The 288358-nt window shown below is 43.0% G+C and overlaps 4 protein-coding genes across 6 annotated transcripts; 3 read left to right on the top strand and 1 right to left on the bottom strand.

The window, feature by feature from the left end:
• The first annotated feature begins 14263 nt into the window (after positions 1-14263).
• LOC120526928 (mannose-binding protein C-like) lies at positions 14264-22802 on the top strand. Its single transcript, XM_039750033.1, has 2 exons — positions 14264-14368; positions 21629-22802. Exons 1-2 carry the CDS (start codon positions 14299-14301, stop codon positions 22009-22011), a joined length of 453 nt encoding a protein of 150 aa, XP_039605967.1. The 5' UTR covers positions 14264-14298; the 3' UTR covers positions 22012-22802.
• Positions 22803-30940: 8138 nt separating this feature from the next.
• Positions 30941-65765, top strand: LOC120526333 (mannose-binding protein C-like). Its single transcript, XM_039749481.1, has 4 exons — positions 30941-31355; positions 58875-58973; positions 61484-61567; positions 64494-65765. Exons 1-4 carry the CDS (start codon positions 31187-31189, stop codon positions 64874-64876), a joined length of 735 nt encoding a protein of 244 aa, XP_039605415.1. The 5' UTR covers positions 30941-31186; the 3' UTR covers positions 64877-65765.
• Positions 65766-70874: 5109 nt separating this feature from the next.
• si:ch211-278j3.3 (E3 ubiquitin-protein ligase RNF19A) lies at positions 70875-210355 on the bottom strand. 2 transcript variants are annotated; one of them, XM_039749483.1, is made up of 9 exons: positions 210185-210355; positions 136372-137151; positions 119858-120045; positions 101499-101646; positions 95614-95776; positions 89955-90069; positions 86976-87101; positions 78512-78701; positions 70875-71915 (listed from the first exon to the last, which is right to left on the bottom strand). In XM_039749483.1, exons 2-9 carry the CDS (start codon positions 136902-136904, stop codon positions 71732-71734), a joined length of 1647 nt encoding a protein of 548 aa, XP_039605417.1. In that variant the 5' UTR covers positions 136905-137151; positions 210185-210355; the 3' UTR covers positions 70875-71731. The 2 variants fall into 2 exon arrangements, with proteins under 2 accessions (XP_039605417.1, XP_039605416.1); XM_039749482.1 differs by having other exon boundaries at positions 119840-120045; positions 210185-210354.
• An 18109-nt stretch (positions 210356-228464) lies between these two features.
• On the top strand, positions 228465-280963 carry znf513a (zinc finger protein 513a). 2 transcript variants are annotated; one of them, XM_039749484.1, is made up of 4 exons: positions 228465-228917; positions 260270-260401; positions 270778-271452; positions 280016-280963. In XM_039749484.1, the coding sequence occupies exons 1-4, from the start codon at positions 228878-228880 to the stop codon at positions 280768-280770; spliced, it is 1602 nt and encodes a 533-aa protein (XP_039605418.1). In that variant the 5' UTR covers positions 228465-228877; the 3' UTR covers positions 280771-280963. The 2 variants fall into 2 exon arrangements, with proteins under 2 accessions (XP_039605418.1, XP_039605419.1); XM_039749485.1 differs by having other exon boundaries at positions 270778-271086.
• Positions 280964-288358: the final 7395 nt, after the last annotated feature.

The raw sequence follows: 288358 nt of genomic DNA on the forward strand, positions 1-288358 counted from the left end.
CATTACCTTTCTTGGATACATCCTTCTTTCTACAGTAATTTGTGCGGTGCAAGACCAGATGGTGTTAACAGTTGTAGATATCCATCCATCCATCCATTATCCAACCCTCTATATCCCAACTACAGGGTCATGGGGGTCTGCAGGAACACAAGACACAAGGCAGGAAACAACCGCAGGGTTGTAGATATTCTTCGGAATATTGTAAGTTGATGTTTCAGCATAGACTATTGATACGTATTTAACCAATTTGCTGTGTTACCAATCGACATTTTAGGTGTAAATTCATTTGACTTCCTCATTTCTCGATGCTAGGATTTCCCGTGTACTCATTTCTTCTGTTGATAACCCTTCTTCAATAAAATTTGGACATAATACGTCTGGGAACTTAAAGTGAAGAAAACGTTAAAATTTATAAGAGCTAAGAGCGCCGGAAGTGTGTCTGACAAAAACATTCACAGAACTGAGAGGTGTGAGGACCGAGGTCTTGTTTAAAAATGGTTTATTGGAGCGCGTGACTTTTAAAAATATCATGGCAATGTTCTCGTCTCGTGGGACGTGAAAAAATCATTTCCAAAAAAGTCACGTCTCCTAAAGTCTTGTCACGTCGAAAGTTTTTCCTATGTAATACAGAGACAATAACAGTACACAAAATTATTGAAAACTGACTTTGAAACCAGTTACTACAGTCTCCTAAATTGAAAAGTCATATAAAAATCATACAAAATTCAAATTGTAACATCTTAAAGGCATCAGAGGATGTTATTGTGAAGCCCTCTAGTGGTATTAAACTGGGGCGAAGCAAATGACTGAAAGTAAAGAAGGCCCCAGTCAGCAAAGCAGTCTGCTGATGGAGGTCCTTGGGGTTAAATTGTGTTGGGTACCACACAGACAGTGAGACAGGTGAGAGGTTACAGGTAACACTTTTAGAGCTGATTTTGAAATTTCTTCTTATCCCCCATCAAGAAAACATCCTAAGAGGTTAGCCAGCACCTTTCATGTTAGATGATCTAACAACACGGTAAAACACTTGGCGTAGTCGGCAACAACTGCACTGATATGACTTGAGTGGAGTGTTGTGGCAATGCTGCACAAAAATGGAGGCTAGTGAGAGAGCTGATGTCACCATGAAGTGCTCCGCTAACGTGTAATAATTGCTTCCAAGTACAGTAGAACCTCTGGGCATGAACGGTTACGATCAAAAAGTTCGCCAAACTTTTGCATCTGTTCACGACATCTCATCTCTGGTGGCGAACAGAAACACTGGCGGCCAGTTTCCCTTTCCGGTTCGTACGCGCCAATGATTTCCGCACGTCTCTCCCTCTACATCGTTCACGGTCAGACGTGCATACATTCGCTGTGAACTGTTTGTGTTCTTTTTCATGTGCTTTTGCATTCATTTTGCAATTAACCATGACCTCTAAGCAAGTAAAGAGTGGTAGTGTTGGTGAAAAGAAAGGTTCAAAGAAAACTGAAATCCAATAAAATTAAAGAAATCATTGAAAAGTATGAGCGTGGTGTTCATGTTACCGATCTTGCCACCGAGTACAAGAAGTCAAAATCTACTAGAAATCTATCAATTTCTAAATCAAAATCTTCCTTCATGGACCTGGGCTCTCCCTCAAAACTGTAACCTCCTCTCCACCCAGCTTCCTCCTCAATTCCTTCATGCCAGAACTCGACTCTGCAAGGTTAGTTTTCTTGGTTGCTTATGGTTAGTTTTTGTATAAATTAAGGATTTTTCAAACTTTCATTTTTTCCCCTTGCTTGTTTACAGCGAGCGGTTCGTAACGGTCTAGCGCGAACTCTTGCACTGTTAGTTTTCTCTGTTGTTCAAGGTTTTCGCAGTGTTATTCAATGTTTTTACATTTAGTTTACTATTACACTGTGCATTCTATGGTATAATTAACTATTTTTGTGCTTAGAAATCTTAAAAAAACATTTACATACAGTTCATATGGACTGGAACGGATTAATGGCATTGACATACAGTCTTATGGGGAAATTATGTTCGGGTCGTAACCAAATCGGGTTACGTCCAGAGTTTTGGAACGAATTACGGTCATGACCAGAGGTACCACATTACACATACTGAAGAGATAGCAAAGGATCTTATGTGCTTTGGAACAGGTTTTTGAACAAATGAAACTAAGCTCAATATGTACCAGAATGATGGAAACAGAAGAGTATGGAGAAGAGAAGGAATGGCTCATGATCCGATGAACACCACATCACCTGTCAGACATTATGGAGGCCGTGTTATGGCCTGATCATGCATGGCTGCCAATGAAAGTCGGTCACTGGTGTTTATTGATGATGTGACTGCTGACAGAAGTAGCAGGATGGAATCTGAAGTGTAGAGGGCGCTCTACTGTCTGCTCAGATTCAGCCAAAACCTGCAAAACTGATAAGACGACACATCACAGTGCAGATGGACAATGAGCCAAAACATACTGGGACAGCAAACTGAGTGCTTTTCAACATAAAGAAGTGGAATATTGTTCAATGGCCAAGTCAGTCAACTGACCTCAACCCAACTGGACTTGCAGTTCATTTGCTGAAGACAGAACTGATGGCAGAAAGTCCAACGAACAAGCAGCACCTGAAGACAGGCCTGGCAGAGCAACAATGGGGTGGAAACCCAGCATTTGGAGATGGTCAGGGGTTCAGACTTCAGGCAGTCATTGACTGGAAAGGACTTTCAACTAAATATTGAAAATGATCATTATAATCATCATTATGTTAGTTTCTCCAAACATTTTTGAGCCCCTGAAAATGGGGGAACCATGTATAAAAATGGCTGTGTTTTCCTAAATGGCTCATAAAATGTTTTTCTTAAACCCCTTGAATTAAAACTGTAAGTCTATACTTCAATCACATCTTGATTGCTTTATTTTCAATCCATTGTGGTGCTGTACAGTGAACAAATGAAAATTGCGTCACTGTCCAAATACTTATGGACTTAACTGTAATTACAAATAACAGACGCAACATTAATACAAATAAATGATACAAAATTAGACAAAACGGACAAGAGAAATTACTTTGAACCCCGGCCAGAGGAGAAATGCTGACTGAAACTATCGAGCCACCACAAGTCTATTAAGGCTACATTTCTAACTATGTAACGTTATAAAAATAAACTGTTAAATGGCAATATATTAAATCTACTTGCGTTAACCCTGTGTGTGACTCAATGCAATTACGGTTATACCCGTGTCAAGCTCAAGGTGACATGTAAGGAAACACTTTAGAGCAGGGGGTCCTCAATCACGGTCCTGGAGGGCAGCAATGGCTACAGATTTTTGCTTCCTCCCTTTTATCAAGTAATACTTCTGCTTCATTTTAGTGTTCTCGCTCATTAAAATTTTAAACCATTATTGCTTATTTTAGTCTTAAACAGCTGTATTCTTGGTTTTTAATTGCTTCTAATTAGCAATAACATGCAAATGACAAAAGTGACCCGCATTTCTCCATTTAGCATGTTTCCATTTATACCCGTGTGTATTTATCATGCACTAATGGGTTTAATTAAATACTTGGAAGGAAAGTGAAGAGAAAAAAGTGAAGGACTGAGAATTAATTTAGCCTTCAAATCATTTGGATGATATCCTTAGAAAGTGAAACAAAATCTAGGACAGTGGTTCTCAAACTGTGGGGTAGGCTCCCCTAGGGGGGTGCGAAGATGTGAAAAAAAGAAGACAAGAATCGAAATTATGAAAAATAAATCTATTGAAACCAAAACAAATTAACTTAAACTGCATTCTGATATTAGAAAAATAAATATAGAGTTAGATAAATGTCGATAAAAGTTAAGTTGGTATAATAAAATATGCATCTATGATATATCATTAATTTAAAAAGAACAAATTGATATTAGTGGGATCCATCCAAAAAAATATTAGGGGGGGCGCAATTAAAACTGTTATGAAAACTCGGGTCGCAAATAGGTAAAGGTTGAGAATCGCTGATCTAGGATATGAGAATGACCTGACATAGCAGAGTTAAAGCACTAACAAGCCGTGAAATTTAATTATTGGCAAGAATTGCTTTCTAATTAAGCAACTGGATTAAAACAAAAACCTGCAGCCACTGCGGCCCTCCAGGACTGTGATTGAGGACCCCTGCTTTAGAGTGTTAAGCATGAAAGACTCTCGGGACACTGTTCTGCTGCCATCCAGTGGATAACAAAAACAGTTTGCTGCAAAATTTAAAAAGAATATATGATTTTTTTAAATTATTATTCTTTTTGTCACTTTCTGTTAACTCTAAATTAACTCATCGATATCATTCAGTTGGACGAAGCCTCCAAAGATTAACAAAATGGGAAAAGCAGAAGCTGTAAGAGCAGTTCTAGAACAATCTGAATGTGAACCATTGCTCGAATGCCTTGGTAGTGATAACAACAGCAACATTTATTTCTATAGCACATTTTCATACAAATGATGGAGCTCAAAGTGCTTTACAGGATGTAGAAAGAGAAAAAAGACTGAAAAAATTAGGCAATACTAATTAACATAGAATAAAAGTAAGGTCCGATGGCCAGGGAGGACAGAAAAAAACAAAAAACATCTCCAGACGGCTGGAGAAAAAAAATAAAATCTGCAAGGGGTCCAAGACCACCCAGCCCCCTCTAGGCATTCTACCTAACATCAATGACCTCATTCAGTCCTCATGGTATTCAGGGATCACATGGAAGAATTTGATGATGACGGTCATGTGGACCTCTGGCCTTTAATCCATCAATGTAGGGACATCACCGTGCTTTGATTGGGTGGTGGTGGTGCTGATCACCACCATAAAAAAATGGAAAAAGAACAGAAGACGAAGTAGGAGTTAGTACGGATTTCGGTGCCACCAGGAATGATAATGAAAATGCATATACAGAGTATCAGGATTAGATGAAGGTGAAGTTATCAGAAGGCCATGTTAAAATAATGAGTTTTTAGCAGTTTTTTTAAAGTGCTCCACCATATCAGCCTGGTGACTTTCTATCAGTCAGCTATTCCAGATTTGAGGTGCAGAACAGCAGAAGGCTGCCCGCCTCACCACTTCTTTCAAGTTTAGCTCTTGGAATTCTAGGCAGACACTCATTTGAAGATCTAAGGTTACGATTTGTGTAAGGTGACAGACATTCTAAAATATAGGACAGTGCAGATTATTGACGGCTTTGTAAACCATAAGCAGGATTTTAAAGTCAATTCTAAATAATAATAATAATACATTTTATTTACATAGCACATTATTTCACTCAAGGACACTTTACAATTTAATAAACATATTAACAAAACAATAGAAATCACATACAAGAAAATGAATAATACTCATTGAAAAGATGTGTTTTTAACAGGAGTTTGAAATTAATAATAGATTTTTCCTCACGAAGGTGACACAGGTAACTAGTGTAGTGACGTTCAGGCTGGTGTGATGTGCTCGGATTTTCTTTTCCTAGTTACGATTCTGGAAGCTCCATTCTGCACTCATTGTAACTGATTGATGTCTTTTTTTCGGAGGTCCTGAGAGGAGTGCGTTTACAGTAATCAAGCCGACTAAAAACAAAAGTGTGAACTAATTTCTCAGCATCTTGTAATGTTATAAGAGGTCTAACTTTTTATATTTATTAAGTGAAAAAATGCTGTCCTAGTAATCTGATTAATATGTGATTTAAAATTCAGAGTCAATAATTACCCCTCCGCCTTGACTTTTAACCCTAATGGATCAAGTTTATTTTTAATACCCTCATTATATCCATTTTTGCCAATCACTAAAATTTCAGTTTTTTCTTTATTTAGTTTAAAAAAATTACTACTCGTCCATTCAGAAACACAAGTAAGACATTATGTCAGTGAGAGTCGGGGTCATTAGGCGCTATTGATAAATACAGTTGTGTGTCATCAGCATAGCTGTGGTAGTTCACGTTATGCCCCGAGATAATCTGACCTAAGGGAAGCATGTAAATCGAAAAGAGCAGCAGACCCTGCAGAGACCCTTGTGAACCACCATATAGAATATCAGGGGTCTTTGAAGTATAGTTACCACAACTAACAAAGAATTTTCTACCTGCCAGAGAGGCCCACCCACTGACTAAGGCGATTTCTAAGAATATTGTGGTCAATGGTATCAAATACGGCACTCAGATCTAAGAGTATGAGAACAGATAAATGGCCTCTGTCTGCATTCACCTGCAAGTCATTTACTACTTTAACGAGTGCAGTTTCTGTACTGAAACCGACTGAAATTTATCAAGAATAACAGGTTTATTGAGGTAGTCATTTAGCTGCATAATGACTGCCTTCTCTAGAATTTCACTTAAGAAAGGCAGGTTAGAAATAGGGCTAATGATGATGATGTGAATGGGTTATCAGATGTTGACACAGAAAGTGAAACTCATGCATGATTTGGAACTGTATGACCCAGCTGCCATGATATGCCCAGTGAATTCATTTGCATGATGGCTCACTGTGGCGCAGCAATATGTGTGTAACAAAAAGGCAAAATAGTGCAAGGATGAGCAAGAGGTTAGCCTGCTAAGTACTGCTATCAATGCGGCAACAGTCAATGTTCATGTCAAGAGAAATATGGAGGTCACTAAGCCTTGTGCTGTGGTAGCCCACAATAACACAAGGAGTGTGAGAATTGTGTAGGCCAGGCACTGACATTCTACCTTCTCATGAACAAGCAACAGAAAAAGTATTTAAGATAATTACAAACCATTCTTGTACTTGGGACCATTACCGCAACCCCAAACCCAAGACCCAAGTACAACACACATTTTTAGAATAAAATAAAAGATATTTATTTCTCCAAAGCATCTCTTCATAGTCACCTATCCAAATATAAGCCACATTAACTAAAAACAAACAAATTCTTCCTCCTCCCAACTCTGCTGAGTGTTGCCCAATACTGCTTGACTCTCATTCCCCGATGTGAGGCAGCAGGCTCCCTTTGAGCTGGACCACTTCTGGGCCATAAGGAAAGTAGGGAGGGCCTCACCGGCAGCGCCCTCTATCGGTACATACATTTACGGCCCTAATTGTTTCAGAAATAATTACTACAGTATATTTCACTTCAAAAAGATACATTAACTTTTCTTATACTCTAAACATTGTTTTTAAATAATTAACAAACAAACATTTAAGAATTTCTTATTTCAAACATAAGCTGTTTCTAGAACAGTTTATTTATGGGTCTGTCCAGTGTGCCAGTTTTGGTCTGCACATAAACTCTTCTGACTGCACCTTTGCTATCTGACATGGTCTTCATGACTCGACCCATCACCCAGGAGTCTACTATTAAAACAAAGTCTCCTGGTTCAAAATTTCACTGTTCCTGAAGTATTGGCAATTACTCTTTAGACCACTGTGAAAGAACCCCGGACACAGACAGACACTAAGACAGCCAGATGTCCAAAACACACACGTTTTAATTCACAGTTCATCCTTCTCACAGCACAGTGCACCAAACAGAACTTCAACTCACAAGTCTCCTGCCGCCTCTACTCCTCCACTTGCAAGCTCCGTCCTCTTCCACCCAAATGGAGTGAGGCAGCCCCTTTTATGCTGCACCCGGATGTGCTCCAGGTGCACCCTGATGAACCTTCCTGCTCTGGTGAAAGTGCTGCATGGGCACCCGGAAGCACTCCAGGTACACTTGGTTCATCTTCCGGCCTCACTTCCTGGTGAGGCGGAAGTGCTGCCATCCAGGGCTCCTGGATCGTCCAGGTGCCTCCTGGCGGTGACCACGGACCCCAACAGGGTTGAGCTTCGAAGCTCTCCATCCGTGACCCTCTTGAACCCCAGGAAAGATATTATCCCTCACCCAGTCCTTCCCTTCTCCTGGCATCCTGGTTGGGCAAGGTCCCTGGTAGTAGCCACACCATCTTTTCCCTAACAAATTGGCCATGTATTGAACTTGCCTCCCGCGTCTTCGAGTGTACTGGTCGTTCTTGGTAAAGAGTCCAGGAGGCATGCTGGGTTGTATCTTCAGTAATAGTAAGTGATTGGGTGTCTGGGCTAAATCGTTTGATTCATTTGATATCTTTGTGAGGGGTCTGTTATTGATGATTGATTCAACTTCACATATTGCTGTTTGGAGACTTTCGTTGTTGAGTGTTTGCTGTTAAAGCATTGAGTTTGGAATCTTTTTTCGTGCTTCTGATTTGTTTTTCCCATAATCCAACTTGATGAGAGGCTGATGGTGGACTGGAAATCCATTTGATTTCTTTCTTCATCGTGGCATTGCTAATTTTTTCTTGGTCAAGGTTTTTAATTGCACTCTTTCTGCTCCAATAAACTTTGGCTATCATTTAAGTTTGGTCATACAGTTGAACTTTAGGCACTATAATAGAACTGGGGCCATCAGCAAGCCCAAAACCCCCATTAAGATCACATAGAAAGTACCCGGTTCAGATAAAAAGTAGTTTATTAACTAAAATACCTCAAAAGTAGTACAAGCACAAATACACAGGTTTTCCTTTGTAAAAGAAAAGACAGAATCGCATAAAGGGTTGGGGTTTTATGCCCCATATACTGTAACAAAAATATTCGAACAGGTCTTCTTCTCAGACAAAACAAACTTCCATGAAATCAAAAGACAAAGATGGCAGATTTGGAGAGACAATATAAAGGGGTGGACCGGAAATCAGACGTGATGGTTGCTGGGAAGGCATGATGGTGGATAGGAGTTTGACGTCATCTTTGGGGGACCAGAGGGAAGAAAGGGACCCAGACGTGGAGACTGTTGTTTATTCCGGGTAGTTTTCCAGCAGTGTCGCTTCGTCTTTTCTGAGGAAAAAAGGAGAGAGAGGTTAGTACGCTGTCTTCGTCCCCTGACGGGTCTCAATGCGCTGTGCATCAGGTCCTTCAACTTCTCCCAATGTGCTCGTGCGTGATATGAACCCCCCCGCAGCCCAGACCCATCGGGTCGGGCGGACCAAACCGAGAGGTCATGGAGAGGTCGCCGAGAGGCCACTCCAGAGATAAGTGACAGTAAACTTGTAGGGCTGCAAGTCCAAAAACCATCTTGTGACCCGGGGATTCGACTCCTGATGTGGAGCCATCCACTGTAAAGTGTCATGGTCCGTTGCCAAGGTGAATTCCCCACCCAGGAGATAATACCGCAGATACATTACCATCCACTTAATGGCCAAGGCTTCCTGCTCAACCGCCGCATATTTGGTCTCCCAGTCCAGCAGTTTCCGGCTCAGGTACATGACGGGGTGTTCGACACCATCGATGCTCTGGCTCAACGCGGTGCCGAGACCTGTGTCTGAAGCATCGGTCTGGAGGAGAAAAGGACAGGAAAAGTCTCAAAACAGGTGCCGAGCTTAGGGCCTTTTTTTCAGTCACTGAATGCCCGTTCCGCCTCGCTATTCCACACCACTTGAAAAGGGGACCGCTTCTTTGTCAACTCCGTTAAGGGTGCTGCCCTATCTCAGAAAACCAACTTACAAACCGACGATAATACCCGGCAAGTCCCATTAAGGCTTGCACCTGCTTCTTGTCAGGAGGACTGCGTAAACCTGTAATACAGGTAGGTGGCACAATAGGACTGCTGGGGCCGTAGCACTCTGTCTACCAGACGCTGAAAGGTCGCTGGCGCCCCGTGCAGACCAAATGGGAGGACCTTGTATTGCCAGTGCCCGCTAGGGGTGCTGAAGGCCGTTTTTTCTTTTGCGGATGCCATTAAGGGAATTTGCCAGTACCCTTTGGTCATGTCCAGGGTAGTCAAATAACGGGCCGTCACCAACCTCTCAAGTAACTCATCTATCCGGGGCATGGGGTAGGCGTCAAACTTGGAGACCTGATTGAGACGTCTGAAGTCATTACAGAATCTACAGGAGCCATTCGGCTTTGGAAACGAGGACGATCGGACTGGACCAGGGGCTATGACTCTCCTCAATGATGTCCAGGTCCAACATTTGCTGTACCTCTAGCTCCACCTCTATACGTTTCGCTTCCGGGAGGCGATTGGGTCTTTCCCTGACTACCACCCCGGGTCAGTCACAATGTCGTGCTGAATCAGCGCGGTCTGCCCTGGGGTCTCGCTGACCACTTCCGGGATCAACCGGATTGCTCCAAGGAGCTCCTGTCATTGTTGGGGTCTCAAATTGGGACTGAGGTTAAGTGCGTCTTTTTCCAAGAAAAGGGAGAGGGTCGGCCCAGGGAGGGGCGGCTCTTCCCTGTCCCTCCAGGGTTTTAGCAAGTTCACATGAAATACCCTCTCGCTCAGTCGACGATTCGGCTGAAGCACCAAATAGTTCATGAGCCCTTTCCTCTCTTTTACCTCGTACGGCCACTGCCAATGGGCCAACAATTTGGAATGGGCACAAGCACCATTACGCGATCCCCTGGCTGAAATTCCCGTATGGATGTTTTCCTGTCGTAGTTGCGGGCATGCACTGCTTGAGCCTTGGACATGTGTTCCTTTAGTATGGGTCTGATTTTCTCTAGCCTATCCCGTAACTGTGCAATATGTTCTAGAATACTGATGGAGGAAAGCGCCTCTCCTTCCCAGCTCTCTTTTAGTACATCCAAAATACCCCGGGGTTGGTGCCCATACAGAAGTTCAAAAGGGGAACACCCAGTGGAAGCTTGAGGCACCTCCCGGTAAACGAACAGCACTAGGGGGTAAAAGTTGGTCCCAGTTCCGACCGTCCGCGCTGACTACCTTGTGGAGCATCTGTTTCAGGGTCTGATTAAAACGTTCCACCAGCCCGTCTGTCTGGGGTTGGTACACAGACGTCTTGAGATTGTTGACACTTTTTCTATAGTGTCGTTTCTTGTGACTGAAGACAGAGAGATATAATTAAAGTTAGTAAAAAATCTTTTATTAATACACACCAGGCAAAGGTAAGATGACAGAGAAGCACAGTCCTAGGACACCTGCCCTTCATCTGCCTCGAGGGGTCGGTTTCCCAAATCTTTTATAGGGCCTTTGTCTTATGACTTTAGTTGCACAAGAATTTCAAACCGTTACATCTTAAAATATTTTGCTTGGATCAGCATTTAGATGCTTAATGCGGAGCAACTTGGTGACCTCCCTGAATGTATCCGAAGTGAAAGGGGTACCTTGGTCAGTGAGGACCTCTTTAGGTATACCCACATGGGCAAAGAGGGCTACTAGTTTACGTGCGATGTTCTTTGAATTGGCAGCTCGCAGGGGAACTGCTTCAGGGTATTGAGTGGAATAATCGACCATGACTAAGATGTACAGTACTTATGGCCTCGGTTTGAAGGTTCCAGGGGTCCTACTAGATCGATCCAGATCCTTTCAAATGGCACGTCAATGAGGGGAATTGGGATGAGAGGAGGACGGTCCCTTCTGGGAATCTGGTGCAACTGGCAGACTGAGCAAGACTGACAGAAGAGCCTGACCTCCTCGTTAATCCAAGGCCAATAAAACTGGAGTTTAATCCTCTCCAGCATTTTCTCGGCCCCTAGGTGGGCGCCTAGGAGGTGGGCATGCGCTAGTTCACACACTGGCCGCCGGTAGGTCCGCAGAACTAGCAACAACTTCCAAACCTCGCCTTTGTATTCCGCCACTCCATACAACAATTTGTTTTCTAAGGCAAAGTGGGGTCCCAGTGGTGTGGAATCAGCTAACGATACGTCATTTGTGGATACGATTGCATTCCGGGTGAACTTCAGGGAATCATCATTCCACTGTTCTCTTTTAAATGAAGCTGATGTGGAGCAGAATTGATACTCCACACCAACTAGGAGATCGGGGCCCAAGTCTTCTTCTGACGGTGCCTCCTCAGCTTGTATGTCCGGGACGAGGTCCGACTGCAAGGAAGAGTCCCCTACGGCATCAACAGTCACCGACGTTCACGGTGTGGGAGCAGCTGGGAGGGGACCCTGTCCCTCCATGATCAGACCCAACCAGGCTTCCGGAGTGGTGACGGTTCCACCGCATTTACTTTCCGACCAGTCATATCCTAGTATAACCGGAAAGGGGGGTTTGGGCAACACCACGACAAACATTTTCTTAGGCTCCCCTTTCCAAGTTATGTAGCAATATGCGGACCTATACGACTTGGTCTTCCCATGTATACAAGTTACTTTTGTGTTTGGGGCAGCCCACTATCGCGGCAAAACATAACGGCGAGCAACAAAGGGGATTCGACAGAGCACAATACCTCTACATCCAGCTGCAATCCATCGGCTCGTGGTTCAGGGGGCAGGAGCTGATGATATTCCCCACCTCACCACACTTGAAACAGAGCGGCAAGGTGGGGGCTCTGTCGCATGATTTAGCCGGAGCCTCCGGACTGCCCTGTCGGCCCCCGAGAGCTGGCCTCTCCGCCTCCGCTAGTCGGTTCACCGGCAACTGGCGCTCGAGTACCTCCAGAAGGCTGCCCATTTTCTTAAATGGATATCTCTGGACCTGCTGGGCGAGATATTCCGGCATGGCATATAGGAAGGCCTCACATACAACCAGCTCTACCACTCATCGAGCCTTGTTAACGTCTGGTCGTAGCCAGCGTCCGATTTTGCCCCAAAATGCGTCCTAGGAGGCCCATTGGGGTCAAACTACCAATGTCGCTACTCCCTCGCCTGCTGGTCGGAGGTTACAACGTAGCATTAAAAATCTCGGCCTTCAGAAGGGTGTACTGGGCGGCTTCCTCCTTGGGGTACGGGGCCAAAATAGCGGCCCACTCCGCTCGCAGCCACTGATTACGGGTATCAAATATGGCGAGATATGATTCAATATCATCCACTTCGGATAACGACAAAATAGGAGGAGGTGGCGGCCAGCGGGTTCCGGCTTTACCGTCTCTGCCGCTGCCAGTCATCTCTGTGCATCAGTAAGCTTCGCCCCCGTGGTAGCGTGCTCCACCTTGCCTGCAATTCGTTGGCCAGTGTGTTCAGGACCGTGTTCAGGTCTTGTCCTTCAGTCATTTCTTTCGGACTACAAATCCTGCTGGCTACGCCACTGTAAAAGAAAAGACAGAATTGCATAAAGGTTTGGGGTTTTATGCCACGTATACTGTAACAAACATATTTGAACAGGTCTTCTTCTCAGACAAAACAAACTTCCATGAAATCAAAAGACAAAGATGGCAGATTTGTAGAGACAATATAAAGGGGTGGACCGGAAATCAGACGTGATGGTTGCTGGGAAGGCGTGATGGTGGATGGGAGTTTGACGTCATCTTTGGGGGACCAGAGGGAAGAAAGGAACCCGGAAGTGGAGACTGTTGTTTATTCCGGGTGGTTTTACGGTGGCGTCGCTTCGTCTTTTCTGAGGAAAAAAGGAGAGAGAAGTTAGTATGCTGTCTTCGTCCCCTGACGGGTCTCATCGCACTGCGCGTCAGGTCCTTCAACTGCTCCCGATGCACTCGTGCGTGACACCTTCCACAATTCCTCCCCACATTACTCTCTTCTCTTTTCACCACCGCACTGTCCTCCTCCCATCGAGTGTTGCTTCACATCCTCCAAGCTCCAACTTGTTTGGATAATGGGGTGCGAGCCCTTTAATTAAGGACAGAGGCGTACATCCGGCACCAGGGCCACTGCCCGATGGAAGTACTTCCAGGTCATACAAAAGTACCATAAATTGAGGAGCACATTTCTCAACAGCGCCCCCTTGTGGCCCCCCAAGGTTATCCAGCAGGGCTGTGTTGCCTCCCAGCATTCCCTTCTGGTTACCAAATTGGGTGCTGATATGGAGGGCTGCTGCCATCTCGTGTCCAGGGAGAATAATGCATCCCCTGCAGCATCTTTTTTAATTAATGGGCTGTCCGTCCATCCCTTCTGGCCATATTCTCTGGGTCTGGCTCCTTCCTCTCTCCTGGCCAGGATGCCTATTTGCCTGCTTGGAGCCTCCCATCCAGGTAAGGAACCATCCCCTTTTTCTGGTCGGGATGCCCATCCATCCCATGTGGCACTGACAGCACATTAAGCACGTTAAGCATGGTCAGATAACTGTATGCCATCCTCTATTTGCAGACAGTCCATGATAGCAGTAAGACTAACTGGCGTAATTAACACTCAGTTTTACAGATAATGGAAGAAAAGTTCAATGTCTTGTTAACTTACAGGTGGGCAACAGACTATACCATACCCTAGGTAGCCATAAGAAACTTATATTCTATTATTGAAATTAGGTAATCACTTAAGTTTAACTTTCTCATTACTTTCTAAGGCTGGCTCTAGCAGTCATGATGCTCCATATACCAGACTCATCATTTACTAACCCCTTAATTACTTTGTTCACGTTTTTTAGACACCCACCACCATGTCTTCCGTGTCTCAGGATCAGCCTGTCTCTTTGTTTTTCTCAGGGCCTCCATCTGACATGAAGATCATCACAAAACTGGAAGAACAAATTCAAGCATTGAAGCTCAGTATCTCTAATCTGGATAAGCGTAAGTATCTCCTCTGTCCCCTCTCCGTCAGTTCTGCTTACATGACAGATGTCGAAATTTCACCTAGAAAATGGGGTCACGGGCAAGAGATCTGGCGGGGTGTCTTCTCTGCGGTACTTATTCATTCTGTCTGTTTGTGTGTGCTTCTCCTGGCGTGAGGATAAATTAGGAGTATGTGTCGGATGGGTTTGTGTGTGCGCCTGGAATTCTTAGTAAGAATATTGGACAAAGAATACAAAATGAGAGAAATAAGAGGTTGGACTTCCATCTTGAATGTTCTGGTGCATTTATTGGAGTTAGCAAGGCAAAAGGTAGAACTTGTTGGAGTTGCAATTAGATAGATAGATAGATAGATACTTTATTTAATCACAAGGGGAAATTCACATAATCCAGCAGCAGCATACTGATACAAAACAATATTAGATTAAAGAGTAATAAAAATGCAGGTAAAAATAGGCAATAACTTTGTATAATGTTAACGTTTAACCCCCCGGGTGGAATTGAAGAGTCGCATAATGTGGGGTCTCCTCAGTCTGTCAGTGGAGCAGAACAGTGACAGCAGTTTGTCGCTGAAGCTGCTCCTCTGTCTGGAGATGACACTGCACTCTCAAGTATTTATAGGTCTGTACCCACTACACACAGTCACCTCTGATGATCACGGGGTCCATGAGGGGCCTGGACCTCCTAAAATCCACCACCAGTTCCTTGGTCTTGCTGGTGTTCAGGTGTACGTGGTTTGAGTCGCACCATTTAACAAAGTCCTTGATTAGCTTCCTATACTCCTCCTCCTGCCCACACCTGATGCAGTCCACGATAGCAGTGTCGTCAGCGAACATTTCTACCTGGCAGGACTCCAAGTTGTATTGGAAGTCTGATGTATGTTGGCTGAACAGGACCGGAGAAAGTACAGCCCCCTGCGGCGCTCCTGTGTTGCTGACCACAATGTCAGACCTGCAGTTCCTAGGACACACATACTGAGGTCGGTCAGTAAGACAGTCCATGATCCATGCCACCAGGTATGAATCTACTCCCATCTCTGTCAGCTTGTCCCTAAGGAGCAGAGGATGGATGGTGTTGAAGGCGCTAGAGAAGTCGAGAAACATAATTCTTACAGCACCACTGCCTCTGTCCAAGTGGGAGAAGGATCGGTGTAGCATATAGATGATGGCATCCTTGCTCCCACCTTCTCCTGGTATGCAAACTGCAGAGGGTCGAGGGCGTGGACGGACCTGTGGCCTCAGGTGGTGAAGCAGCAGCCGCTCCATGGTCTTCATCACATGTGACGTCAGGGCGACAGGCCGGAAGTCATTCAGCTCACTAGGACGTGATACCTTTGGGAATGGGGTGAGGCAAGATGTTCCAAAGCCTCGGGACTCTCCCCTGTTCCAGGATTAGGTTGAAGATGCGCTGTAGAGGACTCCCAAGCTCCAACGCACAGGCTGGAAGGGGTGGGGCAGGAGTTGTGACACTGATGGTTTTAGTTGTGTTATTCCAGTGGGTGATCTTTAAAGCCATCGGAAGAAGTTGAACTATGTCATTTCTCTGACCCCACACAGCACTCTCTGTGCAGCGCGGAAGCAGAGAGCTTAAACGACTCTTTCATGAAGGCTTTTACTGGACGTTCCTCGTTGTAAACTGAAGTATATACAAAATAAACATACAGGTATTTACAGGTTTGAACCAAAGACAATAAATAATGATTTATAAAAACGATACATAGCAGAGAGTATACATTAAACATTAAAGCTTTTAAAGACACTTACAAGGTGAGTGATTTCCACAATCGGATCGAGACAAAGAGAAGCAGAGGATCAAATTGCTGTGTACCACAACTAATCAGACCCAGGGGTTTACATACTTTAAAGACACGTTTCGGACGTGACCGAAACAAGAGATAAAGGGGTGCCTGCATGAGACACATGGGGTGTATTGTATTTAAGTGTTTATTATGGGACCGACATGCTTTATGTGAGTTTCATAGACTGTGAGTATGGGATGTGACTGACAGGTTATGTTAATATTGGACAAGACAAAGGGGGAGCACAGCTCAACAAATAACAGTAACAGCTAACAACATGTGGGGCACAACAGTCAACTGTGTTAACACAACCCTGTTACCCTAATGCATCATGGAAGCAACCCCCTTAAGTGACTCACCAGGCCGTGGTGTGCAGCAATAAAAAAATAAAAAGGTGGTCGAGTATGGAGATGACACCAAACTAGAGGACATGGCGAATAACAAAGAATCACCACAGACTGAAAATATGTATTGTGCTAGTCATGTTACCTCTTGTAAATCCATTTAAAAATATTTCATATCTCTTACGTGTAACTTCAGCACCTTTCCTCAGTATTTGTATGTCTCAACCCCTCTTGACCAGTGCGTCCTCAAACACACACACACACACCACAATGACTAAAAACAAACAAAATGAAAAAAGAAAGAAAAGAAAGTCGTAGGGATCTGTTTAGCATTCACATCAACATGACGTGTAGTCGCATTTTTGAGGATGTGTGCATCAGGCTGCACTGTAAGCGACGTAGACTATGGCGTACCTACAGCATCGGCTCACTCCACAAGTATAAATCAGCCATTATGCCCGGATTACATTCTTTCACAATATTATTTGCAACACTATGGTATTGGGACTGCCGTTTATACTCTATGTTTAAGTTCTCCCGTGTATCAGTTGGGGCATGATTTTACCGTATAATTTCTGCTATTTTATATAATGTCGGTCGTAAAAGTCGAATGCGGAAAACTCACACTATTGGTACAAGAGAATACGATATGCTGACACCCACCTGAGAGAGTAACCACGGAGCACACAGCCTCTTTTTTCAATGTATTGTGCCAACATGACCACACGGTAATACCCAAGCTATTCTGAAGCGACGTTTGTACTGATTTGTGTTTTTGTATCTCACACCCTCATACACCTTTATCATAAGAGCATCCCTTATCTACGATGGAGCGTTCGATCAGAAGAAAATATGAAGCTGCTTTTAAATTAAAAGTTGTTGAAGTGGTGAAAGAAATTGGTAACTGCGCTGCTGCAACAAAATTCTCTGTGTCTGAGAAACTGATGAGTTTACACTTAATTTGTTTTTGTCAAAAATATTTTTTCAAGAAGCCTAAAGTAAAATAATAATAAAAATAAAATAGAAACATACATGACAATACAGTAAGTATAATTAATATTGCCTTAGTGTAAAACTTTGTAACAATCTGTAAGACACAATATCTGAGAAGAAGTGTGAAAAAATATGAGGTTAACACAGAAAAACAGATCACCAATTGAAGCTTTATGAATAATGGATACTTTATTCGCCATCAATAATTGTTTTAGTAAAGCCATACTCAGTGTAATCCTCCTTCCATTTTTTAATTTTTTCGCGACTAGCCATGATTAAATGAACGGTAAAAAAGTAAGAGCGAAGCGAGGGTCACTTATTGAGGCAGGCAGGCGACAGCTCAATAGCTCGCTGGCTTGATGTAGTGCGTGTCAAGTCGATCTAAAATATGCGATCAGATTCAAAAAAATATATCTTTTCAAGTTCTATTTGGATATAAGTAGGTTCTATTTAGTCGACAGATATATCTTTGGTAGTAATGTAAGTTGAATTTAGTCTTTAAATTTCTATGGTGACGAAAAATGTATGCAATGATGACTAAATTTAATGTACATTAATACCAACATATTTCTATAGACTAAATAAAAATTACTTATATTTAAAATTTAAATAGAACTTGAACAGATACGATAGTTCATAATACCCACGCAGCACTAAGTCCACGTAAGAGCAGAAGTCATCTGTTTTAACAAGCAGCGTATTGCACTGACACGAAATAGCCTGCCCATTTAATATTTAGGAATGGATAGGTAAATTAAGATTTAGTACAAATAATGTTTTTAATTTTTCTTCCTCGATGGATTCTGGCACCCGCAGCAAAAGCTGCTCACACCCCAAAGGGTATATATATATATATAAACTCAGCAAAAAAAGAAACGTCCCTTTTTCAGGAATGTGTATTTCAACAATAATGTTTTAAAAATCCAAATAACTTTCCAGATCTTCATTGTAAAGGGTTTAAACAATGTTTTCCATGCATGTTCAATTAACCATAATCAATTAATTAACATGCACCTGTGGAATGGTCGTTAAGACCTTAACAGCTGACAGAAAGTAGGCATTTAAGGTCACAGTTCTAAAAACGCAGGACACTAAAGAGACTTGTCTACCGACTGTGAAAAACACCCAAAGAAAGATGCCCAGGGTCCCTGCTCATCAGCGTGAACGTGCATTAGGCATGCTGCAGGGAGGCATGAGGACTGCTGAATAAATTGCCATGTCCGCACTGTGAGACGCCTAAGACAGCGCTACAGGGAGACAGGAAGGACAGCTGATCATCCTTGCAGTGGAAGACCACGTGTAACAACACCTGCACAGGATCGGTACATCCGAATATCACACCTGCGTGACAGGTACAGGATGGCCACAACAACTGCCCGTGTCACACCAGGAACACACAATCCCTCCATCAGTGCTCAGACTGTCCGCAATAGGCTGAGAGGGGCTGGACTGAGGGCTTGTAGGCCTGTTGTAAGGCAGGTCCTTACCAGACATCACCAGCAACAACGCCGCCTATGGGCACAAACCCACCTTAGCTGGACCAGACAGGAGTGGCAAAAAGTGCTCTTCACTGATGAGTCACGGTTTTGTCTCACCAGGGGTGATGGACGGATTCGTGTTTATCGTTGAAGGAATTGAGCACGTCTGGGACCTGTTGGATGCAGGGTGAGGGCTAGGGCCATTCCCCCCAGAAATGTCCAGGAACTTGCAGGTGCCTTGGTGGAAGAGTGGGGTAACATCTCACAGCAAGAACTGACAAATCTGGTCCAGTCCATGAGGACGAGATGCACTGCAGTACTTCAAGCAGCTGGTGGCTACACCAGATACTGACTGGTACTTTTGATTTTGAGCCTCCCTTCATTCAGGGACACATTGTGAAACATTTTTAGTTTATGTCTTATGGTGTTGACTCTTTTAGTGTTCATACAAATATTTACACATTAAGTTTGCTGAAAGTAAGAACAGTTGAAAGTCAGAGGACGTTTCTTTCTTTGCTGAGTATATATATATATATATATATATGTATATATGTATGTGTGTATGTATGTATGTATGTATGTATGTATATATATATATATATATGTATATATATATATACTGTATGACAGCAACACTTATAACACTGACAAAACAATTACATTGACAATCATGTTATGTGATTTTCCTTTTCTTTTTCATTACTTCTTTAACAAACTACTTCTCCGCTGCGAAGCGCGGGTATTTTGGTAGTATTAGCGTAATCACTGCTGATGAACTAGAGGTCATGACCCCGCAGACCATACCCCCAGAAACATGGGATACAACCCTAATAGCAGTACACAAAATAGCTTCTACTATAGGAAAAGGCAATAAGACCCTCAAATTGAGCATGACAACAATCAAACGACAACAATAAAGAGTTGGGGTACTAGCCTGGTCATCCCTGTGCATTCCCTGTGCAGCGAGCGAGAGAGAGAGAGAGTGAGAGCAAGAGAGAAAGCGACAGACACACGCGAGAGAGACACATGCAAACAAACACACACGCACACAAGAGAGACACACGCACACATTCGCAAGAGAGACACACGCACACACACACGCACGTGCGCGCGCGTGAGAATGAGACACACACACAGCGAGAGAGAGAGAGAGGGCTGGAGGCATAAGGCCAAGAAGGCAGTTAAAGAATGCACTGGGCTTGTTTTTAAAGAGACTGATTCGAGCATTGTTTTAACCTCGTTGTATTTAATGAAGACTTATTTCTATTGGATTTTAACCTCCACTTCATTTCTGTTTACAGCGATCGGTTCATAGCGTGCATTGTTGCAATGTTACTTTTCTTGGTGGTTTATTAAATTACGGAGTTTTCAAATATTAATTTTTTTCCCTGTGCTTAAAACTCATTAAAATAAAAGTGTTCTTAGTGGTTCGTAGCGACTCTTGCAGTGTTAGTTTTCTCTGTTGTTCAAGGTTTTCTCAGTGTTATTCAATGTTTTTACATTTAGTTTACTATTACGCTGTGCATTCTATGGTATAATTAACTATATTTGTGCTTGAAAATCTTTAAAAATATATATTTACATACAGTTTGTACAGTCTGGAACAGATTAATTGTTTTTACATACAATCCTATGCGGTAAATTAGTTCAGTTCACGACCAAATCGGGTTACGACCAGAGTTTTGGAACGAATTATGGTCGTGAACTGAGGTTCCACTGTAATTGGTTTGCCAAAAATAAACAAAATACACACAATAATTGTGGAGACGTCTTTGCAGACGCAAGTTCAGAAAAGACTGATTCAAGATGGTGGACCTTCCTGATTTGGGTTCTTCTGGCAGGCCAGGTGGGCGGACATTGAAGTGACGTCAGAGGTGTTCTAGCCATCAATCATCCGGTCTGCAGAGGGAGGAGAAGAAAAAGGCAGTAGGAGACAGCGCCCACACCTGGAGAGATGCTAGAATTACTGTCACTAGAGCCCTTCAGTTGTCCCTTATGCATACACAAGTGACATGTAGAGTTGTGTTTTATTATACAGTAGGTACTGAACTGAAATTCTCTGACTTCAGGCTTGGCATATCCTCAGCATGGCAGCCCTCTCAGGCTGAGTTGTTTATTTCTCTTGTCACACACGTGCACATGGGAGAAAGCTGAAGGGCTCGAATGAAGGTAATCCCATGCCAGACCAGGAGAGGGTGGCATGGATTATCCCTTTCTCTGTTTCTCCTGCAGAATAGTTACAGGAAATCCCACCTCGCCCTGATGACGTCACTTCCGGTTCCAGGTCCAATGACGTCACTTCCTGTTAAAGGCCTGGGGACGTCACTGCCAGTTCCAGGCCCAGTGACATCAAAAATGGTTTCAGCCCCAATGACTGCCTTTTCTCTGCCAGACTTTAAAATCGCCATTTTATCACACATTATGCAACAGTTCCGTTTTGAACTCAGTCAAACTCGTTTTCTTTGCCTTGCCAACGACCAACTTCAACATACGGGGTGGCTGCCCCAAACCTTTTTGTGGCCTTCTCGTCCTTTTGTTCCGACACTCTATTTACCTCCAAACAGAGCTGAGGTGTTGTGCAAGTTTTACAGATGAATGAATTGGCACACAATCGCAGCATAATTGTAATTTTTGACTATTTTCACAGGCATTCTGTTTACCCACTGGAGCAAATATGGACAGAAGAGATTTGCTGCCAAAGACGATGAGCTAAACTTTGAAGGGGGTGTGAAGCTCTGCCAAGAAGCCGGTGGACAAATTGCCACACCAACCAGTATTGAAGAGAACACGGCCTTAACGAAGCTCATTAAATCAGACGGAATGGCATACCTTGGCCTGAATGATAGGAAAACAGAAGGCACGTTTCAAGACATCAGCGGTAGTCCCGTGAAATTCATTAGCTGGGCACCAGGGGAGCCCAGTAATGACCAAGCCGACAAGGACTGCTCTGTGATAACGTCTGACGGGACTTGGAGTGTCGTTCTGTGTACTGGGAGCTATACCATAATTTGTCAGTTTACGGAATATTAAGCATGACAGACGCAGGTCAAGACTTAAGATACGCAGTTAAGCTTTCATTCTTCATCTACATGCATTCTGTTGTATTTTCAGTTAATTTAGTAATAATGTTAAATTCACAGAAGTGTTTGCTTAACTAGAAGAGAAGGGCACTTTTATATACCGCAGCTACATAGATAACGCTAGCTTCTGTTGATCTCCTATGAGCTAACATGTTAAAGGAACATTCCTGACACCCTGCTAACCCGAACCCCGAACCCTATTTTTTAATTCTCCTAAAAATATTCAATTTTGCCAAAGGTTGAACCAAATATAACAGAGTATTTGGAAAAACGGCAATCAAATTTTTCTCAGTCATTTATTGATCAAAACCCGATGACCTTAGACTGCTGTTATTATGCCGGACTGCATATTGAAATTGTTAGGAATGCCTTACTTAGGAGATTGGCTTCTTATATTATTAAATTTGCACCCCAACCAAAGGTTCAACGTGTTATTCTTTCTGTAGGTGTTCACGAGTGTTTTTACATAATAAATCAGAGAAGAGAAATACATTTTCCAGGATTTTTACAAGCATTCAAGATCACTTTTCCATCTGCTGTACTGCAAATGACTCAAATAGCACCTCATTCTGGCAAACAAAAAATAATGCTTAAAATTTCTAGTTTTCACAAAAATATTTTAAAGTATGCCATTGTTTTGCATAATGCAAAAGGCCAATTTGATAGAATATACAATATACTAACAACCCAATTGTGCTTCACTCATTTAGAATCTGGCGCCAATGTAGAAAGCATTTTAAGATGGAGAAGCTTCTATCTGTGGCACCTCTGCAAGAGAACCACCTCTTTCAACCTTCACAGACATATGCAGTTTTTAATATCTGGAAAAAATTTGGAATTAACTTGCTTAGAGCTCTTTATATAGACAACGTCTTTGCATCCTATGAACAGCTACACGTTTCCTTCACTATCTTCAAATCAGAAACTTTGTTCAACAAAACCTTCCAGATTTTCCTCATCTCACACCCTCATTCATGCTGGAAAAAATATTGCTCACTCTCAAGGACTTAGACTCCATCTCTACAATATATAAAATCATTTTACAATCCCTTCTTTTCAAAGATCCAAGAGGACACTGGGAAAAAGATCTCTCATTTAATATATCAGAAAAGGAGTGGAAAGTAGCAATGCAGAGAATTCACTCGAGCTCCATATGCACAAAGCATACAACTCAAAATTATATATCGAGCACATCTGTCTCGACTAAAACTCTCCAAAATGTTTCCAGGGCAGGAGCCAACCTGCAAACGTTGCAATTAAGTCCCAGCCTCACTGGGTCACATGTTCTGGGCCTGCACCAAATTAACATCATTCTGGACAAACATTTTTAATAACCTCTCAGACAGCCTTGGACTCACAATCTCTCCTAACCCATTAACAGCTGTGTTTGGGGTCTTCCAGAGGGTCTTAAGGTGGAGAAAGACAAACAAATTGTGATGGCATTCACTACACTCTTGGCACGCAGACTCATTCTGATAAACTGGAAGAACCCAAACTCTCCTCTTTTAAGTCAGCGGGAAACTGATGTGTTATATTATTTGAAGTTGGAAAAAATCAAATACTCAGTTAGAGGATCCGTTCAGACTTTTTTCAAAACATGGCAGGATCTAATCAGTAATATTTTAAAATAAGTTCATAAAGCACAGAGATTTTATTAATTTAGGTATGTTTACAAGCCTTAAATTTTACGCTGTTTGGCTTGCTCTCTCTCTCAGGGGTGGGGATCGATCTGTTCTTAACTTAATTTATCTCTTTTTAAAAACTTGATTGCTTTGTATGGATTGTAATAAAATTAATAAAAAATAAAAAAAACAAATTGATAGAGACCCACAATATCTTTATATAAAATACGCACTGTCCGGGTTTTTAAATCACCTGTAGCTCGCAAACCGTTTGAACTATTGACCTGAAATTTGGTACACATATACTACGTGACGTCTATTATCCGCTTTCGGGGTGATGATTGACCTCCAAGGTTACTCCTCTTTTTATTTTATTGTAGAATCAATTCTCAGCAGCGGGCAGCAGAGCGACAATGCGGCACATGCGTATGGGCACCATTCTCATCTCTACCACCTTCGCCGTCACTTCCCTTCTCTTCATATCTTAAATCATTCTTCAGACTTAAGTGCCAGCTTAAGTGAAAAGATAAGAAATACATACTAAGTATTCAAAACACAAACACCGACTTTATCCATTTAAACGCGAAAAGATGGCGACGAGAAGGGAAGAAGGTGAGATAGGGTGGAGAACAGAAGAGCTGCTCAGGAAACAGGAAGCGCGTCAACCTCTGAGCAAATGAATGCTAAACATACAGAGAAAGAGGAGGAGAACTAGGAATTATCAAGTCAAGTGTATCCACTACACGTTATCGTGTAGTGCGCCGTTACTGGTAAAATAGAATTGAGTGAGGATTTGGCCAAAACTGTTCTTCAATCTTGGTTTACACAAATTGGTTTAGCATCATTTATATAATTTTATTTTGACTTACAGGACCCTCATCAATCCCTTATCTTAGCCTCACTGTAAAGTGGTCCTTTCCAACCTTTCCTAACCTTAAAGTCTCTGTTTTTATGCCCTAATCTTAAACATTGGGCCCCAATATAAACCCTCATTTATTACCACTTTTAATGATTTTAAAATACCTCATTTGAAATTTAAAGTTCATTTTATAATAACTTTCATTATTAAAGCATTAACAAGCATACCATAGTGTTTAACAGATCATGAGTTCATGTTTATTCAAATAGTCATAAATGTCATTAAATAATAATCCATACGTTAGCTAATGTATTATGTATTATAATGGAGCATTGGGCCGACCATTTCATGATATTTCAAGACAATGCAAATAAGGATTAAATGCACCAATTTCTTTGTTCAAATTGTCTAGGGATTTATTTGTTCATTCTTAAACCAACATATTCTGTACTTTTTTTGATAACTTGTTTTTGCCTATTTTCATTAAAGTAATAGTATTTCATAGACTAGTAAAATTTGATTTCACAAATACTACTTATTAATTAATATTAATAATAATACTTTTGCATTTTCTATTTGTGTATACATGTGTATGTGTGTCAGTATAAATGTTGTAAGAGACGGCTGGCAGCTCAACCCGGCCAGGACACCCCTAAGATGGAAGGATGGTGGAAGGCACATTTTTTAGTACACTGCCTCCCCCAAGACGCTAGATGGCAGCTCCCCTGGGCTGCAGCGTTGCCCCAGATTTCCGCAGGGCACTATGGGACATGTAGTTTAATACCACAGCCTTGCTGGGTACCTAGGGTCCCGCCAGGGGACACTGTGGAAATATGGTGGGAGATGAAGTTCTCACCTAGCTCGGAAGTACTAGTGGATCATGAGGACAGAAACCCCAAAGTACTTCTGGGCTGATTAAAAACTTGAATTCTCTGTCTGACAGGTCATATGGATGGAAGAGCAGAAGCACATCTGGGTCAAAGACTATAAGAAGGACTGCTGAAAGCGAGCAAGAGTCAGGTGAATGGTGGACAAAGTTTATTGGTTGGTGTGGAGAGAGAGAGAGAGATAGATTGATAGATATGAAAGGCACTATATGATAGATAGATACAGTTAGGTCCATAAATATTTGGACAGAGACAACTTTTTTTCTCATTTTGTTCTGTACATTACAATGAATTTTAAATGAAACAACTCAGATGCAGTTGAAGTGCAGACTTTCAGCTTTAATTCAGTGGGTTGAACAAAACGATTTCATAAAAATGTGAGGCAGCTAAAGTATTTTTTTTAACACAATCCCTTCATTTCAGGGGCTAAAAAGTAATTAGACAAATTAAATAACTAGAAATAAAATGTTCATTTCTAATACTTGGTTGAAAACCCTTTGCTGGCAATGCCAGCCTGAAGTCTTGAACTCCTGGACATCACCAGATGCTGGGTTTCCTCCTTTTTAATGCTCTGCCAGGCCTTTACTTTCAGTTGCTGTTTGTTTGTCGGCCTTTCTGTCCGAAGTTTAGTCTTCAACAAGTGAAATGCCTGCTCAGTTGGGTGAAGATCAGGTGACTGACTTGGCCATTCAAGAATTTTCCACTTCTTTGCTTTAATAAACTCCTGGGTTGCTTTGGCTGTATGTTTTGGGTCATTGTCCATCTGTATCATGAAACGCCCGCCCAATCACTTTGACGTCATTTAGCTGGATTTGAGCAGACAGTACGTCTCTGAACACCTCAGAATTCATTCGGCTGCTTCTGTCCTGTGTCACATCATCAATAAACACGAGTGTCCCAGTGCCACTGGCAGCCATCACACTGCCTGACTCCACCGTGTTTTACTGATGATGTGCTATGCTTTGGATAATGAGCTGTTCCACGCCTTCTCCATACTTTATTCTTGCCATCATTCTGGTAGAGGTTGCTCTTGGTTTCATCTGTCCAAAGAATATTTTTCCAGAACTGTGCCTGCTTTTTTGAGATGTTCTTTAGCAAAGTCCAATCTAGCCTTTCTATTCTTGAGGCTTATGAGTGGCTGGCACCTTGCAGTGCACCCTCTGTATTTACTGTCATGCAGTCTTCTCTTTATGGTAGACTTGGATATCGATACGCCGACCAAGCCCTGGAGAGTGTGTTTCATTTAACATTCATTGTGGTGATGTACAGAACCAAAATGAGAAAAAAGTTGTCTCTGTCCAAATATTTATGGACCTAACTGTAGATTGAAAGGCACTTTGTAGTAGGTAGATAGACAGAGAGAGAGAGAGAGAGACTTGTGGTTATTATTGTATTTACTTTTGTTATTGTGGCTGTGGTGCTTGGAGGGCACAGTTATAAGAAGAAAATAGTTAAAAAGATCTTCTTAGTGCTTTTACGCTGAGTGTCTGTCTGTTGCGTTTAAAGGGACAACAACGTCCACAATGTTAAATATTATTAGGAAAAATAAAACATTGAAAGATTTTTTTTTAATTGTATTTCCTGTCCCTTGTAATTTTGATAAACTGGAAAAATATTTAAGATTGAGGAAAAGTTATAAAATACCATTGCTAAAAACTAATTACTTGCTGATACTGCAGTGGTGTAATGTTTGATCATGAATCCATTGCTAAGGCAATAAATACTACGGCAGCAGTTTGCATTGTTTTACTTTGCCATTTATGCGCCATCATGAGCCATTTCTTTTATCACGTTAATTAAATGGGCTGACCAGGCTGATGTCCACTGTCACAACCTCACACAATCACCCCAGTCAATTCAGTTTGATTTAAATCAGGTTCTGGATGCATTACAAGATGAATTCAAACAAATGCGATGTATCTGAGCACCATATGGAGAGCCACCACAAAGGATCTCAACATGCATAGGAATGAGAAATTTCAGTTTTTGATTTTCGATTAAATTTACAAACCTTTTTTTCTAAGCACATGTTGTCTCTTTGTCATTTATAGGTTTTTGAGTGTAGACTCACAGGTAGAAGTGGCCAATGTATCCGTTTAAAGTTAAATACACATAAAGTGTGCAGAAAGTGAGGGGCTCTGAATACGTTTGAGCTTGTCTGTGGTTTTGCCTGAGAAACACTGCGTAATAATTAACGGATTGATTTTAAATATCTGCTATAAAAAAAAGGTTTATTTGCATCACACATTGTGAAATAATTTGATTTATTTTGGTTAATCCTTTTCTTTTATCAATGAATGAATACATGCATCACCATCTGCGATCTACAGGAGGCATAGTAGAACCCCAAACACCTAGACTCAACTAAGTAGATTCAAACAAAGAGTAATTCTAATGAATAAAGTACCTTTTACCGTCTCCTTCCTTTACTCATCACAATCCCAGTCACGATTCCTTTTCTTTTCTCCTCCATGCAAACCACTTTCAGACACATAACTTACTGGGTGAGGCAGAGAACCTGAGAGTTCTTCTGGTATAAGAGGATGGTCAACTGTAAGTACTTCTGGGTCAAGTGACATGAGAGCCTCCATCCAGAAGCTCCCCCTAGTGGCACCTGAGGACTCCAACAGGGCTGCTCACTAAAACTACATATCCCATGCAGCCTTGCAGGTGTCCAACCAGGAGCCATATCCGAGGGATACCACCACCTAGTGTACTGGAGGAGCATGTTGCAAGGTCCTTTCCTTATAATGGTTTCCCACTGTGGAAAGGTACCACTAGATAGATAGATACTTTATTAATCCCAAGGGGAAATTCACATCCTCTAGCAGCAGCATACTGATAAAGGACAATATTAAATTAAAGAGTGATAACAATGCAGGTATAACAGACAATAACTTTGTATAATGTTAACGTTTACCCCCCAAGGATGGAATTGAAGAGTCGCATAGTGTGGGGTCTCCTCAGTCTGTCGCTGAAGCTGCTCCTCTGTCTGGAGATGATCCTGTTCAGTGGATGCTGTGGATTCTCCATGATTGACAGGAGTCTGCTCAGCGCCCGTCGCTCTGCCAAGGATGTCAAACTGTCCAGCTCTGTGCCTACAATGGAGCCTGCCTTCCTCACCAGCTTGTCCAGGCGTGAGACGTCCCTCTTCTTTATGCTGCCTCCCCAGCACACCACCGCGTAGAAGAGGGCGCTCACCACAACCGTCTGATAGAACATCTGCAGCATCTTATTGCAGATGTTGAAAGACGCCAGTCTTCTAAGGAAGTATAGTCAGCTCTGTCCTTTCTTTCACAGAGCATCAGTATTGGCAGTCCAGTCCAATTTATCATCCCGCTGCACTCCCAGGTATTTATAGGTCTGCACCCTCTGCACCCTTAGCGAATGGCAATAATGGAGACAATGAGATTATTAGAAATAAACTTGATGCATTAGGATTAAAAGTCAAGACGGTGGTAAAGAAGGGGTAACTGTTGACTGTAACCTAAATTTTAAATCACATATTAATCAGATCAGACTAGGACAGCATTTTTTCACAGAAACACAGCAAAAGTTATACCTCTTTTATTATTGAAAGAAAGCTGAGAAATGAGTTCACGCTTTTGTTTTCAGTCGACTAGATTACTGCAACGCACTCCTCTCAGGACCACCCAAAAAAGACATAAATCGATTGCAACGAGTGCAGAATGCAGCTGCTAGAATCCTAACTAGGAAAAGAAGATCTGAGCACATTTCTCCAGTTTTGATGTCACTACACTGGTTACCAGTGTCATTCAGAATTGACTTTAAAATACTGCTTAGGGTTTATAAAGCCTTAAATAATCTGCTCCATTTTATATATATCGGAGTGTCTGACATCTTATATTCCAAATCGTAACCTTAGATCTTCAAATGAGTGTCTCCTTTTAATTCCAAAAGCAAAACTTAAAAGAAGTGGTGAGGCGACCTTCTGCTGTTATGCACCTCAAATCTGGATAGCCTGCCAATAGAAAATCACCAGGCTGATACAGTAGAGCACTTTAAAACACTGCTGAAAACACGTTACTTTAACATGGCTTTCTGACAACTTCACTTCATTTAATCCTGATACTCTGTATATTCAATTCATTATAATAATTATTCATGGTGGCTTTAAAATCCATACTAACCCCTACTCTCTCTTCTGTTTCTTTCCCCGGTTTTCTGTGGTGTCGACCTGCGCCATCACCACCGAATCAAAGTACCATGATGTTCCTACATTGATGGATTAAAAGCCAGAAGTCTACATGACCGTCATCATCAAGTCCTTCCATGAGAACCCTGAATACAAAGAGGACTGATCATTTATGTTAGGTAGATTGCCCAGAGGGGACTGGGCAGTCTCATGGCCTGGAACCCCTGCAGATTTAATTTTTTTTCTCTAGCTTTTGGAGTTTTTTTTTTGTTTTTTCTGTCCTCCCTGGCCATTGGACCTTACTCTTATTCTATGTTAATTAGTGTTGTCTTATTCTAATATTCTAATTCTAGTGTTTGTCTTTTTTTCTCTTTTCGTCATCATGTAAAGCACTTTGAGCTACATTATTTGTATGAAAATGTGCTATAGAAATAAATGTTGTTGTTGTTGTTGTTGCACACAGTCACCTCTGATGATCACAGGGTCCCTGAGGGGCCTGGGACTCCTAAAATCCATCACCAGTTCCTTGGTCTTGCTGGTGTTCAGGTGTAAGTGGTCTGAGTCTCACCATTTAACAAAGTCCCTGATTAGCTTCCTATACTCCTCCTATTGCCCACTCCTGATTCAGCCCATGATAGCAGTGTCGTCAGCGAACTTCTGCATGTGGCAGGACTCCGAGTTGTATTAGAAGTCTGATGTATGTTGGCTGAACAAGACCGGAGAAAGTACAGTCCCCTGCAGCACTCCTGTGTTGCTGACCACAATGTCAGACCTGCAGTTCCCAAGACGCACATACTGAGGTCTGTCTGTAAGATAGTCCATGATCCATGCCACCAGGTGTGAGTCTACTCCCATCTCTGTCAGCTTGTCCCTAAGGAGCAGAGGTTGGATGGTGTTGAAGGCACTAGAGAAGTCCAGAAACATATATTAAAGGACCACTGCCTCTGTCCAAGTGGGAGAGGGATCGGTGAAGCATATAGATGATGGCATCCTCCACTCCCACCTTCTCCTGGTATGCGAACTGCAGAGGTAAGGTCCAGCCCATTCATCTCTGTCCTTTATAAAGGTTTCCCAGCCAGAGAATGAACCATCAACCCCGGTTAGTACGTCAGCCAAGCTGTGTTGTCTATGTTGCCATAGTCTGTCAGTCAGGACTAGTCATTCTAAATTTAATGTCTGCTGGTCAAATGGCATTGTTAGACAGTCTCACTTTCTATGGTCCCACTCTCAGTTCATTTTTTTTAGACACTGCCAGACAGTTTGAAAGTTAGGAAGAGAATCTGCTGAGCCAGCACACACTTCTCAGGAAACTGCTGAAAAGGAGAAGGAAATACAGGTTTCTTGGGGTGGAGCTGCAAGCCTAGGAGTATCCTAATGAACTGCTGAAACATTTTTAGTCATTATTAGCCAGTCATTTAGCTCAATAACCTAGTTAGTCCTTATTTAGCTGTTTATGATGGTCCACCACAGGCATATAAAAACATCTGAGTGAAGCTCCAGGTCTCTGAAGAAGGCCAGTGAGACACGCTGTAAGGACCTCCCTTCTGTCAGAGTAAAGAATTCAGACTCTGAAAAGTGACTCTGGACTGACATCTCCAAAGATGCAGCTGCACAGCCTCGTCCTGACATCAGCCATTCTGGGCGCAGCCATCTGGTCTTGTCTAGCTGAGGAGCCCACAAAGACAACCTTCTGTGTTGATGGACCTTTAAGGAATGGAAAAGAAGGAAGACCTGGTCTGCCTGGCCTGAAAGGAGAGAAGGGAGAGAGAGGTTTGTGAGCCGGGAATACGATGGCTGTGGGTGGTCTTGTGGGCACTGAGCTACCTAAACTTGAAGATGATGCTAATCAGTGAGTGAACCCAAGCCAGAATCTTTTTTGTGTGCTGTGAGACATGCTGAAAAATTTAAGTCCAGTTCTGCATTTTGTTCTGCTTGTAACTTAAAGAAGGCGCTAATGGTGTCAAGGAGACCTAAATTCATAAAAAAATGGTACAGGGCTAGGGTTAGACTTAGGGTTAGGGGAAAAGTAATTGAACAAAAAGATAAATGAAGTGCACGGGTTCAAATTAGTTTTTAATGAGCTTTCCAATTTTATGCAAACAGAACAGAATCCCTGAAGTCGCTGTTCTTAAAAAGTGTGACCATGAACCTAACTGTACTTATTTACCAAATAAATCAACAAAACCCACCACCCAAAGTGTTTACATTATTTCAATAAACTAAAGAAAAGAGGGTACAGAAGAAATGTATAAAGAAATCAAAAATAAATATAACTGTTAAAACCCTCATGGTTGCCATCATCAGAAAGTCAAGCAGGGGTCATTTTTGCTAAATCGCTTGTAATTCGACCTCTCCAAATTAGAATCATTGCTGTTATTGAACTATCTGGAGTATAAACACATGTTTGGTCTCTTTGTAAAGGTAACATTCTCTAGTTTCACCCTTAGTAGTCAGAATCACTGTAGGTGTGACTGATCAAAAGTTATGCACATTAGAACTCACAAAAAAAACGAATTTTTTTGTTCTCGCCTAAGTTTTTTTATGAAAATAAAGGAAAATAAAGCTGCAGTAGGTAGGTGGGGACAGAAACACACTATGTACCAACAGAATAACTTGTTGACTACTCAAATTTCAAATTTGAAAAGAATACCTGTACAAATGACATTTTTACACCAGTTTTTATGTGGGCATGTCCAGGGGCTTTTAGAGGGACCATTATCCACATTTTGGAACGTATGGAAAAGTGTAATAACTTTTGAATGCTTCAACCCACAGATATCAATGAGGGCTCTACTGAAAGCTTACACCTAAAGGAATCTATATCTACACACAGTGTCACTCTATTAGTTATGGAAATTCATGTTCCATAATAAAAACAATAAAAAATACACATTTCTATGTAAAAATAGTCAATACAAGTTATGGGCCAAAAATATATTTATATTTTTATTTTTACTTTTTTTATAAAATGCACACAAACTATATATATTTCTTTTACAAACTGTTACAACACAGCTCAGCGTTTTTCCATGTGCCACTTGATGGCAGCAATCACTAGCAAGCAGAAAGCACAAGGGCGTGGCACATGTCTCTCTCCCATTACGTCCCTGCGGTTGAATACTTTGCAACGCGTACATGCATCTATTATTTAATCGAGCGTTTATTTACGTTTAAACTTCTACTTTTATTCATATTTAAAATGCGAAAAACTTGGCGAAATCACAATAAACAACCACGCACCAACTCTGCAGACTGGCACAAATGCCACCTTCACGCAGCTCCGATCATTTTGTTTACAAGTTAGTATGGCAAGTTACATATCAAAATGCTCGGCTGCTCATTGGCTGTAAGTTTTGAGTGTCAGTCACAGTGTCCAATCAAACTGGTAGATTCTACCAGGTTCAGAGCTATACGTCATCCTCAAGCTTTCTGTGACACTGGTTGGCTATACGAGGTGCCATTCAACCCCAGACCCGTCGTAATTGGCCAACTTAGGTGTCTTTCGGAAGCTAACACTTCCGTGTTTCATGCGGTAGCATGGTTATCGCCGACAGAAACAAATTACGTCTGATATGAGCAATATAAGTGAAAAAAAATTACGTAGGTGGTCTCAAGTTATGAAACGTTTTCTGGAGTTTTTGTCCCTTTGAGAATATATCGTGTGTTTTGGACCTAAATCGTTTTACTGGATTATATTCGCTGGAGCCTTACGGACACAATGGGATCAATACTGCTCGGAAATATTGATGTTTGACTTGCAGGGGGTCTTCAAAGGTAGGGAAAGTCAACTCTTAAAAGTATTTACTTCTCTGTAAAAAAGGCTTTAGTGTCAGTGCTGTGGTTGTTGTGTGTCAAAATGGTTTATATCATCGGAAAGACGAGACTTTGAAGTTTCATTTGATGGGTAGTATGTCGAGATGCATGGCAAGATGGGCATGCACACATTACTGTAACGTCGTCAAAACGCTGTTATGTCCCGTGACCGGTACGTGTGCGTGTTAAGAAGTTAAGGAAGCTGAAAGGTAGTGAGAGAGGAATCTAGCAGATAAGGGCAAAAGACAGATTTTTTCAACATTTTAGTAGTAAAAGAACAGTCAAGGATGACGTGAAAAGCACCAGAAACAGTAAAGGGGAATTTAAAAATACAGACAGTGAAATTGCAGATGATCTAAACTACTAAGGAGGTACTGAGTAAATTGGAAATTGTAGAAAGAGAAGAGCTGCTGAGATTAAATAGGCTGAAATCAAACAAATCACCAGGACCAGGTAATATATATCATAGAGTTCTTAAGGAGGCTAGTGAGTACAGCTGTAAACCCTTGACGCATATTTTAGGAAGTCTGTCAAGCGCTGGAAAATGGCAAATGTTATTCTGTTATATAAAAAGGGTGACCGGGCAGATAAAAGCAACTAAAGGCCAGTAAGCTTAACATGCATCACATTGAACGAAATTATTAAGGATAAGATTGAGCAGCACCTGGCAAGGACAGCAGTTATTAGGAACAGTCAGCGTGGGGTCAGAAGAGGAAGGCCGTGTTCCACTAACACGCTGGAATTCTGTGAGGAGGAAACAAAAGGATACGATCAAGGAGGAGCAGATGAGATTATTTATCTGGAATTTCAGAAAGCATTTGATGAGGTGCCACATGAGAGGCTGAGCATCAAATTAAAAGAAGTGGCACTTCAGGGTGTGATGTGCCGATGTATATAGAATTGGCTCAGACACAGGAAGCAGAGGGTGACGGTGTGAGGAACCCCATCAGAATTGGCTGATGTTAAGTGTGGTGACCAGCAGGGGTCAGTGCTAGGGCCACTGCTATTTGTAATAAATAGGATGTAGAAATGATTTAGATCTAGGCTAAGGATCTGCACTGGTATTCCGAAGGTTGCCGGTTTGAATCCCCATCACTGCCAAAAGAGATCCTACTCTGCTGGGCCCTTGAGCAAGGCCCTTAACCTTCGATTGCTCCAGAGGCGCTGTACAATGGCTGACCCTGCGCTGTGGCCCCAAGGGGTATGCGAGAACTAACAAATTCCTAATACGAGAAATTGTATAAAGCGAAATAAAGAACAAAAAAGCTGGTTAAGTTTGCAGATGATACCAGGAAAGGTGGACTGGCAGATAATCAAGAATCCGGTGAAACATCACAGAGGGCCTTGGACAGCAGACAGGCTTGGGCAGATTTGTGACAGATGACATTTCCAAGGAGGTTCTACTGAAGCTTTCTAACACACTGGTGAGGCCTCATCTGGAGTACTGGGTGCAGTTTTGGTCTCCAGGCTACAAAAAGGACATAACAGCACAAGAAAAGGTCCAGAGAAGAGCGACTAGACTGATTAGAGGACTACAGAGGATGAGTTATGTGGAAAGATTAAAAGAGATGAGCCTTTACAGTTTAAGCAAAAGAAGATTAAGAGGAGACGTGAGTGGAGTGTTTAAAATGATGAAGGAAATTAGTCCAGTGGATCGAGACGGTGACTTTAAAATGAATTCAGCAAGAACACGGGGACACAGTTAGAAACTTGTTAAGGATAAATTTCACACAATCACCAGGAAGTTTTTCTTCACACAGAGAACCACAGACACTTGTAATAAGAGACCAAGCAGTGTGGTGGACAGTAGGACTTTAGGGACCTTCAAGACTCAAGGAATTAAGTGGATAGGACTGGCGAGCTTTGCTGGGCTAAATGCCGTGTTCTCACATCGATTGTTCTAATGTTCTAATGGTCTAATTCAATATTTTGAAGTTAAAAGCTAATTAAATATCCTAAACACATTATAAATTACAAAATTCTAAACCTGGCATAAAAAACACATTTATTTCTAATAAATATTCCTAAATTTAAATTATACAAAATAATAATTTAAAAGATTCAACTCAACCTGAAAGTTAATGTTAACCTCAGGGACACACCAGTTTTACTAAACATATTTCTAAAATAATCTTTAGTATTTTTCAAAAGTGAAACATTATACTGTAAATGGGCAAAATCCTTTACTATTTTTTTTTTTATTACTGTATTTCTTAACAAATTCAAAATGATAAGAAAATATCTTGCAAAAGAAGTTTAATTAAGAATTTTTAATAGTTCTAAATTTTATTATTAGGATTACCATCACCCTACTAATCCCATAAGTTTGGTGACTTTAAGTTCAGGTTTTTGCTGGGAAGGATCATCTTAAAGCAAGTGTGGTCTCAATATTAATTATTAGGTTTATGATTTCAATGTCTTTTAAGCTCCAAATACAGTGACTTTAATTTCAGGCTTTGGTAGGTTTAAGAACCTATAAATGTAATAATTTTTACTAAAAAAAAAACTACCACATTCTTATTAACATTAAAATTAACATGAGGGACTGTAAGGGTCCTACCCTTAACCTGAAAATTGCTCCCGGGACGCTGTACAATGACTGCCCCTACACCCGACCCCCCCAAAGACATTGAAATGTGTCCCTGTAAACCCCTCCAGTGTCGCTTTAGCAGTGTATTGAGGGTCATTCATTCTCCTGCTAGAAGGTGAACCTTCATCCCAGTCTCAAACAGGTTTTCCTCAAGAATTGCACCGTATTAAGTGCCATCCATTTTCCTTCAATCCTGTCCAGTTTTCCTGCCCCAACAGCACTGACACTGCCACCACCATGCTTCACGATGGGAATGGTATTCTCGAGGCGGTGAGATATATTGGGTTTGTGCCACATACATCATTTCCCATGATGGCCAGAAAGGTCAAATTTAGTCTCATCTGACCAGGCAATCTTCTTCCATGTGTTTGGGGTGCTCACCACATGCTGTTGGACAAACTCCAAACATGTTGTTTTCTTCTCTTCTTCTCTTTAAGCAACAGCTTTTGTCTCGTCCATAAAGCCTCACTCTGTGGAGTGTATGGCTTTAAGTGATCATATAGACAGATACTCCCATCTCCGCTGAGGATCTCTGCAGCTCTTCCAGGGTTCTCCTTGGTGTCTTTGTTGTTTCTCTGATGAATGCCCTCCTTGCCCGCTCTGAGAGTTTTGTTGGGCGGCCTTCTATTGTCAGGTTTGTTGTAGTGCCATATTCTTTCCGTTTTGATCTAATGGATTTAATGATGCTCCTTGGGATATTCAGAATTGGGGATATTTGCTTAAAACCCAACCCTGATCTCCACTTCTCCACAACTTTGTCTCTGGCCTGTTTGGAGTGCTCCTTGGTCTTCATGTTGCTTGCTTAGTGGTGCTGCAGAGTCAGGAGGCCTTTCAGGAACAGAGATAGTGTGACAGGTATAAGAGCTGAATTTGAACCCTGGTCCAATGTGCACCTAGCACGTGTCTGAGTCTCATATCCTTCTGAGCTTATGCTAAAAAGCTGATACTGTTATTTTATTATTCACTATGATAAATGCATTTCTTGTTATTTTATATAACACTTAGGAGAAAATGTTATATTTTATGGTGTAATTATTGTTCTATTGTTATGCAAGTTTCCTGTTGATGGCAAACGTAGGAAACATACGGTTCAGAACATCCTGGTGTACTTTAAACTCTCCTGAAAAGTCGCGTGCTCTTAAGGAATATAAATCAATTTAGTTGTCGGGGCTGATTGTAGTTATGTAAGGTTTCAATGCTTGTCGTGTCCCGATAGCAACTGGGTGTAACCAATCATGTTAAAAGTTTTCTGATTATGTAATGAATTCCTTTGTTGAGTGGTGACTTAATGAATGAATTGTATAAATATAGCGCAGGGGACGCTCTTTTCTTTGCAAACACGTACTAATGTGACAAGTTGTTTGATTTAATGAATGCATGAATGCCTTTTATTGTCACATGTACAATGAGATTAAAAGCAGCTCTTTCAGTGCAGACATATATGTAGTACACAACAAGTAAATAAACAAATAAACAAATGGTGCAAAAAGTTGCAAAAAAAAGTTCTGCGATGCTATATACAAATAGAAAGAATAATAACTAAACCGAGTTATTGCACATTATTTAAGTACTGGAAAGAATAAATAACTATTGCACTATTGGGTTATTGCACATAATTTAAATATTGCACAATACAGTGTGTAGTCAGTGCATGTGTGAGTTTAGAATGGTTATGGCTTTTGGGAAAAAACTGTTCTTGAGTCTGTTTGCCTTTGTTGTGATGCACCTGTAGCGCCTCCCTGAGGTCAGCAGGTCAAACAGGTCAGAGCCAGGATGGGAGCTGCGCTTGATGATGTTTTTTGCTCTGCTGAGGCAGCGGGAGATGTAAATGTCCATCAGGGAGGGCAGAGGGCAGCTGATGATCTTCTGTGCTGCCTTTACTACTCGCTGAAGCCTCTCCCTGTCTGCCATGGTGCAGCTGCCGTACCATGCTGTGATGCAATACGTCAGCAGGCTCTCGATAGACGAGCGGTAGAAGGTCAGTAGCAGGTTGAAGTCTAGGTTGTGCTTTCTGAGGACCCTCAGGAAGCATAACCACTGCTGAGCCTTCTCGATGACTGCTGTGATGTTGTCTCTCCAGGTTGATGCCAGTGGAGATAAGGACGCCGAGAAACCGGAAGGTGTGGACCCTCTCCACACACTCGCCGTTGATGTAAAGGGGGGCTAGGTCGGTGCTGTGCCAGTCGACAATGATCTCCTTGGTTTTTCTGGTGTTCAGAGCCAGATTGTTTTTTGAACACCAGGCCGCCAACTTCAGGACCTCCTCTCTGTAAGCTGCCTCGTCTCCCTTTGAGATGAATCCGATCACTTTGGTGTCGTCAGCAAACTTGATGATGAGGTTGTTGTTGTGTGCCGGACTGCAGTCGTGGGTGTAGAGACAGTACAGGAGAGGGCACAGCACACAGCCTTGCAGGGTACGGGTGATCAGTGTGCGAATGGAGGATTGGTGGGGTCCGAGTCTCACAGTCTGGAGCCGGTTGATAAGAAAGTCTTTTATCCAGACACATGTGAGAGGGGGGAGGTCAAGAGTGACCAGTTTGGTGATGAGAATGTCAGGAATGATTGTATTAAAAGCTGAGCTGTAATCCACAAACAGCATCCGGACATAGCTCTGCTGCTGCTCCAGATGGCTCAGCACAGAGTGGAGAGCTACAGTAATGGCGTCTTCTGTGGAACTGTTTGTGCGATATGCGAATTGGTAGGGATCGAAGTCTTAGGGGAGATAGTCCTTGATGTGCTGCAGAACCAGTCTCTCAAAGCACTTCATGATTACTGAAGTGAGGGCCACAGGGCGATTTAGATAAAGAATCAAGATTGACACTTCCTCCAGCCTGTGTTTTATTGTTTAAATTGGGGCATTCCAGTGTGTGTGGGGGGGTGTCTTTTTAAAATCATTGTCTTCCACACAGGTCATGTGACACTTTGTTTGCACACAATCAACTAATGATGTCTGAAGTTAATTGGTTGGATCAGATCGTAGGCCTTCATAGTAAGGAGGTTGAATACACAGGCACTCACAACTTCTTCTTTGGTAAGAGAGATGTTCACGAACCTGATGGCCCCTCTGGCCGAACTCTACAGGACCCATGTGGAGATGCCAGAAAATTCCAGAAGAACAACCATCACTGCACCTCTCCACCATTCCGGGCTTTATGAAGAGTGAACAGGCAGAAGTCTCTCCTTAGTAAAAGACACACGGCAGCCCACTTCAAGTTTGCATCAAGGCGAGGACAGGACTACTCAGACTGTGACAAACAACACTCGCCGGTCTGATGAAACCAACATTAGCATCATGTCTGGAGGAAGACGGGAACTGCTCATCATATTAAAACAACAATATTAAATTAAAGAGTGATAACAATGCAGGTAAAACAGACAATAACTCTGTATAATGTTAACGTTTACCCCCCGGATGGAATTGAAGAGTCGCATAGTGTGGGGTCTCGTCAGTCTGTCAGTGAGCAGGACGGTGACAGCAGTCTGTCGCTGAAGCTGCTCCTCTGTCTGGAGATGATCCTGTTCAGTGGATGCAGTGGATTCTCCATGATTGACAAGAGCCACTGATGTCAGACTGTCCAGCTCCGTGCCTACAATAGAGCCCGTCTTCCTCACCAGTTTGTCCAGTCGTGAGGCGTTCTTCTTCTTTATGCTGCCTCCCCAGCACACCACCGCGTAGAGGAGGGCACTCACCACAACCGTCTGGTAGAACATCGGCAGCATCTTATTGCAGATGTTAAAAGACGCCAGTCTTCTAAGGAAGTATAGTCGGCTCTGTCCTCTCTTGCACAGATCATCAGTATTGGCAGTCCGGTCCAATTTATCATCCAGCTGCACTCCCAGGTATTTATAGGTCTGCACCCTCTGATGATCATGGGGTCCATGAGGGGCCTGGGCCTCCTTAAATCCAGCTCCTTGGATAATGGATGGATGGATACTATAGCCCAATTATGTGTGGTGCTGTGTAGATAGATAGATAGATAGATAGATAGATAGATAGATAGATAGATAGATAGATAGATAGATAGATAGATAGATAGATAGATAGATAGATAGATAGATACTTTATTAATCCCAAGGGGAAATTCACATATACTTATACTTATAAAAGTAAAAGAAAAATCTGTAACTCACAGTAGAGAATATTATATGTTGTAATGGATAGCCGGCTATTTATCCCGGCCAATACCCCCAAGCCGCCAGGTGGAGCCCTCCTTGCAGCGTGGAGGTCCCCAGAAGACCAGCAGGGCATCATGGACATTGGAGTTTTTATGCAAAGCCCTGCTGGATGCCGTGGGGGCCACAGGAGGGAGCTGCAGGGAGGACCGAGGGCTTCTTAGTGCCCTGTGACCCGGAGGTTCGTCACAGGAAGAGCACGGACTTCGGGTTGAAGAAAAGAACTTTTACCTGACCCGGAAGTGATTGAGGATCACATGGACTGGGGATTGAGAACACTTCCGGGTCAGGGATTATAAAAGGACTTTGGGAACTCACAGACAATGAGCTGAGCTGGGTGGAAGGGTGGCAACGCGTCTGGGAGCTGGAGGATTGGTTTATTGTTTATTATTGTGATTTATTGGTGATTTATGAGTATTGTGGAGGAGAGTGTGCTTTGTACACTGTGGGAGAAAAATAAAGTCAACATTTGGACTTTTACCTGGTGTCTGGAGTCGTGGACAGGGGTTCAAGGGAGCGAGGGCGCCCCCTATCATTCACAATGTGTACTGATAACTGGTTCAGCTTCTGTAGCCAAGGATCGAACCACCAAGGTCCCCACCTTCGGCCACCACCCAACTCACATTGCACCCAACCTTCTTGACCCCTCCTACAGGTGGTGAGCCCATGGGAAGGGGGACCCATGTTGCCTCTTCGGGCTGTGCCCGGCCAAGCCCCATGGGTGCAGGCCCAGCCAGCAGGTGCTCGCCATCGAGCCCCAACTCCAAGCCTGGCTCCAGAGAGGGGCCCCGGTGACCCGCATCCGGGCGAGGGAAAACATCATCCAAGGTTTCTGTTCTTCATAGGAGGTTTGGTTGAAACTCCTCCACATCGAGAGGAGTAAGATGAGGTGGCTTGGGCATTTGATCAGGATGCCTCCTGGATGCCTCCCTGTTGTGGTGTTCCGGGCACGTCCAACTGGGAGGAGGCCCCAGGGAAGACCCAGGACACGCTGGAAGGACTATGTCTCCCGGCTGGCCTGGGAACACCTCGGGATTCCCCTGGAAGAGCTGGAAGACGTGGCCGGGGAGAGGGAAGTCTGGGCATCTCGACCTCGGATAAGTGGAAGAGAATGGATAGATGGATGGATGATAACTGGGTTTAAAATAGTGCACTATTACCCTAATTTTAATTGTAATTTTGAATTGAACTGAACAAAACATATGGAACACACTGCATCTGATTTTATATCAATTAATGGCTTTTTGTGGCTAAGCTTTAATAGATACAGTACGTCTGAAATTGAAAGGTACTTTGTGCACTTCAAGCCCAAGCAAGCAGCATTAACTTCATCTGTCAGTGGGTTTCTTTTGTTTCTTTTGTAATGTTGTTTAGTCCTGAGAATAAGGTCTCACAAAAGCGTAACATGGAAACTAAGCACGTTTTAAGAGGGATTAAGAGGGCCAGTCGAGAGGAATGTAAAACAGCACGCGCATAGAAATGCAGACTACTTGCCCTTTTTAGCAGAAGTGTAAGCACGGGGAGAAAACAATGTCAGCACTTGACTGTGCAGACTCATCTCAAGACGGTCCTTGACGTTAATTACTTCCTTACCCCTGCAGCAGTGTTGTTTAGGGAAGCTCTGAACCGCACAATGAAAACATATATATATATATATATATTATGGGATCACCCTTATCTCATAAATATGTCATATTTTTTTTTTCATTGTGTGGCACGGAGCTTCCGTACTTGTTGGACTGACTTCTAGCAAAAAAGAATTCAATGGCACTTCACACGAGTAACGAATGTAAACGCAGATTTCACACAAACCTCTCTTTTGAGAAACAGGTTAATTCTGTAGTCAAGAGTTGTTTTTTCCAGCTTCGTCTATTAGGTAATTTCAAGCTTTTTTTTTTTTTATCTTCTAGAGATCTTGAGAAAGCTAGTCATGCTTTAACCTTCTCTCGCCTTGATTACTGCAACTTGCTGTATTCTGGGATTAGCTACCCTGATACACAGCAAAATCCAAAGTGTTAATTTCACACCTACAGTGTGAATTTTAACTCTTCTTCAGAGTTTATATAGGTCCACACCAAATCGAGTTCAAGTTACACTTGGTGTATTGTTACATTTTCCACACTTGTCAGGTGTTGAAATCAGTTAATTTTTTAAGTCTAGCAGTGTTTTGAACATACAGTTGATGTAAACTAAATTCCCAAAACACTCTGCTGGTGTTAAAATAATAACTCTTACGGTGTGGAGTGTCGATATGCTAACAGTGAGTGTTAGTACAGTACATCTGGCATTGTATTATTTTAGATGCAATATTAAGTTACTGCACCTCATTTTATTTAGAAGCTAATGTCACATTAATAAAAGTTTCATGTATACACATTATACACCAGATTTAAAAAACAAGAATTAAGACTTTTCAAAATGTTTGTTTTATGAAACAAAACTGTTTACAAAATATTTCAAAACCGATAAAAAAAAAAAAAAAATCAGGTTTCCCAACCAAGAGCATTTTAATAAATAAAAAGCCCAGTCTCAATGGCAATTTATAAAGGATGCAAGAGTTAATTTACATATAGGCTGCAGCTGCTATTAATCTTTTTGTGCAAACACTGCTCTGTAACACTGAGCTCATCAATATGCATGGTAATCCATCCATCCATCCATCCATCCTCTTCCGCTTATCCGAGGTCGGGTCGCGGGGGTAGCAGCTTGAGCAGAGAGGCCCAGACTTCCCTCTCCCCGGCCACTTCTTCTAGCTCTGTTGGGAGAATCCCAAGGCGTTCCCAGGCCAGCCGGGAGACATAGTCCCTCCAGCGTGTCCTGGGTCTTCCCCGGGGCCTCCTCCCGGTTGGACATGCCCGGAACACCTCACCAGGGAGGCGTCCAGGAGGCATCCTGATCAGATGCCCGAGCCACCTCATCTGACTCCTCTCGATGCTCTACTCTGAGCCCCTCCCGGATGACTGAGCTTCTCACCCTATCCTTAAGGGAAAGCCCAGACACCCTGCGGAGGAAACTCATTTCAGCCGCTTGTATTCACGATCTCGTTCTTTCGGTCACTACCCATAGCTCATGACCATAGGTGAGGGTAGGAGCGTAGATCGACTGGTAAATTGAGAGCTTTGTCTTACGGCTCAGCTCTTTTTTCACCACGACAGACCAATGCAGAGCCCGCATAACCGCGGATGCCGCACCAATCCGCCTGTCGATCTCACGCTCCATTCTTCCCTCACTCGTGAACAAGACCCCGAGATACTTAAACTCCTCCGCTTGGGGCAGGATCTCCCCCCCCAACCCTGAGAGGGCACTCCACCCTTTTCCGGCTGAGGACCATGGTCTCGGATTTGGAGGTACTGATTCTCATCCCAGCCGCTTCACACTCAGCTGCGAACCGCTCCAGAGAGAGAGCTGAAGATCACGGCCTGATGAAGCAAACAGGACAACATCATCTGCAAAAAGCAGTGACCCAATCCTGAGTCCACCAAACCGGACCCCTTCAACACCCTGGCTGCGCCTAGAAATTCTGTCCATAAAAGTTATGCATGGTAATTGTATAAAAAATAAATAAGTGCTAGTGGTGATCATTTAAAAAGGATAACATTAAATAAAAGGCTCTAGACATTTGCCAGAGATTCTTCATAGGCGAGGTTAAAAACAGAATGAACTTTGAAAGTTCATCTATGGCACTCGGGGAGGTGGTTCCTGCACAAGGGATGAGCTGCTTGTCCACAACCACATACAAATTGTCGATCCTCTTCTTGGTTTGTCCTACTACAAGTAGGTATGGTTGGTGACCTTCTCTACTCCTGAGATGTTCTTCAATGCTGCGGTACAGGACTATAAAAAATGACGCATGATGCTTTTGATAAATACACAGCAATTTCAAAACCAGAGCAGAATAATTTAATACTGTACATTAAACACTGAACAACATTTTATCAGGTTGAAAATATGAAAAGTGCTATACCTAAAATTTAACACAGTAAGTTTGGAGGTTGTCAGCAATCAAGTTACAAGTGTTTGTAATTCACGTCATGTTCAATCCATCCATTTTCCAACCCGCTGAATCCGAACAAAGGGGTCTGCTGGAGCCAATCCTGGGCAGGGTGCCAAACCCACCACAGAACACACACAAACACACCCATGGGCCAATTTAGAATCACCAATCCACCTAACCAACATGTCTTTGGACTGTGGGAGGAAACCCACGCAGACACGGGGAGAACATGCAAACTCCACGTGGGGAGGACCCGGGAAGCAAACCCGGGTCTCCTAACTGCGAGGCAGCAGCACTATCACTGCGCCACCGTGCCGCCCGTCATGTTCAAAAGGAAAAAGATAATATGCTAGAAAGCAGAGACAAGTACAGACCACTGCGATATGGTTAAAATTGATATTATATTTTCATGTCACCAATAAGACTTAACCAATAAACATTACATATTGGGTGAAAAGCAAGAGAACAACTTCCATCAGTACCAATCAACCAAAAAAAAAATCTATGACTGTACAACCCATTGTGAAGACGTTGATCTTGCATTAGTAAATGTACAAGCCTGTCAACAGCATCAGTTGGACTGATTGTAGCCTCGTTCCTCCATGGAAGGTGGTAACAAATATAACAGCAGCAAGAAAGGGGAAATGTCACTGTTACAGTCTGATGGAAAATGAGACGGGGTCAATGCTCAGAAATATGAATTAGTATGTAGAACAGAGAGCCTCGCCGGTCATTTCAAACTTCAACATACTACTTACCATTTTCAGACTGTTGTTTCTCTGTTGCACTGATATAACTTTGAACTTCTGTTGTCTTTGCTTCTTTGATGACTTTCTGCTTGAACGCTGTCTCCTACTGCTCAAGCAATCTTGCAGATGTTTCAGTATTTAACAGCAAAATAAAGTCTTGAATCACCTTGTGGCGGCCAGATGCCGCTAAGATTCACACCGTCGTGTGTGACGGTGATTTATTTATTTTACACGAGGATTACCAGGGACAACCCCAACCTTGGCACCACACACACACACACTACAGAGACAACAAAGAAAACACGCTGGGAACTTAAACGATAAAACAGTATAATGAAATTAAATGAACTAAATGGAAACAATAATTCCACCCCTGATCCCTACGACGATATTACATTTAACAGATAAACACGACAAACACACAGTAAAGTCCATGTATGAAATGATCAGCGGTGAAGTTATGTCCAGCGATTTGTATGAAGTGAGGGAAATGGAAAAACACAGTCCTACCGGTAATTGCTGAAGTATGATGACAGATGAATGGTTCAGGAGCGATCCTTCTTCCGTGAAAGCCAATGAATCCAGACACCGACCTTAGTAACAGTAGACAGGTAGACAAATGATTCCAGACCCCAACAAACACTACAATCCAGGACACAAAGATGTATAGCAGATAAACGGCAGGCAGTTCAACAGATAAATACAAGCACCAAACAAACAAAACAAACTTTTTTTTCTTCCTCTTCGCCCCCTGCCCTCCTTTTAAACCCCTCTGGCCACCTTTGACCCCAACAGCCCCTGCAAGGACTGCTGGGATATGCAGTTCTAACTAACGGTAGCACTGCTACAACCTAATGAAATTGCATACAGAAAAACAACACAAAGCCATCATGTCTCAATCACACTTAATTCCTTAAACCTAGAAATAAACAGAAGAGAATGTTCATACTTACCAAACCTCTCACCTTCTCAGGCATTACTAGAGTTTGAGCTTGCAGACAGGACTTCTACATCACTGGAGTTTGAAAGAGCATCAGTGCATGTACTTGGTGTTAAGGTAGCAGGGGGTGAAAATTGTTTTTTTCAAAAAGAGAAGAGCAATATTGATTGATTTTCAAATATTTAATGAAGACATTTGAACATTTCTGAACAAAATTATACACCATCAGAAACATCCAGGTCAGCAAAAATCTCACTGTGAAGCATATCTGTGGGTTGCTCTGAATCAACTCTTGAAAAATATCTTCCTCCACATTAGTATCTATCTCATCAAAGGAAAAAACTGATAATAAAATGTCAATAAAATGAATTTTTCAAATCAGAAGAAACATCAGCTAACGCCTAATTAAATTCAAACTTACCTTCATTTAGAAACTCTTCAAATTTTAATCCAACTAGCAATTTAATGTATCTTTTCACCTGAAGATAACTCACCTTCACCAGCATAATGACCCTAATAAAAGAACTTTGATGTTAGCTTAGAGCACGGGTGTCAAACTCTGGTCCTGGAGGGCCGCAGCGGCTGCAGGTTTTCATTCTAACCGTCTTCTTATTTGGTGACCAGTTTTTGCTGCTAATTAACTTCTTTTGCTTTAACTTTAATTAACTTGACTCAGGCCCCTTAGCCAAACAATAATGAGACACAAAACAAGCCACCACATGACCAGCTTATCTGTGCCCATCACACAATATCTGAAAATAAAGTAAGGTTGATCTCTCAGTGCACCAAAACATTTTGATGGTGTTCTTTGAAAATCAACCGTTTTAGAAATGTCTGCTACGGCAGAATGAGAGCAGCAACAGGCCGTGGAATTAAATAATGAGTTTGATTAACAGCAGGAATCGGCTTCTCATTGAGAAAATGATTGGAGTGAAACTGGTTGGAGTTTGAAGCCCCAATTTAGCTGGTCATCTGTTGGCTTGTTTGATATCTCATTTCTGTTTGGCTGTCATTTAATGAAGAGAAGAATTAATTCAGAGGACTGACTCCTTAAAACAGGGCTTTTAAAATGAAGGGAAGAAGAATTTAACTGTCACTGATTAGGAAAAGGGTTAGAATGAAAACCTGCAATCACTGCAGCCCTCCACGGCCTGGAGTTCGACACCCCTGGCTTAGAGAGAGCAGCTGTTTAACAATCTATGTAGAACAGGCTAATATTGGCTAATGCAACTTAAATTGTCATTACATTTTTTTAACTTAGTTGTTGTTACGTAAAATATTTAAGAACATAAGTAAATCTGATATGGAGGGACATTTTTGTCAAAATTAAATAAATACATGTTTAGTTACATAAATAAATCTATGAATAATCTCTATATATAATCTTCATTTGGGTCTTGATCTTTGTTTGTCCGCGAATGAATTAGAAGAAGCACTAGATGGCAGTAGAGAGACAGCTAAAACATAGGCATTGCATTAAGAATCTCCTCCAGGCTTATACTACTGAAGACTGTAGTATGCCAGTCACACCTCAAAACACAGACATTCAAACTAAACAAACTGTTGTGCTTTAAATAAACTAAAAAGATCTTCATTTAGATCTTGATCTTTGTTTGTCCGCGAATTCCACGCATGCATAGACCACCTTCCAGTTTAGTACGTTGTTGTTACTCACAGATGTCAACAATTTGCCGGAATAACGAAAGGGGTGGTGGACAGTGTTACGCTGGTTAGCTCCTGAGGCCTGGTTAGAGAATGAGATTGCCGAAGATAAAAGGTACGTGCCTACGTAACATATGAGTGAAAGAAAGACAGTAGGTAAAATGAATGACAACGTAACAGCACGTTCCAGAAATTATTATTGTTACGTTGTAGCTGGCGAGTGCTGCGTGTCTCACAGTTGTACAGTGCCTTGCTCACATGTCAGTGAAGTGATCTCTATTTATGCTTTAAAGAGCCTGGATACCTATGTGTCCCCCTTTTATAACCATTGCTCCGTGTATATTGCCTTACTCTTTGGATTGCCACAAAGCAACCTGCGAGATTGGAGAAAGGTTGAGAAGAGATCATGAGAGGAAACGACAGCGTCGTGAAAACGAGACGGACTGTGAACGGACAGAAGCAGAAATGCTCCTACACCACCACATAATTACGATTCGAGAGTGATTCCGAGTAGGCCGTTCCTATCGAATCAATATCCAAGGGTTTTCTTTTGTAATTTTGTTTCCCTTATAAAAAATCATAATGCTGTGCGACGAAGGGCCCAGTTCACGACTGGCAGTCACGCTTAAACAGGGAGCCCTTCACAGACAACTTTAACACGCACAATGTAGTTGGGCACACATGGCTAGTTAAGTTTATAAGTTGTTATTGGGTAAAAAATGACACGAAATGTAAGTATAACTGATTATTTTTTAACTAGGAATATATTTTGTTTTTTTCTTCATTAATTAAATCATGTATTCATTTATTGATTTATCTATGTCTAAAGTTATTTATCTAACCCCTTGTCAGCTGTGGGCATTTTCAGCAATTTCCACTATAAACCCTTATTATCCAATAAATAAAGGAGAACATTCATTTTTTTCACTAAAACTTGACATATAACCTTTCAAATGTGCTAGAAATTATGTTTGTGTCAAATTTAAACATTCCTTTACTCAAAAACCAACGTGACTTGTCTATTTGTTTGTTATAAAATACAGTCTATTTCAAGGTCAAGAATGTCAAGTCAGTTTTTTCACCTCTGAGGTGTTCCCAGACATATCAACTGTACTTGTAAAACGTTTCATGTTAACAACACAAAAAATAAATAAATAGTTACTGCATTAGGCACCGCCACGGCTCCATAATATAAAACTTATCCATTCATCCATCCATCTTCCAACCCGCTGAATCCAAACACAGGGCCACGGGGGTCTGCTGGAGCCAATCCCAGCCAACACAGGGCACAAGGCAGGGTGCCAACCCACCGGAGGACACACACAAACACACCAAGGCCAATGCACCTAACCTGCATGTCTTTGGACTGAGGGAGGAAACCCACGCAGACACGGGGAGAACATGCAAACTCCACGCAGGGAGGACCCAGGAAGCAAACCCGGGTCTCCTAACTGCGAGGCGGCAGCGCTACCACTGCGCCACCCATAAAACTTATATCAAATTATATAAAATATTTATATAACAAACAATTTCTCGCTAATGCTCGGGCTCGTTTTATTCAGCATCGGCTTCCGTAAATTTTGATATATAATAATTCTATATTTGCTGTCGCTTTATGAAGTTACATGCGACAACACATGTAAATCACTCTCCAACTCACTAAGAGTGTGTAGTACAGACCTGTGGCTTTAAAATGAGGTTGTTTGTGTTGGTATGTGGTGTAGTTTGTCTGCATGATGCAGTGAAATGTGTTTTAAAACATTTTTTGAACCTTTGTCATCCTGATACCGGGTCGCTTTGAGTTTAAGAGGTATTTGGACTGAAATATGCCTATATAATCTACTCAATCATTAATTTGCTACAACAACAAGTAGTCTATTACCATTTATCAAGGGGTCTAACGTGGAAATATTAGCATGAAACATTGTAAATCTCACTGTATAAGCATAAAATGGCAATATACGTGCTATTGTAAACATGTACTGATTGAAATTCAATTGTTTTTCAGTGGTTAGTTTGTTAAAAATAAGTATCATACTCACCTTAATTTATCTATCATCTCGCAGTGCAATCAGTTAACGGCCGCCATTAAAAATAAAGGAAGTGCTGTTCCAGCTAGCGCCTCGATAGCCGTGGGAGGCGGAGTTTCATATTAAAGCATTTAACCAATCACATTTCAGCCATCATTTGTTGCCAGGCAAGGAGGCTTTCACAATCCATTGTGCAGACACTTTAACACAGAATAAATGTCGATAAACCTGTTGCTTGAACCAATCAGATTTTGAGTTGGTGTCAGTAGGGCCCTCAAGCAGGCGTACGGCAACATCACAGTATTCAGACCCATTGATTGGATAGAAGCCGATATGAGGAACTCTACGAGGCCACTGAACACACCGGAAACACTCAGAGCAAAAGATCGTCACATGCACTACGGCCAACTCCGTTGCAGGATTCTGGACAATATTATTTGCCAGACACAGACCAGATTTCAAGACCACGAAAGCTTGATGTTTGTCACACTCCTCAAGCCCCAGAAGTTTCAGGAATACAAGAAAAATTTCCTGCATGCAGCCTTCTCCAGTTTAACACAAGAGCCACGGAGCGCTTTTTGATCTGTCTCGGCTAAAAACAGAACTGACTGTAATGTATGCCTTGGATGATTTTGCAGGAGAATCTCCCACTGATCTCCTTGACATCCTTCATCAGAAAAATCTGAATGAGAGCATGGGGCAGCTGTTCACATTGGTATGTTTGGCGTTGACCATTCCCATGTACACTGCTTCTGTCGAGCGGACATTTTCAGCCTAAAGCAAATTCAAATTTATTCAGAAATACGACAGGGCAGGTTCAACTTTCAGCATTAGCTTCGATGGCGATAGAAAGGGACTTTTTGATGAAACTGAAGCGCACGGATAATCCATATGACAGAGTAATTGAACTGTTTTTGAGGAAAGAGAGGAGGATGGATTTTGTTTACAAATAATCCGAATTTTTGGTGAGTAAAATGTTGCGTTTTTCCTAAATAATATTGCAAGTTTATGAGTTATTACTGATGTTTTTATGTGTGTCGTGGTTGTGGCTGCAGTAGAAAGGAACTTGTTGACCCCTGGTTTGTCTATTCAATAAAGGCATTTATTGTGGGTACAGGAATTATCATACATATATATATATACTAGCAAAATACCCGTGCTTCACAGCGGAGAAGTAGTGTGTTAAAGAAGTAATGAAAAATTAAAGGAAACATTTTGAAAATAACGTAACACGATTGTCAATGTAATTGTTTTGTCACTGTTATGAGTGTTGCTGTCATATATATATATATACATACACACACACACACACACACATTATATATATATATATCTATCTATCTGTATATCTATATATCTATATATATATACAGTATATATACACACACATACACACACATATTATATCTATCTATCTATCTATCTATATATATTGTAAAAGACTCAATATGAGGCAGCAAAAAGGTTTGGGGTTTTCCGGCCCCGTATATAAACTGCAATCCACAATTCAAAATTCAAAAAAATCAGGTCATAAGTATAAACAAACAGTTCATACGCGCGACGCCATTCTAGGCGTCGGCGACCATTTTATAGGGAGGAGCCGGAAGTGGAGGAATGCTGGGAAGGAGGTGTGAGGGATGACGGGACTGCTGACGTCAGGGAAGATGGCGGAGGAAGGGCGGAAGTGGATGTACTGCGGGAAAGGTCCTATGCGGAGCATCTTTAGTTCTGGAAAACAAAGGAGAAAGGTTAGTACCCCACCACTCCCTGCCGGCGAACGTCATTCGATGCGTTTTAAGGTCCATCCGCGGCCTCCTACTTGTGCATGCGTGACAATATATATATATATATATTTATATATATATATATATATCTATACATACACACACACATTATATCTATATCTATATATATATATAGCAAAATACCCGCGCTTCGCAGCGTCAAAGTACTGCCTTAAAAGTTTTATTAAGAAGAAAATTAAACCTTTTTAAACTGAGGGAAAATATACCAATAATTATTTGTTAAGAATCTCTTTGTGTACCACATTGTGAGTTCGGCCCTCTGGTTGTAACATGACCAAGCTGTGCGCTGAGCTTACTCTTGAGCATACAACATACAGTTGGCCATGTGAACAGTAATCTTGTTTCAAATCTCACAGCTTGGATTGCTGCTGTAAAAATCGGTTTGAGTTTCATGGTTTGTTTCAATTACGACCGTATTTGTAGGACTTGTGTTGAAGAGACTTTCGGCATCTGTCAAGCGTTGTAAGCATACAACCGGTTTAATCGATAACTTCACATCCAGCTTTTGAGAGTTTAAACATTCATAAACATCAAAGTGTCCACTACTGAAATCGTCACCTGTGAACCTAAGATGTTTAAGAGGCATTGGCGGTTTCGAAAGGTGTAAAATATTTGGTCATTTCGGTACACTTGAAAGCGACAACCGAAAAATTCAGCGGCAGTCATCAACTCACATGCAGAACCATAGGTGAAGGGCTTAAGCATTTCACTCTTCTAGTGCTCCTGTGTAGTCTAATTATCTCCTGAACCGTCATCAGTCCACACAGTGAACCTGTCCCAGTCATTCAATACATAAGACACAATGTTTCTCCAGATATCAAGAGTGAGCCTGATATGGCCGTGCAATATGTAACAAAGAGAATGAAAAAGGTAGGTGCCATCTCCGGGCATGGAAACCACTCGGTAAGTGACAGTTCTTTGATCGATGGTAATCACCTCGATAGACATGTTAATGGGGGTACGGTTGGAATGATAAAGGAAATGGGTACCTGAACAATGTAAAGTAAGTCTAAAATATCTACACAATAACTATAATCGTAATAAATGAACAATAAAACAGCGGAGAAGCCTTGGATTAAATAAAAAGGCTGTAGTTATCAGTAGAGAGACGTGAATCCCGTGGCAAAGCAAGGAAGGGAATGAAGAGACTGGAGCAACGATATATGGCGGCTGACAGTGGCATCATACCACCGAAATAAGTATGTACATACGGAAGCCGCCTACCAAATTTCGTGAAGATGGGGCCATGAATAAGAAAGTTCAGCATGGCGGACGTTGTTGACTGTTATGACTGTTATGCGTAGAATTTCGAAATGAAACCTGCTTAACTTTTGTAACGAATGAGCCTGCGAAATTTCAGCCTTCTACCTACACGGGAAGTTGGAAAATTAGTGACATTGAAAAGTTCAATATGGCGGCCGACAGTGGCGTCATACCATCGAAATAAGTACGTACATCGGTTCCGGTTAGCGCAGGGAAGCCGCCTACCAAATTTCGTGAAGATGAAGCCATAAATAAGAAAGTTTAACATGGCGGACATTGTCGACCGTTATCGACCGTTATGACCGTTAACGCGTAGAATTTCGAAATAAAACATACTTAACTTTTGTAAGTAAGCTGTAAGGAATAAGCCTGCCAAATTTCAGCCTTCTACCTACACGGGAAGTTGAAGAATTAGTGATGAGTGAGTGAGTGAGTGAGTGAGTGAGTCAGTGAGGGCTTTGCCTTTTATTAGTATATATATATATATATATATATATATATACTGTATATATATATATATATATATATATATATATATATTGTGGTGGATGGCCGGCTTCATATTCCGGCCCTCACCCCCGGCCGCTCGGAGGAGCTCTCCCGACATCATGGACATATCCCGAGTTCCAGCAGGACATCATGGACTCTGTAGTTTTTATACCCAGCCCTGCTGGATACCTTGGGGACCACAAGGAGTCGCTGTAGGGAGGCTCATGGACTCGTATATGCCCTATAACCCGGAAGTATATCATAATCTCGTGACAGGAAGAAACGAAGTGCTTCTGAGGTGAAGATAAGGACTATTCACCCTGATCTGGAAGGAATAAGGAATTGTGGACTGTTGGGTAGGAACACCTCCAGGTCAGGGAGTATAAAGGACTCTGGGAACTCCCAGACGGTGAGCTGAGCTGGGTGGTAGGAGGGCAATGCGTCTGGGAGTTGGACGATTGGTTATTGTTATTATTAGAGTATTGTATTTGGTTTATGAATAGTGTGGAGTGGAGGGTGCTTAGTGCACATTATTATAATAAAACAAATCATTTTAGCACTTTTACCTGGCGTCTGGCGTGGTACCTGAGGGTTCAAGTGATCGATATTGCCCCCTACTGTCACAATATATATATATATATACAGTATATATATATAATATCCCAATCTACATACTGTCAAATAAACGAACCACACACCGTGGCGCAACACGAGAGGCTTCGCCTCTAGCGCTGACATCCGAGGTTCGATTACCAAAAGGGGGTGCAGTGAGTGTGTACGCCTGATGAGCCCAGAATTAGGGCTAAACACGTGCCGCGTACTCTTTGCATTATTTGACAATAAAACTATTTTGATATATTCAATATATATATATCAGCGCTTCCCAATTCATTTTACCCTCACACCCCCTTGGTTTGAGAAGAAGTATGAAAAAATATGAGGTTAACACAGAAAAACAGATCACCAATTGAAGCTTTATGAATAATGGATACTTTATTCGCCATCAATAATTGTTTTGGTAAAGCCATACTCAGTGTAATCCTCCTTCCATTTTTTTATTTTTTCGCGACTAGCCATGATTAAATGAACGGTAAAAAAGTAAGAGCGAAGCGAGGGTGACTAATTGAAGCAGGCAGGCAGGCGACAGCTCAATAGCACGCAGGCTCGATGTACTGCATGTCAAGTCGATCTAAAATGCGCAATCAGATTCGAAAAAATATATCTTTTCAAGTTCTTATTCGATATAAGTAGGTTCTATTTAGTCGACAGAAATATCTTTGGTAGGAATGTAAGTTGAATTTAGTCTTTACATTTCTATGGTGAAGAAAAATTTATGCAATGATGACTATATTTAACTTACTTTCCTACCAAACATATTTCTGTCAACTAAATAAAAATTACGTATATTTAAAATTTAAATAGAACTTGAACAGATATGATAGTTCATAATACCCACGCAGCACTAAGAGCAGGAGTCATCCATTTAAACAAGCAGCATATTGCACTGATACGAAATAGCCTGCCCATTTAATTATTTACAAATGGATAGATAAATTAAGATTTTGTACAAATAATGTTTTTTATTTTTCTTCCTCGATGGATTCTGGCACCAGCAGCAACAGCTGCTCGCACCCCAAAGGGTATATATATGTGTGTGTGTGTATTTGTATTTGTGTGTATATATATATATATACACTCACCTAAAGGATTATTAGAAACACCTGTTCAATTTCTCATTAATGTAATTATCTAATCAACCAATCAATCAATGCATTTAGGGGTGTGGTCCTGGTCAAGACAATCTCCTGAACTCCAAACTGAATGTCAGAATGGCAAAGAAAGGTGATTTAAGCAATTTGGAGCGTGGCATGGTTGTTGGTGCCAGACGAGCCGGTCTGAGTATTTCACAATCTGCTCAGTTACTGGGATTTTCACGCACAACCATTTCTAGGGTTTACAAAGAATGGTGTGAAAAGGGAAAAACATCCAGTATGCGGCAGTCCTGTGGGCGAAAATGCCTTGTTGATGCTAGAGGTCAGAGGAGAATGAATGGGCCGACTGATTCAAGCTGATAGAAGAGCAACTTTGACTGAAATAACCGCTCGTTACAACCAAGGTATGCAGCAAAGCATTTGTGAAGCCACAACACGCACAACCTTGAGGCGGATGGGCTACAACAGCAGAAGACCCCACCTGGTACCACTCATCTCCACTACAAATAGGAAAAAGAGGCTACAATTTGCACGAGCTCACCAAAATTGGACAGTTGAAGACTGGAAAAATGTTGCCTGGTCTGATGAGTCTCGATTTCTGTTGAGACATTCAAATGGTAGAGTCAGAATTTGGCGTAAACAGAATGAGAACATGGATCCATCATGCCTTGTTACCACTGTGCAGGCTGGTGGTGGTGGTGTAATGGTGTGGGGGAGGTTTTCTTGGCACACTTTAGGCCCCTTAGTGCCAATTGGGCATCGTTTAAATGCCACGGGCTACCTGAGCATTGTTTCTGACCATGTCCATCCCTTCATGACCACCATGTACCCATCCTCTGATGGCTACTTCCAGCAGGATAATGCACCATGTCACAAAGCTTGAATCATTTAAAATTGGTTTCTTGAACATGACAATGAGTTCACTGTACTAAAATGGCCCCCACAGTCACCAGATCTCAACCCAATAGAGCATCTTTGGGATGTGGTGGAACGGGAGCTTCGTGCCCTGGATGTTCATCCCACAAATCTCCATCAACTGCAAGATGCTATCCTATCAATATGGGCCAACATTTCAAAAGAATGCTTTCAGCACCTTGTTGAATCAATGCCACGTAGAATTAAGGCAGTTCTGAAGGCGAAAGGGGGTCAAACACTGTATTAGTATGGTGGTCCTAATAATCCTTTAGGTGAGTGTATATATATACTGTATATATGTGGATGTATGCATGTGTGTGTGTATATATATATATATATATATATATATATATATATGTGTGTATGTGTGTGTGTGTGTATATATATATATAATATATGACAGCAACACTCATAACAGTGACAAAACAATTACATTGTTAATCATGTTACGTTATTAGTAAAATGTTTCCTTTTCTTTTTCATTACTTTTTTAACACACTACTTCTCTGCTGCGAAGCTCAGTTATTTTGCTAGTCATGGTATATAAGACCAATCCCCCTTGTGCAGGGTTTCTTGCTGATGAGATTGTGTTGTGTAGTGCCAGTCAAACCCGACATGAGTGCGGTGGGTGACACCACAGCATGTGACAGTGCAGGTCCTGCTCCAAGCTCCCTCTTCCAGCTTTGCACCCAACACTGTCGATAAAGTAACCGAATGACCTATGCAATGAGGACAACTCACACTTGGAGCTAGGGGATGGTGTAAAAGTGTACACTGCTTTTATTAAAACAAACCAAAACAAAACAGTGTCCAAATAAATAGTGCAATGTTCCAAAAAATCATCCCTAAATAAATAATCCTTAAAACAAAGTGAAAAGTGGAGGTTAAAACTCCAATAAATACATCCAATTAAAAATAGGGTAAAATCAACAGGCTGGAAGCAATCCCTAGAATTACCAGAGCCAACGAAAAAACTCATAATTCCGGCCCACCTTAAATCCCTTCGCACCTCTCCGTCAGCCTCTTTTGTCTTCTGAATGTGTTGAAAAGCCTAAACAGCAAGCAGCCTGCCATACTATCCCCCCATCGCCTCAGAATGGCTCAAGAAATTCTCCCAGTTCCTGACTTGATTGATTATCTGGGAGTGAGCTACTCAGAATTGTAAGGGGAAACAACTTGATGTGCGTTTTGTGTCTAAACAAGCTATGCAAACAAATCATTAAAACAGAAAAGTTTTTCATGTTTTAGTAATAAATGACAAAATGTAGACATGAACTGTATAATATGTAAACACTTTCACAAAAGGGACAAGTACAGTACAACAGCTTCCATGGCGCAGCGGTTAGCGCTGTCAATTTATAATCCAAAGGTCGTAAGTTTGAAACCAGTTCCACTGAAAAGTTACTATTTTGAGTAGTGAGCTGCTCCTATTGTCAATATTATACAATAAAAACATACATTTGATTTGTGTCTGTAACAGCTGCTGTAAATTTATAAGATTCGTAAAAGTTTGCATTTTTTTTTTCACTTCTGTTCTCTCAGTCACAATCACGATACAACACCCATCCCTGCCCCAGATCTGACGCGGTTACTTTTTAGCCTTTACATCTACATTTAGCCATCAGCCTTTACATATCATACAGTTCTTGTCTACATTTTGTCATTTATTACTAAAATATGACAAACGGTTCTGTTTTAATGATTTGTTTACATAGATTGTTTAGACACAAAACGCACATCAAGTTATTTTCCCTTTCAATTCTGAGTAGCTCACTCCCAGATAATCAATCAAGGCAGGAACTGGGAGAACTTCTTGGTCGTTCTGAGGCGATGGGGGGGCTTGGTATAGCTTGCTGCTTGGGCTTATCGACACATTTAGAAGACAAAAGAGGCTGACGGAGAGGTGTAAAGGGATTTAAGGTGGAGCGGAATTACGAGTTCTTTCATTGGCTCTGGTAATTCTAGTGTTAAGAATCCGATGCCTTCTCCTTTTAACTGGCAGCTACCCTGCTTCTCCCATACGGGCCTTGCAACAGGGGAGTCACAATACCTGCAGGATTAGCTGACCTTTAACTGGTCAGGCAGCTTTCCGTCCCTTGGCTACATACAGCTCCCTCGTTTGACTGAGACTCCAGGGCACTCACATTGGGGCAGGCTCTCCCTCTCAAGCCTTCTCGACTCCCACTGCCTTCCGCGGAGATCCATCCATAATTCTGGTCACTCCTCCTCCTCTGAAATGCTCAGCAGGAGCGACCCAATCCATCTGCCCTGAGTGTTGGCCATACACTCTTCCAGGGCTCTCCTCCCAGCTGCCTGCCTTTCTCACCAGTGATGCTGCGCTCGCTCCTGCACCGGTGCCTAACACCTCCTGCCTTCATCTCTCCTTAACCTCAGTCCTTCTGTTTCTCCTTTCTTCTCTCTCAAACTCTCCGGTGCCGGCCCATACTTATACGGCAGGTTTTCCAAGGAGTAGAAACTTTATTGCTGTTGTGGCAGAAACAAATGCAAGTCTCTTACAGAGGCGATCCGGCCTCACAAGTAACAGCTGTCAAACTTGACATATCAGCCCCAATTCCAGCTCAGAAAAGACAAAAAGTCTACTTCATCAAAGGGGTAGAGCGACTCGGTAGCAGCGGCCAGAGCAGAGGGAGTCTGGAAGCAGGAAGTCTATGAAGCAATTGAGAATGATTGCACCTTCACATGTAGGTGCATCTCGCCCCAATTACCTCATCAACTCCCTGCGGTTTTGCGAGTGCGCCCACGGAGACTGACATGGCCAAACGAATTATTCATTAAAAACTAGCCATTCATTCGGAGCCCTAGACCCGCTATATCACACAGCACCACACTGGAACAATGTGTGGTTTTTTTATGTTGGCTTTAGTGCCAATCCTAACTTGGAGGACCTGCTTGCAGGCCTGAATGACCAGGATGAAGCAATTGCAGGTTAAGGGCCCAACAGAGTAGAGTCACGTCTGGAGTTTACAAGATCTGGTTCAGCAACTTTCCAATTGCAGATCCTTTGCCTCTGAACCACCACTTCACTCTACGACAGAGTCCTTGAAAAATAAAAAAAGTAAAGTTTGCACTTGTTGTAGTGTCTTGGAGGTTGAGGCCACAAGTGCTCAAGTTACCCTCTGGAATCTTCTTGCAGGTTTACCCGGACCTAGTGGGCTGCCCGGTTTAATGGGACTTCCAGGCCAACCAGGGATTAAGGGAGAAGCTGGAAATCGTGGCTTTCCGGAAGTTCCAGGTAGGTAGTCAGGTAACCCGGGAAGTGTCTTGTATATCCAATGTGGGTCAACTGATTAGACACACGTGAAATGAACTAACAAGCTCTAAGTTGACTAACTGGACACCACAAATACAATCAAGTACACTAAGTGGCTAGTTTATTACGCACAATACGTTGGCCTTCAGAGCAGCAGGAAATCACCTGGGCATGCAGTCTACCAGATGCTGCCTGCGTCATTGAGAAATGTCTTATGATGTGGAAATGCTTGCGTTGCAGAGCAAATTGAATGGTTGCTGGAGTGTGCAATCCACTAAGAGCAGTGAAGACTCGTTGTCATATTTGGTCAGGATACACACCTTGTGACAAGGTCCAGCAGTCATGATGCCAGAGTATGGAAGAGTCAACGTCTTCCATTGCTGCTCTACAGTTATGTGGCATTTTTAATGCATGCAATCAAATAATGAAGCCACAAATGGAGTCCTACCGGTGTGGTGTCTGAGCACAGAACCCCAGAATGCAAATGTTCATTTTCTGATTGGTCTGAAAAGTGGGATGGGAACTTTGTTTTTTTATTTTTTTAATGTGTGATGCATGCTGGGTTTTTTCAGAAAAAGAGAGAACGAGAAAAATGAAAGTGAGCATCTCTGAGGTTTGAGAGCAATCAAAGTTTGCTTGTTTAAATAAAAAGTCCGCTGTCCGTGAATTTGGGCATAAAGCCATGAGAACCACCATCCCCTCAGTGCAGAAAGATAGAACAACCTGCATGATCCTAACCTGGCATATGATGAAGAAGAAAGGACACACTGGTGGGCTCAGGAATCCCAAAGGGATTGGTAGGCCAAGGAAGAAGACCTTCACTGTTGATGACAGAAGAATCCTCACTATGGTCAAGAAAAAACCCCAAAATGCCTGTGCGACAGATCAGAAACAGATTTCAGGGGGCCGATGTGTGTGTGTCAGAGACGAATATCAGCAGAAGACTTCATGAAAAGAAACACAGAGGACACACTGCCAGATTACAGTTTGGGAAGAAGGACTTCAAAGAGCCTGAAGAATTCTGGGAAAAGGTCTTGTGGACAGACGAGACAAAGATGAACCTGATCAGAGTGATGGCGAGTTCAAAGTGTGGAGATGACAAGGAACTGCCCGAGATCCAAAGCAGACCACCTTACCTGTTAAACATGGCGGTGCTGGGGTGTTAAGGCTTGAGCATGTATGACTGGCACAGGTCCTGGCACACTTCTCTTCATGAATGATGGAACTGCTGACAGCACAATGAATTCTGAGGTGCGTAGAAACATCTGATCTGCTCAAGTTCCAGTAAAGACCTCCACACTCATTGATGGCACTTCATCCTTCAAAAAGATAATGAGCAAAACACACTGCTGAGGACAGAAGAATCCTCACTATGGTCAAGAAAAAGCCCCCAAACGCATGTGTGACAGATCAGAACCAGACTTCAGGGGGCCAATGTGTGTGTGTCAGAGACGAATATCAGCAGAAGACTTCATGAACTGAAACACAGAGGACACACTGCAAGATGCAAACACAAACAGGATGGCCAGATTACAGTTTGGGAAGAAGGACTTCAAAGAGCCTGAAGAATTCTGGGAAAAGGTCTTGTGCACAGACGAGACAAAGATGAACCTGATCAGAGTGATGGTGAGCGCAAAGTGTGGAAATGACAAGGAACTGCCCGAGATCCAAAGCAGACCACCTTACCTGTTAAACATGGCGGTGCTGGGGGTGTTAAGGCTTGGGCATGTATGGCTGGCACAGGTCCTGGCACACTTCTCTTCATGGATGATGGAACTGCTGGCAGCGCAATGAATTCTGAGGTGTATAGAAACATCTGATCTGCTCAAGTTCCAGTAAAGACCTCCACACTCATTGATGGCACTTCATCCTTCAAAAAGATAATGAGCCAAACACAATCCTGAGGACACACAGGAGTTTATCAAGCTTAAAAATGGAAGCTTCTTGAATGGCCAAGCCAGTCAACAGCAGGTCTTCCATAGGCTGAAAAGAAAACTTAAGAGGACAAGCCATCCAAAACAAGCAGGAGCTGAAGAGGGCTTCATTAGAGGCTTAGCAGAGCATCACCAGAGAAGACCCTGAGCACCTGGTGGTGTCTGTGAATTACAGACTTCAATCAGTCATTGCATGCTGGGATATGCGACACAGTCATAAATATGATGACTCCTTTAATAGACCTGCCAATGTTGTGCCCAAACATTATGGTACCCTGAAATGGGTGGACTGTGTAGAAAAAGTGTTGTGTGACCGAACTGTCTGCAAATCCCCATAAATGAAAGCCTGCAATGTGCACTTTAATCACGATGTCTGAATTGTTTGATTTGTAATTTTAAACTGTTCAGCAGAGGGGGAAATCAAAGAAAAAATTGTGTCTTTGTCCCAAACATAATGGAGGGCACTGTATCAGATTCCTTTACTCGTCCTTCATTCCTTTGATTATGTTTTCTGGCCCACCCGCCTTCATGTCTTCTGTGTCTCTTTGTTTATTTCAGGACCACCACCTGACATGAGCCTCCTGGCAAATCTGAAAGAAGAAATTCAGGTATTGAAGCTCAGCATCTCTAATCTTGAGAAGCGTGAGTATCACCTCTGTCCCCTCTCCTCTAGTTCTGCTTATTTGACGGCGATGTCCCTGTGCCATCAGTCCACAGCACCCTTTGCTGCTGGAGCCTCTAGTAGTTCATACCTGAGATGAACCAATGGCAACAGAAGAGACAGAGTCACATGCACATTGTCCCATCAGTGCAATAAATACTGTAAGCAGAACCTTCTTAAAGTCAACAGTAACATTCCAGGCAGTTAAAACATCTCAGCAGCAATGAGAGTCACCCATAGAAGGTGTGATGGAACCGGAGGTACCAGCGAGCCCCAAACACGAACACACACAGAGTCCTGGGTTCAAATAAACAGGTGTTTATTACAAACAATACCTCCAAAAAGTAGCAAGAATGAGTTTTCGCTCTTCACAATCACTTCTCCTCTCCTCTCCTCTCTTCACCACCCTGTCCTCCTCCAGTCGACTGCTGCCTTCCTTCCTCACAGTTCTGACTCCTGCATAAGAGAGAGCGGACCCTTTTATTGAGGACCTGGAAGTACTTCTGGTGCCAGGGTGGTCACCGGTTGGAAGTACTTCCTGGTCACATGGAAGGTCCATATAATAGGGAGTACGTCCGGGCTGCTCTGCCGGACTATATTTCCCAGCATTCCCTGCCTGTTCCTGAATGGGCACCGATATGGAGGGCTGCTGCCATTTAGTGCTTGGGGGGAGATAAACAGGCCTCAGAGACAGTCCTTCCCTGTCCTTGTCTTCTTCCTCCCCATCCAGGGAAGGTACTGAAACCACATCTGGTCGGGGTGTCTGTCTATTTCCCCAGGGCCTCTCATCCGGGTAAGGAATCTCCTTCTCTGTCCAGGCTGTCTGTCCGTCAGCCTTGGGAAGACCTTTTTGAGTTTGGCCCCTTACCCTTCATTGGTCGGGATGTCTGACTGACTTCCTGAAGCCTCCCGGCTGGGCATTCCTGGTGGGGATGCCTGTCCAACCACTTAACAGACATTAAAAAATTTAAAAGTCAATACAGTAGAAGTTTTTCCATCCCGGACAAGCACAATAACATTCCCACACCTTGCATTGTCACCACACTTCCATTTTCAAGGTCCTCAGTGAAACATCAAGCGAAGACCCCAGCAACTTCTCGTTCAGCTCTGTGACCTATGACCAACAGGGGGTGCCACTGAGCCCCAAACCCCAGACATAATTCCAAGACCACAGTCACAGGCTCCTTCTGTTCAATAACACACTACAATTCTTCTCCTTCCACTACCTCCACTCCTCCCAGGTTGTCCTACTGCTCTTGCAACTCCGACTCCCTGGATGAGATCGAGCGGCTTCTTTCATGTCAGACCCAGGAGAGCACACGATTACATTTTCAAGTCAGTCAGATCCTCCTTAAAGTATGGGAGTCCTCTCCCCACAGCTCCCTCTGTAGAATGCCTACAGGGCTGTCCTTCAGGATTGCAACTCCCATGATGCCCTACTGGTTTACAAATTTGACCTCCACCAGAGGGATGCTGCTACTTTGTGTATAGTAAGGACGTGCGGTCAGGGGAGGCAGGTCAGCTGTAATCATGAAAAGTAAAAAAATTAATATCGATAACATAAAATAAATGTGTCCACTGGTCTGTGCTATACATTTGTTTTCTGTATGATTTCAATAATTTTGATCATTTTTATAGTCAAAATCGCTGAATTGGTGTATTTCCTCATCAAATACTGGGGGGAAAATGTGAGGTGTGGCAGTAATGAGCCTCACCTCCCCTCAGACTGCGGTCTCCCTCACTTGGCACGTGCCTGTCGCTGTCTCTCTGTATGTCATGTGGCAGATGGCTGGGACCCATGCCCGGTCGGGACGCCCCTTTGACACTGGATCTGGGAGACGGAAACGGCCGCACTTTGCTGGCTCCCCCTCCTGACGTCGCTCTTGTCCTCTTCTGACGTTGTTCTGTTCTCCTCTTCTGTCACTCTGTTCTCTTCGTTTAGTTCGTCATATTTATTTTAAAATGCTGCGGGAGTTTCGCAAGATGTGATTGCAACATGCACCCGATTGGCTGGCTGCCAATGTGATGAATGAATTTGCTCAGACTCTTTCATCAGCTTGAGTTCATTCGTTTTCCCAAGCAATATTGTTTCTGATGTTTTACCAATCTCCTGTCTCAAGCTGTAATTTCTAATCCCACACAACCTCCTTCTGTTCTCAGAAACCATAGCATGTCTACCTTTCCCAAGCTGTAAACCAGTCTAGTCCTGGTGCCCTTCCCTTCACAGGCGATAAAATCATCGATACAGCTTGAGGCATCTGCTGAACTGTTGGACGGAGTGGTGGCTCTGAGGCTAAGGATCTGTGCTGGTATCCATATGGTTGCCGGTTCGAATTTCCATCACTGCAAAAAGAGATCCTACTCTGCTGGGTCCTTGAGCAAGACCCTTAACCTGAAATTGCTCCAGGGGCGCTGTACAATGGCTGACCCTGCACTCTGACCCCAAGAGGTATGCAAAAACTAACAAAATTCTAATACAAGAAATTGTATAAGGCGAAATAAAGAACAAAATTCCTGCTTGGATCAAACAAATAGTGCCGTGATTTAGGAAAACAGATTGCTTTTGATGTTAAGTGTCCTGTATTTACTGTAAGCTCTGTCAGGTCTTGAGCAAAATATAATGAAAATATAGAGCAAAATGTACAGATTTTGCACACCACAACAGGGTCCTATGGAGGGAATGATGGGTACAGCAACGTATCACTAGCATATGAGAAACCATTGCACTGGATGATAGGACCTGGTGAGGAGGCCAATCTCAGGATGAACACAGGCCGACTTCTTGTAGCTTGCTGTCAAGTTTTCTATTCACCTTCAAATCAAGCCATGTCTGGTACAGCTTTTTGCAGACGAATGAATTTGCATCCAATAACAGGTTCCTTGCAATTTGATCTTTTATTTTCGTAGGTATTCCATTTATCTACTGGAGCAAACAAGGACAAAAGAGATTCGGCACCAAAAACGACCAGCTAACCTTTGACCAGGGGGTGAAGCTCTGTAAGGAAGCCGGTGGAGAAATTGCAACGCCATCCAATGCAGAAGAGAACGCGGCCTTAATGGAGCTCGTGAAGTCGGCTGGAGAAACATACCTCGGCCTGAACGACATAAGAACAGAAGGCACGTTTGAAGACGTCAGTGGGACTCCTGTGACGTTCACTAACTGGAAGTCGGGGAGGCCCAGTAATCGTGGAGGCCATGAGGACTGCTCTGTAATAACAGCTGATGGGACCTGGAATGACGTTCACTGTAGCCAGAGTCACGCCATAATTTGTCAGTTTAAGGGATATTAGGCATGGCCGATGGATGACCTTTTATTACGATGCTCTTTTACTTTTGTGCCCATGCAATCTGTCATAACTTCTGAAAGAGCTAATTTTGATAATTTAATGTTAAGGTGAAATTCACATAAGTATCTGCTTAACTAGAATATAATGCTAATTTTACAGAGCTACATGCCGTGGCCTCTATAATGTTTGGGACCAAGACACATTTTTCCATGATTTACTGCTCTGATCAATGGTTTCAAATTACAAAATCAAACAATTTAGACAGAATTAAAGTGCGCATTGCAGACACTCGTATAAGGGGATTTGCAGACATTTTGGTCACACAACACATTTTCTACATAATCCTCCATTTCAGGGCTCCATAATGTTTGGGACACAGCAACAGCAGGTCTGTTAAAGCCATTGTCATATTTAGGACTTTGTCGCATATCCCAGCATGCAGTGCCTGCTTGAAGTCTGCGATTCATAGACATCAGCAGGTGCTGAGGGGTCTTCTCTGCTGATGCTCTGCTAGGCCTCTGATGCAGCCATTTTCAGCTCCTGCTTGTTTTGGGGGCTTGTCCCCTTCAGTTTTCTCTTCAGCATATGGTATGGTCAGTTGGATTTAAATTAGGTGACTGGCTTGGTCATTCAAGAATTTTCTGTTTTTTATCTTTGATAAACTCCTGGTTGCCTCAGCAGTGTATTTGGCTCCTTATCTTGTGGGAAGATGAAGTGCCGTCCAGTGAGATTGGAGGCCTTGACTATAACTTGAGCATATCAGAGGTTTCTACACACCTCAGAATTCATTGTGCCGTCAGCAGTCCCATTATCAGTGACGAGAAGTGTGCCAGGACCTGCATAGATGGTCTACCCTCCATCTCACTATAGCTAGAAGAATTAACACTGTCAAGATGAATATCCTTCCTAAGCTTTTTTTTGTCTATTTCAAAACACTCCAACATACATCAATAAATCATTTTTTAAGAAGTTAGATTCAATCATAACCTCATTTATCTGGAATTCAAAACATCCACGTATCCAAAGGGTGACCCTACAAAGACTTAAGGTGGAAGGTGGCATGGCACTACCTAACTTTCAATTTTATTATTGGGCAGCAAACATACAAACTATAAAAACCTGGACACAAATAGATGAACAGACACAGGCTTGGCCCGCAATAGAAATAAAATCCTGCAGCACTTCTTTATATTCCTTGCTTTGTACCCCAATAAGTAGAAGTCATCGCCGATATACTAACAACCCAATTTTGCTTCACTCACTCAGAATATTGAACCAATGTACAGTAGGAAGTACTTCAAGACAGAGAAGCTTTTACCTGTGGCACCTCTATGTGATGACCACCTTTATCCATCCTCTCAAACGTACGCTGTTTTTAATGTCTGGAAAACGTTCAGGATTAAATCACTTAGAGATCTGTACATAGACAACGTCTTTGCATCCTATGAACAACTACACTCCAAATTGATCTTTCCAGCAACACATTTCTTTCACTGCCTTCAAATTAGAAAGTTTACTAAACAAAATCTGTTCAATTTCCCTGACCTCTCATCTACCTCTATGGCGGTCTTTAGAATTTCTGTAACATATAAAAACATTTTACAGTCCCTCCCGTTCAAAGAGGACACTGGGAAAAAGATCTTTCACTCAACATCTCAGAAAAGGAGTGGGAGGCAGCAGTGCAGAGTATTCACTCGAGCTCCATATGTGTAAAGCATACAATTATTCAACTTAAAATGATATATCGAGCACATCTGTCTCGCTTAAAATTGTCCAGGGCAAGAGCCAACCTGCACACATTGCAGTCGAGCTCCAGCCTCACTGTTTAGGGCCTGCGCCAAATTAACATCATTCTGGACCAAAATCTTTAAATGCCTTTCAGTCAGCCTTGGGGTCACAATCCCTCCTAATCCACTAACAGCTGTGTCTGGTGGGCTCACAGAGGGGCTTCACTATTGGCATGCAGACTTATCTTGCTGAACTGGAAGAATCCTAACTCTCCTCTTTTAAGTCAGTGGGTAACTGATGTTTTATATTATTTGAAACTGGAAAAAATCGAATTCTCACTTACAGGACCTGTGCAGAACTTCTTCAAAATCTGGCAGGATCTGATCGATAACATTTTAGTATAAGCATTTAAATTGGGGGTAAAACACTCCTTTTTCTCCTTACTACTCTTTAACAGTTTTACTCAGGCTGTTGGTCTTTCTCTTTTTCTCATGAGTGGGGTTGATTTAGTTGACTTTAGTTTTGTTAAGTTTTGACTTGATTGTATGGAATGTTATATGCTTTTCATCTTCTTCTTCTTCTATCATCTGCTCCCGTTAGGGGTCACCACAGCGGATCATCTTCTTCCATATCTCCCTGTCCTCGTCCTCTTGTTCTGTTACCTCCCATCACCTACATGTCCTCTCTAACCCAATATACCCCTCATCTCTCCTCCGCACATACTAAACCAACGCAATCTCGCCTCTCTGACTTTGTCTCCAAACCATCCAACATGAGCTGACCCTCTAATGTCCTCATTTCTAATTCTGCTGTCTGGTCAGTGCCACCATCACCCACCCACATAACATAACTGGCCTCACTACCGTCCTGTAGATCTTCCCTTTCACTCTTGATGATACCCATCTGTCACAAATCACTCCTGACATTCTTCTCCACTCACTCCACCCTGCCTGCACTCTCTTCTTCACCTTCTCTTCCTCAATCCCCATTCCTCTGTACTGTTGATCCCAAGTATTTAAACTCATCCACCTTCACCAACTTTACTCCTTGCATCCTCACCATTCCACTGACCTCCCTCTCATTTACACACATGTATTCTGTCTCGGTGGTCCTACTGACCTTCATTCCTCTCCTCTCATATCTCCACCTCTCCAGGGTCTCCTCACCCTGCTCCCTACTCTCACTACAGATCACAATGTCATCAGTAAACCTCATAGTCCACGGGGACTCCTGTCTAATCTCATCTGTCACCCTGTCCATCACCATTGCAAATAAATAAATTCAATAAAAGATCAAAAGAAGAAGCCAAAATTCTCGATTTCCCAGTCATTCTAGGTCCCTACCCTCACCTATAAGTTATGAGCTTTGGGTATTGACCAAAAGAACAAGACTGTGGGAGCAAGCGGTCGAACTGAGCTTTCTCTGCAGGGACAGGGTGAGAAACACCGGGAGAAGTCTTGGAGTAGAGCTGCTGACCCTCCGCATCAAGAGGAGTCAAGTGAGGTGGTTCAGGCATCTGATACAAACAGCCTCCCTGTATAGCCACGACCAGTTGGGAGGAGACCCCGGGGAAGATCCAGGGATCGCTGGGCGGATTATATCTCCCAAATAGGAACCCACAGTATGATCTGGCTGAGAAAAAGAATTTATAGGCCTTACTGCTAAGACTGTTGACCCCACGACCCGGCTTTGGATAAGAGGTGGAAAGTGAATGAAGGAATGACAAATAAATGATATGTTTGAGTGCTTCCAGTGTTTGTAATTCTGCATAAGCAATCTTCTCCAGTGTTTTTTTAAACACAGCTATTGTTATAACAAAGTTATTGTCTGTTATTAGTGATGGGCGAGCACCAAAGTGTTCGGGTGTTCGGTCCGAACATATTGCGATGTTCGTGTGCTCTAAACGTAAGTCAATGGGAGACAACCAGGCACCTCCTGCTCTGAAGAGGGGAGGGTGCCTGGTCCATTGGAAAAGGTCAGAAAGTGACAGAAACACCACTCAAATGGACCGGGAACAGCATGGGGACGATGTCTGGATGCATCTTGGACTCCCAGAAAGAGTTGTACGCCACTTTTACAGACTGACAAAAACACACTAGAGTCCTTAAAAGGACTTTTGGGTCTTTGCTGAATGTGAGAGCTGTGAAAGTCTGCGCACACTAATCTGTCCCTGCCTATCCGATAGCACCCGATGATGTGTTCCGGCCAGCCAATCACTGTAATGCCAGCACCTGACATGGCTACTGACATTACAGTGAGGGCAGTACTTACCTGCCCCTTGATTGGCTGCCTCCAACCCGCGAAACGTGCGCACATGTGGTACTCGTTCGAGTAGTGCCATGCTCTGAGCATAGAGATGCTCGAGCCGAACACATGTTCGGCCGAGCATGCTCGCTCATCACTATTTGTTATACCTCAATTTTTATCACTCTTTAATTTAATATTGTTTTTTATGCTGCTGCTGGAGTATGTGAATTTCCCTTTGGGATTAGTAAAGTATCTATCTATCTATCTACAGTATCTATCTATGTCAATAAGGTTTAATGCTCAAAGGTTGATTTTGATGGCTGATGAGACTTTAAAAGACATTCTCGTTTATGTTTCATTTAAGAATCAGCTTTGTCGCAGATGTTTCTCCTAAAATTCCTAAGAAGAAATAGGAAAATGAGATGTAACAGTGGGAAGAGGCGTCACAACTGAGAATTTGATTTGAAAAGCATGGCATATTTCAGAAGATCTCTTTCTAGTCTTGTTTTAATCTCGCTTAAGACTTCAGATTTTTGACTTGGACTGATGCCTTTATCCAAGGTGACTTAGAACATCTGAGATATGAATGGTTACATTTCTTTTGTTTTTTCTAACTGGAGCACAGGCAGACAAAGTGACTTTCTGGGCATCACATGGTGTCAGCAGTGGGATTTGAACGCACAACCTCAGAGTCTGAAGTCCAAAGTCTTTACCACTATGCCACACTGCATGCCTTTTCTTTTAGAATAAGTGTGACCTCATTGGAGCACAGCAATAAAAAACTAGAGCAACTAATAGTATTATTTAAAAGCAAGGACTACAGCTTTGTAATCCTAGTAAAATGTTAAATTGCCACAAAACAAATCCATAAACTTCACCGCACATTACTGAGCAGACATTTCAAATACTTTCAAACTGCTAAAAAATGTCAAGATCCTACATGGAAAATTTGAGCCCACTGCACAACTTTGCTGAGACCTCTGATGAAACTCAAGTGAAGACCCTTATGACAACACCAGGGGTATTTTTTTCTCAGCAGAAAAAATCTGAAGAGCCTGAAACAAAAGACAATGTCTACACTTTATTTCTTTCTGATATCATTATTGTCCAGGTCAGGTTGGGGGGCATGCACTGGTACAGCGCATTGCCGCACACACCACATGATGAAACAGCTCGGGATCCTTGGTTTGCAAACCACCCAGGAAGACATGCGGTTCATTCCTACCTTCTGGAAATGACCATCTATCTGCAGCAGCCAGGTGTTACGTGAGCTTCCCTTTGGCCTGGTCCAGCCACAATGAGGATCCTGCGAGTCGGATCACCCTCAGGAAATCGCGCCACATGGCTGTAGAGCTGTAACTGACTCTCCCTCACAATGCAGGTCATGTGCCTTATTTGGGACAACATGAGCAACACAAAGTCAAACCAACGGCACCCAAGGATTCTCTGGAAAGACACAGAATCAAAGGAGTCCAGTCTTCATCTCAGGTCACTAGACAACGTCCATGTCTCGCAAGACAGGAACGTTAAAAATGGTCAGTTAGACATCTTAGGTATGAATACAAAACAATTCAAATATTCCCATCAGTTAGTTTGGCCTCAACTCCATGTTTAGTTTTTGACTTTTTGACTTTTGATTTTTGCTCGTGCCACCGGCTCTGTCGTTTAGGTTCATTTGTCCTCCTGATATCGACCTTCTCTCACTTTGACCACTCCTAGTCTTTCTCCATCCCCAATAATAATTCTTGGGGTGTCACCAGACTCGGTCCACCTTTGGAGAAGATCAGAGCTCTACCCATTTGAGAAACAATTAAACCGTCGATTGTTTTGTGTTGGCATGACTGTGCCTCACCTTCATCATTTTGGACGTTACAGTTAAACGGGGTATCCCACAGGAGCCCCAACGCTCATTTCTATATGTTCAACCTTTACTTACACTCCGTGCTTGCATTTCTCACACCAGGTGACGTCCACAGTCTTACCTGTCGCGAGCTTCACAAGAAAAACAAGAAAGTCTACACAATAGTCCATGATAAAACATCTTTATTTTAGCTCTCACACTTGGCAGGATGGAAAGGGAGGCACAAGTTTTCCCCGGGTGCATCTCATCCTTGTTACAGATAGAAGCAAGTGGATCCCACCGCAGCCCTGCTTTGGCGATACTTTTGTGGAAGCGGAGCGCTAATTTTTCAGCATGATGGGATTTACAACTAAGCTAGAGATGCTCGACATTGGCCCTCAGCTCCTTCCATGGTGCCACATCTCTCACAAAATAGAAAGATCGAGCAAAAGGATCTCGACTTGTGGACCCCCCTGTTACATCTGATGGACAAATCCTGTGCATCTCATCATAAAACACGAGGATATCTGTGCCTCGAGTTAAAGCCCAGAGCTCATGGTGGAGCCACCCTGGAGGTGACGGCTCCCGGTTATTGCGATTGTTTTTAGTTCTTCCTTGGTCGATAAATCCAAGAAAATAAAAAAAAAACAAAAAAAAACAAAATTCCCAGAAGTTCGTTATAGATTAAAAATAAAGAGCCAAAGATAATACTAGAGAGGTAAACATAATTCTTTTCATTTGTAAATAAATAAACTCTTAAAATCTATTTCATACTCAGGAGCAAGCAACATATCCTTCATATAAAAGGCCCACATGCTAGCGTTTTCAACAATCAAAAACCAAAACATTTCATCCCCATCAGAAATAAAACTATTAAATGGATTAGTAAAGGGGGATGACATTTACGAGAGGATGAAAACTTCAAACCAATGATCTGGGAGCCTTGAAGCCTCTGGTGAGTCGGGTGAGGTCAGTTAGCATCTGTCAGGAAGTGACGGCGCTGGCCGGCTGGAAGGTGAGACACGGGGGTTCGCCGCCATCCCTCAGACGACGTTTGCTTCAGGCGCGGTGACTCGGTTCAGCTCACTTCCACACAGCTGTTCTCGTGAACACTGCAGAGACTCGATGGACAGGCTCTGACTGGACAGGATGCTGCTAAGACTCTGCTCTTGGCCATCTCGGGGATGGGCTTCGATTTCCACCTGCACTTCAATGTTGTTTCCTTCCCTACATCGTAAGATACAAGCCATTGTAAGAATGTGAACCAAAAAAAAAATCTACTCTGCAATACTGAAGGAATGAGAAGATGTGAGACATCATCATTAAAGAGGAGGGGGTAACATAAATCACATGCATGGTGCCAATGCCATCTAAGTGCCATCGAAACAGCCCTTCTGCATATTGAAGAGCAAGAAGACATTATACCTGCCGACATTCTGATGCTGAGGCGACTGCGGAACACTGTGACACTTTGACAAGTCATACTGTATCATATAAATGATCAGAATCTTTTATATCCATAATTTTAACTCTATTAGGTCTAATTATTTTTTTTTCCTTTTTGTCCATTTAATGAATGTTTTTCCAAAAACTCACGTTTTCTGAAAAACACACAAAGCAATGGTTTCACACGTAAATCAATATAAATACTTATTTATGAGACATGTCATTACAGTATGTAAATTCATATACAGGTGCATCTCAATAAATTAGAATATCATCAAAAAGTTAATATATTTCAGTAATTCAATTCAAAATGTGAAATTTGTATATTATATAGATTCATTACACACAGAGTGATATATTTCAAGTGTTTCTTTCTTTTCATTTTGCTGATTATGGCTTACAGGTAACAAAAATCCAAAATTCAGTATCTCAGTAAATTGGAAGATTGTGAGTAAGTCCATATTGTAGACTCCTGGTGTCCCACTCCACTCAGCTAATTAACCCAAAACACCTGCAATGGGGTCCTGAGCCATGAGATGGTCTCTCCGTCTGGTTCAGTAGGACACACAATCAGACTGCTGATTTGACGGTTGTCTAGAAGACAGTCATTGAGAACATCACTCCACAAGAAGGAGAAGCAACAGAAGGGCATTCATTGCTAAAGACGCTGGCTGTTCACTGAGTGCTGTATCCAAGCATAGTAACAGAAAGTTGAGTGGAAGGAAAAAATGAGACAGCAGAAAAAGGTGCACAAGCAACAGGGATAACCACAGCTTTGAGAAGATTGTGAAGAATTTGGGAGGATTCCCAAGGAGTGGACTGTGGCTGGAGTCAGAGCTTCAAGAGCCACCACACACAGACGTATCAGGGACGTGGGCTACAACTGTCACAGCATTCCTTGAGTCGAGCCACTCCTGAACCAGAGACAACGTCAGAAGCGTCTTACCTGGACTAAGGAGAACATGGACTGGACTGTTGCTCAGTGGTCCAAAGTCCTCTTTTCAGATGAAAGTCAATTTTGCATTTCAGTTGGAGATCAAGGTCCTAGAGTCTGGAGGAAGAGTGGAGAGGCACAAAATCCAAGTTGCTTGTGGGTCCGGTGTGAAGTTTCCACAGTCAGTGATGATTTGGGGAGCCATGTCATCTGGTGGTGTTGGTCTACTGTGTTTTATCAAGTCCAAAGTCAGCACAGCAAGACGTTTACCAGGACATTTTAGAGCACTTCATGCTTCCCTCTGCTGACAAGCTTTATGGAGATGCAGATTTCATTTTCCAGCAGGACCTGACACCTGCCCACACTGCTACAAGTACCAATACCTGGTTTAATGACCATGGTGGGTATCGCTGTGCTTGACTGGCCAGTGAACTCGCCTGTCCTAAACCCCAAAGAGAATCTATCAAGAGGAAGATGAGAGCCAACAATGAAGACGAGCTGAAGGCCGCGATCAAAGCATCCTGGGCTTCCATAGCACCTCAGCAGTGCCACAGGCTGATCGCCTCCATGACAGTAATTCACGTAAAGGAGCCCTGACCGAGTATCGAGTGCGTACTTAGACAGACTGTTCAGTGGGCCAACATTTCTGCATTAAAAATCATTTTTTTATTGGTCTTATGTAATATTCTAATTTTCTAAGATACTGAATTTTGGGTTTTCATAATCAGCAAAATGAAAAGAAATAAATGTTTGAAATATATCACTCTGCGTGTAATGAATCTATAGAATACAGGAGTTTCATTTTTTTTAATTGAATTACTGAAATAAATTAACTTTTCGATGATATTCTAATTTATTCAGATGCACCTGTATATTGAAGAGCAAGAAGACATTATACCTGTCGACATTCTGATGCTGAGGCAACTGCAAAACACTTGTGACACTTTGACAAGTCATACTGTACCATATAAATGATCAAAATCTATTATATCCATAATTTTAACTCTATTAGATCTAATTATTGTTTTCCCTTTTGTCTCTGGACTGAATATTTTTCCAAAAAACTCTTGTTTTCTGAGAAACACACAAAGCAATAGTTTCACACATAAATCAATATAAAATACTAATTTATGAGAAATGTCATTAAAGTATTCACATACAGTCAACCCTTGACATACGACCGGCCTGACATGCGAACAACTTGATTTACGACCAAAATTTTTGTTTTCATTTACGTCCAACGTCTTGCGTTACGACCCGTATGCGGTCACGTGTATCCGCTTGTGCGATTGTAAACAAACAGCCGAGAGCGTTCATAAGTGTCAGTCGGAGCCCAGATACATGTGTTTGTGGACGTAATTTCGGTCAGTGCAGTGATTTATCTATACTAATAAAAGGCAAAGCCCTCACTCACTCATTCACTCACTCACTCACTCACTCACTCACTCACTGACTCACTCACTCACTGACTCATCACTAATTCTCCAACTTCCCGTGTGGGTGGAAGGCTGAAATTTGGCAGGTTCATTCCTTACAGCTTCCTTACAAAAGTTGGGCAGGTTTTATATCGAAATTCTACGCATAATGGTGATAACTGGAAGCAGTTTTTCTCCATTTACTGTAATGGAGATGAGCTTCAACGCCGTGGGGGCGGAGTTTCGTGTGACATCATCACGCCTCCCACGTAATCACGCAGTACATAGAAAACCAGGAAGACCTCAAAAAAGCGCTGAAGAAAACATGCATTATATAATTGAGAAGGCAGCGAAACAATAAGAAGCGAGCGAGTGACATATACAACCATATTCATGAGTTCTGCTACTTCGGAGACAAAGCACGATGTAAACCTACACTTTAAATTAAGTTCATAGACAGGCTGCCGCTGGCGTTTGTAATTTAGTGCCTGCCCATATAAGGCCGTCCGTCAGCGGCAATCCAATAGCAAACTGCCACGGGTAAATATTCACGGGTGAAGGACTGTGCTTATGGAGAGGAAGATGAGATGGTCAGGGTGGTGTTTGACACAAACTCAGCGAAACTGCGAGAGAAAGTTTTAAGTGCCAGGACTAAGGTAACATTAAATAAAGCTATGGACATAGCACGAGATGGCACCAGCACAGCTGGGAACCTTCGATGCATGTACACCGAGTGGCTCACGTGAACTGACGCAGTGCACAGATAAAAGCAACAGTTCCAAAGAGTGCTGAACAAAACCGAATTACACAATTGAAAAGGCAGCAAAAATATGAAGCGTCTGATAAGCATATTCATAAATGCAGCTACTGTGGAAACAAAGCACACGGTGGAAAAGTCAATGTCCCGCTAAAGGAAGACAGTGTAAAAACCCGTGCATGCAGTGTGTCAGGTCTCAGATAAAGAAGAAGACGAGCTGTTTATTGATGCAGTAAGAAACGAATCGATGAATGAAACCTGTCATCTTTACAACGATTGACAAACACGGAATGTAACTTGAACACAACACATCCTACAAATACGAACCTGATTGAAAGAAATAATGATAATCAAATCCTTGATGACAGCAACACTCAGTAAACTCACAAAACAAATACTGTATATTGACAGTCATGTTACGTTATTTTTAAAATGTTCCCTTTTCTTTTCTACCTTTTTTAACACACTACTTCTCCGCTGCGATACGCAGGTATATATATATGTATATATATATCCCGCTCTACATACTCGAATAATGGATACTTTATTCGCCATCAATGATTGTTTTGGTAAAGCCATACTCAGTGTATTCATTAGATGAACGGTAAAAAGTAAGAGCGAGGGAGGATGACTTATTGAGGCATGCAGGCTGTAGTGCGGCCAACTCTATCTGAATTGCGCGATCACATTTGAAAAAATATATCTTTTCAAGTTCTATTTAGTCCATATGTGTCAAACTCAAGGGCGAGGCCACATCCGCCCGGCGTAATTATATCCGCCCGAGATCATTTTATATACTGTATTATTGTTATTAATGGCCGGTATATGAAGCGCTGGTAACACAATAAACTACAGATCCCATAATGCAGCGCTTCAGCTGCCTTGCCTAACACTTACCGCTTACTAGAGTTATTGCGCACTGAGTTTGCACGGCGCTTTGGTGACTTTGAAGAACAAAAAAAGTCCGTCTACATGCGGTTCGAACCTTGTGCATGTTTGGTAGCACATATCTGTGTGAGAAGCTCTTCTCAGTGATAAAGACTAACAAAACAGCACACAGGAGTCGCCTCACTGATGAGCACCTGCAGTCCATCCTGAGAATCTCCACAACACAGAACCTCACACCAAACAGAAACGAACCTGTGGCCAAAAAAAGATGCCAGGCGTCCAGCTCTAAAATGACATATGAGCAAAGACAACTGAATGATTTGATTTGTTATTGCACGTAAGAGCGGAGTCAACCGTTTTAACAAGCAGCGTATTGCACTGATACGAAATAGCTGTGTATGTATATATGTAGATATGTATGTATATGTATATATATCTTTATATATGTGTGTGTGTATGTATGTATATATATATATATATGTATTTGTGTGTATATATGTGTGTGTATGTATGTATTTGTGTGTATATATGTGTGTGTATATCTGTAGATATATATGTATGTATATATGTGTATATGTATAGATATGTATATATATATATATGTTTATGTGTGTGTGTAAATATATATATATATATATATATATATATATATATATATATATATATATATACATATATATATATATATATATATGACAACAACACTCATCACTCACAACAGTGACAAAACAATTACATTGACAATCAGGTTACGTTATTTTCATAATGTTTCCTTTTCTTTTCATTGCTTCTTTAACACACTACTTCTCCGCTGCGAAGCGCGGGTATTTTGCTAGTATATATATATAATTCACTAAGACCATGGCAAGCAAGACGCAGAATTGCTAAGGAAGGAAGAGAAGGTAATGAAGGTAAAGAAAGCGATCACAATCGAAACGAAGAAGGAAATTGTGCGGAAATAACAGAGTCGGTGTTTGTGCGACCGATCTCGCTAATATGTACAGCATGTCGAAATGCACCATCTCGACAATTTTACAAAGAAAACATTTGCATAAGGAGGCTCCTTCTACACAATAACCACCTTCCGTTTCATTCTCCTCCTCCTCCCTCCCTGCAGCCCAAAGATGTCAAATTAAATGGTGAGTACAGTAAGAAATTGTTGTTTCTGGTAAGCTAGGCACTTTTTATAACTTTTTGGTTAGTACATTAGAAAAATTATTGGTGTTTTGGTAAATTATGCACATTATACAACCCTTTTTTATTATGAAAAGGTTAAGTAAGTGTTGCTGTGGGATGTTCGGAACGCATTATGGGTATTTCCATTATTTCTTATGGGAAAATTAGTCTTGACTTACAACCAACTTGAGTTACAACCAGCCCTCGCGAACGAATTGAGTTCGTAAGTCAAGGGTCCACTGTACTTATTACATGCCTTTTTGTCTCATCACTCATACACTGAAAGGCACTTTGTGAAAAAAAAAACAGTTTGACATTGTCGAGCGGCTGGTAATCCGTCGTGTCCACTAGCGTGCTGTGTCATTTGATGAAGTCCAGTTGCCAGTTCACCTCCCCCCGGATCTACGTCTGTGTGGTCCTCCCAGGGCGAATGTTGCCATGAGACGAGTGTGTCCAGCATTACATTCAGCTGGGGACTGATTAGCTGATTCAGAAACCTGACTTTCGTTTTCAATCTCCAGATCACTTGCATCAAAATCGGAGTTTGATAAGTCAGAGTCCGATTCAGCGGTAACACACAAAAAATAAATAAATAATATGCAGATAGTATTTTGCTTTGCACAGTCACTTTGCTCTCTTGCCTGATGTCGATGCCATTCTAGATCCTGTTTACTCTACGCTACTCTCACACACAGAGATTTAACATCAGGTCAATGAATCTAACAGTCCTCCGAGCAAAGAGGTCTACCTATAACATAACGGTGAGTTTCATCAACGTTTAGCTTTTTTTTGGTCCCTCTGCCCCTGAATGACACCATTAGTTGACATCCATCCTCATGGCTACATGTCGACAAACGTCGACATCCACCCTAAAAGAGTTAAACTGAAAATGCGAGATAGCATTGGTCCATAGTACCTAAGATAAGCAGGCTACCACTGTAATAATAATAAAAATAATAATAATAATCAGATCCCCGTGACCCTGTAGTTAGGATATAGCGGGTTGGGTAATGAATGGATGGATAATAATAATAATAATACATTGTATTTTTATAGCTAAAATTAAAATGATAAGAGAAGGTCAAAATGAATGAAGACACAGCAGACTAAGTACAAAAGTTAACCAGAACATATCTCCAAGGACTGCCTCATCAAGGAGGTCTACTTGAACCCTTCCAAGAAACAGAAACACCCAAGGATACTGTACCTCAGTGACGGTTCCTGAGTCTCACTGAACATGCTCCCTGCCAGAGCCACCGTGCTGGCCGACTGGTTGTCATTCTCCTTCGCACTTTCCCTCTCCTGGTGGCTTCTCGTTGAGCTGGGCAGAGTGACCACTTCATGGATGCTGTTTTCACTTACGGCGGGGTTGGGATGGCCAGTCCAGTGGTCAATCACTATAGAAGAGATTTTTTAAAAAGTATTGTCAGTCTAAGGGACTATGCTTTAATTCTAATTAAATACAGTACTCTGTCACAAAAAAATTTGGGGGGGGGGAAATAAACACATTTCAATTTTTTTTTATAATGGTTGGCACTGCTGTATTACAGCTCCAGTGACCTTGGGTTGAACTGCAGGCCTGGGGTTCACAAACTTTTTTAAGCCAAGACCCCCCCACCCCCAAAATGTTGTCCCACCTGGTCCAAGCCCCCACCAAATTGAAAGCCAGTGCTGCGAAGTTGGGCATGGTCTTGGTTTTTGCTAACAGCAGACCCATGGCTTGAATTTGGACAATAGCTGACCTATTATTCAAAGCAAATGCTTAACTATAGCAGATTATTGACAAATATGTGATCATATATCATGTGACAGCTCTGAGCCGGGGCACTCAACCTTTTTTTCTTAGCGTACTACCATCGTTCTGAATGTAAATTGATAAGTACCAAACTCTAAGCAGACACAATTATATGTGAGATTTCTTTCCCTAATTTTGCATTTGGGAATTTTGATATGGGATTAATGACAGCTTTTGTGTATGGGTCTATGCTTTTCAATTTTCTATGTATATGTCAACAGTTGTTTTTAATTACAGTAGAACCTCAATTATCCACCGCCTGATTTACTAAGGTTCTGCATTATCCAAGGCAAATCTGTCACACATGCATTGTCTATGGATCACTCTCTGGGCTCATCTGAGGAATAATAATAATAATTTATTCATTCGTTACAAGTATTTAGCACTTTTCTCACTTTTTAAAGTGCTTTACACAGACAGTAGTGATTATAATAATAATAACTGGGGGCCTCCGCCCCCTGCTCACGTCGCTCGCCCACCCCCAGGTTTGGTTTCCCAGATATACAATTTTAAGAGATTGTTATTTTCATGGGAATTGTTACATATTCATTATTTTCACTTTTACTTTAAAACTTTAGTAAAAACAATATTTGGAATTAACTTTTCTTCAAAATTGCATTGAATTTTGATTCCATGTTTGGACTTACATCGTGACAACGCAACATACAACTGCCCGTGACTGATTATCGTTTCTTTCTCTCTAATAAATAGAACGACTTTCTCGAATGTTTCTCCATGCTCTTTCTTCTTCGCTTTGTCAGTGACGTGACATCTTGAACGTATAAAATTATTGTCCTGATAAAATTTATAAGAGCTGAGAGCGCAGGAAGCGTGTCCGACAAAAGCTTTCACACGACTGAGGTTAGTTGACCGTGGTCTTGTTTGAAAATAGTTGTACATAGGGCAAGACTCGAAAGAATCTTATGTTAAATGTCTCCGTCTCACGGGACTTCAACGTTTTTGGAATCTTTTAATTCTCGCTGGCAACACGAATTAGATGATCTACAAGTCTCCAACTTAAAAGTTTGAATCCGAACAATATATTCAATCTCTTTTTGCTGTTCTGTTATTTCAACAAGTAATAATTTCCATTTGTTTGCGCTAATGCGATCTTTCCTATCCTTTTTTTGAGACTTTGGAATTTTCGCACTTCTAACCTGCTGTGCATGTGTACCGCGCCAACATTTTTTAATTCTTTACGAAATTCTACTTTGTCATCTACTCTTTGTCCTTTATTTCCGGCCCCGAGCATGGTTAAATCTCGCAGGTCGTATTATGGCGCTTGCGTTGTGAAGTGGGGGGAGCTGAACGCACGCTAAGGAGATGCGGTCGGATCATCTGCTGCCTTGCTGCTGCTACTTGCGAGCTGTGTTTTCGACTTTTCGCGCTGCATGCCGATCATTTAAAAGCCAGTACATTAGCTGTCCTTTTGCCAATTCGCGTATCTGCCATTCACGTTATGAAGGGGGAAGGGCTGATCGCACGCTAAGGAGATTCGGTTGGATCGTCTACTGGCTTGCTGCTGCTGCTGCTGGCGAGCTGCATGTTCTGCTTGTCGCACTGCGTGTCGATCATTTAAAAGCCAGTACTGTAGCTGTCCTTTTGTCTTGCGGGACGTCAAAGTGTCATCCAAGAAGATCACGTCTTGTCTCCTTCATCTCCCTCACAAGATTTTTTTTTTATAATATAGAGATAATAATAATAATAAATTAATTACATTTATATAGCACTTTTCTCACTTCTAAAAGTGCTTTACACCACTTCACCCAGCACCAATCTGTAACCAATTGCACCAGTATGCTCAGCACACTTTAACTATTAGGTGGTGAAAGGGCTAGAGAGATAGCCAATTACAGACAGATGGTGATTTGGGGGCCAGAATGGATGAGGCCATGATGGGCAATTTAGCCAGGACCCCGGGATACACCCTACCCATTTTGAAAGATTCCCTGGGATTATGAATGACCACCAGGAGTTAGGACATCGGTTTTACATGTCATCCAAAGGACAGTGCCATTTTTATAGCACAGTGTGCCAATCACTGCTCTGGGGTATTGGAATCTACACGAAGACCACAGAGTATGCGCCCCCTTCTGGTTTCACCAACACCTCTTCCAGCAATAATCCTAGTTTCTTCCTAGATGGTCCAGGCCTGAGTATACTTAGATTCAGGTGTGTACTACCACTCAGGGTCGAGAGGGGCTGCTGGCACTAACTTTGTCCTCTTCTGTTTCCTCTGCAGTGCTGAGAATATACTCCGTGAAGTTGACTCCACCACCACCTCTAAATCCCACAGATGCCAGAAGAGGTGTTCCACTCTGAGTAACACTAATTCTATATAGTTCTGGATTGTATTCTAGGAATTACAAAGCCTGAAAGCGTCTCTCTTAGTTTTGGACCCTTTTGTTCCATTTTGTGTCCATAGCATTCATTTTGTGTTTAGTTTGATCAAACGGGGACAACCAGGTTGGTGCCCCAGCATTTCCTCATGGAACTTGCAGTCCTTTACCAAAATACAAAGTGGGTGGGCGAGGAGGCGGTGACTGTGGGAATGTGGGCGTGGTCAACTCACCACTCCCCAGCTCCACTCCTTTGGGTATTGCCAGTGTGTGGCCAGCATTGACTGAGTACACATGTGCTCTACTGTTTCAGTCACTTAGAATTGCTGTGTTTATTTCAGAGCGCTGTGGGGAACAACCGGTGGGAAGTGTGAACCCACGTTCTCTGGGTCAGAGGCAAGCACTTTACATTGTGACCCTTAGTGAGCTCTGACCACCGCAACCGGTGTGCTTCTCTGGTGATGTCAGCTGATCTCCGTCTCTCTCTCTGTGTCAGCCCTTATCTTCCCGCGCAGTGTCTCCACTACACTCCACCCATCCACAATATAAATCCCAACCTTATTGACAATTGAACTGCTGTTGGCTCACATAAAGCATCTCAGTGCGAAGATTTGCTCTGTGGTGAGCTCTAAACTTGTGTTTCTCTGGCTCAGAGGTGGGCACTTAACTAAATGGAGACCTCCATTCATCAGCCCTGTCTCTAACCACTGTGACCGGTGCACTCTACTGGTGACACCACGCTGATCTCACTCTCTGTGTCCGTCCCCACCTTCTCTGTGCAATGTCGCCACTACAGCGGCCATCCGCATTATTCGAGTTTTCAGCTATCCAACACAACTTTGGTCCACATTACCTTGGATAATCGTGATTTGACACAGAATTAAAAAGGACTCTAAGTACTTACAAAAAATATAAAGTTAAATATAAATCCACATACAGTAATAAGCAAGTAAACTCACAAGTTACCTTTAACTTATAGTCAACAAAAGAGAAAAACATAAGCCACAGACAGGGCCATCTCATGCTAATCTATGAATGTTGTGACTTGCTGAGTGGTTGTGTGGGTAGGGGGTCCAGTGCACTGCTTTGCCCAGGGGGGCCTATAATGCTGTTAAGATGACCCTGGTCACAGATGATTCCATGTCAATGTGAAGGGCAGCGTTGGCTTCATGGATGACCAGTTTTCCTTCTGGATTCAGCCTGTTCCTGTATTTATTGTTCAAGGAAGGATGAAGGTTACTGAACATTGCCGACTCTAAAGTCATTAACCATTGATTAATATTAATAACACTGAAACAAAATGTGTAACAACATATGAATTTTATTATTAATCACTAGCTAACATAGCTGAAATACCCGGCATTGCCCGGGAGGAGAATAAAGTGAGTTTTTTTTTTAATTGTTTGAGAATTTTTTTTTTTTATTATTAATTTTATTGCAATCCATACAAATCAATCAAGTTTTTACAAAAAGAAAAATTGAGTTAAGAACAGATCGATCCCCACCCCTGAGAGAGAGAGCAAGGCAAACGGCGTAAAATTTAAGGCTTGTAAACATATCTAAATTAATAAATTCTCTGTGCTTCTGTGCTGCCATGTTTTGAAAAAAGTCTGTACGGATCCTCTAACTGAGTATTTGATTTTTTCCAATTTCAAATAATATAACACATCAGTTTCCCACTGACTTAAAAGAGGAGAGTTTGGGTTCTTCCAGTTTAGCAGAATAAGTCTGCGTGCCAGTGTAGTGAATGCAATCACAATTTGTTTGTCCTTCTCCGCTTTAAACACTTCTGGAAGACCCCCAAACACAGCTGTTAATGGGTTAGGAGGGATTGTGAGTCCAAGGCTGTCTGAGAGGTCATTCAAACATTTTGTCCAGAATGATGTTAATTTGGTGCAGGCCCAGAATATGTGACCCAGTGAGGCTGGGACTTGATTGCAAAGTTTGCAGGTTGGATCATGTCCTGGAAATATTTTGGAGAGTTTTAGTCGAGACAGATGTGCTCGATATATAATTTTGAGTTGTATAATTGTATGCTTTGCGCATATGGAGCTCGAGTGAATTCTCTGCATTGCTACTTTCCACTCCTTTTCTGATATATTAATTGAGAGGTCTTTTTCCCAGTGTCCTCTTGGATCTTTGAAAGGGAGGGATTGTAAAATGATTTTATATATTGTAGAGATGGAGTCTAAGTCCTTGAGAGTGAGCAATATTTTTTCCAGCATGGATGAGGGTGCAAGATGAGGAAAATTGGGAAGGTTCTGTTTAACAAAGTTGTTTGAGAAAAATTTCATTAAAAAAAAACACAACTTTAAAAATAAAAATAAATTAACAAACAATGAAGACTCACTAATGTGCTTGTCTTGCGGTCTTGTATGTATGTTATCATCCAGTTGACGCTCGGAACCGGCCAACAACTCTAATTAATATTGTGTTCATCAGTATGCTACTGCTGGAGTATGTGAATTTCCCCTTGGGGATTAATAAAGTATCTATCTATCTATCTATCTATCTATCTATCTATCTATCTATCTATCTATCTATTATATAGTGCCTTTCATCTATCTATCTATCTATCTATCTATCTATCTATCTATCTATCTATCTATCTATCTATCTATCTATCATATAGTGCCTTTCACATCTATCTATTATATAGTGCCTTTCACATCTTCCTGTTATATAGTGCCTTTCACATCTATCTATCTGCACTGCAATTTTGGGGTTTTTGAAACCTTGACTGATTTAGAATAGGACTTTTTACACTTCGCAGTGTATTTGTGTTTTTAAGTGTCCTCATTGCCCAACCAATCTCAATAAATAAGTAGCAACAGTCCCGGGTTCAAGAGGTTATGGTAGCTGCAGCCAACCCAGGCCATCACAGACCTCGACAGCTGCTCAGACAGATAGAATATCTTTCTATGTTTTGTGGAAATAAAGCTGCTGTTGCGCCTTTTTAACCAATGATAGTGTCTATTTAATTTGAAAAGCATCAAGGGAGCACACGATGGTGCACAAACATACTGGCAGTCACCTCCAGTTCGCCCTCTGGTGGTCATTCTGAGTGTCATGCATACAAGGGCGCAAGATTGTTACAGCCTGCTTTATATGTATGATATATATATATATATATATATATATATATATATATATATATATATATATATATATATATATATATATATATATATATATATATATATATATGGCTGTTTGATGCCAACCCAGTCAACTATATTTTATTTCGAAACCAACAGGTGTGCGGTGCACAAACATAATGCATGCCGGCAGTCACCCCCATTTCACCCTCTGGTGGTCGTTCCGAGTGTCAACTCAATGATAACATGCATACAAGACTACAAGATCAACCCTCATCCTACCCAGAAGGGGGCAGGTCAGGGTTGATTTCACCCTACGGTATTTTTAGTCAACCAATGAGAGAAACATGTGTACCAAGTTTCATGAAAATCACTCCAGCGGTTCAGGAAATGAGGCTGGAACATACATACAAACACACACACATACATACATTGACGTTTATATACTGTATATAGACTAGATGATTACCCAGTGGCTTCGCTCACTGAGTGCAAGGGAAAAAAATAAAATGTAGTATATAAATAATTAAACAGTAAAACATTATCATGTAAGAAGTAAAAATACATTGAACAGTACTGGAGTGCTTTTGGGTAAAGTAAATTTGAAAGGCGCTATAACACAACAGGTAAGTAGCACTAACAGCAGCTTAAATGTATTTGGATCATCTTTCGGTAGCAGATCCCTTGTGAAAGGCACTACACGACTGCTGTGGTACAGAAATTACATTTTCTATGCAATCCTGCAAATTTCTGCCTGACAACCTTGCACTACGTGCCTGTGATTTAAGAGAAAAATTATTCAGAGAAATGTGGATGCTGCCCTTCCGTGCTTAACGGGCAGAAGGTCCAAACAATTCCTAAGTCCAAAACTTAACATGAAGAGGTCGGTACATCTTCTTAGATGTAAACCCTCCAATCGTCTTAAAAGGGACAGTAAGCAGTCGTGCAGCACAATTTGCAAAAAGAGTTTTGCTTCGATGGTGTCGATTAAACTCATTTGCAATGATTTCCATTCTCCCAGGAGCCGACGGGGCACTCGAAGTGTCACAAACAGTGTGAAAAGAGAGGACGCCGCTCGAAACTGCGAAGCTCTCGACCCGGCAGAGCAGCCCGACATTCCGAACCTCTGAGCGTCTATTTTGTTTTCACGACCCCTCGTCTCTGAAGGTGGTGTCATCTTCACATTATTTACAGCTCAGCGTAGTTAAAAAGTAGAAAGATGCAAAGCTGTTTTCCTCATCTCTTCTACTATCAAGTACTGCCAATTAAAAAAAAGTTACAATGTGGCAGTTTCTGCGACAGTCACGTGGACGAATAAATAAAACTTCTCTTTCAGAACGCGCCTGGTGGCGGACGGCTCAGCGCTGGAGTCCAGAGAGGAGGGCTGGGTGAGGGCGATGAGGGGCGGGCTTCTATGGGACAGATCGGCGTGTTTGAATTTATTTCTTTTTAATGTTAGTAAAATAACTCTCACACAAATAATAACAAGTCGTAAAGATGATATAAAAATGGCGTCCACAAACGAAGTGATTAGATCCTGTATTATAATATGTTCTGTGGTCATAAGTAATTTCTATTTCGAACGCGAAAAGAATTTTATATATATAGATTTATACATTTTTTCATATCAATTGTTTTTCTGTAAGTTGTTTATCTTCTAATTGGTTCTTTTAATTTATTTGTTTTAGTATTTATGTCATTTTTGTCCTTTGTTTACTGATTTATTTTTGATGTTTTTTGATTTTATTGTAAAGTACATTGGTTTACACTTAATGGTGTTTTAAAATTGTGCTTTATGAATAAATTGAAATTTGATTTGATTTGATTTAGTCTACTTTCCTGACTGTGACGTCAAGCTATGCGTTGGTGATGGTTTCAAAACATCACATGGCGGACGTGACCTAAATTGGCATCAGGATCGCAGCAGATACTCGACAGACCGGACTGATACCGACGTTGTTTCGTTATTTACTTGTTTCTGTTACATTTTTTCTTATCAAAAAAATTCAATGTTTAGGGCTTGTTTTTCCTGGGTTAAACATTAACGCTAAGAAGGCACTTGAAAAATGTACGTTTTAAGAAATTTTTATCGATATTTGAGCAACATGGCCATCTAAAAAGCATTAATCTCAGGAATTACGATTTGCACATGAATCGATTATTTCTCCCCACCACTAGAAACAAGTGTGACGCTAACACTGGATGGTACAATCATGGAGGTGTGAACTGGAACCTGAAAACAAATAAAAATTACATTTCGAGAAAACAGAAAGGGGGAAAAATATTCAAAACACACGAAAATCATCTTAAACAGCTGTAAATTCTGTTATCCTAGCCAATTTATGCCAGTCTAGAAGATGGGCCCAACTAAGCTCCCCTGATCCCCAAGTTCCAAGGTGCTTATTGACGCCTGCTGGAGCCATAGTGGCCACCACTTACCGAGGTCTTCCAGTTGGATCTTCCCCGGGTCTACTTGTTCATTCTGGGCTCCACACCAACCGTTCCGACAGAGAGACATGGGCACCACACCGTACACATAAGTCATCATCAGCGGGACACCAACGCCTTCACGGAAAGGAAGATCAAAAAATACAGAAAATGGAAAGCATCAGGCCCTGTTAGAATCACTACCTGCTGGCACATCAAACCCAGGAAATAAAACTTCATTAAATGTAACTATTTCCAGCTGAATTTACAAATTATATACATCAACATTACACTGAAAAAAAAACATTTTAAAAATCCTAAATGATTAGTAAACATTAGAAGAGAGCAGCCTTTAATGATATTGTTCAATGGCTCCTGCAATGAAGTTTACAGGTAGTTCCCAGTATAACATAAATTTGAACATCGACATGAGCAGCATAAAAATATAAACACAGTCTGAGCTAAATTTACAAAAACAATCAATTAAAATAACCTGCAAAAAATTAGGTATAAATACAAACTTAAAATGTTTATGGGGTGCATTGATAAGGGGGATGAGACCCAGGAGAGCAGTTTCACTGAGCCTACATGTCCAGTCCCTAATGTTCAAGGAGTAGATGTAAAGGTGGTCCACTCCTTTAAGTACTTGGGGGTCCACATTAATCACTGGTTGGACTTGTCTTGGGAGTCAGAGGAACTAGTGAAGTAAGAGCACAGCAGGCTCTTCTTCCTTAGAAGACTACAATCCTTTAATATGGGAAGTGACATCCTTCACATCTTCTATTATTATGTGATGGCCAGTGTGGTGTGCTGGGCTGCTAGCATCAATTCAAGAGAAGACCACCAAATCAACGAACTGATTAAAAGGGAAACGTTAGTTATGGACCCCCTGGAGGTCGTAGTGGAGGAGGGAATGAAAACAAAACCGAGTGCCATTATGAACAATTCTGTACATCCTCTCTGTGACACAACAACACTGAGGACTTTCAGCCAATTCATTATTTAGCAGGAGAAACACCACTGGAGGTCACGTACATCGACAGCAATACGCCTGTATAGCACCTCAACAGGGATCTGACTGCCAAAGCAAAAGATTCCTTCCTTTTTAGTCATACTGGTGTGTGTTCATGCCATACAGTGTCTGTCTATCTATCTATCTATCTATCTATCTATCTGTCTGTCTGTCTATTTATCTATCTATCATATAGTTCCTTTCATATCTATCTATCTATCTATCTATCTATTATATAGTGCTTTTCACAGCTATCTATCTATTATATAGTGTCTCTCACATCTATCTATCGATCGATCTATCTATCTATCTATCTATCTATCTATCTATCTGTCTGTCTGTCTGTCTGTCTGTCTGTCTGTCTGTCTATTGATCTATCTATCTATAATATAGTGCCTTTCACAGCTATCTATCTATAATATAGTGCCTTTCATATCTATCTATCTATCTATCTATCTATCTATCTATCTATCTATCTATCTATCTATCATATAGTGCCTTTCACATCTATCTATCTATTATATAGTGCCTTTCACATCTTCCTGTTATATAGTGCCTTTCACATCTATCTATCTGCACTGCAATTTTGGGGTTTTTGAAACCTTGACTGATTTAGAATAAAAGGACATTTTACACTTTGCAGTGTGTTTGTGTTTTTAAGTGTCCTCATTGCCCAACTAATCTCAATAAATAAGTAGCAACAGTCCCGGGTTCAAGAGGTTATGGTAGCTGCAGCCAACCCAGGCCATCACAGACCTCGACAGCTGCTCAGACAGATAGAATTTCTTTCAATGTTCTGAGGAAATAAAGCTGCTGTTGCGCCTTCTTAACCAATGATAGTGTTGGTCATTCATGAGATATCCTCAGTAATATATGTTCCCAAGAATTTGAGGGTGGAATTTGAAACGTTTTCTGTTTTCTACTATTTGATGATGACTGTGGTACCAGGTCTTCGATTCTGAGTTCTTACATTTTTTTGGTATTGAGCAACAGGTTATTAACTATATGACACAACTCTGCAATCAGTGAAATACCTGCTTTGGATAAGTGATCAGCCTCATAAGGTACCCGCTATCAACTTGCTCAAGCAAAACCAATCACCGTCCAGATCACACATTACCTGACATTAATTTCAGTGGTTCTGATGACTTCAGAGTAAATGTACCTGTTCCTTGAGGATTCCATAGATAAACAGATGTGAAAGGATAGATAGATAGATAGATAGATAGATAGATAGATAGATAGATAGATAGATAGATAGATAGATAGATAGATAGATAGATAGATAGATAGATAGATAGAAAGATATAAATATAGATAATTAGATAGATAGAAAAATAGATAGATAGTGTGGCAAGTAGCTGGGGGTGGTACCCAGCCGCGATGCCCAGAAAGGACCGAAGGAGGGATTATGCCTCCTCCAGACCACAAGAGGGCAGCGGCCCTGGTTGGTTTGGGGACCACGGGAACAGAGCATGGAAGCTCAACCCTATAAGGGCCCATGGTCACCGGCAGGGGGCGCCCAGATGCCTGAGGATCCCTGGCCCTCAGCACTTCTGACACACCCAGAGGGCCGCCTCCCTCCATTAGAGAGCTAGAGTCGGGTGGAAGAGGATGAAGCCTGGAAGAGAGGAGTGGAGGCGGTCAGAAGCAAGACATTGAGGAAAAGGACTGGACTGAGCGTGATTGGTGTGGGAGCACTGGGTTGTGTGTGCCTTGGATCTGTAAATATGGTGAATAAACGTGTGTTAGGTTGTAAGCCATTGGTGTCCGCCTGTCTGTGTCCGGGCTGTTCCCCACAATCAATCAATCAATCAATAGATAGATAGATAGATAGATAGATAGATAGATAGATAGATAGATAGATAGATAGATAGATAGATAGATGCCAATGCCAATGACCTCAGAGAGGGCTGCACACAAAACTATTTATAAAATTAGCAGTGGGAAAAATGGCAAAAAAAACAACAATTTCTTACCAACAGTGACGGCGGCAATCACAGGAGACACAAAAACGGACATGATGACCCCACTGGCCACGGTCAGGTACTGCTTGCTTCCTGAGATACTGTTTTTCTTACATCGACTGTGGACCTGCAACACATTTCAAAAGGGAGAGGCACACAAAAAGTCACAGTAAATATTTGAATTATTTTCATTGGACCCCATGTATTGTTCAAACTGCCAGTTGTGATTGACTGCTGACGAGTCCTTCCCATTCTGATGCCACTCACTGTCACTTTGATCATACTGGCCTTTGTACTGCTGGATTGAACCTGAGACCTGATGTGTCACTAGCAGTGATTAAGCTGACATTGTTAGGTGGGATTATGAGTGAGCCCTGTGGACCCTGTGATGGGCAGGTGCCTTTTCAGGTTCTTTCCACTCTAAATTGGATTTAATGAGTTTATGGTAAAAATGATTTTCCCCGACAGTTGGCTGAGACCTCGTCTAATGTTAATTCCTGTATTTCATGACTGCTGCTGCTATGAACCTGAATTGGATTTAGCATGTTTGAGAATACTATGAATTTATTGTTATGGATTGAGCCAGTGCTTTACCAAGTTATCAGATCGCCTAACATGAAAGGTACCAACTAACCTCATAGTTTCTCTTCTCAGTGGGAGAATAGGAAGAAATGTCAAAATCAGCCATATACCTGCTACCTGTAACCTCTCACCTGTATCACTGTCCATTCTGAACCCCATGTATTTAACCCTAGTGACCTCTATAAGCAGACTTCTTCTATGTCATGAGCAATAACAGGCCTCATATCCTCGTATCCTCGTATAAGCCGAGTTTTCTCTCTTTCTCTCTCTCTCTCTCTATCTCTTACTTAAACCCTCAGCTTCTGTGCAGCACCATCACTACACTACACTCCATCCATCCACAGTGCAAATCCTGACGACTACGCCAAGTGTTTTGTTGTTATGTGATTCTACAAAATAACGGCAGGTCTGGCCTTTTGTGTGGGTTTTTAGAGACCCGTTCCCCTTACTGTGGTTCATCTAGAAGGCCTCCACAGCACAATGACATCCCATTTGTGGGTCAACTTGTACTTTGGCTGCTGCTGAATGAACTGAAGACTGGCACAATGCACTGTTTTTGTTCTCTTTGCCATTGACTTGTACTAAACGCAAGAGAAACTGGCATATTATTATTATTAACTCGGGGGCTTTACCCCCGGCTCGCTTTGCTCACCAGCCCCCCTGGCCAGCACTACGCGCTAGTCTCTTTGTGGTTCTTTGGGGATGTGGATGTACAATTTAAAAAGATTTTAATTTCCATGTGAAGTGTTACATTTGCATCCATGTGACATATATATTTGAACTGCCCGTGAGTGAATTTTGTTTCTTTTTCTCTATTAAGTAAAACAACTTTTTTGAATGTTTGTCCCTGTGATTTGTTAATTGTCTTTGCATAAGTTATTCTAACGGGAAACTGTTAACATTTTAATATGAGTGGCATATCAAGATCTCCTTTATTGTCTAATGTTATCCCCTGAAGATGTGCTACATTACCTTTCTTGGATACATCCTTCTTTCTACAGTAATTCGGCCGGTGGAAGTCCTGACAGTGTTAACGATTGTAGATATTCTACAGGATATTGAAAGTTGATGTTTTCATCTTCTGAACCATCACCACCAACTGTTTCAGCAGAGTCTACTGATATGCATTTACCAATCTGCTGTGTAACCGATTGACATTTTTCGTGTTAATTCCTTTGACTTCATGGTTTCTCTGTGCTAGGTTTTCCTGTGTACTCATTTCTTCTGTTTGGTAAACCTTCGTGATGAAACTCTCAAATAAGATTTGGACATAAAACATCTTCTTTAATTGGGAACTTAAAGTGAGGAAAACGTTCAAATTTATAAGAAGCTGAGAGCGCAGGAAGTGTGTCTGACAAAAGCATTCACAAGACTGAGAGGTGAGAGGACTGTCGTCTTGTTTGAAAATGGTTGCGTGTGACTTTTAAAAATATCATGGCAATATTCTCGCGGGAATCTTTTCCAAAACATCTTGTCTCTTAAAAAGTCTCGTCGCGTCTAAAGATTTTTTTTATATAATACAGAGATATAATAGAGAGATAATAATATGTAAAAATAATTAATCCATCCATCCATCCATTATCCAACCCGCTATATCCTAACTACAGGGTCTGCTGGAGCCAATTCCAGCCAACACAGGGCGCAAGGCAGGAAACAAACCCCAGACAGGGCACCAGCCTACCTCAGGGTGCACACACACACACCAAGCACACACTAGGGACAATTTAGAATCGCCAATGCACCTAACCTGCATGTCTTTGGACTGTGGGAGGAAACCCATGCAGACACGGGGAGAACATGCAAACTCCACGCAGGGAGGACCCGGGAAGCGAACCCGGGTCTCCTAACTGTGAGGCAGCAGCGCTACCACTGCACCACTGCGCAGCCCTGTCACACACACATGCCCTTAGGAGGCAGTCAACAAGCCCGGAGGTGAGTGATATATTTTCCGACGGGGGTTGAATTATGGTACTGATATCTCTCTCTCTACCTTTACAGAACCAAAGAGGATAAACAATAATACACAACCACCATCAACAATAACCATAGTCAAAAATGGCTCCGCTAAATCACTTCCGACTCTTGCAGATGACATCACTTCCAGGTCCTGCCATAATGACGTTACTTCCGTCCAGCCCCGATGACATCATTTCCGGGCCCTCCATAATGATGTCACTTCCGTCCAGCCCCAATGACATCATTTCTGGTCCCTCCTAACTTCCTGCCAGATCATTTCCGTCAGCCATTTTCTCTTTTCTTGTTGAGGTCGAATGTTTTGATGTTTTTTCAACTTGATTTGACCAAATATTGCTTGAAGAGATTATACAGGGCAACTCCCCAAACCTTTCCAACGTTTTATTTGACGTTATTTATCACAGCCCATAATTAATAATAATACATTTTATTTATATAGTGCATTTTTGACTAATATGTAGGTTTACCTTGTAAAGGGGGACCCAGTCAGAACTGGAACTGCGGGCAGCTTAAGGTGATATGGGACAGGCCCTGGTTCTACTGGTTAAGGCAAGATAAGTGGCTATATCACTGTAACACCACAAGGGGGCAGAATATCTTGTGACTCTGTAGAGTACCTAGAAAGGGATACAGGCAAGTGCACCATAAGGGACAGACAGGAAGACTTTCTGGGATAGTCGTGTGTTCTCTTCCCCCCAAATCACTAGTGGGGAGACAGTTCGGTATGGGAATCCACTAATAAAATTTAAGAAAGGCCCTTTGAGGCTTACTGATAACTTGGAGTGTACTGCTGCCATCTAGCGTGCTGGGGGAATAAAAACTCCTCAGCGATATTTTTTCTTTTACATGAGCTGTCCGTCCATCTTTTCCGATCCTTCCCTCCGGGTCTGCTTCTTGTTTCCTCCCAGGCAGGGATGCCCATCCAGCCGATGTTTTTAGTTACACAAACATTTGTCTGTCACAAATCTGCCCAAGCCTGTCTTCTGCCCAAGTTCCTCTGTAACAATTTAGATGATTCTTCAGCATTTGCCCTTCCTCCTGATTTGGTATCATCTGTAAACTGAAACAGCACTGGTGTACTGTATATTACAACATTACACCTGCCGCTTCCCCAGGTGAATCCGGGGCATGTCGCCAAATCTGTCAGGGAAGTGTGGTAAAGTGAGGTCCACGGCTGATTGGCGTTTTAAATAAATAATCACCCGACTGGGTCATGGTAGCGTGGCGAGAGAGGTTCCCATGCGCAGCGAGGGAATGGAAGGCCCTGCACTTAGGGCACAGGTGCAGGATCGCTCGCACCCCTGATTGATGGCGGGAGCTGCTGATTGATGCAGCTCTGCCACGGCCCCTGTGTTTAAAAACGGAAGCATTAGTGCGAGAAAGAAAGAGGATGGAATGGAAGAAAAGACCAAGAAAGAATGGAGGTTAAAGGAAGGAAGGAAGAAGAGAAGCAGGAGTGTGTGAGAGAGAGAGAGACGGTGAGAGTAAAGGAAGTAGACAGACGGGTATGAAGTCCCAGGGAGAAGCGCGTGTGCCCAGCACTCAGGAGGGGGCTGAACGCAAGTAGGAGGAGCGACCATTGGGCTCTGAGGACCCAACCGACTGGCAGCGGTACAGGCAGAGCAGGACTCAGTGTCTCCCCATGGAACGCCAAGGAGGTGGTGACAGGGACAAGAGACAGGACAAAAGTCTGTTTTACGTCTGCTGTTAGACTTCTCCTTGGTCTGCAAGATCCTGTAAGGTTATTAAACAAGGAAGAGTCGGTTTTAAGGGGGCACCAAGGCTAGTGGTTTTTCAAGAAGTTTCCTGTCTGTGTTCTGACCTCTGATTGTAACGGATTTATTTATCTGAAATTTTAACCTCCACCTTACCCTTGTTTTTATGGACGGAACATCAGAAGTCACAAAATCAACCAGAATGTTCAAGCAAACTCCCAAGGTAAACTCCCCTCCACTCGGCCCGCTGCATGTCTCTTGGATTCACGCAAATAAATCGGTACCACAAGTGAACCCTGACACCTTACACGATGAGAGAAGTCGCAAAATCAACCAAAATGTTCAAGGAAATTATAGACAAAAAACACCCGATCTAAATCCGTGAAGTAGTTCTCTCGTGAAAAGCAGAGAGACAGACATTGGATTTTATATATTGTAGATGCCACACAGGCTGGACGGATGTCCCGGCCAGGAAAGGAAGCGGAACCGGAAGGAACACAGGGACAGACAAACTTTATAAAATCAGGGAAATTGCTGAAGAACTGTTATTCCCCCAGTACCCTAGATGGCAACAGTCCCAGATATCTCCACCCAGTGGGAAGCCAGCAGGGCATGCTAGGAAATGTAGTCTGGCAAGGCAGCCCTGTTGGAGTCACGGGGTGCCACAAGAGGGCGTTCCAGAGAAACAAGATCCTACATAACTAATGGACTTCCGTGTGATCCAGAAGTACGTCCATCGGGCAATCGTCCTGGCACCAGAAGTACTGTAATAAAAGGGACTGCACTCCTTTACTCAGGAGAGTTGGAGCTGGGTGGTAGAGAGGCAACACTTGACTGGAGGAGGGCAGTGCGGTGGTAAGAGGAAGAGAATTGGTAATATTTTGGTGATGTTTAAATAAAAACCGTCATTTGATAAAGAACTCTGTTTTGGTGATTGTGGTGGGGTTTGGGGGTCTCAGACACCCAAGGTTTATCACAATATACAGAGAGGTTTACTTGTGGAACATTTAGAGCACTGCACTTTTTGAACACTGTCATTTGACTGTTTTTAATAAAAGCACTCGAACACTTTTCACCATCCCCTGCTTCATGTGTGTTTGTCCTCATCTGCCAAACTCATCTCAGTGACGGTACTGGCAGGGTCGGATTCAAGAGGCTCCCAAAAAAGGAAGAGAGAGCAAGGAGCTGACACGCACCATCACAGGAAGACCAGTGACTAAGTGAACTTGTAAGCAGAGACAGAAGATGCCATGACTTGGATTCACTCAGAGGAGATTTCAAGAAACCACCACCACTATCCCACTGCTATGACGCACGTTACTGTGGTTCTGCAGCAATTGTCCTTACTGTCAACCTCATGACTTACAGAAGCACAAGGAAGCCCCCAGAAAAGCTCCTACCTTTCGTCCCATGTAGATCGGTATCCCAACGATTATTACAGGGATGGCGATGCCAGCAATAAGAGAAATGACCACTGGTGCCCCGAGTAGCATGCCCACCTGCCAGATGATCTTGCGGGTCCTAGACCAGGGCTTTTTGCCCCAGAATGTGCAGCCAGAAGGACTGAAACAGAAAACAAAAAATTAAAAAACCTTAATGAGGTCACCACATGACCTTCCGTAAATAAGGCTGGGATTTGTAGTACGACAGGATTTTATTATGTGGAATGAAATGGAAGATTCATGTCTTGGTGAAACAAGTGATATCCTCCATCATATTCTCAAAGACATTACTCATCTAGAAAAGCCTTCGTTATTGTAGTGTGTCTTGGTGCTGAGTGATGCCCGTCTGTTTTTTGGCTGAGCAGCTCAAACAATTGGCCCTGCAGTGTTCCTTATATCTCTGTGAGTGTGTGTGTGTGTGTCCAACCTGAACATTCCATTGTAGCAATGCGGGGTTAAAACTCTTTGACCATATTAAAATGAGGACCACCCGTTTCTATTTGGTTTTGTTTTTTTTTTGATCATGCAGGACTTAATGGCTCCAGAAAATGTTACTGCTGCAAAAATCGTCTTGCATCTCTTTAAAGGGCGGTGGTCAGCGTAACTAACCACCTATAGCAAGTGCTTGTATGGGCAGTGGTTAGTTCTGCTCTCCACATTTTTTTGTTAGCACGGGCAGCAGCATTCCGTACAAACCACGCGCATGGGTTTAGCTATGACCCGCTAGATGGCAGCAAAAGTATGGGGCTGCGTTTCGGTCACATGTTTACATCTTGAGTGGAAGTCTGATGCTAAGTGGGTGCCATTGTAGTTACTGCTGTGGTTTTATGAATATTTCGCTGGTGCTTGTAAAATTTTGGGTGACTACATGTTTTGTCCATTCAGGGAACCCATAGAAGTCACTTTATGTATTTACAGAAGTGTTTCTTCTCTTTCGAGCCGTATTTCCATAAGGTCAATGCAGCTAACCACCACCCTTGAATAACATTAAATAGTTACTTATCTATCTATCATATAGTGCCTTTCATTTCTATCTATCTATTATATAGTTCCTTTCACATCTATCTATCTATTATATAGTGCATTTCACATCTATCTATCTATCTGTTATATAGTGCCTTTCACATCTATCTATCTATCTATCTATCTTATCTATCTATCTATTATATAGTGCCTTTCACATCTATCTATCTATCTATCTATTATAAAGTGCCTTTCATTTCTATCTATCTATTATATAGTGCCTTTCACATCTATTTATCTATTATATAGTACCTTTCACATCTATCTATCTATCTATCTATCTATCTATTATATAGTGCCTTTCACATCTATCTATCTAGCTATCTATTATATAGCGCCTTTCACGTTTATCTATCTCTCTATTCAGGTGGGTGAAAAGGCTCCTTGTAATTCATAGAAAAGTAGCCAGCATTATGAAGCGCCTGTTTCAGAGAAGGCAAAGAATTATTTTGCAGATTTTCCTTTTTCACCTCAAAGCCATCTCGACTTTACATGTTGCCTTTTCATTTCCCTTTAGGTCGTCCACAGCCAGGAGATTTTCCTGAGCAGCGAGGCTTTCATTTTAATTTGTGGTTAAATCTCAATGGCTGTATTTTGTCAGATGATGACCTTGTCAGAGGGAATTACAACCACCTGATGACATTCGGGACAGACCAATCACCAGCTTCCTATTGTCTGATTGGATGTTTTGTGACGCAGACAGTTTGTGAACTGCACTTGTCTCAGTACTCACAGGCATTATTAGTTAAGAAAGTCCATGTTTGCAGCAGAGACTGTCGGACGCGTGCGAGGTGGTGGTATTCTCAAAGCGTTGCCGTTAAACACACTCCCACTCAAGGGAGGGCGCACTTGCTGACTCCTCTTCTCCTTTTCTATCCATCAACTTGACCAGATAAAGCCAGCTGACCTATGACATCACTTCCGCTATGGCACCGGAAGCCCCGCCTCCACTGACACATAGCAACAGATTGACGCACAACTGTAGGAGATTTTGCTCCTCAACAGAAGAGACTGACTGACAGACCTTGTTGCTCTGATTTTTTCACCTTTGAAGTCTTTGATTGAATTATTTCTTTCCTGATATTAAACAGTTGTGTGGATTCCCCAAATCTTTATCTTGTATCTTGCCCTCTTTTTCACAGCACATAGAGATCTTAGCAGGGGCCCGACAGAATAATGTCGTTAGTGACTATTGTCAGAATTAACCAAAATCCAAGATTGTGCTCCGCTTCGCAGCATTGAAATTATACGACAGTAAGTCAAAAAGTAAAGGCAATGTGAAAATGACGTGATAACCACAATGGCTATACAACTCGTTCCAGATGACTTGTGGGTAGTTTGAAGAGGCGCAGGGCAGCGCTAATGGAAGCCAAGGTCAAATAAACATGGACGCTCTGCGGTGGGCTTACATAATCGCTGACCGTTGTGCCATAGTGAGATTTGTTTGGGCAGAGGGATTGAAACCTGCTGAAATTCAAATGTGTATCAACGAGTACCAACGTAATCTGTCGGTCTTCTCTGATGATGAAGAAATTTGCCACGTCGAGGTGGGCTTGTTGATGGTCGACCAGATCAAGCTTCATCGGTTACGCTGGCTCTTCCCACTCTTTAACCGTTTAAACGTTTTATTGAGTCCTGCTGTTTTCACTTCCGTACTGAGCCGACATCCTTAAATGAATTTCAGCAGGCTGCACTGCTTCTGCCCAAAGAAATCTCGCTGTGGCACTTTGTTCACCGATGGTGTGATCCTGCAGTGGAGCTTCCATGATCACCTTGGCTTCAACTAAACTAACATATAAGCGCTGTGCTATATGTGTTTGAATTACCCATAAGCCATCACTGACGCGTTGTGTTGTGTCAGCGCCTATCCGTTTTGGTTTCCACGTAATTTTCAAACTGAATAAAGACTCAAAAATGTGCCGACCACAACTCCAATGAACTGAGCCACACTTGGCCTGTTATTTGTATTCCTCCTGTTGTGCCAGTGTGTGACTCCAAGACCATCCATATTTATTTTACTAAATCTAAGTGGTTACATCACTTTTACACTTTTTTCAGGCTCACTGGTCTTTTAAAATGTTTTTAGAGTGCTAGAGTAATACTGAGGTAAAGCCAGCAATTTATTCTGATCCCACAGGGGGGCAGTAGTGATCTTCTGGAAAATAGAAATGGCGACTAAAAGCTGACAGCAGAGCAGAAGCAGAATGAAGGCTACTCTGATGCTGAAATATGGGCCAGGGGAGTGGAGCGGCACAGTGCTTAGTGCTGCTGTACTGTCAGCAGTGTTCTGGGTTCGACTCCCAAGCCTACACTTTTAAGTTTCCATATCCTCCACACATTTTTCTTGGGCTGTGTCAGTTTTACACTACATTTACTGGCCTGGATGGATGCATGAAGAACCCAATTTATTACAGAAACTCAACAATTTGACAGTCCATTAACATACATATTGCACAGTGCTTGTTTATTGTGTCTTTGTCTTAGTGTGGGATTTTGTTGTATTTTAAAATACCCTGCACGTGTAAGTGTCTTATATAAAAAGAAGTTTAACTGAAACTTAATGAGTTAGACTGAATAGAATGGCCCTCATCCCAAGATTAAACCCTGAGCCCACTCATTATTTGCATGCAACCTGCACATTCCCCCCTTGTCTGTATAGGATCTTCAGTGACTACTCTGATTTTAAGATCAGATTCCCAAACTCTGGAATGTTAATTGGGGAATCCAGCATTTCTCTATCATTACTAGTATTATATAGTGCCTTTCACATCTATCTATCAACCTATCTATCTATCTATCTATCTATCTATCTATCTATCTATCTATCTATCTATCTATTATATAGTGCCTTTTATATCTATCTATCTATCTATTATATAGTGCCTTTTATATCTATCTATCTATCTATCTATCTATCTATCTATCTATCTATCTATCTATTATATAGTGCCTTTTATATCTATCTATCTATCTATCTATCTATCTATCTATCTATTATATAGTGCCTTTTTTATCTATCTATCTATCTATCTATGATATAGTGCCTTTCATATCTATCTATCTATTATATAGTGTCTTTTATATCTATCTATCTATCTATCTATCTATCTATTATATAGTGCTTTTCATATCTATCTATCTATCTATTATATAGTGCCTTTCATATCTATCTATCTATCTATTATATAGTGCCTTTCATATCTATCTATTATCTATCTATCTATCTATCTATTATATAGTGCCTTTTCATATCTATCTATTATCTATCTATCTATCTATCTATCTATCTATTATATAATGCCTTTCATATCTATCTATGTATTATATAGTGCCTTTCATATCTATCTATCTATCTATCTATTATATAGTGCCTTTTATATCTATCTATCTATCTATCTATCTATCTATCTATCTATCTATCTATCTATTATATAGTGCCTTTTATATCTATCTATCTATCTATCTATCTATTATATAGTGCCTTTCATATCTATCTATCTATCTATTATATAGTGCCTTTCATATCTATCCATCTATCTACAGTATCTATCTATTATATAGTGCCTTTCATTTCTATCTATTATATAGTGCCTTTCATATCTATCTAACTATCTGTCTATTATATAGTGCCTTTCAATCTATCTATCTATCTATCTATCTATCTATTATATAGTGCCTTTCATATCTATCTATCTATCTATTATATAGTGCCTTTCATATCTATCTATCTATCTATCTATCTATCTATCTATCTATCTATCTATCTATTCTATCGATGATATAGTGCCTTTCATATCTATCTATCTATCTATTATATAGTGCCTTTTATATCTATCTATCTATCTATCTATTATATAGTGCCTTTCATATCTATCTATTATATAGTGCCTTTCATATCTATCTATCTATCTATCTATCTATCTATCTATCTATCTATCTATCATATAGTGCCTTCATTTCTATTTATCTGTCTGTCTCCGCACTACAGAGCCTCCATGTCCAGTCACTATTCAATGAGAGGATGCAGAGGTGGTCCACTCCTACAAGTACTTGGGGGTCCTCTTCAATGACAGAAAACTGCTTCTCCAAGTTTGGGGTTTTAAGGTAACTATTGTAGGTGCCAGAGAAGTAGGATGGCCATGAATCCTTATTTTATTTCAGCCCTAGGAGGCCATAATGGAGGGAGCAGTTAATTCCCCCACACGACAGATGGCAGTGTTCCTCAAGGCTGGACCAGTTTAAGTCACCTGCAGGGAGTCATGGGAGTTGGGGTCCAGAAATGCAGACCCATTGGGGTCTTTGGAGACCCCCAGAGGGAGCTGCTGGGGAGGGGTGGGGACTGCCCGGTTTCCACACAGCCCCGAAATGCTCCAAGCGACCTGAATAGGAGACCACAAAAAGTTCCCAGGTCTCGTTTAGAAGGAAGCCCACTGCCTCACTTAAACTGAGTCTGAGTTGGGAGGCAGTGGACGACGCTCTTTTGGAGGAGGAAGGAGGATTGGTCAATGGTTTGATTTTTGCTGTTACTTGTAAACGGAAGGCATTGTGTCAAATAAAAATAATTTCTTCAACGTGGAATTGTGTTGGGTATTGCTGTGTCTGTAGTTTGGGGCTCAGTGGTGCCCCCTAGTGGCTATGTTATTCACTCTGCTGCACTTCTTTTGGTTTTCTTAATAAGAATTAGTCAGCAAACAGGCTAAAGGACACCCTGGGTTGCTCTCACATTTCGGACAATACCCGAGTGGACCTTAGGAGGGTGTGGAGAGAAGCCAAAACAAACTCAGGCCGCCACTCTGTGCCGCCTTTACCCCAACACGTACCTGAGGTAGTGCACGTCCGTGATCTCCTTCATGCAGAGCCAGCAGAACTGGCAGGCGCAGACGGTACAGTTCATCCGGTTACAGCTGCCATCGTTGGTCTTCATGATGTAGGCGCCGCACCGTGGGCACGATTTGATCTCCTCCAGTTCTGTAAAACAACAGAGTGGCATTAGAAAGCCAAAGGAAAACAAATTTGTAAAAGTACAGGGTGAGCCAAAATGAAGGACCACATTTCTTAAGGTCATTGCACCAGGTAGCCGAGTGGGTTGGGTGGGGGGTTTTCCTTTGATAAGCGATCCCTTGTAGTTTTCAGTCGTCAACATGCCCTGGTCCGGTGGACACCGTGCTTTCTCTGTCGAAACGTTCTTCAAAAACAATGAAACCATCGTCATTACGCAACACATCTACCAAACGCACTTCACCTGAAAGTGCCGTCCTCGGACTGTACGAACGCCCAAGCTGTAAGGGCATCGATGTTGCAGTCTCCTAGACGTTCAGCGCACTTCTCAGTTAAGCATTTCCAACACGTCTTTGAATTTGCACGAGGACCTTAATTTCCATCCATACAAAATTATGTTAGGGCAGGAACTCACTGAGAGAGACTGGGAGAGCCATAGAGAGTTGTTCGCCAACATTCTGCAAATCATTCATCGAGATGCCATTGTCATGTACAACGATGTGGCACATTTCCATTTGAATGGTTGGGTAAATTAGCAAAACTTTCACTATTGGGCTGAAACCAACCCTCATGAACTTCATCAGAGACCCCTGCACAGTGAGTATTGTAGGCCCTTATTTTTTTGAAAGGGGGGGGGCAGCGGTCATCGTCACTTCAGAACGTTATATTGAAATGCTAGAGAACTTTTTGCGGCCTCAACTAGAAGAAATGGATGTGGTGTCAACAGGAAGGAGCAACAGCTCAAACGGTGTGGAGATCCATGCAAGTTTTGCAGTAGATGTTTCTGGGGAAGCTGACCTCCCTGTGCGGTGGCCTTCACGTTCTCCTGATCTCGCTCTGCGCGATTTCTATCTCAAGTCGAAGGTCTACACGCACCGACCTGAAAACCTTGAAGCCCTCAAGGACACTATTCATCACAAAATGGCCGCTATTCCCCTTGAAATGGCCGAACGAGTCATGTGAGCATTCAGAAGAGTGTATCACTAACAATGGCCACCACCTGGAAGACCCCATTTTTAAAACACAATGCAAAAAAATCTATTTTGTATCCCCTTTCCTGTGTTGAAATTTATTTTATCTTGTAGCGTTTTTGTAGAAGAAACGTTTGAAATGTAGTTCTTCTTTTTGGCTCACCCTGTACAAGGGTATGAACTGAAAAGAGTGGAAACTTTTAAAAATCTACAATCAGTGGTAGCCCGAGATGGAGAATTAGATGCAGACAGAAATCATAGAGTACAGTGTGGATGGAACAACTGGAAGAAGGAATCAGGAGAATTTTGTGGTCAAAGAAATAAGGAGAAGGTTAAAGGTGAGGTCATGGACAGTAATGGAGGCACAGGAGAAGGAGCTGGATGTGGCAGAAATCAGAATGCGCAGATGGACGTGTGTAGTTACAACAAAAGGACGGAATAAGAATGGAGACAAAATTGGGAGAGATATCTAAGAAAATTCAGAAAAGTGGTATGGACATGTGCTGAGGAGAGACAAGGAATATGTGGGTAAAAAAGAGTGGAGGTGGATGGATAAAGTCAAAGAAGACCTGAAGGAAAAGAGCGTGACTGACGAGGAGGTGCAGGGCGAGATGAATGGAGAAGATCAATCAAGCACATCAACCCCACACAGAAGCAGAAAAAGTTGAAGAGGAAGAAGAAGAAGAAGAAGAGGAATAGCCTCCTTTAACTTGTACTCAGCATATCAGGGTGGTGTGCAATCTAACATCCTATTAGTCTCCTTGATCGCTTCTGTAAGCAATCTGGATTTTGAAAGTGTTATAAGACATGAGACAATCAAGAGGTGCAAAAAAAGTGGGCGAGACGTCTAAGAAAGTCCAGGAAAGTAGATTGAAGTGGTATGCACATGTGATGAGGAGAGACAAGGAATAAGTGGGGGCAAAAGAGTGATGGGAGTGGAAGTCCAGGGGGACAGAAAGCAAGGAAGGCCAAAGTGGAGGTGGATGGATAAAGCCAAAGAAGACCTGAAGGAAAAGAACGTGACTGACGAGGAGCTGCAGGGCGAGGTGAATGGAGAAGATCAATCAAGCACATCAACCCCACACAGAAGCAGAAAAAGTTGAAAAGGAAGAAGAAGAGGAATAGCCTCCTTTGACTTGTACTCTGCATATCAGCGGTGTTTATTAAACTGGATTGACCAGGATGAATCCACACAGGTGTAAATAGAAACAATTTAGATGGAGAACTGCTGGCTCCTTTGTCATATGCATCCTACTGCCATAAGGAGCCAAAAGAAACAGTGAAGGCTGCTGTTTAAGACTTAAAATGAGAAATTAAGTGCAGGGAATCTTAACAAGCGGAGCAAATTTTGCTTGAGTGATATGCGCTTCAACAGTAATAATTGACTTCTCATTAAGAAATTGAGTTGGAGCAAAAATCTGCGCACAGCTCTACGTCTTCTACTTCTTCTTCCTCTTCATCTTTTCTCACTTCTATGTGGGGTTGATATGTTTGATTGACCTTCTTCATTCAGCTCGGTCCTGCACCTTCTTGCCAGTCAGACCTTCAATCTTCAGACCTTCTTTTCCACTCTCTTCCTGTTGTACTTCCATTCCCACCCCTCTTTTGCCCCCACATATTCCTTATATCTCCTCATCACATGTCCATATAACTTCAGTCTACTTTCCTAGACTTTTTTTAGATGTCTCACCCACTTTTTTTGCACCTCTGATTGTCTCATTTCTTATAACACTTTCAAAATCCAGATTGCGTACAGAAGTGATTAAGGAGACTAATAGGATGTTAGGTTATAATAGGATGTTAGGTTGCACACCATCCTCATATGCAGAGTACAAGTTAAAGGAGGCTATTCCTCTTCTTCCTCTTCAACTTATTCTTCTTCTGTGTGGGGTTGATGTGCGTGATTGACCTTCTCCATTCATCTTGGCCCAGCAGCTCCTTGCCAGTCACGCTCTTTTCCTTCAGGTCTTCTTTGACTTTATCCATCCATGTCCACTTTGGCCTTCCTTGCTTTCTGTCCCCCTGGACTTCCACTCCCATCACTCTTTTGCCCCCGCATATTCCTTGTCTGTCCTCATCACATGTCCATACCACTTCAATCTACTTTCCTGGACTTTCTTAGACGTCTCATCCACTTTTGTTCCACCTCTGATGGTCTAATTTCTTATAACACTTTCAAAATCCAGACTGCATACAGAAGCGATCAAGGAGACAATAAGATGTTAGATTATAATATTATGTTAGGTTAACTCTTTCAGGGCTGATGTCAACTGTAAACTGTGACAAAACCAACTGTTATGTTTTAGTTGGACTTGTTGCTAGAAGGAAAGTGAGATTCATCGGTTTGACTGAGATTTCCTGTGCTTGCGTGAGTAGCAAGGCGCAAACAACGGCAAAATTGGCACTGACATTTGGCGAGAGATCAAAGCAAATGCGTAAAGCAATATACTCCTTGGACGAGGTTTTGCCTATTATCTCTGAACTGGACTTGTCGGACTCAGATTTTGAAACAAGTGATTGAAAACGAGTGTGAGGTTCCAGCTTCAACTGATTGGTCCCCAGCTAATTGTTGTACTGACAATGTTTGCCAGGGAGGACTGCCACATAACTCTTTTAGGACGGATGCCGACTTTTGTCACACAAGGGGTTGAGTGCAGATGTCACCGGGGGTAGAGGGTCATAATCAGCTGAAAAACGGTCACAAAACTCAACATTACACATTTTAGTTTGACTCCCTTTGCTAGAAGGAAAGTTAGCTTTGTTGGTTTGACCGAGATTGCCTGTCCTCGCTTGAGAAGTGACAAGCAAACAACAGCAGAAAAGGCATCGACACCTGGCAAGAGAGTGAAGCAAATGCACAAAGCCAAATACTCTGTGAGCGTCGTTTTGCGTATTGTTGCTGAATTGGACTCTGATTTTGCTGCAAGTAATCTGGAGAGCAAGATGAAAAAAGAAAGGCACCAGCATCAGTCAATTGCTCCCTAGGTGATCGTAATGCTGAACACATTCGTGTAGCTGATGCACCTACAACAACATTCGCCTGGAATGACCACCACTGACAATGACAAGAGGTAAAACCGAGACTGCTTAGCACTATGTCCGCCACCACTGGGTGAAGATAGCCTGACAGGTAGCCCACCACTGCCGCCCCTTTACAGTAGTTGCCACCAGAAATGGCAAACAGGTTGCAAGAGCAGCCACAGCACCAGCAACAGATGTTTTATGTTGATTTACTGTACCGTTGCATTGTGTGCTTTTTAGAAAACTGAGATTTCCCCGGGAGAAAAGGGAAAAAATAATCAGCCCTAAAAGAATTAAACTACCTAAATGGAAAATGATTCAATGATTCAATGATATTGTTGGAAAGGAAAAAGTCGACGATACAGCAGTGACCTGACATGGCAGAATAAAAACACCAACAAGTCCTAAAATTAAGTAAGATCTGGCGGGAAAGGGTCTGAGGAGACCGAGCTGTATGGAGAAGGTTGATCCAGCACAAGGAACCCGCATAGAAGTAGGAAAATATGAAAAGGAGGAAAAAGAAGAAGAAATCAAAAGAAGGTGGCCAGACTTTGAACACCGACATACACTCCTCCACCCAGGAAGGATGGAAACCTTTGAGAAAGATGGTTTGTCATTTTGTAATAACTCTTCTTAGAAGTGTTAGTAGTACAGGGGAACCTCGGTTCACAAACGCCTCTGAACACGTACAAATCGGATTACAACCAAAAAGTTTGCCAAACTTTTGCATCTGTTCACGACCACACACTTGGGGGACGAACAAGTCAGTTTCCCTTCCAGTTCGTACGCGCCCATTATTTCCGCATGTGTTCAGTCTCTCCCGGTACTGTACGTTGTTCTCGATGCATCACACAGAGGGACTCTCCCTCAAAACTGTAACCTCCTCTCAACCCAGCTTCCTCCTGTGGTATAGCGGGTCCAGTTTTAATAAATAATCACCGCACTCGCGGCTTAGCGAGGGGGCGTGGTGGTGTGTGTTCCTGTGGAGTTCGTGATGTGGGTGTTTCTCATCTAAATGCACAGGTGAAAAGTGGTCCGCATCCGGAATTGTTCCCAGGAGCTGCTGATTGCCACGACTGCCACACCTCTTCATAAATAGAAGCGTGAGTCGGCTAAAGGGACGAAGAAGAGAACAGGAAAGAACGGGAGGTTGCAGGAGAAAGCAGGAAGCAGGAGGAGAAAGCCAGTGCAGGAGAGAGAGAGAGAGAGAGCACTAGAGAGAGAGAGAGGGAGAGAGCACATGAGAGAGAGAGTGCGAGAGCGAGAGAGAGAGAGAGAGAGAGCGCACGCACGAGAGAGAGAGAGAGAGCGCACGAGAGAGAGAGAGAGAGCGCACGCACGAGAGCGAGAGAGAGAGAGAGAGAGAGAGAGCACTAGAGATAGAGAGAGCACACGTGAGAGAGAGTGCGAGGGCGAGAGAGAGACAGAGAGCGAGCTGCTGAGCAGGGAGCCTGGGTGTTTGTCTCAGTGTTATTCAATGTTTTTACACTTAGTTTACTATTACACTGTGCATTCTATGGTACAATTAACTATTTTTGTGCTTGAAAATCTTTAAAAAATATATATTTACATACAGTTTGTACGATCTGAAAAAGATTAATTGTATTTACATACAATCTTATGGGGAAAATTAGTTTGGGTCACGACCAAATCAAATTACGACTCTTCAAGTCGGGACGAGTTTTGGAACGAATTATGGTCGTGACTTGAGGTTCAACTGTATTAATATTACAGGACAATATATGATGACACCCCTAAAGAGAAAATGGGACACCTTCCAACAACACTCGGAATGTGTCGTGGATATGTGACTGGAGCAGGGGAGAACCCTTATGATACCAGAGGCCCCTGTAAAGCATTCCCCAATGAAGCCCCCTACTGAATTCTGTCCTAGATGTACACAATGATGGAGGTCGAGCAAAGGGGCAGATGAGTCTTGGGAGAGCTGCCAAGTAGACCAAAGACAAAATGCACCATGAGCATGCTCAAAGCTCTTCAAAAAAAGCCCCCTTTAGTCTATTCACAACAATCCTTAGGGACTTTGATGGATTGTCTGTTGAGTAAATGGCCGCTGAGAGAAAATAACAGGGGGGCTAGCAAAGCCTTAAGCAGCAAAGAAAAATCCCACTGTGCTGGCTTGGCAATGTATGGCATTTTGCCAATGCAGATAAGAAAAGGGCAGTCTGCTCTGTGAATGTAATAAATAGCCTGCAAATGTAACTGGTAGTGACACTAAGGGAGAAAAGAGACCAATGCAACCTGTGAGAAAGCAGGTGCGACCACAAGAAAAAGTAAGTAGACCCTCTGGGATTCCCAAGATTTCTGCATTGATGACTGACAAAATGTCGTCTATGGCGAGTACTTATGAAGCGTCCCAGAATCACTCACTAAAAGTAGCATGAGAATTTATCCTACCCCACAGTAGAACATGAGAAATAATTATGAAGCATTCTACACCCACTCCCAAGGATTAGGGAGCCACATTTTCATGATTTTGCTGAGGGCTCCGTACGGGTTTCGACTGGCACTGCTTCCTGGGCTTGTACAGGTCAGGTCAGGTCAGGTTGGGGAGCACGCAGTGGTACAGCACATTGCTGCACCCAGGACACGACGAAACATCTCGGGGGTTCTGGTTGGCAACAAAGGCAGGCACGCGGTGCAGTCCCACTCTCTGGAAATGACCCTCTGTCTGCCACAGCCAGGTGTTACATGGGCATCCCCTTGGCCTGGTCCAGCCATTCGAGTCCTCAACAATGAGGATCCTGTAAGCTGGATCAGCCTCGGGGAATCGCACCTCATGGCTGTAGTGCCATAACTGACATTCCCTCAAAATGCAGGTAATGTGTCTCATTCGGGACTCCGTGAGCAACACAAAGTCAAACCAGCGTTACCCAAGAACTCTCTGAAGAGACACAACTGTCTAGTCTTCATCTCAGGTCACTGGATAGCATCCATGTCTCGCAAACAAGAAGCACCAGGACTCTAAAGACTTGGACCTTTGTCCCTTAGCAGAGATATCGGGAGTGCCACACACCCCTTTCCAGTGACCTCCCCATGCTCTCCCAATCCATCATAGGAAGAGTCACTGGAGACATGAATGCCACTGCCGAGGTAAGTAAACCTCTCAATGACGAGGTCGACACTCTCTCCGCAGACACACTGCTGATGGCCGTGCCCAAGAGGTCATTAAAGGCTTAAGGTGGAGAAGGACAAACAAATTGCAATGGCCTTTATGGATGAGTAGTAATTATCTCAAACTTAATAAGGAGAAAACAGAAATCTTAGTGACTGGCAAAACTGGGTATAATGAGGATATTAGAAATAAACTTGATCCATTAGGCTAAAAAGTCAAGACAGGTAAAGATTTTAGGGGTAACTACTGACACGGTGGCGCAGTGGTAGCGCTGCTGCCTCCCAGTAAGGAGACCTGGGTTCACTTTTCGGGTCCTCCCTGCTTGGAGTTTGCATGTTCTCCCTGTGTCTGTGTGTGTTTCCTCCGAGTGCTCCGGTTTCCTCCCACAGTCCAAAGACATGCAGGTTAGGCACATTGGCAATTCTACATTGTCCCTAGTGTGTGTGTATGCCCTGCGGTGGGTTGGCGCCCTGCCCAGGATTTGTTCCTGCCTTGAGCCCAGTGTTGGCTGGGATCAGCTCCAACAGACCCCCATGACCCTGTGTTAGGATATAGCAGGTTGGTTAATGACCGACTGACTATTGACTGTGACCTGAATTTTAAATCCCATATTAATCAGATCGCTAGGACAGCATTTTTTCCACTTAAGAAATAACAAAAGTTAGACCTCTTATAACACTGCAAGATGCTGAGAAATGAGTTCACGCGTTTGTTTTCAGTCGACTCGATTACTGTAACGCACTCCTCTCAGGACCACCCAAAAAAAGACATCAATCAGTTCTAACGAGTGCAGAATGGGGCTGCTAGAATCTTAACTAGGAAAAGAAAATCCGAGCACATCACCCCAGTCTGAGCGTCACTACACTGGTTACCTGTGCCATTTAGAACTGACTTTAAAATACTGCTGATGGCTTACAAAGCCTTCAATAATCTGCTCCATCTTAATTTTCAGAATGTCTGTCACCTTAAACTCCAAATCGTAACCGCAGAGCTTCAAATGAAGGTCTGCTTGTAATTCCAAGAGCTAAACTTAAAAGAAGTGGTGAGGCGGCCTTCTGCTGTTATGCACCTCAAATCTGGAATAGCTGACTGATAGAAGTTCGCCAGGCTGATATGTTGGAGCACTTTAAGAAACTGCTAAAAACACATTACTGTAACATGGCTTTCTCAGAGCTTCATTTTAGTGTAACCCTGATATTCTGTATATGCATTGAATGACTGTTTTTATCATGGCTCCACTGTCCGTACTCACCCCTGCTTTCTGCGGCACCACCACTTGATCAAAGCTCCGTACAGTCCTTACATTGATGGATTGAAAGCCAGAGGTCCACATGACCATCATTATCAAATTCTTCCATGTGAAGCCTGAAAACCATGAGGACTGATTGAGGTCATTTATGTTAGGTAGAATGTCTAGAGGGGGCTGGCTGGGTGGTCTCATCGTCTCAGAACCTCAGAACAGATTTTGTTTTTCTTTTCTCCAGCCGTCTGGAGTTTTTTAATTTTCTGTCCTCCCTGGCCATTGCACCTTACTTTTATTCTATGTTAATTAGTATTGCCTAATTTTATTTTTATATTTTTTTTCTCTTCCTTCATCCTGTAAAGCACTTTGAGCTACATCATTTGTATGAGAATGTGCTATAGAAATTTATGCTGTTGTTGGAGTGACTGCAGGTTTTCATTCTAACCCTTTTCCTAACCAGCAAGTGGTTTTCACTGCTAATTAACTTCTTTTCCCTTCATTGTAATAGCCCTGTTTTTAAGGATTCAGTCCTCTGAATTGATTTGTTTCTTTACAGATATGAAACGAGCCAAATGGTGATCAGCTAAACAGGAATTTCAAATTCCAGCCAATTTCAATCCAACCAATCTCTTAATAAGCTGCCGATTTTTGCTGTTAATTAATCTCGCTATTTAATTCCGTGGCTTGTTGCTGCTCTCATTGTGTCACAGTAGACCTTCCCAAAACTGTCGATTTTCAGTTTTTTCTAAGACCATTGTCAAAATGTTTTGGTTTCCTGAGAGATCAGCCTTACTGAGACCATCATCTTTCTTTATTTTCGGATTTTGTGTGATGGGCACAGGTGAGCTGGTCACGTGACGGCTTGTCTTGAGTCTCATTATCGTTTGGCTGCTAATTAAGAAAGAAGAGACAACTAACGGGCCTGAGTCAAGCTAATTAAAACTAAAGGAAAAGAAGTTTATTAGCAGCAAAAACTGGTCACAAATGAAGAAGATGGTTAGAATGAAAGCCTGCAGCTACTGCGGCCCTCCAGGACCAGAGATCGAAAACCTGTGTTCTAGGACTTCCTAGTGACTTAGGACAGCTCACGAGTTCTCCTAAATCCTGGAAAAGTTAAGTTTCCTAAATTGGGTAAAGTGATAAAATGCTTTTACATCTACTCCTAAGAGCTGGACCAAGTCTGCATCAGTCAGAGATTTTTGTGCCAGTTACGATTGCTTCTTTCTGGGCACAGACCACATTTTATAAGTAATCAAAGCAGAAATCCAGGAAATTCCAAAGGGCTCATTTACTTTTTCATGCAAATGCAATGCTTCACCAAGGCATTAGAGAGAATTCAACGTATTAGACCCCAAATATGCCTGACTCTTCTCCCAGAGAAAGGGTTGCGGGAAGTGGATGGGAGGGCAGCCAACCTCTTTGACAGTACGGGAATACAGATGTTCCTGATTCAGGAGTGAAACCATGTTACCTTTCAAAGGTGAAATACAGGAGTTCGCTTTAAAATTCCAAATTGCAGATTCCATATGCTTCCCACTCAGTGGTCAGATAGACTACTTCATTTCAGCACCTCCTCTCCCCTTCCCTTCTTTACCCCTATAACCCCAGGCAGTTGGAGAGATGGAAAGAACAGGCAGGAGAAAGAGCTACACTCGTAACTATGTACAGTAATCCCTCGCTATGTCGCGCTTTGACTTTCGCGGTTTCACTCTATCGCGGATTTTAAATGTAAGCACATCTAAACATATATCACAGATTTTTCACTGGTTCACCGCTTTCTGCGGACAATGGGTCTTTTAATTTAGGTTACATGCTTCCTCAGTTTCATTGCCCAGTTGATTTCATACAAGGGACGCTATTGGCGGATGGCTTAGAAGCTATCCAATCAGAGCATGTATTGCATATTAACTAAAACTCCTCAATGCTATAAGTTATGCTTCCCGCGCTGTGCTTGTTTGCTTCTCTCTATCTTTCTCACTCTCTCTGCCTGACGGAGGAGCTGTGAGCAGAGGGGCTGTTTGCACAGAGGACACTGACGCTCCTCTACAAAATGCCGCTTTATCGCGGTGCTTCTGTATACTTAAAAGCATGTATTGATTTTTTGATTGTTTGCTTTTCTTAGCGAGCGCTCTCTCTGACATTCTCTGCTCCTGACGGCGCTCCTTTATGACGGCGCTTCTTTGAAGATAAGATATGTTTGCTTTCTTTTAATTGTGAGAAAGAACTGTCATCTCTGTCTTGTCATGGAGCACAGTTTAAACGTTTGACTAAAGGGTGTTATTTCATGTCTAGAGGGCTCTAATAATGTTAACAGGGTGGGAGAGTTTATAAGGGCTTAAAATATATAAAAATAACCACACAAACATATGGTTTCTACTTCGCGGATTTTCACCTATCGCGGGGGGGTCTGGAACGCAACCCCCGCGATCGAGGAGGGATTACTGTATTATAGAAAATAAATTTTATTATAACTATTGCCATACAAGCAAATACAATATGTCTTCGCAAATCAAGACCATATAACCTGTGTAAGATTGGTGCTATATAGCGCCTGACCCGACACAGATTGGACACGGGAGGCACGTGTAAAATAAAACAAATCCTTTTATTTTCTTCACCTGTGGGGCACGTCTTTCCCGTGAACCCCACAGGCAATAACACAGTCCCAAGCACAAGCATACCACTAATACACCGCACTTTCTCTTCCTCCTTGGCACCACCACTCCTTCTTTCTCCACCCGACTCTGGCCGCTGAGTGGTGGTCGCTGGCTCCCTTTTATTGGGTACCCGGAAGTGCTCCAGGTGGTTGATTGCCGACATCCGGCTGCACTTCTGGGTAAGGCAAAACCAGTGCCCAAAAGGGGTCAGCCACTCCTGTTGCAGCACCCCATGGTGGCGCCTGCGAAAGCCCACAGCGCTGCACAGAACTCCAGACCCCATGAAGTCCTGGGGGAGTCTGAGGCACCGCTGCAACCCAGGGAGGCTGCCATCTAGCGTCCAGGGGGAGATACTGGGCTTCTCACCCTTGTCCCCCTGGCAGATATGGTGAAGGGGCATCCCGGCTAGGCACGGGCCCCGGCCATCCGTCACACCTGATAACACACATAATCGTCATCTGCACGGGCCCAGGCAGCCTGCTTTCTTTAGGTTATCATCTGGTCAGGATGCAACATGGCAGATAGAGACAGCAGGCCTGTACAAGCCTTTTTCTTTATGGTCCCTGTGTAGCTCCTGACACACACGCACACACACGCACACACACACACACACGCACGCACACGCACACACACACGCACACACACACACACACTTCCCTGGGCCATCCACCAATGGAACAACTCAGACACAGCCTTCCAACCTCAGTTCATTTGGTTTGTTGCCAGGATCTTTCAAGTAAACAACCAAGGAAGGAAATGCAAGTCACTGAGCAATAAAATTAGCTCTCTGTCACAGGTGGCCAGCAATTCAGTCACTTAAAACACCATCCCTAAAGCTTTGAGGGTAGAAAGAAAACTTGTCTGTCCATCTTCCTTTTTATCTTTAAATATTATATAATAAGTGTCTGCGGTGGGCTGGCGCCCTGCCTGTGGTTTGTTTCCTGCCTTGCGCCCTGTGTTGGCTGGGATTGGCTCCAGCAGACCCCCGTGACCCTGTAGTTAGGATGAAGCGGGTTGGATGATGGATGGATGGATAACAAGTGTAAGAGCTGAATTTGAACCCTGGTCCAGTGTGCACCTGGCATGTGTCTGAGTCTCATATCCTTCTGAGCTTATGCTTAAAAGCTGATGCTGTTATTTTATTATTCACTATGATAAATGTATTTCTTATTATTTTATATAACCCCTTAAGAGAAAAATATTATATTTATGGCATAACCATTCTTCTATAGTACTGTTTCCTGTTTTTTGTACCCAACTGGATCATAATAAAGTTAGGCCATTGTTCTTTACTTTTAACTCTTTGAGGGCTGAATATTTTTTCAAGTTTTCTGAAAACCACACAAAGCGATGGTTTCACATATAAATCAATATAAAACATCTTTTGCTGCATGCCGTGGCTGCTGTCAGTGCACATTCGCCGACTCTGGCAGCGGCGGCCGCGTGGGGGCAGCTCAATGATCAGCAGGAATACACGACAGGCTGGCTGTCTTCACACAGCAGTAGCAGTCAGAGAGTGATGCAATCTGGTTTGTACCTCTTGTCATCATAAGAGGCAATCCTCCCAGGTGATCGTTGGCATAGGTGCATTAGCTACATGAACAAGTTCAGCACCACGGCCAGCTGATGCTGGCCCCTCACTTTCATGTTTGATCTCCAGGGGTGTCATGTATAAATGGTGCGTACGCACAGAAATGTTGCGTAAGAACTTTTCCACGTTCATATCGCGATGTATAAAACCTACACTTGGCGTAAAGCCACGCACTTTTCCACGGTACCTCATACCTTATCGTACGCAAGTTCTCCGCTCGGTTTTACAGACTGGCGGCACCCAGCGTCAAAGCAGTGCTACTGTTCCTGTGTGGTTACTCATTATTTTCCTGACGCGGCTTTATAAATACACTGAAACTAACCGCATATTGTTTATTAGTGTAACGCATCTGATTGTAATTAACTTGTAACAATATAATGGTCCAGGGAATAGCCATAGTATTCCAAATACCATAACTAGTTTAGCGTTGTTACTCTCACTTCTCCTTCTTCTTCTTCTTCTTCTTTCAGCTCCTCCCGTTAGGAGTTGCTCACCCCACTGTAAACTTGCACTACAGTTATAATATCGCACAACCTGAGCCACTTTAAAAAGCGCGTATTTACATATGATGACGATATCATTTTTAAGGTGAAATGCAGCAAAATATGTTTATTAAATTATACACATAAAACTTTAACTTCATTTAAATAATCTATATTATATAATAATTAAACATGTACTACGAAGATATTTCAATGTTCTTTAAACGTTTTGAAGAATCGGCGCTCTAAGCTTACAGATGGCTTAACGTCTATTACAGAGCTGATTGTGTGGTGATTGGGTATTTGGAGAAAGAAAAGCAAGGACTGCAGTGACGGCTACGCCAACATATATTGAATATAAAACAGAAAGAGAAAATAACAACACAGCTAAAAACACAGCGACAAATTTCGGCAAAAGTTAAATGCTTGTGTCATGAGCACGAGGCGGCTATGCAGTGTCTGCCACGGATGTGGCCATCCACCGTGCATAAGCTACCCTACTGACATTGGCGGGCGAAGGAGCCACCGATTCTTCCTCTGCCCAGTGCCACCACAAGCCTAGAGCCGCCCCTGAGTACTGCTGCAATAAATTATTTCATCGAAGTGAAACACATGTTTAATAACGTGCTTTAACTCCTATCAGCATGAAAATGATATCACGTATACATCTCAGTATTTTAGTTATTCAGAGAGCTGTAATATCACGAATGTAATGGACTCTGTGTCCAGTTGGAGGAAGAGAACCAGTTTAAGAAGCAAGTAGTGATTCACACACATAGAGCACATAGAAGATCAAATACAAAACAAAGCATTTAACGTGCTACTTTAATTACGATGTGATTTGAGAAACTGGTTAATTAAACAATTTTAAGATGAAGTTTATGATGTTCTACTAAATGACAAAATAAACTACGTGATTAAAGTGGAAATGTCGAGATTGAAGTTGACATTTCGTGCTTTTTCCCCACTGTGTGCCTATTTTCTCTGTACCCTAATAAGCTTTCATATGACACTCAGACGGTGGGCTTACAACTCGGCTTTTCACGGCGACTTTGATATGTGACAACTTCTTTTTTTATATCTGGAACTGTGCGATTTTGTGAATGTGAGCTTTCGAGTTTCTCCAACACGCTATGTCACTCCATCAACTTCCTTTTGTTGATTATACCACGGTTTATTTGAACAAATCGTATGTTTTTCCTTTGCCTCCACTTGGTATTCGCTGAAATTCTTATATTTTCCCCCGTGCTTTTCCCATTGTCTTTTCACAGAAGGCTGCGCTTAAGGGCGATTTATATTGATTTGCATATTCAAAGAGGCGTAATTCTGGGAGGAGTTGGGGCATTACATAATGCGCGTGCACGAGCGTTACTTTTCACGCTGATCGGGATTTATGTAGCAGAAGAACGTGGAAGTTGGAGTACGCACAGATTCCTGCATCTGGATTTTTCTGTGCGTAAGCACATTTCGGCTTTTGTGCTTACGCCATGTTATAGTGCGAGTTCTACGCACGGCGTTATACATGAGGCCCCAGATCACTTGCATCAAAAAACGACAACTCAGAGTCTGACTCAGCAATATGATGTCCAAAACGTCGTCCACAGAGTATTCTGCTTTGCGCATTCGCTTTGGTCTTTCGCCATTTGAGGGGTTGTTTGCTCTCCGCTACTTATGCACGCGCAGAAAATCTCAGTCAAATCAACAAAGCTAACTTTAAAGAGAGTCGAACTAAAACATAACTGAGAGATTTGTCACAGTTTACAGATGATTAGCGTCCTCTACCCCTGAATTTCGACAAAAGTCGACATCCACCCTGAAAGAGTTAAACCATGAGAAACAGTATATATGTGGAGAAACTCACACATCTCCTTTTATAAGAATAAAAATAATAAATTTAAAATGTCATGTACATCCTAAGCAAACAAGACTATCAATCAAATTGTGGTCATTTAAGGTATCAACATCTGCCATGTCCCACTAGCCACTGGGTATAACCAATCATGTTAAAAGTTTTCTGATTATGTAATGAATTCCTTTTTTTGAGTAGTGACCTAGTCAATGGATTGTATAAATATAGAGCACAGGACCCTGTTTTCTTTGCAAAAACACTGACATGAAAAGTTTTTTTTGCCTCTTGCGAGATTTAGATAAAGAATAATGATTAATGCTTTCACCTACCTGTGCTTTATTGCTTAAATTGGGGCATTCCAGTGCTTGGTCTGTTTCAAATTCTTTTCTTCCACACAAGCAAAATGCTAATTCTACAAATGAGGACATTCATTCATTCATTCATTCATTTTCCACCACTTATCTGAAACCGGGTCATGGGGGGCAACTGTCTTAGCAGTGAGGCCTATACATCACTTTCCCCAGCCACAGTTGCCAACTCATACCATGGGATCCCAAAGCTTTCTCAGGCCATCTGGAGGATATAATCTTCCCAGCGAGCCCTGGGTCTACCCTAGTGCTCCCTCCCACCTGGTTGTACTTCTAAATCCACCATAGGTAGGCATCCGTATCAGATACCTGAACCACCTCAATTGGTTCCCCATGATGTGGAGGATAATCAGCTCTGCTCCGAACCTCACCTGGATGTCTGCACTTCTCACGCTATCTCTATGGGAGAGCCCAGCCACTGTGCGGAGAAAGCTCATTTCGGCTGCTTATGCCCACGATCTCATTCTTTTGTTCAATACCCAAACTTCATGACCATACCTGAGGGTAGAGATATAGATCAACTGGTAAATCAAGGGATTCGCCTTCTGACTCTGCTCCTTCTTTACCACAACGAATGAACAAGACCCGAGGTACTTAAACTCTTCCACTTGAGGCAGTAACTTAGCTACAACTCAGGGTGGATACTCCTGAGCTCAATGGCCTCAGATTTAGAGGTGCCGATCCTCATCTCTGCCGATTCACACGGAGTCGCAAACCATCCCAATGCGTGCTGGTGTACATACCCCAATGAAGTCAACAGGACAACATCATTGGCAAAAAGCAGTGATGCAATTCTCAGGCCACCAAACTTGACCCTACTTCCCTCTCTGGCTGTGCCTTTATATCTTATCTCAAAAATCCATTAAAATCTCAAACAGGATCGGAGACAAAGCACAGCCCTGGAGGAATCCAACACCCACTTGGAACCGTGCTGTTGTTTGTCCGAGTACGTGGACATACGTGGAGACAGCTCTCACTGTGATTATACAGGGAACCAGATAGCTCTTATTAGGGGCCCTGGAACCCTGTACTCTCCCAGCACCCCCCACAGACTCCCTCGAGAAACGTGGCCATACACCACAGTCAAATATCATAAAGACATATAAAATATTTATTAAGGTATATTCAACATATCACCGCAGCACAGCTTGTCATTTCCTGGCAACAGCAATTACTCGGCCAATACCTGTGCCAAAAAGGCCACCTTGCAAAACGTGAACTGTCCATGTGGTCACTGACATTTCTGCAAAGAATCCTAAACCACAGGTGAGGAAAAACCTAACGGCAGAACACTTTAGCAAATATCAAAGCAAAGGATTTGAAACAGAAGATCAAAACACATGCAATGTAAAACAAAGCATAGCATGAAGCAGAGATGGTGATTAATGATTGGAGTGTCATTACATGTAAAACAATCTTGTTAATATATAATATAATAGCCGCCCCCCGCGATAGTAGTGAAACAGAACAGTGAGGAGAGCCCTGCCCACTCCTGACATCATGCTTCCTCCTCCCCTCAGATTAGCGTGAATATATCACTCCTGCAAGCGAACTATGATTCTTAGTGCGATGACAGAAGTTGCAAAATCAAATGGAATGTTCAAGCAAATAATAGAGAAAAACACAATCTCAATTCATAAAGTAGTTCTCTTATTCGCTAGCTAAGTGGATGTAAGGTGCACTCCGATGCTGGCGCTTGAGTGAGGAGGGCCCAGCCGCCCTCCCCTTGGCCTGCTGCATCTTTCTCGGATTCTCACAAATAGATTAAATTTGTGAAATATAATACTTAGCGTGATGAGGGAAGTGGCAACTTCAAACAGAATGTTAATTATATTTAACATTATAGTAAAAAGTCCGATCTAAATCTATTAAGTAGTTCTCTCGTTCGCTAGCTAAGTGGAGGTAAGGTACACGCCACGAAGATGGTGCGTGAGTGAGGAGGGCCCCCCCCCCCTCGGCCCGCAGCCTTTGTCTTGGATTCATGCAAATAAATTGGAACTGCAATTGAACTATGATATTTAGTGGGATGAGAGAAGTCGCAAAATTAACCAAAATGTTCAAGAAAATTCTAGAAAAAAATCCAATCTAAATCCGTTAAGTAGTTCTCTCGTTTGCTAGCTAAGCAGAGGTAAGGTATACGCCTCGAGGCTGGTGCATGAGTGAGGAGGGCTCCTCCACCCTTCCGTCGGCCCGCTGTGTGTCTCTCAGATTCGCTCAAATAAATCAGTACCACAAGTGAACTATGATACATAGTGTGATGAGAGAAGTCGCAAAATTAACCGAAATGTTTAGGAAAATTCTAGAAAAAACCCCAATCTAATTCCGTTAAGTAGTTCTCTCGTTTGCTAGCTAAGCAGAGGTAAGGTACACGCCTCGAGGCTGGTGCATGAATGAGGAGGGCTCCTCCACCCTCCCGTCGGCCCGCTGTGTGTCTCTCAGATTTGCTCAAATAAATCAGTACCGCAAGTGAACTACGATATTTAACGTGATGAGAGAAATCGCAAAATTAACCGAAATGTTTAAGAAAATTCTAGAAAAAAAACAGATCTAAATCCGCTACGTAGTTCTCTTGTGAAAAGTGGACAGACAGATAGAGGTTGGATTTTATATATAGAGAGATAATTACTTTTACCAGGCAATGGAAACTAACGGGGCAAACCCAGATACAAGAAGCACATGGAATGTACAGACAAAGGTTTCGCAAGGACAAGGTCTCCAAGGAAAACAGAGAAAAACGCAATGCTGAAGGAGGAAATGGGATGAATAACTAAGCCACCAGGGGTCTCCACCAATAAAGGTAAAGGAAAGGGGGCCAGAAAAGAAAGAAAACAAGATAAAGGAAGAGTACCACTGCCTGCCTCCTCACTGAAGATCAGTAGCGTGGACGCCTCCTTGTTTCCTGACGTGTTGCGGGATCGTTGCCGTCGAGCCTGGTCACAGGTCTGGTCCGGGTGCCACAGCTGCCTGCAGTGATAACAAAACTCGGTCCGACAGCCATCCCGTCCGCAGCTCAGTTTTGGGCACTCTGCGCAGCCGTAGGCAATCACTGCATAACTGAAAAGACAAGTGGCATTAGTCATGTGCAGGACTGGACTGGCATGGTGGCACATTGTAAGAGACAGCATCTCAAAGGCACAGGTGGTGTGGCCCAGTAGTGGGTTGCAGCCATGAAAAAGAAGATTGCCCTGGTCAAACCCAAGTGATTATTGTAGATACAATGGATTCATGAAGTATTCAGATGCCCATCACTACCTGCACACTTTATTGTGTTGCAAATTGAACTTGAAACAGATCTATGTGCCAACGTTGCCCATCAATCTACACTCAATAATCCATAATGACAATGTGAACACATTTTTTCAGAAAGGTTTGCACATTAATTAAAAATTAAAATCTAAAATCTCTCCTTCCTGAAAGTACTCAGACCCATTGCCGTAGATCCCCCCCCCGCGTCCAGATTGTGCATTACTTTTTGCTTCAGTCCTCCTTGAGATGTTTCCAGAACTTGATTGGAATCCAGCTGTGGTAAACTGAATGGATTGGACGTCACTTAGAAAGGCACACATGTCGCTGTGTATAGAAAGCTGTAGCGGCGCTGCAGGGGAGGGAAAACTTCAACTCCCAGCAGTCCCTGCATTGGCTCTGATTGGTTGTCTGCTGAGGGATCAGGGGTTGCTGGGGACAAGGAGGCCAGCTTGAGATTTAAAAGGAGGCCAGTTCTACAGAGAGGGAGAGATTTTTTGTTGTTGTTTCGTGAAGTCTACGTGACCATCATCATCATCAAGTCCTTCCATGAGAACCCTAAATACAAAGAGGACTGTTTCATTTAAGTTAGGTAGATTGCCCAGAGGGGACTGGGTGGTCTCTTGGTCTGGAATCCCTACAGATTTTATTTTTTTTTCTCCAGCCGTCTGGAGTTTTTTTTTTTGTTTTGTTTTTTCTGTCCACCCTGGTCATCGGACCTTACTTATTCTATGTTAATTAATGTTGACTTATTTTTATTTTTTATTGTGTCTTCTATTTTTCTATTCATTTTGTAAAGCACTTTGAGCTACATTTTTTTGTATGAATATGTGCTATATAAATAAATGTTGTTGTTGTTGTTGTTGTCTGGAGTTACCTGTCTGTTTGCCTTCCCATTCAATGCATGTGGATTCCTGTGTTTGTCCTGTTCGGTGTACGGACCGTCTGGTGTCCTCCTGCTGCATGAGGACTGTATTAGGATTAACAGTCGACCTGTGAAGAAAGAAGCGCTCCTGGTCCCATCAGGAAATACCAGTAGGGCTGATCTTTACATTCACATACAGGTGCATCTCAATAAATTAGAAGATCATCGAAAAGTTATTTCAGTAATTCAATTTAAATTGAATTACAAGTAAGTGATGATTTTGCAAGACGAGCGAAAATTTTTAATAAATTTTAACTTGATAAACGAGCAAGGTCTTGCAATATGAGTAATACGTATACGCTTTGTCTTCCAAGCGTCATGTGATCCCAACTGAGCCGATGGTTCTTCTCTCTCTCTCACTGCAGGATTGTGGGTAATTGTCTCCCATGCTCGGTCTCAGTCGGCGTGCCTCACTCGTATAGTCAACATCTGTACGAGCGTATACTGTTTACTACAGCATGGTGACCACGTGTGTGTATGTGTGTGTAAAGCATTTTTTTATTTTGTGTCCAACAAGGCTGTAGCAGTGCGAGCGATGACTCTGCTTAATGACAATGCAATGTCACATTTCTGCAAAATCGTCAGGAGGCAAAAGCAACTGTCATTGGAGAGGCTCCTTGTTAAAGCCACAAAAACATAAAAAGATTCTGGTGAGCCAACAGATAGCAGTGATTCCATTAGTTATAGTGAAAGTCGTCCTATACAATAAACCTCCTCCTCTTCCTCTCCCTCACACCAGCCACGATTCTTTTCTTAGGTAAAGTGCAGGTTAATTTGTTTTAGGTATGTTTACATTATATTTTGTATTAATCATTTTTTAATGAATATTTTTGGGTTGTCATCTAAGGTTCCATTATTTCTTATGGGGAAATTCGCTTTGAAATACGAGTGCTGTTTGGATTCTAAGCACATTTCCGGAACGAATTATCCTCGCAAACCAAGGCACCAACGTATTATATAGATTCACTAGGGGCTTCACCCCCTGCTCGCTTTGCTCGCCAACCCCCCGGCCTGCACTACACACCAGCCACTTTGCATCTCTGTCACTCGTGTTGTGAAGAGGGGGGCTGAACGCACCCCAAGGAGACGCGGTCGCACCTCTGAAACCCCTTCTTAAAAGGTGATACAATGGGACACAAATACAGGTTTTTTATGACCTCCTCTTTGCTCGATCAGCTGCTGCTGCCGTGCCACGTGATCTGCATCTTGCGCTGCGCTTCGAACATTTAAAAGCCTGTACAGCGGCTGTCGTACTCTTTGTCTTTAATTTCTGGTCCCAGGCCTGGTTAAATCTCTTGGCACAAAGTCTCATCTCACAGGACGTGAGTACTTGATATTTTTTAGTTTAGAATTTAAAAACGGAATAATAATCTGAAAATCAAACAACATCAAATTAAAGTTTGATCAATTCTGAAAAGAATGATACCAAACAAATATACGTAGGTTTTAAAATAAGCCCAATTTAAAGCGTGACAAAAAATGTGACATAAAATTATTGCATGTTTAGGATTAGGATTTTATATATAGAGAGTAGAATATACACATAAAGAGTAATGGGGATTGTGGAAGATAAGGTGAAAAAAAGAGAGCAGGCAGGGTGGAGTGAGTGGAGAAGAGTGTCAGGAGTGATTGTGACAAACGAGTACTACCAAGAGTGAAAGGGAAGGTCTACAGGACAGTAGTGAGAGCAGCTATGTTATATGAGTTGGTGACGGTGGCACAGGAGACAGAGCTGGAGGTGGCAGAGTCAAAGATGCATTGGGTGTGACGAGGATGGACAGGATTAGAAATGAGGATATTGGAGGATCAACTCAAGTTGGGAGACAAAGTCAGAGAGGCAAGATGGTGTTGGTTTGGACATGTGCAGAGGAGAGATCCTGGGTATACTGGGAGAAGGGTGCTGAGGATAGAGCTGCCAGGGAAGAGGAACAGAGGAAGGCCTAAGAGGAGGTTTATGGATGTGGTGAGAGAGGACATGCAGATGATGGGGGTGACAGAGCTAGATGATGAGAACAGAAAGATATGGAAGAAGATGAACCACTGTGGCGACCCCTAACGGGAGCAACTAAAAGAAGAAGAAGAAAGAAGAGTAAATTACACACAGAGTGATATATTTCATGCTTTTATTTCTTTCCATTTTGCTGATTATGGTTTACAGGTAATGAAAACTCAAAATTCAGTATCTCAGAAAATTAGAATATTAAATAAGACCAATAAAAAAAAATATATTTTTAATACAGAAATGTTGGCCTACTGAAAAGTCTGTCCATGTAGGCCCTCAATACTTGGTTGGGGCTGCTTTTGCATGAATGACTGGCATGGAGGTGATCAGCCTGTGGCACCGCTGAGATGTTATGGAAGCCCAGGATGCTTTGATCGCGGCCTGCAGCTCATCTGCATTGTTGGCTCTGATGTCACTCATCTTCCTCTTGACAATACCCTTTAGATTCTCTATGGCAGGGGTGGGCAGCGTTGGTCCTGGAGAGCCGCAGTGGCTGCAGGTTTTTGTTCTAACCCGGTTTCTTAATGGGAAGTCCATTATTGCTGATGAAGAACTTATTGCTAAAGTGACATTTTGATGCTTCATTTTAGTGGTCTCGCTTGTTAAGGTTCCCCACCCTTGATTGCTTATTTCAATCTTAATCAGCTGAATTCATTGTTTTAATGGCTCCTTATAAACAATAAGCTTGTTTCCATTTACATGTGTGTGTTCATCATGTTCTGTTTGATTTAATAAAACACTTAACCCTCATCCATGAATGGGGGGGGTCTCCAAGACCCCCAGTAGCCGATTTTCAAATTCTTTCCCTTTCAAGGTAATACGAAGGCCATGAAATTTGCTGACTTTTCATTTTGTGTTGTCTTGAAAAATGTGCCGAATTCCAAATAAGTGCTACAGTAGCAGTAAGTAGTTGGGGGTCTCCAAGACCCCCCATTCATGGAAACATTACCATTTTTGTACAAGCGTTTTTGCTTCATTTTATATTTTATATTTGAATTTTCTATTTAAATTTATATTTTCTTTGGTTTAGATTTTCTTAGTCCTGCCTGAGACATTGCTGGTGTATAGTTTGTTGAGGAGCAAGTCCAGTTGATGTGTTTATGAGCAACAAGTCAACGACCAACAAAGAAATTCAATGCAAGTGAAGACCTGGCTGAAATAATGAAGGAGCAATACATCAGACAACTCAAATGAAGAGGACAATGATGATGGAAGTGACACTGTGTCAAGTGATGAGGAAACAAAAATTGATGATGATCATCGTGACAGTGAAATGGAGTTATGTTCTGGTGACAGTGGCTGAGAGGAGGAAGTAGACGATAACAAATCAACAAGCGATGAGGAATCCGTAGAAATGATGTTGCGTGACGGCAGAATCAAATGGTCGATGAAGAAACCTTGCAACAGAAGAACGCCAGGTTGAAATATTCCTCTTGTAATCCTGACTGGAATAAGGAATAAGGACTGGAATAATGGGGATGACAACCATCTGAGCAGCTCTCCATCAATGAGGAATGTATGGTACAGCGGCTAGATGGATGCCACTCTTGCCAAATGGCATTTAAAGGACCCCAGGAGCCTAAAAGGAAAAGATCATCTGGTGTGTGAGAGAAAGAAAATTAGAACTCTTTGGGAAGAAACTGAAGCACCATGTTTGGTGAAGACCTAGAACTGCTCATCACCTGCTGAATACCATCCCTGTGCATTCAGGGGAGGCAGTCATCATGAAAAGTAAAAAAAAAAACTAATAATGGTAACATAAAATAAATGTCTCCACTGGTCTGTGCTAAACATTTGTTTTCTGTATGATACCAATAATTTTGAAGATTTTTATAGTCAGAATCGTTGAATTGATGCATTTCTTGTTCAAATACCAGGGAGAAACGCGAGGTGCGGCAGCGACGAGCTTCACCTCACCTCGGACTGTGCCTGTCGCTGTCTCTCTGTATGTCGCCAATATAATGTTTGCAGACACGTTTATTAAACACCCTGACTTTCCACAGTCTGGCTAATATCTTTAATGAATGTGTGTGACATATTTAGTCTTGCTGACCGGACATAAAATCTTAGTGAAAAGGCACAAGGTGAGTGAGGCAGACATTACCGTGCCGCCCTGAAGGGGGCGCATGAGAGCCCAACAGGTGCTCGTTGCTGTTGTTCTTCTACGCCGAGGTGCCGATAAGTTAGAGACATCAGAAAGTCAAGGGCACTGCAGCGCTCCATTTATTTGTATTTTTTATTCCAACTGACTGCCAAAATGGAAGATTAAGATTTTTAAAACTAAAGGAAAATAAGGAGGACTTTGACAAGAAAGTGACAGAGATTTTCGTGGAGAAGGATAGGCGCATGGACTTCATTTACAAAAAAAGGTTAAGACTATAAACGGTTTTCAGTTTTATAAAAAATAAATGGGATCAGACTAAAAAAAAAAAAAAAAATTTGACTTTAAATAAAATATTCTTTTGTTTTTCTTGCTATCCTGTTGTTGAACAGTCTGTATTAAAATTGACTAAGTAGTCAGAATTAAAAGCTTTTAAAAACAACTAAATATTTAAACTAAGGTCAAAATTGACATCCGTTTTTTTTTGTACATCACTCTATACTTTCATTTGTATTGAACAGAGGTGGACTGGCCATTAGCATATTGGGGGAATGCCCGGTGGGCCGCAGACTCTGGTCTGGTCATGGGCTGGCCGTTTCATGAAATAAATTTTATGTACTGGTTACTGTTTGACATTAAAAATAATTTTCTAAAGTACTAAACATTATCTGTCCGGTACTGCGATTTATGGAGCCCTATGTAATATACCGTATTACGTCATCAAGTTGTTTCAGTTGTCAGTACACAACGTAGCAGCGAAACATGTGGTCAAAACTGCCTATTGCCGACTTCTGTTTCGATACCGCTAGATTTCAGTTAGCATATACATTTTTGCAATTTATTTTATCTCATATCTAGTATTTAAATTCTTCGGTAGTAATAATTAGTTTAGAATATGTATTATGCATTTTATTGTTCTCTGGTCGTCGGCATGAGTGATAATGTGTGGTTTTCAGCTCTGATTATTAGTATGACGAAATAAAGTTATAAAGCACAGGATAGGATTTTTTCATATTAGGACAGAACATTTATACAGTACTTTATCGTTAAGTTAATGGAACATTTCAATCATGGGAGTTTTTCATTATAACCTCGGTTATCATTTATTCCATTGTAAATGAGCAGCTACTTGCCTACTAGGGTACTGGCACTTGGACATGACATTGACATTTGACATGTACTCTAATAACGTATAAGCCGTGTTACTAAATTTTTATTTTCATTAAATTTTACTTCTAAGCATGTTGTCAAATTTGAAGGTGTGTCTAAACAACAGCATACAGATTAAGTTTGGCAACAGTTTAGATAGAGTTCATATCATAGGCTCATAGTAAGTAGCGAGCCGCGTACTCATCACAAATTTTAAGAAAATTACAATGAATAACGGGCAGACCTCATCACCTCACTCGTAGAAGGATGCCCGGGCCGCTTTTGAGACCCAGTCCACTCCTGGTATTGTATGAGTATGAACTGTGGAATTGCAACGGCAATTTTAGAACACATGGAGGGTGAGGAGCCAACGCACTCTCTCCACTCTCTCGCCGCTATAAATGTAACATTCTTTCTTAGCCAGATATGCACCTTACCTGCCTATGTGTGTGTAAAGAATGCTGATGAGATATGAAACATAACCAACAACATTTATTTATATAGCACATCCTCATACAAACAGTAGCTCAAAGTGCTTTACATAATGAAGAATAGAAAAATAAAAGACACAGTAAGAAAATAAAATAAGTCAACATTAATTAACATAGAATAAGAGTAAGGTCCAATGGCCAGGGGGGACAGAAAAAACAAAAAAAAACTACAGACGGCTGGAGAAAAAAATCAAATCTGCAGGGATTCCAGACCATTAGACTGCCCAGTCCCCTCTGACCAGTAGTCAATGTGCACGCTGGCTGCCAAATGAATAGTCAATAAGCTACTCTTTGGGGTTCATAGATTTGTAAATCGGAGTCTGAAGGAGTCACCAGCCATGAACCTCACCGCACGTCACTCGTTGCCGCTCTCCTTCCATGCAGAGGCTCAGGGCGCCAATAAGTGCACTTCAGCGCTCCATTTATTTTTATTTTTTGTTCCGACTGACTGACAAAATGGAAGATTTAAGATTTTTAAAACTAAAGGAGAATAAGGAGGACTTTTACATGAAAGTGACGGAGATTTTCGTGGAGAAGGATAAGCGCATGGACTTCATTTACAAATAAAGGTAAGACCATAAACGGTTTTCAGTTTTATAAAAAATGGGATCAAACTAAGAAAAAAAAAAACAATCCAGTATTTAAAAACTAAATTGTGACCTTAATAAAAAATATTCTTTTGTTTTTCTTGTTATTCTTTTGTTGAACAGTCTGTACTAAAATTGAATAAATAATCAAAATTAAAAGCTTTTAAAAACAACTAAAGATTTCAATTAAGGTCAAAATTGAAATCTGTTTTCTTTGTACTCCACTCTATACTTTCATTTGTATTGAATGAGTTTGAATTATGGAATTACAACAGTACATTTAAAACAAATGCGCTCTCTCCGCTCTCTCTCGCCGTTATAAATGTAATGTTCTTTCTTATCTAAATATGAACTTACCTGTGTGTGTAAAGAGTGCTGATATTTATACTGTACATATATATATATATATATATATATATATATATATACAGTACAGTGGTGTGAAAACTATTTGCCCCTTCCTGATTTCTTATTCTTTTGCATGTTTGTCACACAAAATGTTTCTGATCATCAAACACATTTAACCATTAGTCAAATATAACACAAGTAAACACAAAATGCAGTTTTTAAATGATGGTTTTTATTATTTAGGAGAAAAAATCCAAACCTACATGGCCCTGTGTGAAAAGTAATTGCCCCTTGTTCAAAAATCACCTAACTGTGGTGTATCACACCTGAGTTCAATTTCCGTAGCCACCCCAGGCCTGATTACTGCCACACCTGTTTCAATCAAGAAATCACTTCAATAGGAGCTGCCTGACACAGAGAAGTAGACCAAAAGCACCTCAAAAGCTAGACATCATGCCAAGATCCAAAGAAATTCAGGAACAAATGAGAACAGAAGTCATTGAGATCTATCAGTCTGGTAAAGGTTATAAAGCCATTTCTAAAGCTTTGGGACTCCAGCTAACCACAGTGAGAGCCATTATCCACAAATGGCAAAAACATGGAACAGTGGTGAACCTTCCCAGGAGTAGCCGGCCACCAAAATTACCCCAAGAGCGCAGAGACGACTCATCCGAGAGGTCACAAAGACCCCAGGACAACGTCTAAAGAACTGCAGGCCTCACTTGCCTCAATTAAGGTCAGTGTTCACGACTCCACCATAAGAAAGAGACTGGGCAAAACGGCCTGCATGGCAGATTTCCAAGACCAAACCACTGTTAAGCAAAAGAACATTAGGTCTCGTCTCAATTTTGCTAAGAAACATCTCAATGATTGCCAAGACTTTGGGAAAATACCTTGTGGACTGATGAGACAAAAGTTGAACTTTTGGAAGGCAAATGTCCCTACATCTGGCGAAAAGGAACACAGCATTTCAGAAAAAGAACATCATACCAACAGTAAAATATGGTGGTGGTAGTGTGATGGTCTGGGGTTGTTTTGCTGCTTCAGGACCTGGAAGGCTTGCTGTGATAGATGGAACCATGAATTCTACTGTCTACCAAAAATCCTGAAGGAGAATGTCCGGCCATCTGTTCGTCAACTCAAGCTGAAGCGATCTTGGGTGCTGCAACAGGACAATGACCCAAAACACACCAGCAAATCCACCTCTGAATGGCTGAAGAAAACAAAATGAAGACTTTGGAGTGGCCTAGTCAAAGTCCTGACCTGAATCCAATTGAGATGCTATGGCATGACCTTAAAAAGGCGGTTCATGCTAGAAAACCCTCAAATAAAGCTGAATTACAACAATTCTGCAAAGATGAGTGGGCCAAAATTCCTCCAGAGCGCTGTAAAAGACTCATTGCAAGTTATCGCAAACGCTTGATTGCAGTTATTGCTGCTAAGGGTGGCCCAACCAGTTATTTGGTTCAGGGGCAATTACTTTTTCACACAGGGCCATGTAGGTTTGGATTTTTTTTTTCCCTAAATAATAAAACCATCATTTAAAACTGCATTTTGTGTTTACTTGTGTTATATTTGACTAATGGTTAAATGTGTTTGATGATCAGAAACATTTTGTGTGACAAACATGCAAAAGAATAAGAAATCAGGAAGGGGGCAAATAGTTTTTCACACCACTGTATATATATATATACAGTGGAACCTCGGTTCACGAACGTCCCGGTTCACATACAACTCGGTTCACGACCAAAAAGATCGCCAAACTTTTGCCTCGGTTCACAACCACACACTCGGTATACGAACAAGCCAGGTTCCCTTGCCTGCCTGCAAGCTGAGCTGAAAGAGCGAGAGAAAGAGAGAGAGAGAAAGGGCGAGCGAGCACGTGCCTGCTGGGAAGGGGGAGGAGGAGATTGCTGCACGTGTTTGCCTGCCTATCTGTAGTGCAAGGAAAACATCTCCCTCCCCCCACAGGCAGCCTGAGAGAGAAAGAGAGCGGCCATGCTTTTTCATTTAAGCAAAGCCGCCCTTGTTCATTGTTTTCAATAAGACGTGCACTCTCTTTGTGCTCTACAGTATTTCGTGTGCTTTTGCAGTTAACTATGGCTTCTAAGCAAGTGGAGAGTGGTCAGAAGAAAGTTTTGAAGAAAATTGAAATCGAAGTAAAGAAAGAAATTACAAAAGGTGGAAAAAATGTTTACCAGTTTACTCATTTACCAATCGGAGCAGCACAATGTAAACAAAGCCAGACTGCCAGTAATGTGGAGGGTCACAAGGACTTTCTTTTTGGAATGGCTGCATGAGGCTTTCACTCCCACCAGCTAAACAGCTAAAAGCACCAGAAACCCAAGAAATCACAAGAGAGAAAACACCTGAAGGAAAACACTTCATGCCAGAACTCGTTTCATGCAAGGTTAGTTTTCTTGGTGGTTTTTGTATTACGGATTTTTCAAAAGTAATTTTTTAGTTCATAATGCGATTTGTTGCAATGTTATTTTTCTCTTTTTCAAATGTTCGCTTTTTTCCTTGTGCTTAAAACTCATGAAAGGTTTACAGATGGAGTTTTTCATAGCGCGATTAGGTGCGATGTTACATTTCTCTTTTTCAAATGTTCGCTTTTTTCCTTGTGCTTAAAACTCATTAAAAATTGTTTACATGGAGGACTTCATCGTGTGATTTGTTGCAATGTTACTTTTTTGGTTGCTTGCGAGTTGGTTTTTAAATGAAGTTCGGATTTGTGCGATGTTTTTTTCTGCTGTGCTTAAAAGTCATTTTAAAAACATTGTTTACAGCGATCAGGCTTTAGGTTTAATAGCGTGATCTCCTGCAATCTCACTTTTTTGTTTGCTTGTGAGTTGGTTTTGCAAGCGCCGAATTTTTTCTGCTGTGCTTAAAAGTCATTTTAAAAAAAATGCTGCGCGAGCTACAGAGAGATTAGAGAGCCGGGCAGCTGATAGGGAAGGGATTGGGGGGACGGATAGGTGTGTGTGTGTGTGTGTTTGTGCGCCATACACACAGAGAGAGCGCGTGAGCAGCCAGCTCCTGTAGCTGATCAGGAGCCTGGGTGTTTTGTGTCAGTGTTATTCAATGTTTTTACATTAGTTTACTATTACACTGTGGATTCTATGGTGTAATTAACTATATTTGTGCTTAATCTTTAAATATTTTTACATATTTACATACAGTTTGTACAGTCTGGAACGGATTAATTGTATTTACATACAATCCTATGGGGAAACTGCTTCGTTCACGACAACTTCGGTTCACGACCAAAGTTCTGGAACGAATTATGGTCGTGAATCGAGGTTCCACTGTATATATATATATATATATATATATATACAGTGGGTATAGAAAAGAATCCCCCCTTTGAAATATTCCCAGTTTTTTGCTTTACAGCCTTAAATGAAAACACACAAACTAATATTTTTTCCAGCTTTACTTACTCAATGCAATCTCTAACATCCAAGTGAAAGATATCACAGCTACAGTTCAGAGGAATTTAAAAAATAAAAAACAAGAAATCCTGAGATTAATAAAGGACCCCCCCCCTCCTAAACTCACTCAGGTATCAGTGCCCACCATTCCCATTGCGGTTACTGGCTTTCTCCCACCTGTGCTCAGTTGTAATGAGTGTGATCAGTGAAGCTGTTCCTGGTCCATTCATCCTCTTGCTTAGTGGTGCAACTGACAGCAAACAACTGACTAGGGGTGGCCAGTCACTTTCAGAAGATCTCAGGGATAGAATTGTGGACAGACATAAGGCAGGAGATGGAGACAAAAACATCTCAAAGGCTTTATTAATCTCAAGGAGCTCAGTAAAGTCCATCATAAAGAAGTGTCTGGTACTACTAGGACCCTCTCTGGATCCTCCAAACTGGATGGAAGAGCAAGGAGGAAACTGGTAAGAGAGGCTACCAGAAGGCCAATGGTCACTTTGAAGGAGTTACAGGATTTGATGGCAAAGACTGGTCATTAATGGTGTGCAGGTGACAACAGTTTGACACGCGCTCCACAATTGTGGCTTGTTCGGGAGGGTCGCAAGGTAAAAGCCACTTCTCAAGAAAGGCCACATTAAGGCTCATTTCAGCTTTCCCAAAATGCACCTTGAAGATCCTGATGCCAAGTGGAAAAAAGGTCTTATGGTCAGATGAGACCAAACTCAAACTATTTGGCCTCAATACCAAACGGTCCACCAATGCAGCTCACCATCCACAACACACCATACCTACAGTAAAGTACGGAGGAGGCAGCATCCTGTTGTGGGGGGCCTGGGGCTCTAGTTAGGGTAGAAGGAAAAATGGATGGGGCAAAATACCATCAAATTCTGGAGGAAAACCTGCTACCCTCTGCCAGAAAGTGGAAGATGAGCAGAATGTTCACCTTTCAACATGACAACAACATGAAGCACACAGCAAAATTGACCACACGGTGGCTGAAGGAGAAAAAAGTGAATGTCCTGGTGTGGCCAGTCAGAGTCCAGACCTGAATCACACTGAAAATCTGTGGAAAGATCTGAAGATAGCAGACCACCAACATCACCACCCAATGTGACCGAACTTGAAGAGTTCAACTGTAAAGAAGAGTGGGGGGCAAATATGACTAATCTAGGTGGGCAAAGCTGGTAGAGAAGAATCAACAGACTTGAGGCTGCCATTAAAGCACAATGGGGGTCAACAAAATGACATTGACATGGGGAGGTCCTTTATTAATCTCAGGATTTCTTGGTTTTGATTTTTAAAATTTTTCTGAACTCTAGCTGTGATATCTTTCACTTGGATGTTAGAGATTGCATTAAGTAAGTAAAGCTGGAAAAAATATTGATTTGTGTGTTTTCATTTAAGGCTGTAAAGCAAAAAAATGGGAATATTTCAAAGGGGGTTCTTTTCTATACCCACTGTATATATTTGAAACATAACCAGTAGTCAACGTGCATGCTGGCTGCCAATTGAATAGTCAATAAGCCATCCTTTTGGGTTCATATACTTGTAAATCTGATTCTGAAGGAGTCAGCGCCTCACCAGCCATGAACCTCACTGCATGACACTGGGTGAAGTGCGCTAAAGGAAACGTCTTGGAGGTGCTTCTCAGCCACAGGGTGCAAGGACATGAAGGCAGATCAGAACTGAGGGGATGAATGCAGCCAAATCCAGAAAGGTCCTTGAAGAAAACCTGCTGCGTGGTGCACACCACCTCAGTCTGGGGCAACGGGCAAACCATAGCGCCAAGACAACAATGGAGTGGCTTCAAGGGCAAGTCTCTGAGCGTCCATGAGTGCTCCAGCCAAAGCCCAGACGTGACCCCTTTGAACAGAACATCTGTGGAGAGACCAACTCTCCCCCCCCCATCCAATCTAATGGCACTTGAGAGGATCTGCCAGGAAGGGGTACAAAGCTTGTAGAAATGGCTTGCAGTTTTAATTGCTGCCAAAAAAACTTTTTATTCGAGGGTGGTCAGCACAGTGTCACAGTGGTAGAACTGCTGCCTTAGGGTTCACATCAAGGGTCCTCCCAGCTTGGGGTTTGCATGTTCTCTCCGTATCTAAGTGGGTTTCCTCCGGGTGCTCCGGTTTCCTCCCACAGTCCAAAGAAATGCAGGTTAGGTGGAGTGGAGTTACTAAATTGGCCCCAGCATAGGTGGTTGGGGTCTCTGTAAGACTCTGTGTCTGTGTGTGTATGTGTGTGTGATCTCCCTGCGATGCACTGGCACCCTGTCCAGGGTTTGTCCCTGCCTTGCACCCTAAGCTAGCTGGGATGGGCTCCAGCACCACCCTGCAAATCTATACAACACAAAGCGGATGAGAGAATTACTGAATGGGGGTCTCAACACTTCAAGGAGTGACAGATTTCAGTTTGGGATTTTTAATAAATTCTGAAAACACCTTGTTACTTTGTCACTTGGGTAACTGAGTGCAGACTGATGGGCACAAAACGTCAAACGCATCCACTTAAAATGAAATCTACCAGACAATAAAGAGTGCAGAAAGTCACGGCGTCTGAATACTCGCAGAATCCACTCCACCTTTCAAAAAGCAAATGAAAAAATAAACCACTGGCTTGGCATTTGTTTGCCAACTCAGTGTGCTGAACTTGCCCTCTTAAAGAAAGCTATAAAAATTACCTTTAAATAATACTCATTATTCACGACAGAGATTGCCATACATTGATTAAAAGACATTTGAGCCAAATGCTGACCCAAGGGCTCCTCTAACTGCAAGATGACAACACTGAAGGAAGCAGCGCCATGATGACTCAGCTGAGGGCTCCCATGATGCCAGTCTCTCAGGTTCTGCTGGATAACAAGGGCACAGCCATTACAGCTGAAAGCGTCTGAGCACCGGGCCTTGAAATGTGGGGTACTCAGTCAGATCTGAGACAGAAAAAGGGGCAGGACCTCAAACTGGGTCCCATCACAAGTACTCAGGGTCTACGAAGGGGGCAACAAAAGGACAGGGGCTTATGATGTTATTTACTCTTAATGCTCAGAAATCACCTGATGAGGCCAGGCATCACATTAAAAAGATGTGCAAACTCAGGACACTTTTCAGATGGGTGTGAAGCAAAGGGTTACGGTCAGGTGAGCTTTAACAGAACTGGGATTTGTTAAAGTGGCATTTCTCAAGTTAGTCAATGTTAGGGATGCACTTCTTTTTTAATGCATACAGTGGATTCAGAAAATTTTCAGATGTCTTCACGTTTCACAGTTTCTTAGGTTGCAGCCTTGTGCTAAACTTGCTTAAAACATTTTATCCCCCATCAAACAACACTCAGTACCCCATAATGAAAAAGCAAAAACATGATTTTAGGAATTCTTGCTCTGCTACCCATCAAGAAAAATCTAAGTCACCAGCGTAGACCTCAGCATTAACGTGTGCAGTGCAACACAAAAACCATAGGTCTCTTTTATGTGCTATTTGGTATGGGATTCATAATATCAGTGTTAATGAGTGTGATAAACCATCTGTTCATACTCTATCTATCAATCTATCTATCTGTCTGTTATATAGTGCCTTTCTTATCTATCTATCTATCTATCTATCTATCTATCTATCTATCTATCTATCTATCTGTTAAATAGTGCCTTTCTTATCTATCTATACATCTATTACATAGAGCCTTTCAAATCTGTCTATGGTATATAGTGCCTTTCATTTCTATCTATCTATCTATCTATCTATCTATCTCTATTAAATAGATAGAGTGAAAGGCACCATACACCATACAATAGATAGATAGATAGATAGATAGATAGATAGATAGATAGATAGATAGATAGATAGATAGATAGATAAGAAAGGCACTATATAGCAGATAGATAGATAGATAGATAGATAGATAGATAGATAGATAGATCTGCTATATAGATAGATAGATAGATAGATCACTCTATCTATCTATCTATCTATCTATCTATCTGCTATAGAGTGTCCTTCTTTTCTATCTAATTCTCTATCTATCTGCTATATAGTGCCTTTCTTATCTATCTATCTGCTATATAATGCCTTTCTTATCTATCTATTTGTTATATAGTGCCATTCATATCTATACTGCATACTGTCTTGAATATCTATCAATACATCTATTATATAGTGCCTTTCATGTCTATCTATTATATGGTGTCTTTCATATATGTCTCTCTCTATATCTATGTCTATCTATCTGTCTTTGACTGTCTGTTATATAATAATCTTGTATCAGATTGTTTTATTCAGTGTCTTTCAAATCCATCTGTCTTCTTCACATCTATGACATTTCTATACTGAACATCCATAATCTTGAATAGCAAGCATGGCTAATGAAATGGCAGAATGGCCAGACATTTTAAAGATGACCTTATTCTGACTGCTGTAAAAGGTGAATTGAAGAAATCTTTCATTTTTTGTATTTAACTGCAGATTACACACTCACTGTGCCCCCCCCAAGGGTGACAAGGGCGTTCAGCGCTTTGCCGTCAGCTCCACTCTCTCTACTCGGCTAATTCCTTTTTTCTTCTCCTCATTTCATTTCCTAAAAGCATAGGGCAGGCCCTGAATAATTGGCACTGGCTTCGATTCTCTCCTGGGATTTGTGGAGATCTTGGCACATTTCTCCTTGCGCTTTCCTTATGTTAACTGACACCACAGCGAGAAGGCCGGCCAGCCTGCTGGAGGCCCCAGCGCTCCTTTATTATGAGAGGTGAAGCCGCAGTCGTGGGAGGACTGAGCCCCAATCGGGCCTCTGCTTTCATTCAGACCATGTCCACAATTCTGCAGACCTTTTCGCACTTCAGCAAGTGAAGGTTCTCTGCAATGATCAGTTTGCTTATATGAATTAATGGTGTGCAGAAGTGGACTGAGCCAATGTGACATTGCTGTCTTTTTTGTACTCCAAGTGGGCTTACCTCAACCTGTTTGTGCCCCAGCTGGCAGCACACTAGGACTCATTATCTTGTGTTGCTTTATATAGCACCTTACAACTGTGTTTAAAGTTTGACTCTCAATGAAATTGCAGCTCATTTATAACAAAAGGACAGATGGTAAGACAAACATTGCCACTCACCTGCAGTCAGGTGCTGGGCACCATCGCGTATCTGGATCTGATGCCAGAAACCTCCGCAGCTGGTACTCCTCGTACCGCTCCAGCAGGGTTTCATCCTCCAGAATGGTCTGGACGTCCAGCGGGGCCAGAATTTCCGGGCACTGAGGACAAGCGATGCACACTCGGCTTTCGGTGATCTCAATTCGCAGGTACTGGCGCAGGCAGTCTGAGCAGGAACGGTGAGGGCAAGAAGAGAGCTCAGGAAAGTGGCACCGAGGTTGGCAAAGAAGGCACAATGGGCACTCCAGTTGGTCCAAGAGCTGCTCATGACTGGAGGAGGCAGAAGAAAGCCCCGTCCTCCTAGCATCCACTTGCCCGAGATCGCTGACGTCATGTTCACTGGGCGTAAGGGTGAGACTGATCTCATCCCGAACTTTGTTGGGCCCTCGCTCTTCTGGGGCCAGCGATCTTTCCAGCTTGGGGGTGGATTTGGACTTCCTGCTGAAGAAGCTCAGGAAACTGAGATGGGGGTGCTGCTTGGGCCTCTTCATCATAGGGCAGAATTTCAAGGGGCAGATTTGGCATCAGCACACCGGTGGCAGCAGCGGCAAAGCTGGACAGATTGATGTGTCGACGCTGTTGGGCCAACTATGCGACATCAGAGGTGTTAGGACCACAGCCTCGGAAATGAGGCATCCTAGATGGGGCTAACACAGCAGAGGGAGAAGCTCGAGGAAAGAGGTGACCCAAACACATGGTAAATGAGTGGCGGCCACATTCATCTCTCTCCGCGGAGAACCCCTGAAAGAAAAAACAGAAATGGTAAAGAAACACAGCAGTGGGTTCAACAAATGGAAGAGGACAGAACAAAAAACCCAAAATCTGCTAAACTGAGTTTCACAAGGAAGGCACGTCAAACCAATCTGATGCTTGGACACACAGGGGCCTCGAGGGAGTATTCAGTCCTGCTGTAGTTCATTTTTCCCTCATCGAACAGCACTCCATACCCCAGAATGACAAAGTGAAGACAGGATTTTAGGAATTGTTGTAAATTTCTAAGAATAAAAACAGAATTAGCACCTTGACCCCCAATGTTCAGACCCTTTATGGTGACACTAGAACATTGGCTCAGGTGCATCCCATTCTACTGGACATCATTTGCATTGTTTGGAGCTCACCTGTGGTCAATTCAATTGATTGGAGCCGATTAGGAAAGGCAACACCTGTACACAGACGGTCTACAGTTGAGAAAAAACCAAGCCATGTGCTTTGAGGAACTGCCTGCAGAGCTTAAGAGACAGACCTGTGGAAGGCTACAAAAACATTTCTACAGCAGTGTAGACTCCTAAGAGTACAGTGACCTTCACGAGAAGTTTGGAGCATAGTTCTTAAAGCTAGCTGCTTGGCCAAACTGAGCAATCATGAGAGGAGGACCTTGGTAAGAGAGGTGATGAAGAACCCAGTGGTCACTCTGATGAGCTCTAAAGAACCTGTGTTGAGATGGGAGAAACTTCCAGAAAGACGAGCATCACTTTGACGTTCTGCTAATCTGGGAATAAGGCAATGTTGCCTGTAGTATTGTGGTATTTCCCTCTACTTACCTTTTACCTAGGGGTCAGTGTACTCATCAGGTTCTTTATTAGGTTGGTCTACTGTCGTACCTTAAGATTAACACACACTACATAGATATACACATTCACACAGGACCTCAACAACACCCTATGAATGACACACACAGCTGGTTAACCTCTAGCACTTTAAACCACACAAATGCCTTAGGATTAACACAGCCTGTCACTCTCTCAGCACTTCAAGAGACTCGCTTATTATCAGCACAAACAACATAAGATGTTTTAATGATATCTCAGACCTAAATATTACTTTTGGTCTGCAAGAATACATTTAAACATACAAAAGCTCAGCACTCTTGACTATAGGCCATTTATCAGCCAAGAATGCCTTACTTTACATACTGTTACCTATTATTGGGTGGAACTCACACCCTCAGCCTTAATAAACCTTGCAGCATGGAGCGTTTGGCAAACCTCCAGCTACACCAGGTGTTCAAAGAAATCTAACTTATTACTTCAATCACTCTAGACATTAAGACAAAGCAAAGAAAGTTAATAGCAGCATGGTATTTATTACAAGAATAATAATAATACCACTGGAACAAAGAATAATCGAAAAAAGGACTGATAGTAAAGTCTGAATACATATAGTCTTTAGAAAAAGCTTACAAAAAAGTAAAGATGACAAGGATGAATGTCACAGGGTGGCTTGTGATCTAGCACTCGCAGTTGTTCATGAGATGCTTTGCTGATGATCAGATGGAAACAGTCACACATTGACGTCCCTCGGTTCTCTTCTGATGTCTTTGTCTCTTCTTCAGAAAAGGCATATCTCTCTATTATAAAAGAAGATCTTCAGACGAGACAAGACTATTGCCAAGAGATTTTTTCAAGTCCCGCCCTCCTCTCAACCATTTCCGGTTAACGGCCCACGCCCATGATCCTCTCACCTCTCATTTGTGTAAATGCTTTTGTCAGACTCAGTTCCTGCGCTCTCAGCTCTTACAAATGTTTACGTTTTCCTCACATTAAGTTCCCAATAAAATAAGATTTATTATGTCCAAAACTTCTTGAAGAATTTCAGCCCAAAGGGTTATCAACAGAAGGAATGAGTACACGGGCAATTCTAGCACCAAAAAACAAAGTCAAACAAATGAACACAAAAATTGTTGATCGATTACATGGCAAATTGTTTAAGTGTGCATCAATAGACTACAGTGAAACAGTTGGTGGTGATGGTGCAGAAGATGAAAACATTAACTTATAATATCCCATTGAATATCTACGTCGTTAACACTATCTGGTCTTCCACCGGCCAAATTACTGTTGAAAGAAGGATGTATCGTAATGTTATTGTGTAATTTATGTCTGAGTGATGGGCTATGCAATAGGACAAGATTAGTTTTATTCAAAATTGGTTCAACAATTCTGACAATTTTAACAGGCAACAAGAAAGGTAATGTAGTACATCTTCCGTGGATAACATTAGACACCAAAGGTGATCTTGATATGCCATTCGTATCAAAATGTTTACAGTTTCCTGTTAGAATAGCTTTTGCTATGACAATTAACAAATCACAGGGCCAAACATTCGAAAAAGTCGGTTTATTTATTAGAGAGAAAGAAACGATATTCACTCACGGGCAGTTATGCGTTTGCGTTGTCACGATCTAAGTCCAAACACGGAATCAAAATTCAATGCGATATTGACAAAAAGTTAACTCTAAATATTGTTTTTACTGAAGTTTAACAGTAAAAGTGTAGGTCTAAAAATAATTTGCATGTTAATTTGAAAGCCAAACAAAACAAAATCGTATAACGCAACAAATACCTCTAACGCAACATGAAACATAATTTTCTTTGAATTATTACATTTTACTACTTTTTACTATGGTTAATTGCTCGCTGTAATGTAAAATAGTTAGCTCTATTATGCATATGAAAATAACAATCTCTTTAAATTGTACATCCGCTTCCCCATAAGTGAGCAGCAGATCAGTAAAGTGGCTAGCACTTAGTGTTCACTAGGGGGTTGGCGAGCGCACAGAGCCCCCTAGTCTAAAAATAAAAACTGAAATAGCACCTTGACCCCAATGTTCAGGCCCTTTATGGTGGCAGTTGAACGTTGGCTCAGATGCGTCTCATTTATTGGTCATCATTGAGATGTTTCTACGCCTTGTTTGGAGCCCACCTGCGGTCAACTCAATTTATTGGAAAAGGCAACACCTGTACATAGAAGGTCTACAGCTGAGCAAAAACCAAGCCATGTGCTCCAAGGAACTGCCTGCAGAGCTTAAGAGAAAGACCTGTGAAACATTACAAGAACATTTCTGCAGCACTGAAGACTCCCAAGAGCATAGTGACCGCCAAGAGAAGTTTGGAACAACCGTGATATAGTTCTTAAAGCTGGCTGCCTGGCCAAACTGAGCAATCATGGAAAGAGAACCTTGATAAGAGAGGTGATGAAGAACCCAGTTGTCACTCTGGCTAAGCTCTAGAGAACACATGTGGAGGTGGGAGAAACTTCCAGAATGATGAGCATCACTTGGACGCTCTGCTAATCTGGGCATTCTGGCAATGTGGCCAGATGACACTTGGACTTTTATACTCTCAGACAAACAAGATTCTCTGCTCTGATGAAACCAAGACTGAATTGTTTGGTCCTCAAGTCTAAGGAGTCACATATGGAGGAAAACAGGTACCACTCAGCACCCACGCAATACCATTCCATGAGTGAAGCGTAGTGGTGGTGGCAAGCAGCAGAGACTGGGAGACGAGACAAGGGAAAGTAAACGGAGCAAAAGTTCAGAGATAACCTTCATGAAAACCTGGTTCAACAAAGCAAAGCCAGCACAGAAATAGCTTAGGGACAACGTTGGGAATGTCCTTGAGTGGCCCAGTCAGAGCCTGGACTTGTACTCTGGAGAGACCTGAAAACCACGGTCCATCCAACCCAACAGAACTTGAGAGGATCTGCAGAGAACAATGGCAGAAAATCTGTATAACTAGTCTATAAGTAAAACTGTTACCTGCTGATCTCTTATATATATTTCTCTTCTGGTTCATCCTGCTTCTACTTCAAAACCGGTCCTGCTCACACGCAGCCAACACGGCATTTCTCGATTCCTATTCGTCCTCTTCCAAACCCTTCCCCACGCTGGCATACACCTTGCTATTTTCGTTATACTGCAACGGTTGTTTCCTAAGCCTTTGTTATAAAATGAATGACAGTATCTTCTCTGTCGACGGGTTTTTGTACAACGTCATCTCTATTCTGGGATCCGGCAACTGCCTGTTCCTATCAGTGGGTTATTTCTTGACACAAACGGTTCACTAAGGCAATGCACCGTTTTCTGTTCCTATTCTTACACCACCGTATGCTACGGCAGGCGTCGGCTATCTAGTATATATTTATTTATTGTGACAGGCAGCGGCCACGGCCATCACCCAGCCAGGACACCAGTTGGATGGAAGGCCCGGGGAGAGGGCATCTGCAAGGCACTACCTCTCCCGGGACAGAGAGGGTAGCCTTCCTGGGCGACTGTGGCAGGGCACGCCGGGAGAAGGAGTTTGGCACAGCTCTGTTGGGTTCTGTGGGGGCCACAAGGGGGAGCTGCAGAGCCCTACTTTTTGGGCTTTCACCACACCTGGGAGGGATTCTATGTCTGATTAATGAGTCACACCTGGAACAATCCCAGGACCAACTGAAAAGGAGTCGCCTCACTCCATTTAGAGAGCAAGAGTCGGGAGGAAGAAGGACGAAGCTTGTGAGGGAGGAGTGGAGGCGGAACGACTATCAAGTGGAAGGGAAGAAAGGATGGTGAATTGTGCTGAGGTGCTGTATGTATTGTGCTGTACTTCGGGGAGCAAGGAAGTAGTGGCTGCAGGCTCCTTTTATAGCCCTCCTGGAAGTGCTCCAGGTGGTAATTGGCCTAGCTGCATTCCAGGCCACACGGGCTCGTTAAGCCATGCAGCTCCTCCGGGTGGTTGCCACAGAGCCCAAAAGGTCTGAGCCCTGAAGTACCATGCCTGTGGCCCCGATGTAACCCAGGAGGGCTGCCACCATGTGTTCCAGGGGATGTAGTGTGCATCCCATGGCTGCTGCCCCTGCCCCAGTGTCAGGTCCCAGCCGTCCACCACTATATATATATATATATATATATATATATATATATATATATATATATATACAGGTAAAGTTTGGACACACCTCCTCATTCAATGTGTTTTCTTTATTTTCATGACCATTTACATTGGTAGATTCTCACTGAAAGCATCAAAACTATGAATGAACACATGTTTTATATTCTAGTTTCTTCAAAACAGCTACCCTTTGCTCTGATTACTGCTTTGCACACTCTTGGCATTCTCTCGATGAGCTTCAACAGGTAGTCACCTGAAATAAAACCATTCATAGTTTTGATGCCTTCAGTGAGAATCTACCAATGTAGATGGTCATGAAAATAAAGAGAACACAATGAATTAGGAGGTGTGTCCAAAATTTTGGCCTGTACTGTATATATACTAGCAAAATACCCACACTTCACAGCGGAGAAGTAGTGTGTTAAAGAAATAATGAAAAAGAAAAGGAAACATTTTAATAATAACGTAACATGATTGACAATGTAATTGTTTTGTTGTCATGAGTGTTGCTAGCATATATATATATATATTTACATACATACATATCTACATATATACACACACATATATATATATATATATATCTATAAATCTATCTATCTATAGCTCTATATATCTATATCTATATATCTATCTATCTATATATGTATATCTATATCTATATATACTGTATATACTCATCAAAAAAAGAAACGTCCTCTGACTTTCAACTGTTTTTACTTTCAGTAAACTTAATGTGTAAATATTTATATGAACACTAAAAGAGTCAACACCATAAGACATAAACTAAAAATGTTTCACAATGTGTCCCTGAATGAAGGGAGGCTCAAAATCAAAAGTACCAGTCAGTATCTGGTGTGGCCACCAGCTGCTTGAAGTACTCCAGTGCATCTCGTCCTCATGGACTGGACCAGATTTGTCAGTTCTTGCTGTGAGATGTTACCCCACTCTTCCACCAAGGCACCTGCAAGTTTCTGGACATTTCTGGGGGGAATGGCCCTAGCCCTCACCCTGCGATCCAACAGGTCCCAGACGTGCTCAATTCCTTCGACGATAAACACGAATCCGTCCATCACCCCTGGTGAGACAAAACCGTGACTCATCAGTGAAGAGCACTTTTTGCCACTCCTGTCTGGTCCAGCGAAGGTGGGTTTGTGCCCATAGGCGGCGTTGTTGCTGGTGATGTCTGGTAAGGACCTGCCTTACAACAGGCCTACAAGCCCTCAGTCCAGCCTTTCTCAGCCTATTGCGGACAGTCTGAGCACTGATGGAGGGATTGTGTGTTCCTGGTGTGACTCGGGCAGTTGTTGTGGCCATCCTGTACCTGTCACGCAGGTGTGATGTTCGGATGTACCGATCCTGTGCAGGTGTTGTTACACGTGGTCTTCCACTGCGAGGATGATCAGCTGTCCTTCCTGTCTCCCTGTAGCGCTGTCTTAGGCGTCTCACAGTGCGGACATGGCAATTTATTCAGCAGTCCTCATGCCTCCCTGCAGCAGGCCTAATGCACGTTCACGCAGATGAGCAGGGACCCTGGGCATCTTTCACAGTCGGTAGACAAGTCCTGCGTTTTTAGAACTGTGACCTTAAATGCCTACTTTCTGTCAGCTGTTAAGGTCTTAACGACCATTCCACAGGTGCATGTTAATTAATTGATTATGGTTAATTGAACATGCATGGAAAACATTGTTTAAACCCTTTACAATGAAGATCTGTAAAGTTATTTGGATTTCTAAAACATTATTGTTGAAATACACAGTCCTGAAAAAGGGACGTTTCTTTTTTTGCTGAATTTTATATATATCTCCTTTGGGGTGCGAGCAGCTGTTGCTGGGGGTGCCAGAATCCATTGAGGAAGAATTATTTGTACAAAATCTTAATTTATCTATCCATTCCTAAATATTAAATGGGCAGGCTATTTCGTGTCAGTGCAATACGCTGCTTGTTAAAACAGATGACTTCAGCTCTTATGTGCTCTTAGTGCTGCGTGGGTATTATGAACTATCGTATCTGTTCAAGTTCTATTTAAATTTTAAATATAAGTAATTTTTATTTAGCCGACAGAAATATGTTTAATAGGAATGTCAGTTAAATTTAGTCATCATTGCATAAATTTTTCTTCACCATAGATATTTAAAGACTAAATTCAACTTCCATTCCTACCCAAAGATATTTCTGGCGACTAAATAGAACCTACTTATATCCAAATTCGAGCTATTGAGCTGTCGCCTGCCTGCCTGAATAAGTCACCCTCGCTTCGCTTTTATATTTTTACCGTTCATTTAATCATGGCTAGTCGCGGAAAAATTATAACATGGAAGGAAGAATACACTGAGTATGGCTTTACCAAAACAATTATTGATGGTAAATAAAGTATCCATTATTCATAAAGCTTCAACTGGTGATCTGTTTTTCTGCGTTAACCTCATATTTTTTCATACTTCTTCTGAAACCAAGGGGGTGCGAGGGTAAAATGAATCAGGAAGCGCTGATATATATATATATTTAATATATTGAAATAGTTTTACTGTCAAATAATGCAAACAGTACGCGGCACGTGTTTCACCCTAATTCTGGGCTCATCAGGCAGTACACACTCACTGCACCCCCTCTCGGGAATCGAACCTCTGACGTCAGCACTAAAGGCGAAGCCTCTCATGTTGCGCTAGGGCGTGTGGTTCGTTTATTTGACAGTATGTAGATTGGGGTGTGTGTGTATATATATATATATATATATTACTTTTGAGAATGCAACGTATAGTTGTGTCCAGGAGGAAAGCAATGTTGCCTCAAATCAATGGCAACCTTTTGTAGGGTCTGTCCCTGAGACTTATTAATTGTCATCGTGAAGCAGAGCCTTACTGGAACTTTGAGGCATTTCAATTCAAATGGGAGATCAGAGGGTATAACGGTGATGCCAGGAATACATTCAGTGTGTGTCACTCTGTTGTTTTTTTGTGTAGCCGCCTTCACACAGCTTCTCCGCTGCTTTATAAACAAACCCATATAAGGACGTCGTTTCTCCTTGCTTCGTGGTTCTGTACTGTTTTATTGTTCATTTATTACAATTCTTATAGTTATTATGTAGCTATTCGAGACTTACTTTACTGTTCAGGTACCCATTTCCTTTATTTAATCCAGCGGCTTGTAATGCTATTTTTGCTCGTTTATTACGATTATATAGATATTTATTGATTCCCTTCTTTAGCTGACTGCCTGCTCATATAAGGCGCTCCGCTGGTTTTTTGTGAAACAGCCTTCACACAGCTTCTCCGCTCTTTTATAAACGAACGACATATAAAGCCATCACCTTGTCAATTGTGTAATGCGTTTTTTGAACAGGTTGGATGCATGGAAGTGATCACTCGTACTGCGTTCAGTAAGTTTACGTGAGCTGCTCTCTTGTGTGATGTTGCAATGTCCACGGCTTAATTTAATGTTAGCTAAGACCCGGCACTTAAAAGTTTCTGGCTGCACTCTGGTTGTAATATGACGAAGCTGCGCGAGCTCACTCTTGAGAATGCAACGTATAGTTGTCCAGGAGAAAAGCAATCTTGCCTGAAATCAATGGCATCGTTTTGTAGGGTCTGTCCCTGAGACTTATTACTTGTCATCGCGCAGCAGAGCCTTACTGGAAATTGGAGGCATCTGAATTGAAATGGGAGATCAGAGGGTATAACGGGGATGCGAGGAATACATTCAGAGTGTGGAGAAACTCTAGAGACAGCGTGTGTATTAACTTGTGGATTTTTCTGTGAGTATTTGGTGGCAGCGTGACGAAGTTGCTTCCGCAAGACCACGTTAGCTGTAGAGCTCAGCTCAGAGCGAAATGAGGTGAATGGGAGGGGAGATGATGACGTGACTCCCCCACCCGCCTTAACTGTCAATCCCCCCACAAACACAGTCTCTCGGAATTTGCATAAGCACAGCCCTTCACCAGCAATTTTAACTTAGTTACAAAGTGATCAAAACTCTCGTTTATACCCTGTGTCATCTTATTAAACTTGTATCCCGCATTAGCCGTGGGCATGACAAACGCCAGCGGCAGCCTGTCTATGAACTTAATTTAAACTTTAGGTTTACATTGTGCTTTGTTTCCGAAGTAGCTGCACTCATGAATATGGTAGTATGTGTCAGTCGCTCGCTTCTTATTGTTTCGCTGCCTTCTCAATTGTATAATGCATGTTTTCTTCAGCGCTTTTTGGAGCTCTTCCTGGTTTTCTACGTACTGCGTTGACAGTCAGTTCACGTGATTACGTGGGAGGTGTGATGATGTCACACGAAACTCCGCCCCCCCACGGCCATTGAGCTCAACTCCATTACAGTATAAGGAGAAAAATAGATTCCAGTTATGACCATTACATGTAGAATTTCGAAATGAAACCTGCCCAACTTTTGTAAGTAAGCTGTAAGGAATGAGCCTGCCAAATATCAGTCTTCTACCTACACGGGAAGGTGGAGAATTAGTGATGAGTGAGTGAGTGAGTGAGTGAGGGCTTTGCCTTTTATTAGTATAGATATATATTTATTTATATATATATATATATATATATATATATATATATATATATATATATATATATATATATATATATATATATATATATATATATATGTATATATTGTCACGCATGCGCGATTAGGAGACCGTGGACGGACCTTAAACCACTTTGAAAGACGTTCGCCGGCAGGGAGTGGCGGGTACTAACCGTTCTCCTTGATTTCTTCCAGGAAAAAAGTCGCTCCGCCATCATAAGCCTTCCCGCAGTACGATTACTTCCGCCCTTCCTCCACCATCTTTCCTGACGTCATCAGTCCCATCTTCCCTCACGGTTCCTTCCCAGCATTCCTCCACTTCCGGCTCCTCCCTTATAAAATGGCCACCGACGCCTCTAATGGTGTCGCGCATATGAACTGTTTTGTTTATATCTTTTGACCTGATTTGCAGTGTGGATTTTTCTGCAATATACGGGGCCGGAAACCCCAAACCTTTATGTTGTCTCTTGTTGAGTCTTTTACAATATATATACTAGGAAAATACCTGCGCTTCGCAGTGGCGAAGTACTGCCTTAAAATTATTATTAAGAAGAAAATTAAACCTTTTTAAACTGAGGGAAAATATGTCAATAATTATTTAAGGATCTCTTTGTATAACACATTGTGAGTTCGGCCCTCCGGTTGTAATATGACCAAGCTGTGCGCTGAGCTTACTCTTGAGCATGCAACGTACAGTTGACCATATGAACAGTAATCTTGTTTGAAATCTCACAGCTTGGATTGCTGCTGTCATAATCGGTTTGAGTTTTATGGTTTGTTTCAATTACGTTAGTATTTGCAGGACTTGTGTTCAAGTGACATTCGGCATCTGTCAAGCGTTGTAAGTATACAACCGGTTTCATCGATAACTTCACATCCAGATTTTGAGAGTTTAAACATTCATAAACATCAAGTGTCCACTACTGAAATCGTCACCTGTCAATCTAAGATGTTTAAGAGGCATTGGCGGTTGTCGAAAGGTGTAAAATATTTGGCCATTTCGGTGCACTTGAAAGCAACAACCGAACAATTCACCGGCAGCCATCAACTCACATGCAGAACCATAGGTGAAGGGCTTAAGCATTTCACTCTTCTAGTGCTCCTGTGTAGTATAATTGTCTCCTGTACCGTCATCAGTCCACACCTTGAACCTGTCCCAGTCATTCAATACATAAGACACAATGTTCCTCCAGATATCAAAAGTGAGCCTGATATGGCCGTGCAATATGTAACAAAGAGAATGGAAAAGGCAGGTGTCATCTCTGGGCATGGAAACCACTCAGCAAGTGACAGTTCTTTGATCGATGGTGATCACCTCGATAGACAAGTTAAAGGGGGTACGGTTGGAATGATAAAGGAAATGGGTACCTGAACAATGTAAAGTAAGTTTAAAATACCTACACAATAACTATAATCCTCATAAATGAACAATAAAACAGCGGAGAAGCCATGGATTAAATAAAAAGGCTGTAGTTATCAGCAGGGAGACGTGAATCCCGTGGCGAAGCAAGGAAGGGAATGTAGAGACTGGAGCGACGGATTGCCTTACTGTATATAGGCAGGCAGCCAACAACGTGGGAGGCGTTGGGATGGGGGACCCAACGCCGCCTCACACGGTGACCGAGCTGCAGGCTATGGACGTATATATGTACGTTAGTAGGATTCAGTTAGCGTTGGGAACCCGCGTACCAAATTTCTTGAAGATGGGCCCATAAGTAACAAAGACCGTTGAAAAGTTTAATATGGCGGCCGACAGTGGCATCATACCACCAAAATAAGTACATACATTGGTTTCGGTTAGCGCAGGGAAGCCACCTACCAAATTTCATGAAGATGGGGCCATAGATAAAAAAGTTCAACGTGGTGGACGTTGTCGACTGTTATGACCGTTACGCATAGAATTTCAAAATAAAACCTGCTTAACTTTTGTAAGTAAGCTATAAGGAATGAGCCTGCCAAATTTCAGCCTTCTACCTACATGGGAAGTTGGAGAATTAGTGACGTTGGAAAGTTCAATATGGCGGGCGACAGTGGCGTCATACCATCTAAATAAGTATGTACTTTGGTTTCGGTTAGTGCAGGGAAGCCGCCTACCAAATTTCGTGAAGATGGGGCCATAAATAAGAAAGTTCAACATGGTGGACGTTGTCGACCGTTATGACCATTACGTGTAGAATTTCGAAATGAAACCTGCTTAACTTTTTGAATTTCAGCCCTCTACCTACACGGGAAGTTGCAGAATCATGAGTGATGAGTGAGTGAGTGAGTGAGTGAGTGAGTCAGTCAGTCAGTCAGTCAGGGCTTTGCCTTTTATTAGTATATATATATATATATATATATATATATATATATATATATATATATATATATATATATATATATATATATATATATATATATACACACATATAGTTACACACATGCACATGGGAGGCAACTAAAGGGCCTGAATGAGAGTAGTTCCACGCCAGACCAGGGGGTGGCAGAACACACTGACTCTTTATCTCAGTTCTCTGCAGACCAGTTACGGGAAATTCCGCCTGACCCCAATAATGTCACTTCCAGCCCTGACCCCATTGGCGACGTCAAATTCCTCTGCTTGCCTTTAAAACCTCCATCTTGATCATCTCAAATCAGTTCAGTTGTGGACTACAATCTGCACACTTTCAATTTTGTAGCCAGGAAATAATATACGGGTGGCTGCCCCAAACCTTTTTGTGGCTTCTGTCGAGTGTCCCAACCCAACTCAATAGACTCAACACCTGTGGAGAGACCTGAAGATGGCTGTGCGCCGATGCTTCCCATCCAACCTAACGATGCTTGAAAGGATCTGCCAGGAAGAATGGGAGTAACAGCCCAAATCCAGATGTGCAACGCTTGTAGGGACATACTTAAGAAGACTCAGAGCTGGAATGGCTGCCAAAGGGACTGAATTAAGGGTCTGGATATGTTTTGAATGAGAGATTTCACTTTTTAAATTTTTTACATACATTTGCAAACCTTTCTGCACACAAGTTGTCACTTTCTCATTCTGGGTTACTGAGTGTCAATTGGTGGCCAATAATGACAAATGTATCCATTTAACACAATAAAGTGTGCAGAAAGTGAAAGGGCTCTACAAACATCTGAATCCACTATAAGATGGAAGCGCCCACACGGAGCATCAGCTGAAAAGACCGGTAGTCATTTTTACAGACACTCATTGGCAAATAGCCTGCCTTTGCTCATGTGCCCTTGTAAAGTGATGACATCACTCAACTCCATTATCGTGAAGTTGTGGTCACCACCCAACATCTAATAGACCACCAGCCATGACATCATTTAACTTTAATGGATATGATTCCACCCTCGTAGTCTAACGCGCCTCCAGACGCAGACTTGACCTTCCAATTCAGGCCTGTAAAGCCTTCTCCCCCTCGTCTTTCAATTTGCTTGATGAAATCATATTAAACTTCACAGAAATCGTGAAAACCACACGGCCCATGCTGGCGGGCAGCCCTTGGAGAGCACAATTATCACATTAGATGTGGAGGCTGAGCACAGCTTTTCATTTCTGGACAGGATTTGTTTCTGTTCCTATTGTGGTAGAAAACACAGATTTGGTTTGTTAAGTAAGCAAGTCAAGCAGATCGGGCTAAACAGTCCAAGGTCTGAGTCACAAGATAAGAGGATTTAAGCCCCAGTATTAGATAAGACTCCACAAACTGCTTGTCTAACAATACCCTAATTATGTCCTCACTATGTTCTTTATGATTACGTCAACCACACATTTAGTCTCTCCAGAAACTGACCTCACTCTTTATTTACAGTCAGTAAGGGCCAGCAGGCCACCCTGACATCCATGGGCACCAGTCAGCCGTCAGTAACCTAATGATCTACAGATATTTGGTCACTCGGGGGGCTACAATGGCTCAACAATGGGGTGTTTTTGCAATTTAGTCCATTGACACATAAACTGATGGACCACAACATGCTGAGCACTGCAGTATGAAACGAATGATGTCAACCACCATGTAAGAACAGCACATGTTGAGGTCATATACAAGACATTAAGATGACATGAGTTACTCGTAGTCAAAGTGTTAGGTGCACAAGATAGGGACAGGTGACTTCGACATGGGCCAAATTGTTACAGCCAGATGACTGGGTCAAAGCATTTCCTAAATGGCAAGGCTTGTGGGGTGCTCATGGTCAGCCATGGTGGGTACCTATCGACAAGTGGGAAGAAAAAAAAACAGAAACTGTGACAGGGTGCTGGGCGGCCAAGATTCATCAATGTGAGAGGTCAACGCACAGTGGTAACGAAGAGAAGGGCTACTATGGCACTGTAATGTGATGGATTTGTAGCCAAACAGGGATGGAGGGTGGGATCCTTGACTGGCTGGGTAGCCATAACAGAAGGATAACATGGAAGGAGGCACAACCCAGCTGGGATGAGACCTACACAGGGTGAAGGATTAATGGAGGGACCAGAGAAGGTTGTTTGTCAAAACAGTACAGTGGATGACAGTGCCCCTTTGATGTGGACCCAGTGTGGACACCCACAGGGACCCATGGGAATCAGAGTTCTGGAAGACAGCCCTGTCGGGGGTCCTTGGGTGCTGCAGAGCGAGGTACCACCTGCTTCGTAGGGCCTCCGCATGAACCATTCAGTACTATGGCACCAGATGTACTCCCTGGTCCAGCAAAAAAGAAAGCCAACCAGCCACTTCCTGGAGGTGGAAGGAAGAAGAAATGTTCTAGCTTTGGAGTGTTTTTGCTGATGTGTTGGTAAAAAATTTAAAGTACATATATTTTATTTGAACCCGACATTGGGGTGGGTAGCATTGTGTTTGAGGTTTGGGGCTCAGTGGAGGACTAACTGCAAAAAAAAAACCATACAGATGTAATGTGTAATGGGTGTCCAACCCTGCTTGTATGGGACTACATTGCTGCAGACCACAAAGAGTGCTAATAATAACATCTGTTCAGCTACAATGGGCATGTAGAACTGGACCTTAGATCAGTGAATAAAGGTCACCTGGCCCAATGTTGCATAATATGGATAGATGGGTACATGTGCGTAGTAATCTACCTGGTGAAGAGAGGGTAGCATGATGCACTATTGGAAGAAGACAAGCCAGCAGAGGTGGTGTGATGCTGTGGACAATGTTCTGCTGGGAAACCTTGGGTCCTGGCATTACCTTGACACGTACCATCCATCCATCCATCTATCCATTTTCCAAACCGTTGAATCCAAACACAGGGTCACGGGGGTCTGCTGGAGCCAATCCCAGCCAACACAGGGCGCAAAGCAGGAACCAATCCCGGGCAGGGCGCCAACCCACCGCAGGACACACACACTAACACATACCATCTACCTAAAAATTTCTGCAGAACACGTACATTCATTCATTACAACAGTATTCAATGATGGCAGTAAGATAAGGTGTCCTGTCACTGTAAAACTTGTTCAGGATTGGCTTGATGACCATGACCAAGAGTTAAAGGTGTTGATTTGGCCTCTAAAATCCCCAAATCTCAATCAGACTGAGCACATGTGGGTTGTGTTAGAAAAACAAGTCTGATCCATGGCGGCCCCACCTCACAACGTACAAGACTTGAAGGATCACTCTTAACTTCCTGGTTCAGATACCACAGGACACTTTCGGAGGTCTTGTGGAATCCATGACTCAGCAGGTCAGAGCTGTTTTGGCAGCATGAAGGGTGCCTACACAATATGAGGCTGGTGGTTCTCTGGTATATGAACCACCTTTATCTGAGGACCGTGAGTCTGCATCCTTCCTGTGCTTTCATTACTTTTTTATGAGTTTTGCGGAAGTCTTTTGGACAAAGTATCAGTCTATTCTGGGTGTTTTGAACTCATTTAGATGTTCACTGGCAAACTTAAGACGGGCCTGTGCATGTGCCTTCTTGACCATGGGGACCTTGTCGGTGCTGCAAGATGTCAATTTATTATGGCGTAGTGTGTTACCAATGGTTTTCTTGGTGACTGTGGTGGTCCCAACTGGCTTCAGATCATCAACAAGCTCCTCCTGTGTAGTTTTGGGCTGATCCCTCACCTTCCCATGAGGCAAGATCTTGCATGGAGCTCCAGACCGAGGGCGATTGATGGTCATTTTATATTTCTTCCACTTCCGAATAATCGCACCAACAGTTCACAGATCACTTTCGCACCAAGCTTCTTGCTAATGGTCTTGTAGCCCATTCCAGTCTTGTCCCTGACACCATTTGACAGCTCTTTGGTCCCACGCATGGTGGTGGAGAGGTTGGAATGGAAGAAATTGATTCTGTGGACAGGTGTGTTTTATACACATCACGAGTTCAGATCAGGAGTATCTGGAATTGATTGATTGATTGATTGATTGATTGATTGTAATCTGTGTATGCAAATCTGTGGGAGCCAGAATTCTGGCTTGGTTGTAGGGGATCAAATCCTTATTTCTCTCATTTCTCTCAATGACATGAAAATCAATTTATAACTTTTATGTAATGTGTTTTTAGAAGAATAGAGAAGGCCAGAAGGAGTTGCATTGCGTCTTTGTGGACCTGAAGAAAGCGTATGACAGGGTGCCTCGAGAGGAGATGTGGTATTGTATGAGGAAGTCGGGAGTGGCAGAGAAGTATGTAAGAGTTGAACAGGATATGTACGATGGAGGTGTAACTGTGGTGAGGTCTGCGGTAGGAGTGACGGTGGTGGGATTACATCAGGGATTGGCTTAGAGCCCTTTCTTATTTGCAGTGGTGATGGACAGGATGACACACGAGATTAGACAGGAGTCCCAGTGGACTGTGATGTTTGCTGATGACATTGTGATCTGCAATGAGAGTAGGGAGCAGGTCGAGGAGAACCTGAAGAGGAAGAGATCTGCTCTAGAGAGGAGAGGAATGAAGGTCAGTAGGAACAACAAGACAGAATACATGTGTGTGAATGAGAGGGAGGTCAGTGGAATGGTGAGGATGAAGGGAGTAGAGTTGGTGAAGGTGGAGGAGTTTAAATACTTGGGATCAACAGTACAGAGTAATTAGGTTTGAGGAAGAGAAGTGAAGAAGAGAGTGCAGGCAGGGTGGAATAGGTGGAGAAGAGTGTCAGGAGTGATTTGTGACAGACGGATATCAGCAAGAGTGACAGGGAAGGTCTACAGGATGGTAGTGAGACCAGCTATGTTATATGTGTTGGAGACGGTGGCACTGACCAGAAAGCAGGAGACAGAGCTGGAGGTGTCAGAGTTAAAGATGCTAAGATTTGTATTGGGTGTGACGAGGATGGACAGGATTAGAAATGAGGACATTAGAGGGTCAGCTCAAGTTGGGAGACAAAGTCAAAGAGGCGAGATTGTGTTGGTTTGGACATGTGCAGAGGAGAGATGCTGGGTATATTGGGAGAAGGGTGCTAAGGATAGAGCTACCAGGGAAAAGGAGAAGAGGAACTCCTAAGAAAGGGTTTATGGATGTGGTGAGAGAGGACATGCAGATGATGGGAGTGACAGAACAAGATGCAGAGGACAGAACGATATGGAAGAAGATGATCTGCTGTGGTGGTCCCTAACTGAAGCAGCTGAAAGAAGAAGAAGAAGAAGAAGATAACGTGCAGAGGAGATATGAGGGGATCATCGGAAAAAGAATGTGGAGGGTGGAACCGCCAGGCAAAAGAAGAAAAGGAATGTGGTGAGGGAGGACATAAAGGCAATCGGGGTGGCAGAAAAGGACGTAAAAGACAGTGATATATGGAGACGAACGACCTGATGTGGTGACCCCTAAATAGATTTTGGAGGATTATTTTGGTTGGTCTATTTTTTTGCGGTTAAAACTGAGAAATTATTATTTTCATGTTCTCCCATGATGCCATTTTGAGCGGTTTTGCTTAGCAGTTGTTAATAACAGCAATGGTCACAAATGACGTGACTTTAGGGGTCTTGTGGTATGAAGGTCGACCTTCGAGTTTCGGATTCCATAAAGAAATAACCAAAAAAGTTTGTTTGTAATCCTTTTTTTTAAGCACAACCATTTCTGACCCCCTTTTCTGATTTATTTTGATTCTGAGGTTTTGTTTCACAGTCAGACTTTGTCGCCCAGTACAGTTTACTCTCCTAGTTTTTGACTTCGACTTCAGTATTTGGACTCCTTTTATTCTTTCTGACACGACATCGGATTAACGAAAGACGGTCTAGAATTCCGGTTGCCGAACTTGGCTCATAATCTGACTGCCTCACTGTCATGCCCAGCAGGTACCGAGATGCCAGAGGACGACTGGAACACAAGGACGAAGAAAAAAAAAAATAACATATTGATGGGCAGAACCAGGAGAACAAAAATCAGTAACTGAAGCCAAGAATTGCGAAGTCAGAAGGAGTGCACAGAGTTCAAAAAAAAAAAAGGTCTGAAGGATTTTGGAAACACTGCAGTCAGATGGGGAAGCAGACCCCTGGATTTTATCCCATCGTGTCACAGGCTGGACTGTCAAGACTCTTCAGGAAATCCTTGGGTCCCACGGGTTTGACTTTGTGTTGCTCATGGAGTCCCGAATGAGGCACATGACCTGCATTGTGAGGGAGCGTCAGTTACGGCACTATGGCCATGTGGCGCAATGCCCTGAGGGTAATCCAGCTCATTGTTGAGGCCTCAAGCAGTAGGACCAGGCCAAAGAGACACCCACGTTAAAACCTGGCTGTGGCAGATAGATGGTCATTTCCGGGGGTGGAACTGGAGCGCATGTCTGCCCTGAGGGGTTGCCAATTGGGATCCCGAGCTGTTTTGTTGGTTGATCCCTGTTTGTGAGACATGGATGCTATCCAGTGACCTGAGATGAAGACTGGACTCCTTCATGTGTGTCTCTTCAGAAAGTCCTTGGGTACCACTGGTTTGACTTTGTGTTGCTCATGGAGTCCCAAATGAGGCACATGACCTGCATTGTGAGGAGGCGTCAGTTACGGCACTATGGCCATGTGGCACAATTCCCTGAGGGTAATCCAGCTCATTGTTGAGGCCTCAAGCAGTAGGACCAGGCCAAGGGGACACCCATGTAACACCTGACTGTGGCAGATAGATGCTGTCATTTCCAGGGGGTGGAATTGGACCGCGTGTCTGGGGATCCCGAGCTGTTTTGTTGTGTGGAGGGTGTGGCAAAGCGCCATACTAGTCCTGGTGCTCCCTGGGGGGTCCTGAGGTCGTTGGAAAGGGCTGTGTTCTGCTCTTGATGTCTCTGCAAAAGGATGACGGTCAGAGTCTTTAGAGTCCTGGTGCTTCCTGTTTTGCTATATGGTTTGCGAGACATGGACGCTATCCGGTGACCTGAGATGAAGACTGGACTCCTTCATGTGTGTCTCTTCAGAAAATCCTTGGGTCCCGCTGGATTGACTTTGTGTTGCTAATGTTGCCCCAAATGAGGCACATTACCTGCATTGTGAGGGAGCGTCAGTTACAGCACTACAGCCATGTGGCACATTTCCCCGAGGGTGATCTAGCTCATTGTTGAGGACCTGAGTGGCTGGACCAGGACAAAGGGATGCCCACATAACCCCTGGCTGCAGCAGATAGAGGGTCATTTCTATAGGGTGGGACTGGTCAGGCTCGTGTCTGCCTGAGGGGCTGCCAACCAGAATCCTGAGCTGTTTTTGTCATGGGGTGGGTACGGCAAAGCGCTGTACCAGTGTATGCCCCACCCCAACCTGACCTGACCTGACCTATTGTCATGACTGACAGACCACCACATAGATAATGTTATGTGGTTTGCCATTTTTGTCTGTCTGGTCTGCTTGAGCAGGAAAAGAAGAAAGTCAATGCATGCTGTGTTGGAATGGACAGGTGAATTGACAGTGGCACCCCTGAAGGTTGGACGTCCGGTTTCTGAGGGTGAAATCGTAAGAAATTGGGAGTACATTGATAGGAGGAAGAAGACTGGCAAACCATCTAAACGAATCAGCAACTGCATTGGCCGTGTGAAAGGAACGACAGCTCACGAAGACCTGTCTAGACCCTCCAGGGACGTGAATCCTGCAGTACCCTTTGTTACGTCTGGCGGCCATGGGTGAGCTCTGCATATGTCTTTGGACTGTGGCAGGGAATTGGAGTGCCCAGAGGGCACAAGGAGAACATGGAAACTCCACGCAGAGAAGACCCAGGATGTGAACCCTGGTCTCCGTACCACGAGGCTGCCACTGTGCCACCATACTGCCCACTAGAGAGAGCGGCATACTGATTCAACAGAGGGTGCGGATAGCCACACGTCTCTAGCATCATCTGTCACGCAGATCCCCGATCTGACTTTGGCACGGCTTTCCTGGAAGCTCCCATCTCCTTGCACATTTAACTAATTTTACTCCATATGATTGCCATGATTTGAACTGGTGCCCCCGTTTGTACCATCTGGCGACAAAAAAAAGATGTGGCAACAGGCTGCAGTGTGAAATGACTGCACATTGCTGGTCGTAAACAAAAACACATCACGGCCCACCCTGACATATCGCCTGCTACAAAGCAGCTTTTGCCAAACTGGTGTGAAAGGCAGCTCGTGGGTATACTGGCACCATCGCTGGGTAATTCCATGTTTTGCATCTGTGGCTTCTTTCTTCTTCCACCCACCCAGCGAGGCTCATTCTTACCACAGCATTAAACACCCCCCCCTCCCCCCATCATAGCGGCTCAGGCTACAATAATGGGGGCGTCGGGGAGGGGGGATGCCATTAGACCAAAGATTTTGTTTCCTCCTGTGGGAGTTTTCAGTTTGCTCTCCTACGAGCCCCTTGTGATTAAATATGCGTTGGCTTCAATCCACTGCCGGGCATCTTTTCTAATTTTCTACTCAAGATTTGGGTTGATAAACCCCCACGTGAAGGGCGCTACACCAAATAGATTAATTGAGGGGCAGCATCTCCAGTTCATCTATCCACCCTGCATCGGACCTCCCCTTCACATTTCTTCATGTTGCAGCCTTGTGTTAAATCGTTCATTTGTTCATTTTTTCCCTCACCGAGCAACACTCAGTACTCAGTACCCCAGAATGAAAAAGCGAGAGCAGGACTGGAGGAACTTCTGCAAATCTGTTAACTGAATTACCCCCTTGACACGAGTGTGAAAGACCCTTTACTTGGTACTAAGTTGAAGACCCTTTGGCTGAATCCGCTGAATCCGAATACAGGGTCATGGGGGTCTGCTGGAGCCAATCCCAGCCAACACAGGGCACAAGGCAGGAACCAATCCTGGGCAGGGTGCCAACCCACCGCAGGACACACACAAACACACCCACACACCAAGCACACACTAGGGCCAATTTAGAATCGCCAATCCACCTAACCTGCATGTCTTTGGATTGTGGGAGGAAACCGGAGCGCCCGGAGGAGAACGTGCAAACTCCACGCAGGGAGGACCCGGGAAGCGAACCCGGGTCTCCTAACTGCGAGGCAGCAGCGCTACCACTGCGCCTCCGTGCCGCCCGTATGGAGGAATATTTCGGACAAAATGAAATAAATAAATAAATGCGTAAATAAATAAAAGTACTGTGAAATGAGAGCATAAATAAATAAATAAATGTGTCACGAAATATGTTTTTTGTTGCTTATTTATTTATTTCATTTTGTCCATAACATTCCTGCAAACCGTCATGAAATACGGCTTGAAATAAAACTGTCAGTTTCACTCGTCAAAGTTGAGAGGGTGGGCTCTAACACGCCCTCTAGTTACTGATTGGTGAATCGATAGCACAAGAATTAATTAGAAAAATGCTTACTACTGCCGATAAAGTGGATTCTGCCGAAGATATTACGTATTTCAGAGAGAGAATTGAAGATTTATCGGAAGAAATTACAATGTTGGCGGCCCTTTTAGAACTGAGTATTTGACCCTTGTTTTATGAGTATAAAGTCAGTTGCATATTCGCAGCTACGTTTTCAAACAACTGTACAGCTCTGATCAGTGGTAAAGTTGTTCAGTTCAAAATATTAGTTGGAGCTGCTTTGGGCATTCCGTGTCAAAGTACCTGCACTAATAGAGCCGCAGCTATCAGATATCAAACTGGCTCATTCGCCTTGTGATCGTCTTCTCCGATACACCATATAGAACATTGTAATTTCTTCCGATAAATCTTCAATTCTCTTTCTGAAATACGTAATATCTTCGGCAGAATCCATTTCATCGGCAGCAGTAAGCATTTTTCTATATAATTCTTGTGCTATCGATTCACCAATCAGTAACTAGAGGGCGTGTTAGAGCCCACCCTCTCGACTTTGACGAGTGAAAGTGACAGTTTTATTTCAAGCCGTATTTCATGACAATTTGGAGGAATGTTACGGACAAAATGAAATAAATAAATAAGCAACAAAAAACATATTTCGTGACACATTTATTTATTTATGCTCTCATTTCATGACACATTTATTTATTTATGCTCACATTTGACAGGACTTTTATTTATTTACACATTTATTTATATATTTCATTTTGTACGAAATATTCCTCCATACACATGTCTCGATTTGGGGACTTTCTCCCACCCTTCTCTACAGATCCATTCAAACTCTGGTCTAGTTGGATGGAGACCAACGGTGGACAGCTGTATTCAGCTCCCCCCAGAGATGTTCGATTTGGTTCAAGTCTGACTCGGCCACTCAAGGACATTCCCTGAGTTGTCCCCGAGTCTCTCTGGTGTTGTCTTTGAAGGTCTGAGGTCCACAGTGATCTGGTGCAGGTTTTCATTAAGGACCTCTCTGTGGTAAGTTTCCTCAACCGTGACTAGTCTCCATGTCCCTGATGGTGCCACCGCCATGCCTCACTACTGAAACAGTAATGCACGAGTGATGAGCACTGCCTGGTGCCCTCCAGACGTTATGTGGTTTTCTAACCCTCTTCTAGCGTATGCCATCCCAGCTAGCATAGGACACAAGGCAGGGAGAAGTGCTGGAACAGGGAGACAGTCCATAGCAGGGCGAACACACACACACGCATGCACACACCCACCAAGCACACACACACGCACACATGTACACACACCAAGCACACACAAAGGCTAATTTAGTGTCACCAACTCAATATTATAAATTATTTTATCCGCTAACTAACATTCTAGAAAAGTTGCTTTTTTGCATTTCTGTTCGCATATTGTTCGGGATATTTTTTCTCTTTCTTGTTTATTGGACAATTCTCTTTGTTCTTCATTTTTTATTTGATGCAGCTCTTTTTAGCTCATTTTCTTTTATTTGCCGTTCCTTATCAGCTCTTGCCGATTTTTTCCTACCGTGATCTAAAATTCAATGTTCTTGAATAAAGGATTGGCTGTTCTGCCTCGCCATTATAACCGACTGCGTTGAAGGGCGAGAGTGTCACAGGGTAAGATGGAGTGAGCATCTGAGCAGTGAGATTGCACAGGTGATGAGCACTGCCTGGTGCCCTCCAGACATGTCATGTCATTTTTGAACCCTCTTCTAGCGTATCCCATCCCAGCTAGCATAGGACACAAGGCAGGAAGAAATGCTGGAGCAGGGAGGCAGTCCATAGCAGGGCAAACACACCCACACTCTCACACATACACACACACACACACACTCTCTCAATTACACACCCACACTCTCACACACACACACACTCTCTCAATTACACACACACAAATACACACTCTCTCACATACACAGACACACATACACACACACTCACTCATATACACACAAACACTCTCACTCTCACACATACATACACACACACACACACGCGCACACTCTCTCCATTACACACACACACACTCTCACACATACACACACACTCTCAATTACACACACACACTCTCACACTTACACACGCACTCACATAAACACACACACACACACTCACTCATATACACACAAACACTCTCACTCTCACACACACACACACACACACACACTCACTCATATACACACAAACACTGTCACTCTCACACACACGCGCACACTCTCTCCATTACACACACACACACACACCCACACTCTCTCACAAACACACACACCAAGGATGCACTAAGGCCAATTTAGTGTCACCAAGTCACCTAACCTACACGTCTTTGGACAGTAGGAGGAAACTGGAGTACCCAGAGATCATGCAAACTTTTTTGGCCCCATTTTGTTCTCATTCCACCTTCCAGTCCCAAAATAAAAATCATTCCGCTTCGGCAGAACAACGGCAGCCACAGCACTAGAGTGGTACTCAGGATGACATTCTGTAATTTCCTTGGAGATCCAGTCCTGCATGTAGGCCCTCCAACCTGCAGGGAAAAACCTGACAGAATTGGCCCTCCAGCCACCATAAAAACCTTCCCCTCTTCCACTCCACCTGAACTAGTGTGGTGCTGAGGTGTCACCCATTGCACGGCTACACTCGGGTCCTAATCTGGGATCCTGAGTTGGTCTGTCATGTGGTGGGTGCAGCAATGCGTTGTATCAGCGCCTGCTCCTAACCTCATTGGAGATCACAAGGACACTTTGTAGTTTTCTGGTACTAACGCTGCGGCTTCACCACAAAGATAATAATAATGACAACTAGCAGGCTCTGCCCCCTGCTCATTTTGCTCTCCAACCCCCATGGGATGGCGCTGGGTGCCCACTATCTTGTGGCTGTGCCACTCGAAGGGTGTCGGGGTGCCCCTCCGTTTGAGAAAGCGATTGCATTTAAAGTGATGGTATATAGAAGAGTATGCAGGGTGCAGGAAGAAGACGATTTGGTCCTCAGTTATTACAGAAAGAAAATCAGTTACTTGAGTAGTTCACTACAACTGTTGATTTTAAATACCAATGAATAATAAAACGTAGTAAAAAGTAAAAGCAGAATGAAAAAAGTAAAATATAATAAAATGTAATAAAAAGTAAATAAAAAATAAAATTGCATTAACGCCTCGTCAAGTACAATATAACTTTCATTCTATAAATGTTGCTTTTTTCCATTTCTGTTCGCTTATTGTTCGGTACATTTTTCTCTTTCACATTTATTGGACGATTCTCTTTGTTCTTCATTTTTATTATATGCGGCTCTTTTTAGCTCATTTTCTTTTTTCCGATGTTCATTATCAGCTCTTGACGCTCTTTTTCTATCACGATGTAAAATTTAACGTTCTTGAATAGATAATTGGCTTTTCTGCCTTGCCATTATAATCGACTGCGTTGAAGGGCAATACTGATAGCGTCACAGGGTGGGATGGAGAGAGCGTGTGCGCAGTAGGAGTAACGATTAGATGAGCAGTGCAGAGGGGCGTGGTCAAGGCTGAATAACGTGGACACGACGGAAAACTTTAATATAATAGAGAGAAAAGGAGAAGACAGAAACCGTAAGATATTGCACCAAGCTGCATGTAATTGCTGCCACTTCACAAAAACTTTAAAAAAATAAAACTACGACGAGTAACAAGATGAAAAAACCGAGACCCACACACTGAATGAGAGTGAAGTCCAAAATCAGGCACATTTATTGAATCAGGTAATTTGTTTAATTTATATATGCTAGCTGGGACAGGCTCCAGCTTTCCCACGACCCTGCTCAGGTTTAGAAAACAGATAGATGGACGGATGATCCTCTGCCGTACTCAGATGAATCACCAGATGAAGCAACAGCTATACTGAGGCTAGTCATGGCCGCGGCTCCTGAAGTCACATTCGCTCCCCCAGTGTTCCTGATCATCTTCCACCATGTCGTGCTGTGCCTTTCTCAAATGATCCCATCTTCATTTCTGCCAGGCTCCGTTTATCTAATGCCCCACGAGTCTCCGCCTACCTTCTTGAACATTCCCAGGTTTGTAAAATGGAGTGGCAATGCCCCAGGTGTTAATGGAACGCAGAGCTCAGAGGACCTGTAAGACGTTTCTCTGCCTGTCGTCTGTGCAGCCTCACTTATCTTCAGGGTAACATCCCGTTTGTCCCCATGACCACCTGTGTGTTGACACCACATTTGGGTCCACATGATCTTGATGTGTGGGCCTTAACAATACCTCAAGTGGCGTGATGGAGGAAATGCTGAAAACTTCGTTATTACATCAGGCGTTACAAGAGCATTTTAAGTTTGGTGCAGAATTCGAGAAATGGTTGGATGTGTCAAACCCAAATGATCGTCATTGCAAAGCTGCATTTTACACGTCACATTACCAACACTTTTCATTTTGGCTGCTGGCTTCTCAACGTAAATAGAGCGATTGTAAAATTTACGTACAAAATTACGAATGTTACTCGATCTCTGTTGAATCGATACCTTTATATCTTTAGTTCAATGTTGTTCAGCATTTCCAAAATGTCCCACCTAATCCCAGGATACGCAAGCTGATCTCCATGAATGCAGCTTGTCTATACATTACCTCAAGTGCCGCAGTGAGGGGAATTGGATAAATCTGCGTATTATAAATCTGCGTATTACGTCAAGTATTGTAAGAGCGTTTCAAGTTTGGAGCAAAATTCGAGATGGTTGAATGTGACCTACCCAAGTGATCGTCACTACAAAGCTGCCTTTTACAAGTCACGTTACCAATGCTTTTCGTTTCTGCTGATGGCTTCTCTGCATAGACAGAGCAATCATGTAATATACAAGATTTGTTACGATTATTAATTCCACCTCCGTCAAATTGATATCTTTTACAAGTTCATTGTTGTCTAGGATTTCTAAAACATTCCAACTTTTCCAGGATGTGCGGGTCGATTTAAATGACTTATCATTACCTCAAGTGGCACAATGGAGGAAATCAATAAATCTGTGTATTATGTTGTGCGTTGTTAAGAAAGTTTGATGCAAACTTCGAGAAATGGTTGAATGTGATGTGCCCAAATCAGAGTCATTGCAAAGCTGCCATTTACACTTTATTACACCTTCACACTAACATTACCAATGCGTTTCATTTTGGCCGATGGCTTCTCTACGTAGACAGAGGGATCACGTAATGTACAAGATATGTTACAAATATTATTCCATCTCTGTCGAATCGATACCTTTACATAAGTTCAGTATTGTCTAGCATTTCCAAAATGTCCCACCTAATCCTGGGATGCACATGATGATCTCCATGAATGCAGTTTGCCTAACAATTATCTCAAGTGGTGCGGTGGGGGAAATGGATAAATCTGCATATTATGTCCAGTGCTGTAAGTGTGTTTCAAGTTGGGTGCAAAATTCGAGATGGTTGAAGGTGACCTACCCAAGTTATCGTCACTGCAAAGCTGCCTGTTATATGTCACATTACCAATGCTTTTCGTTTCTGCTGATGGCTTCTCTGCATAGACAGAGCAATCACGTAATATACAAGATTTGTTACGAATATTATTCCACCTCTGTCAAATCGATATCTTTTACAAGTTCATTGTTGTCCAGTGTTTCCAAAACATTCCAAGCTGATTTGTACAACTAAACATTACCTAAAGTGGCGTGGTGGAGGACATCAATAAATCCATGTATTATGTTGTGCGATGTTAAGAGAGTTTGGTGCAAAATTCAAAAAACGGTTGAATGTGACCTACCAAAGTGATCGTCACTGCAAAGCTGCCCTTCACACTAACATTACCAATGCGTTTCATTTTGGCCGATGGCTTCTCCACGTAGACAGAAGGATCGCGTAACGTACAAGATATATTGGAAATATTTCATATCTTTTCGAATCGATACCTTTATGCAAGTTGATTGTTGTTCAGCTTTTCCAGAATATTCCACCTAATCCCGGGGTGTGCGTTCGGATTTGCATGAATGCAGCTTGTCAACTTTATGTCAAGGGATGTTATGGGGGGAATGGATAAATCTGCGTATCACGTCAAGTGTTGTAAGAGAGTTTCAAGTTTGATTCAAAATTCGAGAAATGGTTGGTTGTGTCCTACCCAAATCACCGCCACTGCAAGGCTGCATTTTACACGTAACACTGCCAACATTTTTCATTTCGGCTGATGGCTTCTCCACATCGATGAATCGATCACGTAACATACCAGACTTTTTACGACTATTATTCCAATGCTGTCAAATCGAGATCTTTTTATGAGTTCATTGTTGTCTCACGTGATCCCAGGATGTGCGTGTCAGTCTCTGCCTGAACGCCCTGAACTACCTTAACCCAAAATTGTGCCAGTCAGTGTGGCTGGTGATCTGCCTGGTGTGAGAGAGTGTGGGTACTGTATGGGCACTGTGTTGGACTGGTGTTCAGTCAAGGGTAGGTTCCTTGCTAAAACAATAGAATCCACAACCTCTCACAAATGTATAATGGAGAAAAAAACTGGAGAAGGCCCGACTCAGCATCTCTAAATGACGGCTTTCCTAATCCTGAGATTCGTGCCAGGCCCTACCTGAACGCCATCTTCTGGCATTTCCTAGCGAGTTCTGACAGTTTGTAGCTCTCCTAAATCCTGGTGAAGTTACTGGTAGTTTCCTAAATTGGGAACTACTGTATGATAAACTGCTTTCTCAAGAGGAGGACCACACTAGTGTCACTCAGAGAAGTTTAATGCAGGATTCAAGACCATTTTCCTACTCTGAGACCCTTGATAAATATGGGCATCGGGTCCAATTTCTGGTCATTAGCTATCTAGATTTTCTTCAAGCATTCTGATTTCCTACCTTAACCCAAAGATGTGCCAGTCAGTGTGGCTGGTGATCGGCCTGGTCTGAGAGAGTGCGGGTACTGTATGGGCACTGTGTTGGACTGGTGTCCAGTCAAGAGAGGGTTCCTTGCTAAGACAATAGACTGGAGAAGGCCTTAACCAACAACCCCTCCACCCCCCTTCAACTCTAAATGATGGCTTTCCTAATGACGAACTTCCCCCAAACCCATGAGACCTCACTGGAGGTGGGCTGAAATTGAAGACGAGCTGGGCGCAGGTGGCAGCCACACAGCACCACATCCCTTTAATGAGCACAGCAACCTCGGCCTGCCAGAAATAACTCCCCACCTTTGGGAATCTGTGACAGTTCACCCCCGCAGGCACAATATGGAGTAACAATGGCGGAGGAGGCAGTAAAGGAGTAAAAGAAAAAATAAAGACAAAAGCTTTGTGTGTGCCTGGTACTATGTAAGCCCCCCCACAACCCACCATATCTGAAACTGCACTGAACTACTGTGGATCCTATAAGGATGGAATTTTATATGCAGTGCTTTGTAGAGCCATCCACCAGGGTGGGTACAAGATTAAGGAAATTGGCAGGCCAGTCCCGTGGCATCCTACCCAATCCAGACCCAAAAATGATGACAACATAAGTGGGGGGGGCGGGTGTAAAATAAGGGGTAAAGCCCACAAATAGAAAGCAGACTTCAAAATGAGGACCTCTCTGGTGAAAGGGTACCAGGGGGCTTTTATTATTTTATTATCATGGTTGGCGCCTCATTTTAATGCATTAACACTTACACAACAGCATGAGCAAAGAGAGAGGGAAAGGGGGGATTCACGCAGGGTCACACTTGCCAGTCCAAATGGGATGGGACCTTGAGGCATTAAAAACCACCGATGGTGCATCAGCATAAGAGCATTAAAATCTCAATGAAAGCCCCTCGTGAGTTTGTGGCGTGGATTAGTGGTATACCATGTAACAAATGCGCTATATAGGCACCTGACCCGACACAGATGGATACTTTTATTTGTCTTCGGCTGTGGGACACGTCTTCCCCGTGCCATACGGCCCAAACACAGTCCCCAAAACACAAGCACACAACAGTTCTCTTCCTTCCTTTACCACCACTCCTCCTCAAGCTTCGTCTCCTTCCTCCCAACTCTGGCTCTTTGAGTGGTGGTGGCTGGGCCCTTTTATAGCCCACCCGGAAGTGTTCCAGGTGATTAGCCACCTGGTCCTAATTGCACTTCCGGGTGGGGCTGAAGACTCGTCCAGCCGGGCTGTGGGAAGCAGACAGCCCCCCCTAGCGGCCACCCCGGGCCCCAACCAAGCTGTGGAGGACTCCATCTCCCATGGAGCACTGCGGGTGGCTGGGGAATCACCGTCGGCCAGGGACGCTGCCACCAAGCGTCCCGGGGAGGTATTGAACTGCCCATGGCGGCTCCCCCGGAACATAAGCAGCAGGGGCGTTCCTGCCGGGCATGGGACCCGGCTGTCCTTCACAACCAGTACATAAAAAGTACAGGAAAACCCAAAAAAAGGCACATTACCAGAATTTTGGGATTTTTCGTACCAGAAGTAAACGTCAGTCCTCTCCTTCCCTCGTCACTTGAAACTGTAGACGTCTGGTTGGTATACTACAGGAAATTAAATCTGCTGAAACGCGATCACACCCCCCTTCCTTTACTTTGAACTGCACGGGGGACACTCCCCCCATATTGCTTTGATAGACACAACCAAGACTCTTCACGGGACTCCCCTTCCTTATCACCGGGGCTTCATGGCCATCAAGAGGGAAGCAGTGTGTAGTTCACAGTGGGGAGGCTGGAGTAAAATGGGGGGGGGTTGAATTTCTCCATTATTTGCTTTCAGAACTGCTTTGGTACCGATACTGAGGCTCAAAAGCTGGTATCAATACCAAAGTTCAAGTTTTAGGACCAATCCAACACTAGTGTGGACCAAACACAGACCTTACAAAGGAGTTTAATTAACAGTTATAGTACAATCGCTTCTGTGTATTTGTAGCAAAAACTCTCGATGTTGATAAGGGGTAGACCACAGTCGGGGGTAAGCTGAGCACATAAACTCTCCTCATCTCATCTTCTCACATGGCCTCTTCTAGTCAGAAGGTCACAGCAGAATACAAGCCAAGCAGGTCAGCCCAGACTTCCCTGTCCCCAGCTACAGACTGCGGCTCGTCTTGGGGAATTCACAGGTGTTACCAAGGCAGCCGAGAGATATAATCCCTCCCGTGGGTCTGGGGTCTGCCACATTGTCTCTGCCCAGTGGGACGTGTCCGGAGTAGCTCTAGAGGGAGCTGCCCCAGGAAGGCAGTCGGTACACAAAACCTTCGACTCCAAATCCGAATCCTCAATTTCTGGTACCATCAATTCTGACTCTGACTCCTCTATACGAGGGGAGACACAAAAAAATAACTGGATTGGTAAAAAAAATATATTTATTGATGAATTACAGCATTCTAAACATGATCACCTTCGATATACTCCCCCTTCCGATCTCCACACCGCTCCATACGTATCTTCTATTGATGGAAACATTGCTGGAAGTCTTTTTGCTTTCTGTCTTCACTTCATCCACTGAAGAAACTAAGGGGCTCCGACCCCTGCTCGCTTCACTCGCCCACCCCCGGGTTTGGTTATGTGGCAGGTGGCCGGGGCGATGCCCCTGCAGCATACGTTCCGGAGGAGCAAGGATGGGAGACCCAATACCTCCCCCTGGACACTAGATGGCGGCCTCCCTAAGTTGCCTTAGGCAGTGCCTCGGACTCCCGCAGGGTTTCATGGGAGTTGCCAATCCGCAGGTGCCACCAAGGGGTGCTGCAGCAGGAGCTACTGGGCCCTTCTGGGCAGTTATTTTGGCACACCCGGAAATGCAGCCGGGTGTCGCCAATCAAGCACCTGGAGCACTTCCAGGTGCCTAATAAAAGGAGCCAGCAACCACCACTCAGTGGCCAGAGTCGGGACGAGAAGGACGAAGTTGCCTGGGAGGAGTGGAGGAAGAAGAAGAGTGTGCTTTATTTGGGTTGGTGTATTAGTTGCTGTACTTGGGACTGTGTACTGCCTGTGGGACACGAGGAAGATGTGTGCCTACAGGCGAAGAAAAAGAAATAGTTTATTTATTTTAAGTGTGCTTCCGTGTCCAGTCTGTGTCGGGTCAGGCGACCTATATAGTGCTTTTATCACACCGGATATACAATTTAATGAGATTGTTATTTTCATGGGAATTGTTACGTATGCATTACTTTCACTTTTACTTTAAAACTTTGGTAAAAACAATATTTGGAATTAACTTTTCTCCAAGATTGCATTGAATTTTAATTCCATGTTTGGATTTACATTGTGACAACGCAACGTGTAACTGCCTGTGAGTGAATATCGTTTCTTTCTCGCTAATGAATAAAACAACTTTTTCGAATGTTTGTCCATGCTCTGTCTTCTTTGCTTAGTCGTTGATGTGTCATCTAGAACGTATATAATTATTGTCCTGATAAAATGTATAAGAGCTGAGAGTGGGGGAAGTGTGTCTGACAAAAGCATTCACTTGACTGAGAGGTTAGATGACGGTGGTCTTGTCTGAAAATAGGTGTAAGTTGGGAGTGACTTGAAAGAATCTCATGTTAAAAGTCTCCGTCTCACGGGACTTCATACCACATCAACATTTTTGGAATCTTTTAATTCTCACTGGCAACACAAATTAGATGATCTACAAGTCTCAGACTTAAAGTTTAAATCCAATCAATATATTCGATCTCTTTTTGCTGTTCCGTTATTTCACAGAGTATTAATTTCTGTTTGTTTGTGCTAATGTGATCTTTACTATCCTTTTTTTGAGACTTTCAAATTTTAGTACTTCCATTATCTCTAACCCACTCTGCATGTGTATCGTGCCAAAGTTTTTGGAATTTTTTAATTCTCGCGGATATGCCTCTTCATTGGGAAGAAACAGTACTTTATTTTTTCCCTGATGGCAACACGAATTAGATGGTCTACAAGTCTCAGACTTAAAGTTTAAACCTAAACAATATATTCAATCTCTTTTCGCTGTTCCGTTATTTCACCGAGTAATAATTTCCGTTTGTTTGCGCCAATGCAACCTTTACTATCCTTTGTTTGAGACTTTCAAATTTTAGTACCTCCTTTATCTCTAACCTGCTCTGCATGTTACCGCACCTCGTCTCATGGGACGTGTAAGTGTCTCTCCAAGAAAATCACGTCTCATCTCCTTCCAAGATTTTTTTTTTGTAATAGAGAGAAATGTGCTCCCTTCAGGTCACTTTTGATTTTCAGGAACAAGTAAAAATCACAGGGAGCTAAATCGGGCGAATAGGGAGGATGATCGAGGACAGGAATGTTTTTGTCAGTACGATCATTTTGAACAATCTGATTCACCATTTTGACGTTTTCATCCGTCCGAGACAAGCGTGGATGACCTGTGCGTTGAATGTCTTCCACATGTTCTTGTCCTTTTTTGAAAAGTTTGTGCCACTCAAAATCTTGTGTGCGAGACAAACTGTTATCACCGTACGCCGTTTTTATCATTTCATAAGTTTCTATGGCCGTTTTGTTCAATTTCACGAGAAATTTGATGTCGATTGGCTGTTCCGATTTTTTCACCCAACATTATTGTGGCAACTTGTGTAGCGATTGTTGTGCAAATACTGACTGGGCTATTCACAGGATATAGCGAGCCGGTCGGCGGTTTGAGGGGGTGTGTAGGAGGGAATATAGTTCTATGATTCAAGTCCAGCCGACCTCCAGACGGTTCTCCGTGAAGGCCCCAAGCCCAGTCCGGTTATTTTTGTGTCTCCCCTTGTATTTACTTTGTAAGAGGAAAACAGGGACCCCGGGCCAGGAGGAAGGGTGGAGACTCACCCGGGCGGGAGACCAGAGCATAAGGACAGATGGACGCACTTTAAAAAACTGCTAAAAACCCATGATTTTAATATGGCTTTCTCATAGCTTCATTTTAGTGTAACTCTGATATTCTGTATATGCACTGAATTATCGTTTTATCATGGCTCCACAATCCATACTAACCCTTACTTTCTCTGCTGTTCTTTTTCTGGTTTATTGTGGTGGTGATCTGTGCCACCAACTGATCAGGGCACCACGCAGTCCCTACATTGAGATGTGAAGCCTGAAAACCATGAAGAGTGATTGAGATCATTGATGTTAGGTAGAATACCCAGTAGGGGTTGAGTGGTCTTTTGGGCATTGGAACCCCTGCAGATTTTGTTATTTTGTTTCTTCAGCCCTCTGGATTTTTTTTTTTTAACTTTACTTTATTCTTTGTTACTTGTATTGCCTAATCTTATTTTTATATTTTTCTTTATTTATCTTGTAAATCACTTTGAGGTCCGTCATTTGTATGAAAATGTGCTCTAGACACAAATGTTGTTGTTGTTGTGTCCGGTCACTGTAATATAATGTTTGGACCAGCAGAAGCCTAAAGTTGGGAGCAGATTCATCCCCATAGGGCAGGTTGCAGTGGTCCTGGTGTGGCAGCCCAGTCGGGACACCCACAAGGGTGCTTGGGATTTGAAGTCCAGAACTGCAACCCCATTGGGTTTCCCTGGGTGCTAATAGAGGGCACTGTCATGGGACGGTCTCCCGATTTTCTAGATGGCCTACACGGGTGTGGCACCGGAAGCGTTTCTCGGGTCTGGTTTAAAAAGTAGCCTGCCACCTCACAACAGATGAGATGGAGTCGGGAGGCAAAACTCACCAGAGGAGAGAAGGAGAAGGAGAGAAACAGAGGGAACAATGAAGTCTGTGTATTGGCTGCAATAATTTGTCTTAATTGAGCTGTGCAGATTAAAAATCAATTTTATTGAACACAGAGTTGTGTTTGGTCGTGTGTTTTGGGGGTCTGGGAGCTCAGTGGCACCCCCTACTGTTCACAACTTAGATTCGTATATTTACTGTGTTGATTGAAAGTTCACATCATACAAGATACAAGGCATTTCATCACTGCCATCGTGAATCATCAGGTGACGTTTTAGTATCCTAACCTGTTAAAGTTTCAGATTGCGGCTTACAAACTCTAACATTAGATATCTCCATAAACGAAAGACCTACGTGTATGGAGCAGTCCGTTCTACTCACACTCAACCACAGCCACTAGATGGCACATGCATGCACTTTTACAGATTTTTGGTACTTCCACGCACCTCAGTTTTCACTATGAAAGACCCGTGGGCAGCAAATGCCGATGCACAACAACAACGTCGTGCTAATAACACAGAAGAAGAGACACAACTTCGAAACGAATAAAACACCGTGGCTCAACAACGTGCAAGTGAAATGGAGTGCAACGGCGGGCAAGGCTTCAAATTTTCATTAAAAACATTGTCTACCTGGAGCATTTCACATGCCAGTATGCCATCATCATGGTGGAGGTTTGTGTAAAGTGCCTTAACATCCATTGTGGCCAGTAAGGTGCTAATATTTAACACAACATGGTTTGAATAGAGACACGCCAGATATGAGGATTGTTTGCCTTTCTCGGACTGAAATAGACAACCTGACTACAGACCCACATTGTATTGAAAATCTCATCAGACACTTCAAAAGACTTTGTTGGACAGTTATCTTATCCAAAGATCTTGACTAGACATTGTTCTCCTCTCTTGCTAAATGAATCTTAGCCTGGAGAGGTCTATTAATTGTTTACATTTAAGATGTCTCATTTGAAGGTTTCCCAATGTTGTATCTGTCCTGGTGTCTATATAAACACAGGGAACTCCAGTTTCTGTATTCCATCTTGTCTGAAGAAGGGCCGGAGTTCCCTCTAAAGCTTTCATATTGTAATTGTATCATTTTACTTGACTTCTCACTACATCCATAATGGCTAACACAGTACAACACCCCCAACAACCTGCGAGGCTATTGCTGTATTTTTCCATCAAAAAATCAATGATATTAGAAATAACATAGTATATCTCCCCAACACTGCGGATCCTCCTAAGCCCCAGTACTCTGTTATAAACAAATTAAACTCTTTCACTAGGATAGATTTACCTGAATTACATAAAATAATCTCTCAAATGAAACCCTCCACCTGCGTCCTTGACCCGATACCAACAAGGTTTATCAAGGAAGTATCAGGCATGCCAATTGATAATATTCTTGACATTGTAAATTCGTCATTAAATATGAGGGTCTTCCCAGACTGTCTTAAGACTGTTGTAGTTAAACCCCTACTCAGGAAAAATAGTCTCGACCCCTCTGCTTTTGCAAATTTTAGACCCATCTCTAACCTGCCCTTCTTAAGTAAAATTCTAGAGAAGGCAGTCATTATGCAGTTAAATGACCACCTCAATAAACCTGCTATTCTTGATAAGTTTCAGTCGGGTTTTAGAACAAATCACAGCACAGAAACTGCACTCGTTAAAGTAGTCAATGACTTGCGGGTAAATGCAGACAGAGGCCATTTATCTGTTCTCATCCTCTTAGATCTGAGTGCCACATTTGATACCATTGATCACAATATTCTTAGAAATCACCTTAGTCAATGGGTGGGCCTCTCTGGCAGGGTCTTAAATTGGTTTGAATCCTACCTGGCAGGGAGAAAATTTTTTGTTAGTTGTGGTAATTACAACTGGAAGACACATGATATCCGATATGGTGTTCCACAGGGGTCTCTTCGGGGTCTGCTGCTCTTTTCAATCTACATGCTTCCGTTAGGTCAGATTATCTCAGGGCACAACGTGAGCCACCACAGCTATGCTGATGACACACAGCTGTACTTATCAATAGCTCCTGATGACCGCGATTCTATTGATTCACTAACACAATGTCTGACTTGTATTTCTGAATGGACGAATAGTAATTTTCTCAAGCTAAATAAAGAGAAAACTGAAATTTTAGTGATTGGCAATAATCGTTATCAGAAATAAACTTAATGCACTAGGATTAAAAGTTAAGACGGAAGTAAAAAACTTAGGGGTAACTGTTGACTGTAACCTGAATTTTAAATCTCATATTCATCAGATCACTAGGACAGCATTTTTTCACTTAAGAAATATAACAAAAGTTAGACCTCTTATATCATTGAAAGATGCTGAGAAATTAATTCACGCTTTTGTTTTCAGACGACTAGATTACTGTAACTCACTCCTCTCAGGACTACCCAAAAAAGACATAAATCAGTTACAACGAGTGCAGAATGCAGCTGCTAGAATCCTAACTAAGAAAAGAAAATCCGAGCACATTTCTCCAGTTTTGATGTCACTACACTGGTTAGCTGTGTCATTCAGGATTGACTTGAAAATACTGCTTATGGTTTACAAAGCCTTAAATAATCTCGCTCCATCTTATATATCGGAATGCCTGACACGTTATATTCCAAATCGTAACCTCAGATCCTCAAATGAGTGTCTCCTTAGAATTCCAAAAGCTAAACTTAAAAGAAGTGGTGAGGCGGCCTTCTGCTGTTATGCACCTAAACTCTGGCACAGCCTGTCAATAGGAAATCGCCAGGCTAATACAGTAGAGCACTTTAAAACACTGCTGAAAACACATTACTTTAACATGGCCTTCTCATAACTTCACTTTAATTTAATCCTGATACTCTGTATGTTTAATTCATTATAATAAATATTGTAACAACCCGGCAGCAAGCGCTGGCGGAGTGACGCCTCATGGGTAATTTATGTAAATAGTTTGCGGGGAAATTATGGGTAATTTATAAAAAGCTTATTGTATGTCGGAATTTACGTATTGTCATTTGTGTTGTAAATAATGGTGTGTTTGTATTTAATTGGTTGGGTGGGTTTGGGTTATCGCCGTCCGGGGGTTATTTATTTTGTAAAAAGTACCAATTTATTGAAATGTGTCTTCGTGCTTGACCTTGGCAATGGCCGCGCAATAATGTTGAGCTTTTGTTTCTGACTATCTTCTGTAATAAAAAGATACAACAGGACAGAGCTGTTTATTTGCTAAGATGTTATCTAAGCAAACTACCGAGACACTCGGAGTCGTGCGGTGTATGGGGCACGAGTGTTCTCTTTCTTAAAGAGCTGGGTGCAGTTGCGTGCATGACGCTGGCAAGCCGCTAGCCGACAGCCGAGAGGTGCACGGCAGAGTTCGGCTCGAAATCTTAAAAGACTCCTCCACGGGTCGCTACATTGGTGTCAGAAGTGGGAGACCAGGCTGTTAAGAAGACGCCGTCATGGAACAGAGTCTTGAAGAAATAGAGCGTGCCATCTCGGAAAATAGCGTTATGTTGGAGCGCCTGATCAGCAGAACTGCACGGAGAAAAAGGACAAACTGGCCTGAGGGTGCCAGTATTCCCCGGACAGTGTTGCGATCTTCTAGGCACGGCCGGAATGAACCTGTAGCTGCCGCAACGACACCCCAAATCACCAGTCGGCCGGTCCTCCCCACACGGTCACCCGCTAAGCTGCCACGATACAGCGGGTTGACGCCCTGGAGCCATACCTTGCACAAGTGGATCTGGCTGCTCTTCACAATGGTTGGAGCTGCGAGGAAGCTGCAACACACTTGGCCCTTGCCTTGGAGGGTCCCGCACTTCAGGTACTCATCGACCTGCCGCCTGAGGAGTGTCGTGATCTTCAGGCCCTCACCGATGCTCTCACCCGTCGTTTTGGACAGAGAACCTCAGCGGAACACAACAGGGAGGAGCTGACAAACCGACATCGGCGTGAAGGTGAGAGTGTGGGAGCATTTGCAGCTGACATCAGGGTCTATATGCGGAAAGGTTACCCTGCTTTCTCGACAGCAGCAAGGGAAGAACTCAGTGTTCATGCTTTCCTGCGGGCCTTACACCAGAGCGTCTCCGTCAGCATGTCTGTCTGCTGTCGCCCAGACATTTGAGTGAGGCACTACGGGAGGCTGAACGGGCTGAAGAGGTACTACAGCTTGGGTCTCCGGCACGTCAATCATCACGCCCAAGCCGCTAACGAGCAGTTGAGCGAGTGGTAGAAAGGGACCAACCTGAGGGTGTGGAGGTCAGTCGCCCAGCCATCATCATCCCTCCGCAATGACTGCCCTAAAGTGGGGCTGTGGGTTTTCAGGTGGACTGTACCTAGACTGCATTATAGACGGACGGCCATGCAGTGCCTTAGTGGACACGGGGTCCACTATTTGTCTATTACAGAGAGGAGTGTTGCCGAAACAGCTGGTCCTCTTCCAAAAGACTGGACTCCTTCTAACATCGAACTGCGCGGTTACGGGTGAGCGGACAAAAATGCCGGAAAGAAACTATTGACTGTAGTAGTAGGGACGAGCCAGACCAGCCACGAATTCTGGCTCATGGACATTAAAGACAAATGCATAATTGGGTTAGACTTGCTGGCCCACTGGGGAGCATGTGTTGATGTGTCCAGGGCCATCCTCCGCGTAGGTAATGAGACTGTGTCGCTCCAATCGGGCTGGAATCATCCTGGAAGGGCTGTTAGCTTGGATTTGCCTGGACACCACGGCTCACCGGCTCCCGACCGTTGTTCGGAAGATGCAGGGACTGAAGAGGACCCCCAGACCAGTGCTCCCCAACGGTTTTCCTCACACGACCACCCATCCACTGAGACGGTTGCTGCTGTGGAGGTTGGGCCATCGAAGTGGTGAACAGCTGAGCACGCCACAGCAGGAGCAACTCCAGAAAGTATTGAACGACTTTGTGGACATTTTGCGGCTCGAGAAGAGGACTGCACCAGAACCTCGTTAGTCAAACACCACATTGACACTGGCCACGCCGCCCCCATTCGGTTGCGCCCCCACAGATTGCCTCTTGCAAAACGCCAAGCTGCCGAAGAATTGATTCGCGAGATGGTAACCAACGACATCATTGAGCCTTCTGACAGTCCTGGGCCGCACCCATGGTCATGGTGCGGAAGAAAACGGGGTTGGCGCCTTGTGTGGACTTTCGTAAATTAAATGCAGTCACTCGAAAAGACTCTTACCCATTGCCTCGCATCGATGATGCATTGGACTATGTGGCTGGATCCCGTTGGTTCAGCACTTTGGACTTGCGCAGTGGATATTGGCAGGTAGAACTGGCAGCAGAGGACCGACCCAAAACTGCATTCACCATCGGACAAGGGCTGTGGCAGTTTAAGGTAATGCCGTTTGGACTTTGTAATGCGCCGCCACGCTTTGAAAGACTAATGGAGCGGGTCCTAAAGACATTCCCCGAACCCGTTGTGTGGTCTATTTAGATGACCTGCTGATTCATGCCAGAGACTTTGACCAGGCGGTGCACAATTTAAGGGAGGTCCTGACCGCCATTAGTAGCGCCGGGTTGCGGTTAAACCCTGAGAAATGCAATCTTCTCGCCCGACAGACTCAGTTTCTAGGGCACGTAATCAGCGAGTGGGGTGGCTACAGACCCGAAGGTGACTGCCGTGAGCAACTGGCCCCACCAGCCAATATCACTGAACTGAGGAGCTTTTGGGTTTAGCCTCCTACTACGAAGATTCAGAAAAACTTTGCGACCATTGCCAGCCCTTTGCACCGACTAACGAGTAAGGGCCAACAGTTTGGGTGGACGGAGGATTGCACAGCCGCCTTCCAACAGTTAAAGGCTGCCCTCGTCAGCGCCGGTCCTGGCGTACCCTGACCCCAACCAACCTTTTGTGGTGGACACTGGCGCTAGCAATGTGGGGATTGGGGCCGTGCTCTCACAGAAGGGGGAGGCTGGAGAAAGAGTGATAGCTTATTACAGCTGCAGCCTCAGTCGACCGGAGAGGAATTACTGTGTCACTCGGCGGGAACTGTTGGCAGTGATCCTAGCGGCACGGCACTTTCGGCCCTACCTATTGGGCACTAGGTTCACACTGCGGACTGACCATGCTAGCCTCACCTGGATGTTGAATTTCAGGCAACCAGAGGGCCAGGTGGCAAGGTGGATGGAGATTCTACAAGAATATGACTTTGAGATACAGCACCGACCGGGACGGCAGCATGCCAACGCTGATGCCCTCTCCAGGCGTCCATGCCTCAGCAATGAATGTCGATATTGCCGCCGACAGGAAGAAAGGGGGCTGGGGCCATCGTCCGCATCCGCAAGGATAGATGACACTGTTGGAGTAGGGGAGCCGTACACTATTGACCAATTGAGGCAGTTACAGGCGAGCGATCAAGCACTAGAAAAGGTAAAGGGCTGGTTGGAGACACAAGAACGTCCCGACTGGCAAACCGTGTCGTCACAGGGGCCTGAACTCAAAATACTCCACTCTCAGTTGGGCAACTTGGAGTTGCACGATGGCGTAATCTACAGGCGGTGGCACGCCCCCGGGGGAGGAATTGACCGGCTACAACTACTGGTTCCCCAGGCTTTGCGCCGAGGTCCTCCGATGGGTCCACGGAGCGGCTGGATCCGGACATTACGGAACGCTAAGACAGTCGTCGACTACGGCAGCGGTTTTATTGGCCGGGTGTCGGCAAGGCGCAGAGCTACACGTCCACTGCTGTGGCGTCTGCACTGCACAAAAAGGACCTGGTCAACGTTCTCACGCGCCATTGCAGCGATACCTGGTCGGGGCACCCATGGAGAGAATTGGCGTGGACATACTGGGTCCTTTTCCTGTAACGGAAGCGGAAATCGCTACGTTTTGGTAGCAATGGACTACTTTACCAAATGGCCAGAGGCGTATGCAGTTCCGGATCAGAGTGCCCCCACAGCTGCCCAAAAACTCGTGGATGAAATGTTCACTCGATTTGGAGTTCGGACGAGCTCCACAGCGATCAGGGCGGAACTTTGAGAGCCGTTTGTTCAGGAGGTGTGTCAGCGACTGGGGTGAAAAGACCGGACCACCCCTTCACCCACAAAGTGATGGATTGGTCGGCGATTTAATGCACCCTGGCCACTCAACTGGCAATTCTGACCAGTCAACACCAGCGGGACTGGGACCAACATTTGCCTTTGGTCCTATGGGCATATCGGACAGCAGTGCAGGAGTCGAGCCAATGCACGCCAGCGGGCTGATGTTTGGAAGGGAACTTGCGCCGGTGGATTTAGTGTTTGGCTCACCCCCTGAGCCTGAGATTATTGGTGGGCCCGAAATGGATTATTTTAGACGGCTAAAAGAGCGGCTGGACACCGTTCATCGACTGGCCAGGGAGGCCCTGGAGGGAGCTGGAGCACGCCAAAACGGGCTTATGACTCGCGGGCTCATGGCCCGGCGCTGAAGCCAGGGGACAAAGTGTGGGTATTTTGCCCGCAAGCGGAAACGGGGATTGTCCCCAAAACTAGCCCACCATTGGCAAGGACCGGGAGAAATATTGGACAAAATATCGGAGGTAGTTTTCCGAGTCCGAATGCCTGGGCGAGGCAGGCGGGTGGTGCTGCACAAGGACCGTTTAGCACCATACCACCCACTGGCCCCAGAGCAACAACAACTCGAAAATATAAGCGGTTCTCCAACCTCCACCCCCGGCACCGAGTCAGACAGTGACAGGACTGAGCCCGACACCAGTGATGGCACCTCCGGCAGGACAAAGCGTGTCCGTCGACGGCCAGGACATTTACGTGATTTTATCTGTGATGAGTAGGGTTGTGGGGACACTAACCCTCTTAGGAGGGGGCTGTGTAACAACCCGGCAGCAAGCGCTGGCGGAGTGGCGCCTCATGGGTAATTTATGTAAATAGTTTGGGGAAATTATGGGTAATTTATAAAAAGCTTATTGTATGTCGGAATTTACGTATTGTCATTTGTGTTGTAAATAATGGTGTGTTTGTATTTAATTGGTTGGGTGGGTTTGGGTTATCGCCGTCCGGGGGTTATTTATTTTGTAAAAAGTACCAATTTATTGAAATGTGTCTTCGTGCTTGACCTTGGCAATGGCCGCGCAATAATGTTGAGCTTTTGTTTCTGACTATCTTCTGTAATAAAAAGATACAACAGGACAGAGCTGTTTATTTGCTAAGATGTTATCTAAGCAAACTACCGAGACACTCGGAGTCGTGCGGTGTATGGGGCACGAGTGTTCTCTTTCTTAAAGAGCTGGGTGCAGTTGCGTGCATGACGCTGGCAAGCCGCTAGCCGACAGCTTCGGAGAGGTGCACGGCAGAGTTCGGCTCGAAATCTTAAAAGACTCCTCCACGGGTCGCTACAATATTCATGGTGGCTCTAAAATCCGTACTAACCCCTACTTTCTCTTCTGTTTCTTTTTCCAGTTTCTTTCTGGTGGCGGCCTGCACCACCACCATCTACTTCAAAGCACCATGATGCTCCAACATTGATGGACTAAAAGCCAGAGGTCTACATGACCATCATCAAGTCCTTCCATGAGAACCCTAAATCCAAAGAGGACTGTTTCATTTATGTGAGGTAGAATGCCAAGAGGGGACTGGGTGGTCTCTTGGTCTGGAACGCCTGCAGATTTTATTTTTTTCTCTCCAGCCATCTGGAGTTTATTTTTGTTTTTTCTGTCCTCCCTGGCCATCGGACCTTACGTATTCTATGTTAATTAATGTTAACTTATTTTATTTTTTTACTGTCTCTTTTATTTTTCTGTTCCTCATTATGTAAAACACTTTGAGCTACATTATTTGATAGATAGATAGATAGATAGATAGATACTTTATTAATCCCAAGGGGAAATTCACATAATCCAGCAGCAGTATACTGATACAAAAAACAATATTAAATTAAAGAGTAATAAAAATGCATGTAAAAGCAGATAATAACTTTAAATAATGTTAGCATTTACTCCCCTGGGTGGAATTGAAGAGTCGCATAGTGTGGGGGAGGAACGATCTCCTCAGTCTGTCAGTGGAGCAGGACGGTGACAAAAGTCTGTCACTGAAGCTACTCCTCTGTCTGGAGATGACACTGTTCAGTGGATGCAGTGGATTCTTCATGATTGACAGGAGTTTGCTTAATGCCCGTCGCTCTGCCACAGATGTTATACTGTCCAACTTTAATCCTACAATAGAGCCTGCCTTCTTAACAAGTTTGTCCAGGCGTGAGGCGTCTTTCATCTTTATGCTGCCACCCCAGCACACCACCGTGTAGAAGAGGGCACTCGCCACAACCGTCTGGTAGAACATCTGCAGCATCTTATTGCAGTTGTTGAAGGATGTCAACCTTCTAAGAAAGTATAGTCTGCCTTGACCTTTCTTACATAGAGCATCAGTATTGGCAGTCCAGTCCAATTTGTCATCCAGCTGCACTCCCAGATATTTATAGGTCTGCACCCTCTGCACAGTCACCTCTGATGATCACAGGGTCCATGAGGGGCCTGGGCCTCCTAAAATACACCACCAGCTCCTTGGTCTTGCTGGTGTTAAGGTGTAAGTGGTTTGAGTCGCACCATTTAACAAAGTCTTTGATTAGCTTCCTGTACTCCTCCTCCTGCCCACTCCTAATGCAGCCCACAATAGCAGTATTTGTAATGTGAACTCTTATACTGTAACAATGCAGGTCCAAATAAGCCATTTTCTGTAAATATTGAACTGAAGGAGAACAACTCAAAGTTAGTGTTTGCACAAGGATTCAAGGCCTACACATTCATACTTTGTCGAGAACCCTTTTTCTGCAATAACAGCCTTCATTCTTTTGACCATGTAAGTATGTCCCAGTTTTGCACGTTGTTCAGGATGGATTCTGCCCTATTCTTCTTCATAGAGATCCTCAAGGTTGGTGGGATGGCACCTCTGGACAGCCATTTTCAAACAGTGCCACAGATTCTCAAGAGAGTTAAGATCAGGGCTTTGACTTGGTCATTCCTAAACATTCACCTTTCTGTTTCTGAGCCATTCCAGTGTTCCCTTTGGCCTAACACTTAAGCTCATCGTCATGTTGAAAGAGGAATCTTCTGTAGTTTCAGAGCAGACTGGACCAAGTTCTCCTGCAATATTGTGCCTTATTTGAGTCCATCCATTTTCTCTTCAACTCTAACAAGATTCCCAATCCTAGCATATGAAAACTATCCCCATAGCCTGATGCTGCCATCACCATATTTCACAGTAGGTGTTTCTTGAGGCCTGGCCAGTGTTAGTTTTACACCACACATACCTCTTTGAAGTCTGGCCAGAATGTTCTGACCATAAAACCTTCTCCCACATCTTAACTGGTCTTTCCCAGGCTTTTATGTGGACCTTCTGAAGGAATTACTTCTTTCTGGCTCCCCTCCCATAGAGTCCTGTTTTACGGAGAGTTCTTGAAATTGTGGACATCTGTACCTTCAGCCAAAGAGCACTGCAGACTTCTGAGAGGGATGCTTGGATGTTTAGTCAACGTCCTGCTCTGGTGTTTAATTTTGAGGGACGGCCTGTTCTAATAAGACTCAGGGTGCTGCGATGTGATGGATCCAGCAGTGCGCAATGGGACATTCAAACTCTTTGATATTTTTTGTTGCCATTTCCTGCCTTGTGCATTTCAATGAGTCTATTAGTCAAATCAGCAGAATGCCCCTTTTGTCTTTATTTTTGCAGTCATTGTCCAATAATGACTACGGCCTTACAAAGGCGGCTTTTTATATCCAGAATGATAGAAAACACTCACAAGCCGTACCTCATTATGTTTAATTATGACTGTCACCTTTTTGTCATTTGTGTAAATGTGGACCTCTCAAAGCACAGAAATTGAAATACTTAGCCAGACACACACCTTGGAGTTGTTCTTCTTTAGAAAATGCTTTAGTACAACTTTGGAAATTGCAGCATAAGAGTTAACATTAAAAATACTGAATGGATAAATATGAGAACAAATCTTTTGTTAGGTAGAAAATCAGAAAGATGTTCAAGGGGATTGAATACTTTTGCACACCACTGTATTCAACTCAATACACAGAAAAAGACAAGTGATGCATGAAAATATTTATATTGCGGAAAATAAGTGATTAGCATAGTGATATGGTGCGGGCATAAGTCTGTGGGTGGGGTCCAGCAGCTGTGCGGCATCTGTTGGCGAAGAGAGACTCACTTATCTCGACTTTGCTGACGATGCTGTGGCCTTCGCAGAGTCAGTGGAGGCTCTGATCGGGGGTCTCGAGAGACTGAGCAGGGAGTCTGAGGGTCTGGGCCTGAGAATGTCCTGATAAAAACCAACATCCAGGCCTTTAATGACCTCTTAGGCACGGCCATCAGCAGTGTGTCTGTCTTCGGAGAGAATGTCAACCTCGTCGAGAGGTTTGCTTAACTTAGCAGTGACATTCATGTCTCTGGTAACTCTTTCTATGAAGTCATATGGAGGGTCATGAGGTCGCTGGAAAGGGTGTGTGGCGCTCCAAATATCTCTACAAAAGGAAGAAGGTCCAAGTCTTTAGAGTCCTGGTGTTTACTGCCTTGCTACTGTATATGGTTGTAAGACATGGACGCTATCCAGTGACCTGAGATGAAGACTTTTCTGAGAATCCTTGGGTACCGCAGGTTTGACTTTGTGTTGCTCATGGAGTCCCGAATGAGGCACATGACCTGCATTGTGAGAGAGTGTAAGTTACGACACTACAGCCATGTGGTGCGATTACCTGAAGGTGATCAGCTCACAGGACCCTCATTGTTGAGGACTTGAGTGATTGGACCAGACCAAGGAGACGTCCACATAACACCTGGCTGTTTCGTCATGTGGAGGGTAAGGCAATGTGCTGACCTGATCTGAATTTGGCACTGTTTCAGCGATTGACCTACCAGTTTGGACCTTTTTGATGTTCTATGACCATTTGTTAATAATAACAATAATCTATTGCATTTCACTCCGGCCCTCACCACCAGGCTGCCAGGCGGAGCTCTCCCGAGAGCATATACGGGCCCCGAATTCCAGCAGGGCCTCATGGACTATGTAGTTTTTATACACAGCCCTGCTGGATACCTTGGGGGCCACTGGGAGTCGCTGTCGGGAATCCAATGGACTCATTTGTGTACTATGGTGAAGAAAAGTACTGTTTACCCTGACCCGGAAGGAATAAGGACTTGTGGAACTGTTGGGCAGAAACACTTCCAGGTCAGGAGGAATAAAAGGACTCTGGGAACTCCCAGACAACGAGCTAAGCTGGGTGGTAGGAGGGCAACGCGTCTGGGAGTGGAGGATTGTGATTATTATTGATTATTTGTGATTTATGAATATAGTGGAGTGGAGGGTGCTTGGTGCACATTATTATAATAAATATAATTATTGTGGCAATTTTACCAGGTGTTTTGCGTGGTACCTGAGGGTTCAAGGGAGCGCTACTGCCCCCTACTGAGACACTATCTTCTATATATATAATTCACTAAGGCAAGACAACCATGAAAAGCACGCCGGAAGGGGCGTGGATTCACTAAGCCGCCGACAAGTGAGACACCTATGGCACACAGGAAGGAGCCACACCCACCAACTCCAAGACCATTGGATACGACGACGACTCGCAGGGCCACGCCCACCAACTCGGATGCGACGACACAGAAAAAATGGCGTCATTTATGTTCGTCTGTCGTAGAGGCCACATGTCAGGTTAATGTCATGTACCTCCGAGCTACGTTGACTGTTCATAGAGGCATGTTTCTCGCGGAGGTGAATGGCCATATGCAGCGTGTGAAACGGTTTGCGAGGGGTATCCCATGGGATCCTTAAAACAATCCTTTAAAACTGAGGTTAAAGCACAATGAAGGAATTACTCTTTAAAAACCAATAAGCCCTGTGCCTCTGTTTCATTACCGTCTCACCTGCTTCACCAATGCAGGCCCTGTAACAGTCAAGACGCTCTGTCAGCAGCTGACCTTCTCTGTGCCTGACCGGTTCACACAGAGGCAGCGCAAGAGAAAGCCGCGCCAGAGACAGACAGAGGCACACACATAGGCAGCTGGTGGGCGGCTCTCCGTGAGTTTCTCTTGCGAGCGGACACATCAGTAGGCAGTGTGTATGCTTCGAGAACGAGGCTGGACGCGACAGGACCATCTAGGAAAAATCATGTCGCAGATGTGAATCGCTGTATGCAGCGTGTAGAACAGTTTGCGAGGGGTGTCCCTGTGTCTTTCCAGAAGTGTTCAACCATCAATAAATAATTATGCAGCGTTTGTTATGCCGCGGGTTCACTATTGTGTTGTATTTTGCTCTCTCCAGAGTTCCATCTTTTCATTCACTTACTGTTGTATTCTCACACTAACCTGTTTTAGACAACCGTGTCTTTCCAGAAGTGTTTAGCATTCAAAAAATAATTATGCATGAGATTGAGCGTGTGTCTAGGCGTGGGTAAGCCGTTGAACCCCATTCGGGCTGCAAACCGTGGAATTGCCACTAAGTGCGACTCATACGCTCCCACTGTTTTCGTCCCTACCCTTTGTACACACCCCTCCTCCCACACGTTGACTGTTCGTAGAGGCATGTTTGTCGCGGAGGTGAATCGCCATATGCAGCGTGTAAAACTGTTTGCGAGGGGTATCCCATGGGATCATTAAAACATTCCTTTACAACTGAGGTTAAAACACAATGAAGTGAGCAGTCTTTAAAAACGACTTTTCGGTTCTGACGCGACAGCGTGCAGCATAGCAAAGTGTCGTACACGCTACATACAGCAATTCGCATCCGTGACAAACATGCGTCTTCTTAGATGCTCCTGCACTTTGTACACACCGCCCTCCCACCTCGCTACGCCGCACGGACGATTGTGTGTTGGTTCGTTCCGTGCATTGTTACAATATTGCTTTTCTTGCTGATTTATTACATTACCGATTTTGCAAATGTTAAATTTTCTCTCTGTGCTTAAAAATCATTAAAAAACCGGCCTGATTATGCGGCGTATGGTACGCCGCGGGTTGGCTAGTAATATATATAATTCACTAAGGCAAGACACCCATGGATATACAAGACAACCATGGAAAGTACGCCAGAAGGGGCGTGGACTCACTGAGCCACCAACAAGTAAGACACCTATGGCGCACGCAGGAAGGAGCCATGCCCACCAATTCCTGGCACTTCCGAGCCACGTTGACTGTTCATAGAGGCATGTTTCTCGCGGAGATGAATCGCCATATGCAGCGTGTAAAACGGTTTGCGAGGGGTATCCCATGGGATCCTTAAAACATTCCTTAACAACTGAGGTTAAAACACAATGAAGTAGGCAGTCTTTAAAAACCGAGTTTTCGGTTACGACGCACGACCGCGTGCACCATAGCAAACTGTTTTACACGCTACATACAGCAATTCGCATCCGCGACAAACATGTCTCTTCTTAGATGCTCCTGCAGGAACACGGAAAGTCTACGCGAGTCACAGGTGCATCTGAACTGTGCAAAGACGACAACGACTCAAGTGACGAGTTGGAGGTGGGCACATGAGCGATTGCAGTCCACCAGTTTTCAGTCATTGACGATTGTGTGTTGGTTCGTTCCGCACATTGTTACAATGTTGCTTTTCTTGCCGATTTATTACATTACAGATTTTTCAAATGATAATTTTCTCCCTGTGCTTAAAAATCATTAAAAAACCGGCCTGATTATGCGGCGGATAGTACGCCGCGGGTTGGCTAGTAATTCTTTATATTTATAGATTGCTTTTTTCACCGCTCGAAGCGCTTTTTATAGTGAGTGGGGAGCCCCTTCAACCACCATTAATGTGCAGTGTCCACCTGGATGATGCAATGGCAGCCATGACCTGTTAGGTGGTGAAGTGGTGAGAGATAGTTAGGAGACAGGGGATGATTAGGGGGCCTGAATGACTAAGCCATGGTGGGAAATTTAGCCAGGACATCGGGATACACCCTACAGATGTGGCCAAAAGTTCTGAGAATGACCCAAGTTGTTGGTTTTCACAAAGTTTGCTGCTTCATTGTTTTTAGATCTTTTTGTCAGAAGTTTCTCTGGTACACTGAAGTAGAATTACAAGCATTTCAGAAGTTTCAGAGGCGTTTATTGACAATGACATGAAGTTTATATGAAAAGTCGATAGTTGTAGTGTTGGCCCTTCTTTCTTTTTCAAGACGTCTGCGATTCGCCCTCGCAGGCTCTCAATCAACTTCTGGGCCAAATCCTGACTGATGGCAGCTGCCCATTCTTGGACTTTGTCAGAATTGGTGGGTTTTTGTTTGTCCACCCGCCTCTTGAGGATTGAGCACAAGTTCTCAATGGGGAGTTTCCTGGCTACGGACCCCAAATGTCAATGTTTTGTTCCCCGAGCCACTTTGTTCTCACTTCTGGCCCGGTGCTCCATCATGCTGGTCACCAAACTGTTCTTGGATGGTTGGGAGAAGTTGCTCTCGGAGGATGTTATGGACCCATTCAAATATGGTTTATAAAGCCTTAAATAATCTCATTCCATCTTATATATCAGAATGCCTGACACGTTATATTCCAAATCGTAACCTTAGATCTTCAAATGAGTGTCTCCTTATAATTCCAAAAGCTAAACTTAAAAGAAGTGGTGAGGCGGCCTTCTGCTGTTATGCACCTAAAATCTGGAATAGCCTGCCAATAGGAATTCGCCAGGCTGATACAGTAGAGCACTTTAAAACACTGCTGAAAACACATTACTTTAACATGGCCTTTTTATAACTTCATTTTAATCGTAATTTAACTTAATCCTGATACTCTATGTTCAATTCATCATAACAACTATTCATGGTGGCTCTAAAATCGGTACTGACCCCTACTCTCTTTTCTGTTTCTTTTTCCGGTTTCTTTGTGGTGGCGGCCTGCGCCACCACCCCCTACTCAAAGCATCAGGATGCACCAACATTGATGGACTGAAAGCCAGAAGTCTACGTGACCATCATCATCAAGTCCTTCCATGAGAACCCTAAATACAAAGAGGACTGTTTGACTTATGTTAGGTAGATTGCCCAGAGGGGACTGGGCGGTCTCGTGGTCTGGAACCCCTACAGATTTTATTTTTTCTCCAGCCTTTGGAGTTTTTTTTTGTTTTTTCTGTCCACCCTGGCCATCGGACCTTACTCTTATTCTATGTTAATTAATGTTGACTTATGTTTATCTTTTATTGTGTCTTCTATTTCTCTATTCAGCTACATTTTTTTTGTATGAATATGTGCTATATAAATAAATGTTGATTGATGATTGATTGATTCTTTATTCATGGCTGTGTACTTAGACAAAATTGTGAGTGAGCCTACTGCCTTGGCTGATATGAATGGTCTCATGATGCTTTACTGTTGGCCTGACACAGGACTGATGGCAGCGCCGCTCCCCTTTTCTTTTTTCCGGATGCCCCAAACAATCAGAAAGGGGATTCTTTCGAGAAAATGACTTTCCCTCAGCAGTCCAATCCCAGAATATCAGACTGTCCCTGATGTTTCTCTTGACTTCTTTGCTGCGCTACTTGACGCCCACCAGGCCATCGTCCAAAAGTCTTCGCCTCACTCACACCTGCCTGCTGTCATTCCTGAGCAAGCTCTGCGCTGGTGGTGCTCCCCGATCCCGAGCCATGAATCAACTTTGGAGACGGTCCTGGCGCTTGCTGGACTTTCTTAGGTGCCCTGAAGCCTTCTTCACCTCTCTATTCTAACTCAGTCAGCTTGACAGAGTGACCCCCAGCCTTGTCCTTGTTGTCTCACCTGCTAACGAGAGGATCACTGAAGTGACGTCACCAGGTCCTTTTGTGACAGAGCAGACATGCAGTGGTTTTTTGGGATGAAGTTCATTTTCATTGTAAAGAGGGACTTTGCAATTAACTGCAGTTCACCTGCTCACTCTTCAGAACGTTCTGGAGTCGATGCAAATTTGCAATCATAAAGACTGAGGTGGCAAACTTTGTGAAAATTCATATTTGTGCCATTCTCAAAACTTTTGGCTATGACTGTACTCTTTATGAAGGATGCCCATGGATCTTTTATGACCATACAGAATCAGGGCCTTGGTTTTATGTTTCTTCCAAAGAACGGCGCCATTTTTACAGCCCAGTGTCCCCGTCACTGCACTGGGGCATTGGAATCCACACACAGACCCCAGGGTAAGCGCCCCCTGCTGAACTCACTAACACCTGTTCCAGCAGCAACCCATCTGTCTGCCATTCAAGGACTGGCTGGGCCTGAACAGGCTTAGCTTCAGGTGGATGACCTCTTCTGAAGTGCAGGTGGCATTATGGCAGACTATTCTTTGTTGAGACCCCCTTGGCACTTTCATTTCCCAGTCCACCAAAACAATATTCTCCACGACGAGCATACACAAGCTCACTCGAAATACTTGAGACATCTAAATGAGTGACCATACATACTGTACATCCATCCACTATCCAACCCGCTATATCCGAACTACAGGGCCACGGGGGTCTGCTGGAGCCAATCCCTACCAACACAGGGCGCAAGGTAGGAAACAAACCCTGGGCAGGGCACCAGCCCACCACAGTAAATGAGTGACCCTGAAATGAAATGTGCATTTGCTGAATGAATTAAGACAGAGCCAGCAAGACTACATTAGCAAAAAATAAAAACAGTTGGAGGCTGTGGTCGACGGCCAGGACGGGACGCCCAAAGGAATGGAAGGATGGGGGAAGGCAGCTAATTTGGAACACTGTCTCCCCCAAGACGCTAGATGGTAACTTCCCTGCAGCATATAGGATTCCCATAGGGCACCACGGGATCTGGAGTTCAGCTTCACAGCCCTGCTGGGAACCATGGGTGCCGCCAGGAGACTCTGCAGGGGGACCTGGGAGATTCTAATGTCTGCATAGCCCAGGAGTACTCCAAAGTCATGGGGATGCAAGTTCTCCATCTGACCCGGAAGTTCTGGCAAGTCACGTGGATGGAAGAACGAAGCATTTCCGGGTCAAGTACTATATAAAGGAAGTGAGCCAGAGTTGGGAGGGAGGTGGAGGAGAGAGAATTATTATTACTGAGAATTGTGCTTCTTTAATTGTCTGTTTATTGTGCCTGTGGCGCTTGAAGGCACTGTTTGGAGAAGAAAAGAATTGAAAATACTTCTCATTGCTTTTACCCTGTGTCCTGAGCGTTTGTCTGTTGGGGTTAATGGGGCAATAACGACCCCTACCATCCACAAGGGGCAAACCAAACCTCAGGGACAGTTAAAAGAGTGCCTCACGTCCTGCTATGGAACGCACTGGTAAAATCTTGTTTTTCCAGTTGAGGCAGCTGTCAAAAATCAAGCCTGTTATGTCTAAAGGCAACCCTTTTATAACCTCTCGTCTAGATTACTGTAATGCACTTCTCTTTGGAATTCGCCAGTCCTCCATCGACTTTTAACTGGCACAAGAAAGCAAGAGCACGTTACCTCGATCCTGGCTTCCCTTCACTGGCTTCCAGTTTGTTTTTGAATCCATTTTAAGATCCTTGTATTTGTTTTTAAATCCTTTAATGGTTGTGCCCCATTTTATTTGTCGGAACTGCTGCACCCTTATGTACCGTCTCGCTCTCTCAGGTCAGATGCTTTTACGTGTTCCTAAGACACGATGCAAACTCCGAGGTGATTGGGCTTTTTCAGTGGCAGCTCCAAAACTCTGGAATGATTTGCCAATGCACTTTAGGCAGACTCCTTCACTTGCTGTCTTGAAATCTTATTTAAAAATGCATTTTTACTCTCTGGCTTTTAACCCAGTATGATATGTTGACTGCCTGTGTACTTTTTATTATGAATCTCTTCAGCTCTTATGTGTTTCCGTGTTTCTGTTTCATTTACCTTTGGTTATTGTTTGTCTGATATGTTGGATTTCTATTGTACAGCACTTTGGTCAGCTATGATGTTGTTTTTAAAGTGCTTTATAAATAAATAGATATGGAACACCATGAAATACTGTGTGCCCTGCGGTGGACTGGCACGCTGCCCGGGGCTTGTTCCTGCCTTAAACCCTGTGCTGGCTGGGATTGGCTCCAGGAGACCCTCGTCACACTGTAGTTGAGATATACCGGGATGGATGGATGGATGGAAGTATAGGGATAAATTGAGTCATGACATCAGTGTTTCCCAAGCTTTTATTTTTGTGGTGGCACACTTTCTGTAACCAAAAACATCCCAAGGCACAGTGTCATTCCACTAACCACAAACACGTTATCTCTCATACACGCGCTCACCTGTCCAAAGGGCTGGGGCAACCGGAGAAGCCGGTAAAAAAAAAAACATCTCCAAGATCAGCTCTCACAGACACGGCACTCAGTGAGCACTTGGGTGGCACCTCCAAACTGCTTCGTCCCTTTACCTGCCTCTATTTGCCTTGTGGGTGAGTCATATGCCCACAATCCACCAGCCCTGTGAGACTCACGGGCAGGCGGGCACACAATGCCAGGCAGATGGTCTCTAGCAGCCAGGAGACGTGTCTGAGGTGCTGTGTCTACAACATAATGAAAGCACAGCTTCTCTGGGTAGTCCTGTCCTCCTCAGAAAGGTCTCATCCACCTGCAGAACTTCTTGTCCCACTCAAGTACAGACCCAGGGGTGCTACACTATTATTACCACAGTGCACTTGGGAAGCTGTCATGACACAACACTTGTGCCACACTGATTGAAAAACACTGCATTAAATTGTGAAATACAATGGAAAATGTAATGAATGCTATTTTATAGCTTTCAAATTGTTTTCAACGTTGTATTTCTCGTGTCATGCATGAGAGTCTGGGCATCACCTTTCGGGCTCTGCTGAGGTAAGCAATGCCATTCCTGGACAAGTGGGGGTGCTGTCACTATCTGTGTCTTCTCTTTTCACCTGCAGATCCAACAATACACCCACAATGCCCAGATCTGGCTCTGCCTCCACCACTCAAAGCAGGACACTTCCAAAAACTGTCAACTAGAGGGGGATATCGCCGTCAAACCCTGGCTAGTAATACAAGGAAATACAGGATCTTTTCTATCTATTATATAATAAAATCTTGGGATGAGACAAGACTTTTCAAAGAGACACTTTCACGTCCTGCGAGACAAAGAGTAGATGACAAAGTACAGTAGAATGTTTTAAAGAATTCAAAAACGTTGCCGTGATACACATGCAGAGCAGGTTAGGGAAAATAGAAGTACGAAAATTTGAAAATCTCCAAAACAATGATAGCAAAGATCGCATTAGCGCAAACAAACGGAAATTATTACTCTGTGAAATAACGGAACAGCGAAAAGAGATCAAATCTATTGTTCGGATTTAAAATTTAAGTCGGAGACTTGTAGATCATCTAATTCGTGTTGCCATCAGGGAAAAGTTGTGTTTCTTCCCATTGAAGAGGCGTATCCGCGAGAATTAAAAGATTTGTTGTTTGGTGAAAGTGAAATCCACATACGCCGTCACATTTAGGTCACAGAGTTGCACAGAAACACAGGAGATTTTAGAGACAGAAGTCTCACAGAGTCTCTTTCATGGAGTGAATCGAGCTCCATGTGTAGTCGGAGGGCACAGTTCCATCTCTCAGTTAAAAGAATAGAAAATCTTCCTCTTCATAGGGGAGCACCTTGGAAGCGGAGTTGGCGAGCGAAGCCCCCTACTATAAAATAGAAGATTTATTCTTAACATAGTGCGCTGAAAAAAAAGCAAGATCCATACAGCAAGAAAGGCAAAAGGAATTGCCTGAAGCAAAGGCAACCCAAGTCGAATAAAAGCCCCAATACAGAAATTCAAGGCAAGGCCAAAACAGGGTGCAAAAATGGTGACAAAATTACAGAAAATTGAAAGGAGCACAAGTACAGCAAAACCACAAGAAACTCACCGACTTCCTAGTACATTTGAAATGAACCACCTGGAACTGTGGGAGAACTAATGTTTCATAGAGTGGAGGGCGGTTCCTTGTGGTGATTGGCATGTTGCCCCGCCTCCTAGAGGGACCACCCACAAAACACATGGAACGTAACACAGGCACATTACACAAAAAAATAATAAACACAAACAACATTTAGAGAAGCGTTCAGGGTGAGCAAAACCGACGAGGTGTATTTCCGCATTGCAAGACTCAATGAAATACTGCAAACAGAAGAGGTGAAGAATTTAAACATTTGTATTGGTTTTCATATTTGTTGTGTGCGAATGATGATTAATTCTGTTAAATTTATTCATATTTCTCCAAAATATAATACAGGCAGTCCGCGGGTTACGTACTAGATAGGGACTGTAGGTTTGTACTTAAGTTGAATTTGTACGTAAGTCAGAACAGGTCCATTATTTTAATAAATGCTTTTGTTGACCAACTGTAACCAAGTGATCTGCCAATGAATGATGGAGTTTCACGTCTCTCTGACCTTTTTATTATTTCTACTTTATTTTCAACGGTGATGTTTTTCTCTTCTTTACTGTATCACCAGATTTGTGTTTCAGAGACATTCTTGAAGGGTGAAGACAAAAGGTTAAGACGAGCTCTTCTGCACAGCACTGTCCACGCTATCACAACAGGAAGGCACCCGTCGTCAATACGTCTGATGTACTGATGAGAGACAACTTTCTGCTATGTATGTAACAGTACAAGCAGGCTTGCTATTGAGAATGAATGGAGGCGGCGAGAGGCGGTTCACCACCCGACCACCGCAAAGTCACCTCCGCTTACATATAGTATGCTGCCTGCAGAGTCTGCCGACTGAGAACGAACAGAGTGCAGCCAAAGGCGGGTAGTGAATCGCCCACCACCGCCCGCATTTAACAGGCAGCCACCCAAGGCACACTACAATGCTGCCCCCCGCCGCCCCGTTCACCCTCAATGGCCTCCGTTCAGCCACAACCGGGTCACCGCTTGCAGCATCACCAGTCGCCCATCGAGAACAAATGGGGCACCTGTTCGAGGGACACTGCAAGGCTGTGTGGTGGGCAGGCAGTGAAACAACCCCCTTTGGCCCATCCAGCCTCCATCCAGTCAGGAGCAGTAGCTGCAGCGGCATGGTGGGGCTGGGGGCAGTGAACCACCCCATCAAGCCTCCATCCTGCATACGAACTGTACCTGCGGCTCCGGTGACTATGGACCCCATGTCACACTGTGCCCACTGAGAATGAATGGGGTGTGGCCCATTCATCAACCAGAGTCACCCGAGGGACACTACACTGAGCGAGCAGCGAAATCAACCCCTCCAGCCTCTGCTTGCAGCGTCCCCACGCCGATGATGACGGAGCAGCAGTTACTGAGGAGCTTGCGTCGCGTCCCCAGACAGATGAAGGAGCAGCTGCGGCCCCATTCGTAAGTCGTATGTCGGATGTCCGTAACTTGGGGACTGACTACCTGTACTATTTATTTATTTTTCCAATCATCACAAGAATGTATTTCATCATGGGAGGATTGTATTTTGGACCCTGTATTGCTTATATTGTATATGAGCTAGGGGTTTGCGTCCCGGGGTCCTCCCTGCGTGGAGCTTGCATGTTCTCCCTGTGTCTGCTTGGGTTTCCTCTGGGTGCTCCTCTCACAACCTAGAGACATACAGGTTAGGTAAATTGGTGATTTTACTTTGGCCCTAGGGTATCGTTGGGGTGTGTGTGTGTGTGTGTGATGAACTGGCGCTCTATCCAGGGTTTGTCCCCTGCCTTGTTGTGCCCTATGTTATCTAGGATAGACTCCAGCAGACCCCCACAACCCCATTCAGGACTGCGTGGGTTAGAAAATGACTGACTGGCTAATATTGACTAAGTGTCGCCTAGTAAGGGCAGAAATGTGCCTTACCTCAGGCAGCATTAGGTAACCCACCAGTCCTGTGTGGTATAGCGGGTCCACAGCTCCCGTCAAAAGGCCAGTTTTAAATAAATAATCGCCATGCTGAGGGGGCGTGGTGGTTGAGTGACTGAAGCAGTTCCAGGGGGATTCGTGGTGTGGGCGTTTCTCACCTAAATGCACAGGTGAGAAACCGTCCACATCCGTAATTATTCCCAGGAGCTTCTGACTGCTACAGCTGCCACGTCCTCTTCACAAATAGAAGCGCGAGGCGGCTAAAGGGAGGAAAGAAGACAGTAAAAGAAAGACGGAGGGTGGCTGAAGGAACTCATTGCTGTCAAGTCTCCGCCGGCTGAGGGAGCAATGGGTGAGCTGGGGAGAAAGAGAGACGAAGGCGGGCCGGAGATATAGATGGATAGATGCATCGAGGTAGAGAAGAGTATAATAATGGAGGTTAAAGGACGAGAAAGGCAGTCTAAGCAGGAGGATCTGGCCACCTAGAAAGAGGAGACAGAACGAGCTGGCGCCCCGCGAAGGAGAGTTTGCTGGTGGCGCTCTATGGGCTAATCTACCCCACTGAATGTTCGAGTGAGTAGGGTGAGCAAGGCAGGTGTCCTCCTGAGGGATCCGAGGAGTGACTACGGGAGCACAAAGGATGAAGGGAGGAGAGCCAACCTTGACGGTCTGGCAGAGATGACCGTAGGGAAGCCAAGTCTTGGTCTGGAGAGTCCGCATCGTCACATCCTCAATGTTTTTATTTTACAGTTTGAATTGCGAGTACCTTCGATGGGTTACCAGCCTATCTGTGGGCACATCCACGCACACACCCACCACACACATACACACACACACTCACATTAATCAAGCAAACACAAGTACCCAGATGAAACCCCACACAGACACAAATCATGAAGTTATACAGTACCTTTCAAAACTCAAAGCATCAGAAGATGCCTAATCAATAAATCAGTTCCAATTTTAATAACATCCAGTCCTGTGAAAAAGTAAGTACACCCCCTGATAATGCTTCTTCCCTTTTTAATATGCACCAATTAGCAACAACATTAAGAGTACCACTGACAGGTGACGTGAATACCATGGATTACCTCGTGTCACACACGTGGGCAACGGGAGGCAGTCACTGGGTTTGACTAAATGTGTTCTTACGCTGGGTCGAGGGTCGGTAGTGCGAACTAACACCTCTTCTCCTTCCTCTACATATGCTCAGAAGGAAAATTTGCATAAACCCCACAGACTCCACTTCCAGATAACAGCTCAATAGACATCCCATCCAGTCTTGTTAATGACCTCACTTCAAAACGCGCCTCTTCCTCCCGGCCATCTTTAAAACCGCCATTCCCTGCGTATCAGCCAGTCTCATTGTGGACTCGGTCTCTGAAGACTACTCTGGCTCTATATTATAGCCTAACTAGCTGTGTAAGCCCTTGCTGTAAAAAGCTCAGGCTATTAGAAACCATTATCTATCACTCTCCCTTCACCGCCAAGACCTGTAGCCTGGCAAGCGGAAGACATTAGACCCGACAATCCGTACTTCTTCCAAATAAACTTCCCCAATCGCCGATCAAAGATAAGCCAAAAAACAAACAATATGTAAAATAATAAAGTTGGTATCTCTCTATTATAAAAAAAATCTTAAGACGAGACGTGATCTTCTGAATAGAGACAGAGAGACACTTCAGAGAGACAGAGACACTTTCACTTCCCGCGACATGGTCAAGTCACGTCATACTGACATCCATTGGAAGCATGTTCCCATGAGACGGTGACCTAGGCAAGGAAAGTAATAATCAGCCAGGAACAGGTGGAATTGAAAACCTTGCAGGTCCAAACGGAGTCAGAAATAAAAGACAAAGAGGAAAAGACACAGTAGAACTTCATTAAGACGTATGAAAACATTGGCGCCAAACACATGCAGAGCAGGTTACAGATTATGACAGCAGTGGAATTCGAAAGGCTCACAAAAAACGTTGGCGCAATACACACGCAGAGCAAGTTGCAAAATATGACAGTACTAAAATTCAAAAGTGTTAACAACAAGACGGTACAGATCGCATTCGCGCAAACAAACGGAAAGTATTACTAGGTGAAATAAAGGAACAGCAAAAAGAGATCGAATATATATACAGAGGTGATATGTCGGAAGTATGTAGATATTGTTCGGCTTTAAAGTTTAAGTCGGAGACTTGTATATCAACTAATTTATGTTGCCATCAGGGTAAAGTAGTGTTGCCTCCCAATGAAGAGGCGTATCCGCGAGAATTAAAAGATTTGTTGTTTGGTGAAAGTGGAATCCACAAACACTACGGGCAAAATATACGCGTCTCCTATAATCATTTCGCGTTAGCATCATTCAATGCTTCTCAGACTCTTTTATCATTTTGAGGCGCCAGGCTCGTCTGCTGTCCACATTTATGCTGCCAACCAATGATAGATGCCCCCATTACCTGGTGTGAAACCATTATTTGTATTCTTCCAGATACTTCCTGCTTTTGAAGGTGACTCTCAGCATTCCTCCTACTCTTTTCCTCAGTACCCTCTTGTGTGTCAGCAGGCCTTGCCTGATACAAATACTTCCTATCTTTGAAGACGACCCTCAAAAGTCCTCCTAACTCATTCCTTGGTCACCTCATTGTGTGTCTGCACTTCTCTTGCTCGGCGTTTCCTCTCTTGATTGCATTCTCAGATTCTTGTCATTTTGAGGATGCCGTGCTTGCTAACATCAAGTCGAGTTTTGAAAGTCCCTAAAGTCTTACTGTCCACCACACTACTTGGTCGCTTATTCCAAGTGTCTATCGTCCTTTGTGTAAAGAAAAGCTTCCTAATGTTTGTGTGACACTTACCCTTAGCAAGTTTCCAACTGTGTCTTCTTGATGAACTCATTTTAAAGTCACCGTCTCAATCCACTGTACTAATTCCCTTCATAATTTTAAACACTTCACTCAGGTCTCCTCTTAATCTTCTTTGTCTTAAACTGTAAAGGCTCAGCTCTTTTAATCTTTCCTCATAACTCATCCCCTGTAGCCCTCTAATCAGCCTGGTCGCTCTTCTCTGGTCTTCTCTTGTGCTGCTATGTCTTTATGGAGACCAACACTACACCCAGGACTCCAGATGCGGCCTCACCAGTGTGTTATAAAGACTGAGCAGAACCTCCTGTGACTTGTACTTCACACATCAAGGCGCTATATAACCTGACATTCTGTTTGCCTTCTTAATGGCTTCTGAACACCGTCTGGCAGTTGATCATGTAGAGTCCACTACAACTCCTAAATCCTTGTCATAACATGGACTCTCAATTTTCAGGCTTCCCATTCAATGTTCCCTCTAAGGAGCGACATTTTATTTAAGCCAAAAATTTATGAGCACCAATTTTCACGATAAGTACGAGCAACGCCGTCGGAATGAGCGATCGTGCGGGAAGTATGAGCAACGCTCTGAATTCGTGTGAGCGATCGCTCACGCGCTCAGCTTAGAGGGAACATTGCTCCCATTGTGTATTCAAACCTCACATTTTTACTTCCTATGATTTGCTGACATTAAATTTTATCTTCCACAAATCTGCTCAAGCCTGTCTGCTGTCCAATTCCCCCTGTGATGCTTCAACGGATTCAAGATTATCTGCCAATTCAATGATTTTGTAATCCCCTGTAGCCCTCTAATCAGCCCAGTCGCTCTTTTCTGGACCTTCTCTAGTGCTGTTTTGTCCTTTTTGTAGCCTGGAGACCAAAACTGCACCCAGGACTCCAGATGAGGCCTCACCAGTGTGTTATAAAGACTGAGCAGAACCTCCTGTGACTTGTACTGCACACATCAAGGCGCTATATAACCTGACATTCTGTTAGCCTTCTTAATGACTTCTGAACACTGACTGGCAGTCGATAGCTTAGAGTCCACTATGACTCCTAAATCCTCCAACTTGATTCATGTAACACTTTGACCATCATGCTAAATTCACAGAGGGGTCCCCCCCCCCCATGTCAAAAACCAGTGATGCCACAAGGGCTGGAAGACACCACTGCAGGTCGAGCTGTAGCCACATAACTGACTAGTTGTAATTACAAGCAGGTGGACCTAATGAAGTGGCCACCGAGGGTACACGAAGGACAAACAAGTGACAGCTCCGGGCTGAGCTCCACAGAGGGGCTCTCAGAGGCAGGCGGCGTAATTCCATCCCACCCTCCCCGCTGCTTTATTAGCGTATTCAACTTGTTTGTGTAATCGTGCAAAGCTGCTTTGAATTAAAGCTCTCGGCTCAAAGGGTTTCACTGTTCACAAAAGCTCTTTCACGTTGCGAGGAGTAATTGGGAATTATGATTCAGCCAGTGTGGGGGTGTTGCGGTTACAGGGAGCAGTTGACACATCGCTAAGCAGCACGCGATAAGATACGAACAACGGCCCCATTTTTAAATCCTTTTTTTTTTTTGTGTTGCCTCGGCTGTTGTCAGGAGAACAGAGATTATGTCCGCAAGAAGCGTGGAAGGCAGCAACAGACTCGACGTCGAGCACTCCTATCATAGAAAAACTCGTCCATTCTCGTCGTGGGTGATCAAAACAACAGGACAGCCAAGGTGACATGTGGCAGCCTGGAGTGCTTCATTAAATGGAACATCGTTCATAATCAAGGGCCTAAAGGACGGGAAGAGCAGGGCGATCCCAGCAATCTGTTCATCACTTGCCTCCTGTTATGGACTGGGATGCCTGCTTAGAGGGGGATTTACCATCAAACCCCGGATAGATATAAGGGCAAACGCAGCGTGGCAGATGGCCGGGACTGGGGGAGGAAGTGTGGCCAGAGCATTACCTCTCCCGGAGCGTTAGGTGGCAGCCCCCAAGGGGGTTGCAGCGGTGCCTCAGACTCCTGCAGGGCTTCATGGGAATTGAAGTTGAATACAGCCCTGCTGGGATCCGGGGGGGGATGCTGGACGCCAGAGGATGCTACTGCCCGTATGGGCGGTGTGAAGCCAACCCGGACACAGACGGACAGGAGACAGTGTTAGCACCCGGCACATGTTTATTTACAATTGGGGAGCTCCCAAAAACACAGCACACAAATCACCACACAACACAACACCGTCCCTTCCTTCTCTACCACCAGTCCATTCGCCTCCACTCTTCCTCCCGACTCTGGCTCCCTTTTATGGGGCACCCGGAAGTGCTCCAGGTGCCCAACCGAGCTTCTTCCAGCCAAAGTGTGGCCAACTAGGGCCCTGGAAAGCGCCATGAAAAAAAAACAGGGTTGAGCGCCCATGCTCATGACCCATGGCTCCACTGGAAACCAAATGGGGGCTGCCCTCTGTCGGCCTGGGGGAGAAACTGTCCTGAAAAATACTCTCTCCTCCGGGTCCTTCCATGGTCAGGGCGTCCCAGCCGGGCAAAGCACTCTGGCTGTCATCCATAGCGGTTCTTCAGCCACACCCGTAAGTGTGTAGAAAAGAAGATTCTTAAAGTTGATGATTTGCGTACATTCAAAGAGAATCATAAGCATATATGAAAATAAAGTATTATATCCTAATGCACGCTAGTATAGTAAGGGTTAAAGCATAAAAACCCCTCGCCTGCCTCTTTTATTAATTTTCTTTTTGCAACTATAAACCAACAATATCTGGCTGGACAGCGTGTACTTTTAGAGGGCTACACGGGCCATTGTTTTAAGAAATGCAAGTCACGAAGGCATTGGCCATGACAGAAAAACCAGATAGGCCGTTAGTTTCCACTTCCACTCTGCCATCCTGTCTGCCTACCTGGACAGGTGATGCCAAGTCAAGGAAATTGTAGTTTATAAGAAAAAGCATTATTGTTTTAGGGGTGCCGCCAGTCGATTCCGACTGTGATAGATGGCCGGGACATCCTAGAACTAAAAGAGTGGAGAAGGGCAGCATTTCCAGGACACTGCCTCCTCCAGGATGTCAGGTGGCAGCTCCCCTGGATGGTAGATGTACCCCGTATTCCCTCAGGGCATCATGGGTCATGGAGTCCATTTTCTCAGCCCTGTTGGGTGTCGTGGGTGCTAACAGGGGAGCTCATAAAGGACCTGGGGACTCCTACATTTCTTATAACCCAGAAGTACTTCGGCGTCACGAGATTGAAAGCCCACAGTACTTCCAGGCTGCTTGAAAACGGATGATGTGGCATTTGACCCAGAAGAAGAGAAGGAACACTTCCGGGTCAAGGACTATTTAAAGGACTGATGCAGACCCCGCAAGTGAGCCGGAGTTGGGAGGTTGGGTGACGAAGCTGCTGGGAGTGGAGGATTGTTGAATAGTGATTATTGATTTATTGTTAATTGTGGTGTGTGGTGCTTTGTGCACTATATTTAAGAAAATATTAAATATTATACTTGGTGCTTTTTACAAGTGTGTCTTGGACGTCTGTCTGGTGGGTTTCACGGGGCAACAGCGCCTCCAGCATCCACACCGACTTACTGGTGGGAATCGATTGATAAATAAGTTTCGGACACCTCCACAGGATATGAAGTGATGATGGCAGTTTCGGTCAAGTGATGGACATTAGGTAATGGTGGGGAGAGCCAAAAGGAGGAGAGCATTTTGCATAAGTGATAAAAAATTGTAATAAATGTAAAGCTCGCTGAATTTGCTAATTGCTCATCTCTCTTGATTTGAGTCCCTGTATGCATTGCTTACATCAGGGATCGGCTCTGAGCCCCTTTCTTATTTGCAATGGTAATGGACAGGTTGACAGACGAGATTAGACAGGAGTCCCCGTGGACTGTGATGTTAGCGGATGACATTGTGATCTGTAGCGATAGTAGGGAGCAGGTTGAGGAGACCCTGGAGATGTGGAGATCTGCTCTAGAGAGGAGAGGAATGAAGGTCAGTAGGACCACCAAGACAGAATACATGTGTGTGAATGAGAGGTCAGAAAAATGGTGAGGATGAGGGGAGTAGAGTTGGCGAAGGTTAAATACTTGGGATCAACAGTACAGAGTAATGGGGATTGTGGAAGAGAAGTGAAGAAGAGAGTGTAAGCAGGGTGGAGAAGAGTGTCAGGAGTGATTTGTGACAGACAGGTATCAACAGCAATAGTGGTAGTGAGACCAGCTATGTTATATGGGTTGGTGACGGTGGCACAGGAGACAGAGCTGGAGGTGGCAGAGCTAACGATGGTAAGATTTGCATTGGGTGTGACGAGGATGGACAGGATTAGAAATGAGGACATTAAAGGGTCAGCTCAAGTTGGGAGACAAAGTCAGAGAGGCGAGACTGCGTTGGTTTGGACATGTGCAGAGGAGAGATGCTGGGTATATTGGGAGAAGGGTGCTAAGGATAGAGCTGCCAGGGAAGAGGAGAAGAGGAAGGCCTAAGAGAAGGTTTATGGATGTGGTGAGAGAGGACATGCAGGTGGTGGATGTGACAGAGCAAGATGATGAGGACAGGAAGATATGGAAGGAGATGATCTGCTGTGGCAACCCCAAATGGGAGCAGCTGAAAGAAAAAGAAGAAGATGCATCATGCAATAAAACTTGATCCTGCTGCCATTTCCTGAGACTATGAGTAGCTTGTTTTTGCCACAACAAGTGCTGCCGGAGGTAGGCCATCAAGCACTTGAAGCACTTCTGGGTGCCTTATAAAAGGATCCAGCAGACACTACTCCGGGAGCCAGTGTCGGGAGGAGGGAGACAAAGCTTGACCGGAGGAGTGGAGGAAGGAAAAAGAGAAAGAGAAAAAGAAGAAATTGTGTTGTGGTTGCTTGGACTGTGCTGGGGTTGTGGGAAACAAGGAAAAAAAAAGAAAAAAAATACAGCATGTGCTTGCACTTGTGCCTCCTGCATCGGTCTGTCTGTGTCAGGGTTGGTTTCACAACAGCATCCTCATAAACTAAAAGATTTTACTAGTTTCAAAATGCTCTGTAAACCTTCCCGGAGAATCAAGACGTTCCAAATTCGGACCCAAGTGCTGTCGTGCAGTGGGCGATGCCACAGCACCACACAATACAATACAATTTATTTTTTTGTAGCCCAAAATCACACAAGAAGTGCCGCAATGGGCTTGAACGGACCCTGCCTCTTGATAGCCCCCCAGCCTCGACTCACTAAGAGGACAAGAAAAAAACTCCCAAAAAACCCTTGTAGGGAAAAAATGGAAGAAACCTCAGGAAAGGCAATTCAAAGAGAGACCCCTTTCCAGGTAGGTTGGGCGTGCAGTGGGTGTCAAAATGAAGGGCCAATACAATACAATACAATACAATACAATACAATACAATACAATACACAGAACAAATCCTCAATACAGTATAAAAATAAAAATTTTACAAGTATGGAGCAGAATTTAGCAGTGGATGATATCACATAATAGGATTTGGATTTGTTTAGAGTTCTGATCCACAACAGGACTGACCCCATTGGACCTCTGACGGTTCTGACTGTCGTCTCATAGCTGCGTGAAGCTTTATTTACGGTGGCTGGAGTGCCAATCCTGCCACCAACCCCCATGATTTCTCTGCAAGTTGGAGGACCGCTTGCAGGGCCGGGTGCAATTTAACGTCATACCTGGGACAGAATCCTGGGATACTGCTGGTTTGACTCTGTTGCTCACAGAGTCCCAAATGAGGCACATGACCTGCATTGTGAGGGGAGTGTCAGTTTCAGCACCACGGCCATTTGGCGTGACTCCCCGAGGGTGATCTGGCACAATTGTTGAAGGCCCGAGTGGCTGGACCAGGCCAAGGTGGCACACACATAGCACCTGCCTGTGGCAGATAGAGGGTTATTTCTGGAGTGGGGGCCTGGACTGTGTCTCTGCATGGGGATCCTGAGCCGTTTTCGTCATGTGGTGGGTACGGCAACACGTTGTACCAGTGCCTGCTTCCCAACCTGACTGGCCTGACTCTGCAACAAAAGAAAGCTCTGTGGAGCACAAAAGGAAGTGCTCTGTAACAATAATGGACAATCCAATGTGTTATGGACTAGGGGTTCACGTAAACAACCAACTGGGCTGCTCTGACAACATGGTGGCACTGGGCCAAACCAGGCTGGACCTCCTGAGGAGAGACTCAGGTCTTTTGATGTTTGCATCAAGCTGCTGAAAATGTTCTACCAGCCTAGAGGAGCCAGTGTGGAGTTGTACTCTGCGGTCTCCATGTCAAGCAAACTGAGCTCAAAAGATGGGAAATACCTGAACAAAAGATGGGCAACGCCAAACATATCAGGAAAGCCTGCACCATCACTGGACAGACTGGACTGGTGGAGGAGTGCCAAAATCAGATGTCATCGTGAAAAAATCCCCTCCATTCCTTCCAGGAGGCGCTCCATCTTGGAGCACTTTTAGCCACAAGCTCATTCCCACCACAGTGGGGTCTTTTCTGCCCTCTGCTATCAGACAAATTCAATGCTTCCACCCGTTAAATTTATTTTTATGTATTTATTTACTTATCGACTGAGTGATTGATTGGCTGTATCATCAGTCCTGCGAGTCTGTATTCTTGTTTTTAGTGTTGTATGCTTCTGAATGTTCCCCTTGAGATAAATAAAACTTATCTCATGTAATCGAAGTCTTGTGGGGCCACACGTGATTCTCAAACTAGAATCCACATCTGGAGACAACCCCACTAGAAAGTGTGTAGTGAACAGCGGCAAACCCCGCCATGGCAAAGGCTCCGCCCTCTTCCTGAAACACCCACCCTCTTTCATTTCTCCAGTTCATGAAGTTCAAACCGCCGCTGGGGTTTTAGGGAGAGAGCAAAAGAAATTAAAACAACTTGCCGCCAAAAGAAAATAAAAAGTTAAAGTTGCTGTCATCCATTCAGAAGCTCAGCAGCACAGAAGATTGCCATAAGCGCGGTGACAGAAGAGGCACACATACACATTGTGGCGGATGGGAGGCCTCTATACTGCTTATCCAGGGCATTACCTCCCCCCGGAATGCTACAGGGCAGCCTCCCTGGCTTGCAGCAGTGCCATGGGTTTGGACCTTGGAAGCCCAACCCTGCTAGGGACCCGTAGCCACCACCAGAGGGCACCTGGAGAATTGTAAATCTGCAGTTGCAGCACTTTCGTCACACCCAGGTCATCAAGCACCTAGAGCACTTCCGGGTGCCCTATAAAGGAAACCAGCTGTCACTACAGTACTCTGGGAGGTGGAAAGAGGAGAAGACAAAAAATAGAGAGAAAGAAAAGAAGAAGAGAAGTGCACTGTGTGTACTGCGTTTGTGCTGGGAACTGTGCTGTGAAGGTGGGAAACGAGGGTAAGTGTTTCCCACGTGTAAAAAATTAAAAAAAAGGTATGTGCTAAACTTGTGACCTGGTCTGTCTGTGTCCGAATTTGGGCAGCAGGAGTGCCCTCTAGTGTCCACAATGTAGACCACCACAGCTACTGACTGCTTCTGTCTACCGCGATGTCTTCCTGACATTTTGGTTACTACGTTACAATACAGCATAACAACATCCAACAGAGTTTAGAAAAGCCTTGCGCTCTATAGATATACACCGTGTTAAAAGCCGGCAGCCATTTTGTCTTGGCATGTTTGAAATTCCAATTGGACAGTAATATTAAATTTCCTTAGTTAGTCGTTTAGATGAGCAGTCAGATGGTGGAGGTTGTGCAGCCTCATCTGTGCATCGGCTGGTGTTGTTAGGCCGATTTGTTGATTCGGGTGTTTTGAACCCTGAAATTTGTATCTCCTGTGGCTCTTTGTTATCTGCCCTCTTAATAGCAGGCCATTTGCGTATTTTGCAGTTCATATTTTCATAAATGGAAAGGCCGTTGGTCCAGATGAGATACCTATGGAAGCATGGAGGTGTTTAGGAGAGATGGCAGTGGAGTTTTTAACCAGATTGTTTAATGGAATCTTGGAAAGTGAGAGGATACCTGAGGAGTGGAGAAGAAGTGTGCTGGTGGCGATATTTAAGAATAAGGGGGATGTGTAGAGCTGTATTAACTACAGGGGGATAAAACTGATGAGCCACAGCATGAAGTTATGGGAAAGAGTAGTGGAAGGTCAGTTAAGAAGGGAGGTGATGATTAGTGAGCAGCAGGATGGTTTCATGCCAAGAAAGAGCACCACAGATGTGATGTTTGCTCTGAGGATGTTGATGGAGAAGTTTAGAGAAGGCCAGAAGGAGTTGCTTTGTGTCTTTGTGGACCTGGAGAAAGCATATGACAGGGTGACCGAGAGGAGCTGTGGTATTGTATGAGGAAGTCGGGAGTGGCAGAGAAGTATGTAAGAGTACTATATATGAGGATATATACTAGGGAAGTGTGACCGTGGTGAGGTCTGCAGTAGGAGTGACGGGGTGGGATTACATCAGGGATCGGCTCTGAGCCCTTTTCTTATTTGCAATGGTGATGGACAGGTTGACAGATGAGATTAGACAGGAGTCCCCGTGGACTATGACGTTTGCTGATGACATTGTGATCTGTAGTGAGAGCAGGGAGCAGAAATTTGGAGAACCTGAAGAGGAAGAGATCTGCTCAGGAGAGGAGAGGAATGAAGGTCAGTAGGACCACCAAGACAGAATACATGTGTGTGAATGAGAGGGAGGTCAGTGGAATGGTGAGGATGAAGGGAGTAGAGTTGGCGAAGGTGGATGTGTTTAAATACTTGGGATGAACAGTACAGAGTAATGGGGATTGTGGAAGAGAGGTGAAGAAGAGAGTGCAGGCAGGGTGGAAAGGGTGGAGAAGAGTGTCAGGAGTGATTTGTAACAGACGGACATCAACAAGAGTAAAAGGGAAGGTCTACAGGATAGTAGTGAGACCAGCTATATTATTTGGGTTGGTGATGGTGGCACAGGAGACAGAGCTGGAGGTGGCAGAGTTAAACATGGTAAGATTTGCATTGGGTGTGACGACGAGGATGGACGGGATTAGAAATGAGGACATTAGAGGGTCAGCTCAGGTTAGACAGTTGGGAGACAAAGTCAGGGAGGTGAGATTGTGTTGGTTTAGACATGTGCAGAGGAGAGACGAGGGGTATATTGGGAGAAGGATGCTAAGGATTGAGCTGCCAGGGAAGAGGAGAACAGGAAGGCCTAAGCGAAGGTTTATGGATGTGGTGAGAGAGGACATGCAGGTGATGGGGGTGACAGAGCAAAATGTAGAGGACAGAAAGATATGGAAGAGGATGATCCACTGTGGCAACCCCTAACGGGAGCAGCCGAAAGAAGAATAAGAAGATTTTCGTAAACATGGCTGCCAATTCTTTTCAAGCTTACAACGACTCCTACACTGTTGTAGTAATGCTGAACAACAGGGAGCACACATGGCACCCACGGCAACACATCATTCACGTTTACCACTCGACACATCGATGCCGTCGAATGCCAGTGTATAATCTGATGGTACACAAAGGTTTTTTCCTTGCATCAGGTTATGTTTATTTTTAAAACTAGCCGTCCAACCGTGTAGAAGTGAAACAGGACAGCGAGGAGGGTCCTGCCCAGCTCCCAACTCCTGATGTCACGCCTCGCCCTCCACCGGCCTGCAGCCTCTGTCTCGGATTAGCGCGAATATATCGCTCCTGCAAGCAAACTGTGATTCTTAGCGCGATGAGAGAAGTCGCAAAATCAACTGAAATGTTCAAGCAAATTACAGAACAAAAACGATCTAAATCTGTTAAGTAGTTCGCTTGTGAAAAGCAGACAGATAGACATACAGACAGAAAGACAGATGTTGGATTTTATATATATAGAGATGTGCAAAGAGCATTTCTATGTCTAATAGGGTATTTTTTAGGAGACTTTCATAGATGGTTCGTCTTAAACAGAAGGTTGCTCTCCGCTGCACCAGGTTAACGACAGCACCTCTGATCTCCACAGATAAAAATCCCCGCCCCTAATTTGAGCTCCGCCTTCATGAGACGTTGGACTGGTTTAGAAATGTGGCATTCAGTGGGCTGTCCAACTGAGCCCACCCAGTCTGAAGCACAATTCACTCATGGTTGTCTCCAGACGTGTAGATTACACATCTGGCTGGGCGAGACTAAGGAGGCCTAAGAACTCAAATGTTTCAAAGCACGTAGTCCCAAAAACACCCACTATGGGGGAAACCATCAAACCTTGTCTAGTGTGGCCACCAGGGGGTACACTAGCTCCCCAAACCCGACACAAATTTGGCACAACAACCACACAAGGCTTTATTTCAGTGGGAAACGCTTCCCAAATCATTTACCACCAGTGCAGCACCAAGCACAGTACTATGAGTACAATGAGCACACTTTGCTTCTTTCTGTTCATCTCTCCCTTCTCTCTCTGTCTCCTTCAGCCTCCACTCCTCCCCCAGCAAGCTTTGTCCTCCATCTCCTGACTCTGGCTCCCGGAATGAAGGCAGTGGGCTTATTTAATGCTGTACCTGGGGGTACTTCAGGTGGTCCGTTAGCATGACCCAGAAGTGCTTTCATGTGAGGCGGAAGCCAAACAGAGTAGGACTCTCAAGATCCCACAGCAGCCCTTGGCAGCACCCCATGGCACCCATACAGGGCTAAGCCTACAAACTCCAACTCCTATGATGCCCTGTGGGAATTCGTGGTGGTGCTGCTGCAACCCTAAGAGCCTGCCATCTAATGTTTTTGGGGGAAGACAATGCCCTGAGCATATCATATCCCCCTGTCCTTGCAAATGGGGGTGTCCTGGCTGGGACAGACTCCTGGCCGTCCCTTACACTAGGAACAAGAGCAAACAAGAATTTTTATATATAAAAACTAGCTGTCCCCCGCGGCTCCGCCAGTGCAGTAGTGAAACAAGACAAACTTTCAAAATCAATAAACAAAAAGGTATCGCTAGCTGTATCCAGCAGAGAGCATTAGCTCCCTTGGAATGAGTTCTTTTGCAATTGAGGCTCGTTACATAACCCGGAACTATATAGATATAAAATAAAAAGGGCGATACCCCTCCCTTAGTGATATGGCAGTAAGAAATCACATAGAAGAAATAACTTAGCTTTGTTTAGTGACAGCTTACGCTGCACAACAGACGAAGGAAGCCAATTCAATAGAAGTTAATTAGCAGCAAAAACTGGTCACCAATTAAGAAAACAGTTATAAGGAAAACCTGCAGCCACTGGTGCCCTCCAGGACCGGTTGGGGACCCCTGATATAGATAGATAGATATAAAAGGCACTATATAATAGATAGATAGATAGATAGATAGATAGATAGATAGATAGATAGATAGATAGATAGATAGATAGAAAGATTGATAAATAGATGTGAAAGGCACTATATAATAGATAGATAGATAAGGCCCTATATAATAGATAGATAGATAGATAGATAGATAGATAGATAGATAGATAGATAGATATGATAGGCACCATATAATGGACAGACAGACCGCATCATTAGGTAGAACATTATTTTCTGTCACAAAAGGGGCGAGGACGGCTATGCTGGAATGTCAGCTCAGAGCCACTATATTTGACGTACCCAGTAATTTTTTTGGTCTGCCGGTGAGATCAGCAACTGAAGCTGGCAGGCAGTGTGGTGTAGTGGTTAAGGCTTTGGACATCAAACACTGATGTTGTGGGTTCAAATCTTGCTAATGACACCAGTGTGTGACCATGAGCAAGCCATTTGACCCACCTGTGCTCCAACTGGAAAACCAAAAAGAAATGCAACCAAATAAATGTTGTAAGTCACCTTGGATAAAGACGTCAGCCAAATAAGTAAATGTAAATAGAATTCTGACATACCAAACAACTAGAAGCTGCATAATCAGGCCTGCGTTTCTACTCAGTTTCTATGTATTAACTGCACACTAGACTACCTGAACTTTTGAAATCCTATTTTTTCTCTTTATATTTTGTACTGCCATTGTGTGCTGCAACATATTTTGTCGTTTTACATCTTTATATATTCATTTTTTGTATACTATGTTGTCCTTGTGTGTTGCACCAACACTATCAAGACAAATTCCTTGTACACATTAGTGTACCTGACCAATAAAGTGAATTCTGATTCTGATGTCACCTTGAGGTGCAAGTAGAGGGAACAATTAAGACAGTAGAGGGACCTGGTGTGCTGAAAGGGAAACAGGGTACATTTGGTTAATAATAATAATAAAAGATTAATAATTACATTTATATAGTGCTCTTCTCCTAATCAAGGCGCTTTACATAGCTAGTGTGGATGCACTTCAATCACCACCAATGTGTAGCATCCACCTGGACAATGCGACGGCAGCCATTTATGTGCCAGTGCACTGACCACACATTAGCTAATTAGATGGTGAAGGGGTGAGAGGGACAGTTAGCTAGTAAGGGACAGGGGATGATTAGAAGGCCAGAATGACCAGGTTGTGGTGAGAAGTTTAGCCAGGACATCGGGAAGCACCCTACTGTTTATGAAAGATGCATGGGGATCTTTTATGACATCAGAGAGTCGGGACCTCAGTTTTATGTCTCATCTGAAGGACTACGCCACTTTGTACAGCCTAGTGTCCCCGTCACTGCAATAGATCACAGGCTAAGCGCCTCCTGCTGGCCTCAGCAGCATCTCCAGCTTTTCCTAGATGTTCTCCCATCCCAGTGCTGTCTGGTCCCAAACATGCTCAGCTTCAGGTGGATAACCTGTTCATTACTTTATCCTGTCTTTTTGGCTTTGTTTATTAACTCTTTCTCTTGTTGTTGTAACACACCCCTAATCACTTGATCTCCTTGGTGTACTTGGAATTTATGGTGAAGCCCAAGGCCACCCCCTCCAGTCAACAAACAACGCCTTCTTCCATCAGGACATTTCTGAATCTACTTTTCTACTGCAGAACCCTAGTAATGCAAAGCCTACCCCAGAACCAATGGATACAAAGCAGGGACCACTACTGGGTAGTACATCAGCAGGCAGACGCGCTCAAACCACAACAATTTCAGGACATTGAAGAACCTGTCAGAAAGTCTTTGGACTGTACAAAGACACCAGAAACCACAGTCAGAAGGCAACCCTGCCAGCCATCGATCCACAGACTAAGCACTATGACATGATTCCTCTAATCACTGGACAACAGATGCCACTCTGCTGACAAACTTTAATTGGTGAAATTGACCAAATGCTCACTACGATGCCATGCAGTACTCTACACCGGACTGAAAAAATCGACCTTTTCTTTTTTAATGAAAGATCTGTTTCTCTCTTCACAAAATACCTGTTCTGCACGGATAGAATTCCACATGATGGCAACGCAGATGGGGCATTTACTGGACATTGCCAAGGCAGAAAGGGGGCAACTTTCCAAGCAATGTCTCACCGAGGACGGACGCCAAATTCATAGACAGACAAATATTAATAATGAATTGCTGGGCTGTCTTCTGTTGCCAAAACGCAGGAGGGTGGTGTCATTCGGACTCATTGGTAATGGAAGGTCACTTTCCAGATTGTACCTGCACCGGATGACGTGTTTCTCCTTCAGATCATCACATCCCAGAGTAAAAGCGATGTGCCACATACTGAGCTGGAGTAAGCAGCTATAGTTCCATAAGGAGCATCAATTCCCGCATCACCAGTCCAACCCCCAACCCCCCGTACGATCATCGATCAGCCCCTATTCAGCAGTAAAAAGCCCCCGAAAGGTCGAGACTGGACTCTTTCGTCATGCAGCGGCCGGGCCCGTTGGTTTACAGCACAAGAAGCACGTACCTTTTGTTATTATTTTTTTTTTAGAAAAGATACGCCAGACTCCAAGCGAAGCGGCCCCTCCTGTGCGGCGACATACTACACGGCGCTCCTCCGTGGATGCTCCTCACCTTCGAGCACAGCACCGCAATCTGCGTTCGGATCCTGCTGAGGCTCTAGGCCTGCCCCCTGTCCCCGCCTCCGTCACGTTTACCACGCCCCTTCTCTCCACGAGTTCACCGCCCCGCTTACGTCACCGACACGCCCATCTCTCTCGCTCGCTTTCTCTCTTTTTAATCTCTTCGTCCGTGTCATTTTGAAAGCGCAGTGCTGATCCACGAAGGGGGCTTCACCCATGCGTCACATAAAAATCGCAAGTATTTCCCGGACCCCCGTGCTAACGTCACAGCAAGCGGGCAAGGAGAAACGGAGAAGACGCGGAACCCAACCCGCAAAGAGAGCGCCTCCGTCAGGTAGCCTGAAACGAGAACTGTTTCCAGAGGAGACGACTCAAACGCTTTTTAAAGAGAGCGCATGCGTGAGCTGCTGACCTGAAGGACAACAAGATGAGGAGGGAAGGCGAATGTGGATACCGGGGAGGGGTTTGGGGTTGGAGATGATTAATGCAGACTGTGTTGATGTCCACTTACTGATGATGCTGTGCCAGCCAATGCGACTGTGGAACGCCGCTTGGGTCACTTATGTCCATACGTGACAAATATTTGAGCTTCTTCCGTTAGGATACTGTGAAGAGAAAGAAGTCCTGGGATCGAGACTTGAGTTCCGAAAGCTTACGCCGCACAATACTCCACTTTGGAATACGAGACACATTATAATCCGAATCAAATTGTACATAACCCACCCTTGAAGAACTGAGGTTTCCACATGGGGAGGTATCTAGGCGGAGTGTCGGCTCTGAGGCTACGGATCTGCACTGGCAATCGGAAGGTTTCCGGTTCGAATCTCGTAAATGCCAAAAAGGACTCTGCTCTTTTGGGCCCTTGAGCGAGGCCCTTAACCTGCAATCGCTGAGCGCTTTGACTAGTGAGAAAAGCGCTATATAAATGCAAAAAATTATTATTATGATGGGGGGCGGGGTCTGAAGGGTAGGGGGGTGCATGCCGCCCAACCCCACGCCACCTCTTGAGATCAATTCCAGGTATATTATTAAAAAAAATCACTGATGCATTCATTATTTAAAACTTTCTTTATAACAACATTTTGGCATGTTTAGCTGACATTACCAGACACTTAGGTGCCTCAAAATCACATCAGTTTGTGTTGCTGAATTTCCAGGACGGCAAATAATTATTATTTTATTTAAGGCAGCGCATTGTTAGTGCTGCTGTCTCACTGTAAGGAGACCATGTCCTGGGGTCTCCCCATGTCTGCGTGGGTTTCCTCCCACTGTCCAAGGACATGCAGGTTAGGTGAGATGGTGATGCTAATCAGCCTTAGTGTGTGTTTGGTGGGTGGGTGTGTGTTCGCCCCTGCCATGGACTGGTGTCCTGTCTGGGGTTTGGTACTGCCTTGCACCCTATGCTAGTTAGGATCAGTGGCGAGCAACCCCCACCCGACCCTGGTCTGGATTAAATGTATTAGAAAAAAAACATGAACTTGCATTGAAACAGCTTATAGGTAAGCATCAAGAAAAGGTCTGAATTAGCATAGACTGCCCAAATTTCAGGTGTTCATAAGAGATGTGATGATTTACTTCATGAGGTAGAAGTACATAATAAACAAGTACAAGTTATAGTTGTGTCCAGTGTTTGAAGTATTAAAATGTGTGCTTCAATTTAAATGCCAAATATTTAAATGTCCTCAATTGTAGTATAAATGACATTTTTTCACCCTCAGATAGAAGTCCATAGTGGCCTAGATCCCTAGTGAATGATCAAAAAACGAAAATAACATCATATTCATAATCACTGGTCTTGAAATTGTCTAAAACGATGACCCACATGCTTTAGGTTTATGCATTTTTAACTTTGTGGGACAGGCTCTTAGAGGGCTGGGACCACCAACAAAGAATCAAGTATCCAAAATATATTCATATTCATGACCAGCACCCTCGAAATAGCATAAAATAATACCATTCCACATGGCTATGCAGGTTGAGGATCAGTAATCGAAAATGTTGGGGAACAGAAGCATTTCTGATTTTAAATATTTTTGGATTTTGGAATATATACATAGAGAGAGAGAAAACTTTGTCAGTGGGGAAGAAGCGCCTTTAAAAAAATAAATACATAAATTATTACATAGATAGGTAGATAAACTGCTCAAAAAAATGAAAGGAACACTTTGAAAACACATCAGATCTCAATGGGAAAAAGAAATCCTCCTGGATATCTATACTGATATAGACTAGGTAATGTGTTAGGAACGAAAGGATGCCACATCGTTTGATGGAAATGAAAATGATCAACCTACAGAGCCCTGAATTCAAAGACGCCCCAAAAATCAGAGTGAAAAAATGATGTGGCAGGCTAGTCCATTTTGCCAAAATTGAATTGCAGCAACTCCAAATTGTACGCAGCACTTTGTATGGCCCCTGTGTTCTTGTATACATGCCTGACAACATCGGTGCATGCTTCTAATGAGATGACAGATGGTGTTGTGGGGGATCTCCTCCCAGATCTGGACCAAGGCATCACTGAGCTCCTGGACAGTCTGAGGTGCAACCTGGTGGCATTGGATGGACCAAAACATAATGTCCCAGAGGTGTTCTATTGGATTTAGGTCAGGAAAGTGTGGTGGCCAGTCAATGGTATCAATTCCTTCATCCTCCAGGAACTGCCTGCATACTCTCACCACATGAGGCCAGGAATTGTCGTGCACCAGGAGCCACTGTCCCAGCATAGGGTCTGACAATGGGTCCAAGGATTTCATCCTGATACCTAATGGCAGCCAAGGTGCCTTTGTCAAGCCTGTAGCGGTCTGTGTGACCCTCCATGGATATGCCTCCCCAGACAATCATTAACCCACCACCAAACTGCTCATGCTGAATGATGTTACAGGCAGCATAATGTTCTCCATGGCTTCTCCAGACCCTTTCACTTCTGTCACATGCTCAGGGTGAACCTGCTCTCATCTGTAAAAAGCACAGGGCACCAGTGGTGCATCTGCCAATTCTGGTATTCTATGGCGAATGCCAATCGAGCTGCATGCTGCTGGGCAGTGAGCTCAGGGCCCATTAGAGGACATGGGGCCCGTGGGTCACCCTCATGAAGTCAGAGACATTCACACCAGTGGCCTGCTGGAGGTCATTTTGTAGGGCTCTGGCAGTGCTCATCCTGTTCCTCCTTGCCCAAAGGAGCAGATACTGGTCCTGCTGATGGGTTATGGACCTTCTATGGCCCTCTCCAGCTCTCCTAGAGTAACTGCTTGTCTCCTAGAATCTCCTCCATGCCCTTGAGACTGTGCAGGGAGACACAGCAAACCTTCTGGCAATGACACGTATTGATGTGCCATCCTGGAGAAGTTGGACTACCTGTGCAACCTCTGTAGGGTCCAGGTATCACCTCATGCTACCAGTAGTGACACTGACTGTAGCCAAATGCAAAACTAGTGAAGAAACAGTCAGAAAAGATGAGGAGGGAAAAATGTCAGTGGCCTCCACCTGTTAAACCATTCCTGTTTTGGGGGTCATCTCATTGTTGCCCCTCTAGTGCATCTGTTGTTAATTTCATTAACACCACAGCAGCTGAAACTGATTAACAACCCCCTCGGCTACTTAACTGACCAGATTAATATCCCATCAGTTTCATTGACTTTATGATATACTCTGATTAAAAAGTGTTCCTTTAATTCTTCTGAGCAGTATATGAAAATGTGCTATATAAAAAAAGTTGTTGTTGTTGTAGATATGAAAGGCACTATATAATAGATAGATAGATAGATATGAAAGGCGCTATATAATAGATAGATAGATATGAAAGGCACTATATAATAGATAGATAGATAGATAGATATGAAAGGCACTATATAATAGATCGATAGATAGATAGATATGAAAGGCACTATATGATAGATAGATATGAAAGGCACTATATAATAGATAAATAGAGAGACAGAATGGTTATAAAATAACTTTCACCCCAAAAGGTGACACGAAAAGACAATTTCCCCTTGGGGAATTAATGAAGTATGTCAAAAGAAAAAAATAGCAAGAAAATTAAAAAGAAAGAAAACTTCTGACTTGGCCGTCACAGTCCCAGTGAGGCGCTGTTTCTATAAAGGACCCATCATTTGTTTCTTCACACAGCTATATCCTAACACGGGGTCATGGGTGTCTGCTGAAGCCAATCCCAGCCAACAAAGGGCACAAGGCAGGAACATCCCGGGCAGTGCGCCAACCCACCGCAGGACACACACTAACACACCCACACACCAAGCACACACTAGGGACAATTTAGAATCGCCAATCCACCTAACCTGCATGTCTTTGGACTGTGGGAGGAAAGCCACGCAGACACGGGGAGAACATGCAAACTCCACGCCACTGTGCCATCCGGTCAAAGCCAGTTGGAGAGGAATATAGCAGATAAGGCAAAAGACAACCCTAAGAGATTCTTTCAGTATTTTAGTAGTAAAAGAACATCAAGGAGGAGGTCAAGTGCATCAGAAATAGTAAAGGGGAATTAAAAGATTCAGACAATGAAATAGTGGATACCCTAAACTTATATTTTTCTGAGGTGTTCACAAGTGAGCAAGTGGATAACCTCAGAGCAGTAAGGGGGTACTGAGAGATTTGGAAATTGTAGAGAGAGAAGAACTGCTCAGATTAAACAGCTGAAATCAAACAAATCACCAGGACCAGATAATATTTATCCTCGTGTTCTTAAGGAGGCTAGCGAGTGCAGATATAAACCCTTGGCACATATTTTTAGGAAGTCACTGTGCACTGGAGAGATTCCAAAGGACTGGAAAATGTCAAATATCATCCCATTATATAAAAAGGGTGACCGGGCAGAGCCAAGCAACTATAGGCCAGTAAGATTAACAAGCATCACAGGAAAATTAATGAAAGGAATTATTAAGGATGAGATTGAGCAACACATGGCAAGGACAGGATTTATTCTGAACAGTCAGCATGGGCTCAGAAGAGGGAGGTCGTGTTTTACTAACATGTTGGAATTCAATGAGGAGGCAACAAAAGCATACGATCAAAGTGGAGCTTATGATATTATTTATCTGGACTTTCAGAAAGCATTTGATGAGGTGCCACATGAGAGGGTGGGCATCAAACTAAAAGAAGTGGCAGTTCAGGGTGATGTTTTTAGAGGGTGCAGAATTGGCTCAGACACAGTAAGCAGTGGGTGTGAGGAACCTCATCAGAATTGGCCGATGTTCAGAATGGTGACCAGTGTTGAGGCCGCTGCTATTTTTAATATCTATAAATGACTTAGATAGGAATACAACAATCAGGTTAAGTCTGCAGATGATACCAAGATAGGTGGATTAGCACATAATTTGGAATCCGTTATATCATTACAGAAGAACTTGGACAGCAGACAGGCTTGGGCAGATTTGTGGCAGATGAAATTTAATGTCAATAAAAGTAAAATATTACACATATGAAGTAAAATTGTGAGGTTTGAATACACAATGGGGGCGTCAGAAAATCGAAAGTCCACCTTATGAGAGGCATAGTGGACTCTAAGCTATCACTTGCCAGTCAGTGTTGAGAAGCCATTAAGAAGGCTCACAGAATGTCAGGTTATATAGCGCCTTGATGTGTGCAGTACAAGTCACAGGAGGTTCTGCTCAGTCTTTATAATACACTGGTGAGGTCTCATCTGGAGTCCTGTGTGTAGTTTTGGTCTCCAGGCTACAAAAAGGACATAACAGCACTAGAGGTGGTCCAGAGAGGAGCGACTAGGCTGATTAGAGGACTACAGGGGATGAGTTATGAGAAAGATTAAAAGAGCTGAGCCTTTACAGTTTAAGACAAAGGAGATTAAGAGGAGACCTGAGTGAAGTGTTTAAAATGATGATGTGAATTAGTCCAGTGGATCGAGACTGTTATTTTAAAATGAGTTCATCAAGAACATGGTGACACAGTTGGAAACTTGTTAAGGTGAAATCTCCCACAAACAATAGGACGTTTTTCTTTACACAAAGAACGATAGACACTTGAAATAAGCGAACAGGTAGTGTGGTAGACAGTGAGACTTTAGGGACTTTGAAAACTCGACTTGACGTTTTCTTGGAAGAATTAAGTGGACAGGACTGGCGAGCTTTGTTGTGCTGAATGGCCTGTTCTCGTCCAGAATGTTCTAATGTTCTTTTCCGCTGACAGCTCCGCCCCTCTCTTCACCCGAGTGTGCAAGAGATATGGCCGCAAGTCCGACGACACGACCACAAAGTCGATCATCGACCTGAGGCCTAGGGTGTCCTGGTGCCAAGTGCACATATGAACACCCTTATGCTTGAACATGGTGTTCGTTATGGACAATCCGTGACGAGCACAGAAGTCCAATAACAAAACACCGCTCGGGTTCAGATCGGGGGGGCCATTCCTCCCAATCACGCCCTTCCAGGTCTCACTGTCATTGCCCACGTGAGCATTGAAGTCTCCCAGCAAAACGAGGGAATCCCAGAAGGTATGCCCTCTAGCAACCCCTCCAGAGACTCCAAAAAGGGTGGATACTCCAAACAGCTGTTCGGCGCATACACACAAACAACAGTCAGGACCCTTCCCCCCACCCGAAGGCGGAGGGAGGCCACCCTCTCGTCCACCGGGGTAAACCCCAATGCACAGGCTCCGAGTCGGGGGGCAATAAGTATGCCCACACCTGCTCGGCGCCTCTCACCGGGGCAACTTCAGAGTGGTAGAGAGTCCAGCCCCTCTCAAGAAGATTGGTTCCAGAGTCCAAGCTGTGCGTCGAGGTGAGTCCGACTATATCTAGCCGGAACCTCTCGACCTCGCGCACTAGCTCAGGCTCCTTCCCCTTCAGAGAGGTGACATTCCACGTCCCAAGAGCCAGTTTGTGTACCGAGGATCAGACCGCCAAGGTCCCCGCCTCCGGCCACCACCCAACTCACACTGCACCCGACCTCCTTGGCCCCTCCCATAGGTGGTGAGCCCATGGGGAGAATACAAGCGGCTGAAATGAGTTTCCTCCGCAGGGTGTCTGGGCTTTCCCTTAAAGATAGGGTGAGGAGCTCAGTCATCCGGGAGGGGCTCAGAGTTGAGCCGCTGCTCCTCCGCATCGAGAGGAGTCAGATGAGGTGGTTTGGGCATCTGATCAGGATGCCTTCTGGACGCCTCCCTGGTGAGGTGTTCTGGGCACGTCCAACCGGGAGGAGGCCCCGGGGAAGACCCAGGATCCAGGACCCTTTTCAAACTTAATGAGACGTCAAAGGCGTACAGATATCCAATTGCTTGTCATCTCACCAGCTTTTCAGGAGGCGTACGGCACATTTTCAATGAGTTGTTAAGGAACCAGGGGAGGCATGGTGGCACAGTGGGTAGCACTGCTGCCTCATAGTTAGGAGACCTGGGTTCGCCTCCCTGGTCCTCCCTGTGTGGAGTCTGCATGTTCTCCCCGTGTCAGCGTGGGTTTCCTCCCACAGTCCAAAGACATGCAGGTTAGGTGCATTGGCAATTCTAAATTGTCCCTAGTGTGTGCTTGGTGTGTGTGTGGCCACTGAAGGGTTCACAAAGGGATAATTCCATGTCAGACCAGGGGGTGGCAGGGTGCACTTATCCTCCCTCTTTTTCATCGGCAGACCAACCACAGGAGATTCTGCCTGGACTCGATGACGTCACTTCCGGTTCCGAGCCCGATGACGTGATTTCCGGTCCTGACGACATCAATTCCCCTGCCCAGCTTTAAAACCGCCATCTTTGCCTGTTACGATTGTTCTGTTGTTGGACTGAGGTCTGTTGTGACCTGTTCTACTCGGACTAACCTTTCAATTTTGGCAGCCTAATTTAAGAAATACGAGTGGCAGCCCTCAAACCCTCTTCCTGTGCCTGTCCAATCTTTTCACACTGTCCATTACTTAATTGGTGAGCTATGGCCAGTTGACAATGGAGCAGATTCAAATTGTAAAAGAGAAAGTCGAAGGCAAAGTTACCATCAAACTATTACTCTGTCAAAACTCTGTAAATCCAATGAAAAGTGTAAAGAAACTGTTAATTATGTTATTTTTACAGCAGCACAACTAAAAGACTGCAACTGAATGAGACCCCTTGGAGGAGGGCGCTGTGCCGAGCGCAGGCTGAGAAGCACAAGTGCCGTAATTATAATGCGTTTCTTTGTGCTGCCCACGCTTGTGGCACACAATGCATTTGGTAGTTGGTGACAATTCTTGAGCTCAGTGTTGGGCAGAATGTCCTTGTGGTGCTGTCCGGAGAGTTGTGACAAGTCACACACCTTGTGATGAAGAAACGCCATTGGGGGCAGCGATCTTCATCAGTGCCAGAGCCTGCAGGTTCCATATCATGCCATCTCGATCACTGTCCTTGTCCTTGTTTCAAAACAACATCAGCTTTCTACCTTTTTTATAATGGCCTAACTATGGACTGTCTATTTATAATTTTTTTTTCCACAAACTGTTGCCTCCAAAACAAATTCTATGGCTATCCCCTAGGTGGCAGTATTGTGGTAGGTGACTGAGTTGTGGCAGCGGAAATTTCCGGCATGCTGGCTGCATCTATCTTGGCTGTACACTGAAGTACGAATTATCCTGTATCCACTCTGAGCACGCCTCTTCCACCCTTGCTTCCTCTTAAGGGGTTCCACTGCCATCTTGGACCATCTGGATAAACATCCTTGTTGCTATCAATTACTTTCTTCCTACCAAAATGTACAGAGTTTGCCTTACGGTGTCCCTACTCTTCATGATATCTATCTTGTCTTCTCTCCACAAGTTTTTGAGTGGCCAGGCCAAATCCCAGAATTAAACCCCATTGAAACACAGCTGCTATGTCTCTGTCATTCCAACAGATGGCACATCACTAACCTTTGTAAAAATAAAATGCATTGTTGTGGTGGGTTGGCACCCTGCCCGGGTTTGGTTCCTGCCTTGTGCCCTGTGTTGGCTGGGATTGGCTCCAGCAGACCCCCATGACCCTGTGTTCGGATTCAGCGGGTTGGAAAATGGATGGATGGACAATGCATTGTATTTATCATTCCAACAGATGCCGCATCACAAACATTGACACTGCTTTTATGAATCCCATTGGCAGCCTATAGGGTGGTCCAGATCTAATTATGCAATTTTTATTACATTATAACTTATTAAGTTTATTACATAGAAAATCACCCGAAAAATCCCGGACCACCGAGAAGTGTGCGAACTGACGACATGAGGAACTGTGTTAAAATAAATCAAAGTCATACAGACGATCTGGATCTGCATAATTAGATCTGGACCACCCTGTACTTGGACCGCCCATTAGCGTAAAGACCATCCCACACGGATATCTTGTACCATCCATCCATCCATCCATTATCCAGCTCGCTATATCCTAACACAGGGTCACAGGGCTCTCCTGGAGCCAATCCCTGCCAACACAGGGCACAAGGCAGGAACAAATCCTGGGCAGGGTGCCAGCCCACCGCAGGGCACACACACGCACACACACCAAGCACACACTAGGGACAATTTCGGATCACCAATGCACCTAACCTGCATGTCTTTGGACTGTGGGAGGAAACCGGGGAGAACATACAAACTCCACGCAGGGTGGACCCAGGAAGCAAACCCAGATCTCCTTACTGTGAGGCAGCATGCTGCCCCTATCTTGTGCCAAATGGTATATAATCAAGACATATGCATTGCATCTGTCATTCCAACGGATGGCACATTACAGATATTAATGTTGCTTTTACGAATTCCATTCCAAATGAGTTTGTTATCTCTGCATTCCAGATCCTCGACCATGGAGCTCCAAATAGCTGGAGTTGAAGGCACTTGTTGTTTTTTGAGTTACATCACCCTTCCACAATCCTAATCCTGCCTGTAGTGTAGACTGGTGTAGCTCTGGGAATCTGCAACTAGAATCTAATGGCGCACCTCCTCCTTGGACTGCCACCTGGAGTCAACCCCATCCTACTTAATCTGTAGCTCCAGGGGCCCTAATGAGATTTACTTCACAGAACATGAAGGGCTAAAGTACTTATAAAGCACAAGGAGATGATCACTGTTTGTTGTCTCTCTGGTCCGTTTCCTGGAGGTTCTTATATGGGTAGGGCTGGCAACTTTCCTAAACAAAAAGTAGGGACGGTCTAAGGCCAGCGTGGGCAATGTCAGTCTGGGAGGGCCGCAGTGACTGCAGGTTTATGTGCCAACCCAGTTTCTTAATGAGAAGTCCATTATGCTAATGAAGCACTCATTGCTCAAGTGACATTTTGATGCTTCATCTTAGTGGTCTCGCATGTTAAGATTCCCCACCCATTATTGCTTATTTCAGTCTTAAACAGCTGCATTTCTGGTTCTAATGGCTCCTTATCAGCCACTAGCTGTGTAAGTCCGTGCTGTAAAAAGCCCAGGCTCCTAGAAACTATTCAAATCGTCAGAAAAAAAACTTGAAATCCAGAATCGGCAGTTTCGTTTTTGCGGACAGGCTCTCCCCCCTTGTCTATCAGTGGCTAAGCGAGTTTCTCTCTCATTTGTCTTTCCTCAGTGGTTTCACTTTCTTTCAGCTTCATGCTTTTTTCTTCTTCCGACTTGTTAACTTAGGGCCGCCTTGCTGGCTCTTCGAGCTGCACGCTGTAGCCTCGCACTTCCGGGCCGGACAGACAGACACACACACTTCCACGTGTAGACGTTTATATATAAGACTAGGGGGCTTTACCCCCAGCCTGCTTCGCTCGCCAACCCTTCCCTCCCCCCACCTATGCTATGAAGCCATTGTGAAGAGGGGGGGCTGAACGCACTCCAAGGAGACGCGGTCGATCCTCCGAAACCCCTCTTAAATCGGTGATACATTGGGAAACAAGTAACAGTTGTTTTTTTTACCTCCTCTTTGCTCGATCAGCTGCTGCTGTGCCATGTGCTCTGCATCTCGTGCGGCGTTTCTTACATTTAAAAGCCTGTATAGCACCTGGAAACTTATTAAGGGTGGATTTCACACAGACTATGCATTATTACAAACTGCAAGAAGACCCAACAGATCTCTACAAAAAGGAACTAAAAAAGATAGTAAGTAGCTTTCCTTTTGACATCAGGGATCAGGTAAACAGTTTAATTCCTGAGAACCCCAAAATGGGTTACTTCTACATGCTTCCTAAAATCCACAAAGGGAACCCTGACAGAAAATGTTTCAGGTTGGGTGGAACACATTCTTAAACCTCTCGCCCGCCACACAACCAGCGACATCCAGGACACCACTGACTTCTTTAAAAAAACTGTCTGCTTTGGGCCCCTTACCTGAGGGAACCTTACTGGCCACAATGGATGTTGAGGCCCTGTACACAAACATCCCCCATGATGATGGCATACTGGCATGTGAAACGTACCTCGGACAACATGATTTACCCACAAAGTCAGTAATAGAAATGATAAAATTCACTCTGACACATAATCTATTCTCTTTTGGACAAGATTGCTACTTGCAACAAATGGGGACTGCAATGGGCTGTCGGTTTGCACCTCACTATGCAAACCTATTTATGGCAAAATTGGAGGAAGATTTCATGTCAATGTGCATCTTAAAACCAATGTTATATCTCCGTTACATAGATGACATCTTCATAATCTGGACTGCCAGTGAGAAGGACCTCCTCCATTTTCATAATGAATACAATTCTTTTCACCCCAACATAAAGCTGAAGCTGAATTACTCAGAAACAGAAGTCAGCTTCCTTGACACCACAGTTCAACTGAAAAACAACACCCTTGTAACTTCTGTTTTTCACAAACCAACAGACAGACGGACCTACCTAAGAAGTGATAGCTTTCACCCCAAGCATATAAGGCGCTCCATTATTTTTAGCCAAGCAATACGGTACAATCGTATTTGCTCAGACCCGACAGACCGGGATCAACAACTGCAGGAGCTCAGACAAGAGTTCATCAAACAAGGTTATACCCCCAAAACAACAGACACTCAAATACGAAGAGCTACTGCCATACCCAGAGAGAACCTTCTGGAATATAAAACAAAGACAACAAGAACCGCATCCCCTTGTTGTCACCTACAACCCACATCTTGAAACACTTCGCAAAACTATAAAAGAACTTCAGCCAATACTAAACAACGACCAAACACTAAAAAATGTATTTCCTGAACCTCCCCTTCTGGCATACAGACAACCACCAAACCTTCAGCAACTAATTGTCCGAAGCTCCCTAAATGAACCAACAGAAAATGGCACATCTCCCTGCCTACAGAAAAGATGTAAAACGTGTGCCCACATCTACAATACAGACCGTATAATTATACCAAACTCCGACTTGAACATCACATAAAGGGATCATTTTCCTGCAGATCATCGAATGTTGTCTACCTAATTCTCTGCATGAAATGTCCTGACACTGCACTCTATGTGGGAGAAACTGGACAAACACTCCGCCAGAGAATGAATTTACACAGATTCCACATTAAACATGGCGACACAGATGTTCCTGTAGCAGCCCACTTCAACAGCCATGGACACTGTGAGAGGGACTTTAAAGTCACAGTGCTTATGGGCAACTTCAAAACGCAGCAAGAGAGAAAAGAATGGGAAGTTAAGGTCATGTTAAAATTTAATACATTACAGCATGGCTTGAATAGAGACAAGAGTTTTATAGCCAGATATGAAGACTGTTTGCATCTCTCAGACTGACACAGACAACCTGACTACAGATCTGCATTGTTTTGAAAAACTCATCACAAACTTCAAAGGACTTTGTTGGACAGTTATCTTATCTAAAGATCTTGACCATACATTGTTCTTCTATCTCCTGTTAAATTAATCTTAGCCTGAATGAACCTATTAATTTTTTACATTTAAGAGTTTTCATTTAAAAATTTACCATTGTTGTTTCTTGTCCTAGTGTGTGGATATAAACACATGAAACTTCAGTTTCTGTATTACATCTCACCTGAAGAAGGGGCCTGAGTTGCCTCGAAAGCTTGCATATTGTAATCTTTTTAGTTAGCCAATAAAAGGTGTCATTTTGCTTGACTTTTCACTACATTCATAATGGCTAACACGGTACAACAACCTAGTACTACAGACACAGACATTAGGAAATTTTTCTCTACACAAAGAACAATAGACTCTTGGAATAAGTGACCAAGTAGTGTGTTAGACAGTAAATTTGTGAATTTGTTTGTGAATTTCCCCTTGGGCTTAATAAAGTATCTATCTATCTATCTATCTATCTATCTATCTATCTATCTATCTATCTATCTATCTATCTATCTATCTATCTATTATATAGTGCCTTTCACATCTATCTATCTATCTATCTATCTATCTATCTATCTATCTATCTATCTATTATATAGTGCCTTTCATATCTATCTATCTATCTATCTATCTATCTATCTATCTATCTATCTATCTATCTATTATATAGTGCCTTTCATATCTATCTATCTATCTATCTATCTATCTATCTATTATATAGTGCCTTTTGTATCTATCTATCTATCTATCTATCTATCTATCTATCTATCTATCTATCTATCTATCTATCTATCTGTCTATCTATCTATCTATCTATCTAGTAAGACTTTAGGGACTTTCAGATCTTAACTTGATGTTTTTTTGGAAGACTAGGGGGCTTTGCCCCCGATTGCTTCGCTCATCAATGCCTCCCCCCCCCATCAGTGCTACGAGCCATTGTGAAGAGGGGGTTCTGAACGCACCCCAAGGAGACGCGGCCACTTATGGTGTCGTGACTCATTTTGTAATACAAGATTAAAAAAAATAGTCTGCTATTTTTTACCAGTATTAGTTTTGTTTGGCTCATTCTGAAAGCTTCGATGACAGTTCCTGCAACCCTGTTGTGAGGAAAAGTACAAATTCTCTCTTTGTATGTCATCAGCTCAATGGGTTGCCAGGTTTGGAAAAAATTTCCAGCCCAGTGGAATCTGAAAACCTGGCTAATGGTGCTGTGCAGGAGTCTGAATTGCATATGCTCTCTTTACATTTTAATATACAATATTATATCAGCCAGGGTTAGTTGCCCCTTCCAGTTTTGAGAACAATGATGAGATGTGTGTCCCAAACATTTTTGTCCCGTTTACTCCGTGGCAACTTTTCAAAGTTAAATTTCCCTCCATCCTGTGTCAGAGATGGCTGGGGTGGCGACCCGCCCAGGACGCCTAGGAGGACCGGAGGAGGGCTTGCACATTCCCCAGACCATGTGGAGGTGATCGCCCTGGTACCTTTGGGGGCTTTGAAGCTCCACCCTGTAGAGGCCCGTGGTCAACACCAGGGGGCGCCCCTATGCCTTTGGAACCCTGGAGCTCAGCACTTCCGCCACACACCTGGAAGTGTTGGGGGGGAAGAGGACTGGGGACACCCGGAGTGCTTCCGGGTGCGAGGCCGGCACTTCCGCCACACTGGGGAGTGCCGGTGGAAGATTGCCGGGAGGCACCTGGAGCACATCCGGGTGTGTATTCAGGCCTCCCTTCGTACAGTGGCTGGAGTCGGGTGGAAGAGGACAGAGTTTGGAGGAGAGGGGTGGAGGCGGCCAGAAGAGAAAGGCAGTGTGAGAAAGGCCTGCACTTGAGGGGTGATTGGTGCTGCGGCACTTAGTTGTGTTCACTTTAACTGTAAATAATAACTGTAAAATAAATGTGGGTGGTGATAAAACATCATGTCTACCTGTCTGTGTCCAGGCTGTTCCCCACACCTGTTATGTTTAGTAATTAGAGTTTATACTCAACTGAATCATAATTAAATGGTCCACAAAGGGGAAATTTTAAGATATTGTTTTTAACATTTTTATTTTAAGTCAATGGAGGCTCTGATCGGTGCTCTTGAGAGGCTGAGCGAGGAGTCTGAGTGTCCCTACCGGATCAGCTGAACAACTTCTTTGCACAGTTTGAGGCACAGAACAAAGAGCCTGCGAGAAAAGCAACACCTCCCTCCACTGACCAGGTACCCTGTCTCCCCACAAGTGACGTGAGGAGGACTCTATCCAGAGTCAATCCACGCAAGGCTGCGGGACCTGACAACATACCTGGCCGTGTGCACCAGTCAACACATCTCTGAGCCAGTCATCAATCCCAGCATGCAATCCCCATCATACCAGTGCTGAAGAAGTCATCAGTGACATGCTTGAATGACTACCGACCAGTTGCACTCACGCCAATCATAATGAAGTGCTTCGAAAAGTTAGTCATGTCACACATAAAAACGAAGCTTCCTGCCTCCCTTGACCCTCTTCAGTTTGCATGCCGCTCAAACAGGTCAACTGAGGATGCCATATGCTTTGCCCTTAAACTCTCCCTGACACATCTGCATAAAAAAGACACATATGTCAGGATGTTATTCATAGACTTTAGCTCCGCCTTCAACACAATCATCCCTCAAAAGCTGGTTATAAAGCTGAGCAAGTTGGGCCTGAACACCACCCTCTGCAATTGGATCCTGGACTTCTTGACAGTTCGGATGTCCTGCAACACTTCCAGCAACATCACACTGAGCACTGGAGCGCCACAGGGCTGTGTGCTTAGTCCTCTGCTATTTAACCCTGCTGACTCACAAATGCACAGCCACGCACAACACCAACCACATCATCAAGTTTGCGGATGATACCACGGTGCTGGGACTGATAAGCAGGGATGATGAAACAGCATACAGAGATGAGGTGGAACAGCTGTCTGCATGGCGTGAAAACAACAATCTATCTCTCAATGTCGACAGGACAAAAGAGATCATTGTGGACTTCAGAAAATCACATCCTGCCCACATCCCACCCAGCATCAACGGTTTAGATGTGGAGACTGTTAGGAGTACCAAGTTCTTCGGTGTGCACATAACCAAGGAACTCACATTGACACATAACACCTCATCACTAATCAAGGAAGCCCAGCAGAGACTACATTTCCTGAGGTGGCTGAAGCGAACAAGTCTTCCCCCTTCTATCCACACCATGTTCTACAGAGGCACCATGGAGAGTGTTCTGACCAGCTGCATCACTGCCTGGTATGGTAACTGCAGCATATCCGACCGCAAGTGAAGACAGCAGAGAACAATATTGGGGTGTCTCTCCCTTCACTACAGGACATATTTTACAAATGCAGTGTCCACAGGGTCTGTAGCATTGAGCAGGACCCCCTTACACCCCTCACATGGACTTTTCACACTTCTTCCATCCAAGAGAAGACACTGCAGCATCACAGCCAGATCTCCCAGGCGGCAGGAGTGCTTTTACCCCCAAGCTATCAGACTCCTTAACACCAGGCTGCCCCCTGGGATCTTCCACACGGCCTCACCCACCTCGAAAAACAGAACTTTTATACGTGCAGACCACTTTCCTGTAAAGATGAGTGTGTAGGTAGAAAAGAACTGAAAATCTCATACTGACCCTGAAGGATTTTGCACTTTGCCATTCTTTGATGTCCTTCTGCTGTGAAACATTCTGACCTGTCACTGTTTACACGTCTTAAACTACTATTATCATACACTGCCATTTGTGTACTACCTCACACTGTGCTGTATTATCTATATCTATTATTTATTTATTTATTAAATTACATATCTATTGACTATATTTATGTATCTAGATTGCACAATACCATACATTGCATCAACGTTCATATTGCTTACTACACATCATATTACTGCTACTTCTTTGTCTTGTCTTTGCACAATGTCTTGTCTTGTTTGTGTTTTAATTTAATTTTAAATCTTAATTTTAATTTTAAATTTTAATTCTAATTTTAATTTTTTATTTGCACTTTACGATGTTACACTGTGGACCCTGAGCTTCGCAATTTCATCTGTATACTTGTATATGGTTGAGATGACAATAAAGTTTGCTTTGACTTTGACTGATAAAAACCAACATCCAGGCCTTTAATGACCTCCTGGACACGGCCATCAGCAGTGTGTCTGTCTGCGGAGAGAGTGTCGACCTTGTCGAGAGATTTACTTACCTCGGCAGTGACATTCATGTCTCTGATGACTCTTCTTATGAGAGCATGGGGGGTCAGGAAGTCGCTGGAAAAGGGTGTGTGACGCTCCCGATATCTATGCAAAAGGACGAAGGTCCAAGTCTTTAGAGTCCTGGTGCTTCCTGTCTAGCTATATGGTTGCGAGACATGGACGCTATCCAGTGTCCTGAGGTGATGACTGGACGCCTTCAGCACTGTGTCTCTTTGGAGAATCCTTGGGTACCGCTGGTTTGATTTTGTGACCTGCATTGTGAGGGAGCGTCAGTTATACAGTAGCACTACGGCCATGTGGCGCAATACTCCGAGGGTGATAACAGCTTGCAAGATCCTAATTGTTGAGGACTTGAGTGGCTGGAGCAGGCCAAGGGGACGCCCATGTAACAGCTGGCCGCGGCAGATAGAGGGTCATTTCCGGAGGGTGGGACTGGACTGTATGTCTGCCTGGGGTGTTGCCAACCAGGATTCTGAGCTGTTTCATCGTGTGCTGTACCAGTGCATGCTCCCCAACCTGACCTGACATTTTGTTTTTAACATTTTTCTTTTAAGTTCATATAAAAACAATAATAGCACAAAATAATTCTATTTCATAAATCTAAAACAACTAATGATGAACAGATACCAAGTCATCTTCATCCTGTAAAGCACTTTGAGCTACATCTTTTGTATGAAAACGTGCTATAGAAATAAATGTTGTTGATGTTGAGTCAATGAGAAGAAATCAGTAGATGAGACTTTCAGCAATGCCTACTTTCTTTCTACTTTGTCATTAATTTCTTAAAAGAGTTCTTCCCTTCTGAATTAGACTACTGTATTGGAAATACGATAATTAAGAAGTATAAAAAACTGAACGTCAAGATCAAAATGGTAAAAAAAATAAAATAAAATTGTATTTTTTCACAGAATTTTCTTCTTGACGTATTTTTTAAGCAAATTTATCTCCTGAGTAGGTGACATTTTCCCCCCGGTTAGGAACTCCTGCTATAAGTATGCCAGGGGTTTTTGGTGGCATGGTTACATTTTAAAAATAGCCCACCGCCAAATCAATATTTTGCCCCTCACAGTGCTTTCCAAAATAGCAAGTTTAACCTGAAAAACGGCACAGCTGGTAACCATCCCGGGTCTGTTTTAAAATTAGAAACTACATCTCCCAGAAGGGCAATGCGCGCGTCTGCGCACTTCAACGCGGAAGTCTTTTTTTTTTTTATTAGGTTCCGTAGTGGGAGCGGAAGTAGATAGCGGCAGAAGGCTGCGAGAGACAGGCAGAAAGTAATTGGATGTGATGAATGTAATGAAGGCTTTCATTAGCTTCCACTAAAACCGAGTCATTGGAATACGGCATTCGGCATTTTTTTGAATGGAGCTATCCGACGCTGAACTTCTACCTTGTCCTTGTGTTCCGCTTGCTTGGTGACTTGTCACGCCGCGGCTCGGAACAAGACTTGCGGGTAGGGCCTTTTTTTTTTGCGGGGCTTTTTCAAAAATGTGAGCGGAGCCCAGATTTAATGGCAGAGCGCGATACGAGGCGCTCTGACAGCAGGCCCCATTGTCTGAGAAGGCGGGCAGGGTGATGCGATAGGCGCGGCGCAGAGCCCGTGCATCCGAAGGCTGGCCCGAGGACGAGTGAAGCTGTGCGGAAGATGCCCAGAAGGAAGCAGTCCAACCCGCAGCCGGTGAAATGTAAGTGCTGGTGGTTTGCCTTAGCTTTGTATGTGCAATCAGGGACCCAGATCAGTGCCGGCATTGCATTTCAACTTGAATGGTACATGGCAGTGTACACAGGCTCAATCGATAATGCTGGGAAACTCATTTTGGGAGAAGTACTTTGAATGGCATGTAGCGCCTTTTGTGTTCGTGTACAACTTTTGGGAAGCCACGTTTATTAACCATCCCCTTCCGAATGTCATTGTGGTGTCCGTTTCGTGATATGCTTCTCATTGTTGAGTGATAGAGATTTAACATGACTTTATATTTATGAAGGGGTTTATCAGAGTTGTTTCTATACTTACACAGTGGGACCCAGTCAGGATTATACAGCAAATCAGTTAGGGGGATTTATTTCAATGAGCATTTTTGCATTTGCTATTGCAGTGCAAAGGTGGACCAGTCCAGCTGTAGAAGTCAGCACAGGGTTCTCAAACCTCCGTCCTGGAGGGCCCCAGTGGCTGCAGGTTTTCATTCAAACCCTTTTCTTAATGAGTGACCTGTATTTACTGCTAATTCACTTCTTTTGAATTCATTTTCATTGACTTGCTCTTAAAGACTCAGACCCCTTAATTGTTTATTTTCTCCTTAATTAGATGTCAAACAGTAATGAGCTACAAAATGTGACCAGCAAACTGTGTCCATCCATCCATTTTCCAACCCGCTGAATCCGAACACAGGGTCACGGGGGTCCGCTGGAGCCAATCCCAGCCAACACAAGGCAGGAACCAATCCCAGCCAACACAGGGCACAAGGCAGGAACCAATCCCGGGCAGGGTGCCAGCCCACCGCAGGACACACAAACACACCCACACACCAAGCACACACTCGGGCCAATTTAGAATCGCCAATATCTGAAAATAAAGAAAGGTGGAGGTCTCAGGAATGCTGATCTGCTCAGGTCCCCAACACATTTTGACAGTGCCCTGAAAAAAGGGAAAGCCAACAAGTTTTGGAAATGTATGCCGTTGTACAATATGAGCAGCAACAAGCCATGGAATTAAAGATCAAAAAATTTGGTTAACAACAAGAATTGGCACCTAATTAAGCAACTGGTTGGAGTTTGAGGCCCTGACTTTGGTGGTCTTCTGCCGGCTCCCTCACTTCACATTTAATTTCTGTTTGGGTGCCATTTAACAACAACAACATTTATTTATATAGCGCATTTTCATACAAATAATGGAGCTCAAAGTGCTTTACGTGATGAAGAAAAGAGAAATAAAAGACATAGTAAGAATTAGAATAAGACAAAACTCATTAACTTAGAATAAAAGTAAGGTCCGATGGCCAGGGAGGACATAAAAAACAAAAAAAAAAACTCCAGATGGCTGGAGAAAAAATAAAATCTGCAGGGGGTCGGAGACCACCCAGCCCCCTCTAGGCATTCTACCTCGCATAAATGATCAGTCCTCATTGTATTTAGGGTTCTCATGGAAAGACTTGATGATGATGGTCATGTGGACTTCTGGCCTTTCATCCATCAATGTAGGGACATCACGGTGCTTTGATTAGGTGGTGGTGAGAAAGAAAGGAAGGTTTAAGGAAAGAAATGAAGCAATTTAGAGGAACAATGAAGAAATCTTAAGACAAAACTAGTCAATTAAGAATTCAAAAGAAGTTAATTAGCAGTAAAAACAGGTCACTAATTAAGAAAACCACACCTACATTTGTTTTTATAGCACGTTTTCCTACAAATGATGTAGCTCAAAGTGCTTTACAAGATGAAGAAAAAAGAAAAATCAGAAAATAAGATTAGTCAATACTAAGTAACATAGAATAAAAGGTCCGATGGCCAGGAGGACAGAAAAAATAAAAATCCAGAGGGCTGAATGATTAAAAAAAAAAAAAATCTGCAGGGGTTCCAAGACCACCCAGCCCCCACTGGGCATTCTACCTAACATTAATGATCTCGGTCAGTCCTCAGGGTTTTCAGGCTTCACGTGGAAGAATTAGATGATGGTCATGTGGACTTCTCGCCTTCAATCCATCAATGTAGGGACTGCACGGTGCTTTGATCAGGTGGTGGGGTCACAGATCACCACCACAGAAAGCCAGAAAAAAAAAAAACAGCAGAGAAAGTGTGGGTTAGTATGGGCTGCGGAGCCACGATAGAAATGATACTTCAATGCATATTCAGAATATCAGGATTACACTAAAATGAAGCTATGAGAATCCCCTATTAAAATAACAACAACATTTATTTCTATAGCACATTTTCATACAAAAATGTAGCTCAAAGTGCTTTACATAATGAAGAATAGAAAAATAAAAGACACAGTAAGAAAATAAAATAACTCAACATTAATTAACATAGAATAAAAGTAAGGTCCAATGGGCAGGGAGGACAGAAAAAACAAACAAAAAAAAACTCCAGACGGCTGGAGAAAAACAATAAAATCTGCAGGGGTTCCAGACCATGAGACCACTCAGTCCCCTCTGGGCATTCTATACCTAACATAAATGAAACAGTCCTCTTTGGATTTAGGGTTCTCACGGAAGGACGATGATAGTCACGTGGACTTCTGGCTTTTAGTCTATCAATGTTGGAGCATCCTGATGCTTTGAGTAGGTGGTGGTGGTGCAGGCCGCCACCACAAAGAAACCGGAAAAAGAAACAGAAGAGAGAGTTGGGGTCAGTACAGATTTTAAAGCCACCATGAGTAGTTATTATGAATTGAATATACAGAGTATCAGGGTTAAATTAAAGTGAAGTTATAAGAAGGTCATGTTACAGTAATGTGTTTTCAGCAGTGTTTTAAAGTGCTCTACTGTATCAGCCTGGTGAATTTCTATTGGCAGGCTATTCCAGATTTTAGGTGCATAACAGCAGAAGGCCGCCCGCCCACCTCACCACTTCTTTTAAGTTTAGCTCTTGGAATTCTAAGCAGACACTCATTTGAAGATCTAAGATTACGATTTGGAATATAAGGTGTTAGACATTCCGATATATAAGATGGAGCAGATTATTTAAGGCTTTATAAACCATAAGCAGAATTTTAAAGTCCGTTCTGAAAGACACAAGTAACCAGTGCAGTGACATCAAAACTGGAGAAATGTGTTTGGATTTTCTTTTCCTAGTTAGGATTCTAGCAGCTTCATTCTGCACTCGTTGCACACAATTTATGTCTTTTTAGCAGTTACGGGTTTTTAGCAGTTTATTAAAGTGCTCCACCGTATCAGCCTGGTGAATTTCTATCAGTCTGCTATTCCAGATTTGAGGTGCATAACAGCAGAAGGCCGCCTCACCACTTCTTTTAAGCTCAGTTCATAAGCAGACCCTCATTTGAAGATGTAAGGTTACGATTTGGAGTGTAAGGTGAGAGGCATTCCGAAATATAAGATGGAGCAGATTATTGAAGCCTTTGTAACCCATAAGCAGTATTTTAAAGTCGAGTCTAACCAGTAACCAGTGTAGTGACATCAAAACTGGAGAGATGTGCTCGGATTTTCTTTTCCTAGTTAAGAAAAGGGTTAGAATGAAAACCTGGAGTCATTCCGGCCTTCCAGTACCAGAGTTTGAGATTCCTCGGTTAGCAGTACCTTTAAAAGTAAATAAAGTAAAAAAAAAAAAAGGGTTATAAAAGTGAATCATAATTATCATGTGGATAATCTAATAGAACATGGGATAAGAGACATTAGAAACTTTGCTTTTTGGTGCTGAAAGAATTTAACATCATCCTAACCAAGGAACCGCTTATTGACTTTTGCCACACCAAAGAGTCTCTACACCCAGTCCATATTATGGATATAGAGATGCTGCTTTTCACTGTACTTAGGGGTCCACATTTATGGAAGATTATTCATGGCAAAATGAAGGTCAAAACAATGTGTTTACTACATTGCAATGTATATATGCACGTGGTGCATTTAATCTTGGAAAATTGTTATTATGAAATAATTAAAAACAAACCAACTAAATGGTAGATTGCTTTTCACTACAGCACACACTCTTCCTGTCAGTTTAAAATGTAATACCAAAGTGTACTTTTATTTTATTTCATGTTTATAGGTCACCTATCATAACTAACAACAAAGGAAATCAGCTGAGTTTTCGCTTAGCCTCTTCTCCTTGTGCAGGATTGGGTAGTGTCAGTCCTGGAGAGTCGCAGTGGCTGCAGGTTTTTCCTCCAACCCAGTTTCTTAAAGAGTAGCCAATTATTGCTGATGAAGCACTTACTGCTCAAGTGATGTTTTGATGCTTAGAGGTCTCGCTTGTTAAGGTTGCCCACCCTTAATTGCTCATTTCAGTCTGCATTCACTGTGTTTAATAGCTCCTTATTAACAGTAAGCAGCCATCAGTTCTCCATCTCACTTGTCTCCATTTACATCTGTGTGTGCTCATCATGCACTGTTTAATTTAATACAATACTTAATAGAAAAATGTGACACACTCATAATTATCCAGTTTTGGTTTCAAATCATTTGGATGATATTCTTGGAAAGAAAAAAAAATCTACATTATAAGAATCTTGCATTGCAGACAAACAAGCCATAAAATTAAGTAAGGTCTGAGATTGGCGAGGATTGGTTTCTAATTAAGCAACTAGGTTGGAATGAAAACCTGTGGGCACAGCGGCTCTCCAGTACCGACATTGCCCGCCTCTGTCCTAGTGTATTGCAGTTCGATTCAAGACCATATGTTAGTCATGCCACAACTGAATGTATCATATTCAAGATTCATTTTATTCATCACATACACCGTTATACATGTACATTGTGCAGTGAAATGTAAGCCTGATTAGCTCAACATTGTAGCGGTCCTGAGCTGCTAAGATTCACACCGTCGAAGATGATGATTTTTTTTTTTTTTTTATGGTGGAGATTCCAGGGACGCACCTAGCCTTGACCCGACTCGCACGCACTCACAAACGGTGACAAAACCAAAGCAAACTGGTAATCAAACAACAATTAATGAATTTAATGAAAACAAATGAAAACAACGATACCACCCCTGTTCCCCTTACGGCGACTATACATTAAATACAAAACGCACACAGCAAAGTCCATGAAAACGGCAACGGATGAAATGTAATGATGAAAATAGATAGTCCAGAGATCTGCACATTGAAGGGGAATGTAAAGATCGTCCTACCGGTAGTTCATGAAATGGTGAAGACAGGTGGATGAGTTTAGGAGCGCTCCTTTCCTCGCAGGATGGCGATGAATCCACTTACAGTCCTCATGTACACAGGCAGACGGCAAACAATCCAGACCCAAACCACGAAACAATCCAGGACAAAACGAATAAGTACAGGTAACCCAACAGAAGGCAGACAGAAAGGAACTTGAAACACAGATTACAAAAACTTTCTCTTTTGGTCACTGGACCCCGTTTTTAAAAGCTGCGCTGACATTCTTTGACCCCAACAGCCTCTGCATCCTCAGCAGAAGACCAATCAAAGCTGCTGCAGGGACTGCTGGGAGTTGCAGTTTCACATTCAGGAAGCACCGCTCCTGCATTACAGAAATAAGATAAGTAAAAGATCCCGAACTATTCTTTAACATTTCAGTAATTATTTACCGCTCTGATGCTGATCGCCTGGTCATAAAATAGGTCATTACGATGGCAATTGACGACAAGAATTCAGAATTTATTGCAGAATTCCGGTATTTGAGGGTTCTTCTTGAGCGCCTCTTTCTCTTGCTCTTTATTTTATTTTTATTTGGTGAATACTGTGAAGTAATAGTATTATTACTGGAAGTTGCACTATTATTTATTTTATTGTTATTATTTATTAGTTTAAATATTATGCAGTTTAATGATTGTAAAGTTGTTTAAAAAGTCCCTTTAACATGTCAGTGGACAGAGATTGTTAACATTAACAGAAAGAGTAGTTGGTTTACAAAACATATTCACTTTTTATTCCTTTTCTAAGACATTTTCAGTGCAATACAACTTTTGACAAGCACCTCTGGATATTTTACTAAGTCCAAATGCCTCTTTGGATGGTTTAAAGTATGTTTTCAAAATTCTAGCTTAAGTTTTTTGCTAAATGTGTTCAATAAAAAGGTTCTATATTTTGACAGCAACTGTAATGCAATGTGATTCCTTCTCTTCATTAGTGCCACCCCCTTGAAAACTACAACAACATTTATTTATATAGCACATTTTCATACAAAAAGTAGCTTCACTTTCTATGAGTTTACTTCACTTTATGGGGCCATGCAAACCTGTATTAATACTTTTGTGCACATTATAAAGTTTTTTTGTACAATGACAGTGGAATAGGTTATTCTTAGCCAGTCTACTGCAGTAATTGCAGTGGAGCATATGGTTAACATCCACTCATGCATGGGGAAACAAAATACCGTTGAATACCGTGAAACCGGTATAATTTTGAAAAATACCGTGATATAGAATTTTGGTCATACCGCCCAACACTAACACAAAGCAAAAAAATGACCATTCTGCACCAAGAGGTGGGGCAAGGGGTGTCAACATTTGTGGTAATAGGTGCTCTGTCACTTCTAGCTCAAGTTTTGTCAGTGTGGAGTGATTAGCCAAAACGGAGAGGAATATTTTTTACTCTTTTGTTAAATTGTCTATATAATGCATTATGCTTGCCTTATTTCATATTGTTGAATTCTTCTTCTGTTAGTCCTAATAGATCCGTCAGGAAGTTTAGCAATAACTGGTGCATCTCTCTGAGCAATCTGATCGTTCATTTTGCTTTTGGTAAAGCAATCGAAAGACCAAGCATGAGTGTGAGACACACGAGGAGTAAAGGCTTAGGAGGCACGCTGACATTCGCCTTCAATGACTGGAGGTATAAAAGTGGACCTTGAAACGACAGAGTCTGAGAAGCAGACTTTATGGGAACACGTTTGAAAGAGAGAGGGTTGAGCGAGAGAGGTTCAGACATGCAAGGATACAGAGGAAAGGTGCGGAAGATGAAGGTTAGTGCTGGGCAGGATGACCAAAATTCTATATCGCGGTATTTTTCAAAATTATACCGGTTTCACGGTATTCAACAGTATTTTGTTTCCCCATGCTTGAGTGGATGTTAACCATATTTTCCACTGCAATTACTGCAGTAGACTGGCTAAGGACAACCTATTCTACTGTCATGAGCATTGTACAAAAAAACATTTTAATGTGCACACAAGTATTAATCCAGGTTTGCATGGCCCCATAAAGTGACAGTTTTCAAGGGGGTGGCACTAATGAAGAGAAGGAATCACATTGCATTACAGTTACTGTCAAAATACAGAACCTTTTTATTGAACAAATTTTGCAAAAATATATTTTCAACCATCCAAAGAGGCATTTAGACTTAGTAAAATATTCAGAGGTGCTTGTCAAAAGTTGTATTGCACTGAACATGTCTTAGAAAAGGAATAAATAGTGAATATTTTTTGTAAACCAACTCCACTTTCTGTTAATGTTAACAATCTTTGTTAACTGACACGTTAGCTATATGGATTGTAATGGCGTTGGTTATCTCAGTCCACTGCTGGCTTTTTTGTCGTAGGCAGTACTTCTAGCAAACGCGTCCACAAGTGACGTCTGACTCGAGTGTCCTCCAGCAGTTTCAGTTTTACCTGAGGACGTGAAGGGTGCCTATCTTAGTTCCATACATTCATGGTACTCCAGAGCACTTTTGCAGCTAAGGTGGTCCAACAAATTGCTCGTGTTGCTGCCTCCGGTGACAACTTTAGCTTGACAGAATTTGCAGTAAATAGTTGTTTGGTCCACATCTGACCTTTTAAAACCAAAGTATCTCCAGACAACCGACGCGGCTCCTTTTTTCAGCAAAAGTTCTTCTGTGTCATCATGTTCATCTTTATCGTCTGCAACAGATTCAGTTTCGGAATGTTCTCTGTCCATTTTCACAGCTCAATACCTCCATTAACACGTGCTCCGTTGCATGCGTGTTTAGTGGTGTAGCAGTGAAAAAGGTCCCAACTTAAACAGTTTCCCACTACGCCACGTTTCCGAACGTTGTTTAGGCTATTTAAACCAGTGTTGCGATATAAGAAAAATCCATATCATAACAAAAATAAAAAATGGTTTTCGGTATGAACCGGTATCCCTCCCAGCACTAGTGAAGGTTCATGCAGGGCAAGAGATATCAAATATTTTAAAATATATGTTGCCCGTCATTTCATGTTCCCACCTGCTTAATCTAGTTAGGGGGACTGGAGCCAAAAACACTTTTTCTTTTTTCTGCACCTGCATCTTTAGCTTCAGTGGTCCTTTACACGTAGCATTACGGTAGTTGAGCAAGCACACATCTTTTTGCTGCTAACTTCCTGTAACCAAAAAACAATTAAGCAGACTTTACCAGAGAGAGAGAGAAGACCAAAATATCAGCTTTTACATTAAAGCAAGTGGAATAATAAAGTGAGAAAAAGGAATCGGAGCAGTCATCCTGTGCACTTACACAAACGTCAAGAAAAGTTACTTTAATGAGTTCATGTCATGCCATTTTCTAAGCCACTTAAAAAGGGGGGCTGGAGCCTATCTTAGCTAGGGCACAAGATGGGAACAAACCTTGGGTAGGACAGAGTTATCACACACACTAGGGGTACTTTAGCATGGGGAACCCACACAGACATGAGGAGAACATGTAAATTCCACGCAGGGAGGACCCGGGACGTGAACGTTGGTTGCCTCCAATAGATAACATGGAGGGAAAGTAGAGTATAAAGTATATAAATACTAACGGTCAGTAATTTTTAAACCTGCTTTGTCCTGTACACGGTTTAGAGGGTCTGCTGGAGCCAGCCAGCGGCACAAGGCAGGAACAGACCCTGGGAAGGGTGTCAGTCCATCGCAGGATGAGCACATAGACCCACCCAGCACACAGTAGGGCCAATTTAAGATTTCCAGTCCACCTAAACCACATGTTTTTTTGAACTGTGGGAGGAAACCCACTCAGACATGGAGAGAACATGCAAACTCCACACAGGGAGTGCCACCGTGTCGACTACTAACAGTAACCACCGCTTTAAAATACTGGTGTGTCTGTGAAGCTGTTCCCCAACTATCATAAGTAAAGTAATATTGGCATTCATAAATAAGTATAAAGCAGTGCTTCAATTCTAATGTTTGATGGACATGCAGGTTCCGCCAGCGTAACAACTAATCACTGAGACGTTTTAATCCTATGGGGAATTCAGTGTATGTTTTGTAAAGAACTAGTCATGGTACCTGTTCAAAGACAGATAGTTACAAATATTTTTTATTTATTTATCTTTTGCCCTACGTGTACCTCTGTGCACCTTTCCTCTATATTCACGTGTCTGACCCTCCGTTTAATGGTGCTCCCTTTCTTGACCATATTACTGTAAAGCCTGCTTCTCAGATTCTCATTGTTTTTGAGATGCATTTATCACCTCCTTTTGAGGTTTTATATCTGCCATCTTTGAAAGCAACAGCCTGTCTTGTACTCCTCCTTGTGTGTCTCACACCCACACTTCCTTTTTCATTGCGTCACCAAAGCCAAACTGACCAATGAGATTGTTCAGGAGGACTGAACACGCGGACCTTAGTGTTTTATTATATAGTAGACGATATCATCATGGACTACCTGATTTATCTGACCATGTGCACATACTAAATTTATTCTCTTATACAGTATTTTCTCTTTAGTAACTGAAAAATGCTGCTTAAAATCAATAGTAAAAATGAAAATTCAAACATTATTATGTCACTACTATTGAGTCATTGAATCCCATTTAAACAAACTCTTTAAAGCGGTTTTCTCACCTGCTTTTAAAACCTGCTTTGATACAAACCTAACAGAGAGAGTCTCTATCATTTATTATTGCATCATTAGCTGGTTAGAAGACTGCCTTCTTTTTTCAGCTACATCCATTTAGGGGTCGCCCCATCTACCACACCGACTACCTTCATGTCCTTCCCTTTATCACATCCATAAACCTTCTCTTTAGTCTTCCTCGTTTCCTCTTGTCTGGCAGTACCATCCTCAACATTGTTTTCTCAGTGTACCCCTCATCTCTTCTGTGCATGTGTCCAAACCATCTAAATCTGGCGTGTCTCACCTTGTCACCAATCTGTGTTGTCCCTCTAATATACTCATTTCTAATCCTGTCTACACTTGTTACTCGTTGTAGCATCTTCAACTCTGCCTCTGTCTTTTCGTCAGTGTCTCCGTCTCCGTCTCCAAACCATGCAACGTAGCTGGTCTCGCTACCATTTTATTGACATTCCCTTTTACTCTTGTAGTTGCTCTTCTATCACAGATCACTTCTGCCACATTTCTCCACCCATTCCACCCTGCCTGCACTCTTATTCATCTCTCTGCCATAATCTCTGTTACACTGGGCTATTGAACCCAAGTATTTAAATTTGTCTACCTTTACCCCATCTGCTTCTTGCAGTGACACTTTTCCAATGCCTTCCCTCTCATTCATGCACATGTACTCCATCTTACTCCTACTGACTTACATTACCCTTATCTCCAATGCATACCTACACCCCACCAGGTTTGCCTCAACCTGCTCTCTACTCTCACTACAAATCACAGTTTCATCCACAAACATCATAGTCTACAGCAGGGGTGCCCACACTGTTTTCGGGTTGCGAGCTACTTTGAAAATGACCAGGTTGAAATGATCTACCTACATTAAAAACGCTATGTGTGTGTGTGTGTGTATGTATGTGTGTGTGTGTATATATATATATATATATATATATATATATATATATATATATATATATATATATATATATATATATATATATATAGCTATAGCATTTGAAGTCTGAATCACAATCTGATTGTATGGGTAGTTGCCTACCAGGTAACGCGTGTGGTTGGTCTGCATGTCGGCAAACATCCGCCACGGGTGCCATCTCAGTTGCGAGAAGCAGATCGTAGAATGTTACATAGTTAACTGTCAAATAATCCAAAGAGTACGCTACACGTGTTTCGCTCTATTTTGGACTCATCAAGCGTACACACTCCACTGCACCCCTCATCGGGGATCGAACCTCGGACGTCAGACAAACGCACTTCGATTGTGACATTGTGAGAAAAAAAGTCCTCTTCCAATTCCACATCCAGCCCATACCCTCCCCAAACTATTTTTTTTAAATCCCTTTTTTAGTCGATATAAATTGGAAGGCTAACTAGATCAGAGCCAGAGTTTTGCAGTAACTCACACGTTTGATTGTGTGTGTGGGATGACCAGTGTGTTTGAAGACAAGAGATCTCAGACTGGCCGTCCTGTATGTCAAGCAAGTGGAAAATGCCATAGGGAGGATATATGATAGACTAACGTTTAAAAAAATGTTTTTTTTTTTTGCAACGCGATCTACCTGCACTACCTTTGCGATCTACCGGTCAATTGCGATCGACGCATTGGGCTCCCCTGGTCTACAGAGACTCCTGTCTGGCCTCATCTGTCAATCTGTCCATCACCATTGCAAACAGGCAAGGGCGCAGAGCTGATCCTTAAAGTAATCCCATTCTCACCTTGAGCCAGACTGTCATTCCTACCACACACCTCACCACAGTTGCACTGTCCTCATACATATCGTGCGCCAGCCTCTCATACTTTTCTGCTACTTCTGACTTCCTCATACAGAACTATAACTCCTTTCTTGGCATTCTGTCATACACTTTAAGTCCACAAACACGCAATGCAATTCTTCTGACCTACTCTGTACTTTTCCATCAACACTCTTAAAGCAAACATTGCATCCCGAGCACATCATTATTTTTACTTTCTTGTATCCAAAAGTATAAGGAAAAGTATTGTAATCATCCGAAAATTCAATGTTGAGATTTTGATGAATCTCGACATTTTAGGCCTCCCTGACTTTGTCGTTTACGAAGTATAGGGAAAGTATTGTAATCATCCGAAGATTCCATTTCGGGATTTTGATGACTCTCTAAAGTTTTGGACCTCCCTGAGTCCGAAAATACCATTTTTGGAATCGTGTCTGTGTGTGTTTAGGTAAACATGATAACTCGAGTACGCTTTCGCTTAGGTCAGCCAAATTTTGCATACAAGGATTAGGTACAAAACGTGAATTTCTGTCAACTTTTGGGCTATTTCTGCTAACCGGAAGTGGTGCTTTACCTTTTATTCATGCAACTGCAGAGTCCAATTTATTCAGCTTTACTTCTGTAATAATTGTTCAATATATTATTAATTTGATTTGATTTGTTGTTGATGGTTTTTTAATGTACATAATATAAAAATATAATCATTGTCTTGTGGTTTTCTCCTCAAATATCCATCCCCATATCTGATTTTACAAGAAAGTCTAGGGGAGACCACTCATGATTTTTGAAAATTGGCACTAATATACTTTTCCAGTCCTCAGGCATCTAGCTTTTCAAGATTTTGTTACATAATCCAGTTAGAAACTCAACTGCCACGTCGCCTAAATATCTCCATTCCTCCATGGGTATATTGTCCGGGCCAACTGCTTTTCCACTTTCCATCCTCCTCAAAGCTTCCTTTACTTCAGCCTTGCTGATCCCCAGTACTTTGTGATTTACTATCTCCACTTTATCAAACCTACACATTCTCTTTATTTTCAATATTCATAAGTCCTTCAAAGTACTCCTTCCACATTTGCACACTCTCCCCATTTGTCAGCAAATTTCCATCTGCTCTCTTTATCACGCTGACCTGCAGCATGTCCTTCTCTGCTTGATCCCTCTGTCTGGCCAATCGGTACAAGTGCTTTTCTCCTTCCTTTCTATCCAGCTTCTCATATAGCTCGACATATGCTTTTTCCACCTCTCTCTTCAGCTTACACAGCATCTATTTGTACACCTGTCTGCTTTCGCCATCTCTCTGGTTATCCCAATTCTTTTTCACTACCCTCTTCCTCTTTATGCTTTCCTGTACTTCCTCATTCTACCACCAAGTCTCTCTGTCTTCCTTCCTTCCTCTGTCCAGATGTCACACCAAGCACCTTCCTAGCCCTCTCCCTTCCCACTTCAGCTTTGGTGTTCCAGTCATGTATCATGTCCTCGCCACCACCCAGCACCTGTCCCACTTCCTTTCTGAATTTCACACAGTAGTCTTCCTCTTTCAGCTTCCACCACCTAATCTTTGGTTCCATTCCCACTCACATCCTCTTTGACACCATATTTATCCTGCATACCACCAATTGACGCTGTCTAGTTACACTCTCAACCTGCCATCACCCTACAGTCTCTAATCTCTTTCACGTTGCATCTCCTACATAGGACATGGCCCACCTGTGTGCACCTTCCTCCACTCTTATACGTCCTCCTTCAAATATGTATTCACCCCCGCCATGTCCATCCTTTTTGTTTAGTCAACTACCATTTGCCCTTCAACATTTCTTTCCTTAATGCCCTTCACCTCCTCATCACTACTGTTTATGCCCATTAGGTGCCCATTAACATGTGGCTGAGAAGACTTACTAGTTTAAATTAATTCAAATGCTACAAACTCCTAGTGCTTTAATTGTCCAAACCTGCCCCCCCCCTTTTTATATTTGTCCAAAATTTAAGGCTTCCTGTATAAAATCAATCTTGTCGGCTTTACATTAATTCTTTATTTCAGAACTCTCGTTAAACAACCATTGTTTTGTAGTTTGCACGTTACTGCAGTCTCCAAGCATGCACAAACCCATTTCTGAGCTAACTCCATAATGAGGGTGGGGTGGTGGGTCTGAGGCTAGGGATCTGCCGGTTCGAATCCTGTAAAATGCCAAAAGGGTCTCTGCTCTGTTGGGCCCTTGAGCAAGGCCCTTAACCTGCAATTGCTCCATCCTGGGTATGACATTAATCTGCATCCATCCCTGCATGTAGGCCCTCCAACCTGCAGGGAAAAACATGGGAGTTGGTGGCAGAACTGGCACTCCAGCCACCATAAAAAAACCTCACACTGTTATACTCCATCTGAACGAGTGTGGTGCTGAGGTATCACCCATTGCATGGCTGCACTAGGGTCCGAATCTGAATCCTGAGTTGGTTTGTCGTGTGATGGGTGCGTCAATGCACTGTATCAGTGCGAGCTCCTAACCTCTCTCTCTCTCCATAACAAGATTAAAGTGGCAATAATGAAACCCTGTTTGTATGCTTGTTGGCTTTTTTTTTTTCTTCAATAAGTACAATTCTTGCAAATGGTCTCTGAAATTCCCAGGTTCATACAGACATGACTTTCCAGACATGACTTCTCCTGTTTTTCATGTGTTGATGTGATGTTGTGTATTATCACCATTGTTAACCATTTTTGTATTGTATTACCCCTGCATCCAGAACAGGGTTGACACATTTTTTGGGCGTACAAGTACCTTGCATGTCAGAGGTGACGGGGATACCCAGTTTAGCCAACTAAAACCCGTTGGTCTGCCAGTGTGGCTGCTGGCAAGACTCTGATGTGGACCCTGGCCTTAGTTTGATTCACGAAACCCCGAGGATAGTCTGGCAGAGAAGTTGATCTCTGACTTTGGATGAGCGGAGTGAGGCAGACAGAGCTGGACAGCGTATTTGTGCAAGCAAAATGGATGAAGCAGCTGGGAGTGTACGCCGCTGCACGACACCTAAGCAGCATGGTGGAGCAGCTGCTGAAGAAGCCAATAGTTCTTTTTCGGGACACTTGCCACCAATTTGGCCTAAAGCGCAGATTCTATTGCTCCATCTCCAAGCACTATGGTTCATTACAATATACAGTTTTTACTAGCATATTATTGTGCCTTCCTAAGTAAATCGTGTACTTGCAGTCACACATGAGTGTGGTACTGATTTTTACTCAGTACTTCCGATACTGTAAAAAAAGCTAGTACCTTTACATTTTCGAAATTTTGTAAAATTTTTGTTTTATTGACTTAGTACTAAAATATTATTATATGATATAAAATGTTATATCACACTGAACCACTGGTGTTCACAGGAACAGCCTCTAACACGCTACGATTATGTAAAAGAAGTCTACGACTGAAAATAACCGGAAAAGTCTTGTAACATTATGACATGGGCTATACAAGAAGACAAAGTGAAATATTTAAAAACTAGTAATGAAGGTGCAAGAAATTAACGGGCAAAGGTTTTCCAGTGGGCTGTAGACTAAGAAAAGAGAGAAGGACTTTCGGGATTGTGTAGAAGATGGCAGGAAAAGACAAGATAAAGCAGATGAGATGGGAATTATGAAGGATAAAAATGCCTGTAAAAAGTGCGTTGTTAACCCTTGTATACATGGAACTTTCAACAAACACAATTGCGTACCCAGCATATATTTTTATTTAAATCAAGTCAGAAATAACAATAACTGTTCAAACTTGTATTGAAACATCTCTCCTGAACACTTCTTATTTTTAATAATTACTTTTTATTTTTAATATTTATAAATTATTACACACTTTTGTTCACCTACTAAGCCCAAAAATGCAAGACCACTGCTATAATATGGCTCCCGGTACACTCTTTAACATTTAACTGTTTTGCAGTCCAGTGATATGTAGAACATATTTGTGTTTTCTTTTTTTGATTTTTTTTTTTTTGTGCACTCCTCTGCCTCCTTGTCTCATCTCTGCCCCTCTACATTTCCCTGCCCAGAATGTTCATAATCTAGATAGCATCCAAAGGCTCTCTCCGTACTGCTTCACTTTGTTGTTCATCGTTTGTCTCCTTGGTGCATGCTTCTCAGTCTGTCTCTCTCTCTCTGACTGCTGTCAATGACAGGGACTGTTTCGAGGTCTTCCTATGCTGATAAGTGTCACTAGTATTTCTTTTCTTATCCCTTATCCCTTTCTAAACTCATAAATACCTAAAAAGTGAGCAACATGATAGAAACGCCGCTGTCCCGATACCCTATGTGTTTGTTTTTTTTTGTCCACTTTTGCTTCTGTAAAAAGCTGTTTTAGGTGATGATGTTTGTGCCATTTCACTTTGTGCAGCTTCCTGACTTTTTCACCTTCATTATCCTCCTCCTCATCTGAGCTCTATCCTTCTACAATTAACTTCAAACAACATTCATGATCTGATGGCATCAGATATAGCCCTCTTTCTGACTTATAATCTGCTATCAACAATAAATGCTGGCTAAGCGTTGTGGCCTTGTGGCCTTTTTCTTATCTATTTCCTTTGTAAACCCATAAATGCCTGCATAAAAAGTAACAAGATAGAAACGCGGTTGTATGGAGTATATAGAGGTACAAAGAAATCTTGGGGGTTGCACATTCAGTTTGAGAGCGGTTTACAAACACTGCACTTAAAATACACAGGAAAAAATTGCTGACACTTTGCTGCATTCAACCCAATACGTTTTAGGCAAATAAATGATCATGATAAAAATACATTTAAACTGTGTTGGCATATTTTTGATAGTAAATTGTTGCAGATGAAATGAATGAGACATACCTGGAGAACTGCGTCAGCACTTTATTATATTGACCCCTTTTATTGGCTAACTAAAAAGATTAAAATATGCAAGCTTTCGAGGCAACTCAGGCCCCTTCTTCAGGCAAGATATAATACAGAAACTGGACTTTCCTGTGTTTATATACACACTAGGACAAAAAACAACATTAATAAATCTTTAAGTGAGAAATCTTAAATGTAAAATATTAATAGATTCTTTTTAAATGAACCCTAGCCTGAAGGAGAGAAGAACAATGTATGGTCAAGATCTTTGGATAAAATAACTGACCAAAGTCTTTCGAAGTTTGTAAAAAGTTTTTCAAAACAATGTGGATCTGTAGACAGGTTGTCTATGTCAGTCTGAGAGATGCAAACAATCCTCATATCTGGCCATAAGGCCCATGTCTCTATTCAAACCATGTTGTAATATATTAAATTTTAGCATGGGAAGTTAAACTCTTCTCTCTTGTTAAATGAACCCCAGCCTGAAGGAATCTATTAATTTTTTACATTTAAGATTTCTCTCTTAAAGTTGTTTCTTGTCCTAGTGTGTATATCAACACAGGGTACTCCAGTTTCTGTATTACATCTCACCTGAAGAAGGGGCCTGAGTTGCCTCGAAAGCCTGCATATTGTAATCTTTTTAGTTAGCCAATAAAAGGAGTAATTTTGCTTGACTTTTCACTAAATTCATAATGGCGTAACACGTTACAACACCCTAGTATTATATGACCCCTTGAAAGCTATAAACATGACGTTAAGTGTCACTAATGACCCGAAGTATGTATACAAGGGTTCAATTGGTAAGTGGAAACATACTGAATAATGATTAGCCTGAGAATATGGAAGAGCTTTGAAATCAAAACAAGGGTTTTAAAAGAACCGCAGAGATGGGGAATGGACCCAACTGAATTGTTGTCTTGAGGAGCTGAAGACCTGGAGGACTGATTCATGTTGATTGAGAGAAAAGAAGTGATCCTGGAGTACGAGAAAAAAACTGCTAGTGCAATAACGATGGTTAATCCTTGGCCGTCCGACTAAATTACAAACTAAACCGATTGATCTCTTTTTTTACTATCTTGGGCCAAACCTGACTTTAGATTTACTTGTTTCCAACATATTGCAGAAGATATGAACACAAGCATTTGTTGCCAGTGTTTTCTTGCCTGACACTGTTTTGCTTCCTTCATCTGTGGTCCTTGTGCTGTCTATGTTCTCATTCTCTTTGTTGTTCTTGTTCTGGTAAATCAGCTGAAGCATGTAGGAGAGTGGGAAATGCGATCTTAAGTTCATCCAAGCTGAATGAAAGGTCTTTTCAGCTCAGTAAACCTGTGTTTCCCTCCATTTTAGGTTTTATCCCCAAGCCCCATGCACAGTGCACCATTTTTCCTTGACTTCAAACATTTTGCTTTAAGTTGTAATTACCTTTAACAGTTGTAGCGATGCCACATTTTAGCGTTTCTTGTTTTGTATGTCCTGCTCAATATCGTATTACTACTGCACCAGTAACAGCACACTGCACGATAACGTGTAGCGCATACACTTGTCTTGAGCATTCCTAGTTTTCCTCCTCTTTCTCTGTACATTTGGCATTCGTTTGCTCAGAGGTTGATGTGCTTGCTGCTTCGTGAACGGCTCGTTTTCTCCACCCTAGCGGCCCACTTCTTCTCTTCCGCCGGCATCTTTTCGCGTTAAAACAAATTAAGATTAATAAAGTATCTATCTATCTATCTATCTATCTATCTATCTATCTATCTATCTATCTATCTATCTATCTATCTATCTATCTATCTATCTATCTATCTATCTATCTATCTATCTATCTATCTATCTATCTATCTATCTAAGTCAGTGTTTGTGTTGCAGTTACTTAGTACGTTTTTTTTAAGTGCCAGTTTAAGAGAAAAATTAAGTCTTCAGTCTGCCTCAAGAATGATTCAAAATATGAAGAGGTAGGGGAAATGACGGTGAAGATGGTAGGGATGATACCCTCTAGCTATCTGCCTCAAGAATGATTTAACATATGAAGAGGTAGCTAAGTGATAGGAATGAGAACAGCACCCATAGGCATGCGCCACATGGCCACCCACCTACCCGCTGCTGAGAGTTGATTCTACAAGAAAATAAAATAAAAATAAAAAGAGTAATAAAAATCATCACCCCAAAAGTGGACAGTAGAGGTCACGTAGTGCAGCGATTCTCAACCTTTAAGTATTTGCGACCTGAGTTTTCATAACAGTTTTAATCGTGCCCCCCCCTAACGCTTTTTTGAAAGGAGCCCATTAATACCAATTTGTTCTTTTTTTAATTAATGATATATCATAGATGCATATTTTATTATACCTACTTAACTTTTATCGACATTTTTCTAACTCTATATTTATTTTTCCTAGTATCACAATGTAGTTTAAGTTAATTTGTTTTGGTTTCAATAGATGTATTTTTTCATATTTTTGATTCTTGTTTTCTTTTTTCACATCTTTGCGCCCCTAGGGGGGCCTGCCCCACAGTTTGAGAACCACTGATGTAGTATATGTGCACTAAATTTCAGGTCAATCGGTCAAACAGTTTACGAGCTACAGGTGATTTAAAATCCTGGGCAGACAAACGGACAGCCATGGTAGCGTATATTATATAAGGAGATATGTCGAGATTCCTATGAGTGCTTTGTAGGGGTCTGTGCCTTTTTAAGCAGGGTTTTTAAGGACCCAGTGGGTTTTATGAGAGTTGTAGCTGTGTTATTTAGAATTGGAGACTAACCAAACAGAATATAAAGGAAATTCATTTCCATTGTATGAAACTTCACAAATAAACATGAGGCAGTGAGATGACCTGACTGGAAAATTTACCTGCCAACCTTCAGAATTTACACCATTGGCAAACAATAAGATCATTCCTGATCTAGTGGTGCTCATCAGCAAAGAGTCGTCTTGGGAAGTTAGAATATTTGTTGATGGGATTACTAATCCTTTTTGTAGGAAGTGGTTTTCCAGAGGGAAAAATTAAATCATCTTTTACACCAAGAAAGTCTGCTTCATCTGGACCACGAGTCTCCCTGCAATGGAATACATTCTGGAACGTGTATGTAGTGTTTGGGGGAATTTTGTATGCATGTATAATATGGTTCATTTAAAGTGTTTGTAAATAGTTTTATGTACAAGGGTGTCATTAACTTTCCACACTTTTGGGATGATTTTGTTTGGGTTGGCTGTACAGTTTACCCCACGTACATGTGGAAATATGACATGTTTGTAGTCATAGTGGTAAAGTTTCAGCCTTGATCAGTCAGTTTCTCTTGTTGTTTTCTTGGAGTAAACATGGCTGCTTCACTCACTCATTTGCATCAGCGAAGAGCAGGAAGCAGTGGTCCATGGTCAGCTACTCTAAGTAACTTGCCCAAAAAAATCTAAAAGGTTGTATTGGCAAGATTTTCCTCTTGGAAATCCATGCTGGCAGTTATTTAGTATATTTTTCTCATTTAGGTACATTTCTAATTTATTTCTTATTATACAGGAAGATTCACTTGAAAGAGGCCCCGAATATTCTGTAATAACTCTCGCCAGCAGAAGCAATCTGAGCAGAAACAATTTGCAATGTTCTCCTCAGAATTATGGGGTGGGGTCGACTTGTTCTCATTCCTACTTTTTGTAAAAATTGATTGATTTGTATGGAATGATTACAATAAAAAAAAAAGAATTATGGAGCTTTGAACAAGCTGGGATGCCCCTGAGTCGGAGCGATGAGGTAGGCGCCGGACAGCCGTCATGACGTTTAACCTCCCTTTTCAACTTCTGGGTGCATACTGCCCTGTACCCCTTCACTCAGTCACTGGACTTCTCATCAGGATGGTCGTGTACAGAATGGAGCAGCGCGTCTTCATAGTGCAAACCTATTGGGTCACCAATTCGTTTAAGCGATGTCAGAATTAATTGGATGATCGTGAGTTAATGGAAGGTCACTTCCAGCAAGATGGCGCAACATGTCGCACATTGGCAAGGAGCAACAGGGTCGTTTCAAAGGGGTTTTCAAAGGGGATACCACCAGACTTCTTCCTCTGGGGTGTGCTCAAAGGAAAAGTGTATCAGAACAAGCCTCACACTGTGGAAGATTTGAAGTAAAACATCTAATGTGAAATTGCTGGTATTCTCCCCGAGACGCTTGCCGATATGTTTGGGAACATGGAGTGCTGCGTTTAAATGTGTCTGGCAGAAAACGGAAACCACTTCCAGCATTGCGTGTAATGCAATCGATTACATATACGTCAAGGTATAGAGCGTATCTTTTTGGTTCAGATTGCTTCATCCTAACAGGAGATAAGACAGAATATTCAGGGCCTCTTTCGAGTGAATCCCTTTCGTCACCATTCTTGATTGGAGATTGGATCTCATTTGCAACTTTCCAGCCCTTTGATACTTCTCCCCTCTTAAGTGACTGCTCTAATACGCTTAAATAAGTGTTTATCGATGACGTATTTCATTTCTTTCAGTACAGTTAGTAGAATTCCCATCAATTCCAGTGGTTTTATTAGTCATTTGCTGCTGGAAAGCCTGCAGTGTAGTGACATGGGGGAAATAGTACAGCTGCATGTCTGTGGTTAAGTGAGTGTTGGTAGAAGGCTGTTTTGCACAGACTTGGACTGGAAAGCCCCCAGATCCCCAGTTGAGAAACGGCACTTTTGTCTTATGCCACTAACCACCAAATAACTTCTTTTAACCCTTTAGAAAATTAACATTCCACAAAATGTTTATTCATAAAGAAAATATAAAACTTTATAATTACATATTTGGATATCTGAGCTAAAAGTGAGACAAAAATGCCTCTCCCATAAATCCGCAGAACAGTTTAATCCAGTTTAGGGTTATAAGGGATGGGAGCATATCCCAGCAGTACCTTGCACATGTCAGGATGCAACCTTGGACAGGACACATACCTGTTAGCGGGCATGTGGACGAGGCTTCCCTCAGAGCCCGTATGCTAAGGTAGGTGCCAATGGGTTTTTTCGACATCCCACACGATTTGCTTCCAGCTGGTTCAATCTTTTGCTATCACCTTGGCCTCTTGAGTTGTTGTTTGAAGTTGTCCTCAACTTGACATGCCCAAGTTTTCTTAGGTGCATTTTGTTGTACCTTCCATGTTGTTGGGCGTTTTCACCATAGCAGTTGGAAAGGGAGTCGATTTTTGTTCATTCTGCACACATGGCCAAACCAGCATAAATTTCCTCGACTGTACTGGGATATTGGAGGCATCTGGTCCTTATTGTTTCATTCTGTAGGTTCTGAGAATTTTCCTGTAATGTTTCTAGCCTGATGAGGTCGGCCAGTCTGCTAAAGTGTCCAGGTCTCTGAGCCATATAAGAGGAGTGGGATGACGAGTGCTCGGAAGAGTTGCATTTTAGTCTTGATTGTTCTGTTGTTTTATTGGCAGAGGCACCAGTTTAGCAACTCAAAGGCAGCTGTGACTTGATAATTCGGCTGAGAACCTCGGAGGTAGCGGCTATTTTCTTCTCCTGCTTGATTGACCCGAGATATTTGAACTCCGATACTTGCTAAAGCCGAATGAGCGATGCATCAATATGCCACCTCAGTCTTTTGCAATATGTGCATTTATCCTTTAGATACTCGATGTCTTATCCAAAATAACATTGTGCCATGCATAGTTAAGAGAAAGTTCAGTTTTACTTAATAAGCATTTCCTAATACTTTATTGTATGGTGCTATTTGTTTAAATTGAGTGAAGTGCCACAGTGCCAAGTGTTATTAGCACTTATGCATTACAAACACACACATCACCTTGTGTTCCTCCTTCTAAGGGCACTTGTCAGTTTGACTGACACACAGACCCCACCTTCAGCTGATTGCATTGATAAAGTCGCATGAATTCTGGTATAGAACACAGAACCAAAAAAAATATCTGATTTGTGTACCACTGTGTGGTGGCGGTGTATCCAGAGCCTTTCCTGAGAACACTGGGCACAAGACAGAGCCCAGGCCTGAATGGGGTGCCAGTCCATTACAGGACCAGAAACTTCCACAAGATGTACAGTGGTGTGAAAAACTATTTGCCCCCTTCCTGATTTCTTATTCTTTTGCATGTTTGTCACTCAAAATGTTTCTGATCATCAAACACATTTAACCATTAGTCAAATATAACACAAGTAAACACAAAATGCAGTTTTTAAATGATGGTTTTTATTATTTAGGGAGAAAAAAAAATCCAAACCCACATGACCCTGTGTGAAAAAGTAATTGCCCCCTTGTTCAAAAAACAACCTAACTGTGGTGTATCACACCTGAGTTCAATTTCCGTTGCCACCCCCAGGCCTGATTACTGCCACACCTGTTTCAATCAAGAAATCACTTAAATAGGAGCTGCCTGACACAGAGAAGTCGACCAAAAGCACCTCAAAAGCTAGACATCATGCCAAGATCCAAAGAAATTCAGGAACAAATGAGAACAGAAGTCATTGAGATCTATCAGTCTGGTAAAGGTTATAAAGCCATTTCTAAAGCTTTGGGACTCCAGCGAACCACAGTGAGAGCCATTATCCACAAATGGCAAAAACATGGAACAGTGGTGAACCTTCCCAGGAGTGGCGGCCGACCAAAATTACCCCAAGAGCGCAGAGGCGACTCATCTGAGAGTTCACAAAAGACCCCAGGACAACGTCTAAAGAACTGCAGGCCTCACTTGCCTCAATTAAGGTCAGTGTTCACGACTCCACCATAAGAAAGAGACTGGGCAAAAACGGCCTGCATGGCAGATTTCCAAGACGCAAACCACTGTTAAGCAAAAAGAACATTAGGGCTCGTCTCAATTTTGCTAAGAAACATCTCAATGATTGCCAAGACTTTTGGGAAAATACCTTGTGGACTGATGAGACAAAAGTTGAACTTTTTGGAAGGCAAATGTCCCGTTACATCTGGCGTAAAAGGAACACAGCATTTCAGAAAAAGAACATCATACCAACAGTAAAATATGGTGGTGGTAGTGTGATGGTCTGGGGTTGTTTTGCTGCTTCAGGACCTGGAAGGCTTGCTGTGATAGATGGAACCATGAATTCTACTGTCTACCAAAAAATCCTGAAGGAGAATGTCCGGCCATCTGTTCATCAACTCAAGCTGAAGCGATCTTGGGTGCTGCAACAGGACAATGACCCAAAACACACCAGCAAATCTACCTCTGAATGGCTGAAGAAAAACAAAATGAAGACTTTGGAGTGGCCTAGTCAAAGTCCTGACCTGAATCCAATTGAGATGCTATGGCATGACCTTAAAAAGGTGGTTCATGCTAGAAAACCCTCAAATAAAGCTGAATTACAACAATTTGGCATAACAGAACCCCAGGGGGTCCAAAGTGTGTCCCATAACTGAGCCTGCCCTTTTAATTAGTTTGGTGATTCGGTGGGCCTCTCTTGAAGTGGTGTTGCTGGCCCAGCACACCTTAACGTAGGATAACTCTGAACACACTGGAAGCTGTTGTGGAAAAGAGGATGGTGGCAAAATCCTGAAAAATGCTGTCTATCTCCTGCAGAAGTTACTTCTTGGAGCACTTTTATCCAATGGCTCATTCCTCCATGGGATGCTGGGATGCTCCTTTTGGGATATTTGCCGCTATTAGGCAATTCAGTGATTCCTTCCAGCATCCCAAAGTAAATATTTATATACTTATGACTGTTTTATCAACATCCTGACTATATCACACTTTAATGATAGAGCTTCCATAGAGATCCAGTAAATGAAATCGAATAGTGTCAAAACGCCGTCGTAAGCTGTGTATTATAGTATCCTATTGTTTTTAATGTAATATTGTTACTGTAGTTCAATAATTATTATTAATTTATGTGATGTATATATTATGTTAATATTAAGTTAGCTTACGGTATGATATGTCAGGTCAAGTGTATACGCAAAGGCACGCAAGTTTTTGCCTCCCACTGCGAAAGGATTGCAGCAATGCAGACGATATGCTTTATTCCAAAATTGACATAAGACATGGAGGCACGGCCCCTTAATATAGATCAACGTGTTTAACAACAAAATGACTTAACAATGCACTGTTCTGAGCCATATGCTGTCTTTTATGTGAGATGCAACTGTGCTGTTTTAATTTCATTTTGCAATTTCTACACAATATGCGTCTATTTATTTAATTAACTACTGATTGAGTGCATTATTTGTCCTATCAGTTTGTTTTTTATGTTTCAGCTGCTCTGTGCACCTTCATTTCTACCTTGAAATTAATAGTTTTTCTAATCTAAAATGTTGAAGGGTGTCACTTTCCACATTAAAGGAAAGTAGTCTCCTAAGAAAAAATCGGGAGTGGTCTCCCCTCGACTTTCTTGTATACTCGGATATGGGGATGGATATTAGAGGAGTAAACCACAAGGCAATAATTTTTTTATATTTTGCACATTAAAGGACCATCCCAAATCAAATTAATAAAATATTGAACAATTATTATAAAAATTTGAATAAATCGAACACAGTTACATGAATAAAAGGTAAAGTACCATAGCCCAAACCGGCCCAAGGCCCAAGCCATCACACTGCCTGACTCCACCGTGTTTTACAGATGATGTGCTATGCTTTGGATAATGAGCTGTTCCACGCCTTCTCCATACTTTTTTCTTGCCTTTATCATTCTGGTAGAGGTTGATCTTGGTGTCATCTGTCCAAAGAATGTTTTTCCAGAACTGTGCTGGCTTTTTTAGATGTCCCATCTAGCCTTTCTGTTCTTGAGGCTTATGAGTGGCTGGCACCTTGCAGTGCACCCTCTGTATTTACTTTCATGCAGTCTTCTCTTTATGGTAGATTTGGATATCGATACGCCGACCAAGCCCTGGAGAGTGTTGTTCACTTGGTGGGCTGTTGTGAAGAGGTTTCTCTTCACCATGGAAATGATTCTGCGATCATCCACCACTGTTGTCTTCCTTGGACGTCCAGGTCTTTTTACATTGCTGAGTTCACCAGTGCTTGCTTTCTTTCTCACGATGTACCAAACTGTAGATTTTGCCACTCGTAATATTGTAGCAATTTCTCAGATGGTTTTTTCTGTTTTCGCAGCTTAAGGACGGCTTCTTTCACCTGCATGGAGAGCTCCTTTGACCGCATGTTGTCTGTTCACAGCAAAATCTTCCACATGCAAGCAGCACACCTCAAATCAACTCCAGGCCTTTTATCTGCTTAATTGATAAGACATAACGACGGACTTGAACACACCTGCCATGAAATAGTCTTTGAGTCAATTGTCTAATTACTTTTGAGCCCCTGAAATGAAGGGATTGTGTTCAAAAAATACTTTAGTTGCCTCACATTTTTATGCAATCGTTTTGTTCAACCCACTGAATTAAAGCTGAAAGTCTGCACTTCAACTGCATCTGAGTTGTGTCATTTAAAATTCATTGTGGTGATGTACAGAACCAAAATTAGAAAAAAGCCGTCTCTGTCCAAATATTTATAGACCTAACTGTACACACACACACACACACACACACACACAGACAGACAGACAGACAGACAGACAGACAGACAGAATTCCAAAAATGATATTTCTAGGAGATCTAAAACATCAAGGTTCATCAAAATGTCGAAATGGAATGTTTCAAGGATTCCAATACTTTCCCAGTACTTCGTATACAAGAAAGTCAGGGAGATCTAAAACATCGTGATTCATCAAAATCTTGACATCGAGTTTTTGGACAATTGCAATAATTTCACTATACTTTGTCTATGAGAAAGTAAAAAGAGCCTGCTCTGCCCTTTCTTCTATAGTTCCTGTGTGTTCCAAGACCAGTCCAATGTGTCAGTAATGTGAACCCCCCAAGTACATGTAGGGATGGACCACCTCTGCATCCACTCCCTGAATACAGCTGGTACAGCAAAAGTCAATAAGCAGTTTCTTGGTTTTGCTGATGTTGAGATGGAGACGGTTCTTTCTCTCCTTTGTCAATACACCCCAAAGTGCAGAATCATCGGAGTATTTCTGCACGTTACATAACCTGCTATTATATTTATAGCCCAAGGTGTATGGGGTGTGCAGAAAAAGAGACGGGCCTGTTTCTTGTGGTGCTCCAGTGTTGTTCTCGCACTCCTTGAGTCTCACAGACTGTGATTTGCCCGACAGTCCATTACGCAGGACACCACAGGTTCATCCACCTGTATATCTCTTGAGTTTACCGTTTAACATGGATGGCTGGATGGTATTGAAGGCACTGGAGAAATCTAGAAACATCATTTTCCCAGTGCTGCCACGTGAGAAATGAGCCTTGTGGCGCACATAGATAGTTACATCCTGAAGTTGATATTGAAGTTCTGCATCAGTTTATGAAGTCAGCAGTATCAGCATGTATTTCAGCTTGATGAGAATGAGGAAAAAAGGGAAACACACTTCCCTTTTACACTTCCCATTTACCGAGTGCTAATGTCCTGCCCAGGCCAACTCGTGCGGGTCACATACGTAGGCGTGGATCTGCTGCGCCCATATGCCCATTACCGCCTCTATTTTAATAGCACACTTTTTTTAAAAACAGGAATGAGCTTGCGGGTGGAGCTGATATGCAGTGCCTTCAGAGAGTATTCAGACCCCTTGACTTTTTTTTCATATTTTGTTAGGCTGCAGCCTTATATTAAAATCATTGTAGTTCATTTTTCTCCTCGTCAAATAAAGTGCAGCACCCCAGAATGACGAAGCAAAAACAGAACATTGAAAATGTCTGCAAATTTTTTTTTTTTTTAAATATCACATTGACACAAGTATTCAGACCCCTTTACTGTGACCCTTGAAATTTGGCTTAGGTGCCTCCCATTCTGTTGAGCATCGCCAAGATGTTTCTACACCTGAAGTCCAACTGTGGTCAAGTCAATTGATTGGACTGATTAGGAAAGGGACACAACTGCAGAAACCAAGCAGTGAGGCTGAAGGAGTTGCCTGCAGAGCTTAGAGACAGGATTGTGTCAAGTCACAGATCTTGTGAAGGCTACAAAAATAAAAAGAAATGTCGACAGTATTGAAGATTCCTGAGAGCGCAGTGGCCTCCCTAATTCTTAAATGGAAGAAATTTGGAACAACCGCAACTCTACAGCCAAACTGAGCAGTTGGAGGGAGAAGGGCCTTGAGAAGAGAAGCGACCAAGATCCCAATATTCACTGTGGATATGGGAGAAACGTCCAGAAGAACAACCACCACTGCGACATTCTAGTAAGCTGGGCTTTATGATAGAGTGGCTAGATGGCTCATGAAAGCCCAACTGGAATTTGCAAAAAAGCACATACAGAACTGTCCGAATATGAGAAACAAGACTCTCTGCTCTGATGAAACCAAGGTTGAATTGTTTGGCCTTGGATCTGAATGCCATGTCTGCAGAAAAGCAGGCATCACCTGTGCCTTACCTTTTCAGTAGTAAAACACAGTGGTGACAGCACCATGCTGTGAGGTTGTTTTTTGGTATCAGACGAGTTAGGGGAGAACTGAATGGAGAAAAGTGCACAGATAACCTTTATAATAAATCTGCTCCAGGGAGCTCTGGGCCAACAGGACAACAACCCCAACCCACAAACTAAAGACAACACAGATCTGGGAATGTCCTTGTGTGGCCCAGCCACTTGAAACCAACTGAACGTGTCTAGAGACGCCTCAAAATAGCCTGTCCAGTGATGGTCTCCATCCAACCTGACAGGGCTTGAGAAGATCTGCAGAGGAGAATGGCAGAAAATCCTCAACTACAGATATGTGAAACTTGTCATGTCAGAGCCAATTAGACTCCAGGTTGGACTGGACTTGCTACAAGAGGGGCTTCAACAAAGTACCGAGTAAAGGGTCTGAATACTCGTGGCACTGGAAGATTTCAGTGGCGTTTTTTAAGTTGTAAACATTTCCAAAATCCTGTTTTTGCTTTGACATACTGGAGTCTTGAGTGTTGTTTGATATGGGGATAAATTAATTTATTTATATATATATATATATATATATATATATATATATATATATATATATATATATATATATATATATATATATATATATATATATATATATATAATAGAGAGAGAGAGAGAAAGATATAGTCTGTCTATCTATCATATAGTGCCTTTCATATCTATCTATCTTATGTAGTGCCTTTCACATCTCTGTCTATCTATCTGTTATATTAGTGCCTTTCACGTCTGTCTGTCTGTCTATTATATAGTGCCTTTCACATCTATCTATCTATCTATTAGTGCCTTTTACATCTATCAATCGACTGACTGCTGGACCATTTATTTCCAGGATGCTGCTGTACATGTCTATCATGCATATATGATAAATAAGGAATTATATTAAAAATATGTATTAGAAAACAACAGCAACTCTTTCAAACGTGTACAGAAAGTATTAAATACTTTATTTTCACCATCAAAAGAGACTTTTATTCATGCTGAACAAGAGTCCTAGAAGCATGGCACCTCATAATATAACCCGTTTCTTTGCATTGTGCACACACAACATTTGGCAGTTGGTGACTGTCTGCGCTTGGTGGGTGGCAGAATGTCCATGTAGTTGTGTCTCAACAGTCGTGACAAGTTGGACACCTTGTGAGCGGGAACACCTTTGTTGCAACAATTTGCATCAGTGCCAGAGCCGACAGGTTCCACATCATTCAATTGATTGTCACTAGCTCAATCACTGTCATTATGATCAAAATATTCATCTTGCAACAATTCTAGTTATTTGAAAACATCAGCAGCTAACCCTAACCTTTTTTCTCTCGATGACATTGAACAGTATTTTCCACCAACTGTTTCCACCAAAAAAAAAAATAATCTGGCTATCCACTAGATGGCAGCAAACCTCACCAGGAAGCGGCTGCCTCTGTATCGGCTTTATACTGAAATGTGAGTTCTCTGACTTGTCGCGTCTTGAGACAGGCTCAGTGGCATATGGCGTAACTCGCATTCTAAGTGTTAAAGAAAGTTTCACTGGATTACAAAGGCACATAGGCACTGATCTGTCTTCTAGGCAAGATACTTGAGTTCCTCACACCTTCAGGATTTGTTTCAAGTACCAGGTGCATTTGTTGTTAAGCTCTTAAAGGTGATTGCCAAGGCTTCCATTATTTTGTCCTCCTGGTAGCTGTTGACATCCATTCATGTCTGTTATTCCACCTTTTTTCAAATGCGTGCAGCTGACGTTTCCTTTCCTTCTCAGGTAAAAACTGCTTCAGCATCTCCAGGTTTTCGATGGCATTCATAATTTGGGTATAATAAGAGAGCTTCTCCTGCTTGAGAGGTAGATTATTATAGAGCGTTGCTGCTAGGATTGCTTTTAGTTTTGGGTGTAAGAATTCGACCCACCATGCTGCACGAGACGATTGTCACCGATAACCTGTCCTGATTTGCGGCAGATGATAAAAAGGATAGCCCAATATTACACCCCGTAGGGCCTCCCATACACACCTTATTTTAAAATGTTCAGTCAGACCTGATGCCGGAGTATTTATAGTCCGAGACAAAAAAAGACTAGTGGTCAATCTCCATAAACACATGAGGAATATATTACATCAATGAAAAGACAGGAGAAAAAAACACAACAATCCCTTTAATCTGAAACCCAAAGTAATCCTTATGTGACAATACAAAAAAATATATCTATATAAAATAAGCATACTCGTCCCCCAATTCTCCTTCCAGAGCTTATAAGTAAGTACACTATTCCAGCCCCTGTGGGTAGCAGGTGAAATGAAGAGTACTAATAGGTGCTGATTCCTAGCAGCGAAAAATCTTCACGGCAAAACCTATACAGTCAGTCTGCGCCATGATAAAGAACAGCAAGGTCTTTGAGAAGCTCACCCGAATCGTAACGCCCAATTCACCAGTCAGAAAAGAATTGCTGACTTCCACCTGTCCGGACTTTAGAAGCTCCAGGGCTTCGTCTCATGGCCCAGGCAGATGCTGATCTGCTTCATTCGATTTTTCACGGTCTTCTTCTTGGATGTCTTCTCTCCCTTTAAGCAGTACACGTTATGCAAATTGCTCCCCGAAAATAACAAAAAAAAGGAAACTGGAAGTCCCACCTCTGGGGCACCGCTGTCAATCTCTGTCTGTAAGCACAATACCCACAAAACATATTTTTATCTATGTGGCAACGCTACAGTATGGTACCCACGACTTACTTGTGGTGAGAAATTGCCAGTGCAATTTACATTTATACTGTATTTGTATCAGACCCTTTTCCCAATTTAACTTACAAAAGAAGTCCACATAATCGAGTAAACTTCAGTCTGGGAGGGGAGTTGGGTAACGATTGTGTCAAGGCAAGGATGCAAAATTGATCACCAGAGCAGAGTTAAATTACACGTATGTTACAAAACCTAATGTGTTAGACAGATACTCGGCAAACAAGAGTCTTTACATGATTCTTAAAATCATGGAGGGAGTCAGAATTTTGAATGTAGCTGGGCAGATCGTTCCACCAAGTTGGAGCTACACATGAAAAGAGTCTGAATTGAGATGTAATGCCACACAGAAGTATCATCTCATCAACAGACTTGAGTGGACGTGAAGGAGCACAGGACCTTGCAATTGTCTCCATGAACAGTATATATAGATATATATAGAGAGATAGAGATATATAGAGATATAGATATACAGTACATATAGAGATATAGATAGGGATATAGCGATAGATATAGATAGGGATATAGAGATAGATATAGATAGCGATATAGATAGATATACAAATACAGATAGAGATATAGAGAGAGAGACCGAGACAGACAGACAGAGAGAGACCGAGAGAGACAGTTATAGAGAGATAGAGATATACATATATAGTGTGTGTTACATTTTTTTTTTTTTTTTTTTACATCGTTCTTACCCTGCTTACTTTAGGTCGTTGGTTAAGTAATAAGACCTTAAGGAATAATCCCGAGCCACGTAATCTTGATTTTTTGGAAAAACAGTGTAGTATTAATACTTGTCAATAAAGGAGGGGCCATTTGCCGTGTTATCTGATAATTTACATTTCTGCTTGCAGTGGACTCAGAAGATGGATTAGGAGTCGATAATCCAGGAGGCCTTGTGTTGGAGAGCGACTTCCTCTTGGGTCAGAACTTGGAGTTTGTGGACAGCGATGACAAGATTTTAGGATTTGAAAAAGATTCCGAAGGTTAGTGTACATTTTTCTTTTCTATATAAATTGTGAGAGAACACATACTTGGGACGATTTCAAATTATTGGTTAATGAATAATCAACAGTGTTCCCTTTGTATTCTAAACACAAAATCAGATTATCACCTGGATGTAAAAACTTTTATTTAAATTTATTTTCATTTAAGTTTTTTACATTCCTCTTATTATTAATTCTTACCCACATCCCCACCAATGTTACTTGCAAGTTTCTATTTTTGCTTTTTAAAATCCACCAGCTAAGTTTACCATCTGAGAAAGTCGAAAGGTAGAAAGTTATTACGAATTTGTTGTATTCACTATTTAACCATTGTTAGTATTTGAAAGGTTCTTTGTATTTTTCCATCTGGTGCAAGGAACACCAAATTGTCAAAAATGCCCCTGGAGACAATATGATCCCACCTGGGCAGCTTAGAGCCTGATATAAGTAGAGACTGAAATGCTTGAGTAAAGAAAATGTGAAATTTAATCAGAGGGCATCAAGTATGAAGCTTTTGGTATAAAAGGAAGCGTGCTACCAGTTACACAACTAGCACAACCTATGTAATCAAATGGATAGTCTTGGGGAAAAAGTAAGTACACCTCATGGAAATTGTTGACTCTTTCAACATACCTGATCAGGCAAACTCTAGGTCTTCATGCAAATTGTGCCTACAGATCAAGCTGGCATGCTTGAACAAAGGGTGCATCCAATTGTTTTGGTGTATTCATTCTCATAATCTACATGAATAAAAATGCAGTTTTGTCAAGTGAAAAAAGTAAGGCCACCCCTACATTTGTGACCATGTCAAAACCATAACGTTAGAATCGTTTAGATGAGGTGTCAATGTTTAGAACCTCCTTATACTGCTTATAGTCACAAAGAATCAGGAACTTAGTTTTACGTCTCATTGAAAGGAGATGCCAGATCTTATATCAAAGTGTCCCCGTCACTGCACTGAAGCATTTGGATCCACATAGAGACCACAGGGTAAGCGCCCCCTGCTGGTCTCACCAACACCTCTTCTAGCAGATGGCCTCCCATCCAAGTACTGGCCGGGCCTGAACATGTTTAGCTTCAGGTGGATGACCTGCTCTAAAGCACATTATAGAGGAAGGACCAAGATTATCGATGTATCAAATTATCAACTTACCCTCATCGATAAAGCGATTTTCATACGAGGTATACACTTTGCTTCGTGCCGAGATGACATTTCTGATTTCAGAGGTGGTATGAAGTCCGATTGTTTCAAGCCGCCTTGATTTCTCTGTGAAACTTAATGTGATGGCCCCCTTACCTATGTAAAGAATGGCCCAGCTGGCAAAAGAAGCTCATGGTCTGTCTGGAAAGTGGCTACGAGTTGCTGAAAGTCAGTACCTGGGAAACAAGAATTATTTTGCGTTCTCAAGTAGTTGAATTCGCTTGCACCAGTTACCGTGATTACTCTGACTTTCACCTTATACACAAGCCTCATTTTATTCTTTCAGTAAAATGATTGCATGATATTTCCCTGGAGCCAAGTAATGTTCCTTGACAGCTATCGCCTTTGCAGCAGTTTGAATAGCTGGCATTACCAGCGGGTGGCAATATTTGTATTTTTCACCACTTCACACTTGTTAAATCAAGTGTTTGCAGTTCTGCTGCACTGTTTCTAGTGGAATTTGACCTACATTTTAAAAAGTTGGCAGGCCCAGTGTCTAGTAAGTTGTTAGTAGTGTTTATGAATTGATACAGTGAACACTCAAGTCACACGTGAAAAGCAGATGTCACGTTTGTTTTGCCTTTTGTTTAATGGTTGCAGTTTATTTGTGGACATGATTATATGTGTGCCTTTTAGTTTAGCCCAAGTGTTTGTTTTTCAAGACTTCAAGGCTTAATAGTAACTGAGCGATCCCCAGTGCTTGTAGGCTTCCTTTATGTTATCTTCAGCAAGTTGTGGCTGTCTGTGACACCCCCAGCATCTCAGTTCAGCTAGTCTGTGACTCATTCCCAACAAACAGACATGATTTTGTGTTAAGTCGTAGGGGCAGGCCTGTGAGTGTGTGATTGAGGAGAACCAATGAGTGCTTAGCCAGAAGCACAATGCATATAACGCAGCTATGTGGAATAAGGAACATGGATGTTTTGGTACTGACAAACAGAAGAGACCCTCGTCTTATGTCTCTTGTGCTTTTACATACTAAGACATGGTGGGGAGAAAAAAAAAAAAAAGAATGAGAGCTCAGGTTGTGGCTGAACTCCCTGTACTTATAAAGCCTTCGCACTGAAACCGACTCACTCAGGCAGCACGTCGTTGGCTGTCAGAGAAACGTTGGAGCTTGCAAGTCTTTGGAGATTTTTAAACTGTGCTAGAAAGTGGTTACTCGGTGGTCTAATCGGACATACCCAGCAATCGCTAGTCATGTAAGCAACCACAGTCGTCAGGTTTGACATCGCCGCCTCCAGCTAGAAGTCATGTAGCGAGACCTTTTTAAAGAGGCACATTAGTTTGATGCAGTTTAAAGGTTCAGTGTCCACTTACTGTAGAATTTGAATGAATCTATTTACTTATTACCATGCTTAAAACATTGCTCGGTCATCAGTCATGTTACCTGTGGTCATTGGGTCTTTTGAACATTATGCACCCTCTCCCAGGCAACCCAAACAGGAATGATCAGTTCTCGACCTGCGCCCTTGCAGCAGTCCGCCAATCAGCTCTCTTCACCTAAAGTCATCGTGAAGCTTTCTCCGCTCTCTCCATTATGGTACAAAAAGCATTTTTCTTCTTTACTCCAGTAATGCCGAGTGCCGCAAAAGTGTTTCAATGAAACTTCCCTGCACTACCCAGGCACCCCATGTCCGTAGGCTAACACAATTGCTGATGAGATCTTCATACTTTGCCCTTTTCCTCTCTGAGGCCTCTCCTATCTGTTCTTTCCATGGTCCTATGAGCTCAACCATGGCGATGTGTCTTGTTGAGTCTGATCAGAGTGCTATGTCAGGTCTAAGAGATATCTTGTAAATGTGCAAATGGGACTTTATTTGCCTTCCCAGATCTACCCTCATTTGTCAGTCCTGGGCAATGAAGAGCAACCCCACTGCTGTCTGTGTTCCTAGTGTTTTTGGACTCGCTCCCTTCCTGACAGAACAAATGTTGTTCCTCCCAGGGGTCTCTTTCCTGTCACTATTAGTTGCACTGCTGTAGTCTGGAGCACCTGGTCATGCCACCAGCTAGAAGTGACCTTCCACAGCAGCTGAAAATGTGCTCCAGCAGTGACTTCTTGGGGCAGTGTGGTGTCTTGACGAGACCTCAGCAGTGCAGATTGGATGGATTCTGGAGAACATTGTAAACTGCCTAGACCAGGAACTTCACACGCTGTGGCTCCTCCAGTCACAAGTTATTTCACATGTTATTTCTTTCCATTGCATGTACCCATATTATCCAGGGCCTTTGCTACTTTAAAGCAGGGGTTAGTTATGGTCCTGGAGTGGCTGCAGGTTTTTGCTCCAACCCAATTTCTTAATAAGAAGCACTTATTGCTCAAGTAACACTTCTGCTTCACTTTAGTTGTCTCGCTTGTTAACATTTTGAACCCTTATTTCTTATTTTAGTCTTAAACCGCTCTATTCTTGTTTTTTAATTGTTCCTAATTAGCAATAACATGCAAATGACAAAAGAGACCAGCATTTCTCCATTTAGCTTGTTTCCATTTACACCTCTGTGTGTATTTATCATGCACTATTGGGTTTAATTAAATACTTGGAAGGAAAGTGAGAAAGAGAAAAAAAAAGTGAAGGACTGAGAATTACTTCTCCATTTTAGTCTTCAAATCATATGGATGATATCCTTAGAAAGGGGAAGAAAATCTAGGACATGAGAATGACCTGACATGGCAGAGTTAAAGCATTAACAAGTCATGAAATTAAATTATTGACAAGAATTGCTTTCTAATTAAGCTACCGGGTTAGAACAACAACCTGCAGCCACTGCGGCCCTCCAGGACTGTGATTGAGGACCCCGCTTTAAAGTATAAGTTTGGTATTTTTCAAGTCAGAGTTATTTCTTCACAATCATGGTATATATTAATTTGCCACATAAACTGAAACATTTCATATTTCTCTATTATATAAAAAAATCTTGGGACAAGACAAGACTTTTTCACAGAGACGAGACGAGACAAGACATTTTCAGAGAGATAATTTCTCGTCCCGCGAGACAAAACTTTGTGCCAAGAGATGAATTCAAAACCTAACAGGTCCAAGTGGGGACGGAACAGTAGAAGAAGAAAAGACAAAGAGTAGCAGACAAAGTAGAACGTCGTGAAGAGGTTCAAAAACGTTGGTGCGATACACATGCAGAGCAGGTTAGAGATTATGAAAGTACTAAAATTTGAAAGTCTCAAAAAACTGATAGTAAAGATTGCATTAACGCTAACACATGGAAATTTTACTTAGTGAAATAACGGAACAGAGAAAAGAGATCGAATATATGGACATAGGTGATATGACAAAGCTAGTACAAGTTTAATTTCAAAGACACCACAATTTGGTCAGGTTTATATTTCTGATCTCAGAGAAGCGACGCAACACAGAATCGAAAGAGTTAAAAGATTGAACGTATTAGAAATTCTACAGCCAATAATGGATACAAATCCAGACCTCCAAAAATATCACACTTTAGATGAAATTTATCTGAAAAACACAGACAAAGACGTTTTCTTGGATTTTTATATGAGTCCGAAAGATCACGCTCACATATATAATAAAGCGACATGTGACTAATTGCCAGTGATAATAGTTTCGAAAGACGGAGATATCAAAGACAGAGTTGATATTCGTGTTTATCCAAAAGCACAGCACAATTTGTCGCAAGCGGCACATCTGGGAAATGACGAGCGCGTAGGACCCACACGGGAGTTGGCGAGCGAAACAAGCAGGGGGCTGAGCCCCCTCGTAAATTTTAAAAATACTCTGTTACAGCTTACATTAGGGTCTTTGCAACTCCACATTCATATGTGATAGAAAAGCCTCAAAACTTACCAAATACAGTGGTACGTTGAAATACGAGTTTAATTCGTTCCGTGACCGAGCTCGTAAGTGAAAATGCTCGTATCTCAAATCAGTTTTCCCCAATGAAATTAATTGAAATGAGATTCATTCGTGCCAGCCCCTAAAAAAAAAAACCCCAATTTTTTGTTAAATGTTTTCAACATAAGAAAAATGAATTTATAATGAACAAATATTGTATACAAACAAAATATAACCTAATACATAAAAGAGAATCTAAAGAAATAAACAGATGTTGGCGGAGCCGATTAGCGGATTGTAATGTTTTTTCTTTCACTTCACTTTTGCTTTACTTTATTTTCTTCTTCACTATTTTTTTTCTTTTTTGCCAGGCTTTCGTCACTTTCATTCTCAAGGAATTTCAATAGAAACCTGTCCAAGGAGCTTTGTTTAGTCCCCCCCTTTAGAATGTTTCTGAAATGAGTTAGACGAGTATATAAATAAATAATAAAAAATAAATAAATAGCGCCGCTGCACGATCAGTTGTAACTTTTTCAGGTTGTTTCTTTAAAGTTCAAAACTTTTTCCCACATTGCCAACACTTCCTTTATCTCACTTGAAGAGCTAACCTCCTCCGCCTATGGCTCCTTTGTGATGCCGATCTCCTGCATAACCTCCATATGTTGCTGTGTCTGTAGTTCCGTCAACTCCTCTGTCGTCAGTTCCTCGGAATGTGCAGCGACAAGCTCTTTGATGGCTCGTATTTCGAATTTTGGCTCGTAACTCAAGGCAAGAAATCGACCTAGTGACGGCTCATATCTCAAAAAACTCGTACGTTGGGGCACTCGTATCTCAAGGTACCACTGTATGTCCATTTTTGTAAGCCAAAAATGTTATTGAGAATTGATCTGTGTCTTGAGATTGCACACATATTGCAAAACTGCCTATCCATGTCGTCGTTAAGTAGGGAAAAAAGCAAACAATTGTTGTGAAATTCAGCCATTTCAAAAGGAAGAATGGCTGGGAGCCTCATGTCTTTGTCATCTTCCACAGTACCCTCACCCTGTCTGCTCTGTAGCTACCTAGATAGTAGTAACATAAAAAAAAAAAATCATACTTACGATCGCAAATATTGTTTAACTCCAGGGAAGATACTGTGAGAAGGTCTGGGTTTGCTCCACACTCCATGGTCACTTCCAGGAGCTATTTGGAACTGTCATTAATTCGAGGCAGGGTTGGAACTATCCATTGCACACTGAACACACACATACGGCCAATTTAGCAATGCCAATTAGCCTAAATTTAATCAGGAGTAAGTTCAGTGCAGATGTTTTAACACAGGCAGAGTGGGCTGACATTCCTGCCTCAAAGTGCCAGGTTGTATAGGACATCTGCATTTATTTGTAGATTGTTTGGCATCAGGTTCAATGAATTTACTCACTCCCATGACATTGTGCCCAATTTCTTTACTGCTGCATCGTCACCTAGTGTGATTCATCCTCCACAACAACAATAATAATTATTTCTGTAGCACCTTTTCATACTCAAGCTGAAGCAATTTTGCCACCAATTAACTTGCAGAGAGATTCTCATTTGGGTTCAGATCAGGACTGTTGCTGAAGGAGGTTCAAATACACATTAATATTCACCCTGCCATTGAGTTATATGAGCGGCGCGACTCCTGCTGCAAAGAACATCCCCAACACCATGGTGCCTCTTCCTCCAAACTTTACTGACTTCTTCACACACTTTATGTTCAGTCTTTTCCCAGTTCAGTGCCGAACATAAGAAACATTATCTGACTAATTAAATTAAACTTGCTTTTGTCCCTGAAATTAAATTATGGCCAGTTCTCCTTAGTTCACACAACATGCTCCTCAGCAAAAGCTAGTTTAACTTTTTTGTTGTTTTTGCTGGTGAGAGGCTTGGTGACGACGAGGTAATATATGTCAAGACAAATTATTGCCCTGTTTAAAATTGAATTGGCGAGCAATTCCAGCTGTGGTTTTGAACTGATCTCCCTACTGAGAGTCTCCGTATCATCCTGTTTTCTTGTTGGTGATCGGCCATTTTTTATTACTGGAATGACTTTGTTTCTTTGTACAGCCTCGCCGAAGAAAAAGGAATTGGAGAAGTCGTGCTTTGTAGTTAGACAAACAGCAAGAAAAGCTTCTTTAATGAATTCAGCCCTTTTTTTATTTTGTCCTTTAAATTAAAACGGACAGTTTGGACAGAGAGCTTACATTTTCAATTAGAAATAGAAAAGACGACAAATATGAAATTGCTGCTTAGTAAGCAATGGGCTTGTTAGCTTAACAGCTAAATGTGTCTTTTACTTGTAAACCTGTTAAGCACGTTAGTCTTCTGTCTTCTTGATAAAGAACTTATGAACGTTTGATACATTTGCAGCTTTATTTTAAAGACTAGCGACTGGGAGCCCGAACCGGGCTACAAATTCTACGTTTGTGAAATCCATACTGTTTTTGCAAAGAATTATTTGTTTTTTTAAGTCCTTGAAATGATTTTGTTATCATGGCACTGATTTGTGCTTAAAATAGACCTTTTCGGCCGTTGTAATGAAGAGCTTCCTGTTTAAACGGGGCTGCGAGACGTGAACTCAGCTCTTCGGCACAGCTCATTTGATTTTTTCCAGTAAACAAATTTTCAAAACAAACCGTATTTTACGACTCTAATCAGAGACGGAGTAATAACTATGTTGCCGTGGCGGATCATGTCCTGCCAGTTCCCGATGGGTGCATGGTTGATTAACATCAACCACAATGTTGACATTTGGTTCAACGACCGTTTCTATAGAATCCCAATTCATATACATCGGATTATCGAAAGGTTCGGTGTCCTCATCAGTCATGTGACTTTGTTTCCTACGCGTCCTTTCCGCAGCCGCTGATCTTTTGGCTGCGTTGCGATCGTCACTCATTTTAGATCTGAGATCTGCTAAAATTTAAACAATGACCGTTGTTAATACCCAGCCATCATTACTCAGTTTGCAATAGATGTCAGAAGGATGGATGCCAAAACCGAACTGCCCAAAGATAGATTTTGACGTACCAAGCAAATGGCGATACGTTCTAAATTACTTACGGTTCCGGAGCTGTTGAAGGGTTTAAGTCAGTCAATGATGTTAGTCCTGGAAAGTATGCCCCACCAAACCAAAAACCAACCGAACTTACTGTTATCTGCTTGAACCAACACCGACTTACTATACTCGGCCGTCCAACGGCGTCACTTAAGCATTCGAACATTCTTAGCCAATCATGCAATACTGCGTTCGCGTTTGCCACGTTCTGTTCTAACTCTAGAGGCAGAGTCCCATTGTATGGTTCTAACTTGTATTGAGTCGAGGTATTGACGTGAACACCATACATACGGATAGTATCAAATTATATATAAGGATTTGTACTGTGTTTATTAATTGTTGCTGTGTGTCATACAGTATATGTTTTGGTAAGAAACTAGTGCTGTATTATTGAAATGGTAATCTATATTTATAATTATACCTCAAGAATTACAAATGTCTAGCTGATACAGTGAAAAAAAGCATATATGTACAAATATAGTAAATGTATATTTTTATCAGTAAAAAAAAATCTGTAGTGCACTTAACAAGCAAATATATCAGATATATTAAATGTACAGTATATCATTTTTTATTGTTAGAGCAATGGTGAAACCTTTTTTTATAAGCCTTGTTTCAGATAGGTACATTTAAATAATATGACAGCTTATAATTATGTGAGCGTTTTATTTTCCTTTATGGCATACAGTATGTATTATGGATACATATTTTTCTAAATATTTTATTAGTATGTATTTTAAGGAAATTGCATTTATTTTAGTATTATTTTTATGGTCACTGAACAATAAGCCTACAACATTTCATTTAGTTAATAAAAAAATGAAGAGCTAATACCTGTGGTCTATAGTTTAATTAGAGGCTTAGTGAAAAAAAGTTTTTTAAAGGGATAGAGGAAAAAAAAAGTCAGACAATCAAGTAAGATGAAATAAGAGTTTGGTGTCGGCCTTAAAGTCTGATCAGAGCATCCCTAGACATTACTGATATAAGTAAGCCTTGAGTTACCAGAGTGACCAGATTCTCCGGACCGCAGTATGGGATTCTGGGTAGGCTGGGCAAGGGCTTGGGCTTAAGTGGAACTGGTGGGTGAGGGAATTGGGTTTTGGGGTTGGTTCAGAGGGTCGGTTGCTCATTTCCATCAATGACTGCTCAATTCCCATCATGCTGAATAATCTTGTATTGTGTCTTTTTATTTGGATTGTACTCTTGATTGATTTGCAAAGCAATATGTAATAGCACGGTCTGTGAAGGGGCCAACATAAATTTAAAGATAGACTGAGTGAGTGGGTGTTCTGTCATTTGAGTCTGACTACTGTATGATGTACAGTCATTCTGCCACCGAAGAACAGTCCATTATAGACGTGGGTGTAAACTTTTCACCACTGTATCTCTATATTCGAGTGTTAACCCCTGGGCTGAAGAAGCAGAAACACAATAACCCAAGACGACGTCGCTCTACAAACTGCTGCCCAGTTTATTAGATGAAGTTGATGGTGAGGTACTGAACAATGGCCAAGTGAACAGCCCTTTGGAAAAATGTTAATCCTGTCCTGCAGTAGTTCAGTCTCTGGTGATGATTTGATAGAAGGAGCGCTTTGTGTGTAACGACGACTCCAAACAAACCAATAATCCACACAATGAACAAAGAACGTAATTCCAGAAAATAACTTGGCTCCTCGGTGAATTGATTTTTTGAATTCTGATTTTTCATTCGCACTTATATTATGGATCAAATGCGTGAAAATGCATTCCACAGAGTCGCCTTATGATGCAAGTGCCTTGGATTCATTCGCCTTTAATGCAGGTTTCTGTGAGGGCGGCAGCACTTATTTGCTGTTTACAGTAGTCTGTAACTGACAGAGTGGAAGTACTAAATGAAATGTAGTAATCGCCTGTTTTTGGGATTAGTATATTGTTGCAGCGGTAATTGCAATTAACATACGGTTAATTGTGCAGGCCTATAAATACAAAATTTTGATTCATCTCTAATCCACCGAATTCCCTGTGCCACCATCGTTATATCATGCTGATTCAGTAAATTGATAGAAGATGTCTGCGGTGTGCTGTATACATTACCCAATTAATAAAAGGGACAAATTATGGTATTGTGCCAGTGCATACAACATTCTGAAAGTGTTTTAGGAGTTACGGCCTTGAAACGAGGTGGACCTGCATGGCCACCTCCCTCACTTCTTTATTTCTCTCGGCTCTCCCTGGATATTCTGTTCAGTTTTTGGTAACGACGCAGAACATTTGCATTGACGTTCCAATTTTTCTTCCGCTCCTTTTCTTTTAGATTCAGTTGCTGCAGAGATTGTTATCCCCGTCTACTGTCTAAGTGATGATGAATGCTCAAGTTACAACCGGCTCAGCATGGAGAGTGACGTGGACGACCCCAAAGACAGAGAGAGTGACGGAGAGGAGAATCATCGACCGACGTTGCAACACTATCTCTCCTGCAAACAGTGCGGCCTGTTGTTGGACTCGACCTTGGGTGGCCTGGACCTCTCGGCTCCGTGCTGTTTGAAATGCAGTGCCGACGACTCCAGAAACAGTGACTTGACAGCTGCTAGCGGGGACAAGGAGACCAGCTGCTCCGCTCCAAGTAAGCACAAGATGTACTCGTGTAAGCTGTGCAACTTCTCTTCACGCTATTCCAACCATCTGAAACGACACATGAAGACCCACAACGGAGAGAAGCCCTTTAAGTGCCCTCATTGCCCCTATGCCTCTGCCCAGCTGGTGAACCTCCAGCGACATGTACGCACACACACCGGCGAGAAGCCTTTCAAGTGTGAGTACTGTGCCTTTGCCTGCAATTCTCTGGGCAACCTGAAGAGGCACGAGCGTATGCACACCCAGGACAAGCCAAACAAGTGTGACCTCTGTGATTATCGTGCCAACAACAGTCGCAACCTGAAACGACACATGATGGGCCACGAAATGGAAGAGTCTTCTGTAGAACCAGAAGGTAATTCATCAGAAATGCCTGGGAAGCTGTTGGAAGTTCAGGTTGATGCACACAACTGACACCAACAATCTGATGTCGTAGATCTGTTGTCCGTGCTCACCGATACAGAAATATTTTGTAAGCAAAGTTTCAACCATACGTGCAAAGTAGTCAAGAGATTCAATCCTGAATTAGAACAACCCGTTGTCATCACACACATCCACCATAGGGACACTGTGGTTACGTTCACACTACAGCTCTAAGTGAAGCTAGTCTGGCTTTTCAGTTCATATCCATTTTTTATTTCACTGTTCAAATTAGTTTTGCAGGCGATTCAATAGATAGACAGATAGATACTTTATTAATCCCAAAGGGAAATTCACAAATGAGTGTGTACAAATAATTATCCTTAATCTGCCCCACATATCCAGAATTAGTTAAAATTGTCAGACAGATCTGGCCGAATAGACCCCAGTGCTTCACATTGTTCCAGTGCAAGATGTCTGCAAGTTTCATACCCAGTGATGGCAAGGAAGAGACGCAGAACATGAAACATTTGGGGTTGTTAGTTAGATCGCAGTCAGCATAGCATCAGTATGTAGGAACGTCCAGGCTGCGGAGGGGTTCTGATGCAGCACGGTGGCTTGACAGTTTCTGAGGAGAGGGACGGGGCGTTCGATTACTTCTATCAACATCGGTCTGCCAGGTTGTCTTGGAAAAGTGTGGAGCTTGAGATGTGCTACTTCTGTTGGAAAATACACCGCAATTAGGTTGTAATGGGCTAGCGTCAGTTGCTCCGGGTACTTATGAAGTCCGCCACCTTGCTGTCTTTCCATTGGCATGCTGAGTCAGCCCTGTCTTGATTTTGAAAACAAAGAGATGACAAAGGTGGCATAAACATTCACAACAACGTTAACTGGGGGAAAGTCTCTGAACAATTCTGATTCAAGCATTCAAACACAGGTCACGTAGGTCTGGATTGGATTTGGTACCAGTTGTGAAAGCCGTCTCAATCCACCCTGAAGAGCCCGAATTGGTTTTTTGCTGTTCACACTTTCTTAAAAAGATTAGATCTGTGTCACGTGGGTGTGTAAAAATCACATTTGAGCTGCAGTGTGAATGTAGCTAATGGTTTAGTTGTTAATTGCAACACTGATGGGCAAAGATACATTAAAAATCAATCCTGTTGGGAGATTTATTATTACATCATCTATCATCTAGTGTCCCTCGTGTCCGTCTATCTCTCTCTGTCTCTCTGTGTGTGCGTGTGTGTGTGTATACAGGGTGGTCCAGATCTAATTATGCAACTCTTAATGCAGTGCAGGAAAACAATACAATTTCGGGTGATTGGCGCTACCAGTCCGGTCAAACATTTCATTGATTTGGGAGATTGTGTTCCTATGCGCTGCAGGCGGTCCAAATTCCTCCAACATCCTGCATTGCACGGATTGAAAATTGTGTTGAAAATTGCATAATTAGATCTGGACCACCCTATATTTATTTATTTATTTGTTTGCACCTGGAGATCCACAAAGGGAGAAAATGAATCACGTATCATAAAGTAGTTTTTATTCCCGAGCTTTCAACCTCTGCCAGGGGCCTTCATCAGAGGATAGTCATTAGACATACAAGAATCAAAGGTGATATACACCAAAATAAGTTGGAGGAGCTAGGTCAGTGTGTTTATATAGGTCGTAAAGTTTTATTTATTATGAACATGTTGTTCTTAAGTTTGCATATGCTGGGTTTATCCCCAAATGTCTGTTAATAGCGTTTTCGTTTTATAGCCAAGATTCAGCCACCTCTCTGGCACTTTTCGTACTGGCCTTAAATCTCATTTGTACATTGTCCCAGTTAAATGTACATCCTGTTGATTTTGTATGCATATAGATCAGTGATTGTATACATATATATACATACATATACAGGAAGGACTCACCATCACTGATCTGTACACATATATACACACTGTATATATACAAACAAACACAGATAGGAAGTCAAATATGTTGAACGTTGATCCAGCCAGTGTTGGTGTTGTCTCATAGACTGAGGCTGCCTAACAGCATGGCGCATTTCCATCTGTCCCTTGCCGTGTGTATCAGTTGTGCTCTGTCCAGTTCCTTACATTATTTATCCAGAATGATGTTCTCCTTCCTCATGCACATTTCTTTCAATCTTTCCTTTTCTAATATATTGTAATATCTTGTAATTGTGTCTTTATATGTGTGCAAAGTATTTCTTTTCTTCTTTTTTTTATTAGATATTTTCTGTGTGAAGGGTTTTACTCAACTTATGTAGAACCTTGTGATTCTCTCTCTTTCTCTGTCCATGACTGGCAAGCCAAAAAAGAGAAATGGATGGTGACATTTTTGGTGATTTGGTTCCCTCTGGTGTCCAATTCTGGGAATTGCAGTGCAGGAGCCAAGTCTTTTTGGTGCTTCGTCTGGTGGTTGCATGATGCTTTGGTCTTTGTTCCAAGGAGTTTACATTCCTGCCTGCACAAGGCAGAATCGGCAAGGGGGATGGAAGTGATGCAAGGCTTCTACCTCCTCGCGCACCTCCATTCTACAAAACGGAAAGTAAGGGAATAGACACTCCACTGGCCCAGCGTCACCCTGTGTACCTTTAAAATGGTCCCCTTTAAAAACTTGCTATGCCTTATATGCAAGTCTCCCATTTCTCTCTCTATATATATGGAAGGCCATTATAAATAATTTTATTGTGGTGGATTCAGGAGGCTGTGTGTGTGTATATATATATATATATGTACTTCGCAGCGGAGAAGTCGTGTGTTAAAGAAGTTATGAAAAAGAAAAGGAAACATTTTAATAATAACATAACATGTTGTCAAAGTAAATGCATGCAATTAATATCAAATGTGAAACACGCTATTTTTCCATAAAAGCTTTCACCACTTGCTCAGTATAACACCCTTTGGCTGCGGCCCTGACAAGGTCAGCATTACTTGAAAAACTAATCTCGACTTGTAAAGATCGTCTCTAAATTGCCTCGCTAAACATTGAATAGCTTTATAAACACGGTCGATTATCACTGTACTGTAGTTATTATACATGAGACCAGCAGCACTCAACCTGTGCGGTACACAGGCAGCTGTTAGGTGGTATGTGTGGAAACTTCAAAAAAGCAATTAGTACAGAGTGGGACTTAAAAGGATCGTTTGTTACACAGAAGCCAAACCCGAGTCCCCATGATAGATAGATAGATAAATACTTTATTAATCCCAAGGGGAAATTCCCATACTCCAGCAGCAGCATACTGATAATAACAATATTAAATTAAAGAGTGATAACAATGTAGGTAAAACAATCAATAACTTTGTATAATGTTAACGTTTACCCCCGGGTGGAATTGAAGAGTCGCATAGTGTGGGGTCTCCTCAGTCTGTCAGTGGAGCAGGACGGTGACAGCAGTCTGTGGCTGAAGCTGCTCCTCTGTCTGGAGATGATCCTGTTTAGTGAATTCTCCATGATTGACAGGAGTCTGCTCAGCGCCCGTCGCTCTGCCACGGATGTCAAACTGTCCAGCTCCGTGCCTACAATAGAGCCTGCCTTCCTCACCAGTTTGTCCAGGCGTGAGGCGTCCCTTCTTCTTTATGCTGCCTCCCCAGCACACCACCACATAGAAGAGGGCGCTCAGCTGTGGTTCGATTCCACCGTTTCGTCTCTCGGTGCTCTGCCAGGGGTGTTGTGGGAGTTGTAGGAAGAGATTTGTGTCTGTGAGTAGTTTTCAGTTTTAGTCCTGGCGGGTGCTCATGGCTGACTGCAGATTTATTTATTTATTTTTTACTCCCACCAGTTTCACCATCAGTGCATCGGTCATCTGACCTACTTGTATCGGTATCATCGTAAGGGTTTGTTTTTGCTCAGTCCTCGCTTCTGTTTCTGTGGATGCTTCTTACTTCTATCACCTCTTATCCCCATCCAAGTGCTGCCAGCTTGATATTGGCATCAGGGTGCCTCCTCCAAGTGTTTCCTGGTCTACTTTGTGCTTTGGGGTTACACGTCAATGACTGACGTGTGGCGTTTGAAGTTGATTTTCACAAGGTGTGCCTGAGCCATCCTCATCTTTTCAGGATTTCCCCTTCCGCGAGATGCTTCTGTGTTCTTTTTGATGATCTTTGACCAATGAATGTGTGGATCTTCCCTATGGTGGTTTCTGTTCCTTAGTGAAGAACTGACTTAATACTTGAATTTGCCGCTCCAGATGCTCATTAGGTGGATGAAGGCTGCCCATGCCTTGCTCATTCTAGCTTTGATGTCCACACGAGTGTCTCCTTGCTTGACCATCATACTGCCAAGGTACATGTTGTCTTCCTCCTCCTCTTCACTTCATTTTAATTCTTAACAATTGTTGTGTGAACCGTATCATGAAATGGAAGTTTGCTCGTTTTCTTGAACGTTTTTGATATACAGGCTGGTCTGTGCTTACAGTAATTGCACAGTTACAGGCGAGCACACATAAGCACAGTATTACTATTCATCTTCAGTTATTCTAGTGACATCCATTTTTTTTTTTACATACAAAGAAAGCAGATTAGTTAAGTTATATGATGGATTTTTGTCTGTTGTCAGTAAGAGTGCACACTACGGCCTTTATCATTTTCAGTCATTTCACACGTTGCTGAATGTAAGCAGCAAATGTGCAGCCACGCAGTAAGCTCAGTCCCAGGTAGGCGGCTTGATCAGCCAGTTGGCCGTTTAGCTGAGCGACAAAGCGTTGCTTTTAATTTTCAAGTTTTTAAGAACACGTCTTTTGTGAGTGGAGCTCAGGGGTCCCCAACTCCGGTCCTGGAGCTCTCGAGTGGCTGACCGCAGCTTTTCATTCTTAGCCCATTTCTTAATCAGTGACCTGTTTTTTTTCTGTTACAATTAACTTCTTGTGAATTCATTTTGTTTGACTTGCTCTTGAAGACTCAGACCCCTTCATTTTTTTATTTTTCCTTTATTAGCAACGAAACAATAACGAGATACAAAATCAACCAAAACATGACCAGCAAACTGTGACCATCATACAATATCTGAAAATAAAGAAAGGCGACGGTCTCAGGAATGTCAGTCTGCTCAGGTCGACAAAACATTTTATCAGTGCAATTAGAAAAGAGACAATCGACAGTTTCGGAAATGTCTGCTATTGCATAATGAGAGCAGCAACAAGCCATGGAATTAAAGAACAAGTTTAATTAAGAAGACTCGGCGACTAATTAAGCAACTGGTGGAAGTGAAATTAGTTGGAGTTTGAGGTCCGGACTGAGTTGGTCTTCTGTTGTGCCACTTAAGGAAAGAAATGAAGCGATTCAGGAGAACAAATCTTACCAATACAAGATAAAAATATAGATATTTATTAATCCCAAGGGGAAATTCACAAGTCAATTAACATGAATTCAAAAGAAGTCAATTAGCAGCAAAAACAGGTCACTAATCGAGAAAGGGGTTAGAATGAAAACCTGTGGCCCTCCAGGACTGGAGTTGGGGACCCCTGGTGTCGCTGTTGGGTTAGCGATGGGTGTTTGTGTCTGTGTTAGGCCTTTTCTCAACTCCGTGAGGTACCTAATCAATGTATAAAACTATAGGATGCTTAAGTATTAACATAGTTTTAATTATTTATTTTGTGATTTGCAGTAATTGCTTCCCTGTCACTTTATGGATTTTTGTAAAATTTTTATATATACATAATTAGAATGTTTGTCTGTCTGTATGTTCCCTGTACAATCCTACATCTTTTGACCGATCCTGACCACATGGACAAGATAGATAACATTGGAACCCAAAATCGTGACCCTGGAACTCCCAGTGGGTTTTTTCCCCCCACGTTTGCTTCAGTTTGCTCACCAGGGCCCCCTGCTGGCTCAGAGCAAATGAAACATCTGAACAGACAGAAGCCTGACTAGCAGACTAAATGAGTAGCGCTTAACATGACTTGCATGGGCAATGCCGTGTGCTGCTTCAGTCTACTGTAATATAAAATGGGATGTCGTGTGATGTCGTGTGAGGAGGAGTGCAGCGCAGCACAAGCAAAAATCAAAGGGTTGTTGGTTAACGCCTGCTTTGGTGACTTTTCTTGGTAGTTTAAGGGCTACGAGTCTGCCCATCTTGAACTAAGAGGACAAGTCAGGCATGACAGCATTCATGGTTACAACCCAGCGAGGGGTTACCACAATTCTGGAATCCAGTCAGACTAAAAATGAACAGATTCTTGACTCCCAAGAGAAGAGACATTGATAGAGAGGGAGTGTAGATGACAGAGGGGACAGCTAGCAAGAACGACAGGGTTCCCATTTAAAAAAAGACAGAAACCTTTGCCTTTTCCCCAACCTCAACCCATTCTACAAATATACCCAGGCAACGGTGGGTACTTTGGCTGGTAAAGTAATAAAAGCGTTATATATTTTTACTGATTTTTTTTTTTTTTTTTCCAACTTCTATACAAAATTAGGTTATAGATGTCGGCAGGAGCAGAACTCGTTTGTAACCCAAGGGCTCCCTGCATTCGTTTCTCTTAGAAACTCTGTAATTTGGGAGGAAAGGGGGTTTGATTTTCTTAGCAGATTCCAAACAGAATTATGGCAACCCATCAGTCGGCCTTTGACTGAAAGTCCGTGGGGTTGAAGGTGCTTGACATGAGCTCTAGGAGTTTGTAAGTGAGGCTCAGATGGAGAGAACCTACAGTGACAAGTAGCTGCTCTCGCCATCAGAGGAGATTGGAGACTCCTCATTTAGCCCAATAAAATGGTCAGGGCTGTGGAGTCGGTACACAAAAACCTTTAATTAACACTCCGATTCCTACATTTCAATTTATGGTACCACCAACTTCTGACTTTATGGTATGTCTAACTCCAGTATTTCAATTTATGGTACCACCAGCTTCACTTTTTGGTACCTCTGACTCCAACATTTCAATTTATGGTACCACTGACTCCAACTCCATTTGTAATTAGACTCCTGCATTTACTGTGTTGATGGAAAGCACACAACAAGCAGGATACAAGGCATTTCATCACTCCCCTTGTGAATCAACAGGTTACTTTTTAGCACCCTAACCTGTTGAAGTTAAGGTTGTGGCTTACAAACATTAAACATTAGACTAAACTTAAAAAGACACTATATCTTTAACTAAATTCTAGAAGAAAAAATGTTTAATCAGATCTGTACACGTGAAATTGGAAATCTGAACACATTATATTACAGTTTACACTTTAGGGTAAGTCGGCATATTTTTACCGACTCCAACTCCGGTAACCCAATAATTGCTTGAGTGTCTGACTCCACAGCCCAGGTAATGGCGTACTCTTCACTCTGAATCCCGGGGCCCTGTATCTGAGAGAGTGCTGTCTGAGCACATTGATCACCGGGGACGCTGTCTGAAAAGACTTTCTTGACCAATGAGCTTTTGCTCCGCCCCCTGGTAGCCAGTATCGGGGTTGACAGGAGCTGTTCCCACCATTTCTGTTGGAAATGCCGTATCTTTTTATAGAGCAAGCTGTGTGTTCCTGATCGACTCACTCGACTGACAGACAAGCAATTCATAGCAATCTGCAGGCAGCCTAAGGAAAAACGGTGTTTATTAATGGAACAAATTTCATGACCCTGAGGCCCAAGAAAATCCAACAAAAAAGAGAAAATAAAAACAGAGAAAACGGCAATGGTGTTACGAATGCGATAATCAGAATTGTGCAGGCTTAGTGCCGCTCTACGGCAGTTACAGGACACATGGTGGCATACAAGTCAGTGGCATCGGGGATCGAGTGCTGATCTGATTTGTGTATTGCATACAAAAGTGTGCAACACAATGAATGGTGATGTGAAAAAGTAAATGCCCCCTTCCTGATCTCTCTTTTTGGCTGTTCATAATGCTTACTTATTTCTAACCTCTAAACAAATTTACTATGATACAAAAGGCAATCTGAGTATGCGCAATGACCCATTTTTAAATAATCATTTGGTTTTTCGAAGGAAAAACAGTTCCCGCAGACACGGGGAGAACCTGGGAAGTGAACCCGGGTCTCCTTACTGCGAGTCAGCAGCGCTACCCACTTTGCCACCGTGAGGCCAACTTCTATCATCCATATGAAAAAGTAATTGCCCCCTCAGTTCATGGACCAGGCTTGATTACTTGCTTGATTAGCTCTGTTGAATGTAAACATTTGCACATTTGTGAAATTTGTAAAAAAAATTCTAAACTCCCATTCCTCATTTTGGGGTACTGAGTGTTGCTTCATGTGAGGGGGAAAAATGAATTTAAATTATTTTAGGCTACAATAATACAAAATGTAAGAAAAGTGAAGGGGTCTGAATACCTGATGAATCCACTGTGTTTACCATTGCCAGGAGGAATGTGGTGTCTTTTGCCCACTAGCAGTCCCTACTCTTGCCTCGCTGCTCTTCAGACCGTACTGTAAATTTTCAGACCGTAATGATTTAAATTAAATTGGCCATTAAGTGATCGATACTTTTCGGTCTTTCCTTTTGTGCCCTAGGGTTAAGTATGAATCAAGGCACAAAGCAGTAAGAGTTCGGTAGGTTTTGTTCGGCCTACTAAACAATTTTTTCTCTTCTACTTTTAGATGCTGTCGTGTCCGACCTGACCCTCCATGTGAACAGCAGCACGGACTTCCTTCAGACCTACAGCAGCCTGAAAGCCGACATGGATCCCCGCAGCCTGCTTGATTCCAGAGATGTGGCAGAGGAGTCGGACACCCTACCTGAACTCCTGTTCCCTTTCACGTGTCGTCTTTGCGGCCTAGTTCTAGACGATGGCTTCATGCATGAGGATAGTTCGTCCAACCAGATCTGCAGCAAATGTGGCCAGGAGGTACTATCCCAGGAGACTCCCAGCAGCCCCGAGAAAACGGACAAAGTATACTCTTGCGCCCTGTGCCCATTCATAACCCACTACCCCAATCACCTTGCCCGCCACATGAAGACTCACAGTGGAGAGAAGCCCTACAAATGCCAGCAGTGTGATTATGCTTCTGCCCACTTTGACAACCTCAAGAGGCACCAGCGGGTTCACACTGGGGAGAAACCCTACAAGTGTGACTTGTGCGATTACGCCTGTGGTAATCTGGCCAATCTGAAGCGGCACGAGCGCATCCATTCGGGCGCCAAGCCCTTCAAGTGCAGCGTTTGCAGCTACAGTTGCAACCAGAGTATGAATCTGAAGCGGCACATGCTGCGTCACACGGGGGAAAAACCCTTCAAATGTCAGGAGTGCCCTTACACTACAGGCCATTGGGACAACTACAAACGACACCAGAAGAAGCATGGCCATTCGACCGAGGGCTGGACTAAATTTCAGATGATTGAGGAGTCCTCGTAGTTGTGACTCTGTGGAGGGTTCAAAAGAAATGCACACTCCTTTGCTGGGCGGCTCGCCAGTTGAATTCATCTCCTCAGACTTGTTTGTTTCTTGGCCTTTAAGTTTTGTGTGCCAGTCATGAAAAGCCCAGGGTTTGCTTTTTCCTGTTTTTGATGGGAAGGGTGGCAGACAAAGGACTACAAAAAAAAAAAAATACACGAGGAGGAGAGAAGTCCAGCGGGAAAGGGGGACATGTGTGGCATACTGCAAAACGGGGCCGTAGTCTGTGCCCTGGTAAAAGGTCAAGAAATGGCGGGGTTACACATGAAGGCCCCAGAGTCCAGGTGTTAAATCAGCCTTCAGGCCAAGGGTGGGGTTTGGGGGGGGGGACGGACTGCACTGCCCATCATCCAGGCCGGATTGGCTGCTCAACTTTCTTGTGTCCATTGGGTGATGGTTAAGGAACATTCTGGTTAGGATATTCAACATTTACAAAGTCCTACCCCTGCCTTCCTGCCATTGCTTTTATGTTCCCAAAATAAAGTCATGAAATGGTTGATAAAAAAAAAAGAAACAAATGGAGAGTGAATAACTGGAGAGAATTGACGCGCTCTTGGAACCGATGGAAATATATTGCTGTGTGTTAATCGGGTCATACGTGGACTGAAGGGGTGGGAAGTGGCGTTGAATTGGGTTTAAAATTAAAGCAACGGACCTAAATTTGCTTAATCTAATGCATGTTGTAGAGGGCCAGCGCTTATCCAGTCAACACACAGAAATGTCCAGATCACCTAATAAAATGTGGCCATCCCTGGCAACACTTGAACCCGATACTGCGATAAAATGACTGGGATGAGCCGGGCCAATGAGGACACGCGATTAAGCAAGAGGGGGCGCAAAGTGCTTTTATTCAAGACCCCAGTGTGCAAAACCATGCAGTGCAGATTCTTCATTAAATACTCTGGGGCTTTGCCCTCTGTTCACTTTGGTTGCCAAATACCGCCCTGCGCTACGTGCCAGCCACGTTGCGTCCCTGCCGCTCGGGTTGTGAAGAGGGGAGCTGAACGCACCCCAAGGAGACACAGCCGCTCCGCCAAAACCTCCTCTTAAACGGTAATACAATGTGTTTTTCCAAGGCGCACCCCCCTGTGAAGAGGAAGGTTTTTTTCTGTTCTTTTCATTGAGAGACGGGACTGTGCCCTCTGACTTCACACGGAGTTCGATTGACTCCTGAAAGACACCTGCGTTTGTTTGAAGTGTCTCTGAAATCTCCTGTGTTTCTGTGCCACTCTGTGACCCAAGCGTGACAGCGTCTGTGGATTTCACTTTCACCAAACAAGTCTTTTAATTCTTGCGGATACACCTCTTCAACAACAACATTTATTTGTATAGCACATTTTCACACAAATAATGGAGCTCAAAGTGCTTTACATGACGAGGAAAGAGAAAAAAAGACAAAACTCATTAACATAGAATAAAAGTAAGGTCCGATGGCTAGAGAGGACAGAAAAAACAGAAAGAAGAAACTCTACTTTTCCCTGATGGCAACACAAATTAGACGAGCTAAGTAGTTAAAGTTTAAAGCCAAAATATCTACATACTTCTGTCATATCACTCCTTCTTCTTCTTTTTCTTTCGGCTGCTCCCGTTAGGGGTCGCCACAGCAGATCATCTTCTTCCATATCTTTCTGTCCTCTCCATCTTGTTCTGTCACCCCCATCACCTGCATGTCCTCTCTCACCACATTCATAATTTTTCTCTCTTAGTTAGGCCTTCCTCTTCTCCTCTAGCCTGGCAGCTCTATCCTTAGCACCCTTCTCCCAATATACCCCTCATCTCTCCTCTGCAGATGTCCAAACCAACGTAATCTCGCCTCTCCGACTTTGTCTCCCAACCGCCCAACTTGAGCTGACCCTCTAACGTCCTCATTTCTAATCCTATCCATCCTCGACACACCCAATGCACCTCCAGCTCTGTCTCCTGTGCCACCGTCTCCAGCCCATATAACACAGCTGGTCTCACTAACCCTAATTTCTGTCATATCACCGATGTCCATATATCTGATCTCTTTTCGCTTCTACCTTTTCGTCAATATCGCATTGAATTTTGATTCCGAGTTTGGAATTACATCGTAACTGCCCGTGAGTGAATCTCGTTTCTTTCTCTCTACATGAACTGTGTCTGACAATAGCATTCACACAAATGAGAAATGATTGAACCGTGTGTGTGGCTGTAAATATTTCAGATGTGGGCAGGACTTTTCCAAATCTTTTTGCATAAGCTCTTCTCGCGGGATTTCACTTTCACCAAACAACAGATCTTTTAATTCTCACGGATACATCTCTTCATTTGCAGGAAACACTACTTTTCCCTGATGGCAACATGTCTCCGACTTGTAGATCCAAACAATATATTCGATCTCTTTTCACTGTTCTGTTATTTCACTGTAATAATTTCCATTTGTTTGTGCTAATTCAATCTTTACTGTCATTTTTTGGAGACTTCTGAATTTTCGTACTTTCATTATCTCTAACCTGCTCTGCATGTGTACCACATTAACATTTTTGAATTCTTTATGACATTCTACTTTGTCTTCTACACTTTGTCTTTTATTTCCAGCCCCTGGGCTGTGATTAAATCTCATGGCACAAAGTCTCGTCTCATGGGACGTAAAAGAGTCTCTCTGAGAAAGTCACGTCTCGTCTCAAGATTTTTTTATATAATAGAGAGACGTAAATATTCCAAATAAAAGCAGCTCTTACCCGTGAAAGTTAAAAGTCAGATTAATGCAGAAATCCACATATTAAAAGCCAGACTAGAGCCATGCAGATATCGCGTTTATTACAATTTTTAATTTCCTTTCGGTCTCACTTGCTCTTTCCTTAAGTCCGGCGGGTCTTTTACTCTCTTGTCTCTCCAGCTCATCCCATCCGGTATTCTCAGCTGGCGGACTCGCTGGTAGATGTGGTCTAGCCTTTCGGTTCTCATCCTAAAAGCTGTCTTCCACCACACTCTCCTGGTATCCATCAAGTCCTGAGAAGGAATTTCCCCGATCGGCCCTGCTACCCCCGAATTGATCAGTCGAGCAAAGTCCACCCTTGGAGAGCCGATCGCCTGCCTGTGTTGCCACACGCTGTTCTCTTTCCACTTATTTTTCTCAGACCACTGAAGCAGGCAATGAACCTGAAAGTAACGACAGACTGGATTAAAATGTGACAACAGGACAACACGAGGACCTTGACCTCCTTAGCATTACATTTTTTTGGTATGAAAAACGATTAAATCTCGTCTTTCTACTGTCAAACATGCAAAACATTAAACGTACGAAGTCAGAAGTGTACAAAGTTTAATAATGATACAAATTATAATAAAAATGAGGAATAGTAATAATCATATGAAACGAATAACAACGATGATACTCATACCGTATATACTGTCAAAATATCTCTTTGAACGAGAAAACTGCGTTGGTGTTTCGTCATTTACCCGACTCTGTTCGGTATTACGGTTTGTCTCAAGAACACTTCATTTGATTACGTCATCACCAAGAAATAACTTCAAGTAAATACGTGGATCTTAGCTGTCAATGTCCACTTTTATTCCTGGCTGCCCCACAAAATCAAAATGAGGTGGTGCTCGTTTATTTGAAGCGGGGTCAACAGAGACCCAAACACGCGTGAGCGTCATTTTCAGATTCATCAGAATCGCTTTTGGTTTCACTGTCCATTTCAATGTCACAGCCTAAAGACAAATTCACTCGGCCACCTCTGCTCGTATCACTGACAAGAACCTGTAACACATGGGCTGCTGAAAAACGTATCTTGCAAGACACCATTAAGGAGATGGCGTGTTTACACTGTTGCCCAGGTAACGCTCAAACCTGACTCTTACATAAGACACGCCTACACCATTGCCCAGGTAACGCTCAAACCTGACTGTTACATAAGACACGCCTATACCGTTGCCCGGGTAACGCTCAGACTGGACTGTTACATAAGACACGCCTATACCGTTGCCCGGGTAACGCTCAAACCTGACTCTTACATAAGACACGCCTATACCGTTGCCCGGGTAACGCTCAAACCTGACTCTTACATAAGACACGCCCTATACCGTTGCCCGGGTAACGCTTGGGAGTGACGCCATTTCCACTTTTACAGCTCAGGTAATCGTCGGGTCTACAGCTGACACGAGGTGCGTCTTTACTGTTGCCTGAGTGAGACTTTAGCTCCATTTTCACAGCCAAGTAACTCGGGTCTGATGCTAGGGAGGTTGAGATCAAACCGGTTCAGGCTAAACATTAACATCCCATTCTGTAGCAGTTGTAAGATGCTTCACACCGTCCTAAAGTGGGGATTTGTTTTGTTTATTTCAGGGACCCCCCAAGAACGCACCCAGCCTTGATCCATCTCACTCACACTCAACATACAGAGAGACACTTGTGGCTAAGATGAATTAACAATAACAAATATTAAATAATTATTAAACAAACAACACACATGCAAAAGCCCACCCACTGAACAAAAAGAAACCCAACCAAACACTGAGCACAAAACAGTAAACCCTGACGGCCAACGTCCAAACACAGTCCAGTCCAGCAGATGGGGAGTGGGATGAAACCCCCCCCGGTGAACTCCCCTCTGAATGAAACGTACAGTTTTGTCCTAACAGCGTCCAGCTTTTCAGCGAAGATTTTAAGTGTTTGAGAACGCCTGCCAGACAAAAACGTGTCCAACCAAGAAACCACGACACGAACGAGCAGACGCAGGACAGGAACATGTGTGACGTGAGTTGGTGGTTGTGGTCCAGTTGAGGGTGACATGTTGAGAGACATACAAACACAGCTGATCGTGGTTTCCTTTCGCCATCTTATGGCTCCTTGTGAAAAGCAGAGCCCCGATTTCCTTTCTTCTATCCTGTGACAGCCTGACGCCGCCAAATAGCTCAGCACCTCCGGGGCTGATGGGAACTGAAGTCCTTGCTAAGGAGTGCGGTGCCACCTCCATGTGGCACTGTTACACCTCTCTGCACTAAAATGTCCCTCAAAGCGCCATCTTTTCCATCTCTTTAACTCTTTGAGGGCCTCATATTTTTTCCAAAAAGCAGGGTTTTTTTTTGAAAAGCACACAAAGCAATCATTTCACACAGAAATCGGCACAAAACATCTCTGCCTGTGTGCTGTGGCCGCCAGTTTGCCGTCTCTCGTGGCTCAAGCCTCTCACGGGCGGCCAGATGGCTGACAGGAATGCCGTCTTCAGTGGCAGGGGACAGGGGTGGCAGCGGTGGTCTGCTCATAGTGCAACACAATCTACTTTGTACCTCTAGGCATCGTAAGTGGCGGTCATTCCTGGTAAATGTTGCCGTAGGCGCATCACCAACACGAAAAAGTGCTCGGCCCCACAATCACCACCACAGCACACTGGTGCTGGTACCTCACGATCCTCTTCGATTACTTGGATCAAAATCGGAGTCTGACAAGTCAAGAGTCCAGTTCAGCGATAACATGCAAAACGTTGTCCACGGAGTATTTTGCTTTGGGCATTCACTTCGATATCTCGCCAGACGTCGATACCCTGTTTGCCACTGTTAGCTCTTCGCTACCCATGGGAGTGCAGGGAATCTCGTCAAACCAACAAAGCTTACCTTTCCTTCTAGCAACGAGACTTGAACTAAAACGTAAGGGCAGGTTTGGTCATCGTTTACAGCGGATTACCACCCTCAAAATCTCTGCCTGACAAAAGTCGACATCCGCCCTGAAAGAGTTCAAGAGGAATCCACAATAAACGCTGAACCCTACCCAGGACCACAAAAGGGTGTTGCTGGTGTAAACGATGAAACGGGTTTAGTCCTGGGACGACGCTCTGGATGATGGCGGAGATGAAGCAGTCAGGACTGTGAAATGAACAGATGTGGACTGGACAGAATGGCTGGTGTCTTCTGAACAAGAAAGAGGGAGGGGCATCAAGCGGTGGTTCGCTTCCTGGGTCCTCCCTGCGTGGAGTTGCCATGTTCTCCCCGTGTCTGCGTGGGTTTCCTCCCACAGTCCAAAGACATGCAGGTGAGGTGGATTAGCGATCCTAAATTGGCCCTGATGTGTGCTTGGTGTGTCCTGTGGTCGGTTGGCGCCCTGCCTGGGATTGGTTCCTGCCTTTCGCCCTGTGTTGACTGGGCAGAGCCCCCATGACCCTGTGTTCAGATTCAGCGGGTTGGAAAATGGATGGATGGATGGATGGATAGATAACAGAATAAAAATAAAGTTTCATGGCCAGGGAGGACAGAAAAAAAAAAAAAAAACTACAGAGGGATGGAAAAAAAAATCTGCAGGGGGTTCAAAGGCCACGAGACCACCCAGCCCCCTCTAGCCATTCTATCTAACATTAATGACCTCAATCAGTCCTCATGATATTCAGGGTTCACACGGAAGAACTTAATGATGACGGTCACGTGGACTTCTGGCCTTTAATCCATCAATGGAGGGACATCACGGTGTTTTGATCGGGTGGTGGTGGCGAAGATCAAATCACAGAAAACCAGAAAAAGAACAGAAGAGAGAGTAGGGGTTAGTTAATACGCCGGCAGCTCTACTGCTGGATCATCGTGATATTCCCCTTGACTTACCTTTTAACTAGGTTCAGGTTCATTACCGGGTTGATTAACACATTAACACACACACACACACACACGTACACACACACGTACGTACCCCAACCACACAAGTAGTGTATGAATGACGTATACACAGCACGCTATCCCCGAGCACTTTAACCCACACAAGTAGCGTATGAATAACACGTGGACAGTCCATCATTCCCTGGTATTCCAAGAGATCATTGGCCCCAACAACGTCTCGTGTCTCAGACCTAAATATTACTTTGAGTCCACAAGAATACATTTGAACACACAAAGACTCAACATCCCTGGCTGTAGGCCGTTTCTCATCCAGTAAATGTCTTACACTCTTCACCCTCAGCTCGATGAACCTCACCGATCAGATCATACGGCTCGTCCTTACTGCTCTAAAGAACGTGCCGTACTACTTCAATCACTCTAGATATGAAGATAAAGTATAGAAAGTGTGGAAGAAACCCCCCCGAGGAAGACAGGAATAGTTCAATCAATTTAATTTTTTTATTCAGCCACAGATGAGTACTGGGATTCTACGTTGCAAGGCAGAAGAGCAAAATTCCATTTTTCGATTGACTTTTTATAATTTCTCCTTCCTCCACCTTCCCCATATTTAACAAAAAAAAAAAACAACAATACAGGTAGTCCCCAGGTTACGGACATCCGACCTACGAACGGGGCCGCAGCTGCGACACATGCGCCTCAGTAACTGCCGCTCCGGCATCTTCGGTCTGGGGACACTGCAAGCGGTGGCTGGACGGAGGCGGTTGGCGATTTCGCTGCTTGTGCAGTGTTGTGTCCCTTGGGCGGCTCCCGGCGGCAAGCGGTTTCAATGCCCGCCCACCACACACTGCTGCCCCATTCGTTCTCGGTGGACGGCTGGTGATGCTGCAAGCTGTAACCCGGTTGTGGCTGAACAGCGGCCATTGAGGGTTAACGGGGCGACGGGGGGAAGCATTGTAGTGTGCCCCGGATGGCTGCGTGT

The sequence above is a fragment of the Polypterus senegalus genome, chromosome 3 (assembly GCF_016835505.1).
Source record: "Polypterus senegalus isolate Bchr_013 chromosome 3, ASM1683550v1, whole genome shotgun sequence".
In the NCBI taxonomy this organism is placed as follows: Eukaryota; Metazoa; Chordata; class Cladistia; order Polypteriformes; family Polypteridae; genus Polypterus; species Polypterus senegalus.

Bases quoted from the DNA above. Each gene is read 5' to 3' on its own strand.
- znf513a (XM_039749484.1), top strand. From the start codon at position 228,878: ATGCCCAGAAGGAAGCAGTCCAACCCGCAGCCGGTGAAAT. The intron at 260,402-270,777 runs GTTAGTGTACAT...CTTTTCTTTTAG, and splicing joins ATTTGAAAAAGATTCCGAAG to ATTCAGTTGCTGCAGAGATT. The intron at 271,453-280,015 runs GTAATTCATCAG...TTCTACTTTTAG, and splicing joins GTCTTCTGTAGAACCAGAAG to ATGCTGTCGTGTCCGACCTG.
- LOC120526928 (XM_039750033.1), top strand. From the start codon at position 14,299: ATGAAGATCATCACAAAACTGGAAGAACAAATTCAAGCATTGAAGCTC. The intron at 14,369-21,628 runs GTAAGTATCTCC...CTATTTTCACAG, and splicing joins TATCTCTAATCTGGATAAGC to GCATTCTGTTTACCCACTGG.
- LOC120526333 (XM_039749481.1), top strand. From the start codon at position 31,187: ATGCAGCTGCACAGCCTCGTCCTGACATCAGCCATTCTGGGCGCAGCC. The intron at 58,974-61,483 runs GTAGGTAGTCAG...TGTTTATTTCAG, and splicing joins TGGCTTTCCGGAAGTTCCAG to GACCACCACCTGACATGAGC. The intron at 61,568-64,493 runs GTGAGTATCACC...TTATTTTCGTAG, and splicing joins CATCTCTAATCTTGAGAAGC to GTATTCCATTTATCTACTGG.
- si:ch211-278j3.3 (XM_039749482.1), bottom strand. From the start codon at position 136,904: ATGATGAAGAGGCCCAAGCAGCACCCCCATCTCAGTTTCCTGAGCTTC. The intron at 101,647-119,839 runs GTACTCTTCCTT...GTTGTTTTACAG, and splicing joins CAGTGAGGAGGCAGGCAGTG to AACTGGAGGAGATCAAATCG. The intron at 90,070-95,613 runs GTAGGAGCTTTT...AATGTGTTGCAG, and splicing joins CGATCTACATGGGACGAAAG to GTCCACAGTCGATGTAAGAA.